Source organism: Theropithecus gelada, chromosome 13 (genome assembly GCF_003255815.1).
Source record: "Theropithecus gelada isolate Dixy chromosome 13, Tgel_1.0, whole genome shotgun sequence".
Classification (NCBI taxonomy): Eukaryota; Metazoa; Chordata; class Mammalia; order Primates; family Cercopithecidae; genus Theropithecus; species Theropithecus gelada.
The window spans coordinates 36,866,086-37,154,443 of record NC_037681.1 but is presented as its reverse complement, the minus strand read 5'-3'; the positions used below and the strand labels follow the sequence as shown (position 1 = coordinate 37,154,443).

Sequence of the window (288,358 nt, the reverse complement as noted above, 5' to 3'; positions counted from 1 at the left end):
TACAACCCAGTAAAGAGAGAGAGAGGGAGAGATTCTTTGATGATACCATTTTTATTATTGCTTGATATTTGGTTGTACGTTTATAGCAGAATTTACTATGTTGATTCATTTCACCAGTAACACATTGGTATACTTATATAAGCATCAATTATTTCACTAGAAGAATTGTCCTCATTTCTGAATGTCACATTCTGCATGAGATATTGACAAACTGGAACTTATTTCAGGAAGGACAAAGCAGGATAGAGAGAATGGACTCCAAACCATTTCCTGTGAAGAACCACTGAAGGAACAGAATAAGAAATCAAAAAAGAGAAGCCTGAGGACATTCATGCAGGATATGTTAAAAGACTTACATGTATCACTACATTGAAGATAAATTAATTTTATTCCGTTTTTCCTTAAGGCGTTGAACTAAGGCAAATGGATCAGAAACCATCCCAAAGGAACAAGTGCTAAAATACTGGTTTCACTTCTCCAGAGTTTCCTTTCTTTCTCAGATCTTGGGCCTGAAATTTTTCACAATCTTAGTAGCATTCCAAAGCCTTCAAACAAGTGTTCCTTAAAAATATTTTTATCAGAAACTATGAATGGTATGAAATTTTATTAACTGTTAAGAACTGCTAAGGGTCTAAAATATTTCCCTACTTACAAATCAAGATGTTATCCTGTTACAGTTTTATAGATACTGTGAAAGATATGAGACTCTTGGGTCCAATACAAAGGATGACCTGTTACTCAAGCAATGGCAGTATAGCCAGAGTGTCATTATTTTCTTGCTCAGTTCTTAAGTCTCAGTTACCACAGGGTGATATGAAGCACCAGGTGATGCCTGCATATGAGGCGGTTGGATCATAGGAAAGAAACTCTGAGTTTTGGAAACTCAAATTTTTTTAGGGTTCTCTAAACAAACTTGCCTAACCTTTGTCCTGGAAGGAGACATTATTAATACAGGAAGAGCCTTGAAAAAGTGGTTCAAAACAAAAGCCGTTAGTATCATTTCTTACAAGATAGGTAGAAATGCAAGAGACCCATAGAGAATTGTCTGTCAACAAGATCTACTCTTCCTTCATTTCTGTACCATCTTGGTGTCTACTTAATTTCCCCCATGAGTTCATCACTGCTTCAGCTGCTCTGATTAATCTGATTGACTGGGGTGAGGTCAACTCCATTCAATTTGTCTCATACAGTATTTAATTAAGAGTACTATGAATAGGACTCCAATTAGCAAGATGAGGTCAATCTGGAGTATTAACCTCAACCATGTCTCCTCCCTCCCTATCCCCACAATCCAGAACTCAACCACCTAAACAAATTCCATAAAACATTAGAATCTATCTTTAAAAATCAGCTTGTTTTCTCCTTAAGTTTTTGTACTGACATTTCTACTTGGCCTTAGCTAGTAATCTATGATTAGTGATTACACAGATTCTGCTTTGGTCTGAAAGGTGGAAGCCTAAGGCAATCCCATCATCCACAACAACCTTGACTAATGAATTGGCATTGACCTGAATGCCTTTCCATTTCATATTTGGTGTCATTGATCGCTTTACCTAAAGTTAAGAAAAAACTTCATACCAAGTTTTTAAATGGATGATGCTCATTATGGAAAAGCCTTCTTATTTTTTTGCAGGATCTAAAAAACAATGAGCCAGTTATTCTTTCAGAAAGCTTCTTCAAGTAGCCAAAGGAACCCTCATTTTGCAGAGATCTCTGAAGTCATCTAAGGTTTAAATGATTTACTGGTAGAAATCATTTTGTTAAACAATTTCAGGTCACTTATGGCCACCCCTATAAGGGGCAATTACTGTGCCTTTAGGATGGAGGCAAGATCTTTTCTGGCTTTTTTGCAAGTACAATCTCAAGGGTAGACACGGTGCCCATAGAAAATGAAATGTTACTGTTTCTCCCTACAGGTCCATGTGGGTGTCAGGCAGGTGGTGGGAGGGCGAGCACCAAAAAGAATCGCTAATGGATGCTGGGCTTAATATTATACCTAGGTGATGAGATGATCTGTGCAACAAACCACCATGGCACACATTTACCTCTGTAACAAACCTGCACATCCTGCACATGTACCCCTGAACTTAAAATAAAAGTTGAAGAAAAAAAGTATTATTTAAAATTGTTGTGACCCTCCAAGTGGGATTTTTATTGGTCAGGAGCACAGGTTGATGCCTCTAACATAGCATTTCAGTGGGTCGCTTTTGGGATTCTAAGTTTAGTTAATTTTTTTCTTTCTGAGGCATTGCCTGAAGAGAGTCAGCCCAACCTGTTCTGTTTGTTCATGCCACCAGTGTTTGTCCTCCCCATGGAATAACTCATCACTGGACAGGGAGAACAACTAGAAATATTGACAGTATTTTTCAGTGAGACTACAGAAGTTGGGGACATGCATTGCTGTTTCTGCTAGACTTATCAGACCATACCTGGTAAGGGGCACTAGACCTAACAGTCAGCGAAATTCAAGACACTCGCAACAATTTGGGATATCAACACACCAAAAGAAAGTTTCAGTAGTGTTTTTGAAAGAGAAGAGGATTATTAACATCCCACCCTTCCTCATATATCCCTGGGTCTAAGGTATTCCCTGTTTAGGAATTAGGGTAGTTGCTTTTTCTTCACTTCCACAAAATTGATGTATACCATTCCAGTCGCTATAGCTGTACCTTTTTATTCTACTTATTCCTTACTTGCACTCAGACTTTTTTCTGGAAGGATCAGGAATAAGAGGAACATGACATTTTTATACAGCTTAACCATAATTAAGGTTGAATATACTATCTCCCCTTTTGACTGGACTGCAATTCAGAGAGTGTATCAGTCAAGTGATCTAGGGCTCTGTTCAGGGAAAGAAAGTTGCAACATGTCAAGAATCGTCAAGATGGATTTCTGAATTTTCAAGAGACCTATGTAACTTCCCACCTCTTTCATCTTGACCGTGCCCCAGGAAGCAGGCTGTAGGAGATGACACCTTTCTTGGGATAGCCACACTTAATGGCCAAACTGCCTTATTAAGGCGTGTAGACCAGATGAAGTTGAGATAGTTTCAGAAACCTTTTTGAGTCAAGTTTTGGGGAAGCCTTTCCAACATTTGATAATACCAGGTGTATTACCATACAGTGGATGATAAGAAGTATGGAAGTTCCATGAAATAACTTGACAGATTTTTGAATGGGTTTTGAGATAAAAGGTGGGCCAGGTGCTGTGTGGCTCATGCCTGTAATCCCAGCACTTGGAAGGCTAAGGCAGAAGGATCACTGAAGGCCAGGAGTTCAAGACTAGCCTGGGCAACATAGTGAGACTTCTGTCTCTACAAAAAAAATAAAATTAGCTAGGCTTTGGGGTACATCTGTAGTCCCAGGAGGGTCAAGGCTGCCATGAGTTATGATCGGGCCACTGCAGGTCAGCCTGGGTGACACAGCAAGACCTGTCTCAAAATAATAATAATAATAATAAATAAATAAAAATCATAATAATAAATATAAATAAAAAAGATATACCATTTTAAGACTATAAATGGATCAGAAAGCCAAATATGTGGCATAGATTAGTTTTAAAGACCACAGTGGTGCCCGGGTGCAACGGCTCATGCCTGTAATCCCAGCAGTTTGGGAGACTGAGGTGGGTGGATCACCCAAGGTCAGGAGTTTGAGATGAGCCTGGCCAACATGGTGAAACTCCATCTCTACTAAAAATACAAAAAATTAGCTGAGTATTGTGGTGCGTGATGGTAGTCCCCGCTACTCGGGATCCTGAGGCAGGAGAATCACTTGAACCCAGGAGGCAGAAATTGCAGTGAGCCCTGAGCCGAGATGGCACCATTGCACTCCAGCCTGGGCAATGAGAGTGAAACTCTGTGTCAAAAAAATAAAAAGCCACAATGATGAGGCTAGAATTGGCTAGTATTATGGCACAACACTTCAATCTGAAAAAGTATCAGTAGTGGAAAGGCATCACCAGTAGTCCCGAGAGGGTGAAAGGTTGATTGCTTTAGGCAGTCAATGAGCCAAGAACAAGAAAGGCTCCCCTACCTAGCATGTGACAAATGAGTCAACTATGGTGATCTCTGGGGAAACCTCCCATCTTCCTCTTCTCTTTTCAACAAACTACTTTTTTATTGAGCAAAAGCTCCTGTTCTTGCTTCTGAAGCTTGTACAGATAGTTTTAGACTTTTAAGTACTTCAACCTAGCCTTTATGGTCCCCACTATAGGAATCTGCACGATCTATCTTTGAAATGCTGTGTCAATGTCACAAACAAATTGATTATCCAACCCTCTTGACTACAGAGAAGAAATTTTTCAAAAAGATGAGGACCAGGACATTCTCTAATCTCCAGGTCACAAAATGAATTATGTTATCAAGAATTTATTGATAGGCTTTTTTTCCTCAAATCTCTCCCTTTCATCTCTTTTAGTAGGAATTAAATCAGAACAATTTGTTTATTTAAGGTGTATTATTCAACTTAATATTATTGAGTACCTGTTCTTTCATAGGCACTTTGTTAAGTATTAGGAAAATCAACCAAAAAAATTGCTATGCTTTACAAGATATTTGACTATTAGGGAGAGATAATACAGCTCAATGTGGTCTATGAAAATACGAAATTCTCATGTGTTGCAAGAACAGACAAGTGAACATTCAGCCTGTTCTGGAAAGTAAAGAGGCTCATGGAAAATGTATCAGAAAAAAAAAAATTCCCCTGAACTGAATTTTGAAAAATAAGAAGGAGTTGGCAAGAAAAAATGCTGGATTTGTTTCTTTTATTTGTTTCTTTTTAGGTAGAAAGACAAAGTGCTGAGATGGAATAATACAAGAAAAAGGAGGAGAGAGCAAGAAACGACCTTGGTCTACAGAGTGTGTATAATAAGGAGTGAATTTGGGGAGCATAAAGTGAAAAGCAGAGGGTGGATGAGCAGGGGACTGGGAAGGTAGAGTAGGAGGTAATAAAGGATTCTGTCACGTGTAGACTTTATTTCACTTTATTCTACTTTACTCTTCATTCTACTGTACTATGCTGTTAGACTTTATTCTACTGGTGATGAAGACCGATACATTGTTTTACAGGAGAGTTACAGCACTTCTTTGCATGTAAAGTAATCCTCCAGGATGGTCAAATGAAGAACATATTGATAGATGGAGAGAGACTCATAACAAATGGCATTTAAGTAACAGACACAGTAAATACTGAGGCTTAAGGAGGCTGGGCTTTAAACCTATTTAGGAGAAAGAATCAACAGAGCCTCTAGGCGAAGAGAATAAAAGAGAACGAAGAGGCAAGCAGGATGCCTAGTTTCCTAGCTTAGGTAACAGGTCTAACAGTGTGGGTTGCAGTGGCACTTCCTGAGATAGAGAAAACACGGCGCAGTGGTTTTGAAGGTTTTTGACAAGTTGAAGTGGACATGCTAAGTGTAGATATTTACCCTGTGTCTAAAAGTCAATTTGAAAGCTATCAGCACATATCTGACAAGCAAACCCTGGGGTCTAGATGAGAATATTTATGAAAAATATAATTAGGAAGGTCTCAAGAGGGAAACTCTGAAGATCATCAACTCATAAGATCCTGGGGGCAGCAGTAGGGAGGGAACTGAAGGAGACTGGAGGACACAGATGAAAACCTAGGAGGAAGTTCTGCCATGAGAGCCCTTAACCAAGAAGAGGACTGAAAACTGTATATTGGATTTAGCAACATAAAGATCATGGTGACCTGAAGGAGAGCAGAGCTGTGGCAAGGTGAGAGCAGACACTAACTGTAGTGAACTGTCAATGCTATTATTCAGCATATATTGAATATGTTCTTTGCCATTAGGAAAATTTCATTATATAATGTTGATTTTTTGTAAAAATTAAAGGGAAATTCCTTGAGCAGAGGTTTGGCAGAGTATGCTCACTAAAGGAGTGACCTTATTAAAAAGAAAACAGGAAATGTTTAATTCACTTATGTTGTAATTTTTCTTTTCCTTTTTATTTTTGAGACAAGGTCTCACTCTGTTACCCAGGCTAAAGTGCAGTGACTCAATCAAGGCTCACTGTAAACTCAACCTCCCAGGCTCCAGTGATCCTCCAGAGTAGCTGGGACCACAGATGTGCACCACCACACTGGGCTAATTTTTGTATTTTTAATAGAGGGGACTTTGCCATGTTGCCCAGGCTAGTCTCAAACTCCTGAGCTCAAGTGATCCTCCAGTCTCAGCATCCTGAAGTGCTAGAATTACAGGCAGGAGCCACGGAGCCCAGTTGATGTTATATATTTCTTGGCGAGCATGCAGAACTTTCAGAGAGAAGCCATGTGTTGAGAATACTGAGGAAGTAGCAAAATGTCCTCTAATAATGGAGGTGAAACAGTGGTCAGCTCATGATCCAGACTTTGCCAGGTTTATTAGAGAAGAAAAAGGAGATGGCTTAGAAGTCTACAGCTGAGGCAGACAGTGGCACGCCTTATTTCAACAAAGACAAACTGTAAGGTTGAACACATTCTCACAGTCTCACATCATCCATTTTTTTTTATGGTCACGTTTCAAAAAATACTTCATGAAAGTCTGGAAGAAAATAGGAAATGTCATTCCTGGTGAGTTCTAGTCAAAATGAGCAGGAGAAAAATATTGCCTCAAGTAATTAGGTTTTATACTCAGCTCAGGCTGTAACATCTGTTACCTCACTGTCTCCTAGGTCTGATGTGTTGATCAGGAGTGTTGTAGTGAGAAATTGGGTAGAGAGCTTTCCTTCATGAAACAGCCAAGAGCAGGGCAAGAGCATGGGCTCTTAATGGACCCCACCTTGTATCAGTTCTTTACCATTTGAAAGTTAGTTTACTTTTCTGAGTGGCGTGAGTTTGGGTGGGTTTTTTTTCCTTTTTCTTTCTTTTTGTTTTTGAGATGGGTCTCCCTCTGTTACCCAAGCTGGAATACAGTGGCATGATCTTGGCTCACTGCAACCTCCGTCTCCCGGGTTCAAGTAATTCTCCTGCCTCGGCCTCCCGAGTAGCTGGGATTACAGGCACCCGCCACCACGCCCAGCTAATTTTTGTATTTTTAGTAGAGACAGGGTTTCACCATGTTGACCAGGCTGGTCTCAAACCCCTAACGTTGAGATCTGCCTGCCTCGGCCTCCCAAACTGCTGGGATTACAGGCCTGAGCCACCGCGCCCGGCCGAGTTTTGTGTTTTAAAAGAAAGTAGCAATACTTTCTCAAAAGATTATTGAAAGGATTAAGTTACTGTTTAAAATACTCAAATGAGCCTATGAAATTCTTAAAATATTAGGCAATAAGAAATTTTTGTATTCCTTCTTCTTTCCTTCTTTCTTTTATGCTTCAGTCTCTCCTTCCTTTCTTCTCTCCTTCCTTTCACCTCAGTAAATATCTGTTCTTTCACATAAAGACCCTGACTTTGCAGGAGTCTAAGTGCCACCTTCCCAGAAATTTAGATTGTTTGAATGACAATAATATCCCTCAGAAAATGAGAGCTAATTTGAAAGTGTTCAGACATAAAAAGGAATGAGATTATGTCTTTGCGGGGGCATGGATGAAGCTGGAAGCCATCATCCTCAGCAAACTAACACATGAACAGAAAACCAAACACCACATGTTCTTACTCATAAAAGGGAGTTGAGCAATGAGAACACATGGACCCGGGGAGGGGAACAACACACTAGGGCCTGTTGGGGGGTGGGGAGTGAGGGGAGGGAACTTAGAGGATGGGTCAATAGGTGCAGCAAACCACCATGGCACTCATAGACCTATGTAACAAACCTGCATGTTCTGCACGTGTATCCCAGAACTTAAAGTAAAATATAAATAAATACATACAAACAACAAAAAAGGACATTTTCTTAGAGGCAGGAAGGCCTCCAAAAGCCCAGGAGTTCCCCTAAGCAGACTGACTATTACCAGGGACTTGATTACATCAACAAAGTTTTTCCAAGTTAGAAAATGACTCAGCTTCTGCAAGGGCCATATGCACAGTTTTCCACCTCATTAACAAAATGTTTATTCCTTATAAACCCTAAAAGCAAGAACAGCTCTTTCCCAAGAAAACAGCCTCTCCTCTCTCCAGTCATTGACATTGGATTGAACATCACCACACAAACTGTAAACATCACTTTCCCATGCCAATGACCCTCAACTTCAGACCCGGCAGAATAAAAAGTGTGTCTTTTTGACATCCTAGCTATCTGGTATTTTCTGGACGTCAAAGTGTAAACTATAACTTTGAAAGTTACAGTTATTTGACTTTTGGATGTGGCTTATCCAAAGAATGTCAAGTAAGGAAAACTAACCTGATCTCTGGCAAATTAAAATATATGTCAAAACTCTTTTCATTACACTCAGAAGGATGTTATCTCCATGTTTGGACAATATCTAATGTTTGCAGATGCTAACTTGCCAAATAGATGAATCCAGACTTTTCCAAGACCCAGGTTATACTTCGTATCAAAATGGGCTGTCATTCAAAATTTATCCTAGTCAGTCAAATTGACATAAGAAATTAACTATAACAGCTCATAACCCAGTAATCATTTTGATACAGGTAATTAGGCTATTTCTCCTATTTGTAACCAGCAGGAAAGAAACAGATGAGCTTATTACTGGTTGGGCCAAAGAATTGACGGAAAAATTATGGCTCTAGGATTGGTAGGCAGTTGGCAATAGAAGTATCAGGGAAGACAAGAAGAGCGTGAAATTGTTGAGAGTAACAGTTGCAGATCCCTATTGACTTCACTACATTTAAAAAGAGAGAAACAGGTCTATTGAGCAAAGTAAAAGAGGTAGTGGGGGGTATTTCCAAACAGATCCCTTTTATCTCATCCCTTTCTTCCAATAACAGTGCTTGGAATTAGTTTTAAGTTTATGAGTAAACAGGGAAATCATTTTCTTCCTAGGCAAAATATTAGGTGTTCCTATGAAGTGATAAATATACACACACACCCACACACACACACATGCCCATATGCACATGCCCAAAAGAAGCCTCTAGCCTATTTGGATGTCACAGATGAACAATTTTCCTAAATATATGGTTCTTCATTACTACATGTTGGTGTCCCTTGTATGAAACGACAGAGTTATTTTGTGCTGTTTCTTCTGAGGAGGTATCTCAAAGCAATTAAGGTTTCACTTGAAAAAAAAAAAAAAAAGGCTATTTTTTATGTCAGTCACCAGGAAAATAATGGATCCTTGACTAGAAAGAAATAAAGGTGAAGACCAAGGCATAGATAGGCAGGGAAAAGATGTGCTTATTCTCCTCGAGGTCTTACTTTCCTGGGTCTTCCTTAGAGGAGAAAATCAAATTGATATCAAGTTGTGTAGATGCAGGAGATGTACCCTGGAGCTTCACTTCATAAAAGTGGTGTACACAAGTGATGTTTATAACATGACTGGGTTTTCATTTAGAAAGACAAATTCCCCGCAGTATGGGAACTTCATTGGAAAGCCAACAGAAAGAACTGAACTGGAGTAAAGACAAAGGAATGAGTAGATTTCTGAAGTGTACATGAGTGAGAATTATGTAAAACAGGTTACAGACTTGGGAAGACACAAGAAGCTTAGTTTGGGGTATGTTGAGCTAGAATTGCCTGTGTAACCTACAAGTGGGGATTCAGGCAATTAAATATTTGGTCTTGAGGCAAAGAAGAAAAATCTGGGCTAGGGATATGGATATCGCACCTCCAGTGTACAGAAAGAATTGAAACAATGGAGTGGAAGTGGAGTGACAAGAAAAGAGGGTCAGGACAGAATGCTTGGGAATACTGAGCAATGGGTAAGAACAGAGGAACACGAACCCACAATAGCTTGCAAAAATAAAATGACCAGACAGAAACATGAGCACACAGTGAATGCATAAGGCCTCTGCTAAGAACTGAGAAGGAAGTTGGATTTTGATCAACACAAAAGAGAGGGTGTCTTAGGAGAATCTAAACCTAAATTGAGCTTCTCTGCAGGGAAATAGGACTAAGAAAGCATGAGCCAGGGATAAGAGGGACATTAGATGAAGTGTTAGACCAGAGGGTGTTGTTGGAGAGGGATTTCTAGTGGAGACCAGACGTGGAAGTGGGCGTCTGCACACATAGAGCCAAGGAGAGAGATGACACCAAAGAATAGTCCAGAAATGAAACTATACACGTTCTAAATTCTACATAAAGTTTGCTACATGTACTTCTTAAGCCTACACTGCATTGGGCCATGGCAAACTGTCACTCTTACAAGAGTCCACGCTTGGGCTGCTTTTAAAAGGCATCAACCTGGAAATATCCTAGATATGCTTTGCTATAAATCAAGCATATCTAAGAGTCATCTTAAAAGTTGGGTATGTCATTCCAGGCAAACTCAATCCCATTCTTCTGACCAGCAGTACCTGGGGGTAGAAGGATTCATGCTTCCAAAACTGCTGGGGGAGCTTTAGAAAGCCTCAAAGAGGAGACTATTCAAATACCTTTTCAGGCCTTAGCTGATTAAGCCCCAACTCAGTGAAAGAAAAATGGAAAGTAAATAATGTCTCTGATGATTGGAGGCTAAGTGACATGACTGAGGTCACTCAGCAAGTTAAAGGCACAGACTCAAAGAAAGAAGAATTCTAATGTTTTGCTCTCATCACCCGTAGATGTGTTCATCTTGTTTTTTTGTTTGTTGGTTTTGTTTTGTTTTTTGAGACAGGGTCTCCATCTGTCACTCAGGCTGGAGTGCAGTGGTGTAATCTTGGCTCACCGCAGCCTCAGCCTCCCAGGTTCAAGTGATCTTCCCACTTCAGCCCTGCCAAGTAGCTGGGACTATAGGCACGGACCACCATGCCTGGCTAGTTTTTTGTGGAAACCGGGTTTCACCCTGTTGCCCAGCCTGGTCTCAAAGTTTTGAACTCAAACCATCCACTAGTCTTAGCCTCTCAAAGTGCTGGGATTACAGGCTTGAGCCACTGCATCCAACCCAATTCCATCATTTTATGTGCAGATTCCCACAATGTTTTTCTCTTCTTCACCAGAGTTTATGAGATGGGACTGAGATTAGGTGTGTTAAAGAGTTAGAATTAAATTTTAATATAACATGATATTGTGTCCATTTACCATTACAAAACTGGCAAAGGGATAGGCAGAGTAACCTCAGGATACATTCAAATGAGTATTTCTCAGGAGACTATAAGCTGTAATCCCAGCACTTTGAGAGGCTAAGACTAGTGGTGGTCAATACTGAAAGTGTTACCTTGTCAATTTTGCCTAATTCTGTGGTTGTTTACATTGGGAAGGCTAGACTACAACTAGTTCCATCGTAGTGAGAAAAAGTCCCATGCAATTGCTTTTATTACTGTATCATAAGGATATGATGTAACTTAAATTTAGATTTCTACTTTCCAAAGATGTACACAAGTAAAACACACAGATACTATTAGCTGAAGAGTCCTGTACCAATTAATAATATCTTATCTTATTGGTTAAAGTTTTAATAATGTTAATATTTAACCTTCATCATTTATTGGAGGTATTTTTTTTCAGCAAGACTGTAAATTAGTGCAGGCAAAAATTAATAGCCCCAAAGCCTTCAGAACAGTTTCACCCTCACTTCACTCTGACAGCCACACCCACTTCCCTCCAACAGCCAAGACTGGTGCAATCCTCATGGTGGCAGGAGCTGTCTAATTTCAGCACATTTATTTTCCTGCAAATCAAGTAGCCTGTAACATTCTTGGAGATCAGGGAGCAGAGAGGTAAGGTTAAGGAAAATCTCAATCAGCTGTTACACTCTCATCTAGGTGAATAAAATATCTCTGGAGCACCTACTTAATGTTCCAGATGCTACTAGATAGGAGAAAATATTCAGAAAGAAAGAAAAAGAAAGGAGGATAAAATGAAAGAAAAGAAGGAAAGGGAATGCAAGGGAAGAGAAGGGAAGGAAATGTGTCTCTGTTCTGAAAGATGATATAGTTGTGTAACTGCAGACAATCTAGATGGTAATTACATATGATAAGGTGAATTACAGAGACATGAGTGAAGCCTTAAGAAAGCTCAGAGAGAAGTCACTGACTGCCTATGCAGAAGGCAAACAGATGAAGGAATATTTAAGTAGGTACAAATGCAATAGGTACAAATCTGACAGTCAATATCTGTAGACTAATAAAAATATTACTTGCTTTGTGTCTTTGCAAATAACTATAACTTATCTCTGAAATGACCATCTCTCTTTGGTAGCAGGTAATTTAATTTTACCAATTCAAGAATCATTCAATCGCTTCTGGCTTAATATTCAGTCTCTGGAGGAAACACTCTATTTTCCCCCTCCTTTTCTCTTTTCCTGAGGGTGTGCTTTATGGTGATCTAATTCCTAGGAATTTCCTTTTATTAATTTGTTTAGGTTTGAATAAGAGGCTTGCATATTATCCAAGCATTGAGGGGAAGTTAACTGGTCCTTCACCATTAGCACACGTCTATGGTGGCATTTTCCAAGATGAACAATCATTCTTCATCTATCACTGCATTCGTAACAGAGAGGTCTACACTTCTGTTCATTAATTGGTCACTATGTTCATGCAGGTCATTCTTCATCCTCAGTTCTACTCCAATGACTGTCCAGGTCAGCTGGGTCACCCTCAAAGACTCAGTACCCTTCCCAGAGCACACGCACAAAAAAGGTTTGACATTCTCATGCCCCAGAATATTTTCTGTTTGTATTATGTATAGCTGTCTTTGATTTTATTTTGAAGTAGTAGAATAGAGGGATTAACAGTACAGACAATGGAGGAGCCAGTTTTTCTGGATTTAATTCCCAGCCCCACCAAGAATCAGCTGTGTAATCTTCAACTAGTCACCTAATCTCTCTGCTGTGCTTCATTTCTCTCATCTATGAAATGATAAGTGTAGTCTTTCCTTCACAGAGTGTTGAGAATGAATTAGAGCACAGTCTATACAGAGTGACGGCTTTAATAACACCACAATGGAAACTGGGTTTCAACATAAATTTTGGAGGGGTGGCATTTAAATCACCATAAGACCCATATTCTTTACCTCTGAGGTTCTTATTATATGGATGGTGAGGGGTATTATTTGTGGAAATCATTGATGGTCAAGTGATCTGTTACTACTGAAATTGCACCTAATAAAGACCCCATCTTGCCCTAGAGAGTTCTTAAGACACACTGAGAGGTGAGATTCAGAGATTTTCCCAGAAGAAGGCAATTATTGTGGTCCTTCTCTCTTACCCCCCACCCTAATCCTACTTGGTTCATAGTGACAATCAGGTCCCTTAACTAGATTCTGCCACATGGTATGTCTCTCAAGTCAGCTTATATTCCTGCAGCATCTTTGGAGACAGACTAAGGTCAATTGTGTCTGACCTACATCTGAAGCAAAGGAAGCTTAAGATAGTGAGACCTCTTGCTCAGACAGCATAAGGAGCATGCAGATGGGCTTTGAGTGAAGTTTTGCTCCTCCTCTGCCTTGGACACCTGAAGCTATTTTTCTCTGCGAGTTAAGTCTCTCAGGTCCCGGATACTTTCTTCATGGTCCCAAGACAGCTTTATAGAATCCCCAGGATAAGCCGTGCACAGTGGCTCACAACTGTAATTCCAGCACTTTGGGAGGCCACTGTGGGTGGATCGCTTGAGCCCAGGAGTTCAAGATCAACCTGGGTAACAAGGTGAAATCCCATCTCTACAAAAAAATATCCGGATATGGTGATGCACACATGTAGTTCCAGCTACTCAGGAGGCTGAGGTGGGAGGATTTCTTAAGCCTGGGAGGTCGAGGGTACAGTGAGCCTTGATTGTGCCACTGCACACCGGCCTGGGTAAAAATCTGAGAACTTGCTCAAAAAAAAAAAAAAAAAAAAAGAAAAGAAGAAAGAAAAGAAAAATCCCCAGGATATTTTTTTCACCTTCTCTGCCATGGGGGCTCCTACTTTCTTTTCTCCTGTATTCATGGACCTTTTGCTTGTAGCAAAGAGGACAGAATTGATTCTCATTCTTCCTCTCAATGGCAGGGAATTCATGAATTCTTTCAGAGCTTCCAGGAGCCAAGAAAATGAAGTGGGGTACTCATTCACAAAGAAGCATCAGAGCCCAAACAGAGTTAATCTTGGCCTTCACTTCTCAATGCCACCAAGGCAATATAAATGCTCACAGGGGCCAGAATTAGGAAAAGCGATGAAGTTCTGACAGTGGTATCTCAGGCATCAGCAAGCCAGGGGAAAAATGCTTGCCACAGGCTGCTAACCAGCAGAATCATGGAGTTGTAAAATATCAAAACAATGGCAGTGCCATCACGGGTCTGTGGGTACTATCACGATATTGTGCCCATGGAAGTTCTAGATCTAGGGATGGCAATTAAATCCGAGGGTCAGCAGTAAGTTAGCAAGGAGGACAGAAATAGAACATAGGTTACTGAACAAAGAGATCCAGAGCTCTCTTTGTAATTCCATTCTTACGCACATTGTACCTAGTATATAGATAATTTTAGACTATGTTAAAATGTTCCCAAGTTCCTGGACAATATGACATTCATCTTCAGTGAGGCCATGGCTCTCATATAACCCAACCCCAAGCATGAGAGGAGAGGATTTATATGTCTTAATAAATACATAGAGGAAAAAGACTAATTTTCCTTTACTGAAGGAAACTTTACTGAAGGTGTTTGGACAGCAAGTTCTTCACTCAAGGATCGTAGGCAGTTCTGAAAGCAGATATACTCTCAGCCTCCTGACATCCCAATGTATTATCACCCAAATCTGCACCAGCAGCACAGAAGCCACTGGGAGGATTAAGTTTGAATGTGGAGTAATGAGCTTTGGAGTCAGGGCCCTGCAATCTAATTGTGGTCTTATTGCTAATTCCCAGCGTGGCTACAGAGAATTCTACATCTCTCTCTTCTGAATAGATTCATTGGTGAAACAAATATAAAATCCTTTATTGATCAGACACAAGGAATCAGGCCAGATAAACTTTTGTCCTGGTAATGTGATAATGTTTCAATTTCTACAGGCCTGGATACTTAATTCTATGTGTATTTCAGGAAAATGGAAACTTGAGTGAAGGAAAGGAATGAATTTGCTGACACAGCCCCTGTTAGGACATCTTGATGTTAATCCTCTAAGGTCATTTCTGCATCTTCATAATTCTAATATGCTCTGAAAGCATCCCTACTTCACTCTACCCCAAGCTTTCACCAGTCAACTCTCAGGTGGTGAAGACAGGCATGCTGATATTCTGATGGAAGAGACCCAGTCAGACCAGGAAGAATTGCCAAGTCCACAACCATGTCTAGAAGTAAAGTGATCATCTCTTTCTTCTTTTCCAGGGGCATTCCCAATTTTCAAACTAAAAACTCTTCATCATGGGAACTTTCTCAGTGTCAGAAAAAATGGAAATAATTGGTCACTATTATTGTATTAGTCTGCTCTCACACTGCTATAGAGAACTACCTGAGACTGGGTAATTTATGAAGAAAAGACGTTAACTAACTCACAGTTCTGCAGGCTTAGCAGGAAGCATGACTAGGAGGCCTCAGAAAACATAATCATGGCAGGAAGTAAAGAGGAAGCGGGCACCTTCTTCACATGGTGGCAGGAGAGAGAGGGGGAAAGTGCCACACACTTTTAAACCATCATATCTTATGAGAACTCACTCACTATCATGATAACAGCAAGAGAGAAATCTGTCCTCATGATTCAGTCACCTCCCACCAGGTCCATTCTCTAATTAGACATGATATTTGGGACAAATTCATCATATCAAGACAAATTCAAATCATATCATTTTGTCCCTGTCCCCTCCCAAATCTCATGTTCATCTCACATTTCAAAACACAATCCTGTCTTCCCAACAGTCCCCCAAAGTCTTAACTCATTTCAGCATTAACTCAAAAGTCCAAGTTCAAAGTCTCATCTGAGACAATGCACGTCCTTTATGCCTATGAACCTGTAAAATAAAAAGCAAGTTAGTTAGTTTCTAGATACAGTGGGAGTACATGCATTGGGTAAATTCTGCCCTTCCAAAAGGAAGAAATAGGCCAAAACAAAGGGGCTACAGGCCCCATGTAAGTCTGAAACCCAGCAGGGCAGTCATTAAATCTTAAAGCTCCAAAATAATCTCCTTTGACTCCATGTCTCACATCCAGGGCATGCTGATACAAAATGTGGGTTCCCAAGGCCTTGGCCAGCTCTATCTCTGTGGCTCTGCAGGGTACAGCCCCTTTGGTTGCTTTCACGGGCTGGCGTTAAGTGTCTGCAGCTTTTCTAGGAGCACAGTGCAAGCTGTTAGTGGATATATTTTACCATTCTACAGTCTGGAGGACAGCAGCCATCTTCTCACAACTACACTAGGCAGTTCCCCAATGAGTACTCTGTGAGCACTCCAACCCCACATTTTCCCTTTGCACTGCTCTAGTAGAGGTTCTCCATGAGGGCTCCAACCCAGTGACAGACTTCTGCCTGGACATCCAAGCATTTCCATACATCCTCAAAAATCTAGTCAGAGATTCCCAAATCTTAACTCTTGTCTTCTCTGCACCCACAGGCTCAACACCATGTGGAAGATGCCAAGGCTTGGAGCTTGAACACTTTGAAGCCATAGCCCAAGCTAAACCTTGGCTCCTTTTAGCCACAGCTGGAGCTAAAGATGAAAATCAAGATGGGATATCAGAGAACAAGAGAGTGTGTGTGACTCCCCAAGGTCAGATAGAGATTCCATTTTGAGGTAAAAAACAGATATCTGGGTTCAGTGAATGTCCTGGGTTCTGTTTAGGGAATTAGCAATTATTTTCCCTTAGGTGATGATAATCACAGGAGGTGGTGCTGATTGCAGTTGCAGCTAGGAGGGTGGTGGTAGGGGCCAGAGTATGGAAGAATCAGTTAGAAGTGGTCCTTCCTTGACAACTTTCTCCACATTCTCCCATTCTTCCTCTTGTTTTCCCCATCTCTTCCTTTCTTTTTTACCTCTTCTTCCTCTTCTGTCTCCTCCTCCTCCTTTTCCTCCTCCTTTTCTTCTCTTTCTCCCCCTTCTCCTCCTACTTCTTTTTCTTCATCACCACCACCAGCTCCAGATGGTCTCAGGTCCACCTTCTTTACTTCAACCCTGCCTCACTGCCCCCACCCATCTACGGAATTATCCAATGCCTTCATATTATTCCAGGGCTAACAATAATTCCCAGCAGGGGGCACTCACATTAGTATGAGTCATAATACTAAATAATTCAGTTGAGGCATAATTTAATATCAATGTCAACCCCTGGTTTTCACTCCTCAGGATTCCCACATTGAGCTTCACCTCCCACCAAGGAAAATAGTGAATGTCTTTGGGGGAGGAACATCAGATTTCAGAAAACAAATGAGAAAATACCATCTGAGGATGGACATCACCACACTGGTGAGACCCCGTGAAGGTGAACATTTCTGCAATGATCTTGAAAGCACTGAAGTTTGTTTGAAGTTGGGGAAGGAGAGCAAAATATTGGCTTCTGGCTTCCGTTTCCCATTTTTGAACATCTATTACATGCTTTATGCCAGGTGGAAAAATAGGAATATTGCATGATGCCAGGCCATCTATGTATAGCCAGACCCCTGAAAAGAACTGGCTTCATCTGTCATTTTCTAATTCTCCTGCCTCATGTTCAGCCAAGAGAGGCTAGAAACTAGAATTTTGCTTTTATTCAACATTGTTTGAAAGCAAATGATACTCCTATCCAGAAAAAAATTTTTTTTAAAAAAGATGGATATTAGAAGTACGGTCTCAGTCTTGGTGACAGAGTATCCTTAGTGTTTCCAGAATAACAGGGGCAGTCATGACAAAAATGGTAACTACAGTTGATTAAATATTTAATATTTAATAAATATTTACCTAAAATGTAGACGTATTAACTTAACATTCATAGTCTCTACAAATAGTATGTGTGTTTAACCTTGTTTTATGGATTTTTTAAAGTGAATATCGGAGAAGTTTAATTACTTATATCAAGCCATGTGGTTTTATTTTATTTTATTGGCATTAAAATTTAGATCATATTTAGTGTGATCCTTTGTATTATTGATCAGTAAATATTCACTACTCTGCCTCTGGGGCTCAGAAATCCAATGTTTTCCCACCCAGATCTATGAGACTGTTGAAAATTGAGACTAGTTTTTGGTTTCTTGACTTCTGCTTTTTGCTTGGTTTCTGGGTCTCTTGCCACTGTGCAGTTTGAGATGGCCTGTCTTTTGGATCTTGGCCCCCTCAAGTTCCAGCTGCCTTGATAAACCTGAGCTCCACTTCTGTTTCTCCCACCCGATGAGATTGCAGAAAGATCTATTCCATGCTTTTCTCCTTGTCTTTGGTGCTTCACATTGAAAATCAGTGAGTAACCAAAGAAGTGACAGAGAAAGTCTAGCTCATGCAATATTTACCTTCTCTCTACATTATTGGTCCAATGGTTGCTTTCTTTTCATTCTGATGATATTGAGCAGTTATTTTTTGTTCTATTTTTATATTTTTTCTTAGCAAATAGATTGATCTGGCAAAAGATTTTCTGTTAGAATCAGAAACAGAAGACTCAGATTCAATTTTAAATGCATTAATTTTGAGTCACATTAAATTAATATTTCTAAGAATCTTAAGAAACATTGTTAGTCTGCCTTCTAGGAATATTGTACGAAATTTTATTTCCAATTGCCATGAATAGAACACTTGTTTTCTGCTCCACTTGTAACACTGGACCCAATGATTATTGTTACTTTTTAAATTTAGTTTATTTTATAAAAATTATATCTTATTGTATTAATTTTTGTTATATGACCCTTAATTCATAGGTTATTTATCTGTGATTTTTAGCTTTTGTTTCTAAATGCTGGATAATTCTTCATTATTCCTTGTTGAGTATTAAAATTCACAATAACTTTTTGTTCTCTAGTCCATCCTTTATTTCACTTCCCTTATTATTTTTGCCATGAGAATCCTATAACATGGAAAATTCAGATGCAATTATTAATACTGGATTGTCCCCCAAATCTGTGTTAGAATAAATGACAGAACACAAGCATGACATATCATTAGTCAGTATCAATAATTAGCGGTTCAATATTTCAAGGACTTATCCTAATGGACCTTAGCATTGCTGAACTATGTAGCTTGTCTTTATTACAGAACTATCTGTGAGAACAAAAGCCTAGAAACAAGTTTCCATCTTTGTCTATCAAAATGGCACTAATTGAACAAACCAGTCTTATTACAGGAAGGAAACAAGAAATATCTGTAGTCTTTGTTAGGTAGAGATCTCCAAAAACTATTTTAAAGGAAAGTATCAATACAAAAGGTGAGAAACCATGTGAATAGTATTTTAATAGTAACTTAGAGACAGAAAGATACTGATGTATCTGTTCACATGTGTTAAAATGAACTGCAAATTTTTTTAAATGACCTATAACAAGAGAAAGAAGAAGGACAAAAGTTGAATGAAAGAGGCAAGAGGAATGAAACCTAGACTTCCTTGAATATACCTTCCTTTGTAGATTAGATTTTGAAGCAATGAGAACACTTTACATAATAATAAAAAGTTGAATTTATAAAATGTTAACCCTAAATATTTTTTAAAAAGAATGAATGAACTAAATATGATTCCAGTTGGTAGGATAAATGTGTGTTTAATAAGAAAGTATTTCATGCAACTTTAAAACATAGGAATTTGTCTGAACTTCCCTAGTGGGATATATCTTAAAGTAAAAAAATTTGTAAAAAAATTTTTCTAATTTAGCATCCATATTGGTACATGGTAGTATCATTATTTCTCTTCATAGGAGTAGCTCAACTAATAATGGAAAAGTAATAATAGAATTAAAAATTAAAATATCACCATTTTACAATTCCTAATTAATTAATGAATCTAGGCATTGTTTTTCAAAGCCACTAACAACAAAACAGACTCATCAGACATGTGCCTCCAGATGAAAAACACAACACCTCTTATGAAAGATTCTTAGAAAAAAGAAAATGTTCAAATCTAAATATTAATCCTCTAGACCCAGCTGCAGGTTTATAAAAGAAGCCAGGAAATTGAGATCTATGTTTAACATATCACAGGATAATCTAATCAGTAAATAGGAAACCATAGGACAAATGGTGTGGTTTCATCAAAAAATAAATTGCAAAGGAAAAAAATACTGATGGGTAGTGAATCTACAGATTAAAAAAGACTTAAAAATTCGATCAACCAATTGTAATATGTGGGCTTTCACTGGATCATGAGTAAAACAATCTATAAGCAAAACAAAATATTTATGTCAATTATGAGACAATCAGAAATTAGAATATTGACTGCGTATCTGATAATATTAGGGAACTATTGTTATTTCTTAAAGTAAAAGTATTTTGTAGGCATGCTAGATCAAATATAGAATATTCAGTTAAAATTGAATTTCAAATAAACAACATATACGTTTCTTGTACAAGTACATTTCATGCAATGTATCCTGTGATTTTCATTTGCTAAATCTACAATTCTAGTATCATGGATATATTGAAAATAGTAGTCTTTATTTTACATATATTTGTGCATATATACATGTACATATATACATATACATATATACATTTATACATATATACAGTAATATTTAAAAACAAATAATATGATGTCTAAATTTGTTTGTATATACATATACACACACTCACATATATATACAGAAATATTTAAAAATAAATAATATGATGTCTGGATTTGCTTTTAAGATGACTTGGAGACAGTGAAACACATGAAGTTATAGATAAAACAAGGTTAACCATTCACTGCTAACTGTTAAATATGAGAGAGGTATGATGGAGGCAGGCTCATCACATTATTCTATTTGTGTGCCTGTTTCCCATTATTCAAAATAAAATATTTTAAAAATTGTACCCTGAATATTTCCAGGCCTCACCAGCAGGTGTACACAAGTAAGACACGATAACACCAATTCCTATGTTACAATGTTTTTGAATTTCCACCTGTATTATATTAGAATCCTGACTCAAAGCCTTCTATATTTATTTTAGTTTCTTCAGGGATGTTTCCCTTGTGCTTAGGGTAGTTCCAATCGTTCCTTTTCAGGGAAGCAAACACCTCTCTTGGCTGCTGACGCCATCTACCAGACTCTTCCTGGGCTTCCTGGGTTTTCCAGGTGTCAGAGCTGCATTCTGGAACCTGAAGGAAGGGATTGGGAGGGGCTGTCATCCAACTCTGTGTGCTGCTTTTCATTGTGGTCCTCAAGTAGCTTCCCTGCGACCCAGAGTCTCAAAAAGTCATAAAACAGCACAGATAGCTCCTAGACTCACTGCTTTCTTTAATGAAACAAAACAAACAATTAAAAAATCAGCCCCGCAGGCTAAGGAGGAAGCAAACGAAAGTTCTAATTCCTTCATTGCTCTGCCTTTCCTCTGTGGCCTCCTGCACCTTTCATCCTCCTCCTGTCCCAGTTCCTATCCTGGAACTAGTCCCGAACTAAGGTCTTTGGGGAGGGTTATTGCATGTGAGGAGGTGATTACACTGCTCTGACTTTATTGTTTTTCAGTTGGAGAAACTGAAGCCCAGAAAGAGGGCAGTGATATGCCCAGGAAACACCGTGCCTCAGAGACTGAGCTGGGAGTTGGAAGCTAAACTGATTCTAAACTCTAAACACTTTCCCCAGTAGCTATCAGGCACTGGGGCAAACGAGGTGGTCTTCTCCTTGGGAGTTTTCCTATACACAATTGAAGCAAAATGAAAGGACTCCTAGAAAGGCAAAGTTCTAGCACCTGAAGCAAATCCTATTGCTGTACTAGCTCATGGTACTGAATCTTGCACGTTTTGTTGATAAAGGGAGGTAATAGAACAGATCTCTGGAACTTACTTTCCAAGGGCAGGAGAGATGATACTGAGTTCCCTATAAACTGTAGTCCTGGACATTACAACAGAATTAGTACTTCTGTGCACCATTATCCAGAAGTGGACTCCTGAACAGGAGGGCAAGCCTTAATCATCCAGGTCATTTCAAACTGGGACACGGTCAACAACTACATGTTTAGTTATCTTTGTGGGAAAAGAGCAAAGAAGTTGAGAGAGGCAAGGCAATGTAAGAAATGCATATGCTCAATATGTAGCTAGCACTTAGTATGAGACAAGGAATTTTCAATGCTTTGCACCCTTTACCTTACAAAATACTATGCAGTCCTCATTGTACAAATCAGGAAACCAAGGTCTAAAGAAGTTAACACACTTCTCACCAAGTAAAAAAAAAGAAAGAAAAAAAAAAAGCACTTTCTTTATCAATATCTCATGTCTTAACGAAGCAGATTAGAGATGAAGAGATTATTGTCCCCATTTAAAGATATCCAAAAAAGTGTTAACTAAGTGAGGTCACTCAGAAATGTTAAAGGAGGTCTAGGCTTACAGATAAGGTCTCCTCCTTCCTGGCCAGCATCATGATGTGTCTGCAATTCCACCTTACACCCACTGCAGTTAGATCATCTTGTAACTGGGCTGCTACAACCTCCCATTGCCATTCTACAGACATCTACCTTAAAACATTCTCCTTCTAAGCTCTGATTTCAGCATAAGCTCTGCTCAGAGTTGAATATATTTTCCTAAATGTTAACTAAAAGACACATACTCCTCATAGAAATGGATTCTGACATTCATCTTTCTGCTTAAGATGAACTTATGCTCAAAATGACCCCCATGGTCCCTCTCAAATGATTAAGAAGGTGTGTGCCCCTGAATGGAACAGTGCAAATACGGACACACCTCCTTTCACTGTGCTTCACTTTATTGTACTTCACAGGTACTGTGTCTTTTACAAATTGAAGGTTTATGGCACCCCTGCATTGAGCAAATCCATAGGTGTCATTTCTCCATTAGCATATGCTCATCTTGTGTCTCTGTGTCACATTTTAATAATTCTTGCAATATTTTAAGGTTTCTCTTCATTATTATATCTGTTATGATGATTTGTGATCAATGACTTTTGACACTACTATTGTAATTGTTTTGGGGATTCATGAATTGTGCCCATACAAGATGGCGAACTTAACTGATAAATCTTGTGTGTGTTTAACCAGCTATTTCCTGTCTCTCTCCCTCTCCTGAACCCCCCTCTAGTCTCTGAGACACAATATTGAAATCAGTCCAATTAATAATCCTACAATGGAGCTGAGCACAGAGACTCACTCCTGTAATCCCAGCACTTTGGGAGGCCGAGGCAGGGAGATCACCTGAGATCAGGAGTTTGAGACCAGCCTGGCCAATATAGTAAAGCCCTGTCTCTACTAAAAATACAAAAATTAGCCAGGTGTGGGAGACGGGAACCCAGGAGGTGGAGGTCGCAGTGAGCCAAGATTGCATCACTGCACTCCACCCTAGATGACAGAGCAAGACTCCATCTCAAATAATAATAATAATAATAATAGTTCTACAATGGCCAATCAGCGTTTGAATGAAAGAAAGGGTCATGTCTGTGCCTTTAAATCCTTTAAATCAAAAGCTAGAAATGCTTAAGATTAGTGAGGAAGGCATGTCAAAAGGTAAGACAGGCCAAACACTAAGCCAAAATGTGATTGTAAAGGAAAAGTTTACTGGATATTTTAAGCTCACTGTTGAGATGTACCACTCAGGACAAAAAAAAAAAAAAATTCTTTTTAAAATATTACTGCTCATTGACAATGTACCTGGTCACCCAAGATCTTCAGTAGAGGTCTACAAGGAGATTAATGTTGTTTTCATGCCTGCTGACAGAAGATCCATTCTGCAGTCCATGGATCAAGGAGTAATTTCAACTTGCAAGTCATATTACATAGGAAACACATTTCATAAGGCTATAGCTGTCATATATAGGTATTCCTTTCATGGAACTGAGCAAAGTAAATTGAAAACATTATGGAAAGCATTTACCATTCTAGATGCCATTAAGAGTATTTGCAGTACATGGGAGGAGGTCAAAATATCAACATTAACAGAAGTTTGGAAGAAGCTGATTCCAGCCCTTATGGATGACTTTAAGGTGACAAAGACTTCAGTGGAAGAAGTAATTGCAGATGGGGTAAAAATATCAAGAGAACTAAAATTAAAAGTAGAGCTTAAATATGTGAATCCATTGTTGCAATCTCATGATAAAGCTTTAACAGATGAAAAGTTGCTTCTTATGGATGTGCAAAGCAAATTTTCTTGAGCTGTAATCTACTCTGGATGAAGGTATTGTTAATATTATTGATATGTTCACAGGATATATCAAAAGATATAGAATATTGTGTAAACTTAATTGATAAAGCAACAAGAGGATTTGAGTGAATTGATTCCAATTTTGAAAGAAGTTCAACTGTGGGCAAAATGCTATGAAACAGCATCACATGCCTTAGAGAAATCTTTTGTGAAAGGAAGAGTCAATCCATTTGTCAAACTTCATTGTTGCCTTTTTAATAAATTGCCACAGCTGTCCCAACCTTTAGCAACAGCCACCCTGGTTAGACAGCAGCCATGACCATTGAGGCAGTGGTCACCAGCAAAAAGATAAAAACTTGCTGAAAACTCAGATGATTGTTAGCATTTTTAGCATTAAAGTGTTTTTTAATTAAGATACATGGGATTCATAGACTATAGTATAATGTAAACATAACTTTCATATGTGCTGGGAAACCAAAAAAAATCATGTGACTTCCTTTATTGCAAAATTTGCTTTGCTGTCATGTTCTGGAACCCAGTCTCCAATATTTCTGAGGTATGCCTGTACATATTTGAAACTTTAACAATGGATTTGTAATTCTACAGCAATTAGTCAGAACTATTTTCCTCCCTACTGCTAGTAGAATTGAAGGTATTTTCTATCTTTGTGAGTTAGAACAGTGAAACCAAGGTCAATGAATCAATATCATCACTCACTCACTCCCAGAATCCTCAGGACCACAAACTTTTTCTCATACAAATCAAATATCTCATAATATAGATTTCTGTATTGACAAAGTTAGAAAACAGTTTTGGCCTTTATATGAAAGGAATACAAGTTCTTAGTATCACCTGTGAATGTTTTTGCATTAGAGGAGGAGAGCCTTGGGTACTCCATTGCAGCAGCAGCTACAACACAAAGAACACCGAATACATCAATACTTTCAGGCAGGTCTGGCATCTTATACCTAACAGACTGGCACACAGCACATGCTCCATCTATTATTCTAGAAAGAAGAAAAGAAGAAAGGAGAGAAAGAAGAAAAGAAGGAAGAAGAGAGGAAAGGAAGAAAGAAAAAAAGGAAGGAAGGAAAGGAGGAAGTTATTAAGAAAAAGACTGCATTTTGAGATAAAATAGTGCATAAGTTAAATGAAAAGATACTTATTAAAGCAAATAAACAATGACAACCAAAACTACCTAGAAATAAGTGCACTACTAAAAGAGATAAACACATCAAAATAACCAAAACCTCAAGGTTTATAAAAATTAGACTCAAATTTCAAGATTGCCTAAAGGATGCAAAATTCCAGAGTCTGATTCCCTCATGACTCCTTTGTAAAAATACATGGGGTTACACATCTACAGCCGTCTGATCTTTGACAAACCTGAGAAAAACAAGAAATGGGGAAAGGATTCCCTGTTTAATACATGGTGCTGGGAAAACTGGCTAGCCATAAGTAGAAAGCTGAAACTGGATCCTTTCCTTACTCCTTACACGAAAATTAATTCAAGATGGATTAGAGACTTAAATGTTAGACCTAATACCATAAAAACCCTAGAAGAAAACCTAGGATCATATTTCTCCACATCCTCTCCAGCATCTGTTGTTTCCTGACTTTTTAATGATCGCCATTCTAACTGGTGTGAGATTTAGAAAATGTGGCACATATACACCATGGAATACTATGCAGCCATAAAAAAGGATGAGTTTGTGTCCTTCGCAGGGACATGGATGCAGCTGGAAACCATCATTCTCAGCAAACTATCACAAGAACAGAAAATGTTCTCACTCGTAGGTGGGAACTGAACAATGAGATCACTTGGACTCGGGAAGGGGAACATCACACACCGGGGCCATCATGGGGAGGGGGGAGGGGGGAGGGATTGCACTGGGAGTTATACCTGATGTAAATGACGAGTTGATGGGTGCTGACAAGTTGATGGGTGCAGCACACCAACATGGCACAAGTATACATATGTAACAAACCTGCACGTTATGCACATGTACCCTAGAACTTAAAGTATAATAATAAATAAAAAAAAATACATGGGGTTTAATCTCAGCCTTTATATAGTTTTATTTCATATAAATTTATATGTTAGTTATATTTAATTCCATTTGGGGGATAAATGTCAAAATGTCAGGTTGTTCTATAGTTAATAATGTGGCAAACTAGTGTTATTTTATCAGGTAACTCTCTATGAAACACATACACTAAAACACAAACGTGTACAGATGCACACCACCACCACCACCGCCATCACCAAGTTATTAATGAAGAACAGAATGGTGGATAAAGGCCTAAAGGCTTAGTTTGGAAAGTCAAACTGATGCTTCCTGGGCCTTCACTTGCTCGTCTCTCTAAGTTTCTCATTTGCAAAATTGGGAACATGATCAAACCAGCCCAATTGTCCCATACAGCTGATGTTTAAGGTCTCTTTGAATCAACATTGTAATTGACCCTCCTGGTCTTAAAGCTTGAAACTTACATTTGTCTTACCTGAGTCCCTTTTTCAGGAAACTGACCCTCCGGTCTCCCAGATAGTATAAAGGAACTGAAACTCACCATATCACCACATCCAGACAGTAAGATGCCAAACCCCTCATTTGTCATGATTGCTTCCTTACCTCTCGCAAATTCCTGTTTTCATGCATAGCTACATTCCTTCCCTGCTATATAAACTCCCAATTTTAGTTAGTTGAGGAGACAAATTTAAGGCTTTTCTCTGGTCTTCTCAGCTAATGTCATCCAATTAAAGCTTTTCTTCCCTGGCAATACTCACTATCTCAGTGATAGGCTTCCTATGTGGCAAGCAACAAGACCTAGACCAATCCCTTGGCATCAGTACAGTAATATTCATGTTACAAGAAAGTTATAAGGAAATACTTATCTATTAATAGACACAAGTTGCATCTTCTACACCAGGCGCCCTGCTAGGAGCTTAGGTGTAGACACAAGATCCCTATCTTTTAGGAATTTACCTTCCAGATGGGAAATACACAAAGAAAAAGGCAACAAATAAATGCTGCAATACTCTGAACAAAGTTTTTTAAAAGTTTTGATAGAAAGTAACTGGAAGGACTACTTTAGATAGTGGGGTCATGAAAAGCCTCTTAGATGTCATTGAATCTGAAACCTTAGGTGTGAGGAGACACCACTGAGGAAAGACAGATTCAGGCAGGGAGAATGGTGAACACCAAGACCCTAAGAATAGTGAGTTCCAGACAAAGGCCAGGGTACTGAAGAGCAGTGGGGAAGGAGAAGAAGCATGAGGTGAGTTAGAAAAGGAGTCAAAGTCAGACCATGCAGGGCTTTTAGATCCTAGAAGAGTATGCATTTTATTGTAAGGGCAAAACAAGGCTATAAAAAGTATCAAGCCTGAGAATGGCTTTATCTGACCTACATTTTTTAATAATAAAGCTTCTGTCTGGAGTATGAACAACAGAGGAGCAAGAGTAACAGTGGAAAGATGAGTTAGGAGGCAAATCATATCAGATTAGAAAGAGAAGGTAGGGCCATGAGCCAAGACAGTAGCACTGGAGAAGAGAGACGCTCACGTTTTTCATGTACTGTATTTTGGGCATAAGACAGGCAGGTCTTTTGTGTATAGGATAAACAGAACTTGATGAAAGATTGGGTACCAGGGTAAATGAAACAGAGAATTCTAGCATGCCCCCAAAATCCTGCTTTAGTGGACAATCTGGCCATTTACTAAGAAGAAGACTTGAGGAAAAACAGGTTATGGGTGCAAATAAGATAATGCATACCTTGTATGGAAAGCACTTAGCACCGTTCCTGACATGTAATGTGCTTGGCAGCACTAAAAGAAAATGTTCCTATTGTCTGATAATTCAGACCCATTAGTTTCCCTTGACAACCCATTATAATTTAAATAAAATTTTCCAAAAGCATTTTCAGTTTCCTGTTTCTGTTCACTTTTCAATAATTAAATGTTCAAGTTCTGTACACTTTTTATCTTAAAATCCCATGTGGTAATGAAGGCAAAGATTTTCATCACTGTCCCTCTCTTCTCATCTTAAATAAACACTGCACAAACACTACATAAACACTACAGTGATTATTGTGATTCACTCTTTCCAGCTATTCTTACCTTTCTAAGACTACAGCAAACATCTTTGGTCATCTGCAACAAAAGTACCACCCAAGCCATGACTGTGGAAACAAAGGCCTATCTAGTCCAATGACCTATGACTGGGGAGGCCCAGAATTGAACAATAGAAGTCATCAGCATGTACAAGGAAATTGCCAAGGCTGGAGACTGTGCAGCAAGCACTTTACAAGAAGTGTAGCTTCTGGAATGCGCAAGTTATGCATTACATAACTCCAAGGGATATTACGGTCCTTATAGATTTATATAGTTATAAAAATTTTCCAGCAGAGGATAGTAGAAAGTGTTTAAAAGGGGAATCTTTGCTAAAAATGTGAAAGATTTCTGTTGGCTTAGGGATTGGGCATGCAATCTCTTATTAAAGACTTATAACTATTCAATGAGATGGGTTCTATTATTATCACTCCTATGATGCCAGTGAGAAAAACTAAAGCTTAGAGTGACATGTTGCCCAAGGTCTCCCTAGAAAATGGGAGAGCTGTGATTTTATTCAGGTCTGAATTAAAAACCCATGCTCATAATTTCTATGCTGTACAAACTCCCAAAAGACATTTCTGATTGCTCTTATTTTCTCTTATACTGTGCAAGATATTTCTTAAATATGATTTTAGTTTCTTTTTTACTCTCAAACAATATTGAATATAATTTAATGCCTGACATAAATGTGAACTATAATTAGAGTAGCATTGGCTACTTCATAATTAATATCTAAAACTAATATCTACTTTAGTTGGTACATAACAATGATGAATTTCATCTGACAATTCTCTTTATAAAACAAACAAAAATGTCATTTCTTCTTAGACTCAGAGTCACTCTTTTTTTTTTTTAGTTAATAATTTCAGAGATTGAAGAATTCTTGCAACAGGCTTTTTCCAAAAGGGAAGTTATAATCAGGGCACATTTGTCTCCTTCTCTCTTACTTTACTTCAGATGTGTTAAACATTAACACCGATCAGACACTTTGCAAATGATATTTTGATCAAGCAACACAACAGTGGAAAAAACAGAATTTTTATAGAAAATTGAATTTAATTTTTCTCTTTCAACTGATATGAAGGTTCTTGTGATGGAAGAGACATATATGTCGCTATTGGAATTTTAGGAAAAAGACAAACTGTAAAATTGGGAAGAACAGTGTAGTGGAATGACCACAGGATCTTGAAGACAAACTGTTTCATATCCCACAGTCACTGTTGAGCTATTTCCAATAGAACAAGAATATACATTATCTAAGAAATATGTATATATTTTTATCCCTGATAAAAATATCCAAAAGAGCCCAGCACAGTGAAGACAGCTGAGGGAGGAGAAATAGTTGCCCAGTGTGAGCTAAATCGTCCTCGGGCAATTCACTTTTCCAGAAAGTCACAATTTCTAACCAATTTGGAATTTCAAACATACGAAACTACACCAAACTTAGAGTAATTTGTTGCACATGTATGCACTGTAACAACTTTGAGTCTTTGCATTTGTTATCTTTGCCTGTAATTTTCTTTTCTATCCAATGAGTTTCCATTAATTTTGAGGAACTAGCAAAGTGACAATTGTCATTTCCAACAAAATGAAGACATAAATAGAAACAAGGTGTCCTCTTCTCAAAAGAAGACATTTATGCGGCCACCAAACATATGAAAAAAAGCCCATCATTACTGGTCTTTAAAGAAACGCAATCAAAGCCACAATGAGATACCATCTCATGCCAGTTATAATGGTGATCATCAAAAAGTTGGGAGAAATAGGAATGCTTTTACACTGTTGGTGGGAGTGTAAATTAGTTCAACCATTGTGGAATACAGTGTGGCAATTCCTCTAGGATCTAGAACCAGAAATAGAATTTGACCCAGCAATCCCATTACTGGATATATACCCAAATGATTATAAATCATTCTACTATAAAGATACATGTGCACTAGGTTTATTGCAGCACTATTCACAATAGCAAAGACTTGGAACCAACCCAAATGCCATTAATGATAGACTGGATAAAGAAAACGTGGTACAGATACACCATGGAATACTATGCAGCCTTAAAAAAGGATGAGTTCATGTCCTTTGCAGGGACATGGATGAAGCTGGAAACCATCATTCTCAGCAAACTAACACAGAAACAGGAAACCAAACACCACATTTTCTCACTCATAAATGGGAGCTGAACAATGAGGACACATAGACACAGGGAGGGGAATACCACACATCGGGGCCTGTCAGTGGGTAGCAGCTAGGGGAGGGATAGTATTAGAAGAAATACCTAATGTAGATGGGTGCAGCAAACCACCATGGCACGTGCATACCTATGTAACAAACCTGCACGTTCTGCATGTGTATCCCAGAAGTTAAAGTATAATTTTTTTAAAAATAAGAAGGTGTCCTATAGTCCTCTGCACATCTACGATACTGAGTCTAGTTCTGGGTACCAGACATTTAAAGTGAAGCAGGTTCAAGAAAAATCTAGAATACGGTCACATAAGAAATGGTGAGATAGATGAGGATCTTCAACTGAATAATGAAAAAACGTAGGCTGCTTTGGTCAAAGAACAAAATTTTAACAAATTGAGTTCAAATATATAATAGGCTTTTATTAGCAATTATGAATCAGGCAGCATTTTATCTGCTGAAGAGAGGGAGTGGACCTTATAAGCAGAGAAAGGCTGGAGAAAGCAGAAACAAGAGGGAAAAAAGCAGATTGATAAATCACAGATTACTTCAGGTTACTTTCCTTGCAGGGTTGAAGCAGAGGGGACCTCCATAGCTTGCCAGCTCAGGATGATTAGGCCCTTTTTTATTGGGTGCTGTGGATCTCTTAGTTTTTTGGAAAAACTGACCTGTTAGGGGATTTGGCTATTATCTCTCTCCTGATTTCTCAAGAAGTTAGATCTTGTGCATAAAGAGCTTAGGTTTCATTTGGTGACGATGTGAACGTTAGCACAAGTGACTCCATTTTGGGTTGATCTGCTGGAGCCTAGTGCAGGGGCTTAGTCTGAATCAATGACCTCCCATAAGTTTTCCCGGACACCTTCAACTCTTTGAAGAACTGACGTGTAAAAAAAAAAAAAAAAAGGAACACATATGTATATATATACACACACAAGTGTGTGTATGTAAATATGTGTGTGTAATACTACACATTATGTATATAATACTATCTATTATCTACATATATTATATGGAGTACATACAGTTTTATACATTAGTTTTATTTTTAATTTGATATATTTATGTATCTGTAAATTAACATAAATATATAAATATCTTAATCTATGTCTCTTCACGTAAAATTACTCAGGACAATTGTGGAACTCGCAAGGATACAAATTTTCCTTAATATAAAGTAGCGCATTCCAAATATGAGAGGTGTCCTGCAGTGGAGCAGACTATTTCTTGAGGTGACTTGCCCATAAGGCTGGAGACACACACAGAGGTGCAGGGTGGTTGACTGCATCAGAAAGATGTCTGCAGTGAGAGAGAAGTTGGACTAAATGGCCATGCACTGAGTTTTACAGATGCTGGAGAAGCTAGCCTTCTGGGGAGGGAAACAGTTCTTTGTGACTCAATATTTCAGTTACATTTGGAGAAAGGATTCAGAGCCTATTTAAAAGCCAAATTACCAAGGAGGTAATTTCACTATTTCAGTTTTTCTCATTTCTCTCTGCTATCTTTCCCTCCCTTGATTACCAGACTTGACTCTAAATAACACTTAGCTATTTGTTAAACTTTAACTTAAATCAATCTAGAGCACACAATCTACCCCACTGATAATACTCAAAAGGACATGTTTACTAAAGACAGCTAGAATCATTGGAATAAACACACAGCCTTCCCAGGTATTGATTTTGAGCCAGATCACAATATATTTTAGTGCCTTTGTTATAATTTAGTTGCCTTACTGTTAAGTTATATTTGGTGCTTTTGTAATAATAACAATCACCTAACATTTACGTAGTACAAGTTATAAAGCCCAATCATACATATTATATTAGTTTGATTTGATCCTCAGAAAAACCTTTTGGTGTGTAACAGATGGATCATTATCTCCATTTTCAAATAAGAAAACTAAACAAAACAAGTGACTTACCTACAACAAATGACTGGGTCAAGATCTGAATTTTTGGACCATGAAAACCAATATGGTTTGATATGTAACAGCTTGAACTCTGAAACCCAAGAACTGGCTATTCCTCTTCTTAGCCACATGACATTTGACCAAGTCATTTAACTTCTCTGTCTTCAGTTCCTTTATCCTCAGAATAGGGGTAATAAAATTATCTATCAGCTAAAGATGCTGTAAAGACTATGAGGAAATCTAAGTACTGGCCAGTCCAGGGTAGTACTCAACAAATTGTACCTACTATTATACTCTGCTGCCTCTGACATTTGTGTATTTATGCTGCATATATGAGGGCAAGCGACCATATGGCAGTTGGCTCTGGCATCCTGGAAGCAATGAAACCACTTCAATATGTCTCAGTATTAGTCCTGCTTTGATGCACTGATCCTATGAGAAGAAGCAGGTGCAGCACCCAGGGGGACTGCTCCAAAATATACACCCGAAGTACAGGGATTTATTAAAAAGGAGAAGTGTTGCTAAGTGGCATCAAAAAACAAAAAACATGGTGGCAAAAATGGTAATATGTCCACATCAAAATTAAGACTGTCTATATTTCAAAGTATGCCATAATCAAAGTGAAAATTAAAACCACATACTGTGAAAAAAATATTATATATTCTAAAATAAAAAGCACAGGATTTTTACTCGGAAAACATAGAGCTATCAAATATTCCTATTATGAATGCTTCCTTTGACAAATGGTGATAGAGCATCTAGTACATGCTAGGAAGCTTTCCAGATCCCAAAAAAACTAAGATCCTACTGAGATGGAACTTAAATTCTAGAATTTAAAAATGCACACATTAAAAAATAACTGAGTATACAAGTACATACGTAATAAATAAAGTCTTCATTGGTGCTATGATGAAAATATAGCAAAGTAGATCAGGATTGTTGTCAGTGGGGGTCAGGCAGTGGTCTTTTTAATGAGGAGACAGGGAAAGTCTTCTCTAAAGAGGTAAACAGAAACCCAAATGAAATGAGATCCAATCGTGCAAACCTCTAGAGGAAGAACATCTCAGAAAGGGAGAACAAATGAAAAGATCATGAAGCAGAAACACACATGATATATTCCAGGCACAGCAAGAAGACCCATGGACTAAGTACGCTGGAAAGTAGCAAGAGATGAGCACGGTCAATTTAAACAGGCATCGGGGCATATTGTGACCCATAGGACTTAAAAAGTCATTTGGACTTTATTCTGAGTGTAATGTGAATCCATTGGAGAATTATAAGTGAGGAATGCATGATCTGATTTTAATTTTAGAAAAGTAATTTTGCTAAGTATGTGTAGAATTGATTCTGAGAGGTCAAGAGTAGAAGTCATTATAGTAAGATTGTTAGAATGCCATTGCACTAATATAGAGAAGAGAGATGGTGGCTCTCACTACAGTAGCAGCAGTGGTGATGGAGAGAAGGCAGTGGTTATGGAATATATCCTGGAGATAAAGCAAACAGTGTTTCCTGATAGATGTGGGAGATGAATAACGAGGAACCGAGGATGACTCTAGGTTTTTCAGTCCAAGGAGTTTGTTAAGTAGTAATAGCACTTTCTAAAATGGGGAAATCTGAGGAGGGACAGTTATTTATTTGGAGATAGCAGGATGGGGGTGGGGAGCAAGATCAAAAGTTCTGTTTAAGCAAGTGATGTTTGAGATGCCCAATAGAGATTTAAGCAGAAATGTAATATAGGAAATTGAAGATATTAAGTCTTGGAAAAAGATACAGATTTAGTACTGGATGAGATCACAGTGAGTTTGTGGAGAAGGGAGAGGGGGAGAGGGGAGAGAGAGAAAGGGGAGAGGAGGGAGAAGGGTGGGGAAGGGAGGGAAGAGTTAGGCTAAGTAAAGTGAGCCTAATCAGGATACGGGAAGAAAACTGCAACTAGAATGAAAATGGAAGGTACATGAAGCTAGAACTTTCTAGTATGGAGAGTATAACATTGAGCAAATGTGACAATGAAAACTTAAAAACAAACTTATCCTACCTCTAAACCCTTCAATTTGTAAGAGAAAAAAAAATAGCCTCCACTTGAAAGGACTGCTGGTTAGTGACAAAGTTATTAACATATGTCTATATTTCAGATGCAATGAGAAAGTGAAGAGAATATTCCTAGAAGAGATTTAGAATAGAGACAAATTTACTAATGTCATACTGAGCTCCTATGAGAGCAGAGAAAAGTTCTGGGAAGAGGTGAGAAATTGAGTTATATTACAGAATATACAAGTCATTTGAGATGGGAATGGTGGATGATCCGATATGGGAAAACAGTTATATTAACTCGCTTCTGATGGTCTTTTAAGGGAGATGCACAATCAGTGACCCTGGGATGGTCACTGAGGCTGTTTATTGTGGATCACGCATGGCAAAGGTGGTTGGGATTTGAGGATTCCTTTTGGTAGGCCTGGGATCAGCCATGAGATATTTTGCTGAGTAAAAGTTTTATCTTCATGGTACTGGCCCATGATCATGACATCAAATTAGAAGTATTACTTGTAAGTATGGGTCCAAGGGGAACTCGAGGCAGTTTATACCAGCTTGTTAGCATTGTTTATTAATGACATTGGGGCTGGTTATGTAGCAAGAGTATGCCTAGGTAACCAGTAAGGTATAAGAAGCCTTAGCCAAGACTCAATTTTGGGATCCCTTGTTTCAAGGTGCTTGTGATATTTTCCTCTAATTTGGTTTTGAAGTCTGTCTCTTCAGAGTGGTCATCAACCAAGATAGCCACTTTCTAGGAGACCCCTGACCTGGAAAAGATGTAGGTTTAGGTGTGTCAGTCACACACAAGATGCTGAACACCACTTCACATGGAATAATGAAAGCAATTTTATTACTCACAGCTTCAGAGTGAAAAGGACAGCATACCTCACAGCAACAACAGGAACGTGGGGAGGGGCCAGGACATGTATCTTCAACCAGCACGTAGAGAATAAGAGAGAGAGAGCTAGGGGTCTGTAGGCCAAGAAAAACCTTTACAGGGGTCCAGGGCGTTACCTAAAGAGGTTTCCCTCAGTTCTAAGTGCAGGGTTTAAAGCAAGCAGGTATGAGTTCCAGGAGGTCTGCTGTGACTGCAGCATATCCGCATGGTCTATGCAGGGGTTAGGGATCAGTGACCACATCAACTAGTTTGTATTCAGCTATCCCACATGGAGGTGGTTACCAAGAGGCAGTTGTATAAGGCAGATATCTGGACCAACCGCACTGATGAACTGGGAAGAGTTAGAACTGGAAACTGTCAAGGGTGACTAAGCCCTGTGCTGGTATGAGAATGTTAAACTTATATCAAAAATGGATGCCAAGAAATCATAAAATCGTAAGAATTTCCTGTAATTTTTCATGCATGATATGGTTTGGCTGTGTCCCCACCCATACCTCATCTTGAATTCCCACATGTTGTGGGAAGGACTTGCCTGAAGGTAATTGAATCGCCCGGTCTTGCCCTTGCTGTTCTCCTGATAGCGAATAAGTCTCACGAGATCTGATGGTTTTAAAAAGGGATGTTCAACTGCAGAAGCTCTCTCTCTTTGCCTGCTGCCATCCATGTAAGATGTGACTTACTCCTCTTTGCCTTCCACCATGATTGTGAGGCCTCCCCAACCATGTGGAACTCTAAGTCCACTAAACATCTTTTGTAAATTGCCCAGTCTCGGGTATGTCTTTATCAGTAGCATGAAAACGGACTAATACAATACTCCTGTTGGTGGTTCCTGATCTGAGAGAAAGCACATTGATGTGGTCCTGCAGAGGCAAGATGGTTAGAGATTGTGCTCAATGTCTCTGAACGCCTAATTGTGAGCCAGCCTTTGACTGGGAAGCATATGTTTACTTTAATATCATTGTTTCATTGCACCCTTTCCTGAAATAATCTGTGGATGAACAGCATTATTATTTTAGATCCTGTGAATCTTCTTTGGCAATCAGTCCTGTCTAGTGGTGGATGGTAATCTTACTAGATTTATGAGCTCCTTGAAGTACTCTTGAGAGCAGTGTGAAGGGGTGGTAGGCTGAATAATGGTTCCTAAGAATAAGCAGGTCCTAAACCCTGGAACTTGAGCATGTTACCTTGTATGGCAAAACAGACTTTGCAGATGTAATTAAATTAAGGATTTTGAAATGGAGAGATTATGCTGGGTTAGCCAGGTAGGCCCAATGCAATCACAATAGTCCTTTAAAGAGAGAGGCAGAGGGAGATTTTACTACAGAAGACATTGTGACTCTGGAAGCAGAGGGAGGAAAGACAACTGATGCAAGAAAGGGGTCATGAGCCAAGGAATGCAGACATATCCAGATGCTCGAAAAACCAGAACACAAATTCTCCCCTAGAGTTTCCAAAGGAACTTGCCTGGTGACACGTTTCAGACTTATTTCAAGCTGGGACTCTAACTGTAAGAAAATAAATTTCTGTTGCTTAATGCAACCAAGTTTGTGGTAATTTGTTACATCAGTCACAGGAAACACGAGTCTAACATACAGCATTTAGCAGACTTCTTTTTAGACTTTAGATGGTGGCATTACTGTGGAAGGAGGGTGTCCTCAGAAGGACTTGGAGCTCTGAAGACCACCAATAAAGCCTTGCGTGTGTGCTGTCACAGATGCACTATTGACCTAATAGAAAATGTGTCAAAGGACTAGAACAAAGAACTCAAGAAGACATTTTAACCACTAATAAGCAGAGGAAGAAATGTTCTCCCTGGTGATAATCACTATTATCAAAGTGTGATTACATTTCCAATTAACTGAAAAAATTTAGCATCAGTTACAACAAGCCTTGGCATGGAGGAGAGGAAAGAAGAACGTTTATGTTTTGTTAATGGGAATGTAGGTAAGTACCACCAGAACAGTTTGCTGCAGGAATTTCACTTCTAAGTATCTAATCTGGAGGAAAATGAGCTTGACGTGACATATTTGTACACATTGAGCATAACTTTGTTGTAATTAAAACAAACATGGGGGAAAGCACAACCTTTATTCAATAGAATGTGTAAATTAATTGTGATTTATGTGTACAACATAAATACTACGCATATGTTTGAAATGGACATTTTAGATTAAATTCATCAACAGGAGCATGTTTCAAAAGTGCAATGATGACACAGCATGGGTAGTGATGGATGTGCTCGTTTGATTAGCAATCTATATGATGTATACATATATCAAATCACGTATACCTTGAATTACAACCTTTTTTATCAATTAAATAATTTTTCAGAACAGAAAAACATGCAGTGTTAGAAGAAAAATCAAGTTGTAAATTTAACTTTAAATTTTAAAGTTTAAACAAGACACCAGAAGCACTATCCATAAAACACTGATAAATTAGATGTAATTAAAATTAAAACTTTCTGCTCATCAAAAGACACAGTTAAAAGAGCGAAAATAATCCACCAATTGGAAGAAGGCATTTGTAAGGCATATAACTGACAAAAAGTGGAGTCCAAACTATTTCAAAATAGTTACAAATCAATAAGAAAAAGCATACAACCCAATTTTAAGGGGCAAAATAATCTACTAAGCACTTCATAAAAGAGAGCATCCAAGTGGCTATGAAGCACATGAAAAGATGCCCAATGTTGTTAATCATTAGGTAAATGCAAATTAAAACAATGTGACACCACTACACATTAACCAAAATGGTTAAAATTAAAAAGATGTCAGACAATACCATGCTTTGATGAGTATGTAGAGCAGCTAGAACCTTCAGACACTGGTGATGAAAGTATCAGCAAACATGCAACATAAGCTTACTCTAGACCTAAAAGTTCCACTCCTGTTTATACACTCAAGAGAATACGTGGATATGTCTATAAAGACATGTAACTTATCCATATGGAAACCACACAAATATCCATCACCAGTAGAATGGATACATACACTGTAGATACTCTTACAATAGAATACTTTAAGCAGTAAGAATGAACCACTGCAACTCACAACATGAGTGAATCTTACAGATCAAACATTCAGCAAAGAAACCAGACACAGGCTAGGCACAGTGGCTCACAGTTGTAGTCCTAGCACTTTGGGAGGCTGAGGTGGGAGGATCGCTTGAGCCCAGGAGTTTGAGACCAGCCTGAGCAAGATGGCAAAACCTCGTCTCTACAGAAAATACAAAGGTTAACCAGGTATGGTGGAGCACACCTGGGAGGCTGAGGTGGGAGAATCATGAGCCCAGGAGGTCGAGGCTGCAGCGAGCTGTGATTGAACCACTGCATTCCAGCCTAGGCACCACAGTGAGCCCCTGTCTCAAAATGTAAATAAATAAATTTAATAAATAAATAATAAATTTAAAAATAAAAAAATAAATTCAGGCCAAAGGTCTTCTTTTAAAATTTTTTTTATAAAATATGAAAATAAGCCAGACACAAAAAGGTACATACGGATGATTTTATTTATATAATGTTTTAAACAGGCAACGCTTATCTATTTTGATAAATATCAGAATCGTTTTTACCTTGAGGAATGAAGGTGTTCTGTGAAGAGGCATGAGGAAACTTTCTTCAATAATGGTTCACACATGCAAATTTACAGAATAAGATGCCATTTATGGACATTTTACAACTTGAAAACAGTAAATATAGGTAGATTTAGACACTTTGTAAAAGTCCAAAACATATATAATAACCATTCCCAGCAACTCCAGGAAAATGGTAATTTCCGGGGAGGGAGGGTGAAAAGTTCAGTCCAGGGAGGGCAGACTTCAGTTTAATTTCCTTTGAACAGAACAATCTGAAGCAAAAACGTCAAAGAGTTAACATCTCCATCAATCTTGGTTTTGAATATAGAAATGACAGCAGATACAGGCTCTATTGTAGTGTTTTGAAATATTTCACAATTAATACATTTTTATTTTAAGGTCAATGATAAGAAATTTCTGTGGATCAAAAGTTAAGACAAACCCATAACCAATAGTTCTAATTCACATGAAATGAAGCTGCATTTTCCTGGTGCCCAAAGGTGCAACTCTTCTTCAGAAAGCCTTCCCTTCCTCAGGGTGTTCAGCCCAGATGGTTGTTAGCAGGTCTCCCTGGAGGGGTGCATTGCCAAAAGACTGTACCAGTGGGACAGGAAGCCGTGTCTCCTGTGTTTTCAAACCCATCTTGGGCTACAAAATCATCACAAACATGTGGTTTTATAGCCTCCAGTTTCATATTAGAAAAGCTTAGACTTTGGCAAAACTAATTAGTACCAGAAATGGAACCTCAAGACCCTAAAATTGGTTACACTAGAAAAGTATTATTCAGTCTCAAGATGCAGTTCTCCTTCTGTGCCAATCTAGCTGAGCAGCGTCTTGACCTATTCTGGGAGCAGTAGCTGTCTGGGGCATCACTGGTTACGTGATAGCTCAGCAGCCCTGGAAACCTCAGGGTCAGGCAAAACCAGCTTCCTTCTCTTTCATCTTCCATTACCTACCTAACATAATGGAAAATCATATAGAAACACTTTTTTTCAATTATTCCTCTTGAATAATAGTAAGGACTCACTTTTTAGGCCTTAATTCCTTAAGCAAAAGAAAAAAAATTGTCAGATCTTTTGAAAACATACTTACAGTCTTTTATTATAAAAATTTTGTTTGAATTCTCCTTTACAGAAAGCCCTTCTGTTCAAAAACAGAAAAAAGATATAATTATTATTAAACAGAGGAGGTAATTTCTGTGTTTGTTAACCCTTGACTTTCAATGTGACTCAAGTTGCTGGATCAGAAAAGATGCGATAACGAATGAGTAAGAGGACACATGGGATCTGGAGCAAGTTATTACCTACAGGTATCGAACATGCGTGACAGAGATGTGGCTGCAGTAAAAAGGCCCAGCGTATACACAGATAAAAGTGTTTTCTCACTGTGTAGGCTTTATAAAAACAGCTTTAAGTATAATTTGCATGCCACAGAATAAGTATGCATTGATGATGATATTTAGTAAATATATAGCGGCGTACAGTCATCACAATCCAGCTTTAGAACACTTCCATCGTTGCCTCCTGTCCACTTGCCATCAATCTCTGTGTCCACCCGCTGCCCACATAACAACTGCCTTGCATTCTGTGTCTGCAAATTTGTCCCTTCCCCAACTTGTGCACATGGAATCATACAATCTGATGTTTCCTGTGTCTGGAATCTTGCACTTACAATGTTTTTCAGGATCGCCCAAGCTGGAGCATGTGTCAACAGTTCATTCCTTTTTATTTCTGAGTAGTATTTGAGTGCATGGATATATCACATTTTGTTTATCTAGTCACCAGCTGATGGACTTTTGAATTGTTTCCAGTTTTTCATTACCGTGAAAAAATGCTATGAATATTTATTTGTATACAAATCTTTGTGTGAATATGTTTTTATTTATTTTGGGTAGATATCTAAGAGTGGAATAACTGAATCAGATTGTGTGTGTCAGCTTAGTTTTTAAGAAACTATAAAATTGTTTTTCAAAATAGCTATATGTCATTTTACATTTCTACCAGAAATGCAAGAATGTTCCCCTTTCTCTATATCTTTGCCAACACTTGATAGATATTGTCAGTCTTCTTCATTATAGTCATTCTAGTGGTTGTAAAGTGTTATCTCACTGTGATTTTATTTTACATTTTCCAAATGAGTGACATAGGTTCCCACACATTGGGAGGTCATATACCGGTTCCACTTCATAATCATGATAGGAAACCTAAATCAGAGTGCTTTGCTTGCCATCTCCAGCCGTTTCAGACCTCCTTGAAGAGTTGTCCTGCTCACCCATGATCTCCAGCCTTTCGTTCCCATTCTATTACTTTCAATCTATTTTGTATTTTTCAATCTCAGGTCTACCTCCTGTAGATAGCATAGAGTTGGTTCTTGTTCTTTTATTCAGTCTGATTGACAGTTTCTGCTTTTTTATTGAATTAATTAGCTTACATTTAATGTTATTACTGAATTATGTCCCTCATTTTATTTTTTTCTGCATTTCTCATGTCTTTTTTGTTCCTCTGTTTCTCTTCTACTGCTTCCTTTTGCATTAAGTGAGCCCTTTAATTTTTTTGCAGTTATTTTTTCCCTCCATGCTTTATTGTGGGTAGTTTTACTGCCATGTCTTCAAAATCACTAGCATTAACTTCTGCAATATCTACTCTGTTATTAATCCCTTTTTGTACATTTTGTAACTAAAACAATGTAGTTTTCATCTTTAGACATTTAATTTGGTTGATTTTTATCATCCATTACTCTACATAACTCAAACAAATAGAATACTGTTATAATAATTGCTTAGCATTCTTCACTTCTAATTCTGATGTTGTGTCTGTTCTGGGATAGTTTCAATTGATTTCTTTTTTCTCATAATGGTCATAGTTTCTTGCTTCTCATTGTATCTTTTAATTTTTTATTGGATTTTAGATATTATGTATTTTACCTTCTTGGGGGATTAATATTTTTGTATCCTTATAAATATTCTTGAGCTTTGTTCTGGGATTCAGTTAGGTTATTTGGTAACAGTTCCATTTTTTGATCCTTGTTTTAAAGATTGGTTAGATGAAACCAGAATACTCTAGATACTTTACCCAGTGTCCCATAAATCATGATGTTTCTCAGGCTGATTGGTGAAAACCAAGAATTATTTTTGGCCTTGTGTAAGTGCTGAACACTGTTATCACTAATCCTTTTGAATTGTTCTTTGTCTAGTCTCAGGTAGATCCCTTAAATAATTGCGTTGATTGCTATTGTACTGAATATTTGAGAAGAATCCTCTGCAGATTTCCAGGGTTGTCCTTCTGTTTACTTCTCTGCTTTCCAGAGCTTTGTCCTGTGACCTCTATCTGCCTTAGTTTCCCCAGACTCTCAGTTTCAGCTTAACTAGTGGAGTCCACCAGACTCTTCCTGGGTTCCCCTTCTCTGTGCCATAGTCTGGAGACTCTCCCAAGGCAGGAAGCAGAGACAGCTGCACAGCTTATCAGAATCATGTCCCATCTTTCAGGCATCATTGTCTTTCAATGCATATTATCCAGTATCTTGAAAACTATTGTTTTATACAACTGGCCTAATTTTTTGTTTTCTTCTGTTATGTCATTTTAGGTGAGAGAACAAATTTAGTCCCAATTACTACATTTTGGCCAAAAGTGGAAGTTTCAGTTGATTTTGTAACTACATTTTTGGGTTTGTTTTTTTTAATTGATTGTTCTAGGGATTACAATATGCTTCCTAAATTATCAAAAATTAATTCTGGTTACTATTGATCTCATTCCAGTTAAATATAGCAATTTTGCTCCAATATAACTTCATTTTCTCTCCCTCTTTGTCCAGATATTAACACATATATTGAACATACATGTGTGATGAGCCCAATAATACAGTGTTATAATTATTGCCTTACACAATCTATTTCTTTTAAAAAAAAAAGAGAGAGAGAGAGAGAAATAAAAAGAAAAAATGTATTTATACGGTCTTTTATGTTTATCCACATATTTATTATTTAAGGTACTGCTCATTTTTCCCTATGGATTTAAGTTACCATCTGATAACCTTATTGCCTTAATGACCTCCTTTACTATTTCTTATAAGGCAAGACTGCTACAAAAAATTCTTAGAGTTTATTTTATTTTGTTTTTGTTTTGAATTCTGAAAATATCATGATTTTGCCTTCTGAACAAGAATATGAAGTTCTTATTTTTCTTCAGTCAACACTTGAACAATGTCATTCCATTGTCTTGATTTTTAATAGTTTCTAATGAGAAGTTAGACATTAATCACATTTTTCCATAGTGTCTGATGAGTAATTTTTTTTTCCTGCTGCCTTCAATATTTTCTCATTGTCTTTGTTTATCAACAGTCGACTATGATATGTCTTGATGTGGATCTCCTTGTGTTTATTTTACCTGGGGTTAATGGTGCCTGTTAAATCTGTGGATTAATATTTTTTATCAAATCTGGGAATTTTAAAGCCATGATTCCTTTAATTTTTTTTTTCTGCTTCTTTCTCTCTCTTACAGCACTCAATATACATATTGCGTATATACCATTTTCTACGTATGCCACATTTTCTTTTATCCATTCTTCTGTCAATGGGCATTTACGTCATTTCCAGATCTTGGCTATTGTGAATAATGTTGCAATGAACATGGACTTGCAAATATCTCTTTGAGATTCTGTTTTCAATTATTTTGGATAGAAGTGGGATTGCAGAATTATATGGTAATTATATTTTTACTTTTTTGAGAATGTCTCATATTGTTTTCCGTAGTGGCTGCATCGTTTACATTCTCATCAACAGTTCACAAGGGTTCCAATTTCTCCACATCCTTGACAACACCTGTTATTTTGTTTCATTTTTGTTATTTTTTATGTCCATCTTAAGAGGTGTGAGGTGATGTCTCACTGTAGTTTTGATTTATATTTTCCTGATGATTAGTGATGTTGAGCATTACTTTCACATTCCTGTTGACCACTTGTATGTCTTCTTTGGACAAATAATTTATTCAAGTCCTTTGTCTATGTTTTAATTACTCATTATACATGTGTGTGTATGTGTGTGTAGTGTGCTCATGCATGACAATGTAAGTTCCTTGAATATTTTGGATATTGGGATACCCAAATTCAGTACATATGAGACTATATTAGATATCGCAAAGGATATGTTGATCTCTCTTATCAGATATATGGTTCACAAATATTTTCTACCTTTTAGCAAGTTGCCGATATGATTTGGCTCTGGGTGCCCACCCAAATCTCATCTTGTAACTCCCATAATTCCCACTGGTGTGGGAGGGGCCTGGAAGGAGATACTTGGATCATGGGGGTGGATCTTTCCCATGCTGTTCTTGCGATAGTGAATAAGTCTCATAAGATCTGATAGTTTTAAAAATGGGAGTTTCCCTGCACAGGCTCTCTCTCTTTTTGCCTGCTGCCCCTTGCCTCCCACCATGATTGTGATGCCTCCGCAGCCACGTGGAACTGTAAGTCCCTTAAACCTCTTTTTCTTCCCGGAAGAAACTAACTTGCTTTTGATTTTACAGGCTCATAGGCAGAAGGGACTTGCCTTGTCTCAGATGAAACTTTGAACTGTGTACTTTTGAGTTAATGCTGAAATGAGTTAAGACTTAGGGTGACTGCTGGGAAGGTACAATTCGTTTGAAATGTGAAGACATGAGATTTAGGAGGGGCCAGGGGTGTAATGATATGGTTTGGCTGTGTGTTCCCACCAAAATCTCATCTTGTAGTGCCCATAATTCCTGCATGTTGTGGGAGGGACCCGGTGGGAGATAACTGAATCATGGGGGTGGGTCTTTCCTGTGCTGTTCTTGTGATAGTGAATAAGTCTCATGAAATCTGATGGTTTTAAAAATGGGAGTTTCCCTGCACAAACTCTCTCTTTGCTTGCCACCATCCATGTAAGATGTGACTTGCTCCTTCTTGCGTCCCACCATGATTGTGAGATCTCCCCAGCCATGTAAAATTGTAAGTCCATTAAACCTCTTTTTCTTCCTAGTCTTGGGTATGTCTTTATCAGCAGGGAAAAAAACAGGCTAATACAGTTACATTTTAACTCTGTTGAGTATTTCCTTTGTTGTGTCAAAGCTTTTTAATTGATGTAGTCCCACTTGTCTACTTTTGCTTTTGTGGCCTGTCCCTTTGGTGTCACATCTAGGAAATCAAAGCACAAAAAATAAGTTGTGTTTCTATACACTAACAGCAAATAATCTGAAAGTAAGTTAAGAGAATAAGCCCATTTACAGTAGCATCACAAAGAGTAAAATACTTAGGAATAAATTTAATCAAAAAGGCAAGAAACTTGTATGCTGAGAACTATAAAATGTTGCTGAAAATTTTTTAAACAGGACATAAATAAAAAGGCACACATGTTCATGGTTTGGAAGACTTCATATTATTAATATAGCCATAGTACCCACACCAAGCTACAGATTTAAAGTAATCTCTATGAAAATCCCTACAGCATTTTTTGCAGAAATAGTAAAACCAATCCTAGAATTTATGTGGAATCACAAAGGACCTTGAATAGCCAAACAATTTACAGAAAGAATAACAAACTGGCAGCCTCACACTTCCTAACTTCAAAATATATTTCAAAACTATGGTAATCAAAACAGCGTGGTGCTAATACGAAGACAGACATATAGACTAATGGAACAGAATAGAGACCCAAAAAGAAACCCAAGCATATACTACCAAAAGATACTCAGCAAGGGTACCAAGATTATACAATGAAAAAAGTGTAGTCTCCTCAACAAATAGTATTAGGAAAACTGGATATCTACATACAAAATAATGAAACTGGGCTCTTATCTTATACCACTCATGAAAATCAACTCAAATTGGATCAAAGACTTAAACATGAGACCTCAAGTTGCAAAAGTCCTAGAAGAAAACATGGGGGAAAATCTTCACAGCATGGATCTTGGAATGATTTCTTAGATATGATACTCAATTTGTTTTTCCACTTTGGTCAACATACAAACAACATACAACACCCTGAATTCTTTCTTTTTTGCTTTTTTTGAGATAAGGTGTCATTCTCTCACCCAGACTGGAGTGCAGTGGCACAGTCTCAGCTCACTGCAACGTCAGCCTCCCAGGTAGCTGGGACCACAGGTGCAGGCCACCACACCTGGCTAAATTTTGTGCATGTGTATTTTTTGTACAGATGGAGTTTGCCATGTTACTCAGGCTGGTCTTTAACTCCTGGGCTTAAGCAATCTGCCTGCCTCAGCCTCCCAAAGTTCTGGGATTACAGGCGTGAGCCACTGCACCCAACATGTTTCTTTTTTCTTTTTTTAAAGTCTTCTTCACTCTGTCATATCTAGAAGTTCTGACCTTATGGGCTGTTTTAGAGATGCTCTGAATTCAATAAATTTCATAATCACATAAAATGAGATTATTGAGATTAAGACTGGTATTGGGATTCACATAACATGGTTGAAAGAATAATCTTTACCAAATGTTATTTCTTCTTGAACAAACTGTCATCAAGTCCTATCGGTCTTACGTCTTCAATATTTGTAGGATCCATCTATCATCTATCATTTTCATTCCCTCTTTTTATTACCTTTCTTTCTCTTTTCATCGCCTTTCCCCTTGAATATTGCTTCCAGCATCCAGATGTTCTTTCCGTGTGAAATATACCATCCTTGCCCCTAAATTGGCTTGAAAGCCCTCACTTGCTCCTTCTTGCCTATGGAATATTTTCCTAACTCATTAGCATTCTCTATATCCTACCTACTACATCATCCAGTTTCTTACCCTCCCTGCACCTTGTTACGTACCCTCACAGCACAGTGCCTTTGCATGTGGTCTTTCTTTTGTCTCTAATGCCATTATCAATCCTTAGAATTCCTGTTCCTTGAAGACCCCAAGTCACAGTAGCTTTCTGAATTCCACAGACACACTTAGACATTCTTTATCCTGGGCTCCCTGAGCACTTAATCCACCTTTAACATAGCACTTACAACACTGTATTGTAAATGGAAATTGGCTTGTCTGTCTTCCCACAATTATGCCAGCTACTTGAGAGCAGGACACTGTCTTATTCCTTTTTGTACTCACATCTAGTAGCATCTGGAATCCAGTAAATATTTACTACATTATTAATTAAAGAATAAATTAATAAGTGTTTTAATTAGTGACTGAGTGAGTGGTTGAGTGAGAGAACAGGAGAATCTAGAGATGGAAATATTTTGAAGAAAGGGGAGTTTTGAGAATATGCCAGTCCCTCATTCTGCCTCTGCCTTCTGCCACAAGAGAAGCTGATTGCAAAGGTGATAGGAGAAAAGAGTACTTATTAGACTAGAGCTGACGACATCCTGGCAATGAGAATGCATCAAGATGGAAAGATTTTGATCACAGGAACTGGGAGACAGGATTCTTTCATTTAAAACTTTTCACTTGACAGTGGCAATTTTAATCACAAAGTTTGCTGATCTGGGGATACATGTAAGAGCTCTTTCGTTGTGTGTATATTTTCCTCCCAATGTGTAGCACTTGACTTTTAAACTCCTTTGCTTTAAGAAAAGAAGCTCTGATACACTGGAGTCATTAAATACTGGCTTTTCCCTGTACCTGAAGTTTTTCATTCAAACCCTAAAGAAGAATGATTAAAGTTTTAGAATTTAAAATCCAGGTGAATTGCTAAGCTTATTTTCTTCACTTGAGTCTCTGATTCCATTAGGTAGATTGCTATGTAAGGGGAATAAGTAAGCCTATGCTCTACTTCCTTTAAAAAGGTATATTAAACAAAATTTAGCCAGGTGTGGTGGCACATGCCTGTAATCTCAGCTACTCGGGTGGCTGAGGTGGGAGAATCGCTGGAACCTGGGAGATGTCGGCTGCAGTGAGCCGAGATAGCGCCATTGCACTCCAGCCTGGGTGATAGAGAGAGACTCCGTCTAAAAAAAAAAAAAAAAAAAAAAGTACATGAAAGAATGTAGATTAAGAGGTTCATAACACAAAGCAGATCTCAGATGTGAGCAGAGATCTGTAAGGATAGAATTCAGGAGACAATTCCCCAAGAGAAGCGTTGGGGAGGAAGAATTTCTTTTCTCACCTATCACTAAGCTCACGACTGAGACACCTATAGCAAAACTCAGTTTAATTTTTTAAAAGCATAAACATGTATTTAATTTAAATTTACATGACACAAGAGCCTTCAGAAATGAAAGCTCAAAGAAACAGAAATGCCCGTGTATCTTTGTGCAAGGTGTGATGAAGTGGATGGTTGTGAAGTATGATTGGAAAAGGGGACATGATTTAATGACAGTGAACTTGGGGGGAACGTAGCAAGGCCAGCTTGTTCAGATTCTCCTTTGTATTTCTGTGTCTCCAGAGTGGAGGAGGTTCCTTTTCTCTGGGTATAGGATGAGGGCCTCTCACATATGAATTTTATGATCTACTGAAGGGGAAGGTTAGAAATTATTTTCTAGGTTTTATGGCCTGCTGCAGGGGAGATGGGCAGGGAGTCATCCTCCTTCTGCCGTTTTCTCAAATGCCAAGGAGTCACATTTTAGGGTAGCATGTCTTGAGCCCCATCCAAAAGAAATTAGAAAGAATGCTTCAAAAATTGATAAGGATGATCAATGAGGCTTTTTACTTTCTATTAGGAGCAAAAGAGTGGTCAGATTTCCAGGGTGGATCCTGCAGGCAGCAGGCAGTGTAGAAAACTTGCCTTTCAATGTGCAATTGTCTTTTTAATAAAGAAAAATGAGCATTAAGTGATTAAAGGGATGCAAAAACAGACACGGGGATCCGAGACCATAAGTGCAGAGACTTTAGAGAGCCCCCAACTGCCTTGAAAGATTTCAAGTTTCTTAGGACATAATAAGAGAATTGGCAAATCAGACAGCTGAAAAGTTGCCAAAGATATCTGAAGCTTTCATGAAATAGAAGAGACAGGATGAGTAACATTTTGTGGACGTCTCTTAGGTAAGCTCTAGATATCAGCTGAAAGACCGAATGCCATCTAGGTGTTCAAAATGGAGAAGCAAGTACATGATGCAAAGTATTTCTTAGAGTCTGATATTTACTTAGGGTTCTGTACGTTGTTAAAGACGTGGTTTGTGAGCACCCAGAAAGTAAAGCTGCAATCACAGGGAGCCACTGCAGGACCACTGATGACAAGTGACAACATTAAATTAGGGAAAGGCAGTAAATAAATGGGTCTGATCCACACCAAAGCATGTGACAGTGTCTCACATGCGACCCTTGAGGACGAGACAAAGATATACAGGCTGGTGCTGGTGAAAAGAAGCGAAAAAATTGCCATCTCAGTGACTGATTTCAGAGGCTGCTAATTGGTAATTAATGTCTGAGCAAAACAATATTGTCAAAAACAAGCTGATAAAGGTAGGGCTTGGGACTACAAAAAAAAAAAATCTATTCTAGGCTGGGCACAGTGGCTCACATCTGTAATCCCAGTACTTCAGGAGGCTGATGCAGGCAGATCACTGAGGCCAGGAGTTCAAGACCAGCCTGGCTAAGGTGGAAAAACCCTGTCTCTACAAAAAAATTCAATAATTAGCTGGGTGTGGTGGCACATGCCTGTAATCCCAGCTACTCCCATGGTTGAGCCGTGAGAATCCCTTGAACCCGGCAGGCAGTGAGCCAAGATCATGCCACTGCACTCCAGCCTGGGCAACAGAGCAAGGTTGTCTCAAAAAAGAAGAAAAGAAAATTATATTCTGCCTCTGTTTAGTGTTTGGCATCCTATTATGCCTGTATCTGACTACCTGGCACAGAGTGGCCAGGTATTCATCACTCAATGTGTATTTATTAAATATAGAAAAAACAAGGCTAATAATTGTAGAGTGTTTACTTCCTAGCCACCATGCACTAGAGATGTCAATTCAATATGATTCTCTACTTCACCTTTACTTGCTGATTGGCCCTAATTAAACTCTTACTCATTAAATTGGGATGTTTTATATATTATATAAATAATAATTTTCTCAAATGTAATATTTTATACTCCTTTTTTAATGTGGTGCCACAATAATTCTGTGAGGTAGATAGTGATTATGACTTCTGTTAAACTGAACTAAATGTGGCCAGGGGATGCCTCCATACATTGAGTACAACAAACTGCAACCTAACTTAGTACACGAACTAACTGTACTCCTAACTTAGGAGTACCCTTTTGTAACAAAGAGTTAAGTCTCAGCCAATCACAGTAGCTGATCTTCAGTCACTCATAGGAGGCCTAATGATCAAACCATGTTCAATTAAGGCAAACGCCAACCTATAACCAATCAAGCTATCTCTGTACCTCTCTTCTGTTTTCTATCCATAAATCCTTTCTGCCTGAGATCTATGTATGGGAACTCTCTAAACATCTTCTGGATCTTAATGCTGCCCACTTCACGGACCATTCTTTGCTCAATTAAACTCTGCTAAATTTAATTTGACTAAAGTTTTTCTTTTAACAGCCCTATTTTACAGTTCCAGAAAGTGAGGTTCTGACTATGCTATGCACATGCACAAGGTTACACAGCTAGCAAGTGGTTAAAATGGGATTCAAAACAAAATATTTTTGTCTTTGAAGATTGGACTGTTTTTAGTACATAACACTACCTCAGCTTAAGGAATTAAAGCAGCTAGAGCAGGCAGATGCTTTTTTATTTAATGGCCTTCTTTCAAGTACTTCATAGAAAAGAGATTTGCATCATAAAGCATGCCCAATCTCCCAGAGGCTAAGACACCATTTTTATTCATTAGCTCCTGTCACCTGAGAAGAGGTTTCACTGAAATTCAGTATCTATCCCCAGGAAGTTACAATGAAAAATTTGCTAGTCATTCAATAACTAGGATGCTTCAGAGACTTGTACAATTCTCAAGAAAGTGAACACTGGCTGACTCATTTCTCGGGTAGGAACATTGGAATATATTCTAGAGAGGCCACCATCATGTCCCTGAAACTTGGGAGACACTTTCCCTTCAGGGATCTTCATTCCCCTTTAGCAAAAGGAAAAGGTGGCACTGAGATACCTTCTAGTTCCTGGAAAAATGTAACTCAAGTTAGGACACTGCTGACAAAAAAATGCATCCGACATGAAGGATATATGTTGACAGTAAGCCATCAGTTGATTGACAAATCACACAAGCCAGAGCAGAGCTGAGAATTTGTCCACTCGATCCAGTCACCTGTTGCCATGTTGCAGAGACATGTGAATCCCAACTGGATTTTATTATTGAGCAAATTTTACAGATGGGGAAACTGAGGCATAGAGAAACTGAATAATTTGCTTCAAGCCACATATTCATTGAATGTTCAAACCAGGATGTAGCCCAGGAAGTCTGCTCCAGACCCATGCTCTTAAACACATACTAAATATCACCTCTCAAAAAAGACATATTCCTTCCCCTTAAGGATATTGTAATCAATGAGAAACAAAAATGCAATTTTAAGTGCCTCAACCTGAGCAGAACTTCTCCTGCCCAAGAGGACCCCAGAGCAACCTGGAAAGCTTGAGTTCCCAGCCTAGGAAGGGATGTCAGATACATTTCCTTATACCTGCTCCCTCGCTACCTGCTATTAGGTTTCTCCTCTGAGGGCTAAACAGAAAACAACTGATATGGTTTTGCTGTGTCCCCACCCAAATCTCATTTTCATTTGTAGTTCCCATAATCCCCACATGCTGTGGGAGGGAGCTTGTGAGAGGTAATTGGATCATGGGGGTGGTTACCCTCATGCTGTTCTCATGATAGTGAGTGAGCTCTCATGAGATCTGATGGTTTCATAAGGGGCTTTTCTCCCTTTGCTCAACACTTCTCTCTCCTGCCGCCATGGAAAGAAGGACATGTTTGCTTTCCCTTCTGCCGTGATTATGAGTTCCCTGAGGTCTCCCTAGCCATGCAGAACTGTGAGTCAATTAAACTTCTTTTCTTTATAAATTACCCAGTCTCAGGTATTTCTTCATAGTAGTGTGAGAACAGAATAATACATCAACCCTTTCAAAAGACCACTCACTGATATTAACCAATCACCTGAAGCTGCCCTTCCTCTTAGCAGTTTCAGCACAACTAACCAGCATTTCTTCAGGAAGACTGAGTAAGAAAATGTGTTAAAGAAAAAATTATCTTGACACTTGTTAAAGGGGGAAGGAAGACATTATTCAGGACTATCTTTTAATAAGGAGAGAGATGAGGTTCAACTCCTTTACAACAAGTGGGAATGTGTAGCCAAGAAGCAGACTGGAGGGGGTTGGATGGACAGTTACTAATAGGAGACATCAAGAGTAGGGGTTCTTGCTAAGCTGACCTAACCGGATTTGTGCTGAGGGCAGGTGGTATTGTTTGGATATGTGTTCCCACCCACATCTCATGTTTAATTGTAATCCCCAATATTAGAGGTGGGGCCTGGGGGGAGGTGATTGGATCATAAGGGTGAATTTCTGTGAATGGTTTAGCACCATCCCCCTTGGTACCGCACTTGTGGAAATGAGTGAGTTCTTGTGAGATCTGATGATTTAAAAGTGTGTAGCGCTTCACCTCCTCCTGCATTCTCTCTTGCTCCTGCTCCTGCCGTGTAAGATGTGCCTACTCTTCATTCACCTTTTGCCATATGTTTTCTGAGGCCTCTCCTAAAGCTGAGCTGATGTCAGCCTCATGCTTTCTGTATAGCCTGCACAACCATGAGTCAATTAAACCTCTTTTCTTTACAAATTATCCAGTCTCAGGTATTTCTTTATAGCAATGAAAGAATGGACTAACACAGCAGGCCAGGGTAATCAGATATTAAGAGTGGAAGGATTCTCTCTAAACTAACTTAGCAGGATTCTTGCTAAACTGAACTCTTCAAGAGTAGACACAGAGCCCAAGGATGAGGCTGAGAGGAGAGTTCAGAGAGGCCTGATAAAGTTTGGTTAAAGAGAGAGCCCTCATTACTGAACAAGGGACAGGTGATTGAGGCCCAAGCATTTAATGTGAGCATAAAAGACAGGGATGGGAATTGGAGTGTCTGTATTCAAGAATTCCTTTCAACATTAAATTGTGAGCTGTCCTAAGCAAGATATTCTCTTCTATGGGACTAAGCTTTCTTATTGGTAAAGTAACTGTAATCAAACACAATCACCATAAGAACAGACTTTGTGTGTCAAACAAAAGTAACATAAATACGTGAAAAGAATTTTTTTAACTTGATATAAATTGAAGAGTTTCAGAAATTTGGAAAGGGGAGCTTTATTTCTCATAAAGGGTTTGCAGCCTTCAGTTTGGCCATTTCTGACTGGCTGGGAAGTTTAGCCTCCAGTCAGAAGCCAGAAACAGACCCTTCAAAGGAGGGGTAAAGGGAACAGAAATTTATGCTGCACAGGGTAGCCAAATATACATATTTCATAAGCTGCAGGAGAAGTCATGAATATTTATGAAAGGAGCAAGATGCACATAAGAGCTTCATGCCCATTCACAGGTCCCCTGTACAAAAAAATAAAATAAAATAAAATAAAATAAGGCTGCATTAGCATGATCAGAGGATGGAGTCTTTGGCTTTCTAATATCAAAAGGATAAGCAAAGGACACAAAACCCCTTACTGTGCATGCTCCATGGGCTGCCCAGAACAACTTCTCTGCTTATTAAAAGATAATCCTGAATAAAGGCTTCCTTACCATTTTAAGAAGCGTCAAGATAATTTTTCCTTTAACACTAGTTTCCTGCCTCAGCCTCTACCTTCTCCATGACTCCAAACACTCTATTTCAGGGTCTCTGTAGGGTCTTACTCATGTTTGATTTATCTTCGGGCTTTCAGTTTTCAGCTTTCACTGAGAGCTTTTATCCAAAGCTCTCAGTGGCCATGCGGAGCTGACCACGGGAAGGACACTCTGCAGTCCAGGAGGGTGACCAATGGCCCACAGAGGTATGAGGACAGCCCTGCCTAGATCCCAGGGTTCAAGTGGGCCCTGCCCTAAATGCAACAGCCTTGACTTAGCACAGGAAGCTGAAAGTCACAGTGAAATGGCTGCTGCTCTAGTAAGGGTTGTGTTTATCTTACCTTTTAATTCGAAATGTCTTTACTGAGTCAATATATAGACTGGAGTAACCCAGATTTTGTAGTCGGACAGAACTGGGTCTAAATCAATGACTTCTTTAACTGTGAAGCCTGGAATGCATTGGTAGGCTTTAGTTTCTTCACAGGCACAATGGAATCAATGATACTTGCTTCATAAAATTATTGTGAAGATTAAATTATCAATAAATAATAACTAATTCTTGAGGGCCTGGAACATACAGTGAGATTCTAGGGGTCTGGCTTTCACAGGAAGAGGCAAGAACACCACCTAATAACGCCCCATGTGCTTCTGAGCTGCTGATCCCTGGGGCCCAGCACAAGGCAGCCCAACAGAGGAAGAGGTGTGGGTTCTAGGGCCGGCTTGGGGAGGACATGCTGCAGAGTGGAAAGGGCAAAGGATTGGGTCACATGATTTGGTTTCAAATTCTGAGTTATTTCTTTACAATCCAGTGACCTCACCTCTTTGAAGAACTATATTTTTGCTGGGCATGGTGGCTCACACCTGTATTCCCAGCTACCCTAGAGGCTGGGGCAGGGAGATCTCTCGATTCCAGGAGTTGAAGACTGCAGTGAGCTAGGATTGTGTACCACTTTACTCCTGCCTGGGTGGCAGAGTGAGACCTTGTCTCTTAAAAAAACATTTTTTTTTTAAAAGAGGAACTCTATTTTCCTCATATACAAAACTGTGGTGAGAATACACACTTTAATGTGCTTTTTGCATAGAATAAGCAAGTAATATATTCAAAGATGACAAGTAAATGGTGCATAGTAGGCAATCAGTAAATGGTTAAAATTAACAATAGTTATTTAGAAATAATCAGAGGAAAAGTTTGCAGAAATATTAAACTTAAAAGAGCCAAAATATAGTGGAGAAACTCAACTCCCCAGGCCTCAGAGGAGGCTGTTTTCAAGCTCCGAGGCTGGGTTTGAGATGTTCTGATGTATATGTAGAGTTCAGGACACACACTAGCCCTGCAAGGCACCACCGGGAGGAAAACAGTGGCAGATTTCTCCTTCCAGCACCAATCTATTGTTGATAAGACTGAAAACAAAAATGTGCCTCCCTCAAAAATTAATAATTGTTCAACAAACCCTCTCCCAACACTCTAAGAACTGAGTCTTTCTTGTGCAAATCTAAGTTCTGATGAGCAAAATAGAGAACATTTCAGTCTAAAAGGATAATTTAAACAAACTTATCAACCCCCCCTCCCATGTATTAGATATAGGGAAACTGAGGCCCAAAGAGAAGAAAGGACCTGCCGGGGTCAAAAAAACTATCAAATGGAATTGGAGTTTCTAACTCCCAACTGCAGGACCCATTATGTTGATGGTTACAGAGGTCACTTTTATGATTCATTTTTTTCTGGAGCACATGAGATTAAAAGAAAGCTACAAGCAAAGAAGGAAGAGAGGGAAGGAAAAGAGAATCAGGAGATCAGGTACCTCTAAGAAAAAAGTGCCAAGTGTAAGTAGTTTTACAGAGACTTTCAGCGGGAGAGCTCCCAGAAGATAGCAGCCTACAAAGCCTCTTGCCTTCTGTTCCATATTTTGCTCTCTGATTTCATCTCCTGCATGGACCCTTCCTCACCTTCTACTCTATTGACAGCCCCCAAAATAGACACTGCTACCTGGCTTTTGCACATGCTGATCCCTTGCAGTGTTCACCTAGATGATGACAATGGACCTTCATGTCTCAGCTCAGGCATCTCTGCCGCCCCTGTGTGTCCCAAAGGACTCTGGACTTCAAACCCTTAGCGCTTCACACTGAAGCATAATGATATGTTTGCTTGTCTGTCCCACCACTAGACTAGGAGCCCCTAGAATGCAGGGTTGTGTCTTAATATCTTTGTTTCTCCAGTGTCTGCCACTTAAAAAAGTTTGCTTGGTTAAATGAGTCAGTGAATCCATGTCAAACACGAAGGAACACTTATTTCTGCAATGTTCTTGCTAAAGTCTTATGGGTATCATCTTAAATCCTTCATACATAATGTAATGCTCATTACATTAAGAAGTTCTGTCCTCAGATAAGACTTCACCTAGATTATCCTATTAAATAAAATAGTATTTATAAGTTATGAATGAGTAGTATTCATACATTACAGAGATTGTTACTATGTACCTGTGATAGCAACGACTGAAAAATAAACATATAACATCATTGGATGCTACAAGGCCATAGTGGACTCTTAACTTTGCTGTCTCCTCCTCCCCTCCTCTTTCTACCATTCCCAGTCCTTTCCTCACTTGAGAATTCTTCTCTTTCTCTCTCTTTACTTACTCTTGACTCCCTTATTCCCTGGTCCTCCCTTTTCCTCTCTTTCTGTCTCCTCTAATCAGTCTTTCCTCTTCCCATCTCTCTCCATACTCACCATACGCAGTCTGGAAACCAATACTGTAGCAGTAGCTGGTGGCCCAGGTACTATACTTTAAATAGTCCTACTGGGGGTTCTGGACTCTAGACTGAACTCTCAGAGACATACTTGGGACTGCCTGCTAGCTCTTCATAAGAGGTACTTTTATAATTGATCTGTGATCTTACCCTCGATGCCCAGGAGGAGGTGGGCTAAGCAGGAAGAAGCTCTCCACAGCCCTGAGGAAGTATGAGGCTGTTTTGGGCTCATAGCCATAGATTTCAGCATTTTTGAGAATCCTTTACGTAAATGATACGCTTGTGAAGGCATAACATAGACTGCTAACCAATCATAATTGTACCATTATGTTTTCACCACACTGTAAACCTCTTTGCAGGTAGGGCCTCTCGCTCATTAATTTTTGAATGCTTAGCATGTGGCTTAAAGTAAATCATACTTAAAACGTGTGTTAACAAAAAAATGAATGAGAACATGAAGAGTTAACAGCTAGCATGAGCCATGAGTAAGCATCATGATTTAAATGCAACAGCAACACTTGGCCTGGCACTCGGGGCCTTGTATGACTACCAATGGTCCGCAGGTGTGCAGGCTGGGCTCGTGAAGCTATCCTGGGGAATTTTTTTTTAATTGTATGAGAAAAAGATTGGGTTTGATTATAATGTGTCTTTAGCTAAATAAGACAAAAAAATGAAAGTTATCAGAAGACACAGCTAAAGAGTATGTTGTGTTCTTTTATTCTAAGATACATATTTTCTGATCCAGGGTTTTTCAGGTTTTAGCACTAACATGCTCTGGCATTCAGTGTCACAGAGCTCCACACGGCTGATTTTGATGGGTTTGCCAGAGCAGCTGAGTAGGGTCCATGGGCCTGTGTACTTGTTTCTTCAGGCTCTCACTACAATGAGAACTGATATTTATCTCAGAAAAGACAAAACACTGGCCAGGTGCAGTGGCTCATGCCTGTAATCCCAACACTTTTGGCGGCCCAGGCAAGTGGATCAGTTGAGATCAGGAGTTCAAAAGCAGGCTGGCCAACATGATGAAACCCATCTCTACTGAAAAAACATACAAAAATTAGTTGGGTGTGGTGGTATGCCCCTGTAATCCCAGCTACTTGGGAAGTTGAGGCAGGAGAATCACCTGAACCCAGGAGGTGGAGCTTGCAGTGAGCTGAGATTGTGCCACTGCACTCCAGCCTGTGCAACACAGGAAGACTCCATCTGAAAAAACCAACAAACAGGGCCAGGCACAGTGGCTCACACCTGTAAGCCCAGCACTTTGGGAGGCCAAGGTAGGTGAATCACTTGAGGTCCCGAGTTTGAGACCAGCCTGGCTAACATGGCAAAACCCTGTCTCTACTAAAAATACAAAAATTAGGCAAGCGTGATGGTGTGTGCCTGTAGTTCCAGCTACTCGGGAGGCTGAGGTAGGAGAATCACTTGAACTGGGGAGGGAGAGGTTGCAGTGAGCCGAGATCTCACCACTGTACTCCAGCCTGGGCAGCAGAGTGAGACTCTGTCTCAAAACAAACAAACAAACAAACAAAAGAGAAAACATCAAGACAAAAGAGGACTACCCTCACTTCCTGAGCCACACAGGCAGGTGCCTGGATCGTCTTCTGCCTCCCTGGGCTTGCCACTCTGGTTCTGGAGCTAAAATCACAGATTTGTATTGGCTGTAAGAAACTACCTCAGGCTTTCTAGGATATGAGAACATCCTCGCATAGCACTGATTGTCCATGACAGAGGAAGAACAGCCGTCGGGAAGTTGCTGGATGGGGGGGGTGCAGCATGGCGTTGGTCTGACATTTCAAGGTTCATGAGAATCATGTATAAAATCTGCAGCCAGGAGCTCCTGCCCCAAGCTCCTACTTTCTCGATGATTTGAACAGCAGGATACCAATTATGGGTTCTTTGCAAAACTCCTTAGACTACACTGCGTCTCTGTAGGCACTTACATTTTATTTGATGATGGTGACATTGATGCATAATGGTTTCCACCCCTGCAAACGATTACAGATTCTATAGATGATATAGGAGAGAGATTTGCTGCAAAATTTAACAGTTTACACTAGAAAAGAAACTCTCTCCCTCGTTTGCAGTTTGTACTTTCATGATCTCATACCTCATTCCTCCATTCTATTCTCTTTATTTTATTAAGTGATCAACATTTATGGAAGGGCTCCCAGGAATTTTGCTGGAAAACTCCATTCATCCTCTTTTGATCTGGAATACAGAGACCGGAAAAAATATCTAAGAGTCACTGAACAGGTGGTACATACTATAGTCCTCACCACAGCTCAGAAAATTTAAGTAATGTTTTCAAGATTGCATGGCTGGAGGAGATTGATGGAGGCTCAGATTACAATATAAGCAATTTGTAACCATTGCACCAGAGTCCAGCAGAAGGGATGGTAGTTTAGGCAGCAGGAAAAGCACTAGGAGCCCGAACTCCTGGATCCATTCTCAACTCTGCCTCTAATGACCTGAAGCAGCTAAGGGCACACCACTGCACTAATTTGCTCAGACTTCCGTAATCAAGTACCACAGATGAATGACTTAAGCAACAGAAATTTATCTTCTCAGAGTTCTGGAGGCTGGAAGTCCAAGATCACGGTGTTGACAGGACTGATTTCATTCTGAGGTCTCTCTCCTTGGCTTGGAGATGGCCACTTTCTCATTGTGCCTTCACATGGGCATCCCTCTGTGCATATCTGTGTCCACATTCTTCTTCTTATAAGGATGCCATGCATATTGGATTAGGGCCCACCCTTATGACCTCATTTAACCTTAATTATCTCTTTAAAGATAGTCTCCAAATACAGCCACATTCAGAGGTACTGGGGGTTAGGATTTCAATCCAGGGATTGGTGGGAGGAGACATAATTCAGCCAGTAACAGGCTAAAATCAAGGTGTCAGTGTGGCCGCATTGCCTTCTGGAAGCTATAGGGGAGGATCTGTTTCCTTGCCTCTTCCGGCATCTGGAGGCCATCTGCATTGCTTGTCTAGAGGCCCCTGTTTCCATTTTCAAAGCATTGCACTTTAACCACTGCTTCCATCATCCTTCCCTCACTCTAGCTCTATTCTCCCTTCCTTAAAAAGACCCTATAATTTTAATGAGTTCACCTGAATAATCCAAAATGGTCAAATCCCTTTACCATATAAGGTAACATATTTACAAGTCCCAGGAATGCGGGGTCTGGGGTGGCGTACAATGCAGCCTGTAATAACCACTTTATGTTTCCAGGCCTTTGTTTGTAAATCTATAAAATATGAGATAGCTAGCCCTGGCAATCATGTAGGCCTCTTATAAGAATAAAATAGTATACTTACTATAAAAATGTTTGGGGATATCAGGGCCAACACAAATGTAAGGTACAACTAATCACAAATGTTTATAGTTTTCATTTCTTACCCTCTGACTCTCCTATACCTTTTACAGATTAGAAACACAAGTATTTAGTAAATTAAATGGATATAATATTGTTTATTAATTATCTGAACCCTCAAAACAACGTAACAGAAGTGATGCAGGTATTTAATAAAAGCTTGTTAATTTGGTTTATGTACCTTTTCTAGCCAAGAACTTCATTTTTGTTCAACCAGTACTTCATTTTTGTTTACCACAGTGTTTGCAAACAGGAGGTGCTCTCATCCATGGAACTCCATTCTCTAGCAAGCTCACCACTTCTGAACGCATCAGAGAATCAGAAAAGAAATGCACACAGTCACGGAAGAACCACAATGTGGATCACAATTTTCATGCGCTTAACCCACAGCATTATTTTTAAGTGACCATTTGAGACTTATTTAATCTTATTTTATAATCTATGCTATTTTGCTTTTCTGTTGTCACATAACAAACTACCCCAAAACTAAGTGATCTAAAATGATTGCTTTCTTATATTGCATGATTTTTTAGGTCAGGCATCCGGGAAGAATGTGATTGACCAATTCTGTCCCCTGTGCCACCAACTGGACTCCCTGGGCAGCATTCAGCTGGCAGCTGGCCACTTTGCTGAGTCCAAGATGGCTTCATTCTCTAGCCTGGGACCATGGTGGGCTGGCTGATGGTCTGGGCTCAGCTGGGATCCTCCTATTCTACAGGAAGTCTCAAAGGCCCTCCTCATATCCCTCTAGCAGGTACGTGGGCTTCTTATCTGATGGGTTAGGGCTTCAGGAGAGCTACAAGAAGCAAAAACCATCACTAAAGCCTGTGCCTGGAAACTGACATGGCCAGGTCTGCTGTATTCTAATGGTCAAGACCATCACTGATGATGTCCAGATTTAATAGGTAGGGAAAGAAACCCATTTCTTAGTGTGAAAAGCATCAAAGAATTTTCAGCTTTCTTTTATCTGCCACAAATGCTAACAAACTTGTGTTCCTTTTCCTCTACTCACATGAGATCAAAGGCAGATAGTCAGAAAGGAAAAGATACTGTCACAGGCAAACCTGTTCAATATTTTGATCGTTAGTCCTACTAGGCAAGTCAACTGCACAGAAAAAAGACATGATTGGAATGATCATGGGAGAAGCAAGAAAACTACCAGAAGGTGACACAGCAGTTCCAAAGGGACAGCCACCTGAAGCTGGCATATGTAGGGTCAGCTAGCCAGAAGAAGGCTGGACAGTCCTTGAGGGCACAACAGCCACAGTAGAGAGTGATAAGAAGTGCTCAGCCACGCATCAATTTATTCAACTTAACATTTACTGAACATCTACTGTAAACAAAGCACTGAGCTGGTCATTATCGACATAAAGATCCTTGTCTTCCAAGGGCCTAGAGGCTCCTGGGGAGGAAAGATGTGGCAATTGTTAAATACAGCGTAAGATGATAATGCTAAGAATTACATTCTTAGTGATGACCTTGAGTTAGCAAAATTACATTGCTGTAACCCAAATTACTTGAGAAGTGCAAATAAATAAGCAAAAATACAAGTCTTATATCTCGTTACCTTTGCAATAACTCCTTAAAATACATCCATCCAAGGGAACTTAATGGCTGAGTTCCCCTAATATTCTGAAAAACTCCAATATCAGAAATGACCCTTTTGCAATGCATATTACTATTTACCAGTGGATTTTCCTGTCCCATTCATTACCTAGTATTGATTGAGGGCCCATGATGTCCCTGGCACAGTGCTGGGAGCTGGTGTTACACATATGATACAGTCCCAATCCTGAGAGCTTCTCATCCTATTTGGAGAAAGAGACACAAGTCAACTCCTCACCTATTGCTTTGATGTCCATCTCATACCATTCAACGAATGAGAGCCCTCTGAGTGCCACGTGTCATTCTAGGCAGCAACAGACAGGACATACTGAGTTCCTTCCCTCTTGGAACTTATATTCCTGGGAAGGCTAATAATAAAGAAGTAGACAAGTTTATAAATAGTAGTATTTCAGAGAGCCATAGTGGTGTGGAGAAGGAAAAGCAGGAAAAGAGGCCAAGGGGACAAGGGGCAGAGAAGGTGAGCTAAGAGACCTATTCTAGATGAGATGGTAAGGGCAGGTCTATCTGTGGTAGTGACATTTGCACCATTTTTAAATTCCCTGGGTCAATAAAACTATTACATACTTAGCCTAAAGCTTGAAACACCCAACATACTTAACATTTCAATGTGTAGCCATACACATCGTATGGTTACATGGAATGATCCCATGATCATTCCAGTCATGTCTTTTTTCTGTGCAGTTGACTTGCCTGGTAGGACTAATGATCAAAATACTGAGCAGGTTTGCCTGTGACAGTATCTTTTCCTCTCTATCTGCCTTTGATCCCATGTGAGTAGAGGAAAAGGAACACAAGTTTGCTAGCATTTGTGGCAGATTAAAGAAAGCTGAAAATTCTTTGATGCTTTTCACATACCACATACACACACCATAGCTTTCCTGATATAGTGGCACTCATAGAATTGTCTCCTACTAGTAGAGTGAGTGCATTATGAAGTCAGAGACCATGGCTAATCAGCCAATAAATCATAAACAGTTGGTGAAGTGTTGCACTCACCCCTCCAGCCCCGAGAAATGTTCTAACTCTGGGGCCCGAGAGTGCCTTAAAATTACAAGAAAGGAAGAGTTGGGAATAGATGCCCCAAATCTTTTTATCTAAGATTTTGCTTGAACATGTAGAGAATGTGGCAGGGAGAGAACCGACATTGAGAGAAATTTGATTGTCCTCCTAATCTGGTCACTGTTTTATTTATTTGCTAGTTTTGAGGTAGGAAGTGTTAATGAAGCAGGAGCACCTATGCAATTCCAAGGCTGATTCATATACTTGTATAAGGAATTAACTCCTCAGAAACAATTCAGGACTTAACCTGGGGTGATTTGGTATGAACTGGCTTAGTCTGTTTGGTTCATATACTTAAATAGCAAAGAATTGTCTGCACTTAGGAGAGAGGGAACAAGGGTTAGAATTTTGTCCATGAGAAGAAAGTCAGAGCTTTATTCTCAATCACAGACCAGCCAAGAGAAATAGCCAAACATACGCTGACCGTGTACTATGCAGTAGTTTGTATTGGCTAATTTATAAGTATAGTTTCATTACATTTTTTGAGAACCTGAAAGACAGTTTTCATATCCAAGAGGCAATGTAACTTGTTCAATATCACACAGCTAGTGGGTGATAACCTAGACTTGAGTTTAAGGCTGTTTGACTAGAATATGGGTGTTTTGTTTATTTGTTTCCATTTTACCAGCAGCAAAAGCTGTTTAGTGAATACACAGCTTGACTGCAATTCTGTATTAGTCTGCTTTCACGCTGCTGATAAAGACATACCTGAAACTCAGCAATTTACAAATAAAGAGGTTAATGTAATGGACTTACAGTTCCATGCAGCTGGGGAGGCCTCACAATCATGGCAGAAGGCAAGGAGGAGCAAGTCACATCTTACATGGATGGCAGCAGGCAAAGAAGGAAGAGAACTTGTGTAGGGAAACTCCCCTTTTTAAAACCATCCAATCTCATGAGACTTATTTACTATCACGAGAACAGCATGGAGAAGACCTGCCCCCATGATTCAATTACCTCCCACTGTGGTCTCTCCCACAACACACGGGAATTCAGAATGAGATTGGGTGGGGACACAGCGAAACCATATCAATTTCTTTGAAAATTAGTTATCTGTGACTGTCCAGTTAGCTTTTGCTGCATAAAATACCACTCCAAAACTAAGAAGCTTAAACATGAATGTTCTGTTCATCTCATAGTTTCGTGCATCAGTTGATGGCTCTCAAGACCTGAGCCAGTTCAGCTGATGTTCACACCAGGCATTGTCATGTGCCTGGCTCAGCTGGCAGGCTGGGGCCTCTCAGTCCTCTGTTTCACCACTCAGCATCTATCAGTGTGGCTCAGGTCATTCCCATGGTGGTCTGAGAGTTCTGAGTGAAGAGGGAGAGGGGAATCCTCTATGAGTCAGCCCTGCAGAGATGCCTGTGTCATAGACACTATCATCCCACAGGCCATGACAAGCCACACAGCCAAACTCAGTGTCAGTGTGGGGAAAGTCAGCCAAGAGCATGGATGCTAGGGAGAAATTACCATGGCCATTTTTTTCATGCAATCTAGCACACTGCCTTTGGCCAACTGTGTTCGTTTATTCATTTACTCAGCCAACTTTAGGAAGTGCCTCTGTGGCCATGCTTATTCTGGACAGAAGCAGACTTTGGTCTATAGTTTCCAACCTAGCAGGAAAGACAAGCGCATGAAAATACGGGTCATGAATCATTGAGTATCATGTGAAGGGGGTGCCCTAGTCAGCTGGGGCTGCGAAAACAAACTACCTCAGACTCAGATGCTGTAAACAACAGAAATGTATTGTTCACAGTTCTGGAGGCTGAGAAGTCCAACATCTAGACAAGGGTAGGTTCTGTGTCTACTATGGGCCTGCTTTCTGATTCATAGATGGCATCTTTTTACTGTGTCCTCACAGGGTGGAAGGGTTGAAAGGGTTGAGGCCCTTGGGCCTCATTTATAAGGATGCTAATCCCATTCACAAGGGCTCTATCCTTACAACCAAATCACCTCTCAAAGCTTCCACCTCCTAATACCACCACTTCGAGGATAGAATGTGAAGATGTGAATTTGTGGGGAGACATAGAGATTCAGTTCACAGCAAGGGGTAAATAAATTACTCAGGTAGTCTAGAGAGCCAAGAAGTTCCAGCAGGAGAAGCTCATGAAGGAGGTGACATTTATCTGGACCATGAAGAATGGGTAGATGTCTGAGAGAAGGGGTGACATCAGTAGGCTACCTTCCAGTTCCTTGGCTGAAAGCAGGCACCAAGTTCTTAACTTTCCCGTAGATTCAATGGCTTTACAAATTTGCACTGTCCTGTTCAATAACCCTGCAAGTTTCTAGAGCCCTCTTCTTTTAGAAATTGTTAAGTTTCTTGTTTCACTTTCCAGCTACATTATCTTGGCACCTGGGATGTTTTCCAGGCATTAAGTTGGTAGAAATGGATGAGGGAGGAGGAGTACAATCTTTTAAGAAAATTGTTGATCCCTGAGTTTCTAACTGTAACTCAGGTCCAGGAAGACCATTTCAAAAAAAGGACACACCAGAGCAAGGTGAGCCAGAATAGTGTTGATTTCAAGGAGGAAGAGATAAAAATCAAGAGAAAGGGGATACTCAGGAGATACTGGAGTCAAGGAACAGCAAGAGTCAAAACTGACTCTGAGATTTCTCACTGGAAATAGGACACAGGGGGAGCCATTGACAAGGCAGGAGGGTGAGGCAATAAGCCTGGTTTGGGATGTGCTGAGTTTGATGTCTTTGTGTCACATACAGAGGAGCTATCTAGTCTGCTGTTGGACATTTACATCTGGATGGTGGGGGAAGGTTGGAGACTGGACCAAGAATCCTCAGCAAGGCAGATGGGTGGGGAAACCATGGGTCCATGTGAGATAACCAAGAAAGGAAGGATTTACCAAAGAAAGAAGAGAGAAAATAAGGGATCTTCTAAGTGGCAGAAGAGGGAGAAAAGGGACAGGGGGAGGGAAGCACTAAATATAGTAGCTAATGGCATCATCATCACACACCTGTCTAAAACCAGCCATGATGGCACATCAAAAGCTTCAGGGTTGGAACATCATGAGTAGAGAAACTATGTTAACTGTAATTGAGTAAGATTCACTAAGTTTTTAGAGTATGTTCTCTTCTGGCTTAAGTGGCAGCGTGGTGCAATGATTAAGAACACTGACTTCGAAATAAAAACTGAGAATTCAAATCTTAGCAGTTCTGCTGTGACCTCAGGCAAGTCTCTGAGACCTTCTTTATTTTCTTGGTAAAGTGGGGATGGCTCCTACCTTGAAGGGTTATCCTGAGGGTTACTGGTGTTAATGTAAGTTAATCCTGAGACCTGCATCTGACACAGAATTAAGTGTTCTGAAAGTGTTAGATATTTATATTTATGGATATACACCCAGATGGAAAGAAAATGATTGGAACATTGTGCCACCTCATGCACAGTTTGGATAAAAATGGCCAGGATTGTTGACTATACAATTGATGTTTCAATCAAGAAGTTTGAACAGAAAGGGACTCGGGGATTCATGGCATGTGCTGGCTGAGTGAGGTGCAGGGTCACAGTAATATAGGGAGAGATCTATGTGATGCAAATAAGGTGACATACATGGAGTGTGCAGGCTGGAGAACTGGCATCTCTCAGGTTGAAGGCACATGCCAAGTGCAGCTAGGTTTGTAGCATTTACTAAGCATTGGCTGAGGTGGCAAAGAAATTAGTCACACAGGACAATGGAGCCCCTGCAGTGCAAATAGCATATGATTTGATGCTAAACAAGAAAGAAACAGAGATAATGGATTTGAAGATACTCTGTGTTGACTGTGTTCATCTGCTTCTAGACACCCTGGAGGGCTGACTACCTCTGCCTTTTTCATGTGGGGAAACTCTGTGAACACTCCCCAGAATTCTGTAACAACTATGTTGCAGGGAGTGTATGGAAATGTAGTCCCTAATGAAAGCTGGAACTGACATGCAATGTCAGTAAGTGCTGCTGAGCACTACTCTTTGAGACTTTATCACACACACACATGCGTCTTATAATGACCTCTCTCTGTCCCTTTTAATTTGTGCATCTGATTCTGCATTGCCAGTCGGATAGAGTCCCCCGCTTAGTATGGCATTCGAGGCTTTCTATGATTCAGACCCACTCTCCTTTCAGTCCCCAACTCCTGTGATTTCCTCAGCTCTGTCCACAGCTACATAGACGTCAACTCCTTTCTTGAGCATGTCACAAATGCTTATACTTAGCTACCTTTAATAATTTGTTTATTTAATACATTTTGAGGAAGCCAATTAATTTCTTCATCTTTTCATTTAATTTTTGGCAAAACAGATACAGTAATACATATAATGCTAGGCTTTGTAAGGAAAGTACTTTAAATATAGATCTCTTATATCACCAAACGTACTGTAAGCACTTAATAAAAATAAGTAATATTTATTTTTATCATTATTTCTGTCATTAACAAAATTGTTGTTAATTGCAAGAGTTTGTGATTATTATGAAAGTTAGGAAAATATAAAGGAGAAAATTAGCATGTCCCCAATTTCTATCTTTCTGAAATATTCTGATCATTTTCTCAATTACATATATGAAGAGATCTCTCCACAAATTTGTGAGTTCATGCTGCATATAATTTTTGTAGTTGATGTTATTGTTTTAGAAACAGGATCTCACTCTGTCACCCAGGCTGAAGTGCGGTGGTGCTGTCATAGCTCACTGTAATCTCAAACTCCTGGGCTCAAGTAATCCTCCTGCCTCAGCTTCCCAAGTAGCTGGGACCACAGGTGCACACCACTATGGCTGTCTGAGTTTTTACTTTTTGTAGAGATGGAGTCTTGCTATGTTGCCCTGACTGGTCTCAAACTCCTGGGCTCGAGGATCAACCCTCAAAGTGCTTGCTGGGACTACAGGAGTGAGTCATTGTATGTGGCCTAATTTTGCTCCCTGATTTTTTCATATAGGATTATATCACAAATATTTCTTTATGTTACTAAAAGTTTCTCAAAAATAATATTTTTAGCTATTTTTATTCCACTTCATAGATTTACTTATTTACATGATAAATCCCCAAAAGTTGACTGCATTAGCTCTTTTGAAAATTTTCTGCTATAAATAAAGCTGTGATGTGTACATTGTTCAAGAGAAAAAAGAAAAAACTTCTTATGCTTTTATTATTCCCTTTGGATGAATCTTAGAAATTGAATTAGTGGATTAACATGTATGCACATTTAGAAGCTGTTTATACATCCTGGAAACTTGTTTTTTAAGACGTGACACTGATTTCACACTCACTCCCTACCCCTGGCAGGGTTTAAAGATCCCTTCTTGCTTCCTCTTCTCCAGCCCTGCAACCTTGGGAGGACATATATTCATACTTGGAAATTATAACCAAGAGCCTTACCTTTTATGGGAGCAGAGACTGGCCCTTCCAGATGCATGGACAATGGCAATGACTGAAAATTCTTAAGTTGCAGCTTCCTACATCCCTGCCAGGGATCCTCTTTTCTCCAGGTGGGCCTGCCCGCAGCTCACATAACTGATGCTGGATTGTGATGGCCACGCGATGGTTAAGAGTGCAGGCTCTCAGCCAGATCGCTTGGATCAAATACAACAGCATCATTTCCTCATCCTGGGACCTCAGGGCATCTTATACAACCTATGCACTTCAATTTCCTCATGTGTCTGATGGGGATAATCCTGGTATCTCCCCTATAGAGTTTGTGGTAAGGATTACGAAAGCAAATGAAGTGCCTCGTTTAAATACAGAATGATTAGAACAGCTGCATTTTCTTGAGTTCGGCTATTTTATTGCTCGGTTGATACTCCTGAAAACTGCCACAACAGAATGACTTTCTAATGGCACACCCGTGTCACAATAGCTGCGGCAGTAGAAGAATGTCACAAGCCAAACAAATTCCACAACCAATGAATACAAAAATTGCCTGCAGTCAGACAGGCTGTGCAGTCCTGGAAGGTGAGGCAGCTATGGAAGGTCTGTGGCAAGCCTTGTTCCACTGCTCTTTGTTCCATGAAGCAAGGCTCAGGTTCTAAAATTAAACCCTTCTCCAGTACCCCAAACTGCCATGTGCATTTGAGGGTTTTTCATCTGATCTCATTACCATGGTTACACCTTGAAGAGTAAAAAATATATGACTGCAGCTTTTGTGAAATCAGGCCCACTCTCCCATGATTCTGGCCCCCTGTTGCAAAGCAGCTGACGGCTGCTCCCCAGAGGAGCGTGCAGAGATGGCATGGGAGGACTGCAGACTGGGGAAGGCCTGCCTGCGCCTAGGATGCACATCAGCTTCCTAACTCACAGATCTAACTCTGATTGGCAATGAGCCCTCTGATATGACAATCAGCCACTGGCATGGTCTGACAGAGGAGTTATTTGGTAGCATGTGGATGGTGAGTCTGCGGCCATGCATGGCTGACGTATCTGTCAGTCAGACATAGAATGCAAGCCTTGCCCTAGGGTCCAACAAGGACACAGACACACAGAACAAATGCCTGAAGGTCATAGGAAAGACTGGGGCCTGGGAGGCTCTAAAGGAGCACTCCTCCTCCCCTTCCAACTCAGTCTCTGAATCACTAAGATACAGAAACAAGAATCAAGCAGATAGAAACCTTTTTATTGATAAGGTGGTTTGAAGAGTTTCACCTAAGTCTACTGAAAAGTGGGCTCCTGAATACAACACTGGACAGACTGATGCCATCAGTGTAACACTGGAGACCACAGGCCCCTTCCTGGCTCCGCGGAGACTCTTACCAAGAGGCTCCCAGAAACTATGCTCCCTGCAGCCAGGAAATCCCAGAGAAAGGGTGGAGTTGAGCAGGCCTTGCTTTCTTCCAAACTAACCATCTTGCTCTTCCAGTGGAGTTTATTAAGAGGTCAACAGTTTAACTTTAGCCCAGGGGTGTGCAAACTTTTTCTGTAAGCGATCAGATACTAAATATTTTAAGTTTTGTGGGCCACATATCATGTGTTGCACAGTCTTTCTTCTCCCCACCCCCCCAGCCCTTTAAAAATAGTTTGAAAACAACCACACACACACAAAAAGATTCTTAGCTCATGAGTCATGAGCCAGACCTTGGGCCATTCACTTCACTCATCTCTTCCTGCTCAAATTGGGGTCCCTGAACCCACAGCATCTGCATCACATGACAGGTGATTAGAAATTCAGAGTCCCAGGTTCCATTCCCAACCCACGGAAGCAGAATCTGCATTCAGCTTGAAGCCAAGTAAACATGACTAATCTGGAAATTTTCACATGAGGATTTGGGAACCAGTGTTTTTCTCTAATAGCAAAAACAAAAATAAGACAACAAAAAATTCCATGGAACCTTGTAGGTACTGAACGAAGTTCCCCCTTGGCAAGTAATCCGTATTTTTGTCTCAACATGTATTCCAAGTTGTCTGAAAATAGACTTTGTCTGCGTGACTGTCTCTCTCCCTCTCACCAGATGCAGAACTCCTGAATGACATGGAGCCTGAACTTGCCTACCTCTGAGTTCTTAGTTTCTTGGACTTCTGAGAACAGGAGACAAAGCAGCACAGAGACTTTCTGTTTGCTTTACTGGGAAAGAAATCCGTCCATGTCACTTGCTATTAATCTTTTAAGGCCTTAGCTACCTTCTCTGTAAAATGAAGCTCTAAATCTCTTTCTTCCAGGAGGCTGGGAGGATCAGACTCTGCACATAAAGGGCTTCTCCCAGTGCCTGCCTGGTAACCAGTACTTAGCAAGCAACAGTCATTGCAAGGGCAATAGGTCTTGCGTGCACAAGGATCCCTGAGAAGGTCTGTGGCATTACACTGGGAAGAAGACTCTAACAAAAGAGGCTGCAGAGTCACTGGGGCAGGGGGAGTCCCCACCCAATATACACTCCGTCCTGCCACAGGCAGCTGACGTCCGCAAAGCAAGGATCTCAAGTCCTTCTCCACAGGCAGGAATTTCAGGGGTACAATTATTCAGTTACCAGCATGGCTAAGTCACACAATGGTACCAGAGCCATCAATCATTACTCACATGACAAAAGTAACAAGACGAAAAAACGTCAAGACTGAGATGTTCAGCCCTGTGCCTGCTACTGCTTGACTTGTTGGGAATGAGCGCCATCTCCTGGACATAATTGGAAACACGTCGCATATTACCGCAGAATCATTTCCCTGATATCTGAGCCAATGTTCGTTAAATGACTCAATGACTCTCCGGCGGGGTGGGGGGGACAGGGAAGAAGAAGAAGAAAAAAAAGAAAAAGAAAAGAAACTGACCATCTAACTAAATATGTGTGATTTTTCGCTTAGTTACATGCATTATAACTTCAGTATATTACTCACTGCATATAAAATATAGCTATTCATTCAATCAATTCTTCAATAAATATGTAGTGAATTGATTGAGTTCCTGGTATGTGTCATGCATTGTGTAAGGGGGGTTGAGGGTAATGAGGGCAGGCTGAGAAGATGATGTTTAAATATGACTTCAGGAGGTGAGAGAGGCATGTGGATGTTTACAGTTCAGGCCCCTGGTCACAGGAAACAGCCAGTGCAAAGGCTCTGAGCAGGGTGTGCCCGCCGTGTTTGTGGAGCAGAGGAGACCTCTGTGGCTGCAGTGGAGTAAGCTGCCCCTGAGGAAAGAGAAGAAGTCAGAGAGGACACAGAGGGACAGATCACATCGGGCCTTAAGGACTTTGACTTTAACTGGGTGAAATAAAGTCATCAGAAGACTTTGAGAAAGGTATGGCTTGACCCTACTGATATTTTAAATGTATCCTTCGTGCCTGTGAGAGAAGATGAGTACTGTGAGGCAGGGGGCAAGGGCAGAAGCAGAGCTCAATCAGGAGCTACCGCCTTTATCTAGGTGAGAAATGGGAGGGGCTCAGAGCAAGGGGACTGCTGTGCCGGTGCCAATGCTACACCCATTTCTTTTTCTTTTTCTTTTTTCTTTCTTTCTTTCTTTCTTTCTTTTTTGTTTTTACATAATGGGTGAGATAAAAAATATAATTAGAAGTTCTGATTTTTTTTTTTTTGCACCCTAATGAATCATGAGAGCAGGCTGCCCTGGAGATCAAACATCCAGGCATTGGGAAGTATTGCCTTCAATCAAATATTAAACACTTGCATATCAAATAGTGAGCTCCTGTGTCACTAACCTCTTGTACCTTATCATAGGGAAGGCTCCATTTTGGAAATTCCAGCTTTAGAATGGATCCCAAAGACCTGCACTTTACAAGCTGTGTAGGCAACTTGAGTACATACATGGAGAAAAAATGTTCAAAGCACAAGAGTACAAGGGCGGTTTCTCTAAGGTCATCCAATTCCCCTGTCCCCAGAGGGGATCAGCTGCAGAGAGCAGAAAAGGGCCAGCAGAGCTGCAGGCACACTTTTGCATCTATGGCAGGGCTCACTCTTCCTGCAACACCTGTGATACTGGCAGGTATATGAAGGCAGGTGGGGGAAGCCTATTCTTGACAACTTGTAACACTGATGTAATAATACTATTAATGATCTCACATCCTGCATCTGCATAAGTGATCCCTAAACCTGGCTGTCCATCAGAATCCCCTATGGATTCTGGTGGGTTTGTGCTATTTAAAATACAGACTTCCTGACCCATCCCTGACAACTTTGCAGCAGAGTCTCCATCAGGCATAGCAAATACTCTGCGCTTACTAATTAAACCAAGACTCAAGGTGATTTTGATTCAAGTAGTGCATTTAGAGGCCACGTGGTTGCCTATTGGTTTTTCTTTTCTTCTTTATTCTTCTTTATTTCCTTCTTGTCTTCCTTCCTTCCTCACCTCCTTCCTTCCTTCTTCCCATTTATCTTTTCCATCAGCAAACGCTTCCTAAGCGTCTGCTCTGGGCCAGGTCCTGTGCTAGGTTCTGGGAGCACAGAGCTGAAGCTGACTTCCTTCCCTGCCATCTAGGAATGCACTGACTCCTGTAACTGGTCTTGGAGATGGGGATCAGGCAGTACCACTGTCATGGGGAGAAGAGGTGCCAGGGAGAGGAAACATGAAGCAAACAGTGCAATTACTGGTTTCAAAAAACAAAATATAGAAAACTAAGCTTGACGGTTTTTCATAATTAAAAAGAAAAAAGAGCCACCTAGAATTATAGGGTCATGCTTTTTAAAAGGATGAGAAACACTGGACTATGTAACCTATATTCCCTGTGATTGAAACATTCCTTCACTCACTGCAATATATGAAAACATGTCCTATATTAAAGGCCCAGGTCAAATATGACCTGTGGCTTCATGAAACCTTCCCAGATATCCCCATCTAGAAACAACCCCTCTCCTTCTGGAGCCCCACACCTCTCTCTCATCCAGTTGTGACAGCAATGCTGGGTATGCCTGTGCCTCCCCTGTCACCCCCAGGGAGACTCCCTGGAGGAGGAGTCACTTTGTTCCCAACGCTGTACATCCACAACACCTAGCATGCTTGATATACAGCAGGCAGAGCAGTGGCGATATGAGCTCCACCTGTTTTCTGAGCTCCACCAACTGCTTATTCAACCAGAAATAAGAATCTGGTTAAATCCAAACACCAGCACCAACTTTAGAGTTGGGCTTCTTTTCAGCCTTTGCCCAGGACACCTTTGGATCCCAAACTCAATCATCCCTCAGTAGAGACTGTAAGTAAAGATTGAAACAGTGACCCTGAACCACAACTAGAATGAAAATTCTTACTGGAAGCCACCTCTGTGTTCCCCAGACATTTTCTCCTTCCAGAATGTAACTCCTTAGGAGTCGGTGCTATCATTCCTTTCACCCCTTCTGACTGATACACTGTGAACACCTTCAAGGGCAGGGCTGGTCCCTGAGCAGCCTCTTCCCCAGAGCTTGACTCAGTGACTTCACAGAGCAGGTCTTCCATATGCAGACCATCCTCATTATTCACAGATTGCATATTTGCAAATTGGTCTACTTGCACAAATTTACTTGTAACCCCCAAAATCCACCCTTGCAGTGATGTTGTGGTCACTCGTGGATTAGAAGAGAGTTGTAAAAAAAATGTACACCATTCAATGCGCCTGTTCCCAGCTGAGGTTGAACAAGGCACCCTCCCCTTCTTATTTCAGCTTTCAAACTATAAACAAGTGTCTTTTGTGTGTGTAGTCTATTTAGTGCCTTTTTTTTTTTGTATTTCTGTGCTTTTTGTTGATAATTTTGCTGTTTAAAATGGCCTCCAAGCATGGTGCTAAAGTGCCATTTAGTGTTCCTCAGCGCAGGGAGACTGTGATATACCTTTTGGAGAGAATACATGTTAGCTAAGCTTCGTGCAGGCACGAGTTACAGTGCTGTTGGCTGAGTTCCACGTGAATGAATCAACAACAAGATACATCCAGAAAAAGGAAGAGGGAATTTGCAGATCCACATGTGAGGCTGCTCCAGAAGGTGTTGAAGTAGCATGTAGTCCATGGTGCATGATGAAGATGGAAAAGATGGGGAAGTGGCTAAATGGATGGATTCATGAGATGACAACTAATGTAAAGATAATTTAAAAAGGGACAGCATTGTTGTGAGGCTGAAAGCCAAACAAATTTACAGTCAGATAACCCATGGTTCAGAAAATGTTACACTCTTCTTGGCTGGTGCTGGCTGGCTCACATCATTCAGAAGGCAATGCAGTGTGAAAAATGTTAAGCTTGCAGAGGAGATTCATTTCTGCAGATCAGGAGACTATGGAAGAATTTTGAAAACACCTGCTAAGTATTATACAGGAAAAGGGCTATGTGGAAGAGCACATTTTCAGCACTGATGAGACTGGCTTGTTTCACAAGAATAATGTTGACAAATAAACCTATATAAAGCAAATTTCCCCTTGAAGCAATAATTCAGTACACGCTAATGCAATATTCACAGCATCTTTATAGAATATGACTATCAAGAATAATGAAAATGAATTATATATTTCTGAGTGCAAACGTGAATAAGTCCATCCATTTCCGGATGCTGTAGTAGATTGATTGGGAAATAGACCCAATTATCCCCCCTTTCTTTACTTTGTGACTTTACAGTTTCTTCTTCTAAGAGGTAGAGTCTATTTCCCCACTCCTTGAATCTGTGCTGGTCTTTCTGTTACTTTGGGGACAGAATGTTGGAAAAGTGATGTGGTGCCATTTCTGAGGCCAAGCTTCACGAAGTCTTGCAGCTCTCTCTCTCTCTCTCTCTCTCTCTCTCTCTCTCTTTCTCACCCCTGAAATCTTCATTAAAAGCATGCCCATGGAACAGAGGCATCCTCAATCAGCCAATGGCCTGCCAACCACCAGACAAGTGAGCAAGCCTTGGTTCAAACCAGAACTTGCCAAACAGACTCACCAAGATCAGCAGAACAAAACCACTCTGTTGACCTATAGACTCATGAGCAATAGTAAATGGGTCTTCTTTTAAGACATTACCTTTAGGGCGGTTTATTACACAGTATTAATGTGGCAATAGATAACTGACATAGATGCTGAGAAACTATCTCAAATTTCTTTGATATTTTCTCTCAGATGTAACCTACAATCACATTTTAGGGAGACTAGAGGAAGAGGCAAGATTAGCTTCGATTCTCAAGTATTTTATGATCCTAAGTTTTTGTGTGTGTTGGATCTGGTTTTCTCTGTAACAGTTCCTATTGCTCAGGCCTTTCTTGCAGCTAGGATGACAGGGAACACACCTCATATCAGAAATAGGTCGTGGTGGTGTCATCCTAGTGAATAAGAAATTAACTTATATGTTTGAGAAAAATATCTGTGCACATAGTCCCCTGATAGGCTTATAGTTTAGATAAGTAACACACATGCTTCTTCAATAGTGAGCACCTGTTCAACAATCTTATATGTGTGACCTCAGGGTATTTTTGTCTCTGACAACGGTAAGCTAAAGGGGTTCAATTTTGTGGTATGAATTTATGTGCCATGAATTTAACTGAGTAATTATTCATGCTTGTTTTTTTTTTTTTTTTTTTTCTGTGGGAAGCCCTGCAAGTGCCCCAGCTTTATGATGTAATTTTAGTGAAATTAGACTTGAACATCTCAAAGTTGTGTAATTAATTATATTCAGCTTCAATAAAGATCACTAATTGATTCAAGCCACCAGCAGGACACCTGGAAGTGTCAGTTACACATTATGAGTGGCCTCCTGGGGCCTTAGTGTGATAGCTAATTAGATTTCCACATTTTTAAAAAATTAAATTCTGTTTGGCTAGGGTCAGAGAGTATACATTTAGTTCACAGTTGAACGTTTAATGCCCAGCTTTAAGTTAATGTTCATTAAAAGACTTAATATTATAAAACTTAAAATAATTAAGAGCTAAAATGTGTTAAGTGTATTTCTGAACCTTGGTAATAAGGAAAAACAATAATTATGTGACCTTTTAATTTCATCTTACGGCATTTTATAACAAGGCTGCCTAGGGGTCATGCAACTATTTTAGGAACTATAACTTGGTTTGACTCATTCCCTGTTCATAACTGATTAAGGCCCAGACATCTTACCAACTCAGAGAGAATTGATAACATCAGGCTTTGCTATGTGGTTCTGATGTCGTCGACATTTAGAGGCAGATGGGCACCAGAGGGTTAGAAAGAAAACATCACAGAGAACGTGGGGCTTTGTAATGGGGACAAAATTGTGAAAGTCAAAATGAAGAAGGAAGAGCTCCCAAGAGGAGTCACAACGTGAGAAATGGCATGGAGACGGGATGTGAGATATGCACATCAAATCTCCAAATATCTTTTTCCTCTTTGATTTCAAGTTCATACTAGGAACTCTAATCCGTGCAGAATAAATGCTCTCACTGAAAATCGCAGAGAAGAGACGATGTCCACCTGGGAGGAGTAGCACAAGCAAAGATCCCCATATACAATTATTTGCCCCAGTCATGGATGGAAGGAGAGACCTGGAACAGAGGATCACAATGTTATGTCAGCACCTTGGTTTCTCATTCGAGAAGATGGGATTTTTTTTTCTTACTTCTGTATTATTTCACAACTATGGAATGATTGACTAGGCTTATTAAAGAAATTAGCAAAGTAGAAATAATTTACCTAAAATGAAAAGTAACAAAAGTATATTCATTATCTCTTGCTGTATAACAAATCACCTCAAAACTTAGAGTCTTAAACACACACATTTATGCTCTCGTGGATTCTGCGGGTCAGGAATCCCAGCATGACAGAACTGGGTCCTCTGCTTCAGGGGTGTCTGAAGGATTGCAATTAAATTGTCAGGTGGGGCTCTGGTCTCATTTGAAAGTTCAACTGTGGAGGATCCCATCTATGCTCACTTATGTGATGGTTGGCAGGACTCAGTTCCCTGTGGCTTTGGGCTGAAGATCTTAGTTCCTTGCTGGCTGTTGGCTGAAGCTTGCCTTCAGTTCTTTGGCAGGTGGAATGCTCCAATATGGTGGCTTGTTTCACCAAGAATCCAAGATAAGAAGGCAAGAGAGAGTGCAGCAAGATACAGAGTCCTAGAAAGACAAAGTCAAGGTGATTTGTAACATAATCATGGAATTTGCATTCCATTACATTTGCCTTCTTCTGCCTCTTAGAAGTAAATTGCTAGGCTCAGCTTACACTCAAGGGAAAGGAGTTACATGAAGGGTAATGAGTATATGTAACCCTCACAAGTACCAACAAGCATGAGTACAATGAGTATCTTTGGGGGCTGAGGATGTGCCAAACACAAAAACGGCTCTGATAAGATGAATCTCCGCACACTCTGCTGATAAAATTATAAGTGTATACAACTCTTTTGGAAAGCTACTTGGCAATATGTGCCCAAATAGCAAATGTGAGTACTTTATCATCCAAATATTCTAATACCAGAATTATCTTAAAGAAACAGTCAGACAAGCACAGTAAAAATCTAAGGACAGAGATCTTCATTAGGGCCTGATTTGGAGAAATTAAGCAAAGGAAACCACATAGCCGACTTAGAAACCACATAGCCGACTTCTGCTAAGGTACTAAGTAAGTAAAACAATGTATTAATTTGGGGATGTTAAATAGTAATTGAAAATGAACTTTATTCACTTAATGATATATCTTAGAGGAGATACATCTGTTATATCTTAAATGTTAAATATATATAAATGTTAATCTGGCTGTTGTTAACAGTGTTGGGTTAAGTAATTACATAATATGTATACAGCCCAACTGTTAATTTTCACCTAAAAATTTCATTACTTAAGTGTTGGGTTAAGTCATCGTGTAATATCTGTACATTCCAACTATTGATTTGACTGTATAGATATTACATAATGACTTAACCGAACACTTAAATAATAAAATGTTTTTCTCATTCCCAGTCTTCAGCTTTTACAAACATCCTTGTAAGGAAGTTTTCTGTGGAGTATAAATCTGTAATTGGGGAAGACATTGGGGCAAAGTTATGCATTTTGAGTAGTATAACGACATCGATTGTATGATAGTATCACACACATTCGCATAGAGTAGGGGGACGACATGCATCTAATGTGTGATGGCAAGTTGAGACCGTGTTTCCTTCCCAGCTCTCCCAGATTCCTGAAGGAAGACTGAAGGAAAAACCAAGGATCCCCTTATGCAATGCTTTGCCCCAGCTGTAGATGGAAGGAGGGATCTGGGAGAGGGGATCACAATGTCATGTTAACAACTTCGTTTCTTATTCAAGAAAATGAAAACATATTTTACTTCTATATTATTTCATGACTACAAAAGGACCTACTAGGTTTATTAACAAAACATACAAAGGAGAGATAATTTACCTAAAATGAAAAGTTAAAAAGCATATTTACTAACCTTTTTTGAAGGGAGGCTGTGCTGGAGGACGCAAACGGAACTGAGCAGACAAGAGTCACCCATGGAACATGGGTGTTTCTGCACACACAAAGGGAAGGGGGCGTCTTGTTGGTGCCGAGATTTTTTTGTGAGACACGATGTCTGCTGACGCACAGAGGTGCCATTAAGTGTTAAGAAAAGGCTCACAGGAGAAACATGTAGCCTTCTAGGCAGGAAAGGGCAACAATGAATCATCAAGATCCCAGTGGTGCCCAAGCAGCGTGGGAGATGGTTGCTTTAGGGTTCTGAAGCCTGCATAGAAGGCAGAAAGAGTAGGCAGGGGTGGAGGGCCACTCTGCGAAGACAGGGGAAGGCTGACACTGTGTAACCAGGTGGGAAGCATATTGACAATTCACACCAGTCTCTCCAGGGAATCCTAGATGCCAAGGGAGCTACACAAGCCAGCCCTGAAACAAGTGAGCCTGCATGCCAACCCCCAACTCCATCCCCACCCCAATTCCACATCTACCCACCAGCTGCCTTGGCTGCTCTAACAAACAGGAGAAGACTGCAAATGCCCCTTACCTCCTCCTTTAGACTGCTGACCAAAGCAAAAGCACAGGGAGGGCCAGGAGAGGGATACAGAGAGTAGACCTGTCCCTCTGCACTCACATGCACTCGTGTTTGCAATCAATATTTCTGGAAGAATAGAAAAGAAACTGGCATTACTGAATGGGCAGGACTCACTAAAATAGGTGGGTGGAGAGTTATTTTTTTCTCTCCATTGTTACAAAAGCTTTTCTGGTCACATTCACAGAAAGAAGTGTCCTCAGATCACTTATGTACGTGAAAGCAATCTCATTTTGATTATTAAAAAGGTCACCCAAAGTATTAATGAAAACCTCAAATTCTTAACCAAGTTCGATATGTCCTTGTGTCTCTGTGCAGGCCTCACCCAGACTTAGAAGCCTTGATTGAGTGAGTAAGGGCGATGATAGGAGTACGCACACACGCGTGAGCACGCACACACACACACACAAACACACTTATATACATAGACATCTATGTGCATGTGTATACGTATGTATGCGTAAAGGACCACAGCAGATGTATGTGGTGATACACAGATACAGATGTAGATGCATGTATGTTGATTTTGTTTTGTTTTATTTACTTTTCCAGACTTCCGTCTCTCACAGGCTATTTCAGGCCCCACTAGGGTTGGAAGCCATGGAGAGGAACGAGGAGGCAGGAAAGGTCTTACCAGGCTGTGGACCTGGCATTGAGCCCTCTAGCCTTGGCAAACATCTCTCCCTCTTTCGTGGATGTTTTGTGGGTTTCTCAGATGGGTAGGTCTTTTACTGAAGACCTCTACCCATATCTCTCTTGACATGAGAGAGGCCTCTGTTCCCTAGACATTGCACAACCCGACACTGTGCTGGATCCCACTGAGGCAGAATAGGGTGTGGAGGCCAGGAACCTAAGGGCACGCTGACTTCCTATGACTAAATCAAAAGGAAAACCCCAACTTTCCATACCTAAGTAACAAAAGAACTGGAGGCTGTTCCCTTTGCATCCCCCACTCCCATTTTCTGCTTGGAAAAGGGGGTTGCTTTCTGTAACAAATCAGACATTTGCATTGGAGGGTAACTTTGTAACTTCAGCCTCTGATTAGTTACTTTCCACAACCAACTATTTCTACAACAGATCGCTGGCAGAAAGCAATCCATCAGACTGATTGTGGGCCACTACTTCATTTACATAGGTTGTATACCGAGTAACCAATGGGAGACCTCTATAGCACATTTAAACTCCCAGAATTCTGTAAAGGTGCTCTTGAGCCCCTATGCTCGGGCCAGCTCCTACCCTGTGAAGTGTGCTTTCGTTTTCAGTAAAGCTCTGCTTTTGTTGCTTCATTCATCCCTTGCTTTGTTTGTGTGTATTGTCCAACTCCTTGTTCAAAATGCCAAGAATGTGGACACCTTCCACTGGTAACCCCGCCACCCCTCCCTCCTCCACCAGACAGTCTCCCTGCACATAACTCTTCCAAGGGGCTCCAGCTTCTCCATCCCATGGGTCCACTGGTCCTTGGAAAGGGCTCTCATCTGTGCCCCAGCAGGTGGGAGAGCAGTTTGCTCCCTGGACAGCCCTGGCTCTCTTGCTCCTCCTGTTTCAGGCACAGACTGCAACCTCTGCTCTTACATTTCTCAGGCATGTTTCAGACCATAGGCCCCCTCTGTCCTTCAAACTTCAGGGAATCCAAATGAAGCTCTTCGAGTAGCCCTGAAGCCAAAGCCTCTCACTTAAGGTGAGAGACAATCACTTCTTTGCTCTTGTTGGGACAAGCAGGGAGGTTGATATTCACAACATTCTGACAGTTCTCTTCAACTCCCAGCTTGCCCAGCTCAGCTCTTCCAGGCTGGACGCTGGTGTTAGTCCATCTGGGCGGAATCAGTTTCACAATCTATTTGCACGGCCTGCACAGGAGAGTTCGCAGCTGGCTTTAGGCGGGAGGCACTCTGCTACGATGGAACTGCTCTCAGCTTAGGGCCTGTGCTAAAATGGACAAAACTCTATTTCAGCATACTATTCCCCATTAATACCTTATTCACAATAACTTTCAAGGAGGACTGGGGGTCTAGACGGAGAGTGAAATATATTTTATACTGTATTATGTGCTATTAGATTTTTTTTAAATCCATGGACTATTTATCTTTCAATAAAACAAAGAAAAATTAGTTTCACAAGGAATAAACTTCATTTAACAAGGGAAAATGCTCTGGATACAACTGTACTTTTTAAACTTTATTTTAAAACAGAAAATTTTTGAAAAGCTAAATGTAAAAAAAAAATTAATATATGTACAACTATATTTGCTAGGTAAAAACAAATACATGAAATACTAGAAAGAAACAATCTGTGATGTTCAGGTTATGATTTTTTAACCCAGTATTTTGTGGAGATAGGTTTCATACTGTAGATAGTTTATTTTCTCATGTTTTTACTTGTAGAAATTTCTAAATTTTATTTAGTATAATTTTATTTTCTTATAACTAGAAAATTCAGGTTACAAAATATCCATGGCCTGAAATAGATCCCAGTCTACTATTATAACTCAAGGGACAAATCAGAATCTTTAGGGCAGAGTCAGTCACCCAAGATCAACTTCATTCTGAAGTGATTATGTGTGACAAGATGGTGCCCTCTCTCACTGGGCCTGGAGGCAGATGTCTGCTCCTCTCTGCCCTGCCAGAGGTTTGGTGAATCTATCTATCTCATCTAGCTTCGGGGCATCTATCTACATCCCCTTGGGTCCTGCATGGCTGCCCTAGGCACAAATCATGAACAAAGTAACATCTCATTCAGGGCTGACCCCTTCAGTCCGGGAACTCGGTCACACGATGAAAAGCAAGGCTTCGGTAAAATTCCATTTAAACTGTGCTTGCCAAACCATTGAGTAGGAAAAATTATACCAAACCTGTTCCAGGAAGGAAATTTGTTTATTGTTACATATATTTGCATGTATTGATGGGGCATATATGATATTTTGTTACATGCATAGAATGTGTGATGATTAAGTTGGGGTATCATCTTGAGTATTTATCATTTTTATGTGTTGGGAACTTTTCAAGTCCTCTCTTCTAGCTACTTTGAAATATACAATATCAGTTAACTATCATCACCCTACTCTGCTATCTGTCATTCGAACTCATTCCTTCTAACTACATTTGTACTCATTAACCAGCCTTTCTCCGTCTCCCTCCCCAGCCCACATTTCCTTACCAGTCTCTGGTACCTATTATTCTATTCTTTACTTCTGTGAGGCCCAATTTTTAAGTTCCCATATCTGAGTGAGAACGGGTGATATTTGTCTTTCTGTGCCTGGCTTCTTTTACTTAACATAATAACCTACAGTTCTATCCATGTTGCTGCAAATGACATTTCATTCTTCCTTATGGCCAGAAAATATTCCTCTGTGTGTGTGTGTGTGTGTATACGTATACATATATATACACACACACACACTGTGAAGATGTGATTTTATATATATATATATATATACACACACACACGCATACATACATATATATATTGCATTTTTCTTTATTTACCATCTGTTGATGGACATGCAGGTTGATTCCATATCTGCTATTGTGAACAGTGCTACAGTAAATACGGGAGTGCAGGTATTCCTTTGGTATGCTGATTTACTTTCTGGGAAGGAATGTTTTTATATAAAGTTTTTTGTAACTTTCTTCTTGGAAGAAATTAGAATATCTCATAAAATTGTTGAGTAATTTTCTAATAAACTTTTGTAGGACTAGCAATTTTCTACTCTTGCAGCAAGTTTATTGAGATAAAAATGTAAAGCTCATAACTGATGTGTTTAGAAACTATTTTTAACAAGCTTTAACCTTTCTGTAAGGGTCCCTCTGAATCGTGTCTATGAAATGTGGTTTTAATTCAGAGGGGAATGGGTGTACCCATTTGCTATACCAAGAGAACCAAACTCCACTTTAGTCGAGAAACATAATCAGTAATTTAGTAACTGAGGAATAAAAACCACAGAGAGAGAAGAGAGGAAAATAAGAAGAAATGTTAGGAAAGGGAAAGGGAAGGAGCAAATTATTAAAGCTCCCAGGAAGCCCTTGGACCCTCTTGTTTGCAAAGGTTCATAAGCCTTACTGAGGGCACAGGATGGTGGGAATGCAGTGAGGAAGGAGACGTGAGAAATCAGAGAAGAGTCCAGAGTCACATCTCATAGGGCTCTAGCAACCTGGAAGGACCTGGGCTTTTACTCAGCTCCTGGGTGGATAAGAAACTGCAGAGGGGCAAGTGCAGAAACAGGGAGACCATCTAAGGAGACTGAGGCTCAGGGAAGCAATCCCGCTGAGGGGGGCAGTGGCTGGACTACAGCATTGGAGGCAGGGAGATGGGGCAGCCTTGTACTGGATTTTGAAGGGAAAGACACCAGCCCAAATAATGAAAAATCAGAAGCAACATGAGCAAGTACAGCTGAAGGCAGACACTTTGCTTTTGGAATTTCAAGGTCACTTTGTTGTGACAGCAGTCAACTCTTCCAGCAAACTAGATTGTACTTTATCATAACAACCTTTTAAAACACTGTGCTGCTTCTTTGCTTTGCTTGGCTTTACATGTGTGCTCTGTTTTTACATAAAAGCAAATGTGGAACTCTATTTCAATAATTCTTTTGTCTCTAGTCCTGGTATAATGTTTTTTTTCTTTCCTAGTAAGGTTTCAAAACACATTTTTGTTTGTTTGTTTGTCTTTTTGAGACGAATTCTCACTCTGTCACCCAGGCTGGAGTGCAGTTGTGCACTCTGGGCTCATAGCAATTTCCGCCTCCTGGTTTCAAGGGATTCTCCTGCCTCAGCCTCCAGAGTAGCTGAGGTTACAGGTGCGCACCACCATGCCTCGCTAATTTTTGTATTTTTAGTAGAGACGGAGTTTCACTATGTTGGCCAGGCTGGTCTCTAACTCCTGACCTCATGATCCGCCCACCTCGGCCTCCGAAGTCCTGAGATTACAGGCATGAGCCACAGAGCCCGGCCTTCTAATTATTTTTTAGAGCAATAATAGCAATAGTAACAATAACTGCTTACAAAATTGTGGGCCAAGTGCTCTTCTAAGCAGTGCCAGTCACCAGGAGGCAGGTACCACTGTCACTCTCATCTTACAAAGAGGAATTGGGCGGAGAGAGTTGAAGAACTCATACAGGTCCCAGATCTATGAATGGAAGTCTAGGGATTAAAGCCAATCCTCGAAGCTCCAGGTCCTGTGCTCTTGACCACCAGGCCCTGCTACTTCCCAGCACAAGCCTGCCTATGTTTGTATCCTTGTAATTTTGAAAGAGGGCAAATTATAAATTCAAAAAGTATAAGCAAGCTCTAATTTAAACACGATAAGGGAAAGCTTGATAGACACAACTACAATGTGAATTTCAGTCTTCAATCTGTTTCTGAAAATATTTGTTTTTCAAATGCCACTCTCATTTTATCGCTGTTTATCCTCATCACATTCAAAATTTAAAGGCTAGCGTGCCCAGGTCCTTTTCTGATCTGAGAGTGGCCACCAGAATCTGCTTGGACACCATTAACAGCTTCTGTGGGCTTAGCCCTTTGGAAGGTAATGGGGATTAACAAATGGAGGTAACACCTCCATTTTGGGGTCAGTGCCTAAGAAAGACATTGTAGTTCCATATTTATGCTGTTGTCACCTAGAGCTTAAAACTCACATCTTTGCACCCAGGAGCCTAGTCCCCTAACAGAAAGCTGGGCCTCATATGGAAGAGGCAGACGGCTGATGGCGGGATTTCAGACACCTGCATGATCGTTTAGGGCAATACATTGGCTCTAAGGCCAGCTGTTACCCATGCATGGTGCTATGGGGTTAAAATCAAATCAAAACAAACAAAACTAGAAAGAACAACCTTGAATGTTGAGTCAAACAGACCTATACTTGAATCCTGGATTTAACACTTAATACCTGGGTCACTTTGCAAACTACTCTTTCTGAGCCAGCCTATAAAATGAAGATAAGAACAAGCCCTGCCGCTTATGTTTGTTGGCAGGTGTGCTTGAAGGTCTGTCGTCAGTTCAGTTCCACTGACTCTTTCTTCCAAGGCCAGAAACTGTATCCTGGAATAATCTTCCCTGTGTAGTCCCATACCCCACTCAATGAGCAATGCACACCACAGCCAGAGGCCCTGACAAACTCTTGGACCAACCTTATTAATGGCAGGCCTGAGAAAACACCCAGAAATTATATATATTATTTATAGAGTAATCACATAGTGCCTGCCATTGTGATGAGATTTTTTACATGTATTATTTAATTATAATAACTCTCTGATGCAGCAGATACTGTTAGCCCCATTTTTCACATAAAGAAAGTGAAGCGTAGACACACTGAATGAATAAGTTGTCCAAAGCCATACTGCTACTAAGTGGTAGAGCGAGTCTTTGCATCTAGACAGTCTGTTCTGGATCTTGACTTTGTACTGCTATGTCTCTGAATATTGGATTTACTTTCTGGTAAAGTAAAAAGACACATAAACGGTTGATTCAAAAGCAAGGTGGTAGGCCCAGTGATGGAGACATGAAGATGTTAACGCAAGGACTCGGAGGAAGGACACCTTTCTTAACTTGGTGGGTGAGAAAAGACTTTCTGCAGGAGCCAAGGGATTACATCAGAAGTTCCTAAGCATTAGCGCACATGCGAACCACTTGAGGTATACATAAGATCATGCTACTGTCCGCCTATGCCTTCTGATAACCTCCCATTGCAAGCAGCATACAAACCCAACTCATCCTTCCAGATCCAGCCTTCCCTGCCTTCTCTGATCCCATCATCTTCCACTCCTCTCTTGTCCACTAGCTGGCTATCTCTCTGGCCTTCTCTGCGCCTTGGACCTGCCAACCTCATTCCATTCTCGGGTCCTTTGCACTTACTGTTCCTCCTGTTTTGAGTGCTCTCCCCTCATAATGACCACCTTCTCCCTGTGCTCCACAGCTAAGCCCTCTTCAGAGCAGCCTCCTGGTCCCTCTAGCTGACATAGCTCCACTCCAAGCCACTCTTTATCACAGTGCGCTATTTATCACCTTCAAAGCGCTCGTTAGTACCTGAAATTATCCATCCCTCATTTCTGCATCTATCTGTCTGTCTGTGTGTTTGTCTGTCACTTTTCTCTCCCCACTAGACTGTAAGCTGCTGAGGGCAAGACTGTGCCTGTGCATGCCATATCCCAGAGTCAAGTTCGGTCCCTCTGTCAGTATCGGGTAGATTGTCTGGGAACTTCCAAAGGAGGATTTCCAGCTGCTCAGGGAAAACTTTCTGGAGGAAGGAAGACTGGTGTCGGGACCAAGTGACATAAATTTAGGAGAGAGAAAGAAGATTTAGATGGCAGTGGGGGGTTGGCCCTCTTTTTCCTCTAAAGTAGCAATTCAAATTAAAAAATAAAATTAAATAAAGGACGGACATCACCGCTCTGAAGTGCTAGAATGGAAGAGTATCAGACAAGGAGCCCAGAAAACTGTGTTCCTGCCCCACCTCTTCAACTAATTTATTGCAAGACTTTGGGTAACCTCTGTCCCCTCTGGACTGCAGTTTGCCCATCTGAGAAATGAATGGCTGGGATTCTACTGGTCTCAAAACCACCCTTCAGCGCTCAGATTCCAGGATACATTTTCAGCATCCTTGCCCAATCACTGCCTCTAGCCAGGGACACACACACTCAGCTCTGTCACCGCGACAGCAGAAATTGTTTAATCTGAGCCTCCACCTGGTCACCTCCAGTATGCTCTAGGTTTCCTCGTCCTACAATGTGGTTATTAACTCCGAGTGACCACCAGGTGGCGCCGCTCCCCAAGGCACTGTGCTTCCTCCAGAAGGTCGTTTGAATGCCCTTGGAGCTTGATGACACGCAAAGACATAACCTAGAAGGATGGTTAGAAAATGTTGGGGCGCTGGCTCTCAGGGGATGACAAGGCATTGCTACATAACCAGATGTAGAGAAAATTGAAACGTGGGAAAAGCTGAGAAGAGCAGCCTCCTCTCCGAGTTTATACAGCCAGACCTGAGGGGGTGGAAGTGGTGGGGGCTGCATTTCTCCATGGGTGCTCATTCCTGCTCTGTAGTCCCCACGTCCCCACCCATACCCCTTGACCCCACCGTCACCTCGTGCAACCTCCTCCCACAGCTGTAAACTCCAGGCCATGAGGATTTTGCAATCTTCATTTTTGGAGAAAACACAAAGCAGTTGTTGCTCTGACCCAGGGGTTCTGGCCTGCGGGCCCTGCAGCTGTCTCCACAAGAGGCACACGCAGGCAAGGGCTGGCGAGAAGAATGAGGGGGGACCATCACACTTGAGATTTGTTCTCGCTCTCTGACAAATTCAACAAACATCCACTTAACCCTTCATCTGTGCCAGGCGTCCTGTGCCTCAGGCAGAGCTGATGCCACCTTCAGGAATTCCCCGACCAGCAGGTAGAAAGATAGGTCCATAAAAAGGGGTGACAGGGCTGTGCAGGTGACAGGACAGAGTCTAAGGAGGGTCCACCGAAGCTAGAGTGGCTCAGCCTAATTCCCGTAGAGACTCGGGCCGGTCAGGAAAGACTCACATAGCAACTGACACATGAGCCAAGCATTGCAGGAGGACACTAGGAGGATGAGGGCTCCATCCACGTAGGAGGGCAGTGGGGAAAAGGCATGGCCATGAGAGAGTTGGGGTTTGGAGGGCTGAAAGTGTATTGGGGTAGCTGGGACTTTGATTTTAAAAGAAGAGCTTGATACAACAGAGGCAGGGAGGAGCCGGGGAGGTAGGAAGCACACAGACCCAGTGTATGTAGTGGTGGTAGCTCTGCATTATCCCAGAGCAATGACAGTTATCTGGTCATTATGGAGCTTTCAGCTGGAGAAGGAAGGGATCAGTTTAGGAGAGTGGCATGGCTGCACCCTGATGCAGAGATGGGTTGGGAGGCTGCGTGGGATCAGACCAGAGCCAGACTCACAGGTAGGAGCTTTGCCGGAAGTTGATACAGCTTGACTTAAGGCCATGGCCACAGGACAGAAAGGAGGCAGCAAACGAGGATCACCGCCTGGCAGCAATATCAACAGAGGAAAATAAGCCCCATTGGAGGTGACAATTATTTTTTTCGTAAATCCACAGGAGGGAAATCCTCAAGATGTAATTTATGTGTAAATCAGTTTGTATTTTCACTGGCTAACAGTGGAGGATATTTGAAGATCTTGTCTTCTTCTTTCTTTGTTCACTGATTTTTTTTTTTCTGATGAAATTGTTTGAAAATCCCAAGTTTAATATGACCCGGGATTGTCCCAACTTCAGCTGTTTGCATAGTGTCATTTCCTATTTCTCAGGAGTAGCTGGCTTCAACAAAGCATCCAAAACAAACAGATGAGATGAAGCCAGAATCAAAAGGCAGAAAAAAATGTGATTATGAAGCAGCGTGGGTCGTGGGACCAGTTTCCCTTCACAGTTGTTTTTACTTACTGTTTGTATCAATTCTCCAAGCAGTGTAGATCGCCCCCTCTCCCCACCCACACTCACTCTAACCAGAGACACAGCTCGGACTCAGGGAGACAAGCCAGCCACTGGACATTTAAGAAGGGCTCCTTCCAAGTCCCATTGCTCTGCATCTGCTGGATCCATCTGGGCCCTGAACTCTTTACAAGACCATTGCACAGGCCACAGTGGCTCCTCCAACTAGCAGAGTCCTCCCAGGAGAGAAAGCAGTTCCTATCTGAAGAACAGGATTGCAATGCCCACCTCTCTCTGCAGCTCCATCACATGTGGCCATGTCCACAGCTCAGGAAGGGACAAAGGGCTGAGTCTGGCCCTGAACACAGGGCTCTGTTCTTGGTAGGATGTAGGATCCCAGGGGTGTCTACGGACAAAATGCTACTGAGAAAAGTTCCCCAAAACTACGTGACAGGAACAGGAGATTATATTCTTTGAAAGGCCTGATTAAGGAGCTAGTTTGAACCCCAGTGAGGATCCCTGTGATGACCTGGAAGTGAAGACTATTGGCTGATAGTCCCAAAGATATTGCCAACCAGCGATGCAAATTACAACCAGTGACTTAAATTATCTGAGCTTCGGGACTTTTATTCTCACTCTCCACCACTATAAATGAAGGGGGTTAACAGGATGGTCCTGAAGTTCCTTCCAGTTATGGTAGGATTCTCTGATTCCATCAAGAGTATTTTTACCTGTAGGGTCAGTATGGTTGTTGGGGTGAGGACAGAAGATACAAACTAGAAAACGATCATTCCCTATCCTCAAGGCATCCACAGCCCAGAAGGGAAAATGTGCAGACAGAAGTGATGGCCTGCAGACCCCACTTTGAAGGATGAGGGGGTTTCTGGCTGACTCCAGGCAAGACACAGCAGGCAGAGGAAACAGTGACACAGGGAAGAGTCTAGTGTCTGAAAACTTTGGGATTCTTCACTCAGGGCATGAGGATGAGAGGAGGTGAGGTGGCCATCACACCTGAAATTTTAGGCAGTCAGGATCATGGAGGACCTTGGCTGTCAGTCATACTAACAAGTTTAGCATCAACATTCAGTCTTACTGGAAAGGAGCTCTGCCTCCATCTGCATATGGCTTCTCTCCTCTTCTTCGTAAGGACGCTTGGCATTGGATTTAGGGCCCTCCCTAATCCAGGATGATCTCATCTTGAGATCTTTAACATAATCACAATGGCAATGACCCTTTTTCTAAATAAAGTCTCATGTGCAGGTTCAGATGTACATCTTTTATGGGGAACACCATTTGCAATGGTTAATACCGAGTGTCAACTTGATTGGATTGAAGGACACAAAGTATTGGCCCTGGGTGTGTCTGTGAGGGTGTTGCCAAAGGATATTAACATTTGAGTTAGTGGGCTGGGAAAGGCAGACCCACCCTTAATCTGGGTGGGCACAATCTAATCAAATGCCAGCATGGCTACAACATAAGAAGGCAGAAATATAGGAAAAGAGAGACTGACCTAGCTTACCAGCCTACATCTTTCTCTTGTGCTGACTGTTTCCTGCCCTTGAACATCAGACTCAAAGTTCTTCAGTTTTGGAACTCCTGCTGGCTCTCCTTGCTCCTCAGCCTGCAGATGATGGCCTATTGTGGGACCTTGTGATCGTGTGAGTTAATACTTAATCAACTCATATATTAAGTTAATACTTAATCAACTCATATTGTGTGTGTGTCTGTATATATATACACACATATACATATACATATACATACTCATATATATATATATATATATATATATATATATATATATATATGTTCCATCAGATTAGTCCTATCCCTCTAGAGAACCCTAATACAGATTTTGTACCAGGAGTGGTTCTAGAGGAACAGAATATTAAGGATGGAGTTCCTTCATTGGTTTGGGGGTTTCTGGAGTTGACCACTTAATATGATTAGACCCTAACATGCTAAGGACTCTACTTCTAATAGTATGGAGAACACTGATGGTCCTTGGCTTGAACTGTTTAGAGAGTTATGCAAAATAAATGCATTTGACACTTCTGATTCTCGTTCATGAGAGTCAAGGAGTTTAGTGACTCTGTACATAATACCTTTGACCATATGTGGAGAACCAGGAACAAAATGAAGCTGGTTGGTTGCTCCTAAGTTCAGTGGACAAAGTGATGAAAGAAAATGAGGAACTCAGGGATTCTGTCTCCTGGCTTCAGAGGCAAACGCTGAGCCTCAAATCTGCAAATATTGCTCTGAGTCAGAGTCTTAGCTCCTATAGAGAAATAGCTGAAATTGTGGGAAAACAGACACAAGCTCTAATCATGTGAGTGGCTGACCTGCAACAAAAGGTGCATGCACAGCCTCGCCAGGTGTAACTGTTGAAGTGAGGGCATTGATTGGAAAAGAAAGGGACCCTGAAAGTTGGAATGGGGTTGTGTGGGAGGACCCTGATGAAGCTGGGGACACTGAGTTTGTAAACGCTGATGAACCTTTTTTGCCAGAAGGAACAGCTTCCCCATCCCCAGAAGTGGCAACATCCCCTCCCCTACCTATCAACCTTTCCACATTTGTCTGAGGAGATAAAGCCTGTACTGCCTGAAGCAACAGTGATAGCCTCTCCTGAGGCAATTGCCAGGTAAGATTATGTTGATTCTCCTCAGGAGCCACCCCCAACACCCCTGTTTGCTCCTAGACCTATAACTAGACTATAGTCCTGGTAGGCCCCTCGAGGTGAGGTTGAGAGTATGACCCATAAGGAAGTGTGCTACACTTGAAAAGAACTGCTTGAGTTTTCTAATTTATATAAATAGAAATAGGGAGGACAGACATGGGAATAGATATTAAGAGTGTGGGATAATGGTGGAAGGAATATACAGTTGGATCAGGCTAAATTTATTGATTTGGGCCCACTAAGAAGGGACTCTGCATTTAATGTTACATCTCAGGGAGTTAAAAAAGGTTCTGATAGTTTATTTGCTTTACTAACTGAAATATGGATTAAAAGACAGTGACTGTTAGTGAGATGGAAATCCCTGATCTCCCTTTGTTTAATATAGAGGAAGGGATCCAAAGGTTGAGGGAAATTGAGATGGTGGAGTGGATTAGTCACTTTAGACCTACTCATCCCCGCTTGGAGGGTCCAGAAGATATACCCTTGACAAATGCCTTGTGAAATATAATTTGTGAGGGCAGCACCTGCATCTTTGAAGAGCCCTGTAATTGTTCTGTATATGTCAGATCTAACAGTGGGAACCACAGTCACTCAACTACAAAATTTAAATAGAGTGAGAATAATTGGATCCTGAGATGGCAAGGGCCAAGTGGCAGTGCTCAACCATCAAAGGCAAGATGGGCATAACTACTGTAATGAACACCAGGGGCAAAGTGACAATCAGAATAGTCCAACTCGTGTAGAGCTCTGGCATTGGCTAATTAATCAGGGTGTTCCTAGAAGTGAAACTAATAAGATGCCTACTGCATTCCCATTTAGTTTATACTAGCAGAAAACTTCTAGGTCAAATGGACAAAGAATAATTTGAATTATAAAAACAGAGAATCATGGCCTCTCAATCAATTGCCAGACTTGAGCAAGTTTACAGGCCCAGAACCCTTTGACTGCAGGGGAGGCTGGGCCCCCTTAGGGAAGGACCCCACTACATTACTGACAATTTATGCAGCAAATCTTTCTCCCATCTTTCCCCAAGGAGACCTCCAGCCTTTTACCAGGGTAACTGTGCACTGGGGAAAGGGAAATAATCAGACATTTTGGGAACTACTGGACACTGGCTCTAAGCTGACATTGATTCCCAGGGACCCAAAATGCCATTGTGGTCCTCCGGTAAAAGTAGGGGCTTATGGAGGTCTGGTAATTAATGGAGTTTTAGCTCATATCTGACTTACAGTGGGTCCAGCAGGTCCCCAGACTCATCCTGTGGTCATTTCCCCAGTGCCAGCATGCATAATTGGCACAGACACACTTAGCAACTTGTGGAACCCCAACATTGGTTATTATGGTGGAAAAGGCCAAATGGAAGCCATTAGAGCACCCCTACCCAGAAAAATAGTAAATCAAAAACAGTATCTCATCTCTGGAAGGATTATGGATATTAGTACCACCATCAAGGGCTTGAAAGACACAGGGGTAGTGATTCCCACCACATCCCCATTCAACTCTCTCATTTGGCCTGTGAAGAAGACAGATGGATCTAGGACAATTACAGTGGATTATCGTAAGCTTAACGAAGTGGTGACTCCAATTGCAGCTGCTGTACCAGATGTGGATTCATTGCTTGAGCAAATTAACACACCTCCTGGTACCTGTTATGCAGTCATTGACTTGGAAAATGCCTTTTTCTCCATTTCTGTCCATAAGGCCCACCAGAAGCAATTTGCCTTCAGTTGGCAAGGCCAGAAATAGACCTTTACTGTCCTACTTCAGGGGTATATCAACTCACTGGCTTTGTGTCATAATATTGATCTCTTTTCGTTTCCAAGATATCAAACTGGTCCATTACACTGATGACATTATGCTGATTGGATCCAGTGAGCAAGAAGTAGCAAACACACTGGACTTACTGGTGTATGCCAGAGGATGTGAAATAAATCTGACTAAAAGTCAGGGACCTTCTACCTCAGTAAAACTTCTAGGGGTCCAATGGTGTGGAGCCTGTCAATATTCCTTCTAAGATGAAGGATAAGTTGCTGCATTTGGCCCCTCCTACAATCAAGAAAGAGGCACAACGCCTAGTTGGCCTATTTGGATTTTGGAGCCAACACATTCTTCATTTGGGTGTGTTACTCTGACCCATTTATCAAGTGACATGAAAGGCTGTCAGTTTTGAGTGAGATACGGAACAGGAGATGGCTCTGTAACAGGTCCAGGCTGCTGTGCAAGATGCTCTGCCACTTGGACCATAGGACCCAATAGATTCAATGGTGCTTGAGGTGTCAGTGGCAGATAAGGATGCTGTTTGGAGCTTTTGACAGGCCCTTATAGGTGAATCACAGCAGAGGCCTCCAGGATTTTGAAGCAAGGTCCTGCCATCTTCTGCAGATATCTACTCTCCTTTTGAGAGACAGCTCTTGGCCTGTTACTGGGCTTTGGTGGAAATTGAACGTTGGACTATGGGTCATCAAGTCCCTATGTGATCTGAACTGCCTATTATGAACTGAGTGCTTTCTGACCCATTGAGCCATAAAGTGGGTCGTGCACAGTAGCATTCCATCATCAAATGGAAGTGACATATAGGTGATCAGCCTAGAGCAGGTCCTGAAGGCTCAAGTAAGTTACATGAGGAAGTGGCTCAAATGCCCATGGTCTCCACTCCTGCCACCCTGCCTTATCTCCCCCAGCCTGCACCTATGGCTTCATGGGACATTCTCTATGATCAGTTGACAGAAGAAGAGAAGATTAGGAAGTGGTTCACAGATGGTTCTGCACGATATGGAGGCACCACCCAAAAGTGGACAGCTGCAACACTACAGCCCCTTTCTGGGACATCCCCGAAGGACAGTGGTAAAGGGAAATCTTCCCAGTGGGCAGAACTTCAAGTAGTGAACTTGGTTGTGCACTTTGTATGAAAGGAGAAATGGCTAGATGTGCCATTATATACTGATTCATGGGCTGTAGCCAATGGTTTGTCTGGATGGTCAGGGTCTTCAAAGAAGCATGACTGAAAAATTGGTGACAAAGAAATTTGGGAAACAGGTATGTGAATGGACCTCTGTGAGTGATCAAAAACTGAACATGTTTGTATCCCATGTGAGTGCTCACCAATGAGTGACCTCAGCAGAAGAAGATTTTTATAATCAAGTGGATAGGATGACCTGTTCTATGGACACCTCTCAGCCTCTTTCTCCAGCCACCCCTGTCATCACCCAATGGGCCCATGAACAAAGTGGCCATCGTGGCAGGGATGGAGGTTACGCATGGGCTCAATCACATCGACTTCCACTGATTAAGGCTCACCTGGCTACTGCCACTGCTGAGTGCCCAATTTGCCAGCAGCAGACACCAACACTGAGTCCTGGATATGGCACCAATCCTCGGGGTGATCAGCCAGCTACCTGGTGGCAGGTTGATTGTATTGGACCTCTTCCATCATGGAAAGGGCAGAGGTTTGTCCTCACTGGAATAGACACTTACTCCAGATATGGGTTTACCTATCCTGCACCCAATGCTTCTGCCATGACTACCATCCATGGACTCACAGAATGCCTTATCCACCATCATGGTATTACATACATCATTGCCTGTGACCAAGGTGCTCACTTCACAGCTAAAAAAGTGAGGAAGTGGGTTTATACTCATGGAATTCACTGGTCTTACCATGTTCCCCATCACCCTGAAGCAGCTGGATTGATAGAACAGTAGAATGGCCATTTGAAGTCACAATTTCAATGCCAACCAGGTAACAATACTTTGCAGATTTGGGGCAAAGTTTTCCAGAAGGCTGCGTATGCTCTGAATGAGCATCCAATATACGGTACGCTTTCTCCAGTAGCCAGGATTTCCAGGAATCGAGGAGTGGAATTGGAAGTAGCACCACTAACCATCATCCCTAGCAACCACTAAGCAAAATTTTTCCTTCCTGTTCCTGCAACATTGCATTCTGCTGGCCTAGAGGTATTAGTTCCAGAGGGAGGAACACTGCCACCAGGAGACACCACAACAATCCCATTAAACTGGAAGTTAAGATTGCCACCTGGACACTTTGGAGTCCTCCAATCTTTAAGTCAACAGGCTAAGAAGGGAGTCACAGTGTTGGCTGGGGTGATTAACCCGGACTATCAAGATGAAATCGGACTACCATTCCACAAGGGAGGTAAGGAAGAGTATGTGTGGAATACAGGAGATCCATTAGGGCATCTCTTAGTATTACCATGCCCTTTGACTAATGTCAATGGGAAACTGCAACAGCCCAATCCAGGCAGGACTACAAATGACCCAGACCCTTCAGGAATGAAGGTTTGGGTCAGTCCACCAGGAAAAAAACCATGACCTGCTGAGGTACTTGCTAAGTGTAAACGGAATACAGAATGGGTAGTAGAAGAATGTGGTCATCAATACCAGCTATGACCACATGACTAGCTGCAGGAAGAATAACTGTAATTGTCATGAGTATTTCCTCCTTTTTTGTTAAAAATATATTTGTGCATGTATACACTTGTACTAAGAAAATATCTTCATTTTATTTCCTTTCTCCTTTATTACATGACATAAGATTTATTGACTTGGCATCAGCATTTAAGTGTTGTTAACTTTATGTAATGGTATTTGGGTGGGGGATTGGTGCATTTCCAGTTGTACAAAGGATAGTTGTATTACATTAGGCATAATTATGACCCTATTACTGTCTTTATTTGAAGATTATGTATGATCTCAGGAGACATGAATGAGTTCAAGTTGACAAGGGGTGGGCTTGTGATGGTTAATACTGTCAACTTAATTGGATTGAAGGATACAAAGTATTGATCCTGGGTGTGTTTTGAGGGTGTTGCCAAAGGAGATTAACATTTGAGTCAGTGGGCTGGGAAAGGCAGACCCACCCTTAATCTGGTTGGGCACAATCTAATCAGTTGCCAGCATGGCTAGAATATAAGCTGGCAGAAAAATGTGAAGAGAGAGACTGGCCTAGCCTCCCAGCCTACACCTTTCTCCAGTGCTGGATGCTTCCTACCCTCGAACATTGGACTCCAGGTTCTTCAGTTTTGGAAGTTGGACTGGCTCTTCTTGCTCCTCAGCCTGCAGATGGCCTATTGTGGTACATTGTGATTGTATGAGTTAATACTTAATAAACTCTCCTTTATATATATGTATGTATTTGTTCTGTCCCTCTAGAGAACCCTGACTAATATACCATTCAATCCACTATACCCACCAAGGTTGAGAACACAGAAGGAGAAAGATGTTCTAGGTAAATCACAATGAGTTCCATTTTTAGTATGCTGCGATTGGTGTGTTTGTGAGATTTCTGAATAGAAATACCCACTAGGTGATTAGATGTAATAATCTAAAGCAGTGTGTGAGCCATCAATGCTGGGAAATCTAAAATCTTCTGTAAAGGGGTGGAGGAAGTGCCTCATGGGGTGGATAACATGCCCTCAAACACATCTTGGGACAAAGAGAAGAAAATCAGGATTAAAGAGACACAAAATTTAGGTACAAAAAGAGAATGAGTTCCTAAAAAAAGCCTCAAAAGAAATGATCCAAGTGTCTTGAGACTAACCTGAGGAGTAACACAAAAGAAGAGAGGGGTCAAAGATGAACAATCCACAGTGCATGCAGCCAGCAGAAGAAATCCTGAGCAGTGGTTGCAGGGTTTAGTTTCATTGAGATGTTTGGGGCCTTAGTGAATGCAGTTTCAGGTTAGTTGGGGATGAAACCTAGATGGCATAAACATAGGAGAAAGAGAGATGGGGCTGTTCTTAGAGTGGACAAAGAATGGAAGTTACTTGAGCTAAAGGGGATGCTCCAGGAAAATGAAAGATTCAAAAGCAAGCCAAAAGCAAGCCAAAGGGAGAAGCATTAACAGGTGAGGCTTCAAGGAAGTGCAAGAAAGAGGGAATGGTAGATGTTTTAGACTGACAGCAGATGTTTTAGACTGATAGCACAAGGAGAACAAGGTTTTCTTTTTTGTTTGTTTGTTTGTTTGTTTGTTTGTTTGTTTTGGCTGTAGGGAGGGAATTTTCAAAGGATAGGAGTGGATGTCAGAAGCTCGTAGGTGTGAAGGCAGGAAGTAGAGAAATATATCTGCTGCCACTTATCTTCTTTGTAAGTAGAAGATAAGGTTATCTGCAGGGAAGGAGTGGGAAGTGGTGGGTGAGAACTTTGAGAATCATCAAGAAGATTTTAAATAGCTACTATGGGTAAGAAAGTTGACTCCAGAAACAGAAGGATTGCTCGGCAGCTTCAAATTGAGACCACGAATGTTCTCAGGCAGCAATCTGCATAGTGGTATGAATTTCCCCAGAGGTCCTTGTGAGTCTCAGAGACAGTTGTATCAATGCAGAGTTCAGTCTGAGGAAAATGCAACAAAAATTTAACAAGGGAAAAACTTAAGGACATGACAGAGATGCTTGAATGGATGGACCCTAAAGCCCAGGCTGCTAAAGGAAGAAAGAAGGGAGGGAGGGAAAAAGGAAGGCAGGAAAAAAAGAAGGAAGGAAAGAAGGAAGGAAGGAAGGAAGGAAGGAAGGAAGGAAGGAAGGAAGGAAGGGAGGGAGGGAGGGAGGGAGGGAGGGAGGGAGGGAGGGAGGGAGGGGAGGGAAGGAGGGAAGGGAAGGAGGGAGGAGAGGGCAGGAGGGAGGGAGGGACGGCAGAATGGGTTTCAAAAGAGTAGCAGGGTCAAGGCACAGTTTTGCTGCACCCAAGGATGAGGGGTGGAGGAAGAAATCAGATATCTGAAATGCAGAAGGCTGTGAGCTGAGAGTTGTGTGTTTCAATTGAGAACTTGAAGAACAGAAGCTCCAACTGATGGCAATATCCAAGTGAGACTAACTGCGACCTGAGGGGCAGGGAGGATGCTGTCTTAGTTGGTTTCCCCAGAAGCACAATCTAAGAGCAGGACTCCTAGGAAAGTGATTGTTGAGGGAGTGCTCTCAGAGTAGTGAATCAAGCAGGGTGGGGTTTTGCCTGGACCCAAGCTTCAGTTCCAGATCCCAAACTGTGCCATGAAATGGGCACAGTTGGCTCTGAGGCAGAGACAAGCCTTTTGCAGCCCCATGCCAGCCCTCTGTCAGCCACTGCCACAAGCCGGCCCCACGTAGTCAAGGAAAGTTCTGGAGAGAAAGAGCCAGCTGTGAGTAGTCGGTGGCCCACACTTACAGCACTCTGGGATTGTCACCCAATGTGGAAAAGGGATCTAAGCAGGACACCACCAGCATCTACACAGATGCAACCCGCCCCTAATCTGACACAGGTGGGTTCAGGGAGAGTCAGCAGATGCCACAAAAGAAGCAGCTGGAAGTTGTGTCTTCAGGGATAATCAGGCTTGACCACTTCAGGAGATAGAATATTCCATAAAGAATCCAATGGGTCTGGGAAATTGTTTCCCACAGGTCAGCAAATGCAGAGGGGAGAGAGTCATGGTTCAGTAGGAGAGGAAGCAGTGAGGTGCTGGGAAGGTCTCTTATTCTGGTAAGAGAACCACGAAGTAGCAGAGACATCTGAGAGAGGACAGGTGACTCAGAGGCTCTGAGATTGGATAGGGAACCACAGAGGAACACAGACCTAGAAGAGCCTGTGGTTTGCATGGTGCCAGGTCTGTAGCTGAATTTTCCCTAGCCAGGCCTGGTAGCAGAAGGAGACTGCACCTCTGTGCTGTGAAGATGTCAGATTTGCTCTTGAGGGACCATGCTCTGAGGGGGCTCTCATCCTGGTGAGCAGGAAACTAAATTAACGGATTGGTCCCAGGACTGCTGCCCATAATGTTTCATTCCTAGGAACCACTGCTGAGCCTAACACTTCACACCCCTAACATCCCCACCAGCCAACACAAACCTAAGGCCTGGAGGCAGGTCCTCTGGAGGGAGTCACAGATGTCTCAGGCCACAGAAAGAAAACTATGGCTCCATCTCCACCTATCAACTTTCCAGTCCCTCTCTCTGGGCAAGGCCTATCTTCTTGGGGTCAATTTAGGCAGCTAAAGATTTGTGTTCTACTCAGGGAATCAGAGGTGGCAAGAAGTCATCCTGTGGAGCCCACAGTGCACCAAATGACAAAAGTGCCTTTAGATGTGCCAACCTGGCTGGGTGCGGTGGCTCAAGCCTGTAATCCCAGCACTTTGGGAGGCCGAGACGGGCGGATCACGAGGTCAGGAGATCGAGACCATCCTGGCTGACACGGTGAAACCTCGTCTCTACTAAAAAATACAAAAAAACTTAGCCGGGCGAGGTGGCGGGCGCCTGTAGTCCCAGCTACTCGGGAGGCTGAGGCAGGAGAATGGCGTAAACCCGGGAGGCGGAGCTTGCAGTGAGCTGAGATCCGGCCACTGCACTCCAGCCTGGGCGACAGAGGGAGACTCCGTCTCAAAAAAAAAAAAAAAAAAATGTGCCAACCTAGTGAGCTTCATGCCCGTGGAGCACAGCCAGGCATGTGAAGAGGCACAGGTGTTTATCATTTTTCTTTTCTCAGCATGTGAACCTGTCGCTAAGATTTGTGAGCGAGTGATTTCTAAATCATCCATAGCTCCAGGATCCCTCAGTGTTGGGTTAAAGAAAGGGAACTGTTCTTGGCCTCAAAACAGTAGGGTACATTGGCTTGACTTGTGCTATTTAAAACTAATGAGGTGGCTTTGAATATTCCTTACCCTCTCTGGATACCTTGTTCCTCATTTATATGGTGAGGGATACTGCTACCAACCTTCCAGGGCTCTTGCATTAAATTAAGGGCAATAAGCAAATCTTCCTGGCATAGGTCCTAGCAATACCAGGTGCTTAGGCAATGTGCCTGCTCCTGACTGCAACCCTAAAGGGATTGCTCCTGGAAAGCTGGATGCCTTTGCATCCTCCATCATGGCTGGAGGCACCAGTAGAGGGAATAATTTTGCTCTTCTGCTGCATGTGTGACTGTGGCTTTGGTCCTCACTGGACTTCACAGTACTGGCTCCAGTTCAGCCTGGTCTCTGAGCAGAACAAGCTTGTGAGACACTCTTGAAATCAACCAGACCAAGCCTCATCATCAGCCACTTGGAAATGCAGGTTATTTTTTTCTGGAAACTTCTTTCCCCTTAGAAGCACTCTTTGGGCCTAGAAAGAAATTGCTTGGAAGAACTCATGGAAAAATACAGATTCTGTTTGTTTGCATATCTCGTCTCTGTTTTATTGGTTTATTTGCATTTGTTAGGTAAGTGAGTAGATAAATGAATGGAGATTGTGTATCAAGTGTCATTGTGATGGACAGAGTAGGCTCTGTGGCTCCTTCTAGCTCTGGACATTGTGGAAAGGAGTGAAGAAACTCCAGGGAAAGCATTATCAGAATCAGTGAGCAAGTGGGGAAGGACTTTGTTTTAGGTTCATTTTGGTTTGGATTGGTGACTTGGTGGCTATAGGCTTGTCCATCTGTCCTAAACTACCACAGCACAGGCAGCCCCCTACTTCACCTGCCACCATGACCTGCCTGGGCATTGTTTTCCAGTCCTGAGATCCAGGGGAAATGGCATGAATTTCTACCTATCTAAATCCAAAGTACCAGAAAAACCAGGATCCAATAACCTCAATGCAGATAAATGAGTAATGACTGTTAATGGCTTTCATTCAAGAATAGATGCCAAGGAGTAAGCTGGGGAGGATATAGAGAGGCAGCAAAACCTCAAGTCTCTTTAAAGACGCTATAAATAATATTTTGCAGAGATACTTGGAGGGACTTCACCTCTCTTCAGGCCAAATATACAGGCAGCTAGAGTCCCAAAACAGCCATAGCCATATATTAGTTTGCTAGGGCTGCCATGACAAAGTACTGCACTCTGGGTGGCTTAAACAGAAATTTTATTACAATTCTGAAGGATACAAGTCCAAGACCAAGGTGTCAGCAGGATTGATTTCTCCTGAGGTCTTTGTTCTTGGCTTATAGATGGTCATCTTTTGGTATCTTCACAGTTTTGGTCCTCCTGGACTTCACAGTATCTTCCAGTCCACTCTGGTCTCTGAGAAGGTTTTGTGAAGTCCATTGAGGACCAAAGTACATAGTCTTCCCTCTGTGTGTGTGGTGTCCTAATCCCTTTTTCTTTTTTCTTTCTTTCTTTCCTTTTTTTTTTTTTTTTTGAGATGGAGTCTCACTCTGTCTCCAGGCTGGAGTGCAATGCCGCAATCTTGGCTCACTGCAATCTCTGCCTCCTGGGTTCAAGCGATTCTCCTGCCTCAGCCTCCTGAGTCTCCTGAATAGCTGGGACTACAGGTATGTGTCACCACACCCAGCTTTTTTTTTTTTTTTTTGCATTTTTAGTAGAGATGTGGCTTCATCATGTTGGCTAGGATGGTCTTGATCTCCTGACCTCGTGATCTGCCTGTCTCGGCCTCCCAAAGTGCTGGGATTACAGGCATGAGCCACCACGCCCAGCCCCTAATCCCCTTTTCTTATATGGATACAAATCATACTGAATTAAGACTCGCCCATATGGCCTCATTTTACCTTAACTATCTCTTTAAATACCATATCTCCAAACACAGTCACACTCTGAGCTACTGGGGGTTAGGACTTTAATGTCTAAAGTTTGACAGGACATAATTCATTCCCTAACACCCTGTAACCAGTTTGTTGAATGGGCCGGCACCTGTAGGGTACAAACAGAAAGCCATTTCATCCTTTCTCATCATTTCTCTTTAAGACTAGGAGACACAACTTTCAGCATCTATGCATTTCTCCTCTTATCCCCACTCTGCAAAAAGTCTCAGGTTAGCTTCAACTTTTCCAGTCTCCTTCAATAAATAAACCAAATAAAAGTTTATTAAAGTCTAAAACAAAAGCTCCTGGACTTTCCGAGGAATTTACATCTTTCCCCCTCCTCTCTATGTTCTTTCTCTTCCCAGCCTCTCCCTCACCCCCTGCCCCATCCACCCACCCTACAGGCTGCAGCATCAGCCATGATCTCTATTCTGAGTAAGGTGCAAGTTCGTATGTTTCCCCCAAATTCCAGAGGGTCATGGATCAAGCTCCAAGTGGTTTTATTGATAATTCCTTCCTTGGTTTTAGGTAAGTGTCGGGAAAATGGCCCCTTTCTCTCTCTCATGAGCTGGGAGTGATACTCAGCCAAATATCTCTGCAAAGAAATTGCCCCTGGCCACTTCCTTATTACTTTTAGGCTAAGAACTGAAAAACTGAATTTGCAATTTCTTCATATGCCATGCATGGTTGCTTGCCACCTAGTTTATTGGTGTCATTCTTTGGAACGTCAGCAAAAACTAATACAGAAAGTGTCAGTTTAGCATCCTTTAAGATTTTCTTTTTGCATAATTTCAGAGCCAACTATCTGTTGACTCCCTTTCAGAGAATCTTATAAGCCAAGTCTCTGGAAGCAGGGCCTGGCCTGTGGCTTCCGGGAGGTGACTGGCCAAGGCAGGGTCTGTTTCCCAATGTCATTCCTCCTGCACAGGCTGTGGTCTTCCCAATACGCCACAATTACATTGTACCTAAATTGACAGGGTTTCAGACTCTTGCTTTCCCAAGTTGAATAATGCATTAAACATATATTAATGCAATATATTTATGGTTAAAAAATGCCTCTAGCTCTGTACGTTGAAAGCTTTTGTCTCCATTTCCCTAGGAATAAATCATTATTGAAATCAAAAAGAAGAGCTTGGCTCAGCAGCAAAAAATAAAAATAAAAAAACATGCCTTGTGGTTTGTCCCCAACATTGCAATCTATTCCTAGGTTAAGGATTTTGTAACTTATTTCTGTCTCTCTTAGGTTTCTTTCCTCTCCTTCCCTCATTCCCCACTTACCTCCCCCCAACACAAGGATGTTTAAGTTCTGCACATAGTGCTCCCATCTGCTCACGTCTTCTCCTATCGCCATGGTTACTGGCCCAGAGTGGTCTCTGTGGAGACAGAGGCAGAACAGTAACCAGGGACAACTACATAGCAAGAGGCTGTGAAAGTGAGGATTTTTTAACCCCCAGTTAAACTGGCATGCCTATACCCATGCGATTTCTTTTTTTGTTTTGTTTTGTTTTAAGTGGCATGTCAGATTTTAAAATTCTTTTTCAGAAAAAAAGATAAAATATGAGGTGTTTGGGTATGACTATTTTTAAAAAATCAATGTTTAGGGTGTGCTCCATATGAAGTACTGGGGTTCCACGGTGTGGAAGGTAGGAAGGTGGTGGCCAGATCTCAGTCAATGCCCCTCGAAAGGGGGCAGAACCATGACAGTCCAGGATTACTGAATTTAATACATGAGTTACTGAATTTAATACAAAGGACAATGGAATAAAGCCTTTGAAGCTTACATTTCCTGATCCCCAACCATTGGGTTGTGCCATCACAGACAGCCTCAATGACATCCAGGTCCTGCGGCTGCAATGGACTGAAAGTTTGTGTTCCCCACAAACATTTAGTTAATCCCAATCACCTCCCAAATGCCCCACCTCCTAACAGCATGGCATCGGGATTGATGTGATCTTGTTAGCAGGTGGGGCCTTTGGGAGGTGATTAGGTGGTCAGAGTGGCGCCCTCGTAAGTGGGGTTAGTGCCTTTATAAGAAGAGACCAGACAGCTAAGTCACTCTCTTTTCACCATGTGAGGATGGAGTGAGAAGCCAGCTCTCTGCAACCAGAAGAGGGTCCTCACCAGAACCCAACCATGCTGGCACCTGGATCTCAGCCTTCCAGCCTCCAGAACTGTGAGAAATAAATTTGTTGTTTGTAAGCTCCCCAGTCTAAAATACTTTGTGATAGCAGTCCCTACTTATGGTGACGGTGCCCAATAGTCTTTATTTTATTTTTCTCCAACCAGGTGGGATTTGATTTGCTTTGCACTGGGTTCATGTGCCACAGGAAGGTGTCGATGCCTGATATGATCGGGAGAACTCCTGTTTAGTAGAATCAAGTATGGGGTTTAATATCAGAAGTGAGTCTCCTCTAGGCTAGGCTTTGCTTCTGACTACTTGGGGACTGACACAGGTCATTTCTCGTTCTATGAAATGGGGTGGCGCAGCAGGATGTTGGATTACAGCAGAGCATCTCAACCTTGGCTGCACTTCAGAACCACCTGGGAGTGTGCCCAAAATGTCCTGGCACAACCCCTGTACCATTAAATCAGACACCCTGAGAGTGCAGCTTAGCAGTATTTTTAAAACTGTCCCAGGTAAGTTTAATGGGTAGTCAGGTAAAAGTCACTGCCCTGGACGTGCTCCAAGATCCCTTCCAACTCTGCAAGCAAATGAGAACATGCCCAGCGTGGACTGCACACAGGTGTGGCCAGTTGGCAGGAGGCACCACTGCAAGGATTCCTCCTGGCTCTGTCACCAACTAGGCATCTCTAGCGTGGGCACAACCAAGGTTGAATGAAGCCCAGACTGGCACCGAGAGGCCTGGGCACTGACCTGCTTGGTCATAAACCAGCTGTGTAACCTTAAGCAAATCTCTTTCAACTGAATGGCACAGTTTCTTCATCTATAAAATGAGGAAGGCAATATTTTGAAAGGGTTAAAATACAGACTCTGGAGCCTTTATAAATTCAGACACTGACTATGTACTAACTTGCTGTGTGACCTTGAACAAGTTACTTAACCTCTCTAGGCTTCAGTTTCTTCCTCCATAAAATGGAAAGAATAATAGCACACAGTTCAAAGTATTGAAGGATTCACTGAACTGATTTATGTAAAATGCTTATCAGTGCCTGTCTTTAATAAATACTCAATTGATGTCGGAATTTACAAATCAACATTACAACATTACAAAGTAGAGGGGTTGGACCAGACAGTCTCTGGGGGACTTTCTCTGTCTCTGATGCTAGGTCCTGGGAGACAAATGGTGGCTTTGGCAGATAGCAGTGGGAAAGGCTTTGCAAACAGCGAGAAGGGAGGCAAAAGAAACCTCAACATGCTTGGGAACAGTAACTGGAGTGCACAGACTGTTGGGAATGGGGACTAGAGCCAAGGGAGAAACTGGACCATTAGACTAAAAAGTGGGGAAAGGTTATGGAGGCCCTGAGATACCAGGCTGTGGAAGTGGGGCTTTCCATGTACACTAGTGATTCCAAACATTCTTCAGTAGTGGATTTCAGCTTCAAACAAAGTTTTATAAGGAATCTGATTGCATACAACAAATAAAAGTAGAAATTTGTAAGTTGCAGCCCAGATGGGGGTCTAGAATCCCTGGTCTTTTTGTCTTTCTCTTACCATGGCTGGCCCTTCAGTAGCCCCTATAGTGCTCTAGGATTTCATGGAACAAAGTTAATATTCTCTACTGTAAAGAACTAGAAATTATTGGGACACAGGAACTGATAGAATTTGAATATTTGTCCCCTCTGAATCTCATGTTGAAATGTGACCCCAATGTTGGAGGTGGGATCTGGTGGGAGATGTTTGGGTCAGGCAAGTGGATCCCTCATGAATGACTTAGTGTCCTCCCCCGAGTAATGGGTAAGTCCTCACTTTATTAGTTTGTGTAAGATCTGGTTGTTAAAGAGTCTGGCACCTCCCTCCCCTCTTCTCTTGATCCCTTTCCCACCCTATTATGTACCAGCTTCCCTTGTCTTCTGCCATGAGTAAAAGTATCCTAAGGCCCCACCATAACTAGATGCTGCTGCTATGTTTCTTGTACAGCCTGCAGAACCATGAGACAAAACCCCTTTGCTTTGTAAATTGCCCAGTCTCAGGTATTCCTTTACAGTGATGCAAAGTCGACTAATACAGGAACCAACTTCTAAAAAAAATTTTCATACTCTGTGCTATGCACAATCTGTAGGCTAGATGATAAGGTGAGGGGGGTGGGAACAAAAACACAATTCTTGGGACATCTATAAAGTCAGAGACAGAATCTTGAGCTGTAGAGTTCATGAACCTGAATGACTAATACACTTTCTGGCTGGTTTTCATAATGTGCCCCATCCCCCAAAGCAGTTAAGGTGCTTACCTGAGTTTACCTATGATTGAGAGCAAAGGTGTATTATTTAAATACCGCTGTAAGAGTGCCAGGTAATACACAATTACAAATATATCACTGGCTTATGGTGGACAGGCCAGCAGTGATACTACTGGCACCTGCCGGGTTGGCTGAGCTTGACTTTAGAAAATGGGTTGGATTTAGATCCACTCCATATGTCTACTCATTCTGGACCAGCAACTACCTGGGATGCTTTAATTCTTGTGGTGAAGTGGAAGAGTAAAAGACCAGCAGAGCTTTGCCATGACTCTCCAAGTTTCAGATCAAAGCAGTACCTGTCACTGTCACTCACATTCCATTAACCCATACACATCATAGGGCCAAAGCCAAAGTCAATGAAACAGACGACATTCTGCCCACAGGACTTGGCAATAGAAGTAGAGAAAGAAATAAAGGTCAACAAATAATACTACCTACTACAGGTTGGGGTGATGGGGAAGCTGAGTAGGCACCAAGCCAGAAGCTTATTTACTCCTCATTCTTTCACGCCCAGCTCATATTCCATCTCCCCCATCAAGCATTCCCAGGCCAGCTCTCATTCTCTGACCTACTCCAGGTGGACTTTGACCCCTCTGTGAGCTGTCTCCGGGGCGAGATCTTCAGGTGGTCAGGAACACTGGCTTTCCCTTGGTGCCCAGCGCAAGTGGGCACATAGTGGTTGCTCAGTCAAGATAAACTGCTTGATGTATGGATGGAGGAAGGATCCAGGAAACTTTCCTGGAAGAGTGAGGTGGGATGATAAATTCAGGGGGCATCCCACTCTCTCTTTCTGTACCACCAGCACTGCCTTCGAACACGGCAATGTGAAGGAAAGCACATAGACTTTGGAGTCAGAGACACTCAGGCTGAAATTACAGCTGTACGTTCACCAGTCCTGTCACCTTAGATGAGTTGCTTTGCTGTATGGTGCCTCCGATTTTTTATCTGTAAAATGAGGACAATAGCAATTACTCTGCAGGATGATTACTGTTTTCAAAGATACTACTTGCAGTCCTGCCTCAAGACCTTTGCAGATGCTGTTCCTCCTGCTGAACACAAGGTTCCTCCATTTATCTGTGTAGCTCACTCTCTCATTTCAACAGGGTCTTGGTCAAAATGCCATCTGATCAGTGAGGCCTCTCTTTATCATTTTATATAAAATAACATACACTCCATTATCTCACTCTATCTTCCTGCCCTGTTTACTTTCTTTATGGTATTTATCAACACAGTTATCTGTTTGTTGTTTGCATGCTTCATTATTGTCTGTGTACCTTCCAAAACATAATGTGGACTCTGTGGGGCAACTGGGGGTTTGTGTTTTAAATCTTTTTAACAATCTCTGTATCTCATTGCCCACAATGGTGACTAGAAGCTGTTTACTGAGTATTTCTTGAATGAACGAACTGTGAGTATTGAATAAGATTGTGTCTGTAGATTCCCCACACAGTACCTGGCTCACTCAGTAAATAGTAGCAGTTATTTCTAAGTGGCCTGTTCTAGCCTGTTCCCATTGATCCCAGCCTGTATATTTCTGCTCAGGGGCCAGAGGACATAGCTAACCAGAGAAGAGCACTGAGCCTCTGGGCACCTGCCTGTGTGCAGACTCAGGCACATAACTAAGAATTTTCAAGGCTTTTCACTCTTCCTCCATCCTTAGCAAACAGAAGGGCCTTGATCTTGAGAGGCCTAGAGTGTATTCCATCATCTCTACTTCCTCTGAGGGCCCTGGACATATCATCACCCAGATTCACCATGTGAATCACAAGCATTCAGCTCATTCATAAATGCCCTCCTCTGTGTAAGGCAGACAAATCAAGCCGGAAAACTGAACTCGAATTAAACACATGCATGGTCTCATTTTATTCTATTAGAAAAGACTCTGGAGTAGAATGTATTGACATGAATTGTGTGCCTGAAACTCTTTCACACGCAAAGAAAAAAAAAAAAACACCACCCTGTGGTGACGACTTTGACCCCTGTAATATGAGATTTATACAACTTCTGAAGAAGTGAGATAACGCTGGGAAAATGAGATGTTAAAGCATACACAGTTTTGTGAAAAACATTGACATACAGCTTAAAGTTCAAAAACCCTGCTGCATTGGGTTTTTTTAGATGTGAGGCGCTTTGCTGAAAACCAGGAGTGATGAGTCCATCCTGTTGAAGTGAAGTGAGCTCAGGAGTAACTCATTTATTGATTCAAGGTTATCCTGGATCCCATGTGCTGGTAGTGGCCTGGATCCTGAGGATACACTGAAACGGAGTCTGTGCCCTCAAGGACCTGCTCTTCCATAGGGACTCAGTCATGCGCACAGTGGGGCCCCAGTGAAGGGGCTCTCATAGACAGAACCATGCCTTGCCACAGCTGATCCAAGGAAAGAGTGATGCCTCACTCACTTCTCTCACACAGAGAGAAGAATCAAGCGAACGTTCATTGGCGCCAATTGAATTGCATCTTACAACACATGCAGGTGTTCAACACACAAGACAAGAAAGGAAATGTACTCTGGGCAAAGGGAACAGCATACAGGAAGGCATGGGGCGACAGAAGACAGCAAAGTCACTTTGGGGAACTGTGTGATATTTAGTAGGATGGGAAAAATGGGACTTCTCTAAGGGATTGTTCTCTCTCTGCTTTCTTGAGAACAGTGCCAAACATTGCCACATATAATATCACAGGAGAAGAGTTTTTTAAGTGATTATTTTCACAAGAGTTTTGAGAGAACGTACTGTGCAGCCTCTGCTCCTAAAGCTGAGTTTGTCAGAGGCTGTGCCTTCCCAGCCTATGGCACATCCATGGAAGAAAGTTCACTGGCTTTCAAAGAGGCCCTGATGGAGCAGAATATGCCCAGAAAATGCTTGTGTGCACACAAGCGCGCACACACACACACACACTCACTCACTCTTCTTCCTCATCTGATTTGATCAATACGTGTATTTTCCAGTCTTTCTAATCTGAAGTCTGACCATCCTCTTCTCATTTTAAGCCCATAGACCCCGACTGTCCATCCAGGACAAAGTCCATGCCAGTCAAGTGACCCTTGAGACTCATCACTGTCTGGACCCATCCACCTCTCCAGCTCTATCTTGGACCATTCCTGCTTGGTACTTCTTGCACCCACATCCAGAAGCTTCTGGTTTTCTGCACACAGACTTTTTTTCTTCTTCATTTCTCAGGTTGTTTTCTCTTCCAAAAGGGCCTTTCTACCTCTCTTTGCCTGCTCCATTCCTACTTAGCTTCAACACTTGGCTTAAGCTTCCCTATTAACTCTCTTTCCTGGACAGGGTAGCACTTCTCATTGCATGCCTTATTGAATTAAGAAACCCTGCTCTGGGGTCCCAGAGAGCACTGTGTACCCACAGAGCTCCTTTGAAGACTCACTTGCCAGTTTCCATAGGTATAACCCCTCTCCACCTGCCCAGGGCTGACTTTTCCATTAGGTACGGTGCCTGGGACCCATGATACCTTTAGGGATGAATAAAAATATTTTAATCTCCTTTAAAATAAAAAGACAAACTGAAAATAGTAACATTAATGAACATGTAATAATGACTCATGCCCAGATTGTGTTTATCTTTATGCCAATGTAGTCATAAAATATATGATGATTTTCAATTTTTCAATTTTTATTTTAACAGCAGAAGGAGTCCGTGGAGGCAAGAGTGCCTAGGGCCTTGGGATTCATAAAGTAACTCTATCTTGCCACCTCCACTAAACTAGCCCATGAGGTCTTTGGGACCCTGCTCTGGTAGCTCCCTTTCTCCCAGTGCCCAGCTCAGCACCTGGGTGTGTGCTCACTACAGGTGTGTTGAAGAAACTGGACCATCTTGGGTAGAGAAAGAAGAGAAGGCTGCTGTCAGTATCTCCACAAGGGAACTGGGCATGAAGTCTTAGGAAATCAATGACCATAACCCTAAAACTCCATTTGTAAGAGCTGAGGGAAGGGAACTGAGGACAATTTGAAATATCGAAGGAAGTCTACATACAGCAGCCATCCAGACCTAGTCTGTTCCAAGGTCTCAGAGTCAATTGAATGGTTCTACATTGTGATTATATGGAAGAATTAGTTCTGGCCAAGTCTCCAAAAATAATCATTTGAAAATGCATGATTCTCAAGACAATTCTAGCAGACTGAAAAAGTAGGTAGGCCTATACATCCACAGGAAAAATGAGTAATGGGTGATATATTTTTATTCTGATGTGATTTTTAAATGTATGACTCCTGAAATAATACTCACCTAATATCTATAGGCAACCTACTTAATAACAGATTCAAAAGATGCATCTGCATTATTTTTAGAGGGGGATGGAATGCCTTATTGGAAATTATTTTGTCAGTTTCCAAAGAAGATAAATCATAGCCTATAGTACAATCAGGAAGTAAAACATTGTGAATCACAGAATCCTAGACTTGTTAAACTAGCAAACACCTTAGAGAGCATTCTGTGCCCTACCTCACTGAATAGATGAGCAAACTGAGGTCTCCAGTGGGGAGCAACTGGCCCAAGGTTACTAAGCAAAGTACCCAGCAGTGACAGAGCTAAGAGTGAGTGCGGCCTCAATCCCAGAGCTGCAGTCCAACCATCACCTTGTCATGCTGCAACACCATTCCACTGCAATAAGAGAAGAGATCATGTAAATGTTCATTTTCCTTTTGAAGTTCAAAGCTACTTAGAATTCTTTAGTTGAGGGCAAGAGGTAGCTGTGGGTGCAAGCTGTTTCTGATTATTACAATGTGAGATCAAATGAAGGGACTCACAGCTTCACTGGGGTCACTTTATATCCAATAGTTTTTTAATTAATGCAGCCAGGAGAGTCTAGAGTCTCAGCCAGGCCTGCTCGACATTCTGCACATCAGTCTGCTAGCCTAGAGTCCTCTGATGAGACTGTGGAGAAGAAGAGGCTAGGACCAGGAGCAGTTACATCCCTCACCTCAAGATAACACCAGCAGGGTAGGCAGGATCCAGCCAGGGCACCCCCTTCACTCCAGGCTCAGATGTCCATTCTGTCTCATGGGAGGCTCCCGGGCCCCTCTAGTGCTACCCCAGAAGATTAAAAGCACCTGCTTATCAGATCCTGCCTCTTCACCGTGCTGCCTGTTGGACTCACCCCTTCCCACACATTCTCTGTAGTCCCTCAGGGTATGCAATGTCCAAGCCAATTAACTCTCAGCATGGTTTTCCAATCCCATAAATCCTCCAGCAAATTCAGAATTTTTGAAAGAAGACTATCATTTATTCAAATATCCAATTTATAGTAATCAACCTGGAATGTGAGGGTAACCAACTTTAATAAATTGATTCTGTTTGGTACAGAGGAAACCTCCAGTTGCTGGATTATTGGTTTTCAGAATGTACTATTTTGTTCATGCAACTTTGATTGAGTCCCTACTTCGTATCAAGCACTGGAATTAAAAGATGAAGCAATCACAGTTCTCGCTGCTAAGAAGCTCTTGGGGAGAGTCAGATAAGTAAACCAGATATTTGTGGCAATTGTGATAAATGTTAAGACTGAACAATTTTCAGGATGGGGATTCTATTTATGACAACATGAGGGATTAGATACACAGGAAAATCACTCAAGCACAGTTTAAATGCAGCTAAATTAACTATATAGAGAGATACATAGCTAAAGTAGATGGAAAGGAAATTCCTCAGAAGCCAGAAATGACAAGGAAGTGACAAGCACAATTCCACAGGTGAAACTAGTCCAGGAGCCAGGTACTTTGAGGCAGTATGCTGATATCTGGGTGCTTAAAACTTGGGTCTTAATGAGTATCAAATAAGACCAGAGACAAACCTTGGCCTTTAGCAGGATTGACTGAATCAAAGATACCCACAAAAGCCAGGCCGCTTTGAGGAGCAACATTTCAAATGGGAAAACAAGGGGATAAAACACACCCTACAAAAGCACATGGTGAGGCTATGTTTTAATTAAACAAGAAAAAAAAAAAAAAACCAGCTTCTTTTATAATTTTTAAACTTGTGCCTATACTCCTGTAGGTCTATGATCAAAATTAAACTTATCAATGCAGGAAAAAAAAAAAAAATCCAAAACCAAAAATACCCTCTAGGGTTTAGTTCTTAATAGGCCTAGAATGCTACTGTTCCAAAGACACCAAGGGCAAATCCTCTCTGCAGAAATGTATTTTAAAACAAGGCTTCAAAGAATTCCCACAGATAAAGTACTAAAGAGCATGAGCTCACAATTAAAACTCACTCAACAGAAAAGGAAAAATGTCCCCAGCAGAGGTGGTGTAAATCATATAGAATTACAAGGGAAAAGGCTGTGGGTATTTCAATTATAAGGAAGAGAGTATGAAACAAATATCTGTAATGTTTCTAGAAATATAAAATGGAATCAAAAGTGTAATGAAGAAATAAGATATTAAAATTGATCAGACACATGTAAAATAGAAAAAATAAACAAATATAAATTATAGAGATAAAAGAAAAGTATCTATGTGTTTAAAAAATCACCAATTTTATTGGAGATAAAATTTATGACCTGGAGGATTTATCTGAAAAAAATTACTCAGAATGTGCCCCCCCCCACCAAAAAATAGAAAGACACAAGTAAAGAGACATGAACAATAAACTCAGAAGGTATTAATATGTCTAATTAGAATCATCAGAGGAGAAAGAAGAAAGACTGAAGTCCAATCACTACTTTAAGAAAAAAGGAAGAGGTACAATAATTTCAGAAGGAAAGTTGAAGACTACAAATGGAATAGTAAACAAAGAAAATGTTAAAAATGTGAGTAAATGCAAAAATATTTATAGCATTAAACTATTATAATATGCACAGTTAATTCATACACCTAAGCAAACAAGAAAGAGCCAAAATTCAGGACAACATTAGCAAATTATTTAGAATTGAGATGATCAGAGTTAATGTGTCATAAAATTTTCATACAGTTTAGAAGAAGTTAAAGATACTAAGTTCAGAATTTAACGTGTGTGTGTGTGTGTGTGTGTGTGTGTGTGTGTGTAACTTCCACAGTAGTTGAAGAAAAGTAAAGTATGAAAGATATATAAATCAGTTCACAAGAAGGCAAGAAAGAAAAAAGGCCGGGCGCGGTGACTCACACCTGCAATCCCAACACTTTGGAAGGCCAAAGAGGGTGGATTGCTTGAGGCCAGGAGTTCGAGACCAGCCTGGCCAACATGGCAAAACCCTGTCTCTACTAAAAATACAAAAATTAGCTGGGCATGGTGGCAGGCACCTGTAATCCCAGCTACTCAGGAGGCTGAGGCAGAAGAATCGCTTGAACCCAGGAGGTGGAGGTTGCAGTGAGCTGAGGTCGCGCCACTGTACTCCAGCCTAGGTGACAGGGCGAGACTCCACCTTAAAAAAAAAAAAAAAGAAAAGAAAAAGAGAGAGAGAGAATAAAGGAAAGACAAAAAAAAAACTTGGAAACTACAAATTGTAGTAAAGAAAGGATAAATTGGTATAATGGCTTTTGAAAACAAGTTAGCATTGCCTAAAAGAATGAAATTTGCATTTTTGACACAACACTGTCATTTCTAAGTATATAGCTTAAAAACTATATTTTTGACTTGCAATCTACACTAAAAGAAATGTTCAAAAATGTTTATGAGAATTTCTTACAAGAATAAAAAATAATACTCTATCATCAGGAGAATGGATACATAAATTGTGATTATTTATACAGTGGAACCCTATATAACAATGAAAGAATTCATGGACATTGGCCTTACGCATCATCACGGATGGATCTCAAAGATATAATGTTGAGTGAAAAAAGCAAATCAGACGAATATGAATTGTAAGTCATTTGATTCAATGTACAGAAAGTTTAAATATAAGTAAAACATGTAATGTGTTGTTTATGTATGATTGCAAATGTGGTCAAACGCTACAGAAATAAAAAAGAAAATTCAAAAATTCAGGAAAGTGGGAATCTGAATTTTTTCCCTAGGGAGGGGAAGGGAATGGGTCAGGGAAAGGCACACAACGTTTTCAAAAAGTTGACAATCAAGCCAGATGGTAGGTATCTGGGTGTTCGTTTTATTATTATTCTTTAAAGTATACGGCTATATTACACACACTTATTTGTAAGTTTTTAAATGCTTTTAAAAAATAATAAAGAGAATAGGAGAAAAATGAATGCCAGTAGTGCCAAGAAAAAAAATGATGGTAATCTCATCCTTACAGCAGCAAAGTAGTGTTTCAGTTTCCCAGAGGACAGGAAGCCTCTTTTTGAAGAATGAATGGAAGATATCCAGATCAAGGGGATGCCTGCTCAGAGGCAAGTCAGAGCAAGAACAGTGGAAAAGTACAAGTGATTGTGTCTGTCTGAAGCGTGGGGTGCACTGTGGGTCTGGTGGAGGCAAGGCTGGATAGTGAGGCAGGCGCCGGAGCTGGTTTAGAGCCTTGTTCATGCTCTTGTGTCACGATCAGGAAGGCATTTAGCTGACTTGGAATTTCCTCTTGGTGATGGCCTGAGAGATAATATTTTATGTGGGTGACAGGGGTGAGATTCATTTTAAGCGAAGCCCACATAAATCTTTATACTGAACGGCCTTGCAGCACTCTCTTGCTGGAGGATGGGATGTGAGCCTCAACCCAGAGGCAATGGGAAGAGTCTCTTAGGTAGGAAGGAAACGAATGCCTCAATAGACACACACTGCCAGCATTTCAGCAAAAACAAGTGTGTGAAACCATTTTCTCTATGGTTGGAAAATTATCATCATCATGAGTATATTAAATTTTTTTACTTAAAATGTGTTCTTGGCTATCATGTGTAGTATGTTTTTTGATGTTTAAAATTCAGACAGAGAAATTGTGGCCAAGGAAATTATCAGGTATCATTCACAGTAATTAGAACCCAGAACTCCTGCAAGCAGTTGAAACCCAGGACTTCCGAAAGCTTAAAAAGTGATGATGAACTTAGAAAATGAAAGTCAAGAAATGTTGAGTAAAAACATTTAGGTTGACCCTCTCTGCATTGTGAAGTTGCAGGCAGAGAGGCAGAACTTTCATTCTGTGATCATTGGTGCTTGTCAGATACGGAGTCTATGTTATATGATGACTTCAAGAAGGAAGAAGAAATGGGTCCAGTGAGAAGGGAGGATGAGGAGAGAGCATGCCATGACACCTCTTTCTAGTGGAAAATGACTAACACTAATTTCTTCAAGCATCTAAGGCATCAACTGCCTTTCAGAGAGCCTGAGACACTGTGCAGGGAATATGAAGGCTAGTGCCTTTGAAAGCAAATTTCCCCAATTTACCAGTTTTCCCAACCCATGATCAACTCTTATCTGACATCTTATTCCCTCATTCTATAGACAAAGAAAGATGCAGTGCCCATTTATTTTTCTTCTAGACATTCTGCCCAGGAATCATATTTGCTTGTGTTCAAACTACAGATGCTCTGGGCTAAATTTCTCTCCTTGGTGTGGGCCACAGGTGGTCTCAGATCTATTTAGGCTTTGATGTTTATAGCTCTTTTATGTTACGAGAAAGGTGGCTACATGTGCAAAAGTCTCTCCCCTGCAATAATGTAGAACCAGTATTTAGTTTTGCATTGTTCCACAGTGTTTCCTCAGATGTAGCAGAGTGAAAGTGACCCTTAAAATAGATCATCAACTCAGAGTGAAACCAGATGAGACATAGTCAAGAAGGATGAAATGATGCCCAGACAACTGGCAGAGTACTATATGCAGAACAACCCAGTGCTCTGCAGTAAGGAAACATGCAGGAAACAGACCCCTCTGTTGCCTCTAACGTTGCAAAGTCATGGCAGGACAAAACCTGCATCTTACGTTTAAGAAAAGCAAACAAAACCTGATGTTTTATGGAAAAGTTACCTTGATGCTCTTAGAGAGTATTGGCAGTGTTATTACACACTTACAAGGTATGAAACTCATAGGAATTGTGGTTTTGGCTTCTCTTATTTTATTTTCCCTATTTCATAAGAAAAAATGATCAAAACAGAAGTACTTTGAGAAGATGAAACACAGTCAGCTCAGTTGTTGAGATGCTCCCAAATTCTTATATAGGGATGGAGATGTATGTCTCAGCCTCTCACACTGGCCATTGTAATGGGAAAAGCTTTTGAGAGTCAGTGAACAGATGGCTGCTTAATTCCAAGAAAATTGTTGTTGGGACAGCCACAGAATACATAAAGCTGAGAATCTGGGTCTTTTTACACAAAATATTTTCTTATATAAAACCACTATTTGTATTATCTTGAACATCAATTTAATGTTAAAATTATTCCTAAGAAGGTGTATTAGTCCATTCTCACACTTCTACAAAAATACTATCTGGGACTGGGTAATGTATAAACAAAGGAGGTTTAATTGACTCACAGTTCTGCATGACTGGGGAAGTCTCAGGAAACTTACAATTATGGCAGAAGAAAAAGCAGGCACCTTCTTCACAAGGCGGCAGGAGAGTGAGTGACGTGGGGAAGCACCAGACACTTATCAAACAACCAGATCTCATGAGAACTCACTCACTATCACGAGAACAGCATGAGGGAAGCCACCCCCATAATCCCATCACCTCCCACCAGGTCCCTCCCTTGACATGTGGGTATTACAGTTTGAGATGAGATTTAGACACAGAGCCAAACCATATCAGAAGGATAGGATGTATAAAGCATTCTTAGAAAATATATTCCACACTCCTCTTTGGGTTGGTAAAAATACTTTCCTATCTTCCTCATACCCATGTCAATCTCCTGAGTTGCGTTCTCTCCTAGGATTCATTTGTGGTATCTCTTTTGCTTTTAAATAATTAAGCAGAATTGCCTTCTCCATAATGTCTTGGTCCCAATCACACTAATCATATGTGGTCATTCTATTTTCACCTTCATATATGTTTCACAGTCTTTCTTTTGGAAAAAAATATCCTATCTTCTGGGCATTTCTTATCCCTAGCCCAACAATCCTAATCATAGTTTGGCTTTCTGGCAGCATGTGGCTTTTTCCTTGGCATTGTTGATATGAAGCAATTCCAAAACAAGCAAATCCTAGCATGCCTCTGTTTTCCCAGAAAATAGAATGGCACACTCAACAACTCGTTGGTATTTTTGAATCTCCGAAAACTCAGCTGATAACCTTCATTGTCCTCTGCTGTCTTGGAAATTGAAAGGTCACCCTAAAGTGGAGACAGCTTTTCTTGTGTCACCCAATGAGTTAGAAGAACTCTTGACTCCCAGCTCTTGCCACACAGTTGTGCTAAGATCATGGGTATTTGACTAGGTTTCTGTTGGGTATTGGACTAGGGAATTTTGACTCCATTTTCTCTGGTTAGATCAAATCCTGATATTCAGTGATCCACTGTCTGGGTTTTTGTCACTCGTGGCTCCCTTCCTTCCCTTCCTGCCAACAACTCTAGGTCCTCCATTCTGAACAAACATCACATGTGTGTGCACAGGAGAGTGCTTGCACACACGTGCACACACACACATTGTCATCATCATCATTACTGTCATCATCTCCACACCTCCCACCCCTTTGACCCTGCTACTTTCCTCCTCAAATATCAAGGAAAGCACTCAACAGGTGAGCAGGGCTTCTCAGTGTACCTTTTCTGCAGTTAATCACCTCCCATCCTCTCTCTGGCATTCCATGCGCCACTGAATTCAAACAATATCTGCTGGAAATTGTGCTAGGCCTTGAGAACATGTATTTGAACAGAATATTGGCCTTACCTTCTGCTTGTTCACTGTCCAGTAGGGAAGGCAATTGTGAAAATAAATAATTGAAAATGAAACATGATCAATAAGAACTGAAAGATTATGTGGCTTTTCTGAAGTCACAAGTCCAGTGACTAAGAAAAAATGACTGGAACCCAGGTTTTTTGTATTCTAGCTAGGGACTTTAGTAAAGTTTTGCAGAAAAAAAAATACACATTAGTTTTAATTATAATGAAGCAAAAGTGACTTAGCGAAAAAAATTTTATTGGCCATATGTGTGTGAAGAGCTTTAAAATGCTGCAAGGAATAGACAGGAGAAAAAAAGGAGTAGAAAGATGAAGAGGAGGAAAAGGAGGAAGAGGAGACTTAGAAGGAGGAGGAGGAGAAGAGGAAAAAACTTTGAAAAAATAGAATGATATATATTCTAGTGTTCTGTTTTAAGAAGGTGGATACCAAACAGTGCTTGCCAATTACTGTTGCTCTAAGCCTCGGAAAGAGGCTCTGAAGTCATCTAGGGTGAGTGTGACTTCCGGAAGAGAGTCGGGAAATGTAGAGCATGAGAGACCAGGCACTGGGCCTCTGCAGAATAATCGTTTATTTTGGATTTTCCACTCACGGAAAGTGGACTCCTTCCAGAAGAATCAGAAGAGGCAAGGGCCAGGTGTTTGCTGGAGTGTCCCCCACTCAGCTCCAATGAAGAAATATTGAACCAATCCCCAAAGGCAGAAAGGGAATGCATACTGGCTGGAAAAGATAAAATGTGATGAAGTGGAAAAAACCCATCCTGGAGTCAGACTACCTAGGTACTGGTCCTAACTCCTCCATCTGCTGATACCAACCACAGCCATGCCACTTTACTCTCAAGTACCTGAGTTTTTTGTGTGCAACAGGAGAATAATTGTACTGTCACTGTTAGCCTTCCAGGGCAGCACTGCGGTAAGGATAAGTTCAAGATGGCAGCGGTCAGGTATTCTGAAATGCTGCAAACACATGAGGGGCTATAGAAAAACTAGCGTAGCATGCAACGACTGGTGTTTCACAGATTCATCAACCACCTCGTTCATTCATTCCATCTGTAAGCTTTCACCATCTACCCTCTGCCAAGCACTATGATGCAGAGCTTCAGAGATGACTGAGACATAGCACCTACTCTCAACGAGCTCCGAGTCTAGAGGAGGAGACAGACACTCAAAGAGATAATTAAATGCAAAATGCAAGGGCCAGGATGGCACATTGAAGAGATGGCTATGTGAGTCAGAGGTCGTCTCTTGGCTGAAGAGAAAACTACAACTGGCTCTTGAAGAGCGTTTAAGGATTGAGGCTAGGTTTCGGATTTGAAGGGCAGAAGGCAGGGCAGAAAATACAGCTTTGGCAGAAAGATAAGTCCAGGCTGCACTTGAATTAGAAAACAATGAGTCCCCTGAGAGGGGCCTGCCTCCTGCAGGGCTTCCCACTCTCCCTACCCTAGATTCTGACTCAAGCACTCAGGGTTGTATGCCTTTCCATTCTCCCACTGAAATGGAAGACATAAAAATTAACTCTCTGTTATTGATCCGAGTGTATTATACCCCTCAGGAGTGTGGAGGTGGTGAAAGTATTTTGAGAGTCACTGAGTGTGATTCTTGTGCAAAACATCTGTAGACGTGTTTTTGTATAGGCTATGAATGGCTGCATTTGTATCTACGTACAAACTTCAGTAGTGTCATCAGCCAAAAAGAAAGTGTATGGAAACTGCGTGGTCACATATTGAAAAGTCAAGCATCAAATTCCATGCCAGGTCCCAAACACGGGCTATGTTTGTAATTACAGTGATAAAGGAAGAGCTTTTCAAATGGCTTATGTTCCTAATCCGTGTCGTTATTCAAGAACAGACCTGCAATTTCCTGCTGCATTATTGATACTCTAGGAAGGCAGAGCCACTGTGTGCTCCAAAGAATGGCTCAAGTAGTGGGTATGACTGAAACTAAGCTATATTCAAAGATGGTCTTTAGCCCCATTAAATCCTAACTGGCTTTAACCCAATTAATCCTCCCTCTGACTGCCTCTATCTTCTTCCCACTTCTGCACATCTTCTCACAGCAAAACTCTGTCTGTGCCCCCTAAACACACACACACACACACACACACAAACACACACAAATGCACTCCATTTATGTGGCTTCAACAAGTCTTACCTCTTTGGGTGAATTTCTCCTACTCATCCACCACCATCAACACTATTCTATTCTCCTGGACAAGAGCCAAACATTGTGGTTGTTATTATTACATCCTTCTTTCTTGCCTTCCAGACCAATGTCCCACCAAACATGCATCTATTCTCCTTTCCTCACCACAAGCATTGTTCTCCTGAGGGTCTCAGTGGGACAATCTCCTGACTTGCCATCTTCCCTTTGTCCCATCTCAGTCTGCTTCTCATCTTCACCCAATCCATCTTTCATACAGTGGCCACATTGACTTGCCTATGCACAAGCATCTTAGTGTCCATCTTTTTCTTTAAAAAATCACTGGTTATGTGTTAGCTGAATGTTAAATCCCATTGACTGACATCCTGGTTCTCGCCAACATGTGCCCTTCCAATTACACCTTTCAGTGAACACACCCTTCCAACCAGCACAAAGAGGCTATTTCAGGAAAATCCACCATGGTCCTACTCTCTCCTTCAACCACACACCTTGCTTATTCCCACTGAGGTTCTGTGCCACCCGGACTATACTGTTTCAGGATGTCCTCCTTCTATCATCAGAAGAGCCATATCCCATTCTTCCTCCAAAGCTCAACTGGAGCCTCATAACCCTAAGATGTTGCCCCAACTTGCACTGGATTTCCCCATGGCATGAATTCCTTCTGGTTTGCCAAGTGACTGGAATTAATTCTTAGCTATTTCCTGGATTATACATCAGCTTCTTAGCAGAATAATAAATTTCCTTAGGATAGGATAGGGATAATAAATTATAGATGTAGCCTGGACCACAGAAAATATTTAGCAATTGCCTTCGAATCAAGGAATTTCTTTTTATAGTCAATCTGAAATAGATGTTTGCAAGAAAAAGAAAAGCATACATAGTGCTCTACAGATTAGGTGAGTATGCTATTAAAATAATAAAGATTATATTTGATTCAAAAATGTTTGACCTTAAAGTTCATTATTGTGGACACTTTGACAGATAAATAAAATTAATTTTAGAAAGGGGTTAATAGTTTCAAAGGATATGACAAAGTATTTTCAGGTATTCTGCAGAGACAAGGATGTGTGCACTGGTTGGAGATTTCACAGAAGCAGTGATGGACAAACATGGGAAGGGAAGTCTCAGTAGAGGGACCAGCATGTGCAAAATATGGGAGCCTGGGGAAAATTGTCTATTCAGGAACAGATTTCAAGCCTTATTTAATCAGAAACTCAAGTTAAATCTCCACACACCTGGTCATATTCTTTGTTTTGCCTTACTAAGGAGAGTCTAAAGAATGCAACTAAGTTGCTCCTTTGTATTACAGAATCCTCCATTGCTTAAGGAGTCTTATAGGGTATTTCTGTCCAGACCCAGGAAGAGAGTTGAATGTAGCCTTGCCTCATGCCTATCACACAAGGTTTTGTGTTTTTTGATAGCTGTGAGTTGTTTACATTGCCATTTGGTCCCTTCTCCTGCCTGTTAGTAAGGATACTCAAAAGGTAACACTGCAAAGCTCACAGCCTGGTCAATCGACTAAAAAAAGATTAACTCCCTACTTCTTCAGATAAACAGATTCTTACAAATGTGCCGTAACTATGTATATGATCTATTTGTTTTTTTTACTCATAGAGTGACATCTCTGTGAAATCTTGGAGCAGGTGCAGGAGCAGAGGATGAGGCCAAGAAGAAATCCCTTGCAGAATTCTTGCAGTAGACAGCACACACACACTGACCCCCGCATCCTGTTGGCTCACCTTGGGAGGGTGCCAGCCGCTTGAGTGGACAGTTCCCCCACAGGCAAATGACTACTACCTTGAGCACCTCCACTTCTCCATCTGAAAGCTCTTGTTACTCCCAGGAGCGAGCTGGCTCTGTGAGGAGCAGAACAGACATGGTGGGAAGTTAATATCCCCTGAAACAAGCCTTCACCGAAGAGAAACAAGCATTGGTGGATAAATGCCTCAGCTGTTGTACCACTTGGTGGGCAATTCCTCACTCGAATCTTTGCCTCGGGGATAACTCAAACTAAGACAACTCCATAAGCCATACTCAAGAGTTTAAATTCTACCTGTGGATCTAGAAAACCAATGAAGGGTTTTAATTAGGGAGATGACCTGGTTACAGGCACACACATATACAGTATACATATTTTTAAAATAAATATCACCAAGATGACTGAGATAAGGAAGGACTGAGAGGCAACAGAGAAAAATGAATCTCAGAGATCCATAGCCAAAGTCAGGGGAAGGTTCCAAGGTGGTCATGACATAAAGTGTGGAGTGCCTGAACTTCCCTGGCCCCAGCCCGTTGTAGCTACAGCTGTTCGTCTTTGACTATTGGTAGTGATTTATATCCCAGAGAACTGCCCACCCACTTTTACTGGAACCTCTAATTGCAGAATTACACACATGTTTTCCAAGGAGAAAATGCTGCCTCCCCACTGACTCATGTTCATTTATCGCAGGCAGAAGGACTATTTTAGCACTCTTTCCACCATTTTCATCCCCAAATTTATCTTGGGCCTCTTAAAGAACCCAAGAATCTTTGTTTACTATGAACATACATTACCGGGGGCCAGAAGACTTTATTTCTTTTTTCTTTTTTCTTTTTTTTTAGACAGAGTCTCGCTCTGTTGCCAGGCTGTAGTGCAGTGGCACAATCTCGGCTCACTGCAACCTCCGCCTGCTGGGTTCAACCAATTCTCCTGCCTCAACCTCCCAAGTAGCTGGGACTACAGATGCACACCACTATGTGGCGATAATTTTTGTATTTTTAGTAGAGACAGGGTTTCACCATGTTGGCCAGGATGGTCTCGGTCTCTTGACCTTATGATCTGCCCACCTTGGCCTCCCACAGTGCTGGGAATATAGGCATAAACCACCATGCCTGGCCAGAAGACTTTATTTCTGATCCTGGCTCTACCTCTTACTAGTTTCCTCCTAGCCTCAGTTGCCATATCAGGAAAATGGGTATAAAACTTCTCACGGGGCTGCTGTGTGGATGACAGGAAATAACTAGTTGTTCTTCATGCTCATTGCTGATGGGCCCAATTTAAATGTGGCTGTCCATTCCTCAGCTCAGCCACAAGCTAGTCAGGACTCCTTAGGGCTGGTAGGGTAGTCATTCATTAAGGAACTTTCCAAGATCCACATGAGCAGGGACCATGCCAACTCATCTCTTAATCTCCAGTGCCCACCTGGAGTCTAAAATGTACCAACTATTGTTAAATGAGGAAAAGATGACATGAATGCATGAATGAGTCTGGCAACAGGCAGAGGTTTGGCCCCACTAGAGGGTCACAGGGACAGGAAAGTGCACGGAGACGTCTGTGTGCTGAGACCTGGCTCAGGAGAACAGCCAAGCTGCGCCCATTGGTGTGACAGGCTGAGAAATGGCCCTAAAAGGGACCTGAGCACCTGGAATGAGCCTACCCAGCTAGATAGGTCTGGGGAACAACAGGAAACCAGTATCTCTATTTTCTCTCAGGGACCTGTCACAAGGCTGGCAAGCATGGCTCACATATGTGGGAAGACCAATGATCTCTTGGGCTGAGGGGTGTCCGAGGGAACATTGATATGGTTTGGATTTGTGTCCCTGTCCAAATCTCATGTCAAATTGGAGGAGGGGCCTGGTGGGAGGTGATTGGATCATGGGTACAGATTTCCCCCTTGCTGTTCTCATGATAGTCAGTGAGTTCTCGTGAGATATGGTGGTTTGAAAGTGTGTGACACTTCCCTCTCCACTGTCTCCTACTACCATGTGAAGAAGGTCCTTGCTTCCCCTTCAGCTTCGGGAATGACTGTAAGTTTCCTGAGGCTTCCCAGTCATGTTTCCTGTTAAGTCTGTATAACTGTGAGTCAATTAAACCTTTTTTCTTCATAAATTACCCAGTCTCAGGTAGTTCTTTTTAGCACTATGAGAATAGACTAATACAGACACATTCTGGCAGGGGCAGGGAGAACTGCCTAGATGTGGGTCTCCTTCAAGAAATGAGATCTAATTTCCAGAATCTATAAGAAGCTTAAACAAATCAATAAGCAAAAAACAAATAACCCCATTTAAAAGTGGACAAAGGACAGGAACAGACACTTCTCAAAAGAAGACATACAAGCAGCCAACAAACATGAAAAAATGCTTATCATCACTAATCATCAAAGAAAGACAATGAGATACCATCTTACACCAGTGAGAATGACTTCTGTTAGAAAAATCAAAAACTAACAGATGTTAACGAGGCTGAGAGGAAAAGGGAACGCTTATACATTGTTGATGGGAATATAAATTAGTCCAGCCACTGTGGAAAGCAGTTTAGAGAATTCTCAAAGAACTAAGAGTTGAAATACCATTTGACCCACCAATCCCATTGCTGGGTATATACCCACAGGAAAATAAATCATTCTATCTAAATAAAATCAAGGACACATGCGTGCATAGGTTTGTCACAGTGCTCTTCACAAGTGCAAAACCATGGAATTAACCCAGGTGCCTTTCAAGGGTGGATTGAATAAAGAAAATACGGCATATATATACCATTAAATACTATGCAGTCATGTAGAATAATGAAATCTTGCTCTTTGTAGCAACATGAATGCAGCCGGAGACCATTATCCTAAGCAAACTAATGTAGAAACAGAAAACCAAATACTACATGCTCTCACTTATAAGAGGAAGCAAAACATTGGGTACACATGGACATAAAGATGAGAACAATAGACACTGGGGAATACTAGAGGGTGCAGAGGAGGGACTGAAAAGCTACCTATTGGGTACTATGCTTACTACCTGGGTGACAGTTTCAATCATACCCCAAACCTCAGCATCAGGCAATATGCCTTTGTACAAACCTATACATGGACCCCAAATTCTAAAATAAAAGTTGAAAAGAAAAGAAAAGAAAAAAAAAACCACTGACCAATGACTTTACCTCCTCTGATCTCTCACATTCCAGAGGTCTTGCACTCTAAATTCTAGCTTTCTGCCTGGCAGTTGTCATCTGGGCACTATTTTTGTCCCACCTCTTTAGCCACAGGTGTCTGGCACTGTACCATGTACACAGCACCCAGGGGCCCTTGCCCAGCTTAGACTGTGCTTAACATAATCTGATGCCCAGTGGCATAGGTCATATTTACAAGAACCCACAAGATGGTAAGACAAATGCTTTCATGATCCCCAATTTACAGATGACACTGATGCACAGAGAGATCTAAAAGATCTGCTAAGGTTATGCAGCTTATTTGTGGAAGAGTTTGACCTTGATCCCAATCTCCTGATTCTTCCCCCTATGAAGAGGTTCTCAAGTTGCTGATAGTTTCAACACTGAGATTATATTAGGACAAAAGAAACCCCACTGGCCACTGTGTAGATCTCAGATGGATGATTAGGCAGCTGGATGCCCCTTGTCAGAGAAGCTGTACCAATGAGACAGTGGAAAGGGTGATCTCAGAGGAACTGGTCTCTGATCTAAGGATGGCATGAGCTCAGAGCTACCAGCTTGGTTTAGCTCATGAGTGTCCTGAATCCAGGATTAGGAGAAGGCAACTAATGTGTCCCAATCATCTGGGGATGCTTTGCTTTGCAGTGGAGTTTCACATCCGAAAAGTCTGTGAGTCCCCAACTCCCCAACATGGGCCCCATGACACCCCTGCGGGGCGTGTGCTGAGCATTCTTGGCACTGTCTCTAGTTGGGGATGCCAAGACGCTGTGATAAGTGACTTGTCTAGCAGGGAGCTAACAGCTTTCCAGGGCCTCATGCCCCCTGCTTCCGAAATAACTTTCTTTGACAGAGAATTATCTAGAAAAAAATTAAATAAAAAAATACATACACACACACACACTCACACACTCCACTCTCCCAGGAGTGCACTTGTTGTGTGACAGACGGATTCTATTTCTGTTGTGAGAACACGTGGGGTAGTCAGCAAGAACATGGCCCGAGAGGCATCGTGCCGGGAAGGCGCCTGCCTGGCCTGTGTTCACATCATGGAGCAGGTTTTGGGGATGGGCTTGGAACCCCCTGGTTGCCAGTAATTTTTGATGAGATGACACTTCACAAATGCTATTTCTTTCTGATTCTGGGAAGTTTGTGTAGCTACAAATGTTGTTATGGCAAGATCACAGTGTGGGAGTAAGTGTGATTTTTTGTTGTTGTTAAAAATAGATCCATAGAGGGTGAGAATTTAAAGGCACCTTTCAGTTAATGATTTTGCCATGGGAGATCCAGAGAAGGCAAGGGGCTTGCCCTAGGACTCACAGAGAGCTCACAGAGCATCTGGGAGAGGCAGGAGCTAGCAGCTCCACCTAGGGCCCTTTCCAGTGAGCTATAGTCACCTCTCAATTTTCTTTGTTAAAGACACATGAGTACTTCTGTTGCAGATTCACAACCACTCCAGGCTGCCTTCTCCCTTAATCTCTTCCTATGAGGTTTCTGATTCCAGTCAGAAAAAAAATAAAAAATGAAGTCTATGAAAAAAAAAATCATCTTTTATTTTCAAAGAACACGGCATCTTCATGTTCAACTTTTGTATAAATTCTCTATCTCTGCCTTAGTCATTTTCTTCTCTTTTGTAACTTTCAAAGCATCTTTGTTTCTCCGACTGCTCTTGCTTCTGTAAGTTCCTACCAGTTATTGATCTATCCAGTGATGAGGACTATGGCTTACAGCTACGTCCCCAGGAGGCCCTGAAATTACAGGCACTGTCCTCTCCTTCTGAGAACTCCCTCAGTGCAGAGCAAGTCTGGGACAAAGGTCTCTTCGTAGAACTCCTAACCTGCTGCTTAAGCCCCATCTCAGATGTTGCCTCCTCTGGAAAGCTTTGCTTGGCTCCAAGAGAGGTGATCTATTTTACAAATGGGCACCCAAATTGTGTTTCTGAGCCAGCTTCCTCATGAGGAGCCTTGGGGACACACCCACTTCACAGCACGACATGACACACAGCACTGGGAGCCCACGCTTGAGCCTGTCTGTGAAATTATGTCAGTATTCTCTCTGAACTTATCAAGGTCACCTGCCAGTCAGATTGAGACAGTGTTGACCACTTGGCAAATTCTGTAGCCTTGGTCTTGATGCCATTCCCAGCCTCTGGCTTCCACTGCATTCCATAGCCTTCCCCATTTCAGGATTTCGTTCCTCTCCTCATGCCTCACCAAAATATCCAGCTCCCAGGAAGGGTCCCATCTCTAACACTGTGCCCCGCTCCTACCTACCCTGAAAGGTGCTCTCTATGTCTGAGCTACCTTCAAAAAACGTTGTCATGTACTAAAAGGGAATTCTGGTATCAACCAGCAGGAATCTCATGGCAAAAGCTAAGAAACAGGACTTGGCGGAGCCAGAAGTTCTTTCTGGACTCCCTGAAATTGCCCAAGTATGGAGCAGCCTCCTCTACCTGTGGCCCATCAGCCTGGAAGGCAGCCTGGAGAGTGACGGAATCCCACAGGCTGTGGACCAGCTGGATGGTGGAGCCCGGCTCTCTGATTAGAAAATGTGAAGTGTGGACAGTGGTCAAGGATGACCCCCTGGGGGGAAGACTTTTCACACCAGACCCCTGGTGCAGACTTTGGAATGTGGGAGAAATCTGTCCAGTCACAGAACTATTCAGGGAGGGGGCATAATGTCCCATGGCTTGGTTCATCACATCCCACAGAGTCTGCACTCAGGGGGTCGGAGAGCTTGCCACAGCATGACCGATGACCCCTCCGTGGAGAATGGAGCCTCTGTTTCAGAGCAAGCCTCAGCCTCAGCATCTGTCCTCTGAATCCCTTGCTGCCAAAGCTATCTCCACTGACCCCTACAGCGAGGCCCCTCCCTGGTGAGGGGTCCAAGAGTTCCCAGATGGATGCCAGGGACTTCAACCCTGCTGAACCTGGAGTCATTCTCCCACTGGGTGTAGTCTTTGTGCTCATAAGTGTTAGGCAGGTTTCCAGGGTCATGAGTTTGAGGCCCAGAGATACCCTGAGCACAGAAACAAAGCAGAGCCAGGGCTCTGATGCTCTTCTCACCACTGGAGCTGTACATGGAAGGCAGGGTGGCCGGGAAAACTGAGGTCCCTGTCTGAGTGACACATAGAATGAGCCTTGATGTTGGTGAAAAGCAAACACATGTTCACACAGCCATGTCTGCACACACACATGCACACATACGCCCCCTCTAGACATACACAGCCCCCACACTCATGAACACACATATACACACACACATACACATACATGCACATGCAGAAGCAGCATTCGGAACACAGTCACAGTAAGAAGTGGGGCATGGAAGACAGCAATATCCAAAGAGCCGAGATACCTTGTGCAGGAAAAACCAACCATACACAGGATTGCATGCTGGTAAGAGAACGGGGAAGCAAGCTGTGGAGAAGGGGTGATGTCACAACCCCTTCCTGCTTGTTCTGTAGTGTGCCACCCAGATCCCCTCATGGGGCTGAGTCACTCATTCCCCAGCTGCTGGGAGTGTTGGTAGCAGGCGACTCTAAGTTCCTCTGAACTTAATTGAGTTCCTCTCCCTGAATCCCTGAATTGTACTTCCTCAAAGAGAATCACCTCGCCCAATGTCACACCCTTCCCTGGAGGCAGCTCACATCCAGTGACTGGTCAATAACAGGCTAGAAAGGCCTGGAGCCCTCCCCTGTATTGAACACAACTCTGAAGGGCCATCCCAGCCCCAGCACTGCTGGTGGGATAGGTTGATGCCTTCCTTGTCGCTGCCATTGCAGCAGTTCTCCTCTGCCCAGTTCTGCTGCTTTCATTCCTCCACAGGCATTGACTGATCCTAAGGAGATTCTCCAATGAGCTTCCTCTTCCTGTTCCAGAGTCTGGCTCTTGGGGAAGTTAACCCTAGACCAAGCCAGACCCCAAGCTCAAGGGCAAAGGTGCACCAAGGAACGAGATGGAGCTTCTACCCTTCAGGAACATCTAGTGTGTGGGGGAGGCAGGTGTGTAAAAAAATTAACTATACTCCAGTCAGTAAAAACCTGGATGTGAGCCTTCAGTTCTGGTTTTGCATCTTACTATCTACCCCTCGGAGCCTCGATTTGTCTACCTTTGGAATAGTTGTAATCACCTGCCTCACCTGGGGCATGAGAAAATCACATGAAAGAGTAAACATTGGTCCAAGTGCCTATAGGCTATAAATGGCTGCAGGATGTGCTGTGGAGCAGAGCCTGAAATACTCCAGGAGGACTTACTCTGGCACACAACAGTTAAACACAGAGGTAGGTCAGGAGACACTTACTCTGCTATAAATCTTTTGGGAAAAGAGAAATTAGACAGCATTCACACAGGAATAGGGGTTTTAGAAGATCTTGAACTGGGAGCTTCAGGTTCCCATCACAGCTCACCCTGGCCAGGCCCTGAGCAGGGCATGTCTTCTTTCTGGGAAGCGCTGCCCTCATTTCTCCTTTCCAGAAAGACAATCGACACATCATTCCTGCCATTGTTCCTGAAGCAAGTAAAAATGATGAACTTTCTTTCTGCTCTCTAGAACACTCAAAAATGCTCCTCTGGTGACAATTGGGATAATACAAGTCTCCCTAACTGAGTTTCCTGACTTTAATAACAAAATGTGAAATGAGTTAGACTGCATCCTAAGCCCCTGATGATGTCCTAGGGCCTTCACTGGGAGCAACAGAAACTTCACCAGTTGAACAGGAACTTGTCCTCTTGAGCTGCATTAGAAGGAGCACATCAGGTTAGTGTCTCTCCTCCTTAGGGTGAAGTAGGATCTCCCAGAAGGGGCTTGGGTATGCAAGGAAGGGGAATAGAGTAGAAGACAGAAAGAAAAAGACAGAACTCTCTGTTTTTTATAGCTTAATATGTATGGCCTTGAAGATCATTAAAGGGCTTTGTTGATTCCCACAGCTGCCACCTGAGCCTCCACAGAGGAGTTTGCACAGGCTGCTCAAAGCACACAAGAGAGACCAGGATTTCTCCATCTGTATTTGGCATGATCCTTCCATTGGCTGCACCAATGACCTTACCCACTCAGTCTGACCTTCTTATCCTCTAAGTGAATATTTCCTGAATGAATGAATAAATGAACTTCTAATCCTCAGCTACTCCCTTCCTCCTGTATAACAACAAACAAGTAAAAGCTACATATACCTAAATGTATTAGCATACTCATACACAGACATAAACTCACAGAGTTCTATACATGCCTACCAGCCCTAGGTCACAGGGTCACATGCACAGTCTCATGAACGTAGACGCACAAGCACACACATAAGAGTCACACACACACGTGCATACACACACACAGATACTTACACACTCTCAAATTTTTACTCCTGAGCCCTCTGTTCCAATTCATGATTGTAGGGACAGTATAACCAAGTGTGATTCTTTGACTAGGGAGTCATGATGACAAATTGCTGATCATACATTCATGTATTCACTTACTCTAGCACACAATAGTTAAACAAGATTGAAGAAGAGCTGGCCATGGCAATGGTAGGCAAAAGACTGAGAAACCAGTGCTAGGGAAGCTCCCATTTTTCCAACAGGACTGCCAAAGCCCTCTATTATTTGGGTTGTTTTGTTGCTCTCCTTTTGGTGGAAATGAGAATTATTGTATGTCCATCTTTAAATTGCTCAAACATAGGAATACAAACCAACTGTCAACTACAAAGCGCTGCAGAGAGCAGTCTTCAGGAAGACCAATTTTCTTCATCTCCATTCCCAGTCCTATGAAAGAAACTGGTTCAGTTCAAAGTACCAGCGATTTTATCTAACAGTCATCATGGCGGGCACAATGAAGGGTAGAATGTTGTAAAAGCATGCCCTCAAACTAATATCCCTCCTGCTTCTTTAGCAATACTAAAAGAATAGAATTTAAATGTTTTCACTTTCAAAGAAAATGAATATGTGAGATAATGGCTTTGTTACTGAGCTTGATGTAATCATTTCATAATATAAACATATATCACAGTATCACATCATATCCAATAAATATATAATATGTACAATTAAAAAGTAATAATGATAAACTCAAAAAATCAGTTTCAAATATGGTATTTAATACAATGTTGCAAGGGAGGAAAATTGTCAAATTAATGGTCTCCTCTATTTTGTATTAACAGAAGACATTGTGGTGCAGATATGGCAGGTATCTGCCCTCAGGTCACAGTTCAGAAGGAGATAACCACAGTTTTAATAATCTGTCACAATGTGAAACTTAAGCCCACTACACAATATACAGCTTCTCCCACACTCCGTGTCATTTATAACAGGAGTGACAGTCAAACATGAAAGAAAGTAAACATGAAAAATCGGTACTCTAAAATAATTTTAGTTTGGGCCATACTGATTCATACTGGTGACAGGAAATCAGAATTCGATGGGGCTGGCAAGGCGCTTGGAGGCCTCAGACACATGAATTGGTCACGTTGAATTCTGTCATCAGATTCCGGGTGTATCGGTGGTGCTTCATTTGCATTAAATGAAAAGCAGTCCAAAAATACACACTGTTGCTAAGGTTACATCTTGCTAGATGCAAATGAAGATGTGTTTGTTCAGACCAGTTAAAAATACCCTGGCACTAGCTAATTTTCCCATTGGCATAGAGAGATTATCGGCAGCCTATGAAACTGAGAGGTTAGGTATACCTTACTCAGCATTAGGGTTCTGGAAAGACCATTATTTCTGAGTAATATTTTTAGAACCTGTAGAAACTACTGTACTCTTTTTCTTATTAATTCAATTAATAAGTCTGGTTGCAGTAGAGTTATAAATATCATCTAATAGCAGGACCTACTACTGCAAATATATAAATATACTTTCCCCAGGTTCAAAAAGAGCCATCTGCATTGATATTTTTGGAATCTGGGAGGAAATGGGAGCAAGCAGGGCTAGCAATTGCAGTTCAGGAAGACAGGTACAGAAGGATAACGTCCTTTCACCTGGCTGAGACTTTATGTAGATTATTTTACTTAATTCTCACATAACCCTGCAAGGCAGAATTATTATTTCTCTCTTTAAATTGAGGAAACTGAGACTCAGAGACATTCAGCCACTCTGTAGTAGTAGAAAGGCAGAAGGTTAAATTTAGAATTAACTCTGAAAACATGCTCTTTTTTCTATATCATGCTGCTTGTATAACCAAAGATGAATTCTCTAAAAAATTAAAATCTGAATAGGAAACCTCAGCCAGAAAATCAGAAGTTTTGGTGTTTAAAAAAAGAGATTATTCAAAATTGAAGTGCTTTTTACTTTTTGACCCAATTTTATTTATTTTTCTAAATATGCCTCAGCTTCCTGTGAGTCAAGAACAGATACTTCTGTTTCCCCTTTACCTCTGGAGATAACAACCCCCAAAATCATTAAGTCCCACTAGTTATAAAATCCTAAAATGTAAGAGTCAGAAGGGGCCTCAGAAGTTACCCCACCCACCTCCTTGAGACACAAAATCCCTGGTACCATATCCTGGAAGGAAGGCCATCAGCCATCTGCTTAAAAGCCTGTATATAAACAGTAGCTCATGTTTGTTGAGTGCTAACTCAATATTGAGTATAAGGCACTCATCTAAGCACTTTACCCATTTTAATTCACGTAATCCTTGCAACAACCCAATGACACAGGTACCATTACCCCCATTTCAAAAATGAAGAAAAATACACATAGAAAGTTTAAGTAAATTGTTCAAGTCCTCATAGCCTCTAAGTGGTAGAAATGGAATTAAATCTCATATGGTATTACCCTTATCTAACTATCTATTCAACATCTTCACTTAAATCTCTAATAAATGTTTAAAACATAGCAAGTAAATGAGTCCTATGATTCTCATCTTCCTCAAAACCTGCTGTCACTCCATCACAGTCCTCCCCAAACAGGATCCTGCATCCATTCAATGGCAAAACCTACACGTGACCTTGGATTCTATTCTTCTCCTTAGTCCTCAAATCCAGTCTCTCAGCAAGTCCTACGGTTCATCCCCTGAAATACATGTTGAATCTCTCCACTCTTCCCCACTGATGCTACTACTACCTGGCCCCAAGCTTTGACAATGAGTTGCCCAAATCACTTCAAAGACCCATCATTCTTCTTTCTACTCTTGCTCTTCAGAGCAAGCAGAATGATTTTCCTACAATGTAAATCAAATGAGGTCACTCCATTCTTTTAAAAACTCCAGTGGTTTCCAGCTGAATTTAGAATAAAATTCAAACTTCTCCATCTCAGGATTTCTCCTTTGTTTTCCTCTAGTCTAATTTTGTATCACTTCCTACGTCACCCATTGGTCTCCAGCCACACATACTTTTGTCTCTTCCTTTAGTACTCCAAGGTATTTTTACTTGCTGGGCCTTTTGTTTGCAAGACCCCTCCCCCTAATTTTCACATGGATGACTATTTTTTATCTTTCAGATCTCAAGCCAAATACTCTCAGCTTGTAACAAATTACTCCAAAAATTAATGGTATAAAACAATCATTTACTATGATCATAGATTTTATGGGTCATGAATGCAGACATGACCCAGCAGACCTGGGACTGGAGCTATCTGAAGCCTGTTCACTCAAGTGTCTGGAGGCTTATACTGGCTGTTGGTTGGGGGCCTCAGTTCCCCTCCATTTGGGCTACCTTGCGCTTCCTAGTGCAGTTACTACAAGGTGAGTAGTAACTGAGTTCTAAGGATGAGTGTCCTGAGAGAGAACAAGAAAGGGAGAGAAAGGGAGACATCATACTGCCTTTTCTGAACTATCATCAAAAGTTACACAATATTACTTTGGCCATACTCTGTTCTGCAGAGGAAGTCACAAAATCCTGGCCAGCTTCATGAGGTGAAGAAACAGGTTCTATTTCTTGATGAGAAGACAACATTCTAGAAGACCATGTGGGAAATGTCTATGATAGGAGTTTTCAACTGATTTCAGCCTCCAGCCCCAGACCTCATAGAAAAGGGACATGCACTCAGCAATCAGTGAGCTGAAGTAAATAAATTTTTAAGCTATTGATTTTTGTGGTAATTCATTAATCAACAATGGAACTAGAATATCGTGGTGGGCTGAATTGTGCCCACCTCCAAGATCTTCATATGTTGAAATTGAAATCTTAATCCCCAGTGCCTCATAATGTGTTTATATTTGGAGATAGGGTCTTTGAAGAGGTAATTAAGTTAAAATTAGGTCTTTAGGGTAGGTTATAATCCAATATGACTATGTCCTTATAAGAAGAGGCGATTGGAACACAGACACATATAAAGGAAAACCCATGTAAGGACACATATATGAATAGAAGGTGGTTGTCTGCAAGCGAAGGAGAGAATCCTCATCAAAAACCAACCCTGCTGGAGCGTTGATCTTGGACTTCTTGGCTCCAGAACTGTGAGAAAATAAATGTTTTGGTTAAGCCACCAAGTCTGTGGTATTTTATCATGGCAACCCTAGAAAATAATGCAAGCAGTATCTAGGGGGAATAAAAACATAATTGCACAAAGAAATGTATATGTTCTCTGAAGTGCTTGTTTTGCATAGCAGACATATGAAAGCAGAGCTAATTTTTCCTCAAAAGGGAATTAAACTGTGAATGGTACATCTCTATCACAGAATAAAAGGTTAACATTTAAAAATATTTAGGTACCATGTATCTATTTATACTAATATAAAAAATTCAACGTATTAAATTTTGAAGAACGGCCAGGCACAGTGGCTCCCACCTGTAATCCCAGCACTTTGGGAGGTGGAGGCAGGTGGATCAATTGTGGTCAGGAGTTCAAGGCCAGCCTGACCAACATAGTGAAACCCCGTCTCTACTAAAAATACAAAAATTAGCCAGGTGTGGTGGTGTATGCCTGTAGTACCAGCCACTCAGGAGGCTGAGGCAGGAGAATCACTTGAACCTGGGAGGTTGAGGTTGCAGTGAGCCAAGATGGTGCCAAGGCAGTCCAGCTTGGGTGACAGAGCAAGACTCCATCTCATAATAAATAAGTAAATAAGAAATAAAACAAAAGTTACAAAACATTACTTATAGCATAATGACATATGCATGTTTTCAATATCAGCATATCTATATCTGTATATGTATTGTATATAAATGCACAGTAGTAGTTCTAGAAGTATAACACCAAACATTTCGTTGTGTTTACTCTGGGGAATAGGGTGGGTTGCATGAAGCTCTGAGTGTGTTGGTCTTTTGCTTTGAACTCTGTATACTTCTAAATTGCTGACATTTTTACACTGACTATTGCATTCTAGCATTAGTAATGCAGAAATGAAGTTGATTCCTTAACTAACTCATCATATCTTAATTAACCCATTATAATGCCAATTTCCTGGTTGCCCAGTTCCAGCTTGTTGTAGACCAAGATTGCAGCAGAACATTCTCTAATCCAGCAGCCTCTAACACCCTTCAGCTCTGTGGGAAGCACAGATTAGGTCTTGAATGCCTCAGCTTGAGCAAAAATGCTGGAACAGCAGAATTTGATGGAAATTTCATTAGTGGACTGAATTACCAGAGCCCAGATTGTTAGGTTTGGAAGCATCCATGCTTCTGCCTGGGAATATGGGGTATAAGGTTGCTGCAGTGGCTAGAATAGTTGTTTCCATTTTGAAAGCCTCCCAAGACAAAGAATAGAGACAGATTGTCTTAAAAATTTAATTCTCTAAATTTGAAAAAGAATTACCAACTACAAACTATGAGCCAGGATGTATGCTACAAAATATACATAAACAGTCCATTGAATGCTCGTAAAACTGTGCAAATTTGACATTATAGTCCTAATTTTACACAAGGGAAACTAAGGCTAAGAAAGTTGGCTTAACTGGAGTAATTCTGAGATCTTTTAACAAAGCAGGTTATTCTCTTGGGAAAAAGTAAAATGTACACTACACCCCCACCATCTTACCTGATACTAATTTGTATCTTCTACCTCATGCCTTTTGTCTCTTATCATGCTACCCTCTTCCTGTCATGTGCAACTGTTGAAGTGAGGCATGGCTTTGCGGCCCCGGGCAATCCTGAGTCCTTCCTTCCTCTCAACATACTCAAGAGCCCCACTCTCTAGGCACTTTTACCAGAGAGAGAAGGGCCAGGAGAAGTGCATAGCGGGAGATCCAGGGGTGCTCACTCTCAGAAAACAAGTTAGCTGAAGCAAATGCCAGAAATAGAACAGTTTGCTTAAAACCAAGAAGGGAAGAAGCTAGAACGAAGTATGAGGACTGGGAGAGCAGGGGAGTAAGGGACGAGTAATGGCTGAACAAGGTCAGAAGTAGCAGTGTTGGGGTATTAATTATATTTTTTTATTTTCTATAAGATTGATAATCTGGTATCTGGAGTTTCACTGACTGGGAAGAGGCTGCCCCACCCACGGCTGACTAATTCTTAGAGATAGCAGAAGACTTGCCCAGGAGAGCACCTTTCATCTGCATACTAACCAATCTAGAGCCCATACTCCCAACCACCTTCTCTGTCTGGCTCTTACACTCCAGGAGGCGGTACTCTTCTGCCCTATTTATCCCAGAAACAGGTACTGAACAATTAGGGTCAGCTTCTATGCCCCAGAGCCCATTGAAATTATTCAAACTAGCCCATTCTAAATCTACATGCCTTGCCTTTCCCACAGAAACCACAACAAAGGCTCTGATCTCTGTTTTCCTTGACTTTTTTACCTGATTCCTGCCCCTCTGCCCTGGTGCTTCCCCATGTGACCCCAGGCCTCCTGTTTCTAGCGAATTGTGAGTAAACCCTTCATGACAGCCATTTATATGACTGTGTGCCTTATTATTATCTGATTAAAACAAATCAAGAGTATATTTTTCAATAGCTGGTCAGGGAAACACATAAATAAGATATTTAAGACACTGGCTGGTGTAAGGAACAGGTACCAGACAATTAGGGTCAGGTGTTCGGATCAGTCTATGTTGATCCACTCTGCCATGGAGCACACTGATTGGCACTCAGAGCTCGAAGACTCTCTCCCTTTGCCCTTGATCTAAACCAGCTTTCTGAAAATTGTCTCATCAGTCGCCTAGAAGTCAGCATTTACTCTTTGAACTTGCTGGACTTTCCTAGGAATACAGAATATTTTGTCCTATGGGAAAAAAATACCGAGACCTTAAATAGCATGTGCAGGTGACCTGGAAAACCCTGAATCCACATCCCTAGAGTACAACCAATGCCCGCTCAAGTGATATGGTTTGGTTCTGTGTCCCCACCCAAATCCCATGTTGAATTGAAATCCTCAGTGCTGGAGGAGGAACCTAATGGGAGGTGACTGGATCGTGGAGGTTATTTCTAATGATTTGGTACCATCTCCCAGTGCTATCTCCTGATAGAGATCTCACAAGATCTGATGGTTTAAAAGTATGTGGCACTTCCCCCTTTGGTCTCTCTCTCTCCTGCCTTGCCATGGTAAGACGTTCTTTCTTCCCCTTCACCATCCACCATGATTGTAAGTTTCCTGAGGCCTCCCAGCTACACTTCCTGTACAACCTGCAGAAATATGAGTCAATTAAATCTCTTTTCTTCATACATTACCCAGTCTCAGTTAGATCTTACAGCAGTGTAAGAACAAACCAATACACCAAGGTGGCTGTTGTTATTAACCTGGTCTCATTGCAAGGCACGAGAGTCATAATTAGGATTTGCTTTTCTTTCTCTGGTGAAGAGAAGAGGTAACTGACTGACACACAAAGAAAGAAGTCAACAAAGCATCTTCCCAGTGGCTATTTTCCTAATCACGCATCCAACATGTGATCTAAATGCTCAGGAAGGGACTCTCCTTTCTTTCCTTTCAGAACAACCACATTTAGACTTTGATCCTCTGGGACCTGTAGAACTTTCCCCTCACTGGTCCTCAGTTTCTCCATCTATACAGAGAGATTGATAAATGAGTTGATCTCTAAGGTCATATCCAATTTGCAGAGTCTGTGATGACCAACTGAAGCATTTAGAGACAGGCTTAGCCTTGAGTATACTGAGTCCCAGTTGGATCAGGAAGCTCTAACTTTATTACAGATGCCATCTCCTTTAATACTGCAGGACTGCCATGCATGAGTGCACAAGTGCATACACATATACACACACAAGAAAGAAAAAAACTGGTTTACTTATTGATTTTGGTTTCTCCACATTAAAAGCCAATACTTTATACTCCAGACAACTCTTTCTGGGTTGTAGGCCATCTGGATAGCTCCCCAGACGCTGATCAGACTCACTAATTATCAGGAAGACATGGCCCCAACCCTAAATAATGGAGGAAGCATATGAGTATTCCATAGAGAACAAAGATTTGGAGCCCAGGATATTCTAACCAGAGCAGGTGCAAAATGCATTTCAGAAGGAGAAACTAAGTGAAGAAAAGCTCCTTTCATTCCTGCAACTTAGGAAACTTTCCTTGGAGCATTGATTTTAAACATCCAGAACCAAACAAAGTCACCATTAATTTTCACTTCAAAGGCCTTTTCTATGAGCTCTAGTGGGACAAGTGGATTATAAGGCATTTATGGTCATGAATTTGCTGTTATTTCTTTTAATGTGGTGCATCCGACGTGCTAAATGCACTAAGTACCTAATAAACTATAAACTGAACCGTGAACAATTTCATTATCTTGTTCAGGGACACAGATATCCATTAGTTAATTCACCTATTTGCAAAATAAACAACAGACATTTTAAAAATGAGAGAAGCATATTGTTTTAAAATTGCATTTATTAATTCATACTCCAGACATTCAGGCAAGATGACAGGCTGAGAAGCAGCTCCATCTCACTTCCATGCTTTTACCAACACGAGAAAAGAAGAGAAGTGAACTCAAATTTTTACAGCTGTGAGTGAAAGTTTAAGTCAAGATAAATTCCTGTGAGTACTTATATCGGATATACGATTCAGGAGCTGAGATTTGAATACCTGTGGGAGAAATGAAAAAAAAAATATGGCCATGTATTTAGAGGGGGTCTGAAGTGGCCTCACTGCACAAAGACCAGCGTAACAGAAGCTACGTTACCTGTGTACTGAGGCTAGAAATGTTTCACCTGTTGGACAAGGAGCAGGATGGCTTAACCAAGGAGGAGACAGAGGCAGAGATGCAAGCAACCTCTAAAGCTGTAAAGAACACTACTATGTAGCTCTTATGAATACTTTTCAGAAGATGTAAAAATTCCTGATTGGGAAACTATTGTCAGAAGGGACCTGGTCCTGATTAATCTCATGGGTCTCCAGATGACTGCTTCTACAAATCAGTCTACAAGCAGGATTCCCACAAAAGGAAACTCCACTGGATATTAGAAATCACAGAAAAAAACTGCCATGTGGTATCATCAGCAATAGCAAAGGACATGGGAATTTGTACCCAAAGAAGAGAATTTAATTAGGAATATTTAAAGTGTTTCAAAAAGCAAACTAAGGGAAAGTACAATGTAAAATTTAATAGAATAAAAACATAATAGGCAAACCTAAAAAAATCTAAAAATAAAAATCAAGGGGCTAAAACTGAGGGGGAGGAATTCAGCATCTTGGCATAATAATTGATTAACCAATAACAAAATAAAAAGAACCATCCAGAACACAGGAGAGCTGTGCAAAATGGAAAAAGAATCCAAGAGATATGAAGCTTAAGACATGAATTCCAACACAATCAAATAGGTGTTCAAAGGGGCTTGCCTTGTGTTTGCTAACTTGAATGAGCTGTGACCAGCTTTGGTTTCAAAATTGTAATAGTCTTATCAAAAGTGTTAGTCAGTTTCCCTCTTTTCCTAGTCTCTATAATATTTTCCATAATTTAAGAGTTTTCTGTTCCTTGCTAAGTGGTAAAATAGGCCTGGGGAATGTGTGGAGTGGGGTTGTTGGTGACTGGGCATTTTAACTATAAAGTTATTCGATGGTAACATTTGAGGATTTTTATTTCTTCTTGAGTCAATTTTCATATTTATAATTTGCTTTAAAATGTATGCAGTTCAGTCATTGGCATAAAATGGACTAACTCGTTTTTAAATGTACATTTGATAAAATCAAATACTCATTTATATTTTTAAAATATCTGAGTAACCTAGACTCTGTAATAAATAACCTTAACCTGTTAAAGGTATTCTACTAAAATATGTCAGTAAGTGTCACATTCAATATGAAAAACAGAGCAATTTCCCAAGAGAGTGAAAATGAGATCAAGATGCCTAATGTCACTATTTATTTAATATTGTATTGGAGGTCCTGGGCAATGCATTTAGACAAAAAATAAATAAAAATAACTAATAAAAGTTTTAATAAAAACAAAATTTTTATTATTTGCACTTTACATGATTTTTGTAAATGAAAAAACTCAGGTTCTACCAATAAGCTATAGAAGTAGTAAATGATTTTAGTGAGGTCTCTGAGTAGATCAATATACAAAAACTGTATTTTCATATATGAACAATAAAAACTTTGTTAATGAAATTTTAAAATGTATTCCATTATAATAGCGTGAAAAATATCAAACACATGAGCATATAACTAAGAGATATGTAAGGATTATATATGGAAATCTGTGAAACATTATAGAGATAAACAAAAGAAGATACATAAATAAAGGGATATACTATATCATGATTAGAAGGCCCAACATTATAAAGATATCAATTCTTCCCAAATTCATTGAAAGATTCATTGCAATCAAAATAATGATAGGAGAGGTTATTTTGGTTCTTTATTTTGTATTGTTCTTCTGAGAAAATTGACAAGCTAATATTAACATTAAAATGGAACTGTAAAAGAGAAAAAGTTATGGTAATCATGAAGAATAAACAAAATTGGAGAAATGGTGTAACCAGACAGCAAGAATTATTAGAAAGCTAGAGTATGTAGCTACAGTGCTCCAGCACTGGCTTTAGGATAGACAAAGAAGCTAGTGGAGCTAATGGAGATTCAGAAATAGACTCTCATATGTATGAGAATTTATTTATAATAAAATGGCTCTGCATAGTCATAGGGAAAAGGCAGGCTTTTCAATAAATGGTTCTAGGTAAAATGGAATTTTATATTAGAAAATGTGAATATTGACCCCTACTTCACATTATGTACATCATGTACAAACATTAATTTCAATTAAATTGCTTAACTCAGCTTGAAAGTTAAAACAACACAGTTCCTAAATGATAACATACGTTCAATAATACATATACTAAAGGATGTTATTCAGCTAAACGACAGTCAGAATAAAAGCAACAGTGAGTTAAGAAGATAAAATATTTTCATAAGACTAAATTTTATTGAGTATAAATATTAAAACATAAATGTTAAAAGTATATGAAATTTGATATTATTAACTCATTGTAATAAGTCATATGTTAAAGAGAAAATAAAAATGGAAAGAATATTTTTAAATGAACAGAATATATCACTACAGCTTAAAATTGTGAGATGTAATTAAAATAGTACTTCAAAATACAAGACCAAATGTGTAAAGTAGAAAATTTAAAAAAAAAAAACTGAAAACAAATGAGCTACTAATGAAGAAAAGTTAAATAACAACTCAGGAAAGTCAAAGTAAAAAATAATTTTCAATAAACAAACCAAACAGAATATAAAGCAACAACCCAAGTATTAGTAACGATTATTCTTTCCAAAGCCTAATAAAATATTTTTAAAAACTCACCAGGAAAAAAAAAAAATAAATGCTAAACATATTACCAAACAGTAGAATATATTATAGATACTGTAAGAGAATAGGAATAACTATGTACCAGTAAGTTTGAACTCAAATAAAATAGAAAACCTTTTAGAAACATATAAGTGATAAAAACAAATTCAGTAAGAATATGGTCAAGGCCAGTGTGCATTTTTAAATACACTATTAATTTTGGTTTGCTGGTATTATATCTGGGAATTTTGTATCTGTAACTTAAAAGTGAGAGACATCTCTGATTTCTTGTTTGGGTATTGTCTCTAACAATTTTCTTTTCCTTAAAATCAGGATTATAATAGTTTTATAAATTAATTCAGAGGCTTTCCATATTCATCTATGCTTCAGAGCAGTTTATCAATTGTTTTTCAAGTTTGAAATAAATCACTTGTAAAACCAATTTGTCCTAGAGTTTTTATTAAAGATATATGTAATAAATCTTTAATGTCTATCACGTTTATTGTTCTATATAGATTTTCTGTTTCTTGATTCAATTTGTGTCTTTATATTTTTAAGAAAAATAACTTATTTTATTGAAGTATCATTATAACAAAGTAAAAAATTATTTTATTATAATTTTTAAATCTCATCTATATCTATTATTGCACCCTCACTTATAGTTGTAGTTTTGCTTGTGTTCTCTCTTTAATTGGATCATATTCTATTTATCTATTTTACTGATTTTTAAAAATTACCTCTTGGTTTTATTCATCAAATCTTCTTGGTTTTCTTCTTCAATTCTCAGTATTCCCTTTTGTCTTTACTATTTTATTTTCTTTACGTAAATATGTCTTCTTCTTTTTCTAATATCTTTATTTGAATTCTTATTTTATTTAATTTTCTTTTAATAGCTACTTTTATAAATTTGCATCATATTATATTTTAGGAAAGATTATTTTGAAATGTGCTTGTCATAAAATAATGACTTTCCACAATTACAATTTATGGGAAATCTTGCTTTAAAAATTCATACATTGAATCAATCAAATCAGAAACTTGGGAGCAATCAATCTTCCACCTCTCCAGCTTTCCCCCATTTTACACCAGCCCACGTTGGCCTTGAATTTTTTAGTCTATTTTTCAAAATTCTATTAGTTCTGTCCTTTTTCTGTTCCCATTCCTGCTGCCACTATCGTAAAGTTATCTGTCATTTCTACCCAGATTGCTGCAATAATCATTAATCTTCCTGTCAACTGCTGTTTTTTAAAAAATGTATTGTCCACAATGCTGTTAAAAATTTACAACTAAGTCCACAGTTTTCTGTCCACTGAATTTTGTCCCTTTAAAATTCGTGTGTTGAAACCCTAACCATCCATATGACTATGTATTGGGACAGGGCTTTTGTGGATGTAATTAGGTTAAATGAGGTCAGAAGAGTGGGGCCCTGATCTGATAGGATCAGTGTTCTTGTAGCAGACACCAGAGAGCTCGCTCTCTCTCCACTGTGTGAGGGTGCAGAGAAAACTTTGCCATCTGCAAGCCGGGAAGAGGATCTTCACCAGAAACCGACAGTGGTGGGACTCTGATCTTGGACTTCCTCCTTTCGGAAGGATGGGAAAATACATTTCTGCTGCTAAGTCACCCAATCTGTAGTATTTGGTTGTGGCAGCCCAAGCACATTAATACACATTGGTCATGATACTTCCTCATTTAAAATGTTAATGACTTTGCAACGCTTTAAATTCGATTTTCTAATCATGGCTCATAAAGACTTCCATGATTTGTTCTTACATCTCCCTGTCTCCTCTCCCCATTAATCACCCCAGATCATCAGTTGTGCCAAGATGGGAAAGCACTGTCATCCACAAAGCATTCAGTTTCCAGCCACTTCTACACAAACCTTTCCCAGCCCTGTCCTACCAAATTCTCTCTCACAAGTGAAATGGATGCACCTTTTCAACTATTTTACTCCCTTTGCTTAACACTGTGCCTGACACATAATAGAGATTCTATTACAGTCTGTGGAACTGAGTAAAAATGAATAAAAATTATTAGCTATCGTCTCAATTACATTACATGATATATTTTAAAGACCACACACTTTGTTTTTGTTTATTTTAACAGATTAAATCACCCAATTTTCAATTCCATGTCCTAATTCAGGCAAGAATATCCAAAGGCCCTGTAAGAGAAAAGACAGGAAGATGCTGATGAAATAAAGTTCCGGGCCTGGGACTGCTCTGTACACGAATCTGATTATCAGCTAGTATAGAAGTCTCCATGATAAACTGACGATGGCAGGTGGCCATCAGGAGATTCCAGGTGATTTTCCGAAAGAAAAAACTCACACGTGAGCTTTTGCTGTACTTGACCCAGCATCCACCAGTAACAGAAATGTGGGTAGTTGCTGAAATGAAAGCCTTTGTCTCTGCTTATAGAAAAGGTAGGCTGGGCACCGTGCCTTACATCTGTAATCCCAGCACTTTGGGAGGGCGAGGTGAGCGGATCACGAGGTCAGGAGTTCCAGACCAGTCTGGCCAACATAGTGAAACCCCATCGCTAACAATACAAAAAAATTAGCCGGGTGTCGTGGTGGGCGCCTGTAATCCCAGCTATTCGGGAGACGGGAGACTGAGGCAGGAGAATCGCATGAACCCGGAAGGCGGAGGTTGCAGTGAGTCGAGATCAGGCCATTGCACTCCAGCCTGGGTGACGGTGCAAGACTTCGTGTCAAAAACAAAGGGAGAAAAAAAAATGTAAAGGGAAACAATGCCTCAAAGTTGTCAATTGGACACATTGAAAGAACAAATGACACCCAATGAAGTAAGGATTTAAGAAGATAAAAACAAAACAGTTTTCATTACAGCAGACACTGCTGTTGCTCCCCCCGGATCTCCTCAGGTACCTTGTACTGTTGCTGTGCTGATCACGGCGTAACAAAACAGGAAATTACTAGCAAAAAATTAACAAACTTAAAAAATTAAAACATTGTTCTGTTAAATGAGAAAATTAAAATTGACATCACACATTATCAATGAATTAACTCAAAGGCACAACATTTAAAAAAGCTGTTATTTACATATCTAAAGGAACTCCATAATGTTTTTTAAACATTTTTATTTCAAAAGCTTTTGGGGTACAAGTGGTTTTTTGTTACATGGATGAATTATATGGTGGTGAAATCTGAGATTTTAGTGCACTCATCACCCAAGTAATGTACATTGTGCTCAATTGATAGTTTTTTAATCCCTAACCCTCCTCCTACCCTCCTACTTCTGAGTCTTTAAAGTTTATTATACCACCCTGTATCCCTTTGCATATTCATAGCTTAGTTCTCACTTGTAAGTGCAAACATACAGTTTTTGATTTTCCACTCCTGTGTTACTTTACTTGGAATAATGGCCTCTAACTTTATCCAAGTTGCTGCAAAAGACACTATTTTATTCCTTTTTTGTGGATGAGTAGTATTCCATTATATATATCTCACATTTTCTTTACTCATTATTTGATGGGCACTTAGGTTTGTTCCATATCTTTGCAATTGTGAATTGTGCTGCTATAAACATAAATGTGCAAGTGTCCTTTTCATATAATGAGTTCTTTTTCTTTGGGTAGACACCCAGTAGTGAAATTTCTGTATCAAATGGCAGAACTACTTCTAGCTCTTTAAAGAATTCCCATACTGTTTTCCATAGAGGTTGTACTAGTTTACATTCCTACCAGCAGTGTATAGGTGTTCCTTTCTCCCCATATCCATGCCAACATCTATTGTTTTTTGACTTTTGAATAATGGCAATTCTTGCAGGACTAAGGTGATATCCCTTTGTGGTTTTTATTTGCATTCCCCTGATGATTAGTGATATTGAGCATTTTTTCATCTGTTATTTTGCCATTTGTATATTTTCTTTTGAGAAGTGTCTATTTATGTCTTTTGCCTACTTTTTGATGGGATTATTTGTTTTTTTCTTGTTCATTTGTTTGAGAACTCCATAATCTTAAAGGTTTTTCATTACTAAATAAGAAAGACTGAGGATAAATTAAATAATAATTAAGCTCAAGAAGTTAACTGAAGGAAAACAAAAATTTATAATAGATTCATAAAGATAAAACCATCATATATTATGAATTAGAAAGCAAAGCAAATCTAACAGCACATCAAAAAGATAATTCATCATTATCAGACAAGTTTCACCCCAGGAATACAAGGATGTTTCAACATATACAAGTCAATAAATGTGATTCACCACATAAACAGAATTAAAAACAAAAACCATAAGATTGTCTCAGTAGACACAGAAGAAGCATTCAGTAAAATCCCTTTATGTTAAAAACCCTCAACAGGCTAGGCATAGAAGAAACATACCTCAAAATGATAAAAGCCATATATGACAAACCCATAGCCAACAACATCATAGTGAATGGAGAAAAGTTTAAAGCATTCCTCCTAAGAACTAGAAGAAGGCAAGGATGCTTACTTTTATCACTTGCATTCAACACAGTACTGGAAGTGCTAGCCAGATCAATCAGGAAAGAGAAAGAAATAAAGGGCACACACACTGGAAAACAGAATGTCAGACTATCTGTTTGCTGATGATATGATTGTACACCTAGAAAACCCTAAAGACTCCTCCAAAACACTATTAAATTGTTACAAGAATTCAATAAAGTCTCAGGTTACAAAATCAGTGTATTCAAATCAGTACCACTGCTATACACCAACAATGATCAAGTTCAGAATCAAAACAAAAATTCAATCCCTTTTGAAACGACTGCAAAAAAGAAAGCAACTCAGAACATACTTAACGAAGGAGGTGAAAGATCTCTACAAGAACTACAAAACACTGCTGAAAGAAATCATAGATGACACAAACAAATGGAAATACATCCCACACTCATGAATTTGAAGAATCAATATTGAGAAAATGACCATACTCCCCAAAGCAATCTATAGATTCAATGCAATTCCTATCAAAATACCAACATCATTTTTCACACAGAAAAAAAGTCTAAATTTCATATGGAACCAAAAAAGAGTCCAAATAGTCAAAGCAATCCTAAGCGAAAAAGTTAAATCTAGAGGCATCACATTACTCGACTTCAAATTATGCTACAAGACTATAGTAACCAAAACAGCATGGTACTGGTATTACTGTTTTCATGATGCTAATAAAGACATACCCAAGACTGGGTAATTTATAAAAGAAAGAGATTTAATGAACTCACAGTTCCACATGGCTGGGGAGGCCTCACAATCATGGCAGAAGGTGAAGGAAGAGCAAAGTCACGTCTCACATGGTGGCATGCAAGAGAGCTAGTACAGGGGAACTCCCATTTATAAAACCGTCAGACCTCATGAGACTTACTCACTACCATGAGCAGAGTATGGGGGAACCACACCCATGATTCAATTATTTCCACCTGCCCCCACCCTTGATATCTGGGGATTATTACAATTCAAGGTGGGATTTGGGTGGGGACACAGGCAAACCATATCAGTACTGGTATAAAAGTAGATATATAGATCAATGGAACGGAACAGAGAATCTAGAAATAACAAATCTAGAAATAATCTATTCTAATCTAGAAATAGAGAATCTAAAAATAGAGTATCTAAAAATAAACCCCAACCAGCTGATCTTTGACAAAGCATACAAAAACATAAATTGGAGTAAAGGATACCATTTATTCAATAAATGGTGTTGGTAAAACTGAATACCCACATGTAGAAGAATGAAACTAGATCTCTACTTTTCACAACATACAAAAATCAACTCAAGATGGATTAAAGACTTAAATCTAAGAACTGAAACCATAAATATTCTAGAAGAAAACCTAGGAAAAACTCTTCTGGACATTGGAATAGGCAAATAATTTATAACTAAGACCCTGTATTAGTCTGTTTCACACTGCTGATAAAGACCTACTCGAGACTGGGAAGAAAAAGAGGTTTAATTGGACTTACAGTTCCATATGGCTGAGGAGGCCTCATAATCATGGTAGGAGGTGAAAGGCACTTCTTACATGGCCGTGGCAAGAGATAATGAAAAAGAAGCAAAAGTGGAAACCACTGATAAGGCCATCAAATCTATTGAGGCTTATTCACTATCACGAGAATAGCATGGGAAAGACTAGCCCCCATAATTCAATTTCCTCCCCCTCAGTTCAGTTCAAGTTGAGATTTTGGTGGGGACACAGCCAAACCATATCAGAACCTAAAAGCAAAAGCAACAAAAAAATAATAATAATAAATGAAACCTAATTAAACTAAAAATCTTCTGCAATGCAAAAGAAATAATCATCAGAATAATCAGACAACTCACAGAATGGGAAAAAGTGTTTACAAGCTATGCATCTGACAAAGGACTAATATCCAGAATCTACAGGGAACCCAAAACAGTATAAGAAAGAACAAATAAACCCATAAAAAAGTGAGCAAATGACATGAGCTGGCACTTCTCAAAAGAAGATATACAGATGGCCAACAAGCATATGAAAAAATCCTCAACATCATTACACATCAGAGAAATGCAAATTAAAATCACACTGAGGTACCACCTTACCCCAGCCACAATGACAATTATTAAAAATTCAGAAAACAATAGATGTTGGCATGGATGTGGTGAAAGTGAATGCTTATACACTGCTGGTGGGAATGTAAATTAGTACAACCTCTGTGGAAAACAAATGGGGATTTCTCAAAGAACTGAAAGTAGATATACCATTTCATCCAACAATCCACTACTGGCTATCTACCTGAAGGAAAAGAAGTCATTATATCAACAAAAATTTACATGTGTATGTTTATCACAGCACAATTCACAATTGCAAAGATGTGGAACCAACCTAAATGCAAATAAACCGATTATTGGGTAAATAGAAAGTGTAGTATATATACAACATAGAATACTACTCGGCCATAAAGAACAAAATAATGTATTTTGCTGCAACTGGCATGGAACTAGAGGCCATTATTCTAAGTGAAGTAGCTCAGGAATAAGACACCAAATACCGTATGTTCTTACTTATAAGAATATATAAGCCATGGGTATACAAAGGCATACAGAGTGGTATAATGAACCTTGGAGACTCATACGTGAGAGGGTGGAAGGGGGATGAGGGATTAAAAGAACTACCTGTTTGGTAGAATGTACTCTACTCAGGTGATGAAAGCACTAAAATCTCAGATTTCAGCACTGTATAATTCATCCATGAAGCAAACAAACAAACAAACAAACCACTTGTACCCCAAAAGCTATTGAAATAAGAAAAAAAAACAATTATTTTTAAAAATTTTTATAAAAGGAGAATTGACAAAAAGAAAAAGAGCAGTGACAATTCTCTAGTAAATTATAGCAGGGAAAAAGAGATAAAGTGGAATTCCAAAGGAACCAAAAGTACATCTTCAAAGGGGATTTACAAATTATAAGAGAATTTTGTGTATAATTGACTGTCAATACATTTGAAAATCTCTTTCATTTTAATGAAAACGTGAATTGCCAAAACTGGCTTATGAAGAAAAACAAAATCTGCATGAACCAATAACTTTGAAAAAGTCTGTCACTAAAACGAGTCCCATAAAATGTCACCAGTACAAATTTATTTATAAAATAGATCTCTGGGATTCCTATCCTATTTAACGTTTTTAGAGCACACAAAGGGATTAAAAAAAAACAATTATTTTTATAGCTTAATGCTGATACCAAAATGTTACAATGATAGTCAGGAATAAAAACATATATTGAAAATATGTGTATATTATATAGATAAACAACATATTAGCAAAACAGCCCCTGTATTTCAAGATTTAAAAACAAGACTTCTCCATAAGGTTACTTGAGGCAGAATGGATGTCAGTTAGTGAACCATCTCAGCAAATAGAACAAGTAGGGCTCATTTCAGTTATGCAAAGGTAACTCACCTTTAGGAACTCAAGGTAATTTAATATATTCACAAGATAAAGAAAAACTGTGAGATAACCTCTATAGACAGTAAGCAGGCATTTGGTAAAATTAATATCCATTTCTAAATAAAACAAAACATCTTTTCAAATTAGAGTTAGAATGTTCTCCTAAATGTCATTGACTTGGGAACCGCAGGTGAGGTCCTTAGACCATGAGAATCCAGCAAGACAGCATTCAAGGGATGTGCAGTGAATATTTCCCAGCCCCAGAGCGTGAAGCCAGCTGCCAAGGGACCAGTTAAAGGAAGAGCTTTCTTATCTCTTTAACACTCCTCACTCCCAATTTCCAAACTTGATGGGTTAGAAACTACTTACCAAGCCAGTGTAGGGGAGGAGGAGTGCAGGAGAAGGGATAGCATCCGTGGAGAAATAAAAAATAGTGGCTATGGAAGGCTTCCTGCCTGAGACATACTCATTCTGGGAGGGGAGAAGATTTAATCCTAAATCAACTTTGGAGTTCTACTTAATATCTTGGACTTCACATTCTAATTTTTGGATTGAGATTGTTTGACACTTAAATTTTATACTGTTATTTAAGAGTAAGGAGAAAAACTATGTGTCTGTTGGAGTTTTCATCCAAGACCAAAGGAAAATTATCTCCTCTAAGACGTTGAGAGGGACTGGAGTTTTTATTATGTCGTCAGTCTTGCATAGCTAATTGTACTGGTTACATTTATTTTCAGTTCCATATGAACATTTGAATCAGTTTGTCAAGTAACTAAAAAAAAAAGAAATCCTGTTAAGATTCTGAGTAGAACTGCATTTAATTTATACATTGATCTGCGGTGAAGTTACATTTTTATAATACTAGGTGTTTTCTAGTCGAGTGTTCTTTTTATATCCTCTGCCAGTTTTCTAATTTACTTCACATAGGCTATGCATATTTTTGTTAAGATTGTCCCTAGGCATTTTTAATTCATTTGTACAGCAATAAGAAGTGCTTTTCCATTATAATTTCCCTTATGATTTCCACTTTTTTGTCTTACAATTTCCATGTAATCATCACTATATATTGGAATTTATTGAACTTTTTTGTGGGTCTTTAGACCAACAACCTTACAAAGTTCTTTATGCTTATTTGTTTTTATTGTCTAAATAATTAAAGGATCTGCAAATATCATTTTTTCTTTACTAATATTTAGGCTTCTTTTAATTTTATTTAGTGAATTTCATGGATTTTATGCAACTACATCAATTCACATTATCAGAGTGTGACTATTTCGTTATACCAGCTGACTGAGGAGTGTGTGTATGTGTACATGTGGCCAATCAGGAATATCTTCTGACATCAGTTAAGATGATCCCATGGCTCTTATCCTTTGAAATGTTAATAGTGAATTTCATTAATTGTTTTCTTGATGAGGAACTGTTATTGTATGGCAATAACTCTACTAGAAAGGGAGAAACCTTAAATATTCATAATGCGTTACGTTTTTAATTCAATGCAACGTATTATTGTATAAGTGTCCCGTGTCTGAGTTTTGCATATATGTTTGTGAGGCTGGCCAAAATCATGTGTGGGGTGTGTGTGTGTGTGTGTGTGTGCATGTATATTAGCCTTTTTTAGGGTTTAGTATTAAATAGCATTAAATTGGCTGTGAAGTGTTATTTTTCTGTGCTCCAGATCAGTCAATACAACACGAGAATTACCTTATTTTTGAAAAGCAAACTGAACAGGAATCTGTTTTTATAGGGCTAGATCTTGACTACTTTTTAAAATTTTTCCCACGTTATTAAATCAGTGTGCTACCTTTTATTGATTTGATTTTACTAAATGATATGTTAGCAGAAGAATCATTCACATTTTTTAGTTTTTCAACTTTTGCCCTGAAAATGAATGTTTTATTCCTCTATCCATTTAAATAATGTTTATCCTTTTCTAATCTCCATATTTTTTCTTTTTCATTGTTCTATTTTTTTAATTTGGGTTAATTTGTCATGGATTTCCTATCTTATCAATTTTTTCCAAATAACCCCCCTTTCTTCATTTTATTATTTAGGATTTTTTATAACCTTTTAAAATTTCCATATTTTTTTTACTTTTAGCTTTATCAAAGCAGTCTTCTTTTCTGAGGGGATTTATATTGATTTATTTTCTTACCTTCTTTAATTGTATGCTTACTTCTTTTATTCTCAATTTTCCTTTTTTCTCTTATATGAAAGTAAGACTATCTATGAGGACTGCTAAGCCAACAGTTTACAGCTTTCAAAATGAAGTGCATTCATTGTAGTTTATTTCTAAATAGACATTTTCATTTTCTCTTTAATTCAAAATTTATTTAAAATCTTTTATGTGGCCATTTTTATTAAAGTCTAACGTACATACAGAAAAGTGCACATGAAGTAACAGGAGTGTGTGTTTCAAAAATATTTTTAGTATGAAATGAATAATTTTTAGTGTAAGTCATCCTTTGATGTATTTTCTCATTTTATTACATTACAGCAATAATTCAATGTATTTTTTTGTATTTTATTAAAATTTTCTTTAAGATCTAATACAGTGCCTTTTTTGAATACTCATGCTTTTTAAAAAAATATATTATTTCTATTTGTTGGTGCAAATTTTCATAGAAAATAGATATATAAATACATATGATGATATCATTCACACATTTTCATTATATAATGTATCTAATGATATTTAATTATCCTTAGTTTTTCTAAAATTTGTTCAGGTCAGAGCACAGATTTCAAAGAAATTTATTTGTATGGCACACTCAGAAATTGAACAAAGCTGCTTGAAGCCTGAGGTAATTGGTTTTAGGCTGTGGCTGCCTCAGGTCCCACCAGGCCACCCCATGGCCACATGGATCAATATCTCAGCACTTCAGTGACCCATCTGCGGCGCACCGCTGTGGGAACGGTTGGGAAGCTCAGCTCTCAAGCCTTTGTTATTGTTTACTTAAACTGCTGATTTCAAAAAACTGTGCATTAAAATGAGCTACATGAATGTGGATTTGTCTGTTTCCCTTTTAATTTGTTAGTTTTTTCTTTACAAATTTTGAATCAAGATTGTAAGAGATCTAAAAATCTATGATTCATATGGATTCCATGATTTTTAAAGATTACATTCTTTATCAATATTTTATCTCTCCATTGTCTTACTTAGAAATCCTCACTTTAAATTCACTCTTGCCTAAAATTAATATTGCTATTTTGGGGTTTATACTATAACAGCGTACCTGGTACCAATAAAAGAGTCAATTTACGTTACTTACAAGTGGTACACCTAAAACAGAATGAAACATACATTCTGCCTTTTACGTTTCATTCTGTTTTAGGTGTGCCACTTGTAAATAGTACAGAGCCATTACTCAACCTAAGAATCTCTTTCCTTCAGATTCATTGCAATTACTTCCTTTGGACTTATTTTTGCACTCATATTTTCGACTTAAAGAGTTTTTGCAGGGTTTATTTTTGTTTCTCTGTCCTGTTTTTGTTTTAGGTGATTGAGTTTTCCTTGTTCATGTTATTCCTCTAGTATTTTCATGTTTATACATCCTATATAAATTTTGCTGGTGAAAACTTTTAAGTCATTGGATTACATATCATCTCTAGAGCCAGCCAGTATCTATATCTTTTATTTCAACCAGATATAATCTTTAGGAAAATTTCATTTCCCCCATCTCTCTAACCCTAGCCTCCTTGTATACTAACGTACAGATTGATGTTAAAATATTTTTAAAATATGCAAAAATAATTATTTCAACTATAAGTTCTATTGGTTGCTGGAGTTTGGTGATGTGGCTTTCTATGTTATGGTTTTGAGTCTTTTGCAAGGCTATTAAAAAAAAAACACATATATCTTCCCTTTCTTGAATTTTTTATTTATTTTGATATAATCTGTGCTCAAACAAGTCTTTTGGAAGATTCTCTGAGTTGTGAGTTTTAAGAGCACTTGCATTACCAAGAACATCTTTACATTTTCCTCTCATCTCAGTGGTAGTGTGTGTGTCAATTCTAGAACTCTTCTTTCAACATAATTTTATCTCATAACTCTGAAAAAACTTCCTCCATTATTCTTAGTATCCAACATTGCCAAAAAGAAGTTAGATGATAATCTAATCTTTACTGCTTTCTTCTTTTCTTTTTCTACAAACTTAGAAGAATTTCTTTTATTTTATTCTGAGCTTTTATTAGCACATAACTAGATGTAAATATTTGTTTATTTATCTATCTATTTAAATTAATCCCAAGTAGCACTTTTTGGGTCTTAAGGTTTGAGAACTCTGTCTCAAACCACTTACTTTCTTCTGAAGAGTAAACTGTAATCTGTCTGTTCTCAAGATATTCCTGCTGTTGATTACCTAGGGAGGGGTCAGGTTGCCGGGTAGGAAGTTGAAACTTAGAAGGTGTGGTAGGCAGAATGGCCCTTCAAAGATATCCCATCCTAATTCCCAGAACCTCTCAGTATGTTTAGGCATTCCTGCCGTGATTTTGTTACATTATATGGTACAGTTGACCTTAAGATGTGGAGATTATCTAGCTGAGCCTGGCCCAATCTCATGAGTTCTTGACAACAGTGTGCTTTCTCTGAAGCAGAAGGGGAACTTAGAAACACTGGAAGCATAGAAGACTCAATATATCGTTACTGCTTTGAAATGGAGGAAGCCGTATTCAGAGAATAAGGAATAACGGATATGAGAGCCTAGAGGAGCTGAAGGCAATCCAGGCCAACAGTGAGAGAAAAAATAGCTACCTTAGACCTACAACCCCAAGAAACTGGATTTTGTCAAAAACCTGAAAGTTGTCGGAAGTGGATTTTTCCCAGAGCCTCCTGATAAAAACCCAACCGGTCAACACTTTAATTTTGACCCTACTGTAAGGCCCTAAGAAGAGAACCCAGTCATGCCTACCCAGACTTCTAATCCATAGAACTGTGAGATAATAAATAGGTGCTGTTGTAAGCTGTTAAACTTGTGGTAATTGTCATGCAGCAGTGGAAAGCTACAGACAGCAAGCTTTTTTCAAGTGGGAAATAAATCCCTGCTTCTTACTCTTGGGCTCTGAGGATGGGAAATATTTGGGTATGAAAGCTAAGTAAACGGTGACAGTGTAATAAACAGAAGATCTCAGAAGAGAAAATTGAACATTTTGTAACTAATGTCATACAGTCAAGGCCCTTGCAACCTTTTTTTTGTTTTGTTTTGTTTTTGAGACAGAGTCTTGCTCTGTTGCCCAGGCTGGAGTGCAGTGGCATACTCTTGGCTCACTGCAAGCTCCGCCTCCCAGGTTCACTCCATTCTCCTGCCTCAGCCTCCTGAGTAGCTGGGACTACAGGTGCCCACCACCACGCCTGGCTAGTTTTTTGTTTTTTGTTTTTTTTTTAATTTTTAATAGAAACGGGGTTTCACCGTGTTAGCCAGGATGGTCTTGATCTCCTGACCTTGTGATCCATCTGCCTCGGCCTCCCAAAGTGCTTGAATTACAGGTTTGAACCACCGCGCCCGGCCAGGCCCTTGCAACCCTTTCTACCAAGCAAATGACAATCCATTGTTAAGATGGAGAAAGCTATCAGTTTCCTTATATTGATTCAAACTAGGTCAAAGACACATCCTTCTTAGGTAGATATTACTTCTCTTGTTTAAAATTAGGAAACCATGGCTCATAAGATGAAGTGACTTGCTCTGAGCTACGTAGTCACAGTCGAGCTGGGGTTTAAAACAAAACTTGTCTCTTTTCCCAAACTCTGAGCATTAGTTCATTCATACCTAACACTCCAGTTCAAAGGCTGGGACAGCTCTTTTCTGAGCCCTAGACTCTGAGACCGGGACCTGACCCTGCCTGGATCCTGCCAGCTCCTTCACTTAAGATTTCCATCTTGTCCTGCTTAGATTGGACTTCACAGCTGACTCCCACTGCCTCTTAAACACGAATATGGAAGCCTATGGGAATCGCCCCCAGGCCCGCCAGTGGCCCTAAAGCTAAATGTTATATCCATCCAACTCCTTTACTTTCTCCTCAAGGAGACAGCCCCTCCATCTAGACATTTGCCTCTTATTCTAAGACCATACTCCATCCCCTTCTGAAGTAGGAGGAGAAGACATTTGAAAATATACGCATGTCCTGTTTTAGTTGTCACAGTAACCAAGGGGTACTCAGCTATTGAAATGTACTGTTCCTACAATTCATGGGTCAGTTCACACAATGAAAACCTGTCTTGCCCTAAATGCCAGTAGCACCCCAGTTAAGAAACACTTGACTGTGGTCTGTTTCCCTTCCCCGTGACCTGAGGCAGCACATCACCCAATTTTATCCAAACTAGTTGTATCTGCCATACAATGCCTGCTGCGATCTTGCCTCTACCCACCTTTCCAGAACTATTTCCTTTTATGAATATCCTGGGACATCTTATACGCTCCCATTTCTTTCTGCCTCAGGATTCCTACACCTTTTTCCTCTAATATCTTTCTTCTACTTGTCTATTTGCCTAGTGACAGGCAATCATTCATCCCCAAAGTAGCTTAAGTTCTACTTTTAGGAGGTTCTTCCTAAGTCCCTGAGGCAGGGTCTCAGTGAGGATGGAGGTCTACTCTGTATCTCCATAATTTAGTATTAATAAATAGTCCAACAAATAAAGTAGTTGTTTAATGAATATTATTAAATAACTAAATTAGTGAATAAATAAATTAATTCTGTAACCAATGATGGATTATTGAGTAAATGAGCAATTGAATGGGAAGAAAATATGCATTACATATTACTCTGTGATACATTTCACATCATAAATAGCGTGCAAGCATTAAATACCATCCATTGTCTTATGTGACACTGAACTCAAGCTAAAGCAGAGTTCTCAATGCATTTCAAGGTGCCTTAAACAGTCTCCTCCTCTTGTGCTCATAAGTACTTGGCTTGTTATCGGTTGTGCACTGTGCACATGGTACTTTGCCCCTCCTTGGTAGGCTGGTGGCTGGTCTGGACCATGAAGCTCTCTCAGTGAGCGTGATGTCTGGACCTCCAGGGGCAGTGACCAGGAGAGCCAGGCAGTGAGTGCCTACTGGCTGTGTCTGGGTGCCTGAGTAAGGAGGGCAAGCTCAGCTGTCCCTTTGCTGTTCTCTTGATCTGGATTCCTTCATCCAGAATATTATTAAAAATGGAAACATCTCATTTTAAATAACAGAAGAGTTATTTTAAAAATACTGTAACTTTGCATCAAAAATGTATCATCCTTTCAATATAAGCATATCATTACATATGAAGCCTCTGGAGGCCATGTGCATTGACTGATGCCTCTCCAGTTCCCCGCGTTGGTTAAATGGGAATGTTAAAAGTCTACTTCTCAAAAGTGAGAAGTGCACATAAGGAATTTTGTGCTAGGGATGTGGAAACTCTGATATACTGTATTCATTTATTCATGTGCTTCAGATGCATCATTTACTGTACATCCATGATATCCCAGGAACTAGGAGTCTGAGGAAGGCCAGCACTGTTATTCTCAGAGTTCATGGTCTAACACGGGAGACCAACCCATGGAATTTATGATGAGAGAGGTTGAGGCAAGCAGGGGGCTGACTTCACAAGGCAGACATCCTTCACTTAGCCCATGGGAATTGGAGGAGGAGATAGGAGAGATTCCCAGGACAGATGAGTTCCAAATCTGAATTTTAATAAAGTAGTAAAGACCAAGAGAGGAGGAATTCCAGAAAGAGAAACCAGCTTGTGCTGCAGAAATGCCAAAAGCTGCTGAGTATTGTTCCTACTACCTTTCTTATGACTGCCCATTGTGAATAACACTTGCCTAATTATTAATGATACACTGCTTTGTGTCCTATTGTACCATCACTGAATGCTACTCCTTTGTTGCATTGCTGTTAAAGTCTCACTTGTTTGTATGTTGTCTCCTCAAAGAACTATGATGTTTTTTCTCTGCATCCTAAACAGAACTCATGCAGAAACAAAACTCATCCCCTTCCCCAGAACCTGCTCCCTCTTCAACTATCCCCTCTACAATCCCTCAGTCACACAGACTCAAGGCCCTGGGTTCATCTTTAGCACCTCCTTTCCATCTCCTACTTCCATTCTTTTCTCCCTGTCCTCTCAAACACACCAGTCCTGAAGGCTCAGTACATGTGCCTCAGTTAAGTTCCCTTCCCACCCCCAACTCCAGCAACATCTCTCCCAGCCCTAGGTCTGCCTGAGCCTCTCTGAGAGGTCTAAGGGGCCTCACTTATTGCCGCAGGCTCCGCCCTGGCCTCTTGGACCCCAGGCTTGTCCTCTGACTGTCTCTGCACATGGGCTGAATGACTGAACTCCACCGTCTCTGTGCTTCTGGTGTTACCCTAGCCCTTTCAGCCCAGAAAGATGGACATAACATCTTTCTTGCATATTACAGGGATGTGATGAGACTCGAGACCAGTTTAATATGGTGCCAGGTACAAGGAATTGGAAAAAGTGAGATTTTGGACGTTACTAATGTGCTTTTTCTTGGGCCTTTCCAAGCACTCGACCTTTAATATGCTCCAGAGATTTGTGTGGTGTGTGTGTTTGTGTGGCCAGGTTGAAGAACAGGGTTTTGACATACAGACAGACAGACAGACAGAAAGAAAGAAAGAAAGAAAGAAAGAAAGAAAGAAAGAAAGAAAGAAAGAGAATTATGAAGCAAGACAATAATCCCCAAGCCAGACTATTGTTTTCAGAGAAATTTACTGAGTGCATTTTTTTTCACGCTGGCATATTTAGAACCAAATTTGGATAACTATATTCTTAGATCGTTCCCAAAGTGCAGAGGAAAACATTCTTCTCTATCCCTAAGATTTACTGCCGTCAGAAATCAGGAGCCTGTGACATACACGGAGAAGAAACGCTCAACCCAATGTAACTTTTCCAGGCTGTTCTCCATTCTGGGGAAATGGCTTCAGATTCCAGCACTTACTATAGAAAAAAATAAATCTCAGAAAGAACTTGGGGAGAGGGGGCAACGGAATGGGGCCTTGACAGAGGAAGGTGGAGACGCATGGGTCTGCTGCCTGTGAGAGCTGAGGGAAGCTAATTCTGCAGAGAGGATTGACCATTTTCCCCTAGGGAGCATTGCTGAAGCCAAATGTATGGACAGTCCATCAGTAATAGCTACAACATGATCACCTGAGTTCCTGGCAGCCACATAGCCACGTAAACAACAGGCGTGGTTCTGATACCAAAATGTGCAACCTGGTGCAATTCTGAGGACCCGAAGAACCACAGGGGCCTCTGCCTTTCCAAGGCCAGGAGGCCGTTTTAACTTCCCTTCCCATACACTCAGACTCTATCTTAGGCAAAGGAGTGGGATTGTGGGGGAGGGGCATCCCCCCAAACAATGAAACAATTTTTTTTTGAGACAGCGTTTCACTCTGTTGCCCAGGTGGGAGTGCAGTGGCACAAACACGGCTCACTGCAGGCTCAGCTTCCCGGACTCAAGCAATCCTCCCACCCCAGCACCCCGAGTAGCTGGGACTACAGGCATGCGCCACCGTGCGCAGCCAATGAAATGCTCTCTATCAATTCTGAGATTGAATAATGCCTTGAGAGAGGTCTTCAGTTTAATTTGGGACTAAACTCTATACCAGACTGAAATAATTGAGATTTTAGTAGTTTTTCTTTTATTTGGTAGTTTTCTTTTATTGTGCGTGCGTGCGTGTGTGTGTGTGTGTGTTTGGTGTGTGAGTGAATGTGTTATTGCCTTCTGGTTAACTAGCATAGGGAGATTTTTGAGAAGGCCATTTGATTATACACAAATTTTTAAAAACAACTACCATTTTCTCTGCAAATCCAAGTTGTTGTTGTGAGAATTGGCTTTGTGCCTTCCTCCTGCGTAGCCTTCCAATCCATTGCAGTGAGGAGAAAGATGAATAGGAAGAGATGAAAACTGGAATGCAATCCCAAGAAATGACTTAACCTGATATCTAACTGACTCTATGATCTATCCTGACCTACCCTCAATATTATTTCTCATTTATTCCTTTAATCTACCCAATCCCTTTCCAAGGATCATTTCTTCCAAATTCAGAGTCTCTCTGAAAATGAGCTACAGTTTCCTAATTAGAAACTTGTTCTCCTGCTTGGGGCAGGGGCCTCCTCCTGCTCCCACCTGTCTCAATGCTTCTCTGAAGCTCGTTTTCTTCCTCTCTTTGTTCTGAGTTCATAGACTCTGGGTATCCAGGGCTGAGCCTCAGTGGGCACAAAGAATAAGAGCTGAAAGTGGAGATGAAGAGAAACTGGAGCACCAGCCTGCCAAAGGCATGGGATCAGATAAGAACCAGGGAGCAGACACAAAGAGAAGGGGCTCTCTACAAGTGACACAAAAATGGCCTTTGTGTGGAAGAGGCACTGCTGGGAGTTGAGGAAGTAGCCTGGCTGGGCCATTTTTGGGAATCCTAGCAGTGGCCTCTGGTCTTGTTTGCTTCTCAGCTTTCTCTATTTCCAGGTATCAAGCTTCAGGCCAGCATGGGCTGGGATCTCAGCAACAGGTGCCTGTGAAGGGGAGATGAAATCTCATAATAAAGCCAGTTTCATTATTAAAATGACTCAAGAAACCCCCATTGGTTGTAGTCTGCTGAGTGTCTGGCCCTGTGCTAGGAGAGTCAGGGAGAAGGAGGTTTCGTCAGAAGGCTCCTGTGCCAGTGAGAGTGCCCAGTGGAGTGGGATGCATTTATATTCACAGATCAGGATCAGCCAGCAATAGCACGGATGCTGCCGGTGGTACTGCAGACTCCTAGCTCAGTGCTCTGTTTCCATGACACTTCTTCTGAATTATTATTAAAACAAGTCTACATGAGCTAATACTGTGCATGCTCACTCTGCTTAAACGCTTCCACTCCCAATCCTGTTTCTCCTCTGTGCCCCCACAGAACCATGTTCATTTCTTTACTGGGTCTGTAGTATTTTGTCCTGAGGATTACAAAGCAATTCTTGAGATTTTGGAGAATATTAATGTGGCTGCTTTAACAGCTATTTTGAAAACCATTAAAATTTAAGTTGTTTTCCTTACCAAGTAGTGGCAGAACAAACTGAGCCTCTAGGGAAACTTTGAGCGTTGGCATCAGAATCAAGGTACTGAATTTGGCGCTTCCGGGTCTAAGAACTGTACCAAGTTGGCCGCATCAAAATATCCTGCTTTTCCCTTCTGTACGGGCCTGGACTGGGTGACTGCTTTAGGATCGTGGGGCCTGGACCCTGACTGCCTTGTATTCTGGCTCAGAGTATTTGGGCCATCTCCCCTTCTAAGACTGAGCACTGTGTGTCAGGACTGGGTGGGTTTTGTCTGTGCTCTCACAGTGATGCCCTGAACAGCTTTTACAGCTTCTGCAAAGATGTGTGAAATTGAATCATAAACCAGAAGTTCCATCTCGCCGCCCAGTGAACTTGGCAAAGACAGAAGTGTTCGTCTTCCCTGTGTTGTGTTCGCCCACATGAATCTCTCCTCCCATTCCCAGAATGGCCCCGTCATCCTCTCCTTTTCCCTCTATAAGTGAATTCTCAGCCAGTTGGCTCTGCTCTTCCACCCTAGACTCACCAGGATCCGCCTTCCCTCATCCTTACTAGCTCAGGCAGCTGCAGTCTTCTCCCGATACCTTTGACTTCTTGGATCCTTGTGCTACTCCCAACAGTGTATTTGCAGACCTGCATTCAAGATGATCCTTTCTGTGCCAGCCCTCCTCAACCTGCCCACTCTTTCTGCCACTTACTAAAAAACCACAGAACCTCAAAATGAAAGGAGCTGACCCAGCGTAGAAATTATATCGTTCTACAGCATTGCAAGGCTGCCAAGCAACCCTGCTTGTGTGTGTCCAGTGACAGCAGACTCCCTGCCACACTATTTGTGTAGTTAGTGTGTAGCACCAACAAAATTTGTGTAGCTCTATTTTGTAGCTCTATTGTGTAGCAATTTGTGTAGCTCTAAGAGAAAGTTTTCCTCAAAATCAAAGAAAACCAAAAAGGGCCTTGTAAAGTTCTTGGAATATAAATCTATCATGGTGCAGAAAGCTACAAAGACAAGTCAGGGCAAGTTCGGGGTTTAAAAAGCTACACTGCCTTCCAATCAAAGAGCACACCATGAGCACAGTCTCCCTTGGGTCTAGCTAGGCTCTGGCCCCCTGTAGTGTCCACCTCTAGCCTTTTGCTGTCCTCTGGGGTCACAGGGGACTTTGCACAACTACTCTCATGGGTTTCTGGAACCTTCTCTTCCTCAGGGTTAGTGCCTCCCAGGCTTTTATACATGCCATCATCCAACACGGATTACTTTTTCTACTGGTTCATATTCAGCCTTTCTTTCTAGATACATTTTTCTGTACTTCCCTCTGGAAGCCATATCTGATAACCTATCTTCTCCAACTTCTACTTAATTCTACAGCAGTTTAGCAAAGTTGACCAGAAGTCTCTCTACCATTTCCATGGACTTGTTTTTCTCAAATAGAGCTTCTGGAAGGTAGGAACTCATGTTTGTTTTATTGCCCATATGTAAAGAAACCACATTGGAGTTTTTCTTCAGCGACTGCCTTCTAATTTCCTAATTGTGTCTCATGTTGTATGAGGAAAGTGAAGCCCAAGGAGGTTGGCTGAGTCCCAAGTTCCTTCAGCTGAGTGCTATCAAAGCAGGACTGAAACCCAGGTCTCCTGACTCCCATTCCAGTGGTGATTTTTTTCCCCCAATATATCCCTTTAACCTATAGAATTTTAATACAAAAGTTCTTTCTGTGAATTACTTGCCTGTTCAGGTGTCTGTATGTTCTCTGATTAACATGATCACTCTTGTCTATCTTAAATAACATCAACAAATTCATGCATAATCTCTAATTGAGCCTTTTTTAACCCTTTGTAAAGAACTATATACAGACTATAAATGCTTTTTTGATGATTATAGTGATTTTTACCAAAAGCCTTCATTTAGGATAAGTGTGCAACTGCAGGAAGCAAGGCTACTGTTCCTACTCACATTCCCACGTTCACTAAAAGCAACTTCAAAGAAACTCTGCAGATGGAGCAATGCCACTATATTGCAATTTAAGCTTTCTTCAGTCATTTCTCTGCAACCACACTCAAATTTTCAATTCCTCAAATAGAAAATGAACTGAATAGACATTAACAAAGTAATCTCTCTACTTCTTTGAAAATTGCAAGCTAACTGAATTTTTCTCTTATGTTTGATAATAGCCATGAAGAAACCAATCATAACTCCTTCTCTTCAGCCTCCCAAATACATCATTTGAAAAAGCTTCCCTTATTGGGTAATAAAATGAAAGGAAAAATCATATTAGAGACTAATGAACTCATACAATGTTATTTTTATCACTTAGTAACCTCAGGATATGAATAATTTCTTTAAACGAATTTTTTAAATGTGGACTAAGGAATCCATATCCTTAAAAGCCTGAAGTTGTCAAAATAGAGTGATAATTTTTTTTCAGGTTTATAAATTTCAAGACAGAAAAACAGTCTTTTACAGCTTCAGCTGTCTTTAACTTCCATCATATATTCTAGCTAAAGTCATTAAGTCCAAGCACTGACCTAGATTGAGAAAAAGAGGACATCAGTTCTAAAGGCATGAACATTTGGGACAATAATTGTAGCCACAGCTCAAAGTGGAGGTATCCTGTTTTCCTGTAGCGATGGACAGAGAACTTCACAAAGCACACACTACAGGCTGAGGCAGTACCTAAGAATCAAACTGGGCACCACTCAGAGCAGGCATTAGCTGGGCTGATCCTGGAGAGTTCGTCACAGCCTTTAGTGACTTCAGAAGTGAAAGGAAAGAAAATGCAGTGGAAAGGTTAGTTGTGTAACCAGGAAGGGTTGGCACTTTGCTAAATATGTGGAATTATTTGAGAGTCAAAAATAAGCCAGCTTCACCCCCATGTTTCCTGTGCACTTACCTACAAAGCGTCTGGCCTGCCTACAGAAGAATCTTCCTTTCTGCTAAGGTTTTATGTGTTCCTTTCAGAATATACATGTCTTTATGTCCTCTGAAAAGTAATGCAAACTGAGCTGATATGGAAGATACTCCCTTTACTCAAAACTCTGTAGACATGCCATCTTAAAAATGGAAAAACGAATCAGCTAGGAATTGTAAATTCATAGCCTAATTTGAGACCAAGAAAGGAAAATTCCACATTGAGAAAAAAATAAGAGGGGATCTCAAAATGGTAAGTGAGATTTAAAACTGAAAAGTGTTATAGGGAAATTGGAACCTGGTACAGGCCTTAACAGCTGGCACTAAGGATTAATGCCACCCAGAGAGGGGAATTCAGCCAGCAGCCCTGTGTGTGAGCAGCTGAAACTGAGTGGTTTGAATGGATTCTGCAGCCACTGGTATTGTTATTTGTAAGAAAATCACTGCCCACCAGCCGGGTGCAGTGACTCACACCTGTAATCCCAGCACTTTCGGAGGCTGAGGTGAGTGGATCACTCGAGGCCAAGAGTTAGAGACCAGCCTGGCCAACACGGTGAAACCTCATCTCTATATATATATAAAAAAAAAAAGATAGCTGAGTATGGTGGCATACGCCTGTAATCATAGCTACTCGAGAGGCTGAGGCAAAAGAATTACCTGAACCAAGGAGACAGAGGTTGCAGTGAGTCGAAACTGCGCCACTGTACTCCAGCCTGGGCAACAGACAGAGTGAGACTCTGTCTCAAAAAGAAAAAAAAATGAAAAGAAATAGAAAATCACTGCCCATCTAACCCAAGAAAGCTGTAATGAAGCTTCTTATCCACCCAGGTCAGTGAATAAAAATAAACACACCTGCAAAAACTCAAAACACAGGAAGGGCTCCAAATCTAAGCTACTTGAGTTGTTCAGGACACCAAAGAAATAAGTTAATGTAAACATTAGTCCAGGACTCTTAAACTCACAAAGCATCAGCAGATGCAAATGAGAAACTGTCACCCAAAGCAAATTACATGGGTTTCTAATAGAAAATATCCTCATAGAAAAAATTATAAACCCTAAAAGAAAATGAATGACACAGAAGAACAATTAAGAGAAACAATAAATAATCCTGGAGATACTTGCAAAAAGTAAAAATAATTCAAATCAGTAGCTTCCATTAGGGCTTCTCTTAGGATTTCAAGAATAATTCAGCAACAGAAATGCTACCAGTATATTTTACCACATTAAACAAATTAAAGGAGAAAAGCCATAGGAAATACAGAGAAAATGTTAGAGAAAATTTGCCATCATCTGTGATAAGGACTCTTAGAAAACTCAAAATAAAAGAAGATGTGCTTAATTTTATAAAGAATGTTTACCACAAACTTATTGAACTACCACAACTAAAGGTAAAATTCTAAAGATATTCTGAGTAAACTCAGAAATGAGACAAGGGTGATTGATACATGCACCATTGTTCAACACTGTACCAAAGGTCTTAGCCTGTGTGATAAGATAAGAAAAATAAATTAAGAGGAATAAGAATTTGAAAGACAAAGTAACAGCTACACTTAACTGCAATTAATGTGACTGTCTACATCAAGGGTTGAAAAATTGTATCTGTGAAAAACCAGAAGTAAATATGTTTGACTTTTTAGGACATATGTTCTCTATCACAACTACTCAGCTCTGCCACTGAAGCATAAAAACAGTCATAGATCATAAACAAGTGAATTAATTTAGCTATGCTCCAATATAACTTATTTATAAAAACATACGGGCTACATTTGATCCAAAGGTCATAATCTGCAAACTTCTGATTTATACAGAAAAAAAAGAAAAACACTGAAAATCAATAAAAGAGTTCATCAGGATTGCTGCAAATAAAGTAACAATATATAAATCAATAACTTCTTACATGTTGGCAATAACTAACTAAAACTCCCTTATTCACAATATCAAAATGATCCATTCACAATAGCAATAAAAATTATAAAGTACCTAAAATAAATCTAAAGACTATAAGCAATACTGTTACAAACAAAATTACTAAAAATTATTATTTAAAAGAAAAACAATAAATGAGAATATATGTTAATACTATGTTCATAGAAGGAACTATAAGATATCATAACGATGTCAGTTCACCCTATGTTAATTGAAAAAATACCAAAACATTCTCATCAAAAAGCCAGTATATATTCATGTGAAGTGTCTATATATACACACACATTAATATATCTGTATGACTATCTGTGTGTGAATATATATATATATATGTATTCTAAAGTCCATATCAAAGAGAAAATTTTAAAGAAAGCCAATAAATTTGTATAAAAATCAGGAAAAAAAATCACTTCTCAGCCTTTTGGCTAAGATCAAGTATAAAAATCAGGGAAAAAAGTGGGCACATTAAATATCACAGAGGAAGATGTATTATAAAAATAGATTAATCAGAACAATGTGGTATGCAAACAGGGATAAATGTGAACTTGGTCTACATTAGAAGAGGTATTAGAAAACAAAATGGAAAAGATGGGGTTGACACAAATGGCTTTTTCTAAAAGAAAATAATTAGATCCCTTTCTTATACTATTTTCCCAAACATATTTTGTACATGTCAAAGTGAAAAATAAACTTTAACATTAAATGTAAACATTGAAAAAATATATTTTTGACTTTTGGTCAGAAAAAGCTTCCTTAAAGAAGAAACAAACAAACAAACAAACAAAAACAAAGTATAAAAGGTTGTAATTTGTCTTCAACAAAATTAAGCTCTTCTATATAATAAAAGATGCCACAAAGTGAAAAGGAAAGCCGCAGATTAGATAAATTAGCAACACATATAGTAAGAGATTAATTAATATTCAGAAAATAATATCTGACTTTCATAAATAATAATAAACTATAAAATTATAAATTATAAAAGACACAATAACTATAATTATAAAGCATAGGTTTAGATATTTTTCAGAAAAGAAAACCTGAAAAAACAGTAAACATATGAAAAGATGCTCAGTTTTCAGTCTCTCATTAGTAATTAAGAAAATGTCAATGAAAACAATAAAATTACATCTCACAAAAAATATCAGAAAATTTGACAACAGAAATATTGGAAAATATGTGGAGACATCAATATGCTGATGCATTGTTACTGTGAGCAATGAAATGGTAGAACCATTTTAAAGAGGAATTTGTCACTATCTGGTAAAACTGAATATGTATATAGTCTACAGAATCATATAGTTATCATGAAGGAGCATTCTAAAAGCCCATACTGTTGAGTGAAGAAACAAAAGAACCATAATATTATGTGATAGCATTTACATCAACTTTAAAACCATGCACTATATTAAGTGTATATAGCTGCTTAAGGAATGTGCAGATAGTGTGAATGGAAAGATTCCCAACAAATTCAAGATAGTTGTCTCTGGAAGGAGAAGAATGGCAATGGGGCTGGAAGATGCGTCAGCTGGGTTAAGTACGGTTATAATAACTCCAACATACTACAGGAGGGGTACAAGTTGTTGAAGCATCTCACATTGCTCACATTGCCAATTAAGGCTTCCAACCCAGCAGTGATTTATGACTGCCCACAAACCAGTGGTCAGAACTGATCACATGACCCTGCAAAGGCGGCAAGGAAATGTAGTCCTCTCGGTGCGCCTAAAAAGAGAAGAACCAGAAGTGACTTGGCACTGATTTTTAATTGTCAGTTGAACATTAATCTTATTACTTAAGAGGAAAAATTGAAGCGCAAATAACAAAATGTTAATATTCTGGGTGACAAGAACATAAATGTTTGTTATATTAAGGTTTGTCAATATATCCCTTAGAATGAGGTAAGCACCTCTCAATCATTATTCCTTAGTGTGAATTAGATTATCAGTGCTTGGATCAAGACAAAAAATAAAAAAGAAATGAAAACATGCTGAAATCACACTTTAGTTACTGACACATTCCCCCATCACTTTCAACAACTAGTAGAATCTCCTTAGAAAGTCAGAAAATGTATCTATAATGGCCACTCTCTAAATCTCCCATCATTTCAGTCAAACTGAAGTACTCATAATGTCCTGAGTAAACTCACATCTGGGTACATTTGTTGTTATTTCTAACTTTCTCCCCTTTTCCCTCTGGGTCAATTCTAGTCAGCCTAAATATGTAAAAATATAAAATGTATTCCAAACATCAGTGACATTTGGTAGGAAAAAAAACAAAAACCCTTGACCACCTGCAGGAAATGAGCATCAAATTAGTATGCATGCCACTTTGGCAATAAACAAAACCAACATATTCTGCTGTGCTTCTTCTACTATGTGAAATAATGATTTTTCGTTTTGCTTTTCGCAGTCCTTTCACTTCTGTCACTTTACATGATTCTTTCAACATTCTTATGAGGTTGGCAGGGCAGGCATTTATTATACAGAGTGAACAAATAAAGATATCAAGACAAGAGAAGTTTGCTGACCCACCCAAAATCATACACGGAATTCAAAGCAGAGCTGTCCCCACCACCCAGGGCTGAAGACTGCAAGCTCTTCCCACTAGATCACTCTGCCTGTTTAGAAGGGCAGTTGCTGATTCTTGTCCATGTATTAGGCCAGGGCCTTCCACTATATACACTCATCCTTCTTGGAGACAAGACTTAATGGAAGCCAATGGAATCCATGAGAAATCATGGAGGAACTCAATAATTTACAAACAGAAGAAGAGCATCCTAGATATGCAACATTCTGCAAACTTTAGTGCTCATATCAGAAGGCGGGGTGAATGTTCAGTATCAGGGACACCCAAAAACACCAGCCTGGAAGCAGCACATGATTGCTGTGGTTTTGAATCCCACCTCTGCCACTTACTTGCCTTATGACTTTGGGAAATCATCTTCCCTCTCTGGGCCTCAGTTTCTCTGTCTGCCAAATGAATAAATAGGTTTAGATTGTGTCTAAAGCTCCTTCTCCTCTGAGATTCTAAGAGCCGGAAATGATTAACTATGTATACTAAAAGGTAATATTCCTTTTTTCTTTCTAGCAACAAAACCCACATTAAGTGGATTCACTGGAATCTAGGTATAGATGAAACATAGAAATCAGAAAATTAACAGCATTTATATATATAAACATAAAAGACTGCAGATTTTCTAAAATTTTCCATTTTCTCTCCCACTAACAGATGGGAAGCAGTTTGATGGAGTTTATCAGAGGAAGCAGCTGCCATCCTACATGAGTGACACTAATGAGACAGGTAAAATATTCAAGAGCCCAAGACTGTCTTCAAGAAACTACTGCAGCTCTGCCAGGGTCATACTGGGCATGCCTGGAGGTTTGTCTTCTGCTCTAAAAATAGACTGTGTAAATACTATTTTTTATAACAATGATGACTATTATTTAGAGCTTGCCCCAGCCTCCAGGCAAATGTCCCAAGAAGAACAAAAGGACGCTTAGTATAATTAAAACAAAGAAAATGTAGAGGTGTTGGCATGTGAGAAAAGGAAGTGTTTTGACATCAGAAGCCAAGAACTATTTGTTGGATTTGATTAATAATCACTAATGTGGATTTTATTTTAAGATCATACAACAGTGTGGAGTTTTACTTTATTTATATGCACACAAAAGCAGTCAAACAGCTCTCTTTATGAAAAAGTTAGTACATTGCCCTTCCAGGCTTGATTGTACTTTTCCAGAAGTAATTTGAAAGGGCAATTTTTCTAATCTCTGGATCTTGAGGATTCAGTGTAATTCAGATCAATTCAGTGGATATGAAATAAGTTTATGGTAGATGTCAATATTAAGTTTAAGTTATATTAAGTTTATATTAGATATTCAGATGTCAAACATTGAGAACACGAACATCGTGTGTTTCTGTGTGTATGTATAATTTCCAATTTTCAGGAGCCCAGGAAGCAATGGGCAGAATTAAAACACTGTGAGATACATTCTAGGAAGAGGAAATAATAGGAATAAAAACAGATAGAAGTGATATAATATTTCGAGTTAAAGAGTGGAGAGAAATGCAGTAAGAGAGAAAGAACAAGTAAAAGCAGATTATAATTTGGCCATATGAGTTCTGCAGAGAATGTAAGACTCTGGTCTACTGTAATGGGGAGCCACTGAAGAGTTTCAATAAAGGGATTCCATGATCATAGTTGACTTTTAGAAAGGTCACTTGGGCTGCAGGGTGGACAGTGAATTAGATAGGCTAAATATGAAGCAGGGGAGACCAACCAGAAACCTGTTGAAATAACTGTGGTGAAAATTGATAAGGGGTTGATCTGGGCAGTGACTGAAGGGGGGATAATAAAGAAGATATAATAAATATGACTTCCAAAGATAGCAAGTTTTCTCCAAGTATCACTATTCTAAGATATTTCTCAAGTAGTTACAGGGTTAAAAGACAAACACAATAGGCTGAAAACCATGAATATAGCCATTTATGTAGCTGTTGAATGTAGTAATGAGCATTTAAGCATAAAATATTAATAAAATATTAGCATAGCTTACGAAGAAGCTCTACAGAGTCAACCATTCTGTTTGATGATAATTTTAACACTGTGTTAGTACTGAAATTGTATTTTTCAGCTGCCAAAGATTAGGATCAACTGACCTCTGAAAAAGTATCACTGGATCTGGACTTGAAACAGAAGTCATTTGTTGAAACTTTTCAAATAAGACAGAAAGAGAAATAGAGACACAGTGGATAGTAAGAGAGAATCCCGGCCTATGTCTGAATCAAACCTGCCCACTTGCTCACTAATGTATTTTCTGAAAAGCAAAGAAAGTATTTGCAAAGAAAAAGAAGAAGATTTGGTCGTCCAAATAATTCAAGAGTTGGCCCTAAACTATGAGTCATGACACTCATGTTTTAATTTCTGGGCTGTGGCTGTAACTCAGTTGATGACTTGAACAAGTTACATCAAGCCTTAATTTCCAGGCTATAAATGGGTATAGTCATAAGTGACCCCTACTTACCTGTTTGTGTAGCTGAATGGATGACTAGGATATGCTTGTTAAATGCTCTAAGCCTCTGCTCAAAGGCTACCATATAGGTGTCATTACTTCGTTGGTAGTGATTTTGGAGACTATGAGCTTTGAAGGTGGTGAGTTTGAGTCCCCTAAAGGGGCAGACTCATTTTGTCAAAGGTGCCAACAATAGATGCAATCAGCAATTTCTGGGTTTACCTGGCCAGCCAAAGAATGAGGTCAACTGACCTATAAAAAAGTATCAGAAGATTTGGACTTGGAAGAAACATGTTGAGAGTTTGCAAATCAGAGAGACAGAAAAAAGAGACAGAAATAAATTGTTTTTAAAAAAGTTTGCGGGTGAAAATAACTATAATCACTTTTTAAACTTGGTAGCTGGGTGATGTGATTTGAATCTGTGTCTCCACCAAATCTCATGTCGAATTGTAATCTCCAGTGTTGGAGGTGAGGCCTGGTGAGAGGTGATTAGTTCATGAGGGCAGGGCTCTATGAATGGTTTAGCACCATTCCCTCTGTGCTATTCCCATGATAGTAAGTGCATAACTTCTCAGGAGATCTGGATGTTTTAAAAGTGAGTAATACCTCCTTCGCTTTCTCTCTTACTTTTTCTCTGGCCATGTAAGACATGACTGCCTCCCCTTCACCTTCAGCCATGGTTGTAAGTTTGCTGAGGCCTCCGCAGAAGCTGGGCGGATGGCCAACATCATGCTTCCTGTACAGCCTGCAGAACTGTGAGCCGGTTAAATCTCTTTTCTTTATAAATTACGCAGTCTCAGGTATTTGTTTGTAGCAATGTGAAAACAAACTAATACACTGGGTTACATCAGGCACTGGGCTAGCTACTCATTAATTGTCTGCACATTCATGATCTTATTAACATTTCTGTCTAGCACACAGTAGGCCCTCAATAAACATTAGCTGCATAAACAACTCCTTGTGGCAAGTCCTGTTACATTTTATTTATGAATGTGAGAAACAAGACTGAGGGCAATTAAATAACCTGCTCAAAGTCATACTGCTGTTAGGTGTGAGGAGGGGCCCAGATTTATATCTGGACCACAGTGCAAAGTTCCTACATGGTTCCTCTAACTTCCCTGCCTCCACTTTCCTTCCCTATTATCACTGTGTCACCAGCGACCCTTAAAGTTCCTGGGCTATGTAATTTTTCTTCATTGTTGGCTATCATTTGACTCTATTTTTCCAGATCCTGAGAATTCATCCCCCACTTCTCTTTTTGGGGGAGAAAGGTGGATGGTGCTGTTTATACTCTTCCCCACCTTGGAAGTCAACATACGTATTATCCAGATTTGTTACATATGAGAAATCTACTCTAAATAGAATGCTCTTTACATCCAGAATTGTGGGCTTTTGTCAAACAACTGGCAGGAACGAAGTCAGGTCTTTGATATTCATATGGGAAAAGAACCCGCAACATTCTTTCTGCTTTATTAATATAAGTTTATAAATTGTTGGTAAAAACCTAAAGAAATGCAAGGCCAGATGAAATGATTCATTCAGTCAATTGCATTTGTTAAATATTAATTTTTTTAACATATCAGGTGCTCTTCCAGGTGTTGAGGAGACACAAAGACCAATAATAAAGCATAAATCCTGGCCTCAAAGAGCTCATAGTCTATTCGGGAGGCACATAGAGTTGCTGTTCACTCAGGAGATTCTATATTTGTGATATTGCCTACTTGTGAAAATGTATTCGTAACCACAAATCAATACTCTCATTGCTTTTGTGATCTATATATAGACATGCACCAAGCATGAAACACTTGAGGCACCCAGACATGCATGTTCTGAGCTGAGGTCCAACAAGACCGTATTCTGCCTTCTTGTTTCAGCTTTCATACAGTGTGCTTTTTGTGATCTATTTAGTGCTACACTTCTTTCACATTTTTGTACTTGTTGACAGTGATTTCACTGTTTAAAATGACCTCTGAGGGCCCCGCGCAGTGGTGCACGCCTGTAATTCCAGAACTTTGGGAGGCCGAGGCAGGCAGATTACAAGGTCAAGAGATCGAGAGCATCCTGGCCAACCTGATGAAACCCAATCTCTACCAAAAATAGAAAACAGTTAGCTGGGCGTGGTGGTACGCGCCTGTAGTCCCAGCTACTCGGGAGACTGAGGCAGTAGAATCGCTTGAACCTGAGAGGCAGAGGTTGCAGTGAGCCGAGATTACACCACTGCACTCCAGCCTGGCAGCAGAGTGAGACTCCATCTCAAAGAAAAGACCTCTGAGCACAGTGCTGAAGTGTCATCTACTGTTTCTAAGCACAAGAAGACTGTGAGGTTCCTTGCAGAGAAAATATATGTGTTAAATAAACTTCGTTCAGGCATGAGTTATAGTGCTGTTGACCATGAGTTCAATATTAATGAATCAATATTGTATATTAAATAAAGTATCTTTATTTTTGTTTTGTTTTGTTTTGTTTTTTTGAGACGGAGTCTAGCTCTGTCACGCAGGCTGGAGTGCAGTGGTGCAATCTCAGCTCACTGCCAGCTCCGCCTCCCAAGTTCACGTCATTCTCCTGCCTCAGCCTCCCGAGTAGCTGGGACTACAGGTGCCTGCCATGACACCCAGCTAATTTTTTATATTTTTAGTAGAGATGGGGTTTCACCATGTTAGCCAGGATGGTCTCGATCTCCTGACCTCGTGATCCGCCCACCTCAACGTGCTGGGATTACAGATGTAAGCCACCACCCCCAGCCTAAATAAAGTGTGTTTAAACATAAACACACATAAAGCAAGGTTATGTGTTGATTAGTTGACAATTATGTGACCAAAGCTTGCAGGAACTTAACCCTACATTTCCCCTGGAAGCTATCACTCAGCATTTATTCAGTGTTTAAGATGATTTTATAGAATATAGCTACTGCACGTAAAATGAATCGACTGTTGATAAATTTATCCAATCATCATAGCTTGGTGAGTGCTCCTGTAGAGGTGTGAGTGCTATTCTATGGAAGCACACAAGAAAGAACAGTTGACTTGGTCTTGGAGAGTTGAAGGAGTCATTATAGAGGGGTTGCTTTTGAATCAGGTTTCAAAATAATGAGTAGAAACTTAAAGAATGGACCAGGTTGAAAGGTCATTCAAGACAGTGGCGAATTATGTGTGAAGGAAGGAAGGTCTGAAAGAGCTTGACACGTTCAGTGATTAAAAAGCAAGTAAAGTCAGAGCTCTTAGGTCGTGTGCTCCAACTCAGCCACAGGCAAGGATTTCCAGCCATTACAAAGTTTCTCTACACAGTTTGGGCTGTGATTTTTGCAGTAAGGAAGTGTGCAGCATGTCAGCTGTGAAAATTGGCTCAATGTTCATAATCAAGTCTATTATGCTCCCTCTGAAGCCTAGTCCATGTTTCCGTAGAAACCCCTAGTTACATAAAGGGACCTCGGCCAGCAATTGGCAAGAAAACCCACCACCTTTGTAAGCCATTATAGTAATGCCAGGGGGAAAACATTATATAATTTCTGCTGGAGGTTAGTGGGCTTAGAGGGCAAAAATAAAGATTCATTCCTCTCAGAGTAGTAAGCAGAGAGTGCCACAGGGCCTCATGACACAGGTTCCCTCCGTCTCCCTGCCACATCCTTATCTATGAATTAACCCACTAGCCAGTGGGTTCTTTCCTGTGCTTATTAACGCACTGGCTAGTGGGTTAATAAGCACTTTCACAGTTTGTAATGAGCACTTCCTACATGCTCAGTCCAATTCAAGGCACCACAAGGCTACACACACACACACACACACACACACACACACACACCACTTCACGTATTTTTTCTTTCACAGCTACAAAGCGGTTTATAATAGCCTTCACATCAACCTTCACAGGTAGATTTTATTACTCCAATTTTATGGAAGAGGAAACAAAAGCACCAAATGATAAAGTATCCAGTGAATGGCAGAATTAGGATTTATGTTCGGCTTTGACTTCAAATCTACGATTTCATCTGTGTCTCAGGAAAAAAAAAAAAAAAATTCCCTGTCCTTGAGAAAGTTGTGTATGTGAAAAGTCCTGCATGCCACTCCTGAGAAAGAGCTGTCACACATGATGTGTCAGAGGAGTAAGTGGTTCAGACTGTCAGTTTTATAGAAATATTCAGAGGACAGAAGTTTTTGCCCAAAGTATCACACTGTCCCCAAGGTGCATCACTAGCATGGGAAGAAATAATTTTTGGCAGCTGAGATGGCAGAGGTAGGTATGTCAGCAAAAGTCCAGAAGCAGAAAGGATCCTTTCAAGAGACAAGGGAGTCAGGTGGTAAAGGGAAATCTAAGTTGTTGAGGGATTTAGAGGGAATGTTTCATATCCCCTTAGATAGGTCTCAGTGGGTGGAGAGGCGCCCTGGATAGAATCAGCCGTGTGGGGTTTACCATTTTCACGGCTGCCTCCTCTTCCTTCTTCATTCATTGTTGCTAAGGACCTTAACCTATCATCAGTCTCCTTATTTGGGGCTCTGGTTAAGGCCACTCAGTCCCCAGGTGCTCCCAGAATCAGCCTGCAGATTCTCAGGCTGATGTCCTTAACTCTCCACTCCCCCATGTTGCGGGATCTGCCTGGTATGTTGGCCACCCCAGACCACTTTTCACACAGGCCTCCACTTTGTCTCTCTACTTGAGAGTCTTTGTCCCCATTTCCTGCCTATTGAAGTCTAACTTCCCACCTCAGATTTTAGCTTAAAACTGCCCTTTTCAAGAATCTGGTCTCAGTTTCCTCCAATCACAAAGAATCCTTTCTTTTCCTGGGTCCGCACGGCAAATATCTCTATGTTAGCCTTTTTCCACAGGCAACCTGCCTGTGTCCTCCTCAAGACCAGGGAACTCTGTCCTTATTTCATAACTTAGCACAGTGCCTGGCACTTTGTCCATGCTTCATCACTCTCTTTTTAAAAATAAATACATGAAAAACATGTCCTTGAAACTAGAACAGCTCAGTTTACATTTAATTTAATTAAGATATTAAGGTTCGTTTTAGCAAACATATTGTGAGTGACAACCATCTAAAATTCAATCTCAACTTACCTGCCTCCTAAATGGCAGTTTAATTTCACTATAATCTTTATTATAATAACCTTTAAACTTGTTATTAGTATTACTGATAAAGTTAAAAGACTTTCATCTGGTAATTGTGTCTTAGGAAACATTCAATTATTAAATTCCACACTGATCATTAGAAAACCCTATTATTTCATAATAGGCTGGGCAATACCATGAAGGTATCCCTCAATTATTGAAACAGAAGCCATCTCTAAGTGTGTGGAAGTGAAATCTCACACATCAAATTGTCTACTCACAAACTTAAGCTGTATTATTACAGACAGATGGGTGTAAAGTGAAAAGTCCTCTCATGGTCTGAAATGATAGTGTTTTATGGGGATGAACGGTGTTTGTGGCTGATTAGTCCTCGCTCTTCTCAAAACCTGGCCAAGCTCAAGGTGGACAGATTAAGCCAGAAAATATTAGGGGGGTGTGTGTGTGTGTGTAGTAATAGTAGTAGTAGTAGTAGTAGTAGTAGTAGTAGTAGCAGCAGCAGCAGCAGCAGACATGGTTTACCTCATGGCAAGAAGGCTTTTCTCATAGAGCTACTCACAGATAAAACGCCTTTGCCAGCCAGACACGGTGGCTCACGCCTGTAATCCCAGGACTTTGGGAGGCCAAGGCGGGTGGATCACGAGGTCGAGTTCAAGACCAGCCTGACCAAGATGGTGAAACCCCATCTCTACTAAAAATACAAAATACAAAAATTAGCCAGGTGCAGTGGCAGGTGCCTGTAATCCCAGCTACTTAGGAGGCTGAGGCAGGAGAATTGCTTGAATCCTGGGGGATGGAGGTTGCAGTAAGCTGAGATCACGTCACTGCACTCCAGCCTGGGCGACAGAGTGAGACTTCTCAAAACACAAAAACAAAAAAACACCTTTGCAGGAATTGACAACAGGGGCTGGTCTAGGGCATGGGGAAAACTCAAAAAGATAATGGGAAAGTGTTTCTTCTGGTCCTAAGGATCCCTTCCAAGTGAGAAACCATTTCACTCTCACTAGACAGTGCCTTCCTGCCCTCTGAATTTTTGCCAAAAAACAGACCAAGAGCCTCTGTGGGCAGTTCAGGAGAGCCTTTCAGAGCGCAAAGGAAGCTTGGGCAGCAAGTCCTCCCAGGGGAAACACCCTGGATCTCAGAAAGGAGAGGGGCCTGACCAGGTTCTCCTGATGCTTCCCACCTCCTGTGATCCCAACCCACACAGGGCCCCAACCCATGCAGCTTCGGGCACATACTTTGGCACACTATGGGGATTTAACACGTGTTTCATGATGTTCTGGCTGATGGACTGGGAAAGGAAGCAGCCGAAGCCGGGGTCCCCAGGAGCTCTCCCTCCCCTCAACAGGAGCTCTGACTCACAACCTGTTTGGCACTGCTGAGTCCTCTCTGGTTTCCTGAATCTCCCTCTCTCTAATGCAAAAAGCCTCCATGGCAGATGTTTTAGAACAATGATCACGTCAATGATGCTGTAACCCACTACTTTCTTTTTGCATCATAGAATTTTGTTAAGTGTTTTTGCAGACTTACTCTTTAAGGTTAATTACATTTTTTTTGATTGAGCCTTTGGGAAGACTTTACGGTGGTCCCATCAGATAACTGCGGGCCCCAAGGCTGGATATCTGTTAATAGGATGGGCAGAAAGGGACTGGGAGCGAGGCTGGGTTCAGAATCTCAAGTAATTTGGGAGTGTGCCTAGGGACTCGGACGATTTGGCTGGGCATTAATTTGAAGGTGAATATGCGTCTAGAGATTGCGGGGATTTCTCCTTTTTCTTGGAGGGCAACCCTGGGTGTGGAGGAATTCGGTGTGCAGAAACAGAAAGGTCTGGTTCAGGCTTCCTCTGGGAAGGCAAGGCCAAGAGGCCAAGGCTGAGAAGGGGCAGAAGCGACCCTGCTGGGGCGGGTCCGCACCAGCTCCTAGGAGCAGAGGGCAGAGCCGGGCAAGGAGATGGGGTTGTCCAGGCGAGGGTGAGGACGCGGTCGGTGACAGCGCGGGTGGGGATCCCCCGGGGCCGGGGGGGGGCGGCTGCCGCGGGCGGGGGGGGGGGGGGGGGGGGGGGGGGGGGGGGGGGGCTCCGGGGCCGTCTCGCAGGCTGCGGCGGCCGCGGGAGAGGCGTCCACGGCGGCGGCGGAGCGGGCGGCCGAGCAGGGCGGCGGCGACTCGGTGAGCGCGGCGCGGCTGGGGGCGCGGCAGGGGCGCGAGCGGGGGTCTGCGGGCGCGGGGCTCAGCCTGCGCAGGGCACTGCGGGGCACCGCGGGGCGGGGCGGGCGCCTCCCGGCTATCCTCCTCCCGGACGCCCCTGCAGCCTTCGGGAGGGAGGGAGAGCAGAGGATACCGTCCAGGAGCCCTTCTCCAGCGGTCGCCGGCCAGAGGTCCGGCTTTGTGCCCCGTTGCCCTCTTTCTGAGTGTTCCTGATTGTGTTCCTTTCCCAGACCACCCTCCCTCGTCCCTCACTCACTTACTCCCCACCCCAGGTGGAGAGTAAGCTCCATTCTTGCAGGGGACCCCTAACCCTCCCCTTCCCACCAGCTGAGGCCCCGGGCCGCTGTGTACTCTACAGCCCCAAAGGGAGGATGACCGACCCCCTCCCCAGCCCCTACACACCTGGATCCTTTTGCTGCCACCTGCCACAGACGTTCTTAGCCAGCCAGAATGCTGCTGTGCCTAGGACCCAGCACTCCTTGCCGTCACCCTCTCTCCTCCCCCAGAACCCAGAACCCCAGTTTGGCAAAAGGCGCTTTTCCAATACTGAGCTTTGGGAACAATTTGACCCACTTCCCAAAATGCTGGTCCCAGGCCAGCCATGCTTTTTGGTGGAGACACCTGTCTTGTCTGCCAGGAGACATTCTCTGTCAAAATGTACCAGCCCGTCCGTGGGTCCTCCTCCAAGCTACTCCTACTCTCTAGCCAATGTCCTCAGAGACCAGGGCCAAGATCTTTGTCATTTAAGGCCTCCAAAGCTATTTCCCCACCCATCCCCAGAATTCCCCCAGCCACTGTTTTGGGGGTGCCAGGTCCAGAACTGATGGAGCAATCTTTCTAGGTACAGGGCCTGATATCCTCTCCCACACCCTTGTTTACCAGCCTGCTCCCCAGGGAACCCAAGACAGGGTCATGGGGCTGGAGGTTAGGGCCCTGATCTGCCCTGAAGCTCTGTGACCCTCCTTTTCTCCCTGTTAGAAACTTTCCTCTCTGTCACCAGTCACTATCTCCTCTGGATGGGACCTTGGCCATCTGCACAGTGTCGAGTCCCCAGGGCACAGAATGCTGATCTGGGACCCTGGAAGGCTGGGACTTGTCCTGGGGCAGTAGGGTTAGAGTGGCTGCTAGCCAGGTCTGGTCTTGGGTACCAGGGTTCTTTGGGTGGATCCTTGTCGGCTTTCACTGATCTCCGGTTGGGGTTCGAGGGCTTGCTTTGCAGTGGAGACAGGAGGCAGAGCAGGGGCTGTTTTCCCTGCGTGCTTCTGACTGTCTTGTGTTGCTATGGTGACAATTTTGCCTGTCTTCCTCCTTCTGACTCTTCTGGGAGCTGGTTTTTATTGGTCCGTTGTCCTGTCTTTCATGGCTCTAATTTCTCCTTTCTACTTGCTCTGAAATAAACAGTCATAAACATGGGCGCTGGGCCCAGGCTGGGGGCTGGCAGAACTTCACCTCCTGCTGGCCCTGGGTTCCTGTGAAGGGAGAGTGGGAAAGCGAGGTGGAAACAGACCTGCCCACATTCCCTCCTGCCTCTGGGCTCTGATTCTGGGAAGGAGGCAGCAGCAGCATCAGGGGTTTGGGCACATAGTGGGCGCATACTGCCTTGGTGCTAAAAATAGATACCAAATGTGGCGAAGGACCTCACTGGTGTTATTTCCTTTCACCTTCACAATAGCCCTGTGGGGCAGGGGCTCTTTCCATTTTGCAGATGAGGAAACTAAGCTCAGAGCAAGTGAGTTATTTCCCTAAGGTGACATTGATTTGAGCACACAGTCAGCCCTCAGTTTTGGCTGAATGAATGGAAAAGTGATGAAGCTGACATACACGCATCTCTGGTGGACTCCCTGGTCCTGTCCCAGAGGGATCACAGGGACTTCGTTAGTCCAGCTGCCTAAACCCACACTACAGGAGGCTCTTTGGAAGGTGTCTCCACTTTTCCTGTCCCTGCTGGACTACTGTGGAGGGAGCTGCCAGGAAGCTGTCTGGAGTGTCCCAAGTGTACCCTTGACCTGAACTGTTGAGGACCCCAGCTGAGAGCAGAGCAAAGCCACTTGTGACTTCCTGTTTTTACTCAGCACCAAGAAGAATTCAGTTTGCCTTTACTCCCAGGCCTAGATGCAACTGGATAAGTCAGGGATCCAGAGTCAAGTAGACCCTTCCAAGCCAGCCCTGGGCAAGGAGTTCATAGCTCCCCAAGGCCATAAGGGCACCCACCGTCAGCTGTCAGTGACACTCTCCAGTGAGGCTGTTCCTTCCCTTCCCTGGTGTTTTTTTCTTCAGTACACTCTCTTCTTTCCCATTCCCTGCCACTCCCTTCACATTGCCATGCTCTAGGTTTGTTAAAAATAAGCTGAGGATGTATTATGGTAGCACGAAAAAACCAGAGAATCAGCAGCTTCAGTGTCAAATGTTGGCCCTGAGAAAGTCAGTTCTCTCATATAGCCTCAGTTTCTCTGTCTTTAAAATGGGGTTGACAGTATCTATCCTATTGGCCACATTTTCTTGTTCTTTTAGGATGGCATAGAATAGCCTACAGGGAGTGCTTTGAACACTTTGAAAGGCTGAAGGACCCATAATATCCTAGTTCTATTGGGAGATCTCAATCTTAAAGAGAGCCCTGGACCACTGTCCAGAGATTGAAAACCAATTTAGGCATAATTAAGCTGTAAAATCTCAGGGTTAGAGGCATCCTCTAGAGGCATTTTGCCCCATTTGCCCCAGCCTTGATGTTGAATCCTTTCATTTATTTATGTACCTTACATTTATTGAGTATCTGCTCTGTACCAAATATGGTTTTGGGAACTAGGGATTCGAAAAATGAACAGTATTTCTGTTTTCAAAAAACAATTTAGTCATGGAAAAAGATCCTTGTAATACAGTTAGAGAGGTGATATGATAAAAGGAAAGTCAGGCTGATGTAGGGCCCAGAGATGGCCACTTGACTAGGGCACCCATGAGGGTTAAATCAGGTGATTTGTGCTTTGGGGCTGAAATACATTTGTCCTTCCACTGCTCACTTGAGGAGCAATGGAGTGATGGTTGGAGAGCCACACATCAGCCCTTGTGAGCAGGGTAGGGGATTGAAGCATGGCAGGGAGCCAGGGCTGCCTTTCTCACTGAGTTTTGACTCATCCTGTCGTAGAAGCCTCCGGTTCCCACTTCATCATGGTTCAAATCTTGTCTCAGGAGCTGCATGAATTACCTGACAAGGCATCATGGTGATTGGAAAGAAAGTGGTCTTAGGAGTCAGACATGAGTTCAAACCCCACTACTGCTTTGTCTTAACTGTGGTTGAAGGTACATCTAACCTCTCTGGATCTCAATTTTTACATCTGAGAAACTGCAATAATTATACTTGCCTTTTAAGATTTAAATGATCTTACGTATTTAAAGGGTCTGGCATGGTGCCCGCCTCACAGTAGACTTGCTGTTATTTAGTTATATTGATTAGAAAAGCGTTCTCAGTTACTGGACCTCTGGGTCCCCTTAAAACCATGGTACAAAGCTCTTTGGATGAATTTCTAGCCTTTGGAGATCCATTCATTATCTGAGAAGGTTGAAAATTGCCCACTCTCAGGCCGGGCGCGGTGGCTCAAGCCTGTAATCCCAGCACTTTGGGAGGCCGAGATGGGCGGATCACGAGGTCAGGAGATCGAGACCATCCTGGCTAACACGGTGAAACCCCGTCTCTACTAAGAAATACAAAAAATAGCCGGGCGAGGTGGCGGGCGCCTGAAGTCCCAGCTACTCGGGAGGCTGAGGCCGGAGAATGGTGTGAACCCGGGAGGCGCAGCTTGCAGTGAGCTGAGATCCGGCCACTGCACTCCAGCCTGGGCTACAGAGCGAGACTCCGTCTCAAAAAGAAAAAAAAAAAAAAAAAGAAAATTGCCCACTCTCAGGCTCCTAGCATTGCTGGTTAATTTTCAAGTTACCTCTCACTAGATAAGCTATGTTCTGCAATACCACAACAATGCACGAATCACCAACACTTTTTTTTCAAAGGAGAACAAATTTGAAGTGGCAACAAACACCCTGAGTTTTAGAAACATATTCTGTGAGAATACTTTAAAATGGATGCGTCATATTTTTTACTGTGAGCACTTTGAACTTCTTTTTTTTAAGTTACTGTAAACGTTAATATACATTTTTCTCAATTATCACTACAATTCTGTGACATTAGTATTATTGTCCCCATTTTACAGTTAAGAAAATGGGGAAAGGTAAAGTCCCTTGCCTCATGTCTAGAAGCTAGGAAGTGGCAGGACCAGAATTTAAAGCTAGGTTCTACTTGCTCTTTGTGCTGTAATACACAGCCTTGTCGTTTCCTTGGCTGGCGTGTCAGTGACCTAAAATAATTGTGTTTGGAGAATGCAGGCAGATTTTAACAGGGGTGGAACTGGTCAGTGTTGTAACTCAGTCTCTTAGTAAATATTTAGAGTTTATTTGCTCTCACTACAGCCTTAAGAATTGCTTCTGCAGTTGGCTGAGATTTTATTTCTATAAGTGATGAATAGAAGAGGAGTTTGACACATCTGAGTTAAGGGAAAATGTTTGATGATGCTAGAAGTAGCTTCCGTTGCACGAGAATGGATTGCTGATTTGTCACTGAAATAAACTGAACCTTTAAGCAGGCCAAGATTTTATGATTGAACTTATGAAGGGAAAGTATAACAGTTGCTTTCCAGGGATACAGAGACAGGAGAAACAAGGTCAGAACATATGGGTGGATGGCTCTTCAAATACAAAGGTGATTTGGATTCAGTTTATTTCTTTTTTCTTTTTTTGAGACAGGGTCTCACTCTGTCACTCAGGCTAGAGTGCAGGGGTGCCATCGTGGCTCACTGCAGCCTCGACCTCCTCAGCTCAAGTGATTCTCCCACCCCAGCCTCCTGAGTGGCTGGAACCACAGGTGTGCACCACCAAGATCTTTTCATTTATTGTAGAGGTGGAGTTTTGCCATGTTGCCCAGGCTGGTCTTGAACTCCTGGGCTCAAGTAGTCCTTCCACTTTGGCCTCCCAGATTGCTGGGATTCAGTCTGTCAGTACAGCTATCACCTAGGAAGTTGGAGGGATTGAAAAACAGTTATAGAATTGCTCATTAGCCTTTCTTGGGTAATTTAGAATCCTAATTTCCCTGGCTTTAGAACCCCATTTCCCCCATGAATCCAAGTGCTGAAAATGGGTGCCATGTTTCCCAGCAGTGTGTTTACCAGGTCCAGCTGAGCACTGCAGACAGATGCGTTTCTATTTGCAATTATCTCAGGGCCTGAGTCTGGTGTCTGCTTATTTAATGACTTCACTTTCTAATAAAAATTCTGTATGGCATAGATAATTAGATTTTTTAAATGAAACTGGGGAAATGGAGTGCCCCAAAGAGTTTAATTGCAGTTTTATGATGGATCAAGCGTAAATGAGATTATTCATTTGACAAATATGTACAGGGTGGGTTCCTGCCCTGTGCTGCGCTAGGATACAGTGATCAACATGACATTACCCCTGCCCTCAGGTAGCTCTCCCTCCACGGGAGAATCAGGGGAGGAAACACATGGCCAAGTGGAGCGTGGTCAGTGTTATACAGAGTGTAGTGTGCTGGGGGAAGAGGGAAGCATTGTTTTGACTCTTACTGCAATAGAGTCAATTTCCCTCCACACAGGCGCTCTCCGTGGAGCACCTGAATTACACCTGATGTTGCACGGAGAGGGAGTACGAAACAGAAACATGCATGTCCTGGAAGGCTGCCCACCTAAGCTCAGCTGTCAGCTGCAGTCCTCACTTCCTCGTAAGGGAGGAGCAGGTCTCTGTGCTTCAGTTTCGCTGCTGGTGAAATCGGAAGGCTGGATTTGATGACTTGAAAGTGCCTTTCCACATCTAGCCTGATGATTCTAATAAGCTCATGGGCTCATTTCCTCTACTGACAGGTGAAGAGGCAAAATCTAGCTGTTTTAGTTAGCAGGGTTGCCAAGAGAGAGCTGGGATACAGAGAACCAAGTGTGTTTTCAAGGAATCCTCTTAAGGAGGTGAGAAGCCCTGTTTTCCTTCCCAGAAAGGAAACCACTTTCTGGCTGAGCATCCCGATAAAAGGCTGATGACAGTGGGAAGAGACAAGCAGAGACACAGGAGTGGCACAGAGGCACCAGCTTACTCTCGTATTCCAGAGCCGTCACCACAGTGAATGCAGAAGAAGGTTGACCTCACAGATGCCTTGGTTACTGCAATGTGCTCTTCTGTTTTAAGTTAATGTTGTTTTTTTAAAATCATTATTTAAGTTTGATGATTCCTCAGTTTCAAAATTAAATGCACAATCATTTTTTGATCATGAGGAACAATGAGTGACACACACTTATCCCAACACTTTTCAAGTTCTCTCCTTCGCATTGGCAACCAGATGCAGGCCTTTCCAGCCACAATGATGAGGCTGGCTCCCAGTCACCTCATGTGAGAAGCTTCGTGCTGTGGTCGGGGCAAGAGCAAGTGGAGAGTCCAGGAAGACCCGGGGTCTTGTAGTCATGCTGCCAGCTCACAAGCAGCCTGGGCTTTGACAAGCTGTCTGATCTCCTGAGTCTTGTGTTCCTACTGAGCCATGTAGGGTATTGTCAGCAGGACAACGATAAACATTTTGTACCCACTTTTAGCAATCTTGTGAAGAACTTTTGAAACAGATATTATCCCCATTCTATGGATGGGGAAATGGAAGTCCAGAGGTGTTAAGGAATTTGCAGAATGTCACCTCATTAGAAAGGTGGCATAGCTGGTATCTGAAACCACATCTGTGTGCCTTCAAAGCCTGATCTCTCTGTACCGCCCACACTATAAATAAGAGCTATCTATATGTGAGGAGCGTGGAGTTAATTAGCATGTACCTTGGGTAGAACACTCATCTCAAAGAGGTGGTAAGTTTCTGCTAGCTAGAGGAGCCTCCATACCTTAAAACTGAATGAAATATAGCTTGCATTTCAAGTGCTTCCCTGTGACTGGTGTGTCTGTGTTTGGCTGACGTCCTTCAGGGTGTCCTTTGCTCAGCCCACCTCCACGGAGGATGCCACCCAGAAGTAATGAGCTGAGCCTGCAGTGAGTGTAGCTTATGGCCTTGCTGAGCTGTGGATGGCTCCCAGTCGAGGCAGGTGGTATCCAACTTACTTCTTAGGCCCTTCCTTGGGACAGCTTGCAGTCCTGAGAAGGAACACAAGATAACTATGTTCTCAGCTTACAGAGTGACAGGCATGCACGCTGATGAATACCCCTGCTCTTTCTCCTCTATTCCACAGAAACTGAGGGATTAGATAGGTAGGTAGATGGATGGAATGAAGAGAAAAGGAAGGGAGGAAGGAAAAGAAAAAAAGGAAAGGAAAGAAAGGGAAAGACAGGAAAAGAAGAAGAAAGAGAAACTGAGACCAGTGACTTTTCCAAGGCTGAGACAAGAACTCAGCTACCACAACTCTTTGAAATCCAGACAAGTGACATCTGCTCCTTGAAGTTCTGGAGCGAGTGTTTGGAAGCAAACAGACCTGGGTTGGATGGAATCTTGGCCCTTTCCTTGGACAAATTCCTTAAGCTTGCTAAGTTTTCCAGTTTGTGAACTAAAGTTAATAATGTTTGTGTCTCAGGAATATTGTGAGGAATATGTGAATTAAATATACATCCATCTTCCTTTTTGCCTGACCTTTGAATAAAATTTGTCTGTAAAGTTTTTGCTGTGTCCTCTAGGTTCCTCTTTATTTATTTTTCTGGGTGGGAAATGACATGAAACTTCTACTTTCTCTAACAACACATTCCTGAATTGTCCCTGAAAAAGCCCCACTTAGTCAACCCCTCTAGACTTCTGTTTCTAGCTTTTGAGCTTTCAATTTATGCCTGAAGTGAAGCTAGCCACATTATTTCCTAGATTGTAACAAGGGTAATGATTCTCATCAGTACCAAGCACTGTACGTGAACTATATGATCAATCTCCTTATCCTAAGTCTTTTTCTTATTTTTTAAAAGTGTATTTTTTTCTGGAATCTTGCAGTTTTAAATCCAGGTCCTTGTATACCTTCAGAAGTAATAAATGGGGTCATAAGCTATTTTTTTGACACATACACATTCGCTTATTTTTAAGTCCAAAATCCAAAAAGCTCTGAAAATGGGAAGTTTATTTCATCATGCATTTGAAAGCAAAAGCTGGCCCAGAGACTCTATAACTTTTATGTATTACACTCAAGATGAATGAGGCTTTCAGCACAAAGATGAGTGTCCCAGACCCTGCTGGGCACGTACGTCATATATGGCTTATGCACTCTTCACCTTTCTAAAAGATGTTTCTGAATTTGGAAGCACATCTGAGTAAAGAGTCTCAAAGAAGGGTTTGTGGATCTTGCAAAAGGCCTAAAAGAACTGACTGTGTCGGCAAAATCCAGATGACACAAGTGAATATCCTACCTTTGGATATCAGAGGGTATGGTGACATGGCCCATCTCATGCTTATCAAAAGCATTAGTGGCCATTTTTATATTTTGTCAATTAACTGAATTAAATGACCATGCTTGGCACAAAAACAAAACAATAGCCAAAAAAAAAAAAAAAAAAGCATTAAAAAACATGGGCTCTCAAATTTCACTGGAACAAAGTCATTTAAAAAAAGAAAATTTCCTGAGAAGTAAAAATAAGCTGGGAATTTTTTATTGAGTGTGGCTTATAATTAAGTTTCGGTTTTGGCCTTGTGGGGGCATGGTAGAGGGAATTTTTAAATCTTACTCATCATTTTACCCATGTGAGGAAGAGCCAGGGCTAGAAGAGTGAACATGGGGAAGTGAAAAGCCTCAGCTGAGCGTGAGAACGTTTTGGTTCTTATTTTGGGTCTGCTTTTGGGTTGTTAAGTGAGCCTGAGCTTGTCACTTCCCTCCCTTGGCCCCTAGGAACTCAGTGTCTAAGTAAATTACTTCTTCCTTTGTCTCTCTGAGAATTAAGACATGGAGGCTAGGACATCAAAAGAGGAGGAGAGTGGGAAGCACTGAGCTGTCTGGCTGGCTGTACTGGTAACTTCTGCCAGCCCCAGGCTGACCTCTGGAGGGATGTAGAAAGTTGCCCTGTGCTCTACTGGGTTCCCTCCTGGGTCTTCCTTTACTTCTTCCACAGCTCTAGTGTTTCTGCCCTTTGGCTGGTTTGCATCAGATGTATTTTGGCCCTGGTGCCTCTACTGCCATTCACACCACTGATGCTCACGAGGTCTTGTTGGCTGCTTGACCAAGCAAGGCCGTTGGCCGTGGCGTTCATGGCAATGGCCATTCCAGTGATTACTCTGCATTTCTCTCCTGTTTTCTCTTTCTTTATATCTTTGTCTTTTGAGTTTATTATTAATGTGTCATAATTCTGACATTTCCCAGATCAAAACCTTAACATTCCTTTCAGAATCTGATGATGCTTAAAAATCAGCAGCTTCTCCTCTCTGAGGACCCCCTCTGCCCTTCTGGAGGAGGGTCTCACCCACTCATAACCAGTGATAGCCATGTGGCTTCCACCATGGAGGAGTGACCTTAACAGGCAGGATCCTGAAGGCCTTTGGTTTGCATCGACTATTGGAGCCACTAGGGAGCTGTAAATATGGTTCACATCAGGGCACATGGAGAAGAGGGTGTCTCTGGGGATGGCTGGCCCTTAGAAACTAGAGAGGCCTGGACTTGTGAATGTGTAAGTATGATGTGTGTGGTTTGAATGTATGTGTGTTTATGTGTGGCTTGTGAGTGAGTGGGTGGGTGTGGATATGTGGATGTTTATAGCTGTGTGTGTATAGGTATGTGTGAGTGTGGGTGGTGTGAATATGGGTGTGTGTGTGTGGTTTGTGAGTGGATGTGTGGAGGTGAATATGTGGATGTGTACAGGTGTATGTGTAAGTGCGTACATGTGCATTGGGGGAATCCTTTTAGTTCCAAGGAAGTGATGCAGAGGGCAGGAATCTCGCTCTCTGGACAAGGCTCTGCTCTGGCCTTTGTGTAGCTCACAGGTGGAACTGACTACTCAGATGCCCCTGCAAGCCAAGGGACCTTTTGTCTTTCAAGGACCAGTGACCAACAAGAAAGGCAATTCTGACATTAATTGGCAGAAAGCAACTGAATTACATTTCTTAGGGAGAAATATCCAATTCTACTGCTTCAGAAACATAGACCCCTGTAAATCCTATGCTACACATTTTAAAAACACCCAAATCATTTGCACATGCGACTTTAGAAATAAAAATAAGTGAAAGAAAAACCCAATACAGGTTTTAAAAAAAAGGACCAAGAATGCATTCCATTTTATGTAATAGTCAGTTGGAGAAAGTAGGAAAAAGATTATGAAGGAGAAAAGAAAGGGAGGGGGCAGGAGAAGCACTGAGGGAGAAGCTGTGCTGCAGCTGTCTGAGCCCCTGTGTGACCAGGCCGTGCTCCAGCTGCCACACATTTACAGCTTCTTCATTTACAACTCCTTCAGGTTCAAGTTCTTTAGGGTTAAACCCAAGCAGGGCTTAGCAGAGTTGAGACACTGGATGTGAGGGAGAAGGAACAGAAGAGGATGTGAAAGACTGTTGCAGTTTTGCTTACCAAACTGTGGAGGATCCAGAAGACCATGTGGGCAGTGGAGCGAGCACTGTCCAAGGACTCCCCTGGGTATAAGCCTAGCTCTGCCACTGACCCTCTGCCTAACTTGTTGTAAGCGTCCTCCCCTCCCTGAGCCTCAGTTCCTCCATTTTTAACAAGTGTGTTTGACCAGATGAAGTTTAAGGCCATTCCTGGGTTGGTGAGGCAAGCTCACACACTGGGCCCCACACTCCAGGCCCAGTGGCATTCTTGAGATGGACAGGAGATTGTTCAGCTCTGGCTTGCAATTACTGAAACCAAGAGCCCTCTTCCCCATGGGTCTGAATTGGGGTTTCCTCTTTTCATCACTCGGGGCGAGTGAGTGAGCTTGTGCGGGTGTGGATGAAATGCTAAGTGCATATCTCCTATTTTTTCTCCCTTTAAAACATCTGTGTGTCAAGGCCTCGTCCCTCTTTCTCCCTTTCACACTGCGTGTCCAGTAACCTGCTAGTAAGGTCATGGTTGTGTAAATTTATCTGTTAAACCTCAGATTCAGGAAACAGATCGAGTAGCTCATAGAAACTAAAATAGCTACAGTGTGATCGTTATTTGTGGTATATGAATGTGAGGTTTTTTTTCTAACCAGTGACTTATAGGTTGCCCAGTCCAGACATGACCCTTAATTTTTCATAGTAGTCCCAAATTTTTAATTATGTTAACAACAGTGAATTATGCTATTCAGCATACATTTAGCACCTATTCATTCTAACTATTTGGATAGTATTTTTGTATACATTTTTTCTTCCCACAGGCACCTTCTAAGGTGATATTTTCATTTCTCTTTTAAAGATAAAGACAATGAAGCTAAGAAGGATTTTTAAAATTCGCTTTAAGACATAGGACTGAAAAGGGCTGAAAATGGGGCACCAGGATTTGGTTGAAGTCTGCCTGGCTCTAAAACTTCTACACGTTTCCATACCACACAGCTCACACTGCTTCCAGGCCACAATTTTATTTTATTTTTTAAGAAAATAAAATCCTTTTTCCTGCCATGACTGCAGTCTCTTAAGCCTCAGAAAATATGATCATAGCTTGATTTCTTATCCTTTCTCCAGAATGGAGTCCCATGGCACTCCCTACCTTAATGTAAATTTCATGCAAATAGTATATGGTGTTTCTGCTTAACAAACTTTGACCATGTGTTCCCAAAGTGCCAGACAGCTTTCTGGATACTTCCAGATGTGTCATTCAATGGAAGAAGAAGTTGTGCTCTTTATTATATAGAGAGCAAAACCAAGGCTCGGAGAGATGCAAACATTGTGGCTTGCTTGGTGAATCAGTGATTCACAGGCTGCAGCTTTATAGAGTGCTTGGGGCTTTGCCTTGCCCTGGAACAGAAACACTCCTTGTTGAACCAGGAGATCAAGCTGACCCACCAGCTCCCACCTCACAGGGCCGGGCTTCCCCAGTACCTGTCCGCTGGTCGTAACTCAATCTGCTGGCTGTGGAGAAAGGCAACTTCCTTTTGTCTCTTCCCATGTTGTTTCAGCCTGCCCCACTATTGGCTCAGTTTAGCTCACCCAAAGTCCTTTTTCAGTTTCATGGCTCATCACAGACTTGCAAATACTATGCGTTAGCTTCGTATTACAGAAGAGAAAATGGTAATGTGATTTACCCAGAATCACACATGAGCTACATCCTCTTAAAATGCCCTTTCTTTGCTTGGATAGACCCTTTGAGATTCGCTTCTGGTATAACATTCGCTGAAACCTTCCGCTGGTCCCCATCAAATTCATCCATCCATTCGTCCATTCACTTATTCAACAGATATTTATTGAGCACCTACAATGAGTTGCACACTTCTCTGGGTCTGTTTCTGGGGATTTAGCAGTAACCCAAACACACAAAACTCCCTAACCCATGGAGCTTATATTTTGTTGGGGAAAGATGGACCATAAACACATAAACGAGTAAAATGTATATCATGTTAGATGGTGATAAGTTCCATGAAGAAAAACGAAGCAGGGATGGGTATACAGAAGGATGGGTGGTTGACGCGAAGTTTGGGGAAAGACTTGCCATTTTAAATAGGGTTGTCAGAGAAGGTGAGGATTGAGTGAAGGCCTGAAGGATGTAAGAGAATAATCCATGTGGATAATCGGGGGAAACTGTTCCAGTCTGAGCCTCAGCGAGGGCCAAACCAGAGTAGAGTGTGCCTAGCCAGGTGAAGAAACTGCAGGGAGGCCAGGGCCGGAGCTGAGTGGACAAGTGACCAGTTGCAGGCCATGGGGTCATGGAGACATCACAGGCCAGCCTGTGATTTCAAGGCCCTCCTGGCGCTCCCTCTGACCCAGAACGTTTTTGCTGTCTCCAGTTCACTGGCCTGTTCTCACGCTGGCCTGTGCGCCATGCAGGGCAGGCCTAGGCTTGTCTTCAATCTTCACATCCCCAGCACATAGCACAGGATCTGGGATAGAAAGAGAGCCCAGCTTTTACGAAGACCTCTGCTCCTGTTTATTTTTTTTAAGTCCAAGAGTCCTAGTTAAATATTATTTGTGATTTTTTTTAAAATAAACATTGGAACTTTGAAGAAACACTGGCTCTAAATCCCCCCATTAATCAGCTGGACCACCAACAGATGGGCAGGATTGCTAAGGAAAGGATAAGGTGCCAGGAGAAAGCTGGAAGTGAAAGCTGTGGAGAGGAGAGCGTTAATTGGAGTCCAGAGGAAGAGGGCTTCTTCAGAATCCCCGGGGATTAACTGCTCGTCCAGTCTCTGCTGGGGACTGGTGTTTATGAAAACTGACCAAAGACTGGAACAGGGAGGCTCTCGAGAAACCCTCAAAGTGTGTCAGGATTTCAGCCAAGACTTTCCACTCCCCACTTTGCTGGCGCAGGGGGTAGCAGGGGGAGCCTGTGGGACCTGGAAGACTTTGTCGCTGGAGACGTTTCCAGAAGGAAAAGAACCTCTCCTGGCAGGGCCTTTCCCTTCACAGAGCAAAATGCCAGTCTCTGAGAAGTTTGAGTTTCTTCAAATGCAGGGAAAAATCCTAGCAAATGTAATGGGGCTAAAGCAAGGGGAGAGAGGAGGGCTAAGGAAAGCATTTGGCCCCAGTGAGGCTTGGGGACCTCTGGAGGCTGCCACTTCCCACCTCATATCCTCTCCCCATCTGAATCCTGCTCCTCAGGACAAAAAGTGGCTTACAACAACTTGTACCAACTTAGAGCAGGTGGAACATGTTTAGGGTTAGAGTGTGAGGGGGGTGGGTAGAGCTCACTGAAGACTGAAGCTAGAGGACATCCTGAAGATGTGGGAAGCTGTTAGGGAATTTTCACAAAGGAGCGATGGAGGTGGATTTCCAACCAGAGGTATCTGTGGGTGTCAAATGATGGACCCCATAGTTACAAAGTTGTGGAGTGTCCATTAACGAGAGCTGGGGAGGGAAGATTGCTTTTAGCTGCTGGATCAGGTAGTAGGTTTGCTTAAAAATATTAAAAAGGGAAAAAGCAAAGACCTGCATTTTCCTTATTCAACAGCTGTTTTTTGAGAACTGAGCGTGCTTAGGTGCTGGGGTTGTTCCAACAGATAAACCCTGCCCTCATGGAACCCATTCCAAGCGGCCTCCTTGAAGAACCTTACTGGAAGGTACTTGAGATAAGATGATGGGAATTTGCTGCATTCAACCGCATATTACAAGTTTTTTAAATGGGGAAATTAAAAAAAAATCATGGCACCTAATATTAAAATAATAAAACGTTAATTCTTGGTCTGCCAATGACCTGCTCAAAGTGGGTGGACAGCCTCCCTGGGTCTTCATCTCCTCATCCTCCAGTGGAGCTAATCTTCCTTCCTGTCTCCCTCTGAGGAATATTCGAAGATAACAAGCTTTGAAAACAAGTTGAAAGCTCTGTACAAATTGCAGGGTGTGACTCACATCCTTGTGAGAGACCCATGTTCACAAGGTGCTACCTGGTGAGAGGTTTTGGATGAAGGATAGAGTCTGTTCACAGATCAATTTTTATCAACTTTACTTCTCCAGGTTTGTCTGTAACTGTTTGGGGATGTTTTGCAGCTGTCAGAAATACTTTTCCTGATTTTATACTAATATTTGACTTCTGCACTGCAATGCAGTGCTTTACAAACAGGCACACGTATATGTTTACCTAATTGCTCTAGGATGATAATTTAATGTAGTTGATATGACAGTATAAGAAGGCAAAGGCCAGGATTGTTGCTCCAGGTCTGAGGAGGCTTGAAAACAGCATCTGTGGGTATACAGGAGTGGGAGGTGCCAGAAGTCAGCCTAGCTTGGGTCAGGGTAGGAAACCAAGGGTGTGAATTGTCATGAAAAGCCACATGAAAGGTGCCAACCCTCCCAGACCCCCCAGAAATAGCTGTTGAAAATTGGGCTTTCTGGTGAAAAGATCAGCTGCTGCAGAACGCCTTCCGTATATGTCAGCAAGTGGGGCCGGATAGCATAGAGCGAGCCTGAAATGTGTCTAAATAAATGATTATGGTGACTCACTCGCCCCCGTTGAATGGAATGTTTTTTTTAAAGTGAAAGTAAGAGAGAAAGAAGATAATAAAGCAAAGAAAAAGAACAATAAGGTTTGAATTTAAAACAATACGAGCAAAAAATTGAATTAGTCACTCATGTCAAATCCTGTGAGCCTCTGTCCTGAATTGCTACCTTCCTCCTTGACTTGCCTTAAGGTCACGGTCTTTCTGTTTGAATTTCCTGGTGAGATAACACACCCTCTGATTGTTGCCATTCCCAGTGCCAGTTGCAGGCATGTAATGGGCATTCTGGAATATTTGTCACAGAACCACTACAGAGCTTATCTGTTGAGCCCAGAAGGCCTTTCCATGGCCAGAAAGGAGCATCCAGTCTCTGAGATGTTTAGCGTTGCTTTGTGGAGCCGCTGGGTGCGAGAGCTGGGGCTGCCAGCCCATGAAGCTTAACGGAGAAGATTCTGCATTTATTCTATTGTAGGCCTCTTGGTCTGTTGTTGCATCATCCCTGATATCAGGAACTGGCCCAGAGACCCATGAAACCTTTATGATTTGCTAGTGTTTTAATCGATCTGCAGTTTGCAGAGATTTTTACATTAAAGTGAGTCAGTCTTGTTTTATACTATGTACTCATTCAGCTGAGTATATAGCTTTGCTCCTCTTTTTGGTTGATTTCTGGGTCATTGCTTAACCACTTAACCACTCTTACGCCTTAGGGATCTAATTTCTTCTTCAGACCCCAACATAATACCTGTGAACATAAAATTATTTAATCTGGAAAAAATGTGGAGTATGTCACTTTTGCTGTAGTCAGAAATAACCCCCAAATCTTAGTGGATGGCGACGACTGTCTTGTTGTGCCCTGAGTCAGGGGCTGCAGGTTGGTTTCTGTGGCACTAGTGTACATTTCTACTCATTCTGGAACCTGGTTTGAGGGGGGTGTCTGCTTCTTGGAATGTGTCATGCTCATGACAGAGCGATCGAGCAAGGTGGCAGGAACTTGAGACTCTTCTTGAAACTTCTACTGGGATGTGGCTTTCTTTATTCTATTCTCACTCCATTTGGTAAACAAGGCAAATTTCCAAGTCCTATGCCAATTGTAACCTCCTCCCAGGGAGAAGTTGTACGTCCAAGTTATCTGGCAACCAGCAAGACTATACTGTACAACTGTGCCCTGTACTGTACAACTGTCCCCTCTACTATATAACCATGCCCTACACTGTACGACTGTGCCCTGTACTGTATAACTGTCCCCTGTACTGTACAACCATGTCCTGTGCTGTACAACTCTCCCCTGTGCTGTACTACCCGTGCCCTGTACTGTACAACTGTCTCCTGTACTGTACAACCGTCTCCTATACTGTGCAGCCATGCCCTGTACTGTACAACTGTCCACTGTACTGTATAAACATGCCCTGTATTGCACAACTAACTGTCCTCTGCACGGTACAACCATGCCCTGTACTGTACAACTGTCCCCTGTACTATATAACCGTGTCCTGTACTGTACAACTGTCCCCTGTACTGTATAACCATGGTCTGTACTGTACAACTAACTGTCCCCCATACTGTGTAACCATGCCCTGTACTGTACAACCATCCCCTGTACTGTATAACTGTCCCCTGTGGTGTACAACCATCCCCTATACTGTACAACCGTCCCCTGTGCTGTACATCCTTCCCCTGTACTGTAATCATCCCTGGGAGAGAGGCCACCCCTCTCCCAAGATACCGAAATCTGCAGATGATCAAGTCCCTTATATAAAATGACATAGTATAGTATTTGCATATAACCTATGTATCTCCTCCTATATACTTTCAATAATCTCTAGATTACAATAGCTAATGCAATGTAAATGCTAAGTAAATAGTTGTTTTACTATGTTGTTTTTTAAATTTTTATTATGCTTTATTGTTGTTATTTTTTTTATTTTTTTTTTCTGAGTATTTTCCAACCTTGGTTGGTTGAATTCCAAGGATGTGGAACTGTGAATATGAAAGGCTGACTATAAAATCTTTTACAATTGAGGAAATAATGCAGTGTAACAAGTACATTGTAAGCTTATTAAACATGGTGTGAACATTATGTTCTTAGTAAAATAATATTTGATTGGATACTAAGAATGGAGCTTATGTCTGGTATCAATCTTTATTAGGAAGTATCACACTAGAATGTAGTGGTCTATGATGGAGGAAATTTTGTGTCACCCACCCCTACATTTTAAAAGCAAGGCCTAGACTCTCTTCTTGGTGTATAGTAGGTATTCAGTACATACCAGTTGTTCTGAGTAAATTCATGAGATCACGGCTGCTCAATACTCTGGGAACCCAAGACAGTAAAATATAATTCAAGTCTCTGAAGTCTATTTAAGATTAGAAAACAGCAAAGCCAAATTTTCAACTGCATGCTAGAGAGATAAACAGGTTTATCAATTTATTTCTTAAATTCAGGTGTAATCACATCCACAAAGCCTTTTGCTGAAATTCCCCTTTTCATGAAACTCATGTCATCACATCAAATAACTCTAGTGGCACAGACTTAACTCAAGGTCCCCAGCGTTGTTGATGGGCAGTAACCTTGACAGGGAGAGTATTGACATAGTGCTTTTGACCATTGTTGTGTCTTTCTCTGGAGCCGTCCCAAATGCTTACTGTTCATTACATTCTTTTTGTTGCTGTTGTCATTGTTGTTCCTACCCTGTCTTCCTGGGAGCAATGGTAACCTCTTAAATTTAGAAACAACAGAACCAAGGCCACAACATGTGAGGGCAGGGCCAGGCTATGCAGTGGGTGTGGCAGAGACTCCATCCCCCCTGGCTGAGTTTCTCCCAGATAGATAAGACCAGCTGGGACACTTCTCCGTTCACTAGCTGTGTGACTTTAGGCAAATTACTTAACCTTTCTGTGCCTCATTAGTCAGATTAATGGAATGAAGATAATAATAGTAGCATTTTCTCTTAGGGGTGCTGGGAGGATTTAATGAGGTGATACATGTAAAGCGTTTAGAGCCCGAGAAGTCAGGGGGATGAGATGAGCATCCTAGTTGGGCAGGACCGTGGGCCTCAAACTATGTAGTGGTGGTTCCAACAGGAACCTCTCAAAGTAATGCTCACTGGAAGCACAAAGGCCATTCACAGGGACATTGTCATTCACCTTGATATGAGTGGGTCAGGGAAGGCAGTCTGATGAGCAGACACCTGGAAGAAGTGTTTGAACTGCAGGGTTGTGGGGGCTGGGTGAGCCATGCCAGAATCTGAAGGAAAAATGTGGATTGTACAAGGCAGAGGAGAAAGAAAGTGGGGAGAGCCCAAGATGAGAATGTGTTTTACTAATTCAAAGAAAAGCAAGAAGTCAGTATATATGGCAAGGAGTAAATGAAGACAGCAGTGATAGGGTCAAGAGGGAGACTGGGCCTGCAGGGCCTTGTAGTACGGGTTTTGATCAAGGAAAAAGGAAACTAGCACTTACTGAGGACGCATCGTGTGCTAAGCTCTGGGCTGGGTCTAATCTTTTTAATAATTCTGCAAGAGCAACTGGTACAGATGAGAAAGAGGAGCTTACATTCTTGCATATAATCAATCAGGTGGCTCACACATGGCAAAACCAGAATTTAGACAAGGTCTTTTGGATTTCAGAGCATACTCCAGACCTGCTTCAAATTTAGACATTTGTTAATTATCTAGTATTTGAATATACTTGTTCATTTCTTTGCTTCAAGTGAGATGATGCAGGAAAGCTAAATTTCAACTCCCTATTTTGCATGAACACAATTAATGACTGTAAAAAATCTTTTTGGAAGGAAGATTGTACCAGGTGTGGTTTCATTGCCTGAGCAAATTAACACATCCCCTGTTACCTGGTATGCATTAACCGGGGTTCTTCAGAGAAACAGAACCAGTAGGAGATAGACACAGATATGGATGTGGCTACAGATATAAAGAGATTTATTTAAGTAATTAACCAACATGGTTATGGGGGCTCAGATGTCCCAAGATCTGCATCTGGCAGGCTGGAGAGCGAGTCATATAGTTCTAGCCTAAGTCAGAAAGGCTGAGAACAAGGAGAGCTAATGGTGTAAGTCTGGTTCAAGTCTGAATCCAAATGCAGGAGAAGATTCATCTTCTAGCTTAAAGACATAGAGGCAAGGAGAGAAAATCCCCCCTTATAATTCGCCTTTTGTTCTAGTCAGGCCTTCAAGGGATCTGTTGAGGCCCATCCATATTAAAGAGTGCCACCCGCTTTACTCTTTCTACTGATTTAAATGTTAATTTCTTCCGGAGATACCGTCACAGCAACAAACAGAATAATGTTTACCCAAATATCTGGGTACCCTGTGCTCCCGTCAAGTTGATACATAAAATTAACCATCACAAAGACCATTTTTTATGAATGTAAGTGCAATTAGAGAAAATGTCAAGTTGCAACAAGGAGACTCCCACACTGCACATGGCTTCTCTGGTCTTGCAGGGAGACCTGAGCTTGCCTGTCCCAGAGCCCCATTTTTCCTTGTCGCTTCTCTAGATTCCTGAGACTTTTTTTTGCCTCTACAAGTCATCTCCATTTTCAAAAGCTGTGCCTCATAGGTCAACTAAACAGGCAGCATTCTTTAAGATAATCTTGATTAGGGATTTTCAAAATGTGCCATGTCATGGCTGCATGGAAAATGGTCCTCTTTGTACAGCACACAGAAGAAATGGATGAAGCTGCTTATAGACACAGGGGAGTGGCCTGGTGGGGGAGGAGGAATTCTAGACACCTGATTCTACCAACTGTCCCCCTAGACCACAAGTGTACCTTTGCTACATGGTTGGAAAAATCTGATTTAAATCAAGCCATCCATCTTATAGGTGGGAATACTGAGGCCCAGAGAGGGAAAGAGCAGAGTCGAGTCACTTGGTTTTCTCCTGGGACCTGCCTGCGCAGTTCTGGTCATACTGCATTGCCTGCCTGATCCTTTTCTGCCTCCTCATTTCTGAATTATTCATTGGGCATTTGTCACAGACTGTCAGGGACAGCTGACTTGTGTGGGTGTGTGGGTGCGCGCGTGTATAAGCACATATGATCTTTTCCCAATTAGATAATAAATCATCTGGGGACAGGGTCTTTGTCGTGTTCTCTTTCTTTTCTTACACCCTACAAATTACCAGGCATATCAGATCGTACTTTTCTATGTATTAAAGTATAAATGAATAATCATCCACCATTAGCCTTTAAAATAAACTATAGCATCCTCCTACTTCAAATGTCTTTTCTTCCAGAAAGTATTTGCTGATACCTAGCTGTCAATGATCTCTGGTTTGTCTCACCTTCCAAAGCATTTTCTTTGTGACATCATAGAGCTTTTACCACTTTCCACCTTATATTAGAGTCATAGGTAGAAATATCCCGTCTTCTTTTCCAATGACGTGACCACCTTGAAGGTAGAATATATGTGGCTCATGTAAGACAGTGGTGTTTACTTCACAGGCATTCAATTCTAACTCCGCATTTTAAAATGTCTATTACATATCAGATACTGCACTAGCTGTGTCATTGCAGGAGCTCATTTAAACTCCACAGCAGCTATATAAGGTACATATCAGCTTCGTTTTTATTATATAAGGAAACTGATGTTCAAAGAGGGGAGGTACCTAGTTCCAGACTAAGTTGAAGCCAAACCTCTGGTTCCAAATGCCATACCCTTGTTTTAGCCCAGGATACTTGCCTGCTTACCTTAGCAAATGTATGTGGAATAAATACGCAGGCCAAGAATAGGTGAGTTAATTCATTTGAAGGCTAACAAATGCTGAACATATGTCATTTGTGGCTTTTGGAAATCATTGTGAAAATACCTTTATACTGTAAAAAATGAAAAGAACGTCGATTCTCGTGGATCAGTTCTGCTCGCCTACGGATTGTCCCTGAAACATCTGCAAGTTCAATTGAAATATGACTTTCAGATGGAAGAATGCTATCACTTTCCCAAGGCTTTGTTTCCTGATTTCTACAAACATCAAAGCTGAAGTTTATACTTTTTCATTTTGATGATAATCGGGTTCCTTAATAAGTCTTGTCTTTAAGAGGTAAATTCAATCAGCTGCTGTCTGCTACAAGACTGAGTGGTTGTGGCTCTGTGTGTGGGGGGTTGGTGGGTCAGGGCTGTCTTTATTTTTCTGCTCTATTTTCTTCTGATTTCCCATAGCAACAATTGACCCCCTTGCATGTTAAAGACTCCCGCAAAGGTAGAAGAAGGCATATGCAGTGATGCTGGAATCGTCTTCCATGTGGTTATCTAAGTGTGGCCTCCAAGGAAGTTACTTCTAGAGCCAGTTAATTTCTGACTTAATCAAAGCCCGGAAGCCCCAATCATGCTTCTGAATTTGGTAATGACAAGTGTCTTTGCAAACATCTGGGAAGAAAACAAGCTTACAGGAAGCTTTGACAGACAACAGTAGTTAAGCCCCAACAACAGTGTGACAGATGCCAGTGGAGCAGTGTGATAGGCTCCAGCTCATGGGTGGACATGGCAAGGACTGTCCAGAGGAGAAATGGTCACCTGAGACTGGAACGTAACAAGGGCAGTCTTCCAGTATGACTAAACACTGAAGTTTTCATGACTCAGTCCATCCACCAAAGGGACTGATCTTAAGAGTTTCAGTCCTAACCTCCCTGTGTGGCAGGACAGACACATCAACTAAATGGGATGTGTGACTTCACTCACATCGGCTCTCTACCTGGGGTCAAACCAGGCATTCAATTCTAGCTCTGCATTTTAAAATGTCTATTACATATCAAATACTGCACTAGCTGTATCATCATAGGAGCTCGTTTAAACTCCACAGCAGCTATATAAGGTGCATATCAGCTTCGTTTTATTATATAAGGAAGTTGATGCTCAAAGAGGGGAGGTACCTAGTTCCAGACTGACTTGAAGTCAAACCTCTGGTTTGGCAGCAGGGTAGAGAGCCCTGAGATGCTGGCACAGAGAGTTGAGGAGTCGCCTTTATTATGCCCAGGCCTGCAGGTAGATGAGCTTGATCTTCAGTCATCAGATACTTAAGGAATGTCTGCAGGCACTGTGCTTGGCACTGGGGCTAATGATGGTTAATGCATTTTCTGCCCATAGGTGAAGTCTAGTGGAGTGCTGTTTCTCAGAATATATTCTTGCATCATGGAACTTCTCCTAGCAGGGGATGCTCAGAAGGCATTCATTGATCTCTTCATTCATTGAACAAAGGCTTTAAAACAGTATGTCTGGGTGGACCCTCGGAACATAACAGAGGGCAACACTGATGTGAGCCTGGCCCTGGAAGCCTGCAGGGTGTCTAATTGTGGGCGAATACAGATAGAACTGGGGATACGGTCTTTGTAATCATTTTTAAAGGTGTGAATATATGTGTAATGCAAACAAAATTGTAGAGGGAACATGTACACAATTATTGACTAACTTTAGTGTGTTTCATTTACATCGTGACTATATGTCTTAAAAGTTTTTTTAAAAAGCATTGCTGCATATCGAAGTCTCTCGAAACTGTCCATGGCGGGTTTGGGCTCAGCAGTGCTTCTCTAGTGGTGTCCTTTAATTTAGGCAGGCTTGTGCAACACTGTCCCATCTTGAGGTATTGAAGAAGACTGTATCTCCAGGCCCTGGCTCCTCAAGCTCCGCCAGCCTGCAGGAGCCTTTCAGTTGCCTTTCTCTGTGGCTCAATGCCATTCATTGTTTAAGCTACAGTTCAAGGATGAACGACTAAAGTGATTCATTCCGGCATTTGACAGATATTTATTGAATGCCTACTTCATGCCAGGCATAGCTCTAGGCAGTAAGGATGTGACATACCAGTTAAGGAAAAAAAGTAAGTAATAAATAACAACTTTAATAATGTTAAAGTAATAATAATAGTATTTTATTATGGTAATAATAACATTAAGAAAAAAGTACTAAAGTAATGTATTTATCTTATTTAAGTAACAATTATATTTTATATATAGTATACTATTATAAATAATAATAATAACTTTAAGGTAAGGTAATAAAGGAATATTTATTGCCTTCTAGTATATTAGTAGGTCAAAAAGTCAGTGGGAAAAATGGAGCCGAACCAAGGAGATTATGGCTACTGCAGGGAAGGCCATTGTAGTTGAAAAGGGAAGTCAGGATGGTTCTCATTGAGAAAATGACATTTGAACAAAAACTATTAAAAGGTGAAGGAGTGAGCACACATATATCTGGGAGAAATGTGTTCTAGGCAAAGAGAAAGGGCATTGGGGCTGATACATTTGAGGACAAGCTAGGAGGTCAATGTGGTGGACCTGATAGAACAAAGGAAGAAGAGTAGCTGTGGATGAGGTCAGCAACGTCCTGGGGAGGCGAGGCCTTCCCCCCTGAGTCTGATGAAGGGTGCTCCTGGAGAGCATGTACTAGCAGAGGGTCCCGGTGGGACTCACATTTTAGTGGCATCACTCTGGCTGCTCTATGGCAAGTAAACCACAGGGTGTCAGGGATGGAATCAGGGGACCCTGGTGGCAGCATGTTCTTGATGGACTAGTATGGAAGGTATGCAGGGATGCCGGATATATTTTCAAGGTAAAGGCAAAAGAATTTTCTGAAAGATTGAATTTGGGGTGTGAAATAAAGAGGAGGCTCAGATGACTCAGTATTTTTGTCCTAGCAACTGGAAGGATGGAATGAATTGTCATTAGCTGGCATGAGAAATAACGTGGGTAGAGCAGGATTGGGAGGAAAGAGGAGGAGTTCTGTTTTGGGCCACGCTGAGTTTGAGTTAGGCATCGGAGTATAGCTTCTGAGTAGACTGCTGGTTATTGCTGGCAAGGGAGAGGTCAAAGCTGGAAATATAAATATGGTATTTGTCAAAATAGAGATGATATTTAAAGGTGTGAAACTAAGGCAAGATCACTAAAGGAGTGAGTCCTGATAGAGTAGAGAGGCTGAAGGGCCAAGTCCTGGGAAGTGCCAATGTCAAGAATTTAGAAAAAGAGACAGAAGCAACCAAAAAGACTGAGAAGGAGCAGACATTGACTAGGAGGAAAATTAAGAGACCTCGACCTCCTAGTGGTCAAGTAAATAAAGACTTTCTAAAAGGGATAACTCAATTATATTGATTATTACTAATGGATTTAATAACGATGAAGACAGAGTTGACCATTGGCTTCAGCATCGTGGAGATCATTGTGTCCTCTGCTCTCACCCCCAGCCCACCCAGCCCGCCTCCTTTGCATGCCATCATGGCATGATCTGCTTATGTAGCTGCATCTCCTGCAAAACATTTTTCTGTCTGCCATCCTGCAGTCACGCTCACTTGTGTGCTTATGCAACATTGATGAGCACCTCCCATGTATCCGCAACTGTGCTAGATGGAATGAGTATACAGAGTTGAACGTGGTATTTTTCTACCCTCAGATGTCTTACAGCCTAAGGAGAAAAGCAAGGTGTCTAGAATCTGTTACAGCAGAAGAAAGAGATTGAAGGATAGTAAAATTATGAGAGTTCAGAGGACAAAGAAATTTTCTCTGGGAGTCAAGGTTGAGTCCATGGCTGAAGTGGCCTTTAAATTTGGCCTTGAATGCTGGATAGGATTTAGAATTAAAGAAATGGAGGAGAAAAGAATATTTTAGAAAAAGGGGCATATAGGAGTAAGGGCAAGCAGGTGGGAAGGCTGGAAAGGGGACCCTGGACTGAAGGTATGGTATAGGGAGGAGAAGGAGGAGTGGAGAATGAGGCTAGGATTTGGGCCAGGGACCCGATGAAGAGGGCCTTAGAAAATAGAGTCTGGGCTTTATTTCTTAGTCAATGGAGGAATCATTAAAGGTTTTTGAGCCATAGAGTGATGCAATAATAGCCGTGCTGCTTTGGGAAGAGTCATCTGGCTGTATGTGCAGAACTGTCCAGGAGAAAGATAATAAGGGCCTAAATTAGGGCAGCAGAAGTAGGGGCAGAGGAGGGGGCGGATGTGAGGCACTGCAGGAGCAGAGTTCACGGGCTCAGCACTCCAGAGGGATGGGCACATGGTCTGGATCTGGGGCCCTGGGCCCTCCCTGAGAAACTCATCAGCCTTTTGAGGTCAGTGGCCTCGGCTGTCCCTCGTGCTTGTCATCCCCACCCCCACTCCATCCTCTTCCAAGCCCATGTGTGCTCAAGCTTCACCTCGTTAATAAAATGAAGCTGCTTATTTTTGGAACTCTGTGATTAACACAGTTGCTGAGTTTAGGAAACAAAAGAACCCTGTGCATTTTTCAGGACTCTCTACCTGCACCGTGTCCACCTAAAAAGGTGGAGAGCTGGCGCATCCCGGTCGTCTCTGGCCTCCAATCTCTGATCTTCTGTTGCACCTGATCTGATCCATTGCATGCAGCATTGCCAGTCATTGTTGAGCAAAAGCAGCTCTGGAGGCCTAGAGAGGGCGATACACAGTGCCACCCGACCAGCAGCACCATAGGAAAGGTCAAGCAACCAGATGGGGCTCTCCACTGTGCCTCCATAAAACTAGGCAGGCTACTTGCCCATTTTCCCCAGAAAAACAGCCTAGTCGTTTGGCCAATTGTGCCAGAGAATGGAAGGCCTCTCAATGCCCTGCGGTTCTCCCAGCCCCCAGCTGGGGCTGGCAGGCTATGGCCCCCAGTGGTATCATCACTGATTTCAGGAGGCTAGAACCCTAGCACTGTGGGGGAAGGGCTGGCCAGCTGCCAGTCCCAGCATCCCAATTCCTATGGCAGTGCAGGGGGAAGAGCCTCTGTGGGGGCGAGGCTGGCTTCCTCCTGAATCTGCCCATAAAAGGATAAAAGTGCTGCTATCTGGTCGGCATTGGTAGGATTGCTGATGATAAATTTTTTAAAAGTGTGGATTTTTCCCCCTTTTTGCAAGGATATGTGTGTGTGTGCATGCAGGCGCACGCGTTCGGGTGTGCCTGCGTTCACACAGTTTGCAGCCTGTATGTGCTAACAGATGGATTCAGCCTCATCTTTTATCCGGTGTTACAGAAGATAAAACTGAAACTGGATGATATGCTGCCTCTTCAATTTAAAAGAGAAAAAATAAAATAAAAAGCTCTTAAAGGGGAGCCCTTATGGTAGAAAAGAGTGGTCCAAAATATTGTCAGGCTTTACTCAAAAGGCAAAGAACAGCAGAGCCATTTGAAAGTAATTTTTCTTCCTCCTCCCTCTTTGACTTCTCCAAAATATATCATCTATGTGTCAGAAGTAGGGCAAGCTTTAAGGCTATTATGAATTATATATCAAGGGACATCATTTCCCAGGAGTCTTGAACAAATGCCCAATGGTTTAAATTTTACAGACATGCTCTTCCCCCCAGTGGCAACAATTTCTGTCGCTGCAGTCTTCCTGAGATGGAATGGGAAAGTGTTTTGCAAAATGCACAATGAGACGTTATGCTAATAAAGGTAATTGTGCAGTGGTTGGAAACTATTCCTTCCTGAAAGAGGCTTTTATCCTCCACAGACTGCCCCACACTGCAGGTACTTAGGCAGCAGGCTGCTTCAACTGGTCTTGCCTTCTTTTAGCTGGAGTCAGATATGTCCAGGGTGAGGACAGATTGAAAGAGCGAAACTGGAATCAACTGGGCATTTCTGTGCCCGTCGTGTAAGACAAAGACCTTGCCATTTCATTTGAATATCAGATATGCTTTGCCTATCTATTTATTGTTCTGTAAGATTCAGGAAGAGCTTTGTGAGAGTCATTCTTTTCTCTAAAATTGGAAACATACATTCATTGGCTAAATAAGAAAGGTGGGTTTGAGGGTCTTGGTACTTTGCTTCCTTACCACTATTGGATGGATCAGAAAGTTAGCCCAGAACACGGGAGCAGAGGACGAGCGATTGCCAGAGTGCATTGCTGGGCAGGGCCTTCCAGACAGTGACAGCGACAGCTGCAGGAAGTGGCCTTCTCTGCTCCGTGCTTCACACTCTCCCTCCCAATTTATTCTTTTCAAGTGGATATTTTAAAGTTCTGAGCTTTACTGTATGTGGCCTTGAGAGAATCCAGGTATAATTATTTATATAAGTTTGTCGATTTCTTAATCTTTAATAATTATTTATTAGTTACCTCACTTTATTCTTACAACACTTTTGAGATATGGAGGGCCCATCATGTTTTTCCCATTTGAGAGAGAAAATAATTGAAGGAGGGGTGAAGTCAGTTGACCAAGGGCGCTACTGCCAGAGGAGTGATATGTAGATCTAGATCTAGATCTACACACACAACACCACCCACTCACACGGTATAAAATACAAACCTGACAATAGCACCCTATCTCTGCGAAATAATAAAAGGTAAACCCCTACATTCAAAATCCTTTACAAGGATTTGCTGGGCCCTCTGGTCCTCCCAGCCCCTGCCTCACACACGGTGCAAGCCTCCCTCCCACTCCATCCCATCAATTTCTTATGCTCCAGTCACACCCCTTCACACAGAGTTCCTCACATGAAGAGCTTTGTCACTTGTTCATTTTCAAGGCCCATGCTCTCTGCCTGAACACCCTATTCCCACTTCACATCCTCACTGCCTCCCTTAGTGGTGTATGGAATTCGCACTCTGATTAGGCCCCGGCCCCTCCAGGAAGCTTTTCCCGGCCAGATCCCGTCACACAGGTGGAGCCTGGTGCCCACCACGGATACTTCCACACCAGCCCGTGCAACTGCCACACTGTACTTAATCGTCATTTCCTGTGTTTATATTTCCTGGAAGCTTATGGGCTGTTAGCAAACAAGATGGAGGTACCATACCTTGTTCTCTGAATCTTCATCCCCAGGGGTGGAAGAAATCCAGGAAGCCCGTGACAGCCTGCAGGGAGGGCTCCAGTGAGATTCCTTCTCCTTCTTACTGCCCCTCTGTCTGAATGCACCTCAAAGCCTTTACTAACAGGTAGGCTTCGGGAACTGTGTGCCATTCAGGTGTGTGACTCCTTCCAAACCCCAAGATGAGATCACTACTGCCACCCCACCCATCACCCTCTATTACCCAGGCCCTCAGCACCACGCGCAGCAGACATATTAATGAAAGATACTGATTTCCAGGGTCTGTGGCATCTGATTGGTCCCTAAGTGGACACAGTCCCTGGTGAAGGACACAGAGTTCAGGATCAGACACCCTTCTACCATTGACTGGCTGTGTGATCTCAGAAATTTCACCTGAGCGCTCTGGACCTTTGTCTCTGCATCAATGAAATGAGAATGGTAGATGCTACTTGAAGCTATTTTGTTAATGAGAGATTATTTTGTATAATAAAAAGTACATAAATCATATGCATAAGTATTAGCCATTATTAGCAGGAAAAAATTCAAGTTTGCAATCCAATATATTAGAGGTTTATTAATAATATGTGGTAAAATTATTTTGTCATTACTGAAGAAGTCATTGGCTTAGTCAGTTCAGGATACTGTAACAGATTACACAGACTAGAGTACTTAAATAACAGAAATACATTTCTCACAGTTCTGGAGGCTGTAAAGTCCAAGTTCTGGAGGCTGTGAAGTCCAAGATCAAGGTGTGGGCAGATCCAGTGTCTGGTGAGGGCTGGCTTTCTGGCTTGCAGATGGCTGTTTCCTCATTGCATCCTCATATGGTGAAGAGAGAAAAACATCATCGCTGTTGTGTCTCTTTGGAGAAGGCCACTAATCTCATTCACAAAGCTCCATCCTCATGACCTGATTCTTCCCAAAGAATCTTCCCTCACCTCCTAATACCATTACATTGGGAATTTAGGCTCCAACATATGAATTTAGGGGGATACAAACACTCAGTTCCTAGAAGTCATCTTGTTGCTGCTTTAGATGTTACAACTTTTAAGTTAAAAAGAAAAGAGTTTGATGAGCATTGCATCAAAGAAATCCATTAGTTGTTTGGCCAAGCAGATTTCTTTATCTCACTTAGCCTGGGCATCAGAAGACCCACTGTCCTGGGATGTGGATGTGAGGAATGAATGACAGAGGAGTGATGGAAGGAGCCAGCTCCTGGTATGTGGGAGTTTTGGAAATTTCTTTTCTATTTTTTGTTGTTTGAAATGGGGTCTTGCTCTGTCACCCAGGCTGGAGTACAGAGGCATGATCATGGCTCACCACAGCCTCACCTTCCCAGGCTCAGGTGATTCTACCACCTCAGCCTTCCTTGTAACTGGGACTACAGGCACATGCCACCATGCCCAGCTAATGTTTTGTATTTCTTTCTTTCTTTTTTTTTTTTTTTTTTTTGGCGAGGGGTTAGGGGAGAGATAGGATCTTACTATATTACCCAGGCAGGGGTAATTTCTTTCCCTGAAGTTGTCCTACTTCCAACCTGTGACCCTAGGTCCCAGATGGATTGTAACCAGCTTGTCCTGAGTTCTGAGTAAGCCTTGCAGAGGGAGTATAGAGACCTCAACAAAAACATTTTCTCCGAATAGATAGGTGACTCAGCACTGGACACCAAGAAAGCTGCATTTTGCTGAAAGTCAGTAAGAAGCTCGGGACCAGGTCTGGGGCAGTCAGCCTCCTATCCTGGACCATGGGCTCCTCATCCGCAAAGCAAGGGGCTGGGCAGAGAGTTGCCCAGGTGGCTTCCAGCTCTGGCATTCAGTGCATCTAATTTATAGTTGAGTGAGTTGTCATTTATAGACCAGGAAGGACGAAATTATCCCCATTAATCTGCTCACAGTTCTGGTGCTTGAGAAACTACTGGGTCTTGCCACATCTCGAATTAGCTCTAGGCCCTTGGGCTTTTAATTAAAGGGCTTTGTGAGTCAGATAGTTTACGGTCAGATTCACATCTTCAGGGAGTCACAGAGGGAGGTCCTCTGTTCTGTCATCGCTTGTTTAGAAATCAGCTACCTCTCTCAGTGTGAGAACTCAGAATCCAGAGTCTTGCAAGGGACTTCCAGGAACAGCTTGTGGTTACGACTCACCCCTGACTTTCGCTGACTCCAGGCCCCAGAGGCTAGGGGACAGTAGATATGCTGCCTGGCATTGCCTCTTTCCTTGTGTGTGTCTGAGTGGTGCCAGCCTGATCAGATTCTGTTGCAGTTCCCTGTGCTTGCCACAACGTCGGTCGCGTTTCTTACCCAACTCTGTTTCCGCTTCTGGTGGTTTGTGCTAAATGCATTCTCAATCCCAAGCGGTACAGAGAATAAAAGGATTGTCTTTAAAAAGTGGCTTTGAATGTGTTGAAAGCAAGGTTGCCTGCTGTGTGTTTTTGACAATTGCTTCCCCAGAGGAGCCTTTGAAAACCTCACTTTTCAAGATGCTTCAACTCCTATTAGAAAATGACTTAAATAAAATTGCTCTTCTGACCATCGCTGCTCTGGATGCCAGGCTAGTGATTATTTGTCTAACTTGAGTCTCCAGGGCTGGAACTTCACACCGTGTCTTTTCACTACCCTCCCAGAGGAGGTGAGAGGAGGTGAATAGACACTTGTCAGATTCTTCTGCCTGGTGTCACTGTAGGGGATGCACACAGGCTGGAGTACAGGCTTGCTAAAGAGAGACTACATTGTTATTTCAACTAGACACATTTGTTTTTTCCGCAGATGATTACTGAGCACCTATGGTGTGCCCGGCGCCATGTTAGGGCAAGAGATCTACCTCATCCTTGCATTGTAAACCTGTAGCATCCGTGGCAATGTTTTGCACCACTGCCCTCCCAGGGTTCCTGCAAGCTGATTTCAGTTCATTTTATTTTCCTTCTGCATGCTGATGGGTTCAAGGTATTTCAATGGGCTACTGTGAGACTATCTCCCCGTCAGGATCTCTCAACCATGGCACTAGTAAGAGAGTCTGGGGCAAAGTAGGTCTCTGTTAAGGGAGGAGGAGGGGTGTTCCTGTGTGTGGTCGGATGCTTAGCAGCATCTCTGTCCAGTAGCACCACATCTACCTCAGTTGTGACAACCAAAAATGTCTGCAGGCATTGCCAAATGTCTCCTCCCTGTTTTACATTTACCAAAGTGCTGTTTATGTCCTTTACAGTTAAGGAAACTTAGGCACCAGGAAGAAACTTGCCCAAGTCAAACAGTGAGTTAGCGGTAGAGCTTTAGCTACAATTTAAGTCTTGTCTTCCCAACCCAGTGTCCATCTTATGGATCCATTCAGTGGTGTGCTCCTAAATGTTTAATAACAAATTCTCTGGGATAAACAAAAGCCAAACAGACTTGCTGGGAGCATGGGACAATTTCCATGGTGTAAATACTTCCACCACGGCTGGTTTCAAGCTACTTCCATGGCCTCGCTGATTATGAAGTTGGGAAGGGATCTGTACAGTTGGCTCTGGTGAGCTGGTGCCAGCCGGCTCAGAATGCCCCTGGGTCCGTGTGTGCTGCTCATCACATGTTAGTCTTGCTCTCCTCTGGACCTCGTTCTGCCACCCCCAGACACATGTGCTTATCACTGTGATGTCCTAGGGGGAAAGCAGTCGCCTGGTAAGAGTTTTTGATAACTTCTCTGGATAAACATAAAGCAGTTAGAGTGGAGTTTTCCCTCTCTTCTATTAAATGAAAGTTTCTTTTCACAATCTTTCCATTGAAGAAGTTAGAAAAGTCATGGGATAGCTCTGGTCTTAGAGCAGAAATGAAGTTCCCCAGAAGGGGGTCTTGGACAGAATGATCTCTTGGGCAGGAACTAGGTGCTGTTACTCGCCATCAGATGTGTCTACTGTAAGATGCTTGGGAGGCATCAAAGTGGTGACAGTGGGGGGATGTTGGGTTTTACCATTCTGGAATATAAGAGAAGGGGTGTGGCTGGTGTTTTAGTCCCGATAGCAGCTATGACCACTGGGAGTCTTATTTTCTACACCTACAAAAGGAGAAATAGTGATCCCCTTCCCACTGTTGGTGAAACAGCAGATGAATCTCTGCCTGAGTCTCAGACACCTACTGCCCACTTGGTTGCTTGGTGGATCAGCTGGCTATCAACAGTGTAAGCTCATCAAGCCTAAAGACTTAGTAGGTCTTGACTTTCTCACCTTGACCATGACTCAGTGTCATGTGCTCCTAGTCATCCTGTCTGTGGTCCAGTGTTAGCCTGGGAAGCACCAGGGACTGAGGGAAGAACCCTCAGCTAGTTATCAGGCGATCCAGGTTCTCCTCCTGCCTTTGATATCACCTCATTACATAACCTTGGGAAACACTTCGGTGTGACTGGAATGTGGATGCTCCCAGGAGAAGGGTAGGAGCATGGTAGAGCATTTGGACTTTATCATGAAGGTGGTAGGAAATACTTGAAGTGTTTTAAGCAGGGATGACACATCATCAAATGTGTGTTTTGAAAAGCTGTTTCTGCAGAGGACAGGGCCACAGCCCAAGCAGGATCAAACCAGTTAGGGGATTGGTGTAACGGTCCCGTCAGAAAGTGATGAGGTAGCTGGGTGCGGTGACCCACGCCTGTAATCTCAGCACCGTAGGAGGCTGAGGCTGGCAGATAGTTCGAGACCAGCCCTTGGCAACCTGGTGAAACCCCCTCTCTATAAAAAAAATACCAAAAAAAAAAAAAAGAAAAAAGTCAGGGATGGTGACCTGCATCTGTAATCCCAACTATTCAAGGTGGAGGTTGCAGTGAGCCAAGATCATGCCCCTGAATTCCAGCCTCGGTGACAGAATGAGACCCTGTCTCAAAAATGAATAAATAAATAAATAAATAAAAGTCATGAGACAACTCATAGGCACTAAATGCTGAGTGGCACAGACAGAAAGTTCTATGAGAGTTCAGAACAGGGAGAGGTCAGTATGGATTGTGGTCTTAGGTGGGTATCAGAGAACACTTCATGGAGGAAGTAAGACTCTGCTGCTGGCCTTGAAGGATGGTAGACAGGGTAGGGGGTGAAAGTCTAGGCTGCAGGGCAGGGCAAGAGAGTACAAAGCTGCAGTAAATCACATTTGGGCTTAAGCTGGGAGTTTACATAAAGGATGGCTCTAATTAGTATGCAGTCGTTTATGGAAGAACTTGTACCCTCAGCTAAGGAATATGGATTTTGTTAGAGGTGGTGGTTCTCACATGGAAACTGCATTTTCCTGTAGTCAATTTCTGTGGGGATCTTATCCTTATCCATTCTTCTATCCACTGCTCCCCCGATTGGGATGAGGGGTGTGCACCCCCCTCCTGTAGCCCTGTGCTGTTGGGGAAGGCAGAATCCCTTTGCATCTTGGGGACGAATGCAATGCTGAATACTGATCATATGACCCCTGCTTTGCCTCACAGCAGGGAGCCCAGGAACAAGAGCAGCTGTGCTATTGTCTGGAGCGCAATTGCCAGTGTTTGTCTGCTGAGGCCAGGGGTGACCCTTGCCAGCGTCGTAGATAAGCCGGCTCCCAGCTGTCATGGGTACATTCTCAATCATTCCTCATCCTATGGATTCTGACTCTCTCCCGCTTCCCAAGAATGATGGAAGTTTTTCATTTTCCCCCGTGCCTGCTTTGTGAAAGTGTGTCTGGCTCTGCCCACAAAAATGAAGGATGACCGACCTCAGAGTATCCAAATAAAATGAGATTTGTATTTTCTGTGAAGTGTTAAGAAACAGTTTGCTAGAAAATAGTATGAGCAATATATTGTTGCCTCTGAGGCTCACATGAGGAGATTGAGGCTCATCGGTGTGTAATGACTCACAGGAGGTGGCACAGACAGGAATTGGTCAGGCGGAAACTAGAAACCAGGGACCCTCTGAACTTGAGCATATTCCTGTTGGGTTTGAACAGGAGCATTCTACAGAAGGGGCTTCACTGTCAGGGTAGTTTTAGCAGAGGTTTGCCTGATAAGAACATGACTTTCTCAAATGGCAGTGTATATCTTAGGTTAAGCTCTTACAGAAACACTGCACTGAAGGGCATTTCCACACATTGAGAGTCCCAAGACTGTTCAGCCACTGTGCACAGGGCAAGTCACTTGCCATGTAGAACTGGAACCCAGATCTCCTGCTTCTCAGCCCAGAGAGCTGTGCCTCCTAGCCGGCCTTATGGCATAAGTGATCTCTACAGAACACCCAACAGAAGCCACCTGACAGTGTCCCTTGTAGATAGTGCTGTAGGCTGGGGCACTGGGAAGCTTTGAGGTGGTCTATGGGACTCAGGGGGTGTTTGCCATGTGACACCATGTGGCCTTTGGGTGCATGAGGGCTGTAGGTGTTCACAGGATATGCCGGAGCATACCAGGATTGCTGGAAACTTGGACAGCACATGACTGTAGTCAGACTGACTCTAGACTCTAGATTGTCCTCACTGCAGTATGGCCATGGTACCATTGCTTAGTTTCTCACTCCAAGGCAGCACTGGCCTAGAACCTCTGTAACATGCCCTTACATCTGATAGTCAAGGTCAGCTTGACTCATTTAGGGCAGTAGTATTTGCCGAAATTCAAATAGATGCCAAATACCGCACTGGTCACTTTAAATGCTAGGCACCCCTAATGACCCTGGAATAAACCTGTGATTCTCATTTTGCAGATAAGGCAACTAAGGCTCAGCTCCAAACACCGGAGACTGAGGTTCATGATTTCTGGGCTTGAGACCCCAGGCTCTTTCCACAGCACCATCCTCCACTAATGCTTACTAAAGCTTTTGGGATACAAGCTTACCATCCAGCTACAGATGAAATTTAGAAGCATCGGTATATGTAAAGTCCTCCACAGCCTGACAACAGCCTCTTTTTCTACTCACTGTATCTCTGCCACCACTTTCCTTCATCCCCAGCTACGCTGGGCTGTTCACTGCCCTCAGAGAAGCTGAATTTTACAAATTCAACCATCAACTCCTCATTTGTGCAGGGCTCTGGGCTAGTTACAATCGTTTGTAAAGATGAATGAGACATGACCTCTCCTGTTAAGTAACTTTCCACCCAATGGTGGAGATAAAACATGAACAAAAATGTAATAGCTCATTTGGTTTTCAAAGTAGTCCAAAGAGGCTTGCTGGTATATATCGCCATATGATCTGCATTTAACGGGTGTTGTATCTGAGGATCTGACCATAGTGACTGACTAAAGGTCACACAGCCCAGCCAAGGCCAAGTTAGGGGTAGACCCAGGTCAAGACTAAGTCAAGGCATCCTCCTGGCTTGCATCCCCTGGGGGTGGTCAGGCTCAGACTCCACAGCCCAGACTGCTGGTTTTTGTCTTATTGCTGCCTTCCTGATGGAGACAAGGCAGGCTGTCAGCTGCTGACATCTCCAACCTGCTTAAGGTGTGCCCCTTACCCCTCCCGAATGGTGATGCTCCTATAGTTGGAGCCCTGGATGGGAAGAGGGGAGGTAAAAATGCCCCTTTATCTGGCATCCAATTGTGTTGTTGCTTGGGGCTGTTAGAGAAGAGGAAGCTGGTCTGCTTGGGTTTCTAATGTGCCTCCCACTTCCTCACTCAGAGGAGACCTAGTGTAACTGACATTCTGAAATGCAGTCTCAAGGAGAAGGAACCCACCCCAGCAGCTGTGTTCAGGCAGTGCGATGTGAACTCATCGAAAAGCTTGGTGGAGTTTCCTGAATGCTGCAGCCAGTTTGGCAGGTGTTCTCCTGCCCTGAACATGGGTACACTCATCTTAATGGCTATTCAGGTGTTACAAAGACCACAGAGAGATATTAAACCACAGCCCTGGGAAATGGAACTAATGTGAGCCCAGGAGTAGAGATCTGGGCTCTTGTTCTGGTTCTGAACCATTTGCCACTTGCAACTGCCTTCCCCACCCTATGACTCATATACGCCACCTCTGAGGGTGGCCTGGGTCCTCTCCTTTGCTGTAGAGTACAGTGGTCAGGGCCCAGGAGGGGGTCCCTCAGATGTGAGTCCAAATGCGCACTTCGTTATCTACTTGCCGTTAACCCAGAGTTCGTCACCCAGCCTCTCTGAGTGACTGTCCAGCTCCTTATCTGTAAGATGTGGATCATAGGAGCACTGCCTTTTCCAGCAAGAGTGGGGCGAGGGCTGGATGGAACATCCAGGTGATGTCTAGACCATGCCTGGCACACAGTCAGTGCTCAGTGAATAAGGTTGATATCTCCTGCCCCATCACCATCATCACTGGTTTGTTGGCCTCTGACTGTCTAGGACTGCCTGAGCCACAGATAGTGACTAACTCCCAGTTAGTCACTATCTGGTCTTTGGGCTCCTTCCATGCTGGGCTTCCCACCGTGGGAAGGCTGTGTGCTGGGTGGCATCAAACAGATGCTTTCCTTCTCTAGGTCTTAAGTGTCCCCCAGAATAACATTATAACATATAGTCATAATCACAGCTGTTGTGTGGTGAACGGTAACCCATAAGAAGGTAAGTGCCTTCCCTAACTCCCACAACCTGTGCACATGGCCTAATTTGGCAAAAGGATCTGTTTACCAAAAAAAATCATCACTTGTAGAAGCCCCTACACAAAACAGGTAAAAAGTATCTCTATTCCTGTTATCGCAGGATGAGGGCCCAGAGCCCTGCCCGTCAGTGCCTCCAAGAGCCCTGCCAGTTTCTAGGGCTGCTGGGAGCTGGCAGGCTTCTCTGGGGCCTCTGAAAATCCATGGCCTCGAGGCCCTGTGATGCTCCACGATTAAACATATGCCAGAAACGGTCTCTTCAGAGAACAGACAAATTCCCTCTGCTTTCTCATTAGCACTGCACTTTACCTGTATTGATGGGAGAGTTTGTTAAGACTGATTTCCTGGCTTCAAAAGAACAGCAGATTCTTCTTTCCTCTTGGTCAGAGATTCCTAAGAAGGCAGATTCTTAGGGAAAGAGCAAAACAAAAACGAGCTTTAAATGCCACCTCCTTCCCCACGAGGCCCAGTCAGGGGGAAAGGGGAAGATCTCTCACCAGGCTAGAGCTGCTCACCTCCAGGCATGATCGGCAGCAGAAAAAGGCCAGGCCTTGTCTGAGAGATGTGCCTGTCCCCCGAGGACCCCAGGTCTGTGTCCTCCCAGTAGACTGCAGTTTCTCCAGCAAGCCCAGTACTGGTGGCAGCTGTACTCCTGTGCTGGTTTCCCGTCTGCTTGCCTCAGGCAGTCCTCAATGGGAAAGCCACAGAGCCCTCGCGCTTAAGGGACTTGACTGGCTGCTTATCAGAACAGCTGGGTATTCGGGTTCCAGGCTGCCAGGGCACAAGGAACCCACCAGTCTCTTAAAATACACTGTTTCGGTTAGTGACACCCTCCCTTCTCAAACCATAGAATGTCTGCTTTATAACCAAGTGGCATCAGTCTGTTTCTCTATAAGGCCAACGAGTTCCATGAATTCCGGACAGGCAGGTGAACACAGGGAGAGTGAATTATTGCAAAGAAGTATTTGTGTGGATTGGGAAGCAAGGCATTGTCCAGGAGAGTTCTCTACCAACACAACTGGATATAAAAGTAACCAGCCTGTGGGAGTGTGGATTGTATTCAGGTGACCGCTTGTTCTTACATGCCTAGGACAGTCCTGGTGTCTGCCTGTTGTCCCAGCAATATTATTAAAAGGGCCCCCTTTCACTCTCAGAGGTATCCTGGTTTGGATGATAAACCATTAAGTCACCCCAGTTGTTTGTCTGTGTATATAAAAGTGGTTAGCAGCACTTAGTGTGGATGTGTAGTGTAGGGAGTATGTGGACATAAAAGCCTGTGCCCATGTGCTCTGACAGCCCAGAAGCTGGCTGTGGGTTAGCACGGCTGCACGGTTGTGGGCAAGTCACTTAACCATTTCACAGCACACATGGCTTTGAGGTGAGATCAGGGGCCTCACAGTCCGATAAATGGTGGTTCAGATCCTTTCTCATAGCCTGCTAGCTTTGACCTTTGCAGAATTACTTAGCTTCTCTTAAATTAAGAATAATCATATGGACCTCTCAGAGTTGTTATTGTTTTTACATAATCTATATACAACATCTAGCATATTTACTGACAAATCATAACCTGCCAACAAATGGTGACTGTTGCTATTGTTGTTGTTATTGTTCTAGGGCTGTGACTGTTTTTGGCTTAAGTCTCTTCATGGGGGAAATGGTGAGAGATGACCCCTGTCTTTCCTGGCTTCCCAGGCTTCATGAGGCTGAAACCCAGTGGCATCCCCGAAGCCTGGTGTCCCGGGCATGTGTGCCCTGCTGGTGCTGGGGATGCACAAAGGGAATTGCCTGCCAGCCTGCCCAGCTGCTCCATCCCTGTGGGACATAGGAATTGGATTCCCAAAGCATCATCCCCTCCACCCATCCTGGTGACTCTCCCATCTCAGGCCCTCCCTTTGTCCCCTCCCTGGCCCAGCCACTCGCTCCTCCCACAGTCTTGCTGTATAAACACGAAGACTAGGATGTCATTTACTGGTGTTGGCTGACATTGGTCAGCTGCTACCCAGAGGGGACTAGGGAATAAATTCCTAATTCTGCCTGCACAGCATCTCTCAGTCTTTCCTGCCTGGAGAGTCTCCTATCTTCCTTCTCTCCTTTTGAACGAAGGTGTCGTCTGTTCCTAGTGTATTTGCTTTATTCTCATTCTTTCCACTATTTGGCTTTGCAGAATTTGAGCCAGACTGCCTACATTCACACCTTGACTCTCTCACTCAAAAGCTAAATCCCATGGACAAGTGACTTAATCATTCTGTGCCTCAATCATTCTGTGCCTCAGTTACCTCATCTGTAAAAGGGGACAATAATAATGCCTACGTAGTTTGGTTGCCATGAGGTTTCAGGGAGTCACTATATGTACAGTGCTAAACAAAGCCCAATATGCAGTAAGTACTTGATCAGTGTTAGCTATTTTTATTATCTAAACACCTACCCCTTCTGGTTTTTCAGTGTTGGTCTGTGCTGCTAGCATTGAGGGACTCAATCTAAGCTCTGCTGCTGGTAAACTGTGGGCACAAGCATGCCCCACTGTGGGCTTTGGGTCTCTTGACTGCCCACCCTGGAGGGTGAGGATGTGGTCTTTGGAGCCCTTTTGGCCTCTCATAGTGGATATTGCCTTCCCTTCTGTTGCTCTGCCTTACTTTTCAATTTCCAGATCCATTTAAAAGGGGAAGGCAGCAGCCATTTGATGCTGTTCTCTAGCCCTCCCCTGAATGGGGTGGGGAGGGACAGGACACAGGGAAAGGTCACTAGACTGGAAGACAGGAGATGCTTATTTCAGGCCCTAGGTCTGTTTTGAGACTCTGGATAAGGCACCTCCTGTCTCTGATTTCGGCTTCTCCATTTATAAACTGGGGTGATTACCCCTCAGCTTTGTACCTCTCTCAAAATGAGCAAAGATGAAAAGATATGGGAAAGCGTTTTCCTGGCTGCCAGGTACTACAGAAGGGCAAACTCCTGGTTGTGTTGGGTTGTGTGCATCCCCACCAGGCCAGGCACGGGGCATGGCATTGTGGAAGTAGCCTGGGCCGAGCGTGGCTGCTTGGATGGCAGCAAATGCCTGCTGGTGTTGCTGGTGATATGTGAGGTTGTGCAGTCTGTGGAGACGAGAGATGAGAGTTTTCCATTTCTTTCCCCCCTCCTTGCTCTCTGTTCTCCCTAATGGACACTTGGCCCTGGGGTGACCCACACAGTAAACCATCAGCAATTGCTTCAGAAGGCGTGGAGTCCTCTCAAACATATACTGACTTTTTGTTCTGTTTGGTTTGGAGGAGTGGGGCAGATCCCTGGGAGGCCATTAGCTGTGGGACCTGAAGTGAGCCCCTTCCCTTGGAGAGCCTTTGTGGTTGCATCTGTAAGCTGGGAGAAGGTGGGGTGAGGGTGAGAGCTGAGTTGGGGTCCATGTTAACTGAATGCTAGTCCATGGATCGGAGCCAGGTTGGTGACACTAAAACCCTCTGAGAAGATTTTTAACCATACAAGTTTCCTGATCGCTACTCTGGATTGTGTCTGTATTTTTTGTTAGCTTCTTAGATGCATAGCCAGTATGGGGGACCTGCTGGAGTAGGGGTGACCGGTATGTGATGGCTTACCCATAAGGGTGCTCTGCATTCTCTACCCCCTGGTGCCCATCAGGGGTCTATGAATAGTATTAGCATGAGTAGAAGTGGTATTTGATTATTAAGTTATTATTAGGGTCATCTCTGTATGTGGTGTGTGGTTGTTCAAGTTACCAGGTGACTGTCATTCTTTATGATGTGCATTTGGAGTTGGGGAATTTCTGTAAGCCTCAGTAAGTAAATGGAGTGAACAAAATGGATAGGAAAACAAGCAGGAGGTGCCTTAGAATCATGATCAGGAGGAAACCCAGTGTTCCGCCTGACTGACCTTCTTGGTTTTGTGGTGGAAGATAGCAGCATTCGTGCTGAACCCAGCTGAGTGAATCCGTCCCAGTCGTGCACTCTGAAAATGGGTTCAATTTTGAGGACATTTGAGAAAAAAGAAAAAAAAAAAAAGGCAATGAGGATGGGATAGCTCTCCCTGATACCTGATCACTTTCCAGATCCTTTTGTGACACGCCTGTCCCCTCAGCCACAGTCAGGAGGTGAGGAACATGGCCTTACCCCAGATTCCTTCTTTGGAAATTCACCACCTTCCGTGTCTACACCTGAGTGTGTGGAAAACAGCCCTGTACCAGGCTGTGCTCAGTGGTGGGAAATGGAATTTGTGGACCCCAACCCTGAGTTTGGAGGAAATAAACGTCTTTGCCCCACCCCATTACCGTCACAATCCGGTTTCCCAAAATGCAGGGCCCAGTTCCACTAAAGTCCACTCAGAAATCACTTTCTCATCAAGCCAAGGACATTTCAGAGTTGCTATGTTTTCTCTATCATTTCCTTCCCTCCTCCCCCACTTCACTTCCTGTTTTTTCTTCCTCTTTCTCCACCCCCACCCCATCTCTCCTGGCATGTCCCTTGTTGTCAGAGAACAGGAACAAAGCCTTGAGCCAGGGAGCATTGATAATTATGACTTCCTGAGGTGCCCTCTTGCTGCTGGCCCTGCTGCTGAGAGCCAGAACCAGCCCAGCCTCTAGGGGCCTGGGAGCCTGTCAGGAAGTCTTAGATTGTAGACCCCTCCTTCCCCCACAAGCCCCACCACCATCCCCCACCCCCATCAGAAAGAGAATCTAATAAGAGTAATTTTTCATGCCCTTATAACAATTTCAGCTTCCAAAGAACTGTCTCATACATTTAAGCTGAAACACTGGAAAAAGCAGGCAACTCTAGTGTTTTGCCCTAGAAACAAACTATAGTTCAGTTTAGATAGCAAAAAGTAGATTTAGGAGGCATGGGTTTATTTCTGGTTCTGCATTGTATCTCTTTTTGACTCTGCAGATCATCCTAGCTCTTGAAAGACTGGTTTCCTACCTCTTTGGAAAAATGGAATTAACGGTATCTCACCGGGATTTTTTAAGGACAAATTAATAAGAAAGTATATCTATACAATTCTCATGGTATGCCTGACAGATATTTGCTTAATACGTGAGAGCTCCCCTCTGTTTTCTGTGATTTGGTTTTCTGCACAAAGGAGTGGCCATTCAAATGCACAGGAGCCAGGAAGAAAACCCTGCAATAAATAATACTCATGGAAAAAGAGTCCATGTCTGTTGCTGTGTTTCTCTGAAACATGGAGAGAGAGGGAGAGAGAGAGAGACCTGGGGCCACATATGCTTCTCACTGAAGAGCAGCACTCACTCGCCACTGTGTCACTGTGTTCATGGGTCATGGCATTTTATAACAATATTTTTCTAGTGAGAAACAGGGAGAACCATCCCAATCACATGCCTGAAGTGGGCTGTTTTACTAATTTAGCTCCCAGGGGTGAAACTACAAAAACAGCAATCTGGAAAAAGTGCCACCTCCCTTTTTCAAAACTGTTCAACAAAAAATAAAATGACTTCCCATTCAAGGTCAATGACCACGTGTTGGAGAAGTCAACCTGACCATGTGGCTGCATTTAAAAAGTAAGTCAAAGGCCAGAGAGTCAGAGATATGTTCCAATGTGTATTTGACTCCCAAACTGCTGAGTCCCCAAGTGAGGCTGCTTCTTCTCTGAGCCTCAACCTCCTAATTATAAAACGAAAGAATTAGACAAGATTATCTCTTAGATGTCCTTCAGGCCTGATAATCTATGATCTTGTGACTCTCTGCTCTCCTTAAAAAATATATTGTGACTAGTAGAGAATAGGAAATTGCTTCTCACAGTAACATGACTTGCATTCCCTTTTTAGCAGGGTACCACCATCTTAAGGACAGAAAAGCTACAGGACTTTAGGAGGCCACCGTCCTGATTTGGGAAGCCCAACTTCCTTTGGCCAGACAGCAGCTAAGCTGATTCATTCCATCAGCCTGGATTGGTGAAACTGAATCGCAGGAGATATTTCCAGGTAAGAAACAATTGACTTTGGTTATAGCGTGTAGCACAGTGATAACTGTCATTGTACTGCAGGAAATATGTCATATGCATGCTTATATTATGAAAGACATGAAAGAATCAAGGAAGGCGTTCAAGGCTCTGGGTTCTATAGCTGTATTCTGAATGGGATCTGTGCTATCTTGAGTCTTTGGGGGTTAAGGAATGAAAGAAGGTAGCTGAGAATTACATGCAGGGGAAGAACAGGTTCGAGCTGTAGATCTAGGTTCCTTTTTCCTTGCAGAACCATTTAGTGTTCCTTTCTGCCCAGCTAGATTTAGACAGTAGGAGGAGAGGTCCTTTGGTAGCCAATCTGAGATGGAATTTAGATCCCATGTCAGAGAACTGACTTGCATCCCACCTGCTACAACATCTTTAGAAACAAATTCAGTTCAAGCCAGCACACTGAGATGGCCACACATCTTCACTCTTGCACTAGTTTTTGGTGTTATCTTCTGCTATCCTCTGTCTTGAAACTCTTCTTTTTCAGCTAGATACCTTGACTTTTCTTGAAAACTAGAAGCAAAAGCGTTTCACAAAGCTAAGCATAGGACAGAAGGTAAGACCAGGTGATATCTAAAGCTCGTTTTGCATTCCCAGGATTGTCTTAACCCAGACTTGTTTCTTATGCCAGACTCTTATTCTTGGGGAACATGTTTATCTCATGCCTGCTTCCTTTCTTCCTCTTGTGGTTTCTTTCTCTAGAGTAGTTTCTGAGCTATAGCATAATTCAGAGGAAGGAGAAAAGCTTTGCAACTTAGACACACCTGACTTCAGATCTCAGCTGTGCTATGTGTTGGCTCAGTGATTTTGCTTAAATCACCATTTTAAATCCCCAAGCTGCTGTTTCCCCACCTGTAAGGTAGGGATAGTACACTCCATGTTATAAGCTGGTGTTGAGGATTAAGTGAGATCATGCATGAGCATGGTTTCTTGCTTATAGGAGACCTCAGCAAATACCAGCTCCTTTCCCTACCCACCCTTTTTAAGAGCTACTTAAATATAGCTTTGATCCCATATCTGGATTTCATTTGAGCCTTGTGCCTAAAATCTAGAACAGGCCTTGTCCACAAATACTGTTAAGTCCCAACAATTTAAAAAGGAGAGAAACTGTTAACAGCCTTTTTTATTTCAGAGTTCTTCATCCATAGAAGCCTTTTCTCACCTGGACTTTAGCCAGATTGCCTCTCCAACCTGGCCGTTGGAAGGTTTTCTCTGCCATACCCAAAGTTAGAACCACTACTTTCCTACCCCTTTGTCCCATGAGGTATTAGCTGAAAACTAACTCCCTGCTGGTGTCTTTTTCCCTTCAGACTAGCTTACATCCAAGACCAAGAGTAAGGGTCAATTGATTTGGGGCAGGTGTCCTGGCCTGGCACTCAGCAAGACAGTCAGGGTCCAAGCATATGCTCATTCAGGGCTTTCTTCCTTGCCTGTTACCTTTTCTAAGGCAGTCATTCATCCCGTCATTCATTCAGTCAATAGATGTTCATGGAACATGAACCATGCAGTGGGTGGCTCGCGCTGATCTTGATGCTAGGGATACAGGACAGAACAAAACCAAGTTCTTGTTCTCAAGGAGCTTGCATTTAAGTAGAGTCAAGGGATCATCAACAAGTAACACACATGCATGTATTACATCAGGCAGTATTAGGTGCTATGAAAAAAGTAAAGCAGAAAAAAATAAAGCTAAGTCAGAGAGCTAGAGAGTTGAGGGAAATGGGCATTAGTGTTTTATATACAGTGCCAGGGAACACCTCTGGATAAGGCATTATTTGGGCAGGATCTGGAGAAAGTGAGGGAGCAAGGCTAGAAAGAAGAGCCAAAACTAAAGCTCTGAGCAGGGAATGTGCTTGGGCTTTACCCAACCTTGAGTGACCAGTAAGATTGGAGCAGAAGGAATGAGGAGCCTGTGGAATGAAGTGAAGGCATAAAGGACTTGGGCGTTTATGTTCTGACTGGCTTTTCTGGAGATTCTTCTACCCCTCCTTTCTCTTCCCCAGAGCTCTTACCCAATGTTGTGTTAGTCATTCATTCGAAAATCTTTACTGGGCCCTGGCTACTGAGACTGCAGATTAATGAGTCTCGGTCCCTTTCTTAGGACTCCATGGCCTGGTGCTATCAAGGCTTCTTGAGGAAGTTGCATCGATAAAGTAAGTTGAAGTAAACAGTTGTCTTAATTTGATCATCATAGAGCCAATTTGTTAGAGTAGGAATTTTCCACTGGAACCTCCCACAGGTCACTTTTACCTGTTCTCTTGGAATTTACTTACATGGTAGACAATTGGTCTATCTAGACAATTGGTCTAGCTTTACAGAGACCTGAGTCTGCTTCTTGCCTTCAGGGTAGAAGGAGGATCATTAATTCAGCAGATATATGAGTACCTCTTCTATGTGAATGCCGCACCAGGCACTGGGGATAAATGAGGACTAGGTCAGCCCCTGCGGTTGAGTTGCTTCTGGTTTTACGAGGAGACACACTAATGGCTAGACAACACACTTTCATCAGTGTTGCAGTAGGAATGGGTGTTTGGGGAGCTCAGAGAAGGAGTCCCCTGACCCAGATAGAGGGGTGCAACCACGGAAGCTACCTAGGAGTAGGTAGACTGCACTCAGTCCTGGAGATGAGATATAGCCAGGCAGGTATCAAGCAAAGAGGTCAAGATGCTTCAGGGAAGGGTGTTAGGAATTTCCAGGCCGGAAGATGGAGATACATAGGCAAGAGCTGTGCCTTGGGGAACACTGTGCACCTTCACCTCCTTCCTGAGACTGTGGAATTTGGAGAGGTGAGTCTGAGAGACCAAGGGACTCACTTAGGGAGGGAAGCGAGGGTATGAATGAGGGATTTTCCAGACCAAGCCAAGTGGTTTGAGTCTATTTTGAGGACAGCTCAGAGCTGCTCACAGTTTTAAGCAAAAATGGATGAGTTGATAAGATTGGAGTTTTAAGAGGCAAAGAGCCTAATTTTATTTGAAACCCCAGTTCCTTAAAATGCTTATTTTATACCTCTTTCATATATTATTATAAGATTATATTTTCCTTGGCTGTAAAATAAGTTCACACAGATCAACTGAATGAGATGGCCATGGGTTGTAGATGCAGACAATGACCTTCCCACCATTGGTGCTGTAATGAATGTTAAACATCATCATTTCATGCCCAGTCTTAGTACACAAATAGCTGTGAAATGGTTAGAACGTAAGTTTTGTTTCTCATAGAATTGGCTGGCAAAAACTTAACTATTCTAGTAGAAATGATGGGATTTAGGTCTTGTTACATTTTCTTCCCATCAGAAAATGAATGAGTAATATCCGTTCCTTAACCGTCTCTCCACTGAATACTAAAATCAGAGTGTTCTTTTAGAAATTACACACTCATTAAACAGGTAATATCTGAGTATCTACCAAGGGCCACACCCCGTGTTGGGCCGTGAACATCAGGACAAATGAGACATGGTCAGCACCTCAAGGAGTTTCTAATCACGTGACAAAGACAAAGGCAGCCAACAGTCAGAGGAGCACATGGCAGATAAGAACCCAGACATGAACAAAGCGATGTGGATGCAGAGGATGGAATGTGTTCTCTGCCCAGGACAGTCAGAGAAGGCTCCAAAAGGAGCCGTATGATTTGGGCATTGAAGGATGAGTAGGAGTTGGGAGCTGAAAGAGAGATACTCAGGTACAGAACTGCACTCTATAAATAAGGGCCAACATTGATTTCTCTGTCATGGGTGAGGAGGAAATAGCCAGCCTGCTCCTCATGCTCAGATAATGCCTCAACTCTGCTTTTCAAAAATCCATTAGTAGCCACCTCCTCATCCTCCCACTTTGTTCCCAACAGTGACTAAAAAGAAGCAAATTGACTAATTTGAATTGATATTTTCTCTGACCCTATGGAGGTGTTAGTGAGCAGAATAGGGTAAGAGGACCAAGAAAAGAAGTAGAAAGAAGAGGAGGAGGAATTCGTCTTCATCATCCAGAAACACTGATTTAACAGCATGGATTGCACCATAGCTCTCTGGTGGTAAAATGCAGCTTTGCAGAGACCCGAGTCTGCTTCTTCTAAGTGAAAACTGTATTTCCCCTGCTACTTTCTTTTTGGAACTCTTGGGGTGGAATACGTATATGTACATACACACACAGAGGGTTTTATGTACGTGTGTATGTACATATGCATGTACGTAAGTGTGTGTATATATGAGTATATATGTGTGTATGTATATATGTGTACATTATGTAGAATTTATTCTAGAACCTAGCTCAGAGCATGGTGCAGTTGACTTCCCATCACCCCTGCTGGCTGGAAGATAAATGGATGCGCTAGACTTAATCTTTCACCTGCACACTTCCCCGGATGTGCCAAGATCTCTGCACTTCATGGTATTGGATGTTCACAAGCTCCAGGAGGTAGCCTGGGACCAAGTACAGAAGATGAGACTGAAACTCAGGGAGGAAATGGCTTGACCAAAGCCCACAGCTATGAGGACATCAGGATCAAAACTTTTGTCTAATTGTCCCCTCTTGCACTGTTCATGCTGTGTATCATCCTCTCCACAAGCAGATGGGGCTTCAGGCAGACCAAAGAGGAAACTATGAAACTAAGCATTGTGTTTGGACTTGAGTCTCACCTAGACTCCAAAATGCAGGACTGGGCAAGCAGTGAGGTCAGAGCAGCATATGTCTAGAAGCCCTCTGAAAGCTACATCTTTCCCTTCGGTGTCCGCTCACATGCTTCCAGGAATGGGGAACTCACCACCTTACAAGGAAGCTGGTTCTAGTTCTAGAGACTGGGCAGTCATCCCTCCTTACAGAATCATCTCTAAACCTAACCATGCCTCAGTCCTAGTTGGCATAAACATCTCAACAGCGAGGGGCTTTGGGGTGAGTGCTTTGCTCTGATGGAATCTTTTGGAGACAAGGGCAGCTCTATGACATGCCCTTTACCAAACTGCATTTAGAACCACTTGCCCCCCTTACAGCCAGGGCTGTCTGGTTTCTTGTTCTTAGGGGCCCTATTTGTTCTTCCTAATGGACTGGGCTGGAGGCAAGACCTATGACCTGGGTTTCTTCTCTTCTTCCTCTAAGGAGAAGTAGACCTCAACACGTGTTTTCTCTGACCCCATTCTCTCCAAAACCCTGGCTGCAGCCAGGGGCAGTGAGCATTCCTTTTACATCAAGTGAAGTTCAAAAAGATAGTTTAAAAGGAGAAAGAGAAGATGCTGGGAAAAGGGAGTGAGGGGAGAAAGGGGCAGTGTTCTTTTCAGAGGCAGCATCCTCCTGCCCCTGCTCCTGCACTGAGGCAGGTTCGAGCACACTCTCATCCTGGCCTGGGCTCTGTAGTCCTCCATGTCCTCAGAATCCTCACCAAAGGCCACCTCCCCAAAGAAGCCTGACTTGATAGCCCAGCTGAAAAGAGTTCCTTTCTCCTTCAAAACCCCACAGTGCTGCCTCTCTGTCACACTTTCTTGATACAACAGGGATACAGATTTAAAAATAAACAAAAAGGGAGAGCGGAAGAAAAACAAAAAGTGGCCATGCTATCTGGGGTTAACGTAGATTCTAGTCCAAACTGCCACTGACTCACCAATTAACCTTGGTCAGCCCTCCTCCCTTCGTCATAACTATGAGGGAATTGGGCTTGATCATGCAGCTTCTTCCATCTCTGAACTTGTCTTTAAGACACCCAACTCCTAAAAGAGTCCTTGAGTCCTGTTGAATCCCACGTGGCCTGGCAGGACCCTGATGTGGGGTTTGCACTGAAACCACCACCAACAGGAAGCCCCGCTGGAGGGAGATAAATTACCCCTCACCTCTTCATGGCAGGCAAGGCCTCTGTCAGCCCTCAACAGACAACAGCTGATCTGGCTCACAAAGTGAAGTGGGGCTAGCTTGTACCCCACCCTCCCGGCTGCAGGCCTGAATGAGGCAGCTACCAGCCCTATGCTGAGAGCTCTGGCATAGCGACAATGTTCAGTTACTTGGTTTCAGTTCTCTCTCCTTCTTCCAACCCTGTCTTTGTTCCTTCTTTGGGTTGGAATCCAGGAGAACCAGCTTGGCAGAGGGTTTTAGCCTAGGCCTGATGGCAAACCTGCCTTTCTCTGTTTGGAGCTATAAGCTGGCAGCACACTGGCCCCAGGACGGACACTGCACTGACCCAGAAGTAGGTAGAGTCCGGGGGTTGGGACCAGGTGCACACTAGCAGAGGAGTTATGAAGAATTGTGACTGCTGAAACCAACTTGGCCAGTGTTTCCTCTAAGGTCCCCACTTGGTCATCAGTGCCCCTCTTAGGACCTTCTTTCTCGTACCTCAGTTCTTTCCTGTCTCCAGACCTGAAGGCTTTACTATGCTGCACATCAAGGAAGAGGGGAACGGCCATCTATCAATTGTCTTCAGTTGCTATAACGTGTAGTACAAGGAGCCTAGAAACTTGATGACATTTGCAGAGGCACATGTACCTAGTCTCAGGACCCCCATATAACAAATATTGTACATGTTAGTGGGCTTCAGGTAAGATTTGCTTTAATTGTGGTCTTGATATAATCCTTTGTAGTGCTGCGGTTCAGAGTCCAGGCTCTGGAGCTAGACTGCCTAGATTGGAATCCTCTTCAGCCCCCTACCGGCTGATGCTCTTGGGCAAGTTATCAAACCTCTTCATAGGACAGTTTCCTCATCTCTAAAATGAGAAGACTAATAGCACCAACCTTGTAAGGGTTCTGTGATCTCTACATGAGTTAATACAGGTAAGCATTTAGAAAGGTGCCTGGAGCATTGTAAGGACTCTGTGATTATGACCGATTTTTATTTTGACTTAAAGCCTCAGTTGAATTTTCTATTAGAAGCAAGCGTCTGCAGTACAAGGTAGGTTCAAACACTTGCTGACCATTTGTGAAGCATCTCCTGGATGATTGAGTTGCAAAGCCGAGGCCAGCATCCTGACAGTTATCAGGATGAACACCCAGCAGACATCCCTAGTGTGTGACACTATCTGTGCCCTTCAGACAACCAACGAAAGGCCTTAGGAGACCAGAGGCAGGACGGTCCTCTGAGCGAGGAGCCCTCTCAGAGGGAGTGAGAGGCCCAGAGTCAGTGTGGAAGCAGGAGCCCGGGGGAGCCAGGGAAGGCTGGAGAGTTGACAAAGGGTGACGTAGGAAAGGATGCCATTGTGAATGGGACAGTGGGAAACCAGCCAAAGGGAGAGGAATTGTTCAACAAAGAGTTTTTGGTGCTAGTGTGAGCAGTAAGTTCTGCTTGAAGCCTTTTCAGTGCAAATTCCTGCAGGCCCCAGGAGCAGATCCCTCCACTTTGCCCAGCCCTGGAGTCAGGAGGAGGGGGATGTAGAATGTTCAAGTGGCGGGTTCCCACCATGAAGGATGGAGCAGGCCACCACTCTATGGCCGAGTGAGCACAGGCCTCCTCTGTGTGCAGCCTGAGCCAGGCTGGCCTCGTCCCCTTGAGGGACCTGACAAAGACTGGCTTGTTCTCCCCTGACATCAGGCCTCGCCCTCAGGATTGCTCTGTCCTTCTGGGGCAAGATCTCACACAATGACAATCGAGTGAAACGGAAGCGAAGAATTGAGTGAAGATGGTCCCAGGCGTCACCATGCCAACCCTGGGCCTGCGGAGGGTGCCTGCCCTGTGTCCTGTCTGCACTTTCCAGTTTGCACCAGGGACATCCCAGTGGTAGAGCTGCTGGTCTCGGTTCAGAAAGACCAGCTGTCTGGTCACTGAGCCACCAAATGTTACAGTAACATTCAGTAATAGTGGCAATAAGTAGGCTGACTGTTCTCTGCTTTTGCATTGCATTTAGCGAGGTAGATTTTCTATTATAACAGAGATTTCTGTGGAGAGTTGAACCTTGGAAATTTCATAAGGCTTATTTTTGGAGGGATCTGAGGGATCATTGGGTCTATCTCTTGCGATCCCATTTGCAGGTGAAGAAGCAGGCTGCAAGAGTGGAGGCAGTGTTGGTTGTGGAAAGAGTGAAGACTTCGTAGCCATTTAGTCCAGCTCAAGGACTGCAATATTGTATGTAAAGCACTTAGTACAAAGCCCAGCCTGCAGTGGGGTCTCAGTAACTCCTATCCCTGGTTACAATGTAAACTTTCATTTGGGCCAAGTGGGACAAATAAAGGGGCCCATTTGTAAAACCAAATGCATACTAAACCGGTAGGAGAGGAACTCCCGATTTAGGGACCAATCCTAAAACAACCACTGGGTACTTGGGGGATGCAGAGAAAAAGGGGATATGACACTGGGACTTCAGATCTTTAGTCAAGTGCAGTGGTTCTCAAACTCGAGGCCACTGAAGATTTGATTAAAACGTAGACTTGCGTTCAGCAGTTCTGAGGTGGGGCTTGAGAGACTGCATTTGTAACAAGCTCCCAGGTGGGTGCCAGTCTCCAGACCATGCTGAGAGCCTAGAACACTCAAAGAAAAAAAAAAATAATCCCTTTTGTATCCATGGTTAGAAACAATTTGTGCAGAATTCATTGCCAGAGCTCCTTTATGGACAAGAACTACTGGCTCCTGTGTGGAGCCAGATTCAGTCCATCTAATGGAGTCACACAGAAGGGAATGGTCTTCATGAGTTCCAGAATCTTGCTGTGCCGCAGTTTCCTTATCTAAAAACACTACTCTGCAGACAGATTTTAAAGATGAGTAAGAGCCAGCAAAGAGCTTGGCATCTAGTAGGCATTCAAGAAAAGGCAGCCGTGGAGAGGGATGTGGCACCTTGCCAAGGCCATACAGCTGCTACGTGGCAGGTGACCGGTGTGACCACACTCCCTGCTCAGTGTATTTTCCATCCTCCACTGAGCACCAGAGGACCTGAGGTTATTTTGTGTAGTTGAGCTGGGTTGTCAGATGATATGAGCTGGGGAGCAACTCAGACCTCATGTTGGAATCACAATTTGCTGTCTTCAAGTGGAATGAAGAAATAGCCCAAACAGTGCTTGATCTGTCTGGGAGGCTTGCAAGCTCTCCAGAGGGGGAAAGGCAAAGTGTTCCAATGTAGAGGGCTCTGTGGCCACAGACTGCAGCCTGGGAACCCCGATGACAGGGGAAAGTTTAAATCAGGATAGAGCATGGCTGAGTCATCAGGAGCCAGGCTGGGCTTACACAGAAATTCGGAGATAAACTTTGTGCATTTGTTTGTTTGGTTTAATTGTGGTCTTGGCTTATCAATCTAAACAGGGAAGTTCCACAAGGACTTTGCTGTCTTCTCTTTTGGATTGCAGATTTCCTGCAGGGACATCCTCCATGGGAGCAACTTGTACCTTTGTCCATCTCCCGTCTTTCCAGAAGAGCCGGCTCGGGGGTACAGATCATGAATTGAGGGTCTTCAACTATGTGCATGTCCATTTCCAGAGTATTTTCCAGACCTAAAATACAATTTTAAGTGGAGGTTTTGTTTAAATGAGTTGTAGAAACTCATCCTGATAAGCTCGTGGTAGGATTCCAACCTTTCTTTTTATCCTTAACTTGAGTGAAGTTGATTCAGCCACAATACAGATGTTTTCCTCAGTGGAAAACGTGACTTAAGAAATTAGTTGAAGGGGCTGGAGAGGATAATTACTAAGCCAAATGGCTAAGTCTATTCATGTTTCCTTCTCAAATGTCATAGCCCCATTTTCTGGCAAAGTGGTCAAAACAGATGCTTTTGAAATGATCTTGAAGCGAGAATTGAGTTACTATATTAGTAAGTATTGGCTACTACAACTGTGAGTTTAAACACTTTTTACAAATGAGGAGAATCACGTTTAGAAAATATTCAGGATGTTGAACTTGATACCTCTGCTTTGTCCTTTTTTCACAAATTTCTACATTTGTGTTAAGTACCTACCTGACCAGGTCTGGCATTTTTAATGTGAGATGATAATGCCCCTTAGTGGATAAAGTACTTAACTGCAAGCTCTTGCATTTGCCCAAAGAAAAGCTCTCCAATTTAGCGGAAATATACAATATAGTAACTCTTCAAACTAACCTACTGGAGGGTAATCGTGAGAATTAAATGAGAGCATTTGCGTGTAGCACTTAACGTAGTAACGCAGGGCTGACACTCAGCAGATGGCTGCTGTTAGTGTAGTTATCGGATCATGAGAATTTGACTTAGATGAAGGCCTTTTGAAAGCAGGGGAATGAGTCTCCTTGGGATTTCAGTGTCAGAGTCCTCTGTGTCTGCTCTGCTATGCATTAGGAAAAGGTACTGAAGAGAATCATGTCCTCTCCTGGGACAGCACTACCTGCTGGCTCTCCTGCCCAGGGGTGGAGGCAGTAAATACCTGAAAATGCACTCCTGAAAATGCATGGAAGTCTCCCAGCCTTCAGTGTTCTTCGAAATTCCTTCAGCTGGAATTTTGACTTAAAGGGGTGTATTAGTTCATTGTCATGCTGCTTATAAAGACATACCCAAGACTGGGTAATTTATAAGGGAAAGAGGTTTAATTGACTCACAGTTCCACATGGCTGGGGAGGCCTCACAATCAAGGAGGAAGGTGAATGAGGAGCAAAGTCATGTCTTACATGGCAGCAAGCAAGAAAGCTTGTGCAGGGGAACTCCCATTTATAAAACCATCAGATCTCATGAGACATATGCACTACCATGAGAACAGTATGGGGGAACTGCACCATGATTCAATTACCGCCCATACAGGTCCCTCCCACGACATGTCGGGATTATGGGACCTACAATTCCAGATGAGATTTTGGGTGGGGACACCATCAAGCCATATCAAGGAGCATCCATAAAATGAGCATACACCTCCGCTTGATGGGGAGACATTGCTATTTTGCAACGTCTGTCCTTGAAGTTGGACTTCTCACGGAGCTCAGCCTCCTGCAGCTGATTGGCTGCTTCAGAGGCCAGAGCAGAGATGGTTCTGCAGGCTTCTCATCGTGAAAGTAAGTCTCTGGCCATCGCATCCTAGCAGTGGGAGGCAGGCTCTTCTCAAATCCTGCTGTCTTTTTTAGAAGTTAATTTGTGCATCATTGAGGACATATTTCACTTTTCTGTCAACTCAAATTGCCTTTCTTTTAACTTGCAAGCGTAGCATGAGATCTTTAGCTATATCTTTATTAAACTGAGTGTCACCATGGTGGAACAACTTTTATTCCTCCCCTCCCTTCATCCCACCCTCTTTTTTCCTCCTTTTCTCTTTCTTCCTTGTTTCCTTCCTTCCTTCTTCCTATCCTCTCACCCTTTCCCCTACCACCCATCCACATGCCCTCCCTTCCTTCCCTCTTTCTCTCTTTCTAAGTAGTTACCTGGAAGGACCTCAGGCTGGAGGCAGTTGAATTCTGATTATGGCCTTCAGACCATCTTTCTTCACTCATTCTTTCATGTATTCAGCCACACACGTTTCCTGGGTGGCTTGCTGTGGATTCAATCACAAGTAAGTTCCAGTTCCCATCCAAGGGGTCTTCACATCCTAGGAGGAAAGACAGGCAGGCAAGCGGGAGTGACCAGGAATGTGGAAATGTGGTGGAAGAGAGGATACAGGGGGCTGTGGTACAAGGTGCAGAGGGCAAAGAGTCCCCCCTGCAGGACTGGGACAGGCATCGTGGCCTGGCAGGAAACTACTTTCAGAGCAGACTTAAGAGCCACACAGGAAAACGGGTCCCACTGCTTCAACATAGCTAGAAGACTGGGAACCGTCAGTAGCTTGGCTTTCACAGATCTTAAAGCCATCCCTGTCACAGCTGCCACTCCAGAGACCCCTCATGTCCAACCGCTACCCACCCCCTAGTACGTGTGATCTCAGCAGATCCCAAAGTGAAGGACACTGGGCTCCCTTCTTCACAGCTCACAGGCTTCTTGGCAGTGGGATGTTCACTCTCCTCCACCTCGAGCTATAGCCCCTATCTGCAGGAAACCCTTCCAGAATATTCTAGTCCAGTTGAGGCACCTCTTCTTTTAGACTCCTTTCCCCAAACACGTTGCCTTTACCCAGATCACAGTCCCCACTGGAGTCTTCCTCCCCATTACAGTTATCTTTGAACACAGATTCTTGTCCTTACTGGTCCTTACTGCGGGAGCCACATTTTATTTAGCTCTAGTCTCTAAAAAGAGCAATGCCCATGTATTTATTTCTTTGACTAGTCACCAGATTTTTTTTTTTTTTTTGAGATGGAGTCTCTCTCTGTTACCAGGCTGGAGTGCAGTGGTGCAATCTCGGCTCACTGCAGCTTCCACCTCCTGGGTTCAAGTGATTCTCCTGCCTCAGCTTCCCAAGTAGCTGGGACTACAGGTACATGCCACCACACCCAGCTAACTTTTTGTATTTTTAGTAGAGACATGGTTTCACCATGTTGGCCAGGATGTTCTCAATCTCTTGACCTTGTGACCTGCCCGCCTCAGCCTCCCAAAGTGCTGGAATTACAGGCGTGAGCCACGGCCCTCGGCTTGATCACCAGATTTCAACACTGTATTAAGAACTGTGCTAGGTACAGAGGATGGATTGATGATTAACACCTGTCCTTAAGGAGTTCAACAGACAGGTGTGAATATTATATTTTTGATAGAAATATATGCAAGATATACAGAGTGTATATATGTGTGTGTGTGTGTGTGTATATATATATATATATATGGACTAAAAGAAGCAAATCGTACCTTTGGGGCAAGTGTCAAGGATGATGAGGGGTGTTGGATTGAGGGAGGATCAGCAGAATTGAATAAAATGGGAAGTGAAATGTGGGTAGTTAGATAACTAAGCAAAGCCAATACAGTTTTGCCAACTATTCAGAAATTTTGGTTATGCTTATAATTTCTAGAAACTTCACAAAAGTTTATCATGTGTTCCAACTCCATGGTGCAGTGTACATAGGCTGCCGAGGACTTGGGATTTTTAGTCTCATCGTTATCGTCTGTAACTCAACAGGACTGGGCCACTGGGCTGGATCAGGGACACTCCTCCCTGTTCCAGCATTCTAGGGTTTTATACAACGAGAATGTCAACAATTCGCAAAAATGTATTCAGGCAACCTAATGCCAAACCATGTGCTAATAAGTTAATTAGGAAGAAGACACAATTTGCTATGAGTTTCCACAGCCCTCTTGCCCTGACCAGAGGCCACAGGCCATGTCTTAAGCCATTTTCTGTTTCCCAAAAACATCTAATAATAGCGCAGGAGTATTCGACAAAATAACATAGTGGCTTAGAGTGTGAGTTTTCTGGTATGATGGGTTGTGTTTGAATTCCAGTTCTGCTGGTGATTAACTGAGTTACCTTAGGCAAGTTATTTACTTGCTTCAGTGTTCTCATTTCTAAAAGGGAGATGGTAGTAGCACAGAATCTTGAGTTTGCTTTTGGCATTAAAGATGACACTATATGTATTTAGCACAATGCTTAGCACAGAATATATGCACACTCTGTGGAAGTCATCATTATTATTCATCTTACTAAGTAAGCAGTAAGTACTCAATTACATTTTTTGTTGGCTGTAAATCAGTACATATTGGCAATATGCTGTGTCTGCCAAAATTCCTCAGTACCATCTTGGGTTACATCAGTAGAGGTTTAGTGTCCAGATGGAAGCGAGATGGAGTCCTTCTGGTCAGACCATACTCAGAGGCCTGGAAACAGTTCTGGATACTACATGGTAGTAAATTCTCTGACCAGTGAGAATGTGTGAATAAGATATCAGGATGATGTGAGAACCTCTTTTCCCCGGTGAGATGGAGGAAGAAGCTTATGTTTTGTTTCAGGAGGAGAAGCGACAGGGGAGTCATGGACGATGTCTTTATTTATTCCACTCATATGTATGGCATTCCTTCTATGTGTCAGGCCCTATTCTAGGAGTTGAGGGTACATAAATAAATTAAGATATATACTAAAAAGAAAAGCAGAGTTACTGGGGAGTGGGGGTAAAGTAGTATTTTGGACAGAACAGTTAGGTTGAACTCCACTGAAAAATAAATCCCGAATGAAGATATAAAGAAAATCTCTGCAGACTGTGGAAAAGCGTTCCAGGCAGAAGGACTAGCAAGTACAAGGGTCCTGTGGTAGAAACATGTGGTCTCCAGTTAGAAGCTGAGGTCTGAGGAGGGGTGAGATGACATGCCCAGGGTCTTGTAGTGAATCCATGTTACAACTGAGATGTTGATATTTAAAGTCAGGCTTTTCAGACAGCAAAGCTCATGCCTATTGCACTGTACTCTTTAGACAGGGGAGGGAGAGAAGAGCCTGGGGCCCCAGGGGTTCCCCTTGTGTGCTTTATCCCCTGTATTCCTGGTCTGCAGTTCCAGACATGACCAGCAGAGGGTACCGTGCACCGGGTTTCCGCAGCCACTGCCTGAAGCCATGTTGAATGAGCAAATGTCTGCAGCCGCCTCTGTGAGATCTAAATGTCTCCTTGGCAGGAAATCCGCGAGGAGCACGGCGGGGTTGTGCAAACAGCCTTACAATGTCCGCTTGTGTGTGTGCACTCGCCTTCGCCTGCATCGCCCACAATGCTCTGTGTTTTTTTTGGATAATGGGGCTCTGTGGACCCATGTGCCTTGTCATGCAAAGGGAGTGACCTGCGTTTGTCATAAATGGGCTCTTGTATGATTAATAGCTATGTGAATGATCCCGTCGCAGCAGCAGTTCAGCACCCAGCTTCACCTCTTCACTAACGTGGTGGTCTGAGTAGGCTTTCTTCTCCAGCTCCAAAGCAACAGTGCAGGATTTATTGCTAAAAGGGCAATGACTTGTTTGCACTGTGGTTGCAATTTTTAAAATGCAAGGCAGGGGGCGCAGATACTTATTTGTTGTCAGGACCTACTGCATGCCAGATGCTACACTAAGAACTTCTACCTGCATTATCTCACTTACTTAGTAACAATACTAAAAAGGAAATATTTTGATTTGCATTTTACTAACAAGGGAAACTCAGATTCAAAAGAGTCCAATGACTCTCCCAACGTCTCCAAAGCTCATGCTGTTTCCATGAAATGATTCCCTTTCCTTTTTAGAGTAGCTTAGCCCATGGTCCACACACTGCAAAACGCCGTCCTCATTCCACTTGGCCATCTATAAACTGAAATTTGCGATCTTTAAATAGATGAGGGATTCCCTCGTTTCTGGGCTTCCGTGTATTTATTTTACCTCCTGAAAATATATCAGTCTGCATGTTTGCATTTTTCTGAGAAAGCCAGTTTTCTTTAGACTTTCAAAGTAGTCTGTGGTCCTAAAACAAAAGGGCCAATCACCCAAAAGTGTTTATATTTGGGGAAATGCTTATTTTTCTCTGACCTGTTTCTCTGACCAATGACTATTTTCTCTGCTCAGTCTGTGTGGTTGACATCTTTGTTGTTGTTGCTGGATAGTGATTACTTATCCAGCCCTTTCCGTTCAGTGGCCATAAATGAATAATGTGATGTGTGGGACCCTGCTTGATGGTTGGGCGGGGAGGAGTGAGGAGGAGTGGTTGCAATGGCTAAAACACCGACAGCCACTCAGAGATAGCCCCTGCAAGAATCCACAACAGCAAAGGTGCTTACTTATACCTGGGATTTGGGGAGGAGGTTACTGGGAGAAACTATAGGCCATCTTTAGGTGTTCAAGGCAAAAGGAACAGCATGAGCAAAAAAACAGGGTCAAGGACCGGGCTCTGGCTCACACTTGTAATCTCAGCACTTTGGGAGGCCTAGGCAGGTGGATTACTTGAGGCTAAGAGTTCAAGACCTGCCTGAACAAGATGGTGAAACCCTGTCTCTACCAAAAATACGAAAATTAGCCAGGTATGGTGGCATGCACCTGTAATCGCAGCTGCTTGGAAGGCTAAGGCAGGAGAATGCTTGAACCCAGGAGGCAGAGGTTGCAGTGAGCCGAGATAGTGCCATTGCAGTCTCTCCTGGATGACAGAGCAGACTCCATCTCAAAAAAAAAAAAAAAAAAAAAAAAAAAGAAGCAAGGAGGCAGGAGCCCTTCCACTGTCATATTCTGGTGTGGCTTATGTACAGAGTGATCAGAGGAGCTTCAGCAGAGGGCCAGAATCTTGAAAGAGAGCTCTAAGCCAGGTTTATAGCCTTGCATACCAAGTAAAAAATTTACCCACCTTTATTTGACAGCCAGCTTAGCAAGCGTTTATGCTAACCATGGCTAACTTCGTCGACCCGGCTAACTGTTCTATTTGATCCCTGGATTCTGTCTCAGGAAGTAGCACCCCCCAACTGCCCCTCCCTGCCTGACAGGCCTACCTCCCACCTCTCTACAGATTCTCACCTCATCCAGCTTTCCTGTCCCAGCCTTAGGTTGACCATCTGCACAGCTTGCTCGGATACCAAGCCAGGGCTTTTATTTTAACGTGTTAGTTTTGTTTGCAATGTCGAGTACGTTGAAACAAGGGCAATTGCTCCTTTCAGAAGCTGGAAACAAAGGCAGAGCCGCACCTGTCTCTGAGATGTCAAGTGAGGTTTTGACACTCTGGACATTCTTGATGCTTGAGATTTCACAGAACATGCTAATCTTTCTTGGCCTCAAATTCTTCAGGTTTTTTGTATGTGATGGCTTTTATTGGATTGTTTTTTTGCTTCGGTACCAAAATAATTTGTTATATCCCCCTGCACTTTTCAAAATAAATTTGACCTAGGAGCAAATTTCCTTTGCTCCTTTGCTTTGACATGTCAAATCCAAAGCCTCCTTTGGTACCCAGATGAGCTCCAGTTTAAGAAAACTCAACATCTAAAAACCTTCTTAGATGTCAAGTCATCCCATGGTCCTGGGGCCATTGAATTCTGCAAGGCCTTTTGCTTGCCAGAAGGACCGTTTTCATCAGGACTCACCTCCTGGTCCCTTGACATGATAGGTTATATTTTATCACCTGCCAGAGAACTATGGATGATGCAGTTGCCCGTGGAATGAAAGCTGAGCAGGGAAAAGGAGAAGGCCTCTTTTTCATTTTGTTTTGCTTTTTAGTTATATTGTAAGACAACAGAAATGGAAGAGATTTAATTCCCCAGAATTCATTGTATATGTTACATTCTGTGTAGTATGTTCAGAGACTGGTGAATGATCCCAGGGGTCTCAAGTATCCAATATAAGAGTGAGGAGAGGAAAGAGAGAGACTGGAGAGAGAGAGGGGATGAGGACACCAAAGAGAAGGGCATAGGGAAGAGGAATGGATCTAAGGGAGACGTGGAGGAGAGTGGATCAAGGGGTACAGCAGGTAGAGAAATCTCAGTTGGTGCCCAGGGCTCTGGTCATGTCATTGGAAGGATATTAATGCCTTATGTTGGATGAGGGAGGAGGAGGAGATTTTGGAAAGGGTGGAAAGTGAAGTTTCTATGGCCTTCCCTGAATGGCTATGCTTGTGGGACATTCACTTGGATTGATGGGCCTGGAGCTGGGAACAGAAGTCCAATATAGAGCCAGAGGTTGAGAGTCATCCACCTATGGGTGGAGATTTGAGTCAGAAGTGTCTCACCAGGGAGTATGAGAAAAGGCTGAAGAAAGAACATGGAGACCAAGACTTAAAGGCCAGATGGAGAAAGTAGAAACTTGAGGAGGAACTTCCAGAGAGGTGAGAGATGAGGAAAGGGATGGGTCCCAAGCATCTCAGCAAGGAGGAGTTGATCAGCGGTGCCCATGACAAGCCTTCACCTGCAGCTCTGCTCTCAGAGGGTTAGAGGGTCTTGGCTGTTGTTTATTTAAATACTTGAGAATGAATTCTGGAGAAAGGAGGTTCGTAATCCAGAGAACTGACAGCCTGTTTAAGTGAATTCACTGTCAGAACAGCCCAAATTTGAGGTGACTTCTAGGTGTTCCCTTTTACTTTCTAGACTGGAGTTGCAGCCAACCAAGAGAGGAAACGCAACTTGCTCAACATGACACTAAGTGAATGGTGTCTTCAAGATGAGCCCTTGGGTCTCTGGGGCCCCTTGCCCTGCACGGTGTCCCTTTCCCTTTGAAATTAGGCAGAACAGGCCTGGGTGGGTTGAGTGTCTGCCTGCCTAGGTAAGAAGCAGATGTCTCAAGCAGTTTCCTCATAAGCATGTTCTTGATTTCCCAAGAGAAAGGGGGCAGATTCACTAGTGACTTCCCAGTGGTGGCCTGGGCCAGAGCTGAGCCCAGTTTGATTGCTCCCATGTCACTAATGTTTGAAATTGGGAGACACATTGACTTTCATTCCCTAAAAAAGAATCTGATTTTGCCCTCATTTCTTAGGTACTTTTTGCTGCTGTACTATTGATGTTTATGGAAAAATTAGCTATAATGAGGTAATAGTCTATTTTAGAAAACTGAACTCAGATATTGAAAGAGCTATTTTAAACCTGCACTTAATTGTTCAATTCCATAATGGTTTCGTGGTATTTTTTTTAGAATTCCCACGAATTGCCTTACAACTGGACTCTAGCAGCTTGTATTCCATGGGGAATGCCAAGCCCTTTTGAGGGACACCATAGTATTAATGATCGATGAGAATATTCAAGGCATTTTCTCATTTGAGTGCCATTACTTGTAGTGTTAAAACGTTTTGAAAACACATTTTAGCCATTAACTCATTTTTATTGTCAGATGAAAGTGCTTAATAGACTCACTCCACTTCAGTTTTCTTCCTTCATCTTGGAATGAAATCATCTGTTGGATTCTTGGCAATACATTCGGCAATGGAACGGAAAACCTCATGACTTCATTGCAAAAAACGGCAGATGGAGCAGCGATGTGCAGCCCAGCCCTGCCATCTAAAATCGCTAACCTGATTTAGCAAATACAGGCTCCCAGAGTGTATCAACTGAGCTACTTCATTCCACTGGTGCATATTTTTCCCCAGAAAAGCAGCTGCTTCTATCATTTAAGAAATGTACCTTTCGATGAGAAGTATTTTTTAACACCAACTATTTTGTATCTGACATATTGTAAGCTGATGATTAAATGGAAGTGGGTAGTTTGTAATTCAAAACAGTCAAGTGGTGTACATGTTGTATACGGGGTTCTGTGGTGACCAGGAGAAAGCATATCTGAGTCATCTGAATACTAGACATGTCAGGGCTGGGCCCCTTCCTCCTGGGACACCCACTGGATACCAGCCAATGGTTGGGAGAAGCCAGAAGTGCTGCTGGCTTTGCAGAGCACTGTGGGACATCTGCAAGCCTTTGACGTCACTGACAGCAGTGGCCACCTGGCTGCCCATCAGGATTTCTCTAACTCTGAACCTTGCTGATCAACGTGAAAGGTAGATTGTCTTAATCGCCCTCCTAAAATCACATCCAGTCTCCAGAAACATTCCTAAATCCAAAACCGGACTGTTTTCCTCTACTCTGTTTCCTTCTACCCTGCTGGGGAAATCTTGGGGCCGCATTGTAGCTCGAAGGTCAGACTTACGGTAAAACGAAGCGAGGTAGCAGGTGCAGGTGAAGGCACTGGCCCGACGACATGAGAGACCAGGTCACGCTTGTAGCTCTGCTCCCAGTCCCGCACAAGGCAGAGCCCGGGTGCGTGTTCCTAGACTTCAGGATTTCAAAAACCAGTAACATTTCCAAATAAACCTGGCAAATTTAGGATATAATTACAACATCATTTTCCAAGATAAATAAAAACCTTGTAATATAGAAATGTCTGAATAACTTTCTGAAAGGCTCATGCATGACATAGGCTTTATTTTTCTCATTTTGCCTTGGAGGGCTTGGGAACCACCAGTCAGAACAATCCCAGGGATTTATTTTTCGGTGCTTACTGCATGCCAGGCCGGTCCTTAAGTACTGGGAATACAAGGAGGTGTAAAAGCGGCCCTGCTCCAGAAGACAGGGTGTATGTAATTATGGTATGCTGTGATAGGCACTGTCGCATGGCACACAAGGCATGTTAGGTGAGCAGAGAGGAGGAGCTCACTCACGAGAGTGGCTTTTGTTTTTACGGGTGTAGAATAGAACGGGAGGGAGGGCTCAGGGGGTCTTTCCAAGGGTCCTGATTTTCACCCTCCTACTTGAAAGGAGGTGTAGGGGAAGCACTTGCCAAGAGTTGGTGCTTAGATGTCAGATAGAAGGGGATTCCAGTGACCCTGATCTGTCACTGGTGAAATGCAGTAAGTTTCTAAGTCTTTAAGATTCTTTCTTTATCTCTGAAATTGGGATAATAGCAGTCACTATTTCATACGGTTGTCGTAAAAATTAAAATATGATAATACATAAAGCTCCCTCCTCACTCTGGCCTGCAGATCATTAAGAATGTGAAGCAGACAGAGCAGCATGTGCAAGGGCCCTGAGGCAGTCAAGAGCAGAGCCACTCTAGGGACAGGATGTGCAGGGCAAGGCTGGAGTAGAGGGGGCAGGGTCCAGGCTTTCTGTGCCCAGTGCATGCATTTGAATGCGTTGTATCCAGCAGGCACTGGGAAGCCACAGAAGCATATTAAGCTAGGAAGTAACATCTCAGATTTGTGATTAGGAAAATGGCTGTGCCAGCAGCATGGAAATGAGTAGAAGGGAGACAAGACTCGTGTCAGGAAGATCAAGTTGGAGGCTATTTCCAGGATACTGGCAAGCTCTGCCAAGGGTATGAATCAGGAAAATCAAGTTGAGAAGGAAGGGAAGTGTGCAAATTTTTTCTGGACCACCAGCGAGGGTGTCCTTATTAGGGAGCAGAGAGCATTCTGAGTTCATCATGTCTTAGAAAATGAACTTGATGTCCCACTTACTCTTTGTACTAATGGACAGAGCGTGAGATTGAGAGCCACAACGTCTCTCTTCTAGTCCCTTCTTTGACCCTAATGTGCTGTGGATTCTTGGGCCCATCCTTTTTTATGTAAAATGAGAACTTTAAAAAGATGACCCCAGTTCTAATGTGGAGTGTATTCAGATTAAATTTGGGGATGTAGGGGGCCTGTATATTATGAAGTCCAGGACCCATCTGGAGGACCTTGGGAAGGACACTTACTATACCTGGTCATGGAGTTCTTATACCTGTAAAATGGGTCCAATGATAACTTTTCTCCCTTTGACACATGCTCATACTGAAGATAAATGCAGTCAGACACATCTTTGACAAATATGTGAAATTATATAAATATATGGCATTGCTGTATTCATGGTCAGTCTGTAGTTTAAATGCTATGTTGCCAAAAAAAATTGGATGAATCAGGACTTCCATATTCCCAAAGTGTTGAGTTATAGGTAATTGAGTCTTTGATTTCTTAAAGTCTTTGCACCAGAGATGCTAAAGATTATAGATTCTAGGAGGTATTGGGTCATTCAAAATGATAAGAAAATCTACCCCTTCTGATAGAGGTCTTATTCTCTGTTAGAGATGAGTATTCTTGTCTTGGACTTTCAAAAAAGGTTAGAAAATAAATCCTGGTAGGGCTGCTGTGGTATTGATTTATTTTCTCACCTTCTGTTCATTATTGATAAAAAGTAGCATTGGCTTAGGAATTCTCCTTTCAAATAGTCATAACCAAAAAAAGAAACCTCCTAGGAGCTTGTGATCTAATCATGAAGGTTGAGCATTGAAATTTTGGTATACACAGGCAGAGGTCATCATTCACACTACCCCGTTCCCTGGGCCTGCTTCCTTTGATATGTCTTATTTATAAAAAACAAATGAATTTCTCCATAAACCATAGTCACTTCTTTTTAAAATAAACCCTGCTTGATTTCATTTGGTTTTATACTCTGGGAGTGCAGCTAATGCTATCAACTTATTTTTTTCTTCTAAAAAATAATAGGGTTCCAAATAGTGAAAAACAGTGTCCATGTATATGAATTCTTTTCTCTTTTTTGAAACTGGAAATGTGACTAGAGAATTATTTCTTAAAGAGAGTCATGGTTTTCCACTGAGTAACCTTAAAGCCAACTCTCATAGAAGTGGCTTTGAACTGACAGCCAAGAAAGTGGTCATAGAAAATACCATGAGTACATCCAAGATTGTCACCCCTTAAAGATGAGTGCCTCCCTTGGCAAGAGCATGCAGGCGGGCTTTAGAGGCACTGCTGCCACTCCTAAAGTCACTAGAGAAACACCCTTCCTCTAGACTATTTGGGGGAAAAAATTGAAGAACCTATTTCAAAATACTAGTGCAGAAAATGAATCTTGAGGAAGAAATCTTCTGTTTTTGGAGGATTGAGGAGTCACCCAATGTGTGTTCTGTGTTCCCTTCACACTCAGAATCTGTCCCCTAGCTGGAGGGCTTCTCTCAGTCAACCCAGATTCCCAGTATTCTTCGCATCTGGGTGGCAGCTTGCTTCTATGGAGCAGACTCTTCCAGAAGACTTCACCTCACATAGTTTTCTCTTTTCCTTCATTTCCTAAAGAAACACCTCCCTTCCTGAACATGCTATTGCATAACACTAGTGTAGAACCAGCCCCTTGGGAATCTAACGGAAGCTATGGGCTCTCTCCCCAGAAAAATGAGCATGTTCATTCAACAGTACAACACCCTACACACACCTTCAGTTGACCACACTCTCTGAAGTCCCCAAGCAGGGGCCTCCTAGGGATGTGGAGCCCCAGGACTTCTACTGTGCAGAAAAGAGCATAGACTTCAGATTCACAGATTTTCAATGTCAAATGTGACTCTTGTATTTTCTTGTAGTATTTGGAAAATTGTTTAGATATTTGAGCCTCCTTTTCATCCCCCCAATCAATGTGAAGATAATTATAGTTACCTGATGTTTGATGTAAGGTTTGCATGAAATAAAGTGTGTGAAGGCTTCAAGTATAGTGCCACACACACAGTGGGCACTCAATAGAATGCTGATGTTCCTGTTTCTCTCATAAATCATAGAATTAATAACTATAATTACTCTGTTACTTAATATGTACTGGGGACATAAGGTTATTTTCATATTCAATTAATATCTTTGAGTACTTACAATTTATCAGGAATGTGATACGTGCTTTTAGATAGATTAAATTGTTTAATTAAACTCGTGCTGTTTCCCTAAATAGAATGTTCATCACCTGAATGCTGAAGCCATGTCTTCTCTCAGTGCATACACCACCTGTAACTGCCCTGGGGATTGAGTCATTCTCTCAGAGTAATTGTTAAAGGTAGCATGTTCATTAGAGAACCAAAGGAGGAAGAAGAAACTTGCCACCCAAACTATTATCAGATTACCTTTTCATGGGATAGGCATTGCTTTTTCCTTTTATTTAGGTAGGTCGCTCTCACCAGGAGAGTCAGTGTTGCGGAAGATAAACCAGATCTCCTAGGACTAGAGCGGGCAGCCACCCCAAGTCCCCCACTTCAGATTGCTAGAAAATCTACGTGTTAACTCTTTGTTCTTTGGCATTTCATTTCTTTTCAGTAGAAGTATTTATGAACCACTTTGGTTGGGTTTTCTTTATTAGACATTTATTTTCTTTAGACTTTGTGCTATATGACATGGGGTACACATAGACACAATTGTTTGGTAAAAATTCTGGCCAGGCGCGGTGGCTCACGCCTGTAATCCGAGCACTTTGGGAGGCCAAGGCAGGTCGATCACCTGAGGTCAGGACTTCAAGACCATCCTGGCCAACATGGTGAACCCTCATCTCTACTAAAAATACAAAAATTAGCTGGGCGTGGTGGCAGGTGCCTCTAATCCCAGCTACTCAGGAAGCTAAGGCAGGAGAATCACTTGGACCTGGGAGGCGGAGGTTGCAGTGAGCCGAGATTGCGCTACTGCACTCCAGCCTGGGCAACAGAGTGAGACTCTGTCTCAAAAAAAAAAAAAAAAAAAGTAAAGTCTTTGATGATAATCCTAGTATTACTAAGAGAGTGACCTCACTGTTCATATTCTTAAAAGCATTTGTTTATGTTTGGGAATTTTGCATTGAAAATGGGTTTTAATTTTTGTAGAATTACCTGAAGCCTCTATCACAAACTTATATAAAAATTGTTCTTTTGAAAATTTAGCTGTCTTTTGTAAGAATTTATGTTTTTTAATCAGCTCCTATACTTAATTTTAATAATTCTTAGTTTTCCAATCTCTAATACTATATATCTTCCCCCAAGTACATTTTGAATATGAAATAAGAAAATGTATCTAAAATACAGTGTCTTGCATGTAGAAAAGTCTCTTTCAGCTATTAATGCCGCTAAGCATTTACCTGGTTATAGTTTAATGTGGAAAAGGTATACATAAAGGACCATGGATCTTAGGACACCAATATTGAAAAATAAAGAAAAATGGAAATCATATGGAATCATACCATGCTGGGGACATTAATCCATTTGTCAGATTCCCTGAATATCTTAAACTATAAGAGGAGTTGTAATGTTGAACAATTATAGGTAATATTTGCCCAGTCCTTTATGGTATACATGGTGCTTTCACACCCAGTTCATTTAGTCCTGATAAGAGTTCCATGCAGGAGATACTATTATCATACTGTTGTGCAAATGAGAAACCCAAGACTCACAGCTACAATGACTTGCTCTGGAGTAACAGGCAGTTAGATGGTGCCTTATATTCTTGAGGCTCTTTCAAGCACTCTTTTCTATGATGCTATTCATGTATTACTTACAGTACACACCTTTTGGGGTAAGATTGGTGTTCAGAAAATACAAACAGGTTAAACTAGAAAAGTACAGCTTTTTAAATGAAAAACAGGGAAAAAGAGTCATGGCTAAGAGAGAGTCAAGACAAAGAGAAACCTCCTCTGGTTTCTAAGAGAAGAGGCTGTTTCACAGAAGTCATGTTTGAGAAAGCTGAGTCAACACATCGTATTGTTACTTTGGCCTACTCTGTGCTTCAGATTCTCAAGACTGTGTCTTAATCTCTGTAAGTTAGTCCCAGCTTGCAATGCATGGGAAAATACACCCAGCCAATGCCAGGGACCCGGGGACCCAGATGCCCAGACACCTTCACTTCAGTAGAGAAAGAGCAGAGTCCTGGAAAATCTAAGCAGGGAAGACTGGCACCTCTAAGAGTAAAAGACCTCCCAGAGAGGACATGGATGAAAGGAGGACCACCTTCCAATGCCACTCTCCAAAGCAGGAAACATCCAAATAAAGGATATTGATTTTCAGGACCCCATCCCTTCACGAGTGCTTATCCAACTGGTATATCCTCTCCTGTCTGTTAATCTGACAGCCAAGACCTTGTATAGGTTGAGTATCCTTTATCTAAAATGCTTGGGGCCAGAAGTGTTTTGAATTTCAGATTTTTCTTTTATTTTGGAATATTTGTATCATAGCTCTTGGTTGAACCTTCCAGATACAAAAATCTGGAGTCCAGTGAGTATTTCCTTTGATTGTCGTGTGAGTGCTCAAAAAGTTTTAGATTTTGGAGCATTTCAGATTTCAGGTTTTTGAAACTGGGGAAAACTCAACCTGTACTCTCTGTCCTTGCTCCACCCCTACCAGACCCTCCCCCACAGGAATGAATTTAGATCTGAAAACTTCCATGTGCACCAGTGTAGCTACATTATGTCACAATAGGGCTTCAACTTAGAAATGATTTCTGAACATGCCAAGGGAGTCATTGTGTGTGTGTGTGTATGTGTGTGTACATATTTGTGTATGTATGTCTAAAGTAATTCTAAACTTTACAGTATACACAACATCCTATATTTAAGTAATAAACTCAGATACTCAGATTAAAGTCATCCTAGGGAGCTCAGAGTGCCCGCTGGATTGCCGTATTCCCTCTGATATAAGCTCTCACACCATAGGGAAAGGTGGTAAACTGATGTCCCTTGGGATAGACCCAACAGCAGGTCACATTAGGAGGGTATCCTTGGAATCACCAAAATAGAATGTAGAAACCAGAGTTCCCAGCCCTTCAGAGTACACCCCAACCAAGCTACTCTGCCACCCATTTGGATGTGTAACCACAGCTCTGCCCATGGGAGCCCTGAGACTCATCTCATCCTCAAATATGACTTCCTCTGTGAAACAGCTTCTCCTTTAGAAACCCAAGGAGAGGAGATTTCTCATTGTCTTGACTCTCTGTTAGCCATGACTCTCTTTCTTTTTTATCAGTCAATCAAAGCAAAAAGCTATACTTCTCTAGTATAATCTGTTTGTATTTTCTGAACACCAAATATTGAAGGAGACATTGCTTTGCTTTGTCTATCCAAGAGCAAATGATAAGCCATCTCCAACAAATGTTCTGGATGGGATGGCTTATTATTAGTCTACTTCTTGCCTCTACCTTTATGTTACTATTTCACTTTTACTCTCCTACTCCCCCTACTTCCATTGTTTATTCGCATTCTCTAATAGTGCATAATAACTAGTTATTTTATTGAATGAGATAAAATAATAAAAAATAAGCAGTATATGAATTAATTAAGCTATTTCCCAAGTACTGTGGTAATAGCAATGTATATTTTGTATTCACTGATGAGCTGCTTGAAAAACTTGGAGAGTAATCTATCATGCAGGATATGGATGAGAGGCCTTTCCAAGTGAAACTCTGGGTCCAATTAAAAATAACTGTGGTGTCTACTAGGTGACCATCTGTGTGATGATGGACCAATTCACTTTGCAGGTCCCCCTAAACCAGAAGACACTCGCATTAATTCTTATCAACCTTGGAGTGGGGCAGTAAGCATCACATCATTAGGCCATAATGAGATGAAACACTTGTTTTCTAGGTTCCATGAGACTAGACTTGTACTCTATTTCTACACAGTGTCCACAGTCATTGTCCTAGAGGTCCCTGCTTGAGAGGTGACACATCTAGAATCCTAGGATTTTCAAGTGATTAACTTTGGTTCATGTTAGAATGATGCTCAAAAATATCTGATGATATCAGTCAATCCACTGAGATAACCTTTTGAAGAGATAGAATTCCACAGCTAATATTTGGACATACTTTTAGATGTGTTTGTTTCTATCTGTTATGAGTTTCAAAGGCTTGGCATATCTTCTACTCAGGTACTCTGACAGTAAAATCACATACAGGACAGAATTTTAGGGAGAAGCCCAATCCATGCAAGTCTCCTTTGACACATTCATAGCACAAAACTAGGAAAATTAAGAATATTTAACTTCCATTAAAGCACTTTGTATGAAAATCAGTACTCCTAAAAACAGTAAAATCATCTTCTTACAAGAAGTGACTCCAGGCCTAATCTGAAATTGTTCATTAATCTGGAAACAGATCATTTCCTAGAGACCCAGGAGGGGTAGTGAGTGCTGCCCAGTGGCAGGGATGGACTCTACCAGCCCAACCTTTAATTCGGCAGAACCTACCTCACACAAGGTTTTGCTCAAAAATATCTTAAAAGGAAATGTGCATAAAAGCAGGGAAGGAATGGAAGAATGACAGAAAAGACAAATAATAATTTTTGAGAAGGGAGAAATATGATGTTTGCTTTCCAGCGTGTGTGTATGTGTGTGCATGTGCGCGCATGCCCAAATATATTCCTACACCTCAAGGTGGGAGATGTCTAGGATGGGTCCAGTCTGGCCTTCTGCCCCACACATAACTCATTTTTCCAATGATATTAAGGGCTGATACAGCATTTTTCTACATAACTATCACCAGCAAGAGAAAACTCACTGTCTCACTAGGCAAGTTACTTAATATTCAGACAACTATAATGGTTAGAATATTTTTCTCATCATTTCTCTGTTTGTCTTCTCTTTCCTAGCACAACATACAGCCTATTATAATCCATCTTTCATAGCCTAATCCTACACAAGCATTTGAAGGCTGTTAGGATAATCATGTAGATGACGATGATGATGGTAACTATCATCATCAGTAGTAAAAGTACATAATTTTTCTTGAGCACTTCCTGTAAGTGCTGTGCTAAGCATTTTATACTTTTATCTCATTAATTCTCACAACTCGATGAAATAGATCCTTTTCAAAAGTTTATTTTACAGATGAGGAAACTGAGGGTTACAGAGATGAAATCTCTTGGCCTGGATAACAGAGGTAGTAGAAAACAGCTGGGATTAGACACCGGCCGTCTAACAAAGGATAGACTACTTAAACAGTCTGTCTTCTGGGCCGTCTAACAAAGGATAGACTGCTTAAACAGTCTGTCTTCTGGTTTCATGTTAGTGATTTATATCGGGGAGTATGTCTGCAAATGTGTGTTTTCCCAGTGGAGGATTACGGAGACCAGATTCCACCACTTGCTACATATTCTCATGCACAGAGTCATCCTTTTAGTGCATTCTTCTCTCGCCACATCTTGCTTAGAGTGGTGTGTTTTTTAAAATTCCTTGTATCAACATAAATATTGTTAGAAACGATAGCCATAGAAAATTGAAGCCCAGCAATTTCCTTGCACCAGTTAAGTAATGTTTCAAATTGATCCTTCACAAACTGAGATATCTGAGGCACAAGAGTTCACTTACAGAGAGTTAGAGGAATGTCTTCCCAAGAGCACAGTGCCCAGCATCTAATTGCTCATCCGTAAATATGTGTTGAATGAATGTGTGGATTGGTGACTTCCCTAAGAAGATAGTTTAATGTCTAGAACTGAGAGCAGTAGAAAATTTCTGTTTATTAAAAAAAACCCTACATGTTAGCTATTCTTTTTGTTAGGCTGCTGATATGTAATAGGTTTGTATTTTTCTGTTGATTTGACTCACCTTTGCAAATATCTTAGGCTGCAATTTTATGGAGAGTAACTTTTTGGGCATTATGCCTTTTCATTGTTAAGCTTCCAGAAGTATCCAATGTCATTACCATTGAAATATCAGATCACAAGATCCTCTAAGTTGCCAGGGGCCACTCCTCTGAGAAATCTGGCCTCTTATACATGTTAAGAGGAGTTCCTGGCAGTGTAAATCTATGTTTTCTAAACTCTATTCCTCATGAGCTTTCAGGAACTTACTTTTTTGGACAGTTATTTTTAAAATGCCCCCTTTGTTGTCTTGTCCACTGATGTGACATGTTCCACATCTATCTAAAGGAAGCAAAGCCAAGCCGAAACATTTGTTGTAAGGATCCAGGGGATTAGGAAAAGTGTAAGGGAGGCACTTTGGAGAATATTCCTAAACTTTGTCTCCTATAACGAAAATACCTGATTCTTTTCGTAGACTATTATTTATGTTTTTTTTTATATGGTGAACGAGATATGGACTGCATGTGTATTCTCAAGAGAGAGCTTGTAACACTTCTATCATTGTCATACTTTGTATGACTTAGGTCACATGTCCCTAAGTTTTAGAGACCCAGCACCTCAGAGATATTTATCTGTCACCAATTCAGAAATGAGTTACTACGTTATTGCTCAGCCCCTGGGTTGGAGATGCTTCTGGTATTCAGAGGTAGCTATGGGGGGCCCAGGGATATTCATGCAAGTCTATTTTTTTTTATGTTGCTAATGGTGTTTGGTTTTGTGTTGCCTTTCCTAGGTTTGCTGGGATGGGAAACCTGCTCAAAGTCCTTACCAGGGAAATTGAAAACTATCCACACTTTTTCCTGGATTTTGAAAGTAAGTTCCAAAAATTATAATAATGGAAACATTTTTACATTCCTTATAGTTTGTTGATAAGGAAGTTATAGCATAAAGATTTTATATCATAGTTGAATCAAATCCAAAGTTCACTGTATTAGTCTGTTCTCATGCTGCTAATAAAGACATGCCTGAGACTGGATAATTTGTAAAGGAAAGAGGTTTAATTGACTCACGATTCCACATGGCTCAGGAGGCCTCACAATCATAGTGAAAGAGCAGGGGACGTCTTACGTGGCGGCAGGCAAGAGAGAGCTTGTGTAGGAGAACTCCCCTTTATAAAACCACCATCGTGAAACTCCTATTTACTATCATGAGAACGGTATGGGAAAGACCCATCCCCATGATTCAGTTACCTCCCATTGGGTCCCTCCCACAACATGTGGGAATTATGGGAGCTACAATTCAAGATGAGATTTGAGTGGGGACACAGCCAAATCATATCAGTTATTATGCATTTTTTTCTGAAATCATTTCTAATGTCATTTTCCTTCTTTTTTTCCCTAATTTTTAAGAAACCCAATGGAAAATGTGTTTAATATACCCATGGTTTTCTTTGATTTTAGGAGTAATCAACTTTTGTAGCTCTAGCATAAATAGAGGACATTTTAGTCTTTGCTTTTCTTTTGAAGGTCGTAAGCCCACAATTATTAAGTGCATACAAAAGAAAAAAGATGTGAAGAAAACCATCATGTATTTTTCCTTAAAATGCTTATGAATTACTGTATCACATTCCAAAGAAAATACTAAGGACAGTAATTTACAAAGATTCATATAAAACAAATATTGCTAAATGTGAAAGAAAATCATGATCAATACCAGAAATAAGGCTTACAGAATATTTTTAGTCATTTCCTTTTTTCTTTATGTATTATTTGATTGTACAAACCATTTCAGGATTTTGACATATATCTCTTTTATCCTAAAGGTTATGTTTCTCTTATCAAAAACTTTAATTTTTTCTCAGGTGAAATGGCTTAAGAATCATGACTGATAAAAGACAGAGACTTTTTCTTATTTTTTGATTGAATATATTGACAAACGAGAATGAGTACATGAATGAGGAACATTTATGTCTGCTCAAACTAAGCTCGTGTTTCTTCCCTAACTGTCATGTTCACCCCTTTTTGAAATTCCAATTTCACAATAGCAAGCACAGTTAAATGTCATTTTTACCCAGTGATCACCATCTGTTGCAAACTCTAACGTTCTTTAAACTTTAATTTTTCTTTTTTTTTTTTTTTATGAGATGGAGTCTTGCTCTGTCGCCCAGGCTGGAGTGCAGTGGCGGGATCTCGGCTCACTGCAAGCTCTGCCTCCCGGGTTCACGCCATTCTCCTGCCTCAGCCTCCCGAGTAGCTGGGACTACAGACGCCCGCCACCAATTTTTTGTATTTTTAGTAGAGATGGGGTTTCACCATATTAGCCAGGATGGTCTCAATCTTCTGACCTCGTGATCCGCCCAACTCGGTCACTGAAAGTGCTGGGATTACAGGCGTGAGCCACCGCGCCCGACCTAAACTTTAATTTTTCAAGTATTTTATCTCCATTAAAAATAATAATTGGAACTTCTTTGCATACAGATTAAACCTTCTAGCAGAAGTTTGCTAAGGAAATGCTATAAGACTCCGAAGGTGCACTAAACCAAAAGTGTAAGCTCTGTATGTGTATTTTTTTTTTTTTTTTTGGTGGTGTCTTTGTCAGGTTTTAAATAGCTACTTGAAAAGCAAAAGTGTCCCCAAAGCTTGTATGTTCTGAAAACACATTTAATCTAGTTTATAGTCAATGAAAGATGCCTTGCTTCTGATTTAACTCAGCGTGCTATGTTGTTGTTATTGTTTGGCTTGGTTTGGTTTGGTAAGGGGTTTAACTAGAGGCAGAGTGAGTTGATGTATCAAACAAATGGGCTTTTTTACTGGTTTACCTTTTGGTATTCCTCTAAAAAAAGTACACACACATATACATACACACACACATATATGTTGTTAAAAAAATGGTTTATTAATTTTTTTTAAAAATTACACAACAAATTATCTATAATCTCACCACCCTTCTTTTACTATTTACGTGTTTAATTGTTCCCATCCATTTCTTATCAGATGCATTTTACATTGTTGCATTCAGTGTGTACAAAGGCCAAAATAGTGGTAACATGTCCCATTTATTCACAACTGTGGAGGTGTATAAAGGCCTGGGAGTAGGAGACTAATGTGCTTGTTATGTTTTGGAAACCCTAAATTCCAGATGCATCTGTGCATGCTCATGTGTACCTCCCAGAATTCAGTGGCCCCGCTTGCCTGTTTAGCTGTTCTTGGAGTCTTAGCTTTCCATGCTTCCAGAAAGACCAGTGTTGAATTCTTGGTCAAGTCTAATCTCAAAAGCCTTTAAAGTGATCCAAGTAGAATTTGCAGGTATTTAAAACTGGTTTTCAACTGGTATTCTCCTGAGCATCAGATTTCTGAGTCTGTGTCTGAAAACTCTGTCCCCCACCACCATAGCATGTAGGGAGGCATTGAGAGGGGCTTCTGTGTGCCCCCACCCACTACTACCAGAGTACTCTGCTTTGCCCAGTCTGGTACTTTGAATATTTTCTTAATGTTTTATGTAAAGAAAGATCATGGTGGCTAAACAGAGCATTTATAAGTCTCAAATTTTGATGATAGTTTATGGTACTAAAACTCCGTTTGTCGATGTAATTTCCTCAAGAGGAAGAAGTGTGAACTGGATTCCCATGTCCGGTGGCTTATTACTGGGACTAGAGCTATAGTATTTAAGGAAGATATAGAACTATAAATTTATAAACATATATAAAATCCTGCTTATTTTCTCATCAGTCCTATGGAGAAGATTAACTTTATTCCACTGAGACTCTGAAAAGATAAATAACTAGGGTGAAGTCACACAGGAAATAACTAGGAAATCAAGATGGGAACACGGATCTCTTCGGCTCTCCTCCTCCCCTGGTTTTACTTCCCCTAAGTGCTCACCACCAGCAGCTGCCTAGAAGAGCTACAGCAATCGTTCTATCCCTGACCAGAGAGGGATATCTTAGTTGTCTGCAAACTAAGACATTTCATGGAAAAAAAAAAATTATCTTGAAAATCCTATTTCCTAAAGATAATTTTCAAGAAATGATGATGGGCCGGAGGGGTAGGGGAGGTGGGCTGCTATCATGATTTCTCCTTCAGTCTCTGGATTTCAATTCAGTCCACTAAGGGCATGTTGAGTATGGTTGTGAGTGTACTTGTAAGCCACTCAGTGTTAGGGACATAGAAGTAAACAGGAGCACTCATTGCCCAATGAAGTCTCAGGTTAGAATGGAGGACAATATAGTCACTCAGATTAAGATGAAATAAATAAAGGACTTACACAAGCACAGAGTGGCATGAGAGTAAGGAAGGAAAAAGAGCATACATCTAGTTTCGAGAAACAGAAGGCCATGGAAGGAATTGGAGAAATCTTCTTGCAAGAGATGACATTTGGAATGGGCTTTAAAGAATGAGTGATTTTTCTATAGGCACAGATAGGGAGAGTTTTTTTAGCAGATGGAAACAGTATGATTAAAGGCATGGAAACTAGAATAGGAAAGGCCTGTCTGAAGAACAGCAAGAGGTCCAATTTAGACAAAACACCAAATGCTTTCTGGAGAGAAATGGGGAAGGAAATGGAAGGCTGGCTTGGGTTAGACCATGGAAGGCAAGACTGCCAAGCTTAGGAGCTTAGGGCTAGATGTCCAGGACTGGGGATCACCTCCAAAGAGAATAGCTGACATCCCTGAGAGAAAACCAGAGAGCTGAGAAGATAGGAACATTAGGTGTGCTTGTGTTAAAGGGGGCTTGAGCAGTCCGAGAATCTATGAGAGAGGTCAGACTGTAGAAGCAGGAGGACATCTTACTAAACTGAAATTCCTGGAGGCAGGGTCCGGGCCCACTTCAGTTTTGTGACTCAGCACTTAACCCATGAATGAACCTCAATAACAGATGCTGATCCCATGAGGGAACAGAGTGAAGTGGGCTCTATCCAGGCAGTCACGAGAGCACAGGTGATCAAGAAGGAGGGAATGTAAATGGATTCAATGCTGCAAAGCTGTCAAGAAGAATGAAGTCTGAAAAAGGACTGATGAATTAGGCAGTGAGCTGTCCAGTCACTAGTGGCCACTAGAGGAGCAGATTTTGAATTTGTTGCTTTGAATATAGAGGCTGGATTGTAAAGAGTTAAGGAGGAAGAGGTGGCGGGAAGGAGGAAGGCTGAATAGCATGTAGTAGCAACTTTAATGAATTTGGCACCTCTACTTTGAGTGTTAAATATTCTTTTTGAAGTTAGTGATAGAATATAATTGAACTGGGTCAAATAGATATAATTAAGCTGGGTCAAAACACAATACAAAATTAGACACATCTGTCCTTAGGTTTTCCTGTTGCATAGATCTGATTTAAATTCTCATCTGACCTTTACAATGCATTCTATAAACTTGGTATTCACGTTTCTCTACAACCACTTAACATCTTCTTTATTGCTGTTTTTCATTCCTCTACTTCTTTTTGTTCTCTCTCTACTTCCTTGCCATGTCTCCATGTCCAAGTCTTTGAAGTCTGGGAGACAGGGAGGAATTAAAGATTAATGCAACAAACTAATCTTTCATGAGTGATGACTTCAGTTTACAGGAATAAGTATGTCTGAAGTTCTACTCAAGATTGTGCAATCAGACCCACCACTATGGCACCCAACATGGGCAGCAGGCATTAACCACTCAATGAAGTAGTTTCAGTAATTCTAAGGCTGAAATGATCGTTAGAAACATCTGGTGAACCTTCTTTTTCTATGGTTACCTGAGACTTACCGAAAAACTCAGATTCAATTGTTTAGTCCCAAGAATCCATTTTTCCCACATTTCCAGGTGCTTCTGATGATAAGCTGCTTTGTGAACCACCTTTAATTCATGCATCCAGGTGAGGATACATAGTTAGTGTTTACAACAGGGGAGCTAACCCATGCAACTTTTGGAGCTCCAAGATCCAAAGCTTGGAGTGGAAGATCTCCAAGTTAGGTAGAGGTTCAAGTAAATTAAAATCTATGCATTCTCACTTCACATGAACTATTTTATTTTCAATCAGCAAATAACTTGATCTATCAAAGATTTCTTTGGGATCTGAGTGGACATTTCTCCAAAGAAAATAAACAAATGGCCAATAAGCACATGAAAAGATGTTCACTGTCATTAGTCATGAAGGAAATGCAAATCAAAATGACAATGAGTTTCACACCCACTAGGATTGTTCTAATCAAAAAGAGAGATAATAAGTGTTAGTAGGGATGTGAAAAAAAAAAACAGGATTATCATACACCACTGGTAGGAATGTAAAATTGTACATCTGCTTTGGAAAACAGTCTGAAAATTCTTCAAAAGGTTAAACATAAAGCTACCATATGACCCAGCTATTCCACTCCTAGATATATATGCAAGAAAAATGAAAATATATGTCCACACAAGAAATCGCACATTAATGTTCATAGCAGGATTATTTATAATAGCTGAAAAGTGAGAACAGCCCAAATGCCCATCAGCTGATGAATGGGCAAATAAAATGTTGTGTCAATTCACTGTAATATTATTGATCAATTTAAAAAATGAAGTACTGATAGGTGATATGACATGGATGAACCTTGAAATCATTATGCTAAGTGAAAGATGCTAGTTACAAAGACCACACACTGTTGATTTCATCTGTATGAAATGTCTAGAATAGGCGAATTTGTCAAGACAGAAAGGTTAGTTGTCTAGGCCTGGAGGTGGGGAGAGGATTGGAGAGAAATGAGGAGTGGCTGCTAATGGTACAACATCTTTTTGGGGTGTTAATGAAAATGTTCTAGAACTGATTGTAATGATGGTTGAACAACACTAAGAATATATTTTAAACCGTTTATGCACTTTAAATGGGTGAATCATATGGCACATGAATTAAATCTCAACAAAGTTGTAAAATTGTTTTTAAAAAAGGATTCCTTTGGAAGATCCAATTCTTTTCTTCTGGTTAATGCTGACATTATTCCATCTTCACAGAATATATTATTTCTTCTATTCCTGACAACTCCACTTTTTAAATTTTATTTTCGTTAGGATATAATTTGCATACACTAAGATGCACTGGATCTAAAATAAACATAAAAATTAAAATAATAATAAACATGCTTATACATACAAAAAAAAAAACTGTGAAACAGCTTTTCAAATGAGATGTGCTATTTTACATTCCTACTAACAACTAAGCAACTCCAAGTGTTCCACATCTTCTCCGACATTTGGTATTGTCAGTCTTTTTCCTGTGAGCTGTTCTAGCAGTGGTGGGGTAGTATCTCATGGTGTTTTTAATTTGCATTTCCATAATTACTGACAGTGTTGAGCTCTTTTTCATGTGCTTATTGTATAGTTGCTTATCTGTTTAAGAAAATATCTTGTCATGTCTTTTGCCTAGTTTTAGTTAGGTTGTTTGTCTTCGTATTGGTAAATTGTAGGAGTTCTTTATTGTAGTTTGGATACGTGTGTTTTGTGAGATATATCTTGCAAATATTTTTACCTAGTAGGCTTACCTACTTATTTTCTTAATGATATCTTTTCATGAATGGAAGTTTCAAGTTTTGATGAAGTACAGTTTATAATTTTTAAATTTTATGCTAAGCATTTTCTGTATTCTAAGAAATTATGATGTATACCAAGGTCACAAAGATATTTTGCTTTGTCTTCTTCTGAAAGCTGTATTGTTTTAAGCTTTACATTTAGATCAGTGACTGATCTTGAACTAATTTTTGTATATGTTGTGAAAAAGGTATTAGGTTTATTATTTTTTCATAGTCTATAATATTGTAGTAGCACAGGTGGATTGCTTTAATGTCCATTTCATAAATGTGCTAATTGTAATATGTGTGATACAGGCTACTTCAGGACTCTCTGTTTTCTCTGATTGATCTACCTTCTCACCAATTAATACCAAATATAACAAGTAATAGGTCTTAGAGTCAATAAAGAGTAAGTCTTTTAACTCTTTTGCAAGATTGTTTTGGCTATTCTAACTCCTTTACTTTTCTAAATAAATTTTCTAATTAGTCATCAGTTTCTACAATAAAAAATTCTACTGGGATATTGATTATAATTGCATCAAATCTATGGAACGATTAGGGGAGAATTGCCATCTGCATAATATTGATTTTTCCTATCTATGAATATAGCACATCTTTCCTTTTATTTATATATCATTTAATTTTACTCACTAATATTTTAAAGTTTTTAATATAGAAGTGCTGCACATCTTTTGTCAAATACACCCCTAAGCATTTTATATTTTGACTATACCAGCCTTTTTATGGTTAGTGTTTAACATGGCATATATTTTCCCATTCTTGGCTTTCATCCTGTTTATGTCTTTATCATTAGAGTGTGTTTCTTGTAAACAACATATAGCTGGTCCTAGCTTTTTCATCCAGGCTGATAATATCTGCCTTTAGGCTGAGCACAGTGGCTCATACCACCATACCTTTGGGAGGCTGAGGCTGGCAGATGGCAAATTAATACCTTTTCACTTTGTGCTTTTGTTATATATGTTGCTTCTATATATGCCATAAACTTCTCATTGCAATGTGGTTTTTTTTTATTTTAAACTGTCAATTATCATTTAAGAGTGTATGTGTGCGTGTGTGCACGTGCATGCATGTCATTTTAATAAGGCCTTCATATTTACTTGCATATTTATTTACTTGTTCTGGTGTTCTTCATTCCTTCTCACATAACAAGGTCTCTCTGGTGTCATTTTCCCAAGTCTAAAAAACTTAATTTAATGTTTCTTTTAGTTCAAGTCTATTGGAAACAAATTCTTTGAGTTTTTATCTGTCTAAATATATTGCCATTTAATTTTCATTTTTAAATGATACTTACATAGAGTTCTAGATCCACAGGTTTGGGGGATTTTGGAGTTGCAGTTATTGTTTGCTTTGTTTTTCTTAAAACACTTGAAAGAAATGATTCCATTGTCTTCTGACTGTCATTGTTTCTGATGAGAAGCCATTTTTATCATTGCTCCCCTAAATGTAATACACTTTTCTCTGGCTGCTATTAATCATTTATCTTTATTTTTGTTTTGTAGTAGTTTGACTTTGATGTGCCTGTATGTGTTTTCTTTGTCATTATCCTGTTTATGGTTCTCTAGTTTCCTGGATCTATGAATTAATACCTGTCATTAATTTTGAACATTCTTGCTTATTATCTTTTCAAATGTCTTTTTCTGTTGTTTTCTTTTTCTTCTGGGATACCAATTATATAAGTAAGGTGATTTGACATTGCTTCACAAATCTCAGATACTCTGTTCTATTTTTTAAATTCTTTTTTTCTTTGTATACAGTTTATATAATTTTTATTGGTCTGTCTTCAAGTTTACTGATACTTTCTACTAATGATAAACTTATCAAGGAGCTTATCATTAGTAGAAACCATCTAATGTGGAATTTTTCATTTTTAGCATTTCTGTTTTCAATGGCAAAAACAGCAATTACTTTTGCACCACCTAATAAATACTTTCAATGGATTTTCTGAAATTTTCCATTTTTACACATACATTATTCAACTTTATAGATTCTTTAACATATTTTTATAGTTATTTTAGGATCCTAATCTATACATTTCAACCTCTGAGCTATCTCTAGACTGTATTATTGAATCGTTACTTTTTTGGTGGTATTTTCTTGCTTTGTGTTTGGTAATTTTTCCCTTTGCTTTTTTTTAACAAATGTCAAGCAGCAGAACAATGATGACTGATGTGAATAATATGTGCACTCAGAAAATCACATGCCTTTTCTTCTGTCAGTCCACTAGTATGGCTGAGTCCATCCAATCTGGATCTGGGCTACACTATTGCTTATTATACCTGGTTCACTGTAAATTTCAGATATTGGAGGGAAGGATCAAAGCAAGCCCTTTACCAGAGCTGGGGATCTGAAGAGTTTGTCTCAGTTTTCCTGTCGCATCTTCAGGCTTCAGAAGGCCCTCTAGTGCACCTGCTTCTCAGGATGGCTTTTCTCAACCTCCTCGGCCTCACCAGGCAGACAGTTGTTCTTTACTTACTGGGGACTGCCTGGTGGCTTTCTCTTCATTTTTCTGCTCTGTCTGCCACAGCAGGCCTGGCATGCTGGGCCCTAGAGGGCACCTTCCCAATGCTCCTCCCCTCCCGTGGTCACGCTTCACCCTTAGGTAAGACTGAGAGGGCAGGAGCATTTCTCTTGTGTATCTTCCCCTAACCCAGAAGGTTTCTTTTTTAAAATCTTTTTCCCTTTCTTGTTCTCAACTTCTTTTGTTAGCACTTGGTGAAGGCTCATGGAAGAGACTCTGCAGAATGACATAGACTGTCCTTCTGCCTGGAGCTCCCAGGGACTCTCAGCTTTCATGACACTTCACACTCTTCCTTTTACAGTGTGTGAAAATGTCAGCTATTTTCTTGTTACCTGCATTTATGGCAGCTTTCTCCTCTTACCATTTCTCTGTAAAACTTGAAATCACCTGTGGTCTCATATCTCCCAGGAAAGTCTTGTCACCTTATGGATTATAATTCATTAAGGGCTTTGCAACCTCAACTTTCTTATAGTTGAAAATAACAAGGATTTGTAGAGAATCTACCTTGTTCTCTTGTTAGGGCAAGAGCAATATTCTTTGTGAATTTTACATTTTTTTTTAAAAATGTGAAAATGTGTTACATATTTATATCTAAATGTGTTACAGATATATATCTAAATTAACATTATTTTGTATCATCTAATATATAGTATGTGTAGATATTTCTCTGATTTTCTCAAATGGCATTTAATAGGTTTTTTTACTGTAATCAGAACTGAAATGAATTCACACAATATATTGGATTATGTTTCTTTTCTTTTTTATTATGGTAAGAAGACCTACCATGAGATCTACCCTCTGATCAGATTTTAAGTGTATAATACAGTATTTTTAACTATAGGCTAGTTGTTGTAGCATAGATCTCTACAACTTATTTATCTTGCATAATGGAAACTTTATACCCGTTGATTAGCAACTCTCATTTTCCCTTCCCCATGCCCAGGAAACTACCATTCCACTCTCTATTTCTATGAATTTGACTCCTTGAAATACCTCATGTAAGTGGAATCATGCAGTTTGTGTTCTGCTGTTAACTTGTTTATTTTGCTTAGCATAATATCCTCAAGGTTCATTCATATTGTTGCATATGGCAAGATTTCCTTCTTTTTTTAAGACTGAATAATATTCCATTGTATGTATAGTCTACATTTCCTTTATCTGTTTATTTTAAATGGAAACAACTCAATACTTTTGGTTCAATTTTTCACATTATCATAAAAGGGGTATTCTATGTGCTAAGCTTCTGCTAGTTGTGGTGTGAACAGCTGCAAGTTTACACTCTATTGGAGGAGGCAGACATGATGACCAACATCAATAATGCAATATTGGTAGATGCTGTAGCAGGGACACGACCTGTGTCCCAGGATTCACAGGAGAGAATAACTAATTTGATCTGAGATAAGACAGAAGAGACAGTTGCAGAACGACAAGTCTGGGAAGATTTCCAAGAAAGGGTGAAATAATAGCTTCAGTGATGCCATATTTTACATCTTCCTTTCTGAGAGACTTTTTTAACTTCCACTTAGGTTGTTCCTGAAAAAAGTCTCTACATTCAATGCCCTTTAACTCTCACTGCTTGATGACTTTTATTATACTGTTTTACTAAATTATTACTGATAGTTTGTACTTTCATTTTAGGATGTCAGTCTTATTTTATCAATTACTTCATCCCCCTCATCACCTGTCACTGTGGCAGGCATATAACAAGTACCCAATAAATGCTTTCTGAATCTCATGATCCTGTCCTCACCCTCCTAAGGTCCTTGAGGACAGGAACTTTATTGTTGGATCCATATCTCCCAAAAGTGTCTGGCATCATTGGCACCTAATAGTTGTATTAGTCCATTTTCACACTGCTGATAAAGTCATACCTGAGACTGGGCAATTTACAAAAGAGAAAGGTTTAATGGACTTACAGTTCCATTTGGCTAGGGAGGCCTCACAATTATGGCAGACGGCAAGGAGGAGCAAGTCATGTCTCTTACATGGATGGCAGCAGGCAAAGAGAGCGAGCTTGTGCAGGGGAACTGCTCTTTATAAAACCATCAGATCGTGTGAGACTTATTCACTATCACAAGAACAGCCTAGGAAAGACTTACCCTCATGATTTAATTACCTCCCACTAGGTCCCTCCCACAACATGTGGGAATTCAAGATGAGATTTGGGTGGAGGTACAGCCAAATCATAGCATTCTACCTCTGGTCCTTCCCAAATCTCATGTCCTCACATTTCAAAACCAATCATGCCTTCCCAACAGTCCCCCAAAGTCTTAACTCATTTCAGCATTAACTCAGAAGTCCAAAGACCAAAGTCTCATCTTGGACAAGGCAAGTCCCTTCCACCTATGAACCTGTAAAATTAAAAGCAAGTTAGTTACTTCATAGACACAATGGGGGTACAGGCAATGGGTAAATACAGCCATTCCAAATGGGAGAAATTGGCCAAAACAGAGGGGCTACAACATGATCTCTTTTGGCTCCATGTCTCACATACAGGTCACACTGATGCAAGAGGTGGGCTTCCATGGCCTGCCTTTGGCTTTGCAGGGTATAGCACCCTTCCTGGCTACTTTCACAGGCTGCTGTTGAGTGTCTGTGGCTTTTCCAGGCACACAGTGTAAGCTCTTGGTGGATCTGCCATTCTGGGGTCTGGAGGATGGTGGCTGTCTTCTCACAGCTTCACTAGGCAGCACCCCAGTGGGGACTCTGTGTGGGGGTGCCCATCCCACATTTCCCTTCTGCACTGCCCTGGCAGAGGTTCTCCATGAGTGCCCCACCCCTGCAGCAAGTTTCTGCCTGGACATCCAGGCATTTTCGTACATCCTCTGAAATCTAAGTGGAGATTCCCAAACCTCAGTTTTTGATTTCTTTGTACCTGCAGACTCAGCACCACATGTGAGCCACCATGGCTTGGGACTTGCACCCTCTGAAGCCACAGTCTGAGCTGTACCTTGGTCCCTTTTAGTCACAGCTAGAGCAGCTGGGATGCAAGAAACCAAGTCCCTAGACTGCACACAGCAGAGGGACCATGGACCTGGCCCACAAAACCATTTTTTCCTCCTAGGCTTCCAGGCCTGTGATGGGGAAGTTCTCTGACATGCCCTGGAGACTTTTCCCCCATTGTTGTCTTGGCGATTGACATTTGGCTCTTAGTTACTTACACATATTTCTGCAGCCCACTTGAATTTCTCCTCAGACAATGGGATTTTCTTTTCTATCACATTGTCAGGGTGCACATTTTCCAAACTTTTATGCTCTGTTTTCCATTTTAAACTGAATGTCTTTAACCAGCTCCCAAGTTGCATCTTGAATGCTTTGCTGCTTAGAAATTTCTTCCACCAGGTACCCTAAATCATCTCTCTCAAGTTCAAAGTTCCACAAATCTCTGGGGTAGGGGCAGAATGCTGCCAGCCTTTTTGCTAAAACATAACAAGAGTCACCTTTGCTCCAGTTCCCAAGTTTTTCATCTCCACCTGAGACCACCTCAGCCTGGATTTCATTGTCCATATCATTATCAGCATTTTGGTCAAAGATATTCAACAAGTCTGTAGGGATTCTAAACTTTTCCACATTTTCCTGTCTTCTGAGTCCTCCAAACTGTTCCAACCTCTGTCTGTTATCCAGTTCCAAAGTTGCTTCCACATTTTCAGGTATCTTTTCAGCCGTGCTCCACTGTACTGGTACCGATTTACCATATTAGTCCGTTTTCACGAGCTACTGATAAAGACATACCTGAGGTTGGACAATTTACAAAAGAAAGAGGTTTAATGGACTTACAGTTCCACATGGCTAGAGAGGCCTCACAATTATGGCAGAAGGCAAAGAGGAGCAAGTCACTTCTTACATGGATGGCAGCAGACAAAAAGAGGGAGCTTGTGCAGGGGAACTCCTCTTTATAAAACCATCAGATCTCATGAGACTTCTTCATTATCACAAGAACAGCATGGGAAAAACTTGCTGTCATGATTCAATTACCTCCCACTGGGTTCCTCCCACAACAGGTGGGAAATCAAGATGAGATTTGGGTGGGGACACAGCCAAACCATATCATAGGTGCTCGAGAAATATGCTTCATTGATTTTCCTATTATCTCATAATATTCTACTCTCTGTTTTCAATTCTGGATTTTATCTTTCTCTCATACCTTGGCTGGGTACTACTTTGGAAATATAGAATATTTGATCAATGTGTTAGAATTAATTGCAGGGAGAAGTCATCTGTTAGTGCCAAGAATCAGTCATCTGGTGGTTAATCACCAACTGTCTGAGACACCGTCAGTGATCAAGCCTGGGTAGTTTTCTTCTGCAAATGTATGTTTGTCTCCTTACTGGTGTACACATCCCTGAGGGGAGAATTTAGATGGCATTTTATGTTTATATTATTCTGTGTCTTATTCAGTGTCCAGCCTAGGGCTGAGCATGAAATGTAAGCTGAGGAACACTGACTTTGATTGATAGTTACCAATGAAGAAACTCTATGCAGAACATCTCTTGCATTCCTCAGACAGAAACAGCAGCAGTGGGGTGTGGATTCTTAGTGTGGCAGGGGGCCTGGAGGGATGAGATATAGCACATAAATATAGGGACATTAGAAGAGCATGCTGTCTTGTTCAAGAAGCACATAATTTTGTTAAAGCGATAAGATGTAAGCATATGGAAGAGACAGTAGTACAGGTAGTAGGGAAGAAGTCTGTAACAGAGCAGAGAGCAAGGGATATGCTAGCCAGAAGTACAGGTTCTAGATTGGACTAAAGAAATGTTTCTTAGAAGATAGTGGCTGAAAAAAATGGTTTTCTTGCAAGACAAACTCACATTAATTAACATAATAGGAATGCCAAGATCAGTAATGGATGTGGTGGGGGCTGGGGTGTAAAGAAAGAAATTCTGAAGTCTTCAAATCATTGTACTCTTAAAAATGCCCTGACTATGTTGACCTATTCGGAATATAGACTCCTACTCTTTCAAACAAGGGTGTTGAGTCAAATCAACCTATTATCTGGGATTGTTGCTGCTGTTGCTAACTCAGACCACTCCCTGCCACTATTGATTTCTTCTTTCATCAGTTCTTCTCTGCTACCCTCCCATCTGCTAAGCTGTTCAGAGGAGGCTTGATAATCTTAGAAGTGGGGAAATATCGGAAAATATCAGATGTATTTTGTCTAGTATCCTCACTTTACAAAAGGAAACAAACAAAAACAGAACATACCTGAGAAGCAGTTTATTGATGGCAACACAAAGATTCTGTGACCAAAAAAAAAATCTTCAATTTTTGGCACTTTTGCTTCTTTTTTTTTTTTTTTTGACAGAGTCTCGCTCTGTTGCCCAGGCTGGAGTGCAGTGGCGTGATCTGGGCTCACTGCAAGCTCTGCCTCCCAGGTTCACACCATTCTCCTGCCTCAGCCTCCCGAGTAGCTGGGACTACAGGCATCTGCCACCACGCCTGGCTAATTTTTTGTATTTTTAGTAGAGACAGGGTTTCACCATGTTAGCCAAGATGGTCTCGATCTTCTGACCTCATGATCCACCCGTCTAGGCCTCCCAAAGTGCTGGGATTACAGGCGTGAGCCACCGTGCCTAGCCGGCACTTTTGCTTTTTAAGTACTTTAAATCTGTTCCATCATCTTCATTATGACCCTGCAGGTAGGGAAGAAACAGGCTATTCTTAGCTTCCCTCTCTTTTAGCAAGAATGAATCTGGGCCCAGAGAGATTACTTGGCTTACCCTGAGGTCTAATATTGAGTAGCAGTGAAACCTGGTCTCAAAACGCCATCCTTGGACTGTTGCCACCACAGTGTCCCACTGCATGTGAAGGAAAGAGACAGCCTGCAGGAACTTTGACCCTCGTACTCTTTTCAGTCCTACTGTGGTTGTTCCATAGGAAAGGGCTTCGGGCCCTGGTGTAAGATGACTAATGTCCTCTAAGAATAAATATGTCATCCCTGTCACACTTATATTTTCCGGCAGACCTTTGCAATTTTATGCTGTTTTCATAAGCAGTTAGTATTCTGCTATAAATCACTTCATTTTACATCCTGAAATATTAATAACAGATAATTATTTATGCTTCTTAGTTTCTCCTGAAGGGGAGAGAGATTGGAGGAGAGAGAAAGTGGGTGGGAAAGAAGGGCAGAATTTAATTTACTGCTTTGGCGAATCCATTTTGCTGTACTTTTTAAGTGTTTATGCAACAGTCATGGGACACAGAGTAGCTGTATATCTTATTGATGAAATGCCAGGGCATCTTTCTAAACCAAAGACATCTCTATGTAAATGGTGTTTTCTACTCACATTATCTTAGGTTTATTTGATTCTCTGTCAAATTGTCCATACAGTCCTAAATAGGTTGTTAGGCAAATGTGTATATGTTCCTGGTGCATTTGGAGACAGTGTAAGTCCTTGGCCGATTTATAAAAATTAGAACACATGGATTTAATAGTGCTTCTCCAGTGCAAGCCCTGCTGTTGTGCCCTGTGGCAGGTTCAACAAAGACCTTCCCAACAAACAAAGCACCTAGCCACCTTCTTCTCCCTTAGCATCAAGGAGTGCCATGCATTGGTTTAAATAATTCTCCACAATGAAATCTTCCACCCTGCCTCAGGTGACAGCAAAGTATTGACAGCTAATATTCACCATCATTAACAAATTGAGCCCCTGCAAAAAGACAAATCCTGTTTATCTTAATGTATAAGGTACCTACACTATTGCAAATTCTAGACACTTGGAATTTAGTGAGTTCTTGACATCAAATGTGTATACGTGTAAGGTCGCAGGGTACACGATACATTTTCATACTCTCCACAGTAGCGAGTCCAGAACAGGACTTTAAATCATCCCCCCCACCCAGATAATGTCCTGGATACACTTGTTCCAGGGCTCCTAGAAGTATTGGTTTCTGAAATTGCCTGTGTAAATCACAGATTTTTAACAGCTTTATTGTTAGGCAGGAGTAACCCCAGGTTTATATAACCATTCTCCTCAATTTCAGTGAAATAATTGGCAATGGTTAGAAGTTTAGAATATGGTTCTTAGAAGGAACATTACCAAAGTAAACACTGGCTGCAACTAGAAATAAGGACCCCTTTTCACCAATAACATTGTTGGTGTGTGTGTGGTGAGGAGTGTTTGTACCTTTCTTTGACTAAAGGTCAGTCTTTGTATTAAAAATAGAAAAGCCAAGCTCACAGTTCAGAGTTCCTGTTCACTCAGCAGATGCTTTAAGGGGTTGCTGATAGCTTAAATTTAGTAACCTTTTCAATCACTAATTCTTCAGGGTTCCTTTCAAGATGTCTTCCCATGACATCTGAAAACACAATAAATTTTAAAAACATGTTCACCACTTGAATCTGAATATGGAGAAGGCCAAGTGCAGGCTCCAAAGCCTCTCAAAGAGATTCTCCAGATGGCAAAATGATAACAGTTTTCGGATTTAAAAAGTAAACATAAGTGCAGTTTTTCACTGTGGCAGACTCAACAATTACCCTATTAGTGTGTTAACCACACTGATGAGACATTCAGGCCATAGATCAATAATGGATGACTTGAGAACATAGATGTTAATGAAAGAGTGGATGGCCAATTTGACTGTAGGTAAATACCTACATCTTAATGGTAACCAGGAGAGATGTAACCATACAAGAGCCATTTGACTGCAGTGAGCTATGATGATACCACTGCATTCCAGCCTGGGTGAAAGAGCCAGACCCTGTCATTAAAAAAATAAAATAAAGTCATTTTGGGAGTAGAGACAGAGGACAGGATCTAAACGTAATAGGACCTTTACTTACTACACTGCTTTCAAGTACCCAGCATTCTATCCCACCTTACCAATTTCTTCATGTATTCATTGATTCATCGCACGTTTATTGCCTGTCTCCAATGGCTTTCTCAAAAGATCTCAGAATTCAAAGACAAGCAGAAAAAAATATCACAAAACAGTGTGAGTAGTATATTTAAATTATTTGTTCAACTGTTCAGCAAATTTTTCTTGAGCATCTACTATGTGCTAGGCCCTGTGCCAGACCCTAGAAATATAATGTCAAGTGAAACAAATATGACCGGAGTCCTACAGTCTAATGGATAAGATTTTCATTAATTAGTTCTGACTGTATGATCATTTAGCTGGGGGATGAAAATAGAATGAATCATGGACTTCCATAGGGATTTAGACCAATGTCACATGTCACTGTGGACCACACAGTTCTTTTCCCATTTGAAAAGAGAGACAGACAGATAGAAAGACAGACAGACAGACTAGAGCTTCTCCCAGTTGTCACTCTCTTCCTTGGAAGCTGACACCACTTGTGATTTGAATGCCCTGAGAATCTTACAGCACTCTGGCCCGTAAGGCAGGAACTGTGCTGCCCGTCTATAGCTGGAAGAGGTGACTTCAGTTTCATGACAGGAAAGAAGGAAGAAATTGGGCATCCAATAAAACCAACAAATTTTGGATGAAAATGAGGCAACATATTTCTAAGCCTGGATGAAAGACGGAAATTTTGGAGTGGCTTTCTCCTACCGCATCCCACCACTGCTAAACCGCATGAGAAATATTTCTAATAGGGACCAGGAAATCTGCCAAAAGAAACAGTTTCTTAGAGATGGAGGCTGAGGACTGAGGTTCCTGTCTTATAGATCACCCCAGCTGCCAGGAGAGAATTACTGTAGGATGGAAGGTATTTGTTTACCACAGCCCCCGAAGTCCGCCTCCTCTGGGAGAGAAGTGGTACCAGCCCCCTGGTTACTCATGCAACTCTGTGGTCATATAAATGTCAATGTTGATTTGTTGAAAGGACCCCTTCACCTGGGATGGAGAGTGCAGTTTGTTTGTCTCTAGGGCCAGTACCTTTTTCAGGCCACCCTATCAGAAACAGTCTTATTTTTGAAACAGTTAAGAAAGGCCTCTATTTTTAAAGACTGACTTGAAATCTTTCTTTTTTTTCTGTTTAAGTAATCATCAACAAGATTTTTTTTAAAAAATTTCCAGCTCTCCTTTCTGGCTCACTTAGTTTTAATTCTGTTTTGTCTAAAACTTATCAAGTGGTGACTTGCTAGGGTGGAGCCAGGTGACAGCTGAGATTAGAAGGCTTTCTGTTCTGGCCTCAAAGTGCCTCCTTCTTTCCCATACCATTCTATAATTACATTCAAATAGTCTTAGCCCTGAGAATCTCGGTCACAGACTATCTTGCTTTTCTTCTTCTCCAAATAAATCCATCTCTAGGAAACTGCCTTTGTTTAGCTTTTGATTTTTCAAAAGGAGAAAGATTTGAATAGTCAGTGTTTTATTTTTATTTGTTTTCTAGGATCGTTGCTTTGCATTTTTCCTTATGTTTTCTTCCCTGACACTTTTCTTATCAGAAACTGCCAGCCTTACCCCGGAATTCTATTCTACAAAAACACTTTCTCCCGTTATGGGCTTCCTAGCTTACAGAGTTTTTGGTTTCTGTTTAAAACACTTGCTTCACTTTGAGAAAAGTTTGAGAAAGCAGAAAACGGTAAAATACAAAGTGATTAATATTGTGAGTAACATCGTATCTGAGAAAACTTACCGGATATTTTTGGGAAACACTGATAGGCCATAAAAACCTAAAAAAGTTCAGATTGAATACCCCTTATCCAAAAATGCTTAGGACCAGAAGTGTTTCAGACGTGGGATTTTTGTTTCTGATTTTGAAACGAAACGCATTATACTTACCAGTTGAGCATCCCAAATCCAGAAAGCTGAAATGAAAAATGCTCCAGTGAGACTTTTCTTTGTGTACCACGTGGGCATTTAAAAACATTTCAGGTGGTGGAGCAGTTCAGATTTTTGGATATAGGAAGCTCAACCTGTAATAAATGTCTTTTTCCCTCACTGTCTCCAGTAGATTCTGTTTCCTAACCTGGCAGATTTGCTTGTTTGTTGTTTGTTTCTCAGCCTCACTTTCTCCAGCTGCCGTACCTTTTTCCAAGCCGTGCTCTCTTCATGAATATACTCCGTTTCACCTTCCATTGCCCCAGCTCAAGTCCTATCCCTTACGTGTAACTGTTTCCACTCTTCCCAGACCACATTCATCTTCTCTTTCTCTGAGTCCTGATGCACATGCATTCTAGTACCTCCTTACTTCCCAGTTGAAATGGTCTTATCCTTTGAATGTATAGTTTGCAAGGTTTTTGAATAACCTATGAGGACCTATGATCTTTTCTTCAAAGAGAATTGCCATGGCACTGATGATTTTCACTCTTCATCTCTTAGGAAACTCTACCAGTTTCTTAGGTCTTAGGCAGGACCCGGTGAGTCAACTAGTCTAAAAATCTCCATGGGCTCCAGTCATGGAGAGTTTAGGTAACTGAAACAGGAGCAGCCACCTTGCCTCAGTTCCTCCTCTTACCTCGGCATTTCCAAACACCAAGTCAGCATAGCCAGTGCCCCACTTCGCCATCACTTACCTTGTGGATTCTGTCTTTTTTTTTTTTTTTTTTTTTGAGATGGAGTCTTGCTCTGTTGCCAGGCTGGAGTGCAGTGATGTGATCTCAGTTCACTGAAACCTCTGCCTCCAGGATTCAAGCAATTCTCCTGCCTCAGCCTCCCAAGTAGCTGGGACTACAGGCACGCACCACCACACCCAGCTAATTTTTATACTTTTAGTAGAGATGGAGTTTCACCATATTGGCCAGGATGGCTTCAATCTCCTGACCTCATGATCTGCCTACCTCGGCCTCCGAGAGTGCTGGGAGCCACCGCGCCCGGCCGTGTCTTTTTTTCACCCCCAGAGAAACACTGGTGAAAAACCGTCTTGCAAGACCAGCCCTTTGTACTTCCACAAGGATTAGTTAAAACTGAGATTTGATCTGGGGAGGGTTAGACCAGGTGTAAACTCAGCCTTCACCCTCTGTTAGTGAGGTCTGCTGCAAGCATGCAGTGCCTCAGGATCTGGAGATTTGAAAACAGAGTTTTATAAGTAACATCTGTCGCCTCTCCATGAGCAGTGCCTTTGTTTTAGATGGAGAGATGAGCTTCCCTACTAGGCCGGGGAGATAACCTATTGCATAGGAATTGCAAGATAAATAAAACCCAATCTTTACTACCTCTCCACCAGCACCCACCAGCTCCCATGAAATGCTCACTGGAACAACAATACATACTGGCTCCATGAAGGTAATCAAGTGGGTGCTTCTGCGACTGTTAGAATATTGTTTTCATTATGGAAGCTTCAGTGTATCACTTATTTTTGTGGGTAACAGTCATGGTCAAGACCAAAGATAAACAGAACATTTGTCTTTAAAATGAACTCCCTGCACGTCTTTGCCAAACCTCCTGAACATGAGATCAGGTTCAATGAGAAGTGCTTTCTACACACCCATGTGTTCAGGAATGGTATGTCGTGATTTGAAGGATTTTAGTTATCCAGTTTTTAAGCGTATTTTTAAATATGGAAATATAAGGCGGACTGTTTTTCCCATCTACACTCAGATTCACATATTTTCAATCAAAGCAGAAATATTCAGTTGCTTCTCCTTTAAAAAGAAGACCAACACAGAGTTTCCGTTTTACAAGATGAAAAGAGTCATGGAGATGGAGTGTGGTGATGGTTGTACAACATTATGAACGTATTTAATATCAATGAACAGTACACTTAAAAGTGGCTAAGATGGTAAATTTTATGTTTTGTGTATTTAACCACAATAAAAATGGTAATTGAAAAAATAATAAAATAATAAAAAGACCAAAAAATGTGGTCTCAAAAACACAATGTTTATTCTTTCTATCACCCAGTATACTGTTTTACATAGGAGGTATGCAAAAAAATTGTTCCACATAAATAAGTGACTATAATGATTCCTGTATGCTTGTTTTATGACTATAAAAATATCATTGACTATTTTGAACTGAGTAATGGGCAAAAGTTGTGTCAGTTTTCCCTTCCTAGCAGCTTATTAGGTTAAAGGGTAAATACCAGAGCAGCAGGAATACGATAGGATTGTCAAGCAGGTAAAACTGAATATCCATCCTCCTCCCAAGCTATTTGTAAACACCAGCATTCTGTGTCTCTCGGTTTCCCTGTTTCTTAGATGCTCAGCCTACAGAAGGAGAGAGAGAAATCTGGAACCAGATCAGCGCCGTCCTTCAGGATTCTGAGAGCATCCTTGCAGACCTGCAGGCTTACAAAGGCGCAGGCCCAGAGATCCGAGACGTATGTTAATGATCATACTGAACTGACAACACCAGAGGAGCGAAGGGAAAACCACACATGCACACAGACATACACAGCAAGATTAAGTAATAGCTATAGTATTTCCTAGAGTACCAGGAAGAACAAGGAGGGTAATGTGTCCTTAAAAACACAATGCATGGGCCAGGCGCAGTGGCTCACACCTGTAATCCCAGTACCTTGGGAGGCCGAGGTGGGTGGATCACCTCAGGTCAGGAGTTCAAGACCAGGCTGGCCAATATGTTGAAACCCCATCTCAATTAAAACTACAAAAAAAAAATTAGCTGGGCATGGTGGCAGGTGCCTGTAATCCCAGCTACTTCAGGAGGCTGAGGCAGGAGAATCACTTGAACCCGGGAGGCGGAGGTTGCAGTGAGCTGAGGTTGCATGTCGCACCATTGTACTCTAGCCTGGGCAACAAGAGTGAAACTCTATCTCAAAAAAAAAAAAAAAGTTAAAAAAAAGCATGAATGGCCCCTTTTATTCTAATGCATTAATCTGCACACACAGTGCTATAGATTAACATTACCCATTCTCTTCCTAAACACACAAGTGATATTGCAGGACTCACATTTACACAATAATGTGTCAATATATTATTTCATTTAAGGGAAACAATGTAAAGTCTGTGAACAACAGTTGAAATATGGACCGTGAAGTCTGGGTGGACATGTACTTTCCGGCATTTGGTAATTACTCAGGCAGGTTCCACCAGTGTGATACACAAGAGCCAAAATCACCTTGCTTTCAGTTTGTCATCTCAAATGTCTTGTGAGATTTTCTAAAATTAACAGAAAACAAAACAACAACAAAAACAAAAAAGAAAATCACCACTTTGATTTTTGCAACTTCCCAATACCTTAAAAGCAAGAAACTTCACACTCTTTTTATTTGAAAGCATTAGTTTTGTGACAATACCAACACATACATATATGCATGCAAATACACACATACACACACACACACGTACACATGCACGCATGCACACAGTACTGCCACTGCCCCCATGCTTCTGAAAAGCACACCACCACCACCATTATAATCCTCAAGTTGCTGAAACTCAGACACGGCGGAGTTTCTAAGAAAGTAACAGTCTAGTAAGAGGTGATTTTTCTACTTAGGGGTCACCATTTAATTTAGGTAATTTAGGTAACATTACAAACTGGCAGGAATGCAATACCTATTAAAGAGAAAGGAAATGTCTACAGAATTTGCACTTTATAATGAGCACTAATTCCACTTTAGAGGAGTCAAATGGTGATGGAGAGGGCTGAGTTTCTTCCCACTTAGATGTGAATTTTTTGTATTCAAAATAACAGAAACAAGTAAGATGACACAGGATGTAATTGTAGAACCACTTGCTGTATGTTCAAGTGTTAAAATTTCCATTCAGCATGAGCATCTTGGGGGACTGTCCACTAAAGCGGTGTTGATTTAAGGAGTATACAAGTGTTAAAATTTCCATTCAGAATGAGCATGTTAGAGGACAGTCCAACGAAGCGGTGTTGATTTAAGTAGTATACATCAGCAAAGTATAGCAGGGATTGTATTTTAAACTAAATCTTGGGGCATTTTGATGTGGAGCTTACTGCTTCTTTTTAAACAGTCAGCGCTACTGTGTTTTTGTAGGCAATTCAAAATCCCAATGACATTCAGCTTCAAGAAAAAGCTTGGAATGCAGTGTGCCCTCTCGTTGTGAGGCTAAAGAGATTTTACGAGTTTTCCATTAGACTAGGTGAGTATGTGTTTGTAGTTTTCATGGCCCACATATGGAGTTCTGTTTTGGTGTTTGAGTAGGTAGTGGGAACAGCTTGGCATATTGGAAAATGCCCCACATCCATCCACTGTGTCAAATGAGAGGCCATGTATGAACAACAATTCTTGTCATGTTCATTTCTTTCAGTCCACCGCAAAGTTTCTTCCCCTGAAGTTATTGGCACATTTAGTGTGTCTCTACTAGTGATTTTTCTTCTTGGTCCTGTTCTCATCTGTGTCCAACTCTTAATAGTTTTACTGCAGGCTGATCACATTTCTGAATAACAGAGAAGTTGAAAGATAACAGTTTACCTGCGCACCCAACAAAGAACTTGCTTGTCTGGAGTCATATGATAAAAGTAATAGAGTAAAATATAAGAAAAACAAATATAACATTATTTCCTTAAGCTTTAAAAAACTGTGCAAGCACAGGAAGTACAGGATGGCTTTGTAGATGTTGAGCAATGCCAAATCTGATTGGAAATAAGATCGATATGACCAGCAATAGGACAGAATCACTCCCCAGGGAGGAGGCTTTATTGGTTAATACAGTATATCTTGAATGAGGAAGGCACGTTCTACTCTACTTTTGCCATAAAATGAGTGCCACAGATTAAGAGGAAAACAGAGAACTTGAAATACATTGGAGGAGTAATGACCATGATTTTGAGAGGACTAGAAGCTAAGATCAAGGGAGGTACTTGAATGAACCAAACTGGTTTTCCAAGAAAAGAGGGTTTCTGACGACTCTCAGATAGAAGAGAGTAGAAGAGAACATAGACTTCTTTCTACGTTTCCTTAAATGGTACACCCAGTGAATGGAAATTCTGAGGAACCAAACTTTTGCTCTACAGAAGGAAAACAATTCCTTATGAGAGCAGGCCAAGGTAGAACTGGCTGCCTCAGAACAGAGTGTATTCTTATAGATGGAAATATCTCAAAAAGGCCAGAGACATCCCTGTAGAAATGCTGTAAAAGTTATGTAAGAACTATATAGACCAGATGTCTGCAAACTTTTCTGTAAAGGGCCAAATCATAAATATTTTAGAGTTGTGGGCCGTCCTGTCTTTTTTGCAACTACTTGCCTCTGCCACTCTCACGTAAAGGCAGCCCTAGTCATTCCATAACAGAATGAGCATGTCTGTGTTTTAATAAAACGTGTGTTTATTTACAAAACGCAAGTGATGGACCAGATTTGGCCGACGGGCTGTACCTTGCCAATCCCTGCTTTAGAGGATTGGTTAAATGACTCTGTGCTATTAGAAATATATTGGAGAACAAGCTATAAGGAAATGTTTAGAAACAGACAAGTGGGAGTGGTGAAACTGTTGCAAGAACTATAATGGAGGTAGATAGGGCAATGGGTACATAGAAAATTATTCCTGGGATTGAGTTAGTGTAGATGCAGAGAAAAGTTCAATAGGGGCAGAGGTCTTTCTTTGTAAAACCAGTCATCTAACCCATGTGTTTAGAGCACTGTCTCACCTCATCCTGAATCATGAATGGCTGTCTCATGCACATGACCCAAAAACACATATTTGTGGTTTTCTAACAGTGTCAGAAATTGAGATTACTAAATATGTCCAGGTCCAGCTGAGCGTAGAGAGAAATTTACAAAACACTGTGGCCATGGGGGGTTTCCGCAGGGGAGACCCCCTGCCTGGTCATGTGGGATTCCTTCTCTTCCTGGTCCACATGCAGCACACCTCACGTAGTTATCGGGAAAGACCCAAACAGCTGATCTCTGAGATTGTCAACTGAGTCTGGGAATTGTGTTATTTGGACTTCGTTGGGCCACCTCCAATATATCTATTTATCCCTTTGATTTTCAGAAAAAGCTCTTCAGAGTTTATTGGAATCTCTGACTTGTCCACCCTACACACCAACCCAACACCTGGAAAGGGAGCAGGCCCTGGCAAAGGAGTTTGCCGAAATTTTACATTTTACCCTTCGATTCGATGAGCTGAAGGTTAGGCCAAATGTGCTGTGAAAATTTAAGGAACTTGTACTGAGTACCTACTGTTTACAGCTGCTCTGTTAGTGCTGTGGGGTGGGTGGGTAGAGAAATGAGTAAGATGTAATTCCTTCCCTAGAGAGACATATAATGTGATGAGAATTTGCATTCCATGTGGTGAAAGTAATTTAAGATGATGATTTGTATATGGAAATTTTAAATCTGCCAAATGAAATCAGAGAAAACCTTTTCAAGTATCTGTTCCGCATTGAGACCAAATATACTTTCCCTGAAATCTAGCCCACAGGGCATATTTTAAAATAATGAAGTTGTGGGTCCTTATTTTTAACCAAAAGTTGCTTCAGCTCTTATGTAACAAAGAGAAGTCCTGGAGTATTTATAAAATCCAGTGTCTGGGCTCCTAATGCATATCCCCCATCTGATACTGAGAGATGACTTTCACTCTTGTCTTCTGAATTTCAGATGAGGAACCCGGCTATTCAGAATGACTTCAGCTACTACAGAAGAACCATCAGTCGCAACCGCATCAACAACATGCACGTGAGTCCCTGGGTCGCCTTGAACTTGGCACCGTTCTCCATGGCTCTTTTGATTTCTGCATCAGGCAGAGCACAGAGAGAAGACAATGTCCTTGTCTGTAATTCAGTTCCGGAGAAGAGTATTTGGAGCGTTTGACTTTCTGTTTATAAATCCGTCTTCTCTTCTTATTTTCATCAGCTAGACATTGAGAATGAAGTCAATAATGAAATGGCCAATAGAATGTCCCTCTTCTATGCAGAAGCCACACCAATGCTGAAAACCCTTAGCAATGCCACAATGCACTTTGTCTCGGAAGTAAGTGAAGTTGAGCAACGAGGTGCTTTTTTTCTTAATTCCATACAAGAGCTGCAAGCAGAGCTAATGTACATTTGTGTCTCCTATTTAGAACAAAACCCTGCCAATAGAGAACACCACAGACTGTCTCAGCACAATGACAAGTGTCTGTAAAGTCATGCTGGAAACTCCGTAAGTTAAATCAGAGGTGTATTCGTGGTTGAGACTTCACCCAGCCAGTGTCTGTTAAGATGAAGATGTTAATGACATGTACCATTTGGGTCAACACCTTGAAGTTTTCATGTATATTATCTGCTTTAATTTCATTAAGACCTCTGGGTGTTAGGTGTCACTATCACTGTTGCATAGCTGAAGAAGCTGAGGCCCAAAGTGGTTGACTGACATCCCAATGACTGCATAGCTTGTTAGGTGGCAGAACCAAGGCTCAGATCAAAGATGCTGTAGAAGATGTGTAAGAACCAAATGGAGGGTGTGTTAAATGATGGGGCATCATGATAAATATATTGTAGATAAGATGTAAAACCAAGAGTTGACATGATAAGACTGTTTCAAGAGTGAGAATGGAGGTCTCTCTCTCTCTCTCTCCAAGTTTTTTTTTGTACCTGAGCTAGTTACTACTAGTTAGATTTAAAAATTATTGAGACTATTGGGGATGAAGCAGCATGGTAATCTGTGCTCGAAATTCTGAATGCCACTTATGTCTGTAGCCCCTACTATGCCTGTAAATAACTGGCCTGACTCCCTGAGCCTTGGTTTCCTCATCTAATAAAGTTTCCATAAGGCCGTCTACTTTGCAGAGTCTTTAGGAAGACCAAAGGCATCAAAAGCACCTCATAAAATCTGATAGCCTGTTCAAATATAAGATGACACTAATTTCAAATATTTCACTTGTACCAAAGTTAAGATTTATTCCAAGGCAGAAATAGTAATCATCTTCATTGCAGAGCCAATTCATAATGAAATAGATGTAAGAAAGCCTCTAGAAAAAAAGCCTCTAGAATTGGCCTGAATTATCTGAATCATCAGTGACCCTGTCAAGGTAAGTGAACAAAATTCAAACTCTACAAATACTCTCGGATGCTCAATGAACGGTATATAATTTTTTTAGGTATTTTTGCCAATCCAATACAATCTGCAGCCTGTGTTTTAACAAAGGAAGTTACTCCTACTGGAGACATGATAGCTGCTCCGTAGAAATGAGCCTGATTCTTTTTCTCTGTAATGAAACCATTACTCTCTATAATCTTGGACAGCCAGAAGGACCTGCTATAAAATATTCAAGATTGATGGGTGGAGGAGTGATGTACATGATGAGCTAGCCTGCTGAAGGGCAGATGAGAAGGGAATTTACTGCCCTTTAATTTACCTTATTTTCACACTGAATTGCTGGTTGAATAGATTCAAGGAGAATTATCATCATGGATTTACTCAGGAACATATTAACTGGTTGTTGCAGGTCTGGGATTGTTCCCAAGAGAAGATTGGAGGCATCTAAAGTATCCAGTTGTGGGGCCAAAGAACGCACATGTTCTGACAAGGAAGTGATGCCGCTGCTGTTTCTTCTCTTGCAGGGAGTACAGAAGTAGGTTTACGAGTGAAGAGACCCTGATGTTCTGCATGAGGGTGATGGTGGGAGTCATCATCCTCTATGACCATGTCCACCCTGTGGGAGCTTTCTGCAAGACGTCCAAGATCGATGTAAGAATAGTAGTGAAATGTGCTTTCCAAATAAAGGGCCCATGAATGTTGCCAAACAGACTTTGTTTCTCTTCCTCAGGCTCCTCAAGACCACTCCACTGACAGTGATCTTTCTAATATGCACAGCCCATCCTGGCAGCTGTCCTCACAGCAAGATGTCCAGGCTTTTTCATGTGCTTAGGACAAAACACTCAACCTCAAAAGCATAGTAGCAATGCTACGATGCTGATCCCCTCAGGCTCTAATGGAGCTGAGCAGCTGGACAGTCACTCAGCTGCACGCAGTCCCTTCATTTAGCCAGTGTGCTGTACAAATAGATGGTTTCTATTCTATATGTGTCCTATGGTGAAGAGTTGGGAGATACTGCATTACAAGACACCATGGTCAAATCCCAGATTACCCTTTCACTTCCTCTCCCACCACTCCCTACCTGTTGGTCTACTCAAGTCCCATGCCTTTCCTCATCATTTGGATATACATGATATGTGTGAGTCCTTTCTCCTGCCCAGAGAGCCCTTCCTCTTCCTCTCTGATGGGTGGGTTCCTTTCAGGCATGCTTCAAACGTCACCTCATCTAAGAACACATTTTCTGCATGGGATGAGCCTTCCTGCTTCTCTGGCCCCCAGAGAACTCACTGTTTTGTATTTTCTGACTCCCCTACAGACAATTTCTTGACAAGGACAGAGACCATAATCTATACACCTCATGTCTGCTCTATTGCTTCACGCAGTACCTGGCACATAGTGGGTGGCACTCAACAGACACCCTGTAGGGGTTTTGATGGATGAATGAATGAATGAATGAAGATAATTGAAAACACATGATTTTGGCGCACAGTTGCTTTTCTGTTGATTGTGGCATAAAGCACACCTCCTCTTCATCCAGCACTTGCCTGCAGCACCAACCCAATAGTGTATCCCATGTACTCATTTAAAGCCTTTAAAGTGCAGAATAGCACCTCTTGGTAGTAACTTACTTACTCCAGAATAGCTGAGTCTGGGCGACACACTGTGTTCACTCATCTGCAGAGAACAGTGTCCTGATGCTCTGGCCCTATGCAAGAGAAAGTCTACATGCCCAGGAGGACCATAAGTCTGAAGAATGCAAGATAATGTATCAATGAAAAATGTAACTTGGGTTACTTATTTTGAGTTTCTGGGTTTATAGTATGGTTAGTCATGTTTCTTCATAGACTCTTTATTATTTTTAATGTAATCATTTCTATTTACCAAGAAAATAAGTATTTATGTTAAAAAATTTTGACATTTAGGAAATTAAGACATAGTAAATTAAATATATCTGTAATAACCTCACCATAGGCGGAGGATCACCGTTCATACAGCAGCATACATGTGTACCTTCTTTTAATGTAGATGCTTGTGTGTGTGTGTGGATGTCCTTAACAAATTAGGACCCTGCTTTACGTGCTATTTTGAAACATATTTCATTTACATAGAAGTATATTATGGGCATTTTTATACCAATAAATATTTTTACTGTATCCTTTGTGAGGCTTTAACATTTTCGTACTATAGATTGAGTATAAATAACTCTATAAATATTATTTGACTGTGGATTGAGTTCATTACCTGAGACTCATAAGATATTCTCATTGCCATAGCCATTTGTTAACTTGTCACAGAGTCAACAATTAAAAATACACTGGGTAAAATTATGCCTTGTAGCCCTTATCTTTAAAAAGCTTGGCTTTATAGGTTATTTACTGAGTCTTTCAGTCGAGGCTGTAAACAGTATATCATGTTAAGTCTTCACACATAGTCTTGATGAAGTTTGCTTTTGTCCATGGAGGTCTCACTACATAAGGTTTGTTCATACAGACATTTGCATGTACCTCTAAGAAAGTTTCAGGTTTACCAGCACAATAAACCATTTGAGACTGACCTTTTTTTTAATGACGTATAGGGTCTCCATTCAGATGCTAGTCTGTTTCTAAGCCAGTAGTTATAGGCACTGGGCTTATAAATCATTAGGGCATCAGCATCAACTGTGAAAACCCCAGGATCTCTTTCTGAGGGCCTGGGGGAGGCACTGTGTGTGTACTTAAAAAGGGCATGCTTTGGAGTGCAGAATAAACATGCAGTGAGCTCTGGAATGCCAGGGGAGGGAGAAACTCATTTTGCTGAAGAGCAGAGACAGAGGGTGATGTTTGAGGTGGACCTTGAAGATGTAGGATTTTCCCAGGAGGACAGAGGGAAAGCAGAGTCCTCCAGGCAGGGGGAATCATCAAAGTGGCTGCCAAGGCAGCAGAAGCCATTTAGAGAAGAGATGCTAATTGTGGATGCCAGGAAAGGAGGGTTGGGGTGAGGTGGTGTTTTCAATTGATTTCCTTGGAATCTTTTGAAATGGCCCAATAAGGAATCACCTCTTAATCCCTGTCCCCATCTCAGATATTATCCAGAATTCCAGACCCCATTTCCCATGGACCCCTGAAATATGGCCATCCCCAAACCAGAGATTCCCCTCCCCTCCCAAACCTGTTCCTTCTGCTGGGTTCCTGTCTCAGGTATTTCATCACCCTCCAACAAGTCTAATCCGGAGCCTAGAATTGTCCCTGAGAATGAGGAATGACTTCTTCACCGCATATCTTATCAGTCACCAAATCCCATGGAGCTGACCTCAGATTAGTCCCTGTCTCTCCCTGCTCCTCCATGCTCACTGCTGCTTCCACACTTCACACCCTCAGGGGCTCTCACTGCCCCTCCTCTCTCTGTTCTTGCTTCCTTCTGGTCCCTTTTCATATTAACCGCATCACTAGATTATTTAACACCTATCAAGGATGTTTTCCACAGGTAAAGGCCCGCAACTCCTGAACATGCTGTTGAATTCACACTGCATCTGGCCCCAACTGCATCCTTGACAGCATCTTGTTATTCACACCTACAGTTTTAATCACCCTAAGTGGAACTCCAGATTCCCAAACAGTATTCCCTGCTCTTCCACCCCTTCCACATCTGCGTTCTCACTGCTTCTTAGGCCTGGTTCACAAGAACACTTCCGCACTATGATAATCAACTATGCGAGAGGGACAGAATCTCTGCATCCCTGGGCCTGATGCCATCTCAGGCCTGGGGTGGCACATACCTGGCATGCTTGTAGCTTCTCCCAATCCAGTATGCATGACAGACATCTCTCGTTTGCCATGACTTTGTTTTTTGATAAACCTATAGTGATCCTCACGATTCCCAACCCTGTGTTCTGGTAGCTTCCATCAGTCTATCAGGGTCTATCAGGCCTGTAAGATAAAGCTTTTGACATACAAGAAGCACAATGATGGAGAATGTTTCTAAGGGCTGTCACAAAAGGGGCCCTTAGTATAACCAAATCCAATATATAACAGTGTGTGAATAGCTTTGCAGAAAGATTCTTGCCTTGCCAAAAAATACTCCAAGATATGCATGATGAAATGTAATCTATATAAATTCAGTTTCCATGCACTTCCCAAATTATGGGTCAACTGTATTATACAGACACAAAAAGCTAAGACACTTGCCTAGGTTTGTGAAGATACTAAAGAAACAAGCATGAAGGAAACTCAGGCATTTAGCCTCTGTGAAGTTCACATTCTGAACAGTGGCCCTTCATCAGTCCTCTCAAAGATGGTTGAGACATAGACCTGGACCTCCAGGAGCTCCTGGTCTAGTGAAGGAAAGAAGTTAATATGGGCACAAATTCTCCAAGTTTCTCTGATAAATGACAGAGCAGTTTTGGGAGCATGGAAAGGTGTTGGTTGCTTCTATCTAATGAGGGTAATGAGGTCAGAATAGGATTCTAGGAGGTGCTGGTCTTCAGCTGGGTATAAAATAAGTGGTAAGGGTTTGCCAGTCAAACAGGTGAAGGACAGAAAACATTCAGGGCAGAAGAATGGCATAAAATTATTCTGATTTTATTCAGTAAATCTCAACTGAGCACTGAGTGGACGGAAGGCCCTGCATTTGCCTCCATAGTACAAGGCAAGATCAAAGTCTCAAGTCTTTGTCCTTAAAGCCAGGCAAGTAAAATGTACAATTACAATAGGGTATGAAAATTGATAATGATTGCAGTCATACAGAATCCTCTAGAAGCCCAGAGGAACTGCTCACCAGCCTGAGGGGGTAGGAAAGCCCGTTGGTCATTTCTGTGTTGAATTTCTATGAGAAGAAATAATGTGACATTATAGGCATGTGTTATTGTAGGTAGATATTGGCATAGACAGTATTACTAAGATATTAACAAACATTGTGCTTTCTCCTCCTAGATGAAAGGCTGCATAAAAGTTTTGAAGGAGCAGGCCCCAGACAGTGTGGAGGGGCTGCTAAATGCCCTCAGGTGAGCTTCAACCCTGTGTCAGGCTCACAGGGAACAGCCAACATTTCAGGGCTATTGAACATTTAAATACTGGTGTGGATAGCACCAAACTTAACCCTTGCATATTTTAACACATTGAATCTTCCTAACAATCTTTTGAGGTCGGCACCATTTTTATCATTCCCCTTTTTAAAAATGGAAAAAAATGAGATTTAAGGAAGTCAAATAACTTGCCAAAAGTCACACAGTAAATGGCCAAGCTAGGACCTAAACCCAGGTTTGGGTGACCCCACGGGTCATGGACCTAATTCTCAGCCACACTGCTTTGGGGCTCATAGGGACTCCTCAGAACAAGAGGCTTCCAGGCTCTCACTTTCCACTTTACCAGTGGTTTCCAAACCTGGCTGCACTTGAGGATTATGTGGGTACCCTTTGAAAACATTCCATGTGATTCTGACTGCATGTGACTCAGACCAAATGAATTAGAATCTCTGGGCTAGGGTCTCAGGTATCCATTTTGTGTTTCTTTGTTTATTCTAAAGCTCCCCAGGTGGTTCACATGTGCAGCTACCAGAATTGAGAACCCACTGTCTAGATGCCTAAGTATTTGGCCAGCTGTGGCATGTTTCAGCTTCTCACTGCTAACAAGTGATGCCTAGGCAACTGCTTTCTTCCCAGGGATGCATGTGCTTAATCCGTTTCAGAGAGGGGATGCTTTTTTTAGCTTTGACACATCTATAAGAATTGCTTGAATCACACTGCTATGTAAATCATTCTGATACTAGATTGCAGTCTAGAAGGTTTATGGTCCCTGTTGTCTTATTCATCTTTAATTCCCCTGTGTTCCTCTCAGTGTTGTACATGCAGTAAGTGTTCAATAAGTCTAAGTGGGATGGATCAATAATGCTCTACCTATGTACACAACACTCATGTTTTATACTCCACTTCTAATCACATTGTCTCATTTAATCATCACAAGTTAGAGAGGTAAGGCTGATCTGTTACCCCCACTTAATAAATGAAGAAACTGAGACACACATAAAATGAACAAAATAGACCCTGAGGTTGATGCTGTTTTGCTGAGTTGCTAAGTCATTATCCTTTAGAAGAGACTTAGTATTAATATAAGAGCCTTCCAGAGTCTATGGGAAAAATCAAGGTTTTCTCCTGGTGTCCATTTCACACCAGGATGACTTTTTATACACAGGAATAAAGCTTTAACTTCTGAATGTGTTGAGCTTTCCAGCTTCATTCAACCAAGCAAAACCCTGTACTAGGCCATGAGTCCCATCTGATTTGTTAGAATTTGTGCCTCCTGGAGGCACTGTGATGATGTCAGAGGAGAACAGGCTCTCCAGATAGCAAAATATGGGTTTGAATCAGAAATCACAAATCACAAATCTCAAATCAGTAACCTTGTGATCTGGAATAGGTCATTTCACCTCTCTGAATCTTAGTTTTCTTTTCTATAAAATGAAGGCAATAACCTTACCTTTACAAAGTTATTGTAACACGAAACTTAACATGGAGTGCCCACGACCTGGCCAAAGTTTTATTACGTGTTAATTCTCTTTTCCTTCTTTTGCATAAATGATTTCTACACCCGGCTATTGGGAGGCTGCAGATTGCACCATTTTTGTGGGTTTGCTTACCTGGATTTGTGCCCCCTTGTGGTGGCAATGAGGTTAATTAAGCATTGCCAGGAAAGTGGAGAACCATAAACATTCAGGTTCTGGGCAATGTTGCTATGCAGATCTCTATTCTGAAATGTGTGAGTCAGCAGGGACAGCCTCAATGGTCAGGATTCTGCACTCAATCCTGTGAAATCCACCTCCCTGGTAAATGAGACCGCTCATATCTCTTCTGTGTAATTATTTGATTATGTAAAATATCTACTTGGTTTAATAACCATGATACAAAATTCCTTTGGAAGGAAGAATCAAATATTAAATCTGTCTGAAATGACCGTGAGCATTGAAGTGTGGATTTTTGTCTAAAGAAATAAGCCCACATATCAATTGTGTTTCCCAAGGTAAAGATGGGCTGGAGCTTACACAGAGCACTGTTTGCCGCTAACCTCTACCATTCTGTCTCCATCCAGGTTCACTACAAAGCACTTGAATGATGAATCGACTTCCAAACAGATTCGAGCAATGCTTCAGTAGAGCTCTGCTCAAAGAAGAGGATCTATGTGCTGACCTCAGAAGATGTATATGTTTACATAATTTAATACAGATTGATGTTAATACTTGTGTATTTACATAACCGTTTCCTTCTTGTCACTGAAATATATGGACCTTAATTTGTATCCTAACTGACTCAACGCAGCAGAGCATAAATTGACTTGAGAGCCTTACCTTTGATGTCTGAAATGAAACCCCCTTCTCCAAAGGCAAAATTCAGAGACTTTGATCTTTGCTACTGGAGTCCTTTAACAACACCTGTAATGATAAAAAATTCCTAATTGTTTGTGGTAGTATTTTAATTCTAGACGTGTTATCTCTCTCGGACGTATAGTTTATAGAAACACAAAATATTTGATTTCCTGTGTCGGCTCAGCTACAAGAAACACAACTGTTATCTTGACAGAGGAAGAGGGGAATCCAAGAAAAATGCATGTGGAGAATTAAACCCAAGTGTTCTGAATTCAGCACACCCCTTCTCTGTCCTCAGACTGGAGTCCACACGTGCAACTTTTCTGTTTGCACGTGTTTTATTAATCAGCATATTCCTTTTCTGTTTGGATTTATATCCCTCTAATGTTCTCCTTTAATGTTCTCCTTTAATTTCACAAGAAAAAGAAACTCCTGTATTTTAATCAGTTAGTAGGAGAGCAGCAGAAATAGATAGATGTGCTGTTGCCACTGGACTGATGAAGGTGGCTGTCTTGGAACTGGGAGACAGGTCCACAGAGGTGCACTCAGGCAACAGGACAGCCATCTCTCTGCTTCAGCCCTCTGCCTATAGGGATTAGGGAAATGGAGCTCTGGCTTTGAAGTTTTTTGTGAGTTTAGCAACTTCCAGTTACCTGCAGAGTGCTGGGTGCACAGCACCCCCTCATAGGAGCCCTGTTCTCTGAAGACCCTACAAGAAAAAAGGTCTAGGGTACTCCATTAGCTACCAGAATGGTATAGGGGAATTTAGAGGGGGAAAAAAATCCATGTTTTCTGTTTCCCAGGTTTTTAAAAAGTAGCTCTTCCCCGACCCCGTTGCTAGCTTGTTGCAATGTGAAAGCTCTGGTGCACCTGAATTTACTCCTGGCCTTACTAATGATTCATAGTGTGATCTTGGGAAACGTTTTTAAGCTTTCTGAGTCTTAACCTCCTTGTCTCTAAAATGGGCAATTAAAACAATCTTCAAGAGGCCTGTAAGGTTAATGCCAATAAAACGACTGACTCTGCCCTTCTTCCTTAGGAAGTAGTATCCAGCAAGCATTGTCCCACCTTGTCTTGTTGATGAACAATATTATAAAACCTGCAGTCATTCTGTCTGTAGATCAGAGCTTAGTTCGAATGGAACCATGAAAATCTTTGATTCTGACCTCCTAAGGAAAATGAAACCCAGAGGGTGTGGTCATACTGGATGGCTCCCATGCGGGCCTAGAACCCAGGATGCTTCACTCTTGACTCCATGTTCTTCCTTTTATACCATATGGCTGTGAATACATACTATGGGATGGGATTCAACCCTTCTAAGTAAATCCTCAGTCTGGTCTATATTGTTACTTGCCTGTTTCCAGTAGAAGGAGCCACCCAGACGTTTAGTGAATGATAATCCTAGAAGTTGAGTCTGAGTACATCAGAGTTTGGCATTATTTGCAATATCCCAGGAAGGAACTGTAAGACACCATTGCTTTCTGGACTTTAGTGACCAGCTGATCTACCCTTGGATCCTCCAAGAAAAGGGAAAAAACACTTGTCTTATGTTGTTTTAGCAAGGGAGTTCAGTCAAGTGGCAGGAAAGATTCCCTGGTCTGCATCTAAACATCAGTCCACAGAGAAGGAAAAGGCTCTTTTACTTGGAGATTTTCAAGTTGAAGTACAACTGCTTGGATGGAGGGTCTGTCATCAGAATGGAAATATGCTAGATGGTCTTCAAGACCTTTTTGAACCAATGGATTCTAAACCCTAGAGGAAGCCAGAATATGTGATCAGACCATCTGAGGAAAGTTAGGAGATATTCATCTTAAGAGATATTCTATTTGGCAGTCACTTGTTACACTTGAGCAACAATTGTCTAGACTAGAAAGATAGAACCACACAATGTTTATCATCATTGGGTCAATTTCTCCCCCTCTATCGAGTGAGGAGATTAAGGCTTGAAGAAAGGAAAGGACTTGCCAACCACCACAGGGCTGATGAGGGACTTGGACCCATGTCGTGTGTCTCTACCACAGCTGACTCTCAGCTGGCTAAAGGAGAAAATGTGAGGAATTACCTGTCAAATTAGATTGAGCTCAGAGTAAATAGATGAGCACATTGATAACTCTAAATTAGACTTTCTACAAATGGGACCAAACATATGGAAGGGGCTGCTGGCCTGCCTCAATGTAGCCAGGCCACCTTGTCTCAAAGCCAAGACTCAGCAGTACATGGATTCTGAGAAGTCCAGGGTCTGAATTGTCTCTGATTACTGGAAGGACAGGTTAACTGAATGTCTGTGATCACTAACAGGTGATGGGCTTTGTGCCCACTCCAGAGATATTGTGGGAGACAAATTCTAACAGGCTGTCCTCCCGGCATCAGGAGTCATTGAACAATCATGGATTGCTGTGTTTGAGTTTTTGTTTTGTTTTGTTTTGTTTTTTGTTTTTTGCTTTGTTTTTGGTTTTTTGTGTGTATGTGTGTGTGCTGCATGCACATGCGTCCAAGACTTATGGGTGGTTTAGGGGAAAGTGCTAGCAACAGTGTCAATGTCATTGTTAACTATATTTCATATTTGAGGTCTCATTGTTTTCAAATAAACAGTGTTTTCCATGACTGTGATATTTATTTTTGGGAAAGCAACAAGGTAAAAATTATGTTTCTCAGATGCACTGCTACTTTGGCGTTATGACTCTGTTCTGAGAAACTCTTTGTGCACCACTAGGAATTAGTAGTGAAAAAAAAAAAACTGGAAATGGATGTCTTCAAATGTGCTAATCATTAGGGGTGGAGTATTAACAACCAGAAAGAAAGGTTTGGATATTACCTTTTAACTACTAGTTAATATCATGCTTGATCAACATTTGTTCCTAGTTATCACCATTAAATTAAGACATTAATGGTAAACTGAGGTTACTGATGCATCATCACATTTAAGTAAAAATAATTTCATGTTTTCCCCAAAGAAAAATTAAGCCTCCCAATCTTGGGATCCAATTGTGCAGTAGAATTCAGAGATTTCTCATTTAATCTTGTATCCTGTACAGCTACAAATATTTTTTAAATGTTAGGAATAAACATTGGAATTTTGTCTTAAAGAGTTCAAAACCTTGGAACCCAATTTTCTCACTACATCTGTAAGGGCCATTACAGACCCAAAGCTGTTTTGAAGTTTTCATATGTTGTTTGCTGAAGTCATTGTAACTTTTTGCCTGCTTTGCCTCTTTTTGTACAGGAGTTTTGAGTGTGAAATGAAAATTAAAGTTTGGTACCTATATTTAAAAATGCACCTCTATTTTATATAATACTGAGGGTTGAGTGGGTGATAAGCACATGATGATTAGTCTACATAGATATTTGCTAGACACGTACTCTGAGAAAACCACACCAGCGGCCCTTCACCTCTTTATACCTAAATTTCTTTTAGAAAAAAAAAAAAGTAATACCCAAAATGTGCTACTCTTGGTAGCAGCTGTCTTTTGTTCATTTTGGCAAGAGAACCCTGAATAACAGCCAAAGGCAGAAAATTACAAAAAAGGGCAGAAAATGAACAGAGACATGATTGATACCTAGAGATGCATGAGCCCTGCTTGTCCAGAGATGCTAAGAAACACTAATAAGTGATCCTGTATGCTTTCTTTTGGGTGCAGTAGTACTTTATGGGTTTGGCAAGATCAGCAAATAACCTGTTTTACCTTGAGTGTATTTTTCAGACAATGTAAGCCCTGAAATAATTTTTTTAGCTGTTCAACTTTGAGGCTTTCCTAGAGCATTATTTTTAATCCCTGCACTTCTGAAGCTGATCACGTGAGACCTAATTGTGTGTACTCGCAGTGGCTCAGAATTCCCAGAGAGACCTTCCATGATGCCCTGTGCAAAAGACAAAAGCACAATTATTAGGATTATTTGTGGCACAAAGTGAAAAAATGGAAATGGGAATTTTTCTGTAAATTGACAAATGGACAAATGTTAAAGAGTCAAAAGCTAGAAGGAAAGAAAAGGAAAAGGAGCCCTGAAGAGTGTGCATGTGTGTGTCCCTAATTAAATGAGTGTTGAGAGTCAAAGACATGAATAAATAAGGAAGAGAGAATATGTGTAACTGTCAAGAGAAATACAGATAGTGAGGAACTGATGGATGATGGATGTGCAATTCAGAATTGTCTTTATACCAGCCAGAAAGTTGACTGTTATTCAGGGTTCTCTTGAAAGGATGGGGATGAGGAGCACAGCTAGCCAGATTCGTGAAACCTGGTGAATATTTGCAGTCTGTCTTCACACCTGATTTCACCTTTCGGCTTATCAATGTGTAGATAGAATTTCCAGGTGTTTTCTGTTTGAAAGGTCTATGTTGTATTTGACCATCATAACTTAAGTGACTGATTAATACTGAATTGTATTGATCAATTTATTTAAGGTATTCATATTCTTTAAATACAATAATCCATCCAATACCTAAATCCTGGTGCAGACTGGCCCAATACCGTGCTGACCTCACCTTCATAGTGCCTCTTACATCATAAATAAAGTTCTCGGCCATTCTGTCTGCTTCTGCTCAGAAGTCAAACTCTAAAGAAGAGAGGTTTTCTGTGCTGGTCCCATCAGGTTCCTGAGGTTGTGTCTTTGATGCTCTAGTGCTTTCCTTGCCTATTTCTCTTACATAAATGTCTGAAAATTCTGGAAATGTTGGAAATTGATGGTCTGAAAATATGTGCTGCAAAATACCTCCATCAGATTGCCATTTGAAATTCTGCTATGTCAAATTTTAGGTAAATCTCATAATTTAATTTTAAAAGAGTGTCTTTGGAGACAGTTTTTGAAAATCAACTTAAGAAAATCTTTTCTTGGCAGGGCGCGGTGGCTCCTGCCTGTAATCCCAGCACTTTTGAAGGCTGAGATGGGTGGATCACATGAGGTCAGGAGTTCGAAACCAGTCTGGCCAACACAGTGAAACCCCATCTCTATTAAAAATGCAAAAATTAGTTGGGCATGGCTGTGTGCACCTGAAATCCCAGCTACTCAGGAGGCTGAGGCAGAAGAATCGCTTGAATTCAGGGGACAGAGATTGCAGTGAGCTGAGATCGCGTCATTGCACTCCAAACTGGATGACAAGAGTGAAACTCCATCAAAAAAAAAAAAAGGAAAAACAAAAAAAGAAAAAGAAAAGAATATCTTTTATCTATGAAGTCTTCCAGTTTCTCCCATCAAATCTCACACTTCCAGATTATTTCTTTTATCTGCCGGCATTTTCTGTGTATCTTTAAATGTTTCTTGTTTGCACTATGATGTGCTTTGTTACAAGATGGGAGCTATATTTTATTCACCATTCTTAAGTCACCCAAGATGTAAAGTCAGTGCTGTGATTTGAGGAACAGAAGTTTTAAGAGGCTCCCTACACCTTGAAGAATATGCCTCTAGAAAATATCAAAAGCACTTGGGCGAGGCCATCAAATTATTTTCTTCCAAATGTCAATGTATTTGAAAAAATATTCCTTTTATATGAGACAAATAATAAAATCACTGTGAGGAAAGGT

General features: G+C 41.5%; 1 protein-coding gene across 2 annotated transcripts; it reads left to right on the top strand.

Moving 5' to 3' along the window:
* Positions 1-176,399: 176,399 nt before the first annotated feature.
* On the top strand, positions 176,400-286,112 carry FAM49A (family with sequence similarity 49 member A). 2 transcript variants are annotated; one of them, XM_025354247.1, is made up of 13 exons: positions 176,400-176,508; positions 217,320-217,361; positions 219,048-219,203; positions 248,455-248,534; positions 269,757-269,878; positions 271,526-271,631; positions 273,484-273,620; positions 274,089-274,166; positions 274,344-274,460; positions 274,552-274,631; positions 276,032-276,158; positions 280,415-280,485; positions 282,566-286,112. In XM_025354247.1, exons 4-13 carry the CDS (start codon positions 248,465-248,467, stop codon positions 282,627-282,629), a joined length of 972 nt encoding a protein of 323 aa, XP_025210032.1. In that variant the 5' UTR covers positions 176,400-176,508; positions 217,320-217,361; positions 219,048-219,203; positions 248,455-248,464; the 3' UTR covers positions 282,630-286,112. The 2 variants fall into 2 exon arrangements, with proteins under 2 accessions (XP_025210032.1, XP_025210033.1); XM_025354248.1 differs by lacking the exons at positions 176,400-176,508; positions 217,320-217,361; positions 219,048-219,203 and adding an exon at positions 219,626-219,788 and having other exon boundaries at positions 282,566-285,443.
* Positions 286,113-288,358: the final 2,246 nt, after the last annotated feature.

What these genes read in the sequence shown, in the direction of transcription:
- FAM49A (XM_025354247.1), top strand. Translation starts at nt 248,465, where the DNA reads ATGGGAAACCTGCTCAAAGTCCTTACCAGGGAAATTGAAAACTATCCA. An exon ending in AAAGTCATGCTGGAAACTCC is followed by an intron (nt 274,632 to 276,031) that starts GTAAGTTAAATC and finishes CTTCTCTTGCAG; the next exon opens with GGAGTACAGAAGTAGGTTTA. An exon ending in GCAAGACGTCCAAGATCGAT is followed by an intron (nt 276,159 to 280,414) that starts GTAAGAATAGTA and finishes TTCTCCTCCTAG; the next exon opens with ATGAAAGGCTGCATAAAAGT.